This window comes from Amblyraja radiata, chromosome 27, assembly GCF_010909765.2.
Source record: "Amblyraja radiata isolate CabotCenter1 chromosome 27, sAmbRad1.1.pri, whole genome shotgun sequence".
NCBI lineage: Eukaryota > Metazoa > Chordata > Chondrichthyes > Rajiformes > Rajidae > Amblyraja > Amblyraja radiata.
Window position 1 is genome coordinate 6,965,129 of NC_045982.1, and position 288,358 is coordinate 7,253,486.

Consider the following 288,358-nt stretch of genomic DNA (forward strand, 5'->3'; position numbering starts at 1 on the left):
AGATTGTTGCAGGTCTGCAAGTCATTCTGGAAGGTGCAACTCTCAACAAATCTTGCAGGCAACATACTTACATGGCAAAGAAAAGCATTTAATAGTGCTGTAAAGATATAAACTGATACGATGTTATTCTTTGTGTTGACTGCTAGAAGTTTCATGCTTACCTTGTAAATTAACTTTGTGGGGTGGGTTGTTGAAATTACAGTAATCCAGATCTGTGTATATTTTTTATCTCTGTGGACTTTGCTTTGTGTATGCAGCAAATTTGAAAGCAAGGTTATTGGGAGTTAAAAAGAAAAAGATTATTTTTGTGTTGAAGTCTTTTGACTCCCTTCTCTCTTAAAGCAGGGAAGTTGGGCTGGAGTGCATCTCCGTGGATCAAACAATCCTCCTCAATGTCACCTCACCGCACATTGTCCTTCTTTAACTCTGGCAGCCACCACCACTACAATCCATTGAGTTTAATTTAGTTTAGAGATACAGCACAGAAACAGGCCCTTCGGCCCACCGAGTCTGCGCCGACCAACGACCAACGACCCCCACACACTAAATTAAATTAAATTTCTTTATTTATATAGCACATTTTTAGTCAACTTGCATTGACCCCAAAGTGCTTCACATACTTACATCCACACACACACAGGCAAAGGTGGGTGAAGTGTCTTGCCCAAGGACACAACGACAGTATGCACTCCAAGCGGGATTCGAACCAGCTACCTTCCGGTTGCCAGCCGAACACTTAGCCTATTGCGCCATCTGTCGTCCCACTAACACTATCCTACACAAACTCGGGACAATTTACAATTTTATCAAGCCAACAAACCAATAAACCTGTACGTCTTTGGAGTGTGGGCGGAAACCGGAGATATCGGAGATACAGGAGAAAACCCACGCAGGTCACAGGGAGAATGTACAAACTCCATATAGATAGCTCCCATAGTCAGGATCGAACCCGGGTCCCTGACGCTGTAACCCATTACTCTCCAGGACATTCTCTCATCTCTCACCTGATGTAAACTTAAGATCACCTCAGTCTCTCTCTGAATCCAATAGGATCAGTAATGGGGCTGTCCCACTGTACGAGCTAATTCAAGAGTTCTCCCGAGTTTCCCCTGATTCGAACTCGGAGAATTACGGTAATAGCCGCTCGTAGGTACTCGGGGCTTACAACATGTTGAAAATTTTTCACAAGTTTCACGAGCTTACCGCATTTCCCGAGTACCTGCCGTTAGCATTACGAGTCGCTAAGAGACGTCCCGAGCTCCGACGTACCCGCTACGTACATTCTCCATGCTTACCACGAGTTTGATTTTTTTTTAAACTCAGGAGAGCTCTTGTAAATTAGCTCGAACAGTGGGACAGCCCCATAACTGCTGGATACCAATACCAAGTTACATTCCTGCAAACATAAAGTTAACCAGATGAGTAGGCCGAAATAGCGGCTGTGTTCCTCAATATCTCATGTAACGCCAAAAATATATTAACGCACCAAAGACTGGTTGCATCACGGCCTGGTGCGGCAACTCGATCGCCCAGGAATGAAGGAGATCACAAAAAGTGGTGAACACTGCCTGGCCCATCATGGATACTGACCTCACCCACTAGCAAAGGGATCTCTATAAGAGGCACTGACTCAAAAAGGCAGCCAATATCATCAAGGATCCTGATCAACTACCATGGACAACTCTCATTTCACTCCTGCTGACAGGTAGAAGGTATGAGTGTGAAAACGGGAACATCCAGGTTCAGGAACAGCTTATTCCCAACAACCATCTTGAACACTACAAACACCAGCTAAACTACAAACTTTCTAGGTTGCAATAGGGATTCTGTAATTTGTTTTATTTTTGCACTATATTGCTTTATTAAAAACAATTATTCGACTTTTTTTTTCTTTGTATTAAGTATTGTGTTTACATACCTGTTGTGCTGCTGCTGCTGCTGCTGCCTGCAAGAAAGAATTTCATTGTTCTGTTTTGGGACAATTTCACTTGGGGCGGCATGGTGGCAAAGCGGTAGAGTTGCTGCCTTGCAGTGCCAGAGACCGGGTTCGATCCTGACTACAGGTGCTGTCTGTACAGAGTTTGCACGTTCTCCCTGCGACAAACGTGGATTTCTTCCATACGCTCCAGTTTCCTCTGTATGCTCCCACACTCCAAAGACATGGGTTCATGTAGGATAGCGCTAGTGTATAGATGATCGTGGGCTTGGTGGGCCGAAGGGCCTGTTTCCACACTCTATCTGTGTGATGTGCAGATGCAAGGAAGCAGCAAAGATCTCTCTCTCCTTTCCTCACGGCGCCTTAACAGTCGAAGCTCATGAACAGGGAACCAAGTAAGCAAGTCTTGAAGCATGTCATTGGGAGAAATGTTTGAGAGATAGGTTCAAGTATTAGGTTCAACAAAAAACAAACAACAACAAAAAATAGCTGAGTTTTTATCCTTTTTTTTTAATGCATTTGACAGTTTGACAAGAAAGACTGCAGAAAATGGTATAACCATTTTTTAGTAGCAAAGAGCGTTCACGTCGGGGCGCACTTTCCGCAAATCTTTCCACCACCACGCACAAGAAGCGACAAGACAGACACCATTGTCTGCAGATGCCGAGAAATATGTTCAGCTCTGGCTGAACAACATCTAATCTTGTGTGTGGACTCGATAAGAAGTAGGAAAGAACAACAGTGACACCTATTGTTTTATTTCCTGATGTAATTACTTCTGTACTTGATAATAAACAAAATAAGCCATGTCCCCCCAATGTCATAGAGTCATAGGGTGATACAGTGTGGAAACAGGCCCTTCGGCCCAACTTGCCTACACCTGACCAACATGTCCCATTTGGACTCGTCCCACCTGCCTGCGTTTGGCCCATATCCCTCTAAACCTGTCCTATCCATGCACCGTGTAGGAAGGAACTGCAGATGCTGGTTTACACTAAAGATAGACACTAAATGCTGGAGTAACTCAGCGCGACAGGCAGCATCGCTGGTTAGAAGGGATGGGTGACATTTTGGGTAAAGACCCTTCTTCAGAAGTTACGCTCAGTTACTCCAGCATTTTATGTCTCTTCATGTATCTGTCTAATTGCCTATTAAATGTTGTGATAGTCCCTGCCTCAACTACCTCCTCTGACAGCTTGTTCCATATACCCACCACCCTTTGCGTGAAAAGGTTATCCCTTAGATCCCTATAAAATCTTTCCCCCTTCACCTTAAACCTATGCCCACTGGTTCTCCATTCCCCCCACTCTGGGCAAGAGATTCTGGGCAAGAGTCACGTGGTATGAACATAAGCAATCGAGGGGGAACGAAAACTGATAAGTACAGGTGTCAGGGGTTATGGGAAGAAGGCAGGAGAATGGGGTCAGGAGGGAGTGATAGATCAGCCGTGATTGAATGGCAGAGTAAACCTGATGGGCCAAATGGTTTAATTCTGCTCCTATCACTTATGAAGTTTTAAAAAGACCCTATCCTCATATTTGCTTTGGTTTGTTGTCACCTTCTCCTGGCTAACAGTGATCTATTCTACATTTTCCTTGGACCTCATCTCTTTTGATGTCTTGTTTTCACACCTTACCCTTTCGTATCTCTATGTCTCCCTCTCCCCTAACTCTCAGAAGAAGGGTCTCGACCTGAAAAGTCACCTATTCCTTCTATCCAGAGATGCTGCCTGTCCCGCTGAGTTATTCCAGCACTTTGTCTCCATCTTCTCATCTATCTATCTATCTATCTATCTATCTATCTATCTATCTATCTATCTAACTATCTATCTATCTATCTATCTATCTATCTATCTATCTATCTATCTATCTATCTATCTATCTATCTATCTATCTATCTATCTATCTATCTATCTATCTATCTATCTATCTATCTTATAAAACTGTGTGCCTGTCACCTGCCGTCTTCCGGCTGGCTTTCTTCCTTTTGATTCGTTTCCATCGTGTGATGTCACAATGCCCGATGCTCGCAGATGTCCAATCACAATGCCCAATGCTCGCAGATGTCCAATCGGAATGGATCCATTTACATGTACGGCTGCCGGCTGCATTTCTTCCTTTGATTCACTGCAACTCTGAAACCAGACGCAGAATCGCCGACATCTTTTCCATTTCGGTAGAGATTTCACTTTTCTTTCTAAGTATCCGCTCCTCATTACATTTCGTCGTGTTTAAGTACACGTTTTTAATCAAATCCTTCCCCTCCCCCTCCAAAATTTCAAAAATAAACTGGCTTCTCACCCATAGAAGCAGCACCAGCCCCAGCCCCTGGTGAACATTCCAACGTGTTATGTCACAATGCCCGATGCTCACAGATGTCCAATCGGAATGGATCCATTTACATATGCCTTTGCAGGAGCCCCAGCCCATGGTGAACGATCCATTGTGTGATGTCACAATGCCCAATGCTCAAAGACATTGTTGCCATAGAGGGAGTACAGAGAAGACTCACCAGACTGATTCCTGGGATGTCAGGACTTTCATATGTATAAAGACTGGATAGACTCAGCTTGTACTCGCTAGATTTTAGAAGATTGAGGGGGTATCTTATAGACTTACATAATTCTTAAGGGGTTGGACAGGCTAGATGCAGGAAGATTGTTCCAGATGTTGGGGAAGTCCAGAACAAGGGGTCACAGTTTAAGGATAAGGGGTAAATCTTTTAGGACCGAGATGAGAAAAACATTTTTCACACAGAGAGTGGTGAATCTCTGGAATTCACTGGCACAGAAGGTAGTTGAGGCCAGTTCATTGGCTATATTTAAGAGGGAGTTAGATCTGGCCTTTGTGGCTAAAGGGATCAGGGGGTATGAAGAGAAGGCAGGTACAGGATACTGAGTTGGATGATCAGCCATGATCATATTGAATGGTGGTGCAGGCTCGTAGGGCCGAATGGCCTACTCCTGCACTTAATTTCTATGTTTCCCTCTCATCATCCCTCTCCCTCTCCCACCCATCCCTCTCTCCCCCACCACCCTTCCCTATCTACTCCACCCCCTTCCCACTCGCCCCCTTCCCCCATACCGCTGTCCCTCTTCCACCACTCCCCCTACCCCTCCCTCCCCACTCTTGCACTTCTCTCCCCTTACCCCACCCCTCTTCCTCCACCACCCCTCTCTCTTCCCTTCCCTTCCCCTCTCTCCCCCACCCCTTCCACTACCCCTCTGTTCCTCTTCCACCACTCCCCCGTCCCTCTTCCACCACTCCCGCTACCCCTCTACCCCTCCCTCCCTCCCTCCCCACTCCTCTCCCCCTCTCCCTATCCCTCCCCCACCCCCCTTCCCTCTCTCCCCCCACCCCCCTTCCCTCTCTACCCCATCCCCTTCCCTCTCTCCCCCTGCCCCCTTCCGCTCTGTCCCTCTTCCATCACTCCCCCTACCCCCCACCTCCCTCCCCACTCTTCCTCTTCTCTCCCCCTTCCCCCTCCTCTCTCCCCACTCCTTCCCCTCTCTCCCCCCACCCCTCTCCCCCTCCCTCCATCCTCCCCTCCCTCCCCATCCCCCCCCTCCCCCACGTCTCTCTCCCCATCCCCCTCTCTCACCTCCTACCCCGCTCTCCTTTCCCTCCCAAATCTGTTCCGTTTCCTCCTCCTCCTCTCCCCTCCCTCCCCTCTTCTCACCTCCCCTCCCCCCACCTGTGTGTTTGGGGGGTGGTTAATGTGAGTGTGATGCCGCAGCCCACCCCTCCCCCCCCCGCGAACGCCGTTAGGGAAACAGACCCAACGGGTCTGCACTTGGTCTAGTTATATATTAAAACTGTGTGCCTGTCGCCTGCGGTCCGTCCGGCTGCCTTTCTGCCTTTTGATTTGTTTCCATCGTGTGATGTCACAATGCCCAATGCTCGCAGATGTCCAATCGGAATGGATCCATTTACATGGACGGCTGCTGGCCGCCTTTCTTCCTTTGATTCACTGCAACTCCGAAACCAGACGAAGAATCGCCGACATCTTTTCCATTTCGGTAGAGATTTCACTTTTCTTTCTAAATATCCGCACCTCATTACATTTCGTCGTGTTTAAGTACACGTTTTTAATCAAATCCTTCTCCCTCCCCCCCCCCCCCCCCCCCCCCAATACTTCAAAAATAAACTGGCTTCTCACCCATAGAAGCAGCACCAGCCCCAGCCCCTGCTGAACGTTCCATCGTGTGATGTCACAATGCCCGATGCTCACAGATGTCCAATCGGAATGGATCCATTTACATATGCCTTTGCAGGAGCCCCAGCCCATGGTGAATGTTCCATTGTGTGATGTCACAATGCCCAATGCTCACATATTGTGATGTCCAATCGGAACTTAAGAGGGAGTTAGATGTGGCCCTTGTGGCTAAAGGGATCAGGGGATATGGATAGAAGGCAGGTACAGGATACTGGGTTGGATGATCAGCCATGATCATATTGAATGGTGGTGCAGGCTCAAAGGGCCGAATGTCGTACTCCTGCACTTAATTTCTATGTTTCTATGTTTCCCTCTCTTCACCCCTCTCCCATCCATCCCTCTCTCCCCCACCCCCCTTCACTCTCTACCCTATCCCCTTCCCTCTCTCCCCCCGCCCCCTTCCCCCTACCCCTCTGTCCCTCTTCCACCACTCCCCCTACCCCTCCCCTCCCCACTCTCACTCTACCATCTATAGTCATCGCCCTTACCCCACCCCTCTCCCTCCCCCACCCCTCCTTCTTCCCCTCGCCTTCCTCTCTCCTCCCCACCCCTTCCTCCTAACCCCTATGTGTCCTCTCCACCACTCCCCCAATCCCTCTTCCATCAGTCCACTCTACCCCTCTAAACCCCTCCTCCCTCCCCACACTTTCCCTTCTCTCCCCCTTCTCTCCTCCCCCTCTCCCTCTCCATCACCCCTCTCCCTCTCCCATCCCTCTCTCCCCCCCCCCCTCACTCTCGTCCCTCCCGCCCCCATTCCCCCCCCTTCACCCCTAATCCCTCTGTCCCTCTTCCATCACTAACGATCCCCCTACCACCTCTCTTTCCTCCCCATCCCCACCTTCCACTTCTCTCCCCCCTTCGCCCTCCACTCTCTCCCCCCACCCCCTCTCCCCCCTCCTCCCTCCTCCCCTCCCTCCTCATCCCCCCCTCCTCTCTCCCCCATCCCCCTCTCTCACCCCCCTACACCCCTCTCTCCTTCCCTCCCAAATCTGTCCCGTTTTTCCTCTCTCCTCCCCTCCCCTCCCCCCTCTTCTCACCCCCACTACCCCCACCTGTGTGTTTGGGGGGTGGTTAATGTGAGTGTGATGCCGCAGCCCCCCCCCCCCCCGCAAACGCCGTTGGGGAAACAGACCCAACGGGTCTGCACCTGGTCTAGTATTCTTTAATTCCCTCGTGTCCAAATATCTACCAATCTCTGTTTATATTTCTCAGTGATTCTGCATCCACCTCCCTCTGCCCTTGGGAATTCCAGAGAAGGGAATTGCTATTCATGGAACAACAGCTTCCTGGTGTAAATTGCAATCATTGTGGGCTGAGGTGTAAGTTTATTATTGTCACAGTGAACAGCTTTATTGCACATGCTATCCAATCAAATCAGATAATACTGTACAGGAGTTACTCCAGCATGTTATGTCTATCTTCAGTGTAAACCAACATCTGCAGTTCCTTCCTACACATTGATAGATTCAAGCTGAACTCAAATCAAATAGGTTGAGCAAAGGGAAAGATACAGAGTGCAGAATATAGTTCTCGACATTGCAGTTTAACAGTTCCAGTATAATGCTTAAGGACATTATTACTTGATACAGTATATCTAAACATGTTGAGCTCTTGTATAATCTGACCTATTTATAACTCCATAACTAATAGAGAAATGATTTAAAGTATGGCTTCACTTTAATGTGCTGTTAGAAATAGGGGGGGACTTTATGTTGTTATATTCCAGTGTTATGATATGCCATATAATTTATTGTATCATTTATAAGGGAGGGGGTCTTGGAGGGGAGGATGCTCCCCGAACTGTGGAGCATTTTGGACAATACAGCTCACCCCCTCCATGACACACTGGTCAACCTGAGGAGCACCTTCAGCAGCAGACTGGTTCCACCCAGATGCAGGATAGAACGCCACAGGAGATCCTTCTTCCCTGTGGCTATCAAACTGTACAACTACTCCCCCTTCGGTCGTGGTGTAGACTGACCCTCCACCAATCTTTGCCCATCCCCAATCCTTTTCACATCAATTTCATGTTTCGTGTATTTTTGTGTTTTATGACTGTTGGCAGATCAATTTCCCCCCTGGGATAAATTAAGCTTTATCGTACCGTATCATATCATATAAAATATAGTTAAACACACCACGGTTATATTTACAGGGCTAGTACAAAAACAACTAGCAACAGAACAGTGATCAGGGAATCCTTTTAATTATTTTGCTTGTTATAATGGAGATACAGAACGTTACAATGCCAAAACTTCCCTTGAAAACGTATGTTTTTCCCACATTTAAGCCACAATGCTTAAATCTGAGGGTCTTGACCCGAAACTTTGCCTGTCCATGTTCCCCAGAGATGCTGCATTACTCCAGCACTTTGTGTTCTTTTGTGTATTAACCAGCATCCGTAGTTCTTTGTTTTTAGAGTTGTTGGTATCCTGCATGTTTCTCACATCACTTCATTGGCTCATAGAGTTTAGTTTAGTTTAGTTTAGAGACACCGTGCGGACACAGGCCCCACGGCCCACCGATTCCGCGCCGACCAGCGATCCCCGCACACTTACACTGTCCTACATACACAAGGGGCAATTTAAAATTATACTGAAGCCAATTAACCGGTAAACCTGTACGTCTTTGGAGTGTGGGAGGAAACCAGAGCACCAGGAGAAAGCCCACGCAGGTCGCGGGGAGAACGTACAAACTCCATGCAGACAGCACCTGTGGTCAGGATCGAACCCAGGTCTCAGGCGCTGGAAGGCAGCAACTCTACTGCTGAACCACCATGGCATTATCGAGGTGAACAGCACAGAACCGATCCTTCACCCCACCATGTTCATGGTAAGCTTTTCGCCCACCTACACTATATTCCATTTCCTTCTATGCCTGGACTATTTAAGTATCTGCGTAACTGCCTCTTAATGACATAATTATATCTGATTTCCACCACCTCATCTGGCAGCATGATCCAGATATCAATAACTCCCAATGAAAATATACTTACCATATAACATTTTATCAAGCAACCATTGTATTATATTTTAATAGTATGCAAGGACACTGAATCAACTAATGCAGTTGATTTTTTGCAGTTGATTCAAACCACGAGTTTGATTTTTTTTAACTCGGGAGAGCTCTTGGCTGAACTCGCATCGTGGGACTGTATGCTTAACTGTATGCTCTTAGGTTTTGAAAAGGTAGAACAAATATTTGCAGAGTTCAAGCCAGTTTCCCTTAGAAATTAACATTTCCACAAGCTGAACATTTACTTCAATGAACTGAAGTAAATATAACTTTTATGTAATTTGTTTTTCTTGCACTTTAGTTATAAGTTTACAATCCTCCTTGTCCAAGTAAAGGGGAAAAAAACATTTTTACTGTTATTGTTTTTCCTTGTTTCAGATATGTACTTTGCCAAAATGACCACCAGATGGTACACCATGCCACTTATTCTGAAGCCAAACGCTACAAATATTCAATCTGGCATTAGGTGGCATTGCTCCCCTTCTTAGACTGTCCCTTGGGGTTGAGGATGACTAATTTCCATTCCAGTTGAATCTTGTCCCCTACCCACCTGGTGATGTCTTGCAGTGTTAGCGTTCAGTGTTAAGTTCATGGATCTGGTATCAGCTATTTGAAATACCCTGCTATTGAGAGCCGGGTGAATGTAATCACAGTCACAATGATTCGAGCCACGCTGAAGTTGGTGCGCTTGAGGTCTCCGGCAGACGCCTCCTGGCAAGCCGCAGAGAAGCAGAGGCCGGAGCCTCATGGGTCGGAGATTAGTTTAACTTGGCATCAAGTTCGGTATCGACATAGACACCTGAAACCTATGGCATCTGGTTCGCGATTCCCCTACTCTGGGCTAAAGACCCGATCTATTCCTCTCATGATTGTGTACACCTCTATAAGATCACCCCTCATCCTCCTGTGCCCTAAGGAATAAAATCCTAGCCTGCTCAACCTCTACCTGTAGCACAGACCCTCTACCGCTGTGCCACTGTGCTGCCCCGAGCAGCATATTCAGTTCATTCTAACTTTTTTTTTGGCTGTTTGTAAATGAGAACAACCTCTCACCCCAGGAATTAGCCGAGTGAATCTTTTCTGGGACGTCTCCAATGCTAGCATAATCTTTGTTAAATAAGTGGTGTCAAAATGCAGATGGTACTCCAGGTTTGACCTATCCTAGCACCCAGTACAATTACAACACAACTTCTCTATTTCTATACTCATTGCAACAAGGGTCATGATGCCATTCACAGAATTAGGCCATTTGGCCCATCCCCTACCACTTGTTGCATCTGCACGTTCATTTGTTTTGTATTTCATGCACTATAATACCTAGACCCTTTTGTGACATATTCACGCAATCTCTCTCCATTTAATAATAGTCTGCCTTTTGATTCATATTCTTCTAATTCTAAAGAATAGAGGTGATCGATCTTGCAATTTTCTGCATTGAACACCATTCGCCAGGTTTTCGCCCGCTTTCTCGATCGATCTTTCTGGTGTAGCTGAGCCAAATCTTCTCATCGTACTGCGGCCTCCCACCTGTTTCTGTGTCATCAGCAAACGTTCACGCTCTGTTCTCACCGAGATGGGGGTGAGAGGGGGACAGGAGGGGAGAGACGGAGGGGAAGGAGGAGGGGGGGGTGAGAGATGAGGGGGGAAAGACGGTGGGGGGAGAAATAAGGGAGAGGGTCAGGGAGAGAGAGAGATGAGGTTAAAGAAGGGGGGAGAGAGAGGGAGAGAGAGAAGAGGGGAGAGAGAGAGAGAGAGGGAGAGAGATACCCCCTTCGTTGGGTAGCATTTGCCGGCCCTCCTCGCTCTTTGCATGCTCTTCCCACTATATTCCGCACTCTGTACCTTCCCCTTTGCTCTATCCATTGTACTTGAGTTAGATTGGATTATATTTGTGTATGGAATATCTAATCCATTTCGGGAGCATGTAAACAACAGTGGGATCCTCCACAGCGATTGGCTTGGGCTGGGAACCTGTCCTATTTTGGCACTTTCTCACTTTCTGCAATAAATATTCTTCCACTGAGTGGATTTCCCCAAGGCACGGTTCTTATTCTGCACTGTGAGTGGGCCACTGTTGGCACCAGAGATGTGAATCTGTAGCAAGGCAGTGTTGTGTGAAGTTGATCCCTGCTGCTGCTGCTGCTGCTGCTATTCCTAAACCCCTTCCTGCTTCTGTTCAATGACTGTTTATCTACATCACTGAGTCAAACGCACACCACCAGACTCGGCAACACCAGACCCATCTCCTCTGTTAGACACAAAAGCTGGAGTATCTCAGCGGGTCGGACAGCATCACTAGAGAATAGGAATCGATGACGTTTCCGGTTGGGACCCTTCTTCAGACTGAGAGTCAGGGGAATGGGAAACGAGAGATATAGACGGTGATATATCTATATATATATATATATAGAGAGACTAGTCATGTCTCTACTATTTATTTCATTCCGCTTACATGTTTTTCCTCTACTTGCTTAATTTTTGTAAGGTGTCCTTGAGACTCTTGAAAGGCGCCCATAAATAAAATTTATTATTATGATTATTATATGGAGAGATATAGAACAAATGAATGAAAGATATGCAAAAAAAGTAACAATGATAAAGGAAACGGGCCATTGTTAACTGTGGACTGGGTGAGAACGAGTTACAGACACAATGACATCACCAAATTATTGGACATACTTTTGATACTGGGGAAAACTGTCTCCATTTGACCGTCATCCAGAATTTACTTTAATAACAGGTTCCAAGGCCTAAGGTCCTGTTTCCGCTCTGTATCTCTAAACTAAACTAAAACTCTTGATACCCTCCTGAGCTGGGTCACTGGTGTTTAAGTTGATTCACAAAAACAAAACAAAGCCTGAAGAAGGGTCTCGACCCAAAACATCACCTCTTCCTTCTCTCCAGAGATGCTGCCTGTGCCGCTGAGTTAAGGCCCTGTCCCACTTTCCCGAGTTACTCACGAACTCTCCCGTGTTTTCCCCTTGATTCGAACTCGGAGAATTACGGTAATAGCCTTCCGTGGGTACTCGGGGCTATTTTTTTAACTCATGGACATTTTTCAACATGTTGAAAAACATCCCGACTTACCTGATGCCCCGAGTTCCTACGGCTGGCATTACGAGCCGCTTCGAAACATCTACGGACTCCTACAGCATCGCTACGGGCTCGCTACCGACATTACTGGGATGTAATGTTAAAATTGTACATGGCATTGGTGAGACCAATTCTGGAGTATAGTGTACAATTTTGGTCGCCCAATTATAGGAAGGATGTCAACAAAATAGAGAGAGTACAGAGGAGATTTACTAGAATGTTGCCTGGGTTTCAACAACTAAGTTACAGAGAAAGGTTGAACAAGTTAAGTCTTTATTCTCTGGAGCGCAGAAGGTTAAGGGGGGAGTTGATAGAGGTCTTTAAAATGATGAGAGGGATAGACAGAGTTGATGTGATCAAGCTTTTCCCTTTGAGAATAGGGAAGATTCAAACAAGAGGACATGACTTCAGAATTAAGGGACAGAAGTTTAGGGGTAACATGAGGGGGAACTTCTTTACTCAGAGAGTGGTAGCGGTGTGGAATGAGCTTCCAGTGGAAGTGGTGGAGGCAGGTTCGTTGGTATCATTTAAAAATAAATTGGATAGGCATATGGATGAGAAGGGAATGGAGGGTTATGGTATGAGTGCAGGCAGGTGGGACTAAGGGAAAAAAATTGTTCGGCACGGACTTGTAGGGCCGAGATGGCCTGTTTCCGTGCTGTAATTGTTATATGGTTATTACCCGGCATTCCCCGAGTTTGAATCAAGGGGAAAACTTGAGAGAGTTCGTGAGTAACTCGGAAAAGTGGGACAGGGCCTTTACTCCAGCTTTTTGTGTCTCTCTTTGGTTTAAAGCAGCATCTGCAGTTCCTTCCTACACTTTTATATTTTTTGTTTGGTTTGGTATTGAAGCCTTTTTTTTCCTCCCCTTTGAACTGCACCCACTTCCCCATGTTGCAGAGAAAGGTTCCCTTTCTGCCGTGATGTAGTGAATTCATTCAGAATGACAGCATTCATATCACCCATCACTATTTGCCTTGAGAAGCTGGGTAAAGCAGTCCATGTGGTCATGATGTCCCAAAGAAATGCTTAGAGATCTCCTGTTCTCTATTACCTGAACCAAACGCTTCCTGCAAATCCATAACCTTACAGTTGTTGGGGGGCACTTGTATGAGTGCTGAAAAAGATCTGTAGCTGCAAAGCAAATACTGATATTTAAAACCATTGGGGTCCTTTATGTGTAGGAAGGGACTGCAGATGCTGGGTTTAAATTGAAGTTAGCATCTTCCAGCATATTGTGTCTATCAGGGTCCTATATGTCCTGGTCTTGTTGATCCACCATTGCCTTCAGGGTGGCTCAGTGATACTAAGGTTGCTGTCTCACTGCACTAGAGGCCCAGGTTCGATGCTGTCTGTACGGAATTAGTATGTTTTCCATGTGACCGCGTTGGTTTTCTCCTGGTGCTCTGGTTTCCTCCCACACTCCAAAGATGTCCATGTTTTATAGGATTAATTGGCTTTGTAAAATTATAAATTGTCCCTAGAGCGTAGAATTCGGCTAGTATATGGGGGTCGCTGGTCGGTGCAGACTCGATGGCCAAAGGGCCTGCATCCAAGCTGTATCTCCAAACTAATGTTGATGAGTGGTTTGATGTAAATGAAGTTAGCCGTGTTAATTTGCGACTGGAGTCCAATTTGAACCTGATAATAGAATCATAGATTCACAGCACAAACTGATCATTCAGCTCGTCATGCCTCTGCTGGCTTTTGGGAAATATCATCCCATAACATTCCTGTTCATTCCCACACAGCATTCCTTTTAAATTCCTATCAAATATTCTTCCAATTCTCCTCGGACATTAGCGGACTTTATCTCGCACTAAACGTTATGCCCTATATCCTGTATCTGTACAATGTGGATGCCTTGATTGTAATAATGTACAGTCTTTTCGCTGACTGGATAGCACGCGACAAAAAGCTTTCCGCTGTACCTCGGTAGACGCGACAATAATAAACTCAGAGCGCTTCTTGTACAAAAAGCATAACATGAGCCTTCCTCCAGTCTTCTGGTATGTAACTTGCAGTTGTAGTAAAATACAAATATCTCTGGAGGACCCCTGAAATATACAGTTTAGCTACAGTTTAGTTTATTGTCACGTGTACTGAGGTACAGTGAAAAGCTTTTGTTGCCTGCTATCCAGTCAGCGGAAAAGGATTACATGATTTCCTGCCTTGCTCCCCTTTGCAATTGGGACCAGGTTAGATGAGGCACCTTGCTGGGCATGGATGAGTTGGGCCAAAGGGCCTGTTTCTGTGCATTTGACCCTGTGACTGTGTTCTTGAGTACATTTGATCAGCCTCTCGGGATTTATCCATCTTAATAGTGAAGAGTTCCCATCCTGCAACTGAATGTGAGTTTACGTTCCTGCCAAGATTCGGCAGCTCATGTATGCGTCACTAGTTAGTTCATTCTCGCAGAAGGCTGCACAGAAACAGTGTACAGTCGTTTTCTCTCATTGGAGCAAACTCTCTCAGGAAATCGTAACCCACTTCTCTGCCAATTATGTACGTGCATGTAGATAAAGCATCTGCTGACTAGCATCACCAACCCTGCCAACAAATTGGTGGTTAAACATATTACAATCTCAGATGCATTTCCTGGATATTACTGCTGAAAATATCGAACTTCAGACATGACATATGTTAAGCTCTGAGTCACTTCAATCTGCCATCTAACACCAGAGTCAATCTGTTTCTGCTGCGCTGACTGAAAGCCAGCACAAATAAATGAGGAAGCTGACCCAATTATCATACAAGTCATCATACAAGAGCAAGGTCTATCCGATGTCTGCTAAAACTGTGCACCAAAGTGATGCAGCGGGTAGAGCTGCTGCCTCACAATGCCATAGAGCAGAGTTCAATCCCCAACCTTGGGTTCTGTCCGTGTGGAGTTTGCACGTTCTCCCTGTGACCGCAAGAGTTTCCCCCGGGTGCTCCGGATTCCTCCCACATCCCAAAGGCGTGCGGGTTTGTAGGTTGATTGGACCTCTGTAAAGGGCCTGTCCCACTTTCACGACCTAATTCACAACCATTTTTCATCAGGCTAGAAAAACGCCCCGACCTACTTGATGCCACGAGTACCTACGACTAGCATCACTACCTACCTACGACCTCCTACGACCTCCTAGGACCTCGTGACGACCATGCTGCGAGTATGAGTCAAGGGCAAACTCGGCAGAGGTCGTGAATTGGGTTGTGAAAGTGGGTCAGGCCCTTAAATTGCCGCTAGTGTGCAGGGAGCTGAGGCAAACGTGGGATGACATAGAACTAGTGCGAATGGGTGCTTGATGGTCGGCATGGACTGAAGGGCTCTTTTCCAATTTGTATCTCTGAACTAAGTCAAATCAAATGCTACATCATAAGATCATGTGATAGGAGCAGAATTAGGCCATTCGGCCCATCGAGTCTACTCCGCCATTCAATTTTGACTGATCTACCTCTCCCATCAAACCCGATTCCCCTGCCTTCTCCCCATAACCTCTGACACCGGTACTAATCGAGAATCTATCTATCTCTGCCTTGGCTTCCACAGCCTTCTGTGGTAAAGAATTCCACAGATTCACCACCCTCCTCAGCTCCTTCCTGAAAGAACATTTTAATTCTGAGGCTATAACCTCTAGTCCTAGACTGTCCCACTTGTGGAAACATCCTCTCCACATCCACTCTATCCAAGCCTTTCACTATTCTGTACGTTTCAATACGGTCCCCCCTCATTCTTCTAAACTCCAGCAAATACAGGCCCAGTGCTGTCAAACGCTCATCATATGTTAACCTACTAATTCCTGGGATCATTCTTGTAAACCTCCTCTGGACTCTCTCTGGAGGCTGCACATTCTTCCAAGGATATGGTGCCCAAAACTGCTCACAATATTCCAAATGCGGCCTGACCAGCGCCCTATAGAGCCTCAGCATTACATCCCTGTTTTTGTATACAAGCCCTCTTGAAATAAATGTTAGCATTGGATCACATGTTACCCTGTGTAATGCAATCCAATGTGTAATGCAATCCAATTACTCCCAGACAGGGATAAACTGTGGTGCAAATTTGGACATTACACCGGCAAGGATTTGGTGCCACATTGGATAGCACACGAGTCTTTCAAATGGGTGACTTGGGTTATATGCCACGTCTCATGAGTACATCTGCATTAGGAGCACCTGTAAAATGTTTATTTCATTTGCAAACAAATCATTGGTCTACCCAACAACGGAATTTTATCATCAGGGCGAGCAGAGATGTCAGATCCCCAACTGCAAGGGAAGGGAAAGGAAACGGTAACAGGAAGATCAGACAGAAGATCATTTGCCGCTGCGAGAAGGTAAGACTCTACTAAGAACTTTTACAATACAATTACAATACAATTCAATTTATTTGTCATTTGGACCCCTTGAGGTCCAAACGAAATGTCGTTTCTGCAGCCATACATTACAAAACAAAAAAGACCCGAGACACAACACAGTTTACACAAACATCCATCACATCGCTGTGATGGAAGGCAAAAAAACTTATCTCTCCACTGCACTCTCCCCCCCGATGTCAGAGTCAGAGTCAAAGTCAAAGCCCCCGGCTGGCGATGGCGATTGTCCCGCGGATATTAAAGCCACGCCGGGCGATGCAAGGTCGCACACCGGGTCTAGTTGTTAGAGCCCCCGGCGTGCGCTCGCAAAGTCCCACGGCCATTCCAAGCCGCGCGGGGCGATGGTGTAAGGCCCCGCTCAGGTGCTCTTCAACCCCGCAACTCGGGCGGGAGAAGTCGCCGTTGCGGAAGCCCCGAAAAGCAGTCTTCCAGCAGGGACCCGCGGGCTCCCGGTGCCGCCGTCCGCCAAACCCGCAGCTGCAGCCTCCGAATCTCCGGAGGTCGGGTCGCAGCAGCGCTCCACCACCGCTCCACCCGCTCCGGACTCGGCCAGCCCCGTGACGGTGAGTAGTCGGCAGCTCCGCAGCTGGAACCCCAGGTCGTTGCTGCTGGAGGCCGCTCCACGTTGCAGCCCCAACGACAACGGAGAACCGACAAAGAAAAGGTCGGGTCTCCCGTGCAGGGGAAAGATTTTAAAGTTACCCCCTACCCCCCCTACCCCCCACACACATACCCCAACAAAAAAAATAACAAAAACTACATAAAAACGAGACAAAAAATAATAAAAACACAGACGGACTGCAGAGGCCGCTGCTGACGAGAGTCGCGCCGCAACTTGGTCGGCACCAGCAACGTGGCAACTTTTTGAGGTGAAGTCTGCTGTATGAGTTTACCGGATTGTATGCAAATACAAAGAATTTCACTGGATCTAGATACATGTGATGATAAAATACCATTGAATCATACAAAGATCCGGTTCTTCTAGTGTAATGAAAACAATCAAAGGTAAAGGACAGAGACTCAGATCCAGGGCAAGGATTAGGATTAGGGACGCGGTCCAAAAGAAAAGAGGCAGATTAGCCAGAGCTTTGTGAAGACAAGAAGATATGTTCTGCTTCCCCCACCAGCTCCCCACCATTTTTTTTCCAGGTATCACTGCAGTTTTCCTTAGTGTTCTAGCCACTACCAGAAGTGGACTTGCAATCAAGCATTACAATCGCTGCACTCTATTAAACCTCTACTCCAACTGCAGCATTTCTTACTTTAACAATCCTCATGTATATGTACAATGTGGGTGGCTCGATTGTAATCATGCATAGTTTTCCGCTGACTGGTTAGCATGCAACATAAAGCTTTTCACTGTAGCTCGGTACACATGTGGCATCAAACTAAACTCACCTGCAAGGTCATGTTGTTGTACATAGCTCCCCAATCCCTATAGCTTATTATCTTTTCTTTCTCATAATTGTATCTCAGTGAAAATATAATTTCAGCCATATGCTTTAGTTTAGTTTAGTTTAGTTTAGAGATATAGTGTGGAAACAGGCCCTTCGGCCCACCGAGTCTGTGCCGACCAGTGAACCCCCTACATTAGCAATATCCTACACACTAGGGACAATTTACAATTTTTATTGAAGCCAGTTAATCTACAAACCTTTACGCCTATGGGGTGTGGGAGGAAAACGTACAAACTCAGTACAGACAGCACCTGTGGTAAGGATCGAACCCGGGTCTCTGGAGCTGTGTGGCAGCAACTCTACCACTGTGCCACCATGCCACCATGCCACCCATAGCTTGCTATTATTTCTCTGGTGGCTGAGAGAGTGCACAAGCTTTGTGAAGAGGGATACATTATCAGTGCCATTGCAAGTCAAGTCAAGAGAGTTTATTGTCATGTGTCCCAGATAGGAAAATGAAATTCTTGCTTCCTGCAGCACAACAGAATATTGTAAAATATTCAGAACAGTAAAAATACAGAACAGTTCAGTTCAATATACACATAAATAAGCAGATAAAGTGCAATAGGCTGTTACAGTTCAGAGTCTGTTCGTTGCCGAGTTAAATAGCCTGATGGCTGTGGGGAAGAAGCTGTTCCTGAAGCAGTGCCCATTGAAAACAATTTATTTTGCCTTTTCTGCTGCAAGCACCTTCAGTTGTTGAGCTTCATTCAGTCAGTCTTCACAGAAAAGCAGATTTCATCTCCCTGTAAGTTTGGGTCCCTCTCACAGGTAGACCTGTGCCAAGAGCGGAAGGAATCAAACAGACAAAGCAACAACATATCACTTGCACAGAAGGTAATTCTCTCTTCCCATGATGGTGCAGGCCAGCGCCACTGTTTTCTATCATGCTCATTCTACAGTGCAGAAACAAGAAGCTGCGTCTGCTTTTTCTGCATCGGTGCAGAAAAAGAAACAAAAGTGGTGGAGGAACTCAGCGGGTCAGGTAGCAGCTCTGGAGAACGTGCTGCCTGACCCGCTGAGTTCCTCCTGCACTTTCGTCTGCTTTTAGTTCCACTCAATGGTGGATATGCGTGAAATGGAGAAGTTCCATTCGCGGCAGTGACTGTTTTCACGCCTTCAAACGCAATTAGATGGTGTGGTAGCGTTCCATTGCCATGGTTACACGTGGCGCAGCGAGAGATTCCATTAGATATTCTGCAATTGTGACACCAAAATGGATTTGCTATTATTAAAATGGGTCCTATCACAAAATTCACAGCATAGAGAGAGACCATTCAATGCAACCGATTTATGCTGGTGCTTATTTTCCTCGAGAGCCTTTTCAACCTCACTCTGCTAATAGATTCTTTCAAATCCTTTCTCACATGCACCTACTGCACCAAGCCTCTGTGAGAGGATATGTGTGCCAATTATCTCCACTCTGCCAGTAGCTAATTCAATATCCTAACCATTCTCTGGATAAAGAAGGCCTCTGAAATTTCTGTTTGATTTTATCACCAGGGACATGTAGCAAGGATGGGGAAAGGGGCAACATTGTACTGCCCTTGTGAGGAAGGAACTGCAGATGCTGGATTATACCAAAGATAGACACAAACTGCTGGAGTAACTCAGCTGCATCTCTGGAGAAAAAGTACAGGTGACGTTTTGGGTCGAGACCCTTCTTCAGACTGCTCTCTGCCCAGTATTGTACTGATTATACTATCTCTGCCCAGTAATGTTCATTCAGCATGTGCAATGTAATAATAATAATAATGGATGGGATTTATATAGCGCCTTTCTAATACTCAAGGCGCTTTACATCGCATTATTCATTCACTCCTCAGTCACACTCGGTGGTGGTAAGCTACTTCTGTAGCCACAGCTGCCCTGGGGCAGACTGACGGAAGCGTGGCTGCCAATCTGCGCCTACGGCCCCTCCGACCACCACCAATCACTCACACACATTCACACACATTCACACACAGGCAAAGGTGGATGAAGTGTCTTGCCCAAGGACACAACGACAGTATGCACTCCAAGCGGGATTCGAACCGGCTACCTTCCGGTTGCCAGCCGAACACTTAGCCCATTGTGCCATCTGTCGTCCCGATGTGATGTAATGTGTATGTAATGTAATGTCGTCCCGATGTAATGTGTATAGTATGTGCAGATTTAAAGCAATCCTCATCACCATACTAGTCCCTTGTAAAGCCATCTAATTTGTCCTCTTTTCCCATTCTGTTCCTACCAGAGTCCAAGTTATTTTCTCTCTATACCAATCCAATTCTGTTTTGGAGGATTAGGGGAGGCACCAAGGCGCAGCAGTAGAGTTGTTTCCTTACAGTGCCAGAGACCCGGGTTCAATCCTGACTATGGGTGCTGTCTGTATGGAGTGTGCACGTTTTCCCTGTGATCACATGGATTTTCTCCAGGTACTCCACTTTCTTCCCATACTCCAAAGACGTACAGGTTTGTAGGTTAAATGGCTTCTGTAAATTGTAAATTGTTCTTAGTGTGTAGGATAACGTCAGTGGATCGCTGGTCGGTGCGAACTCGATGGGCCAAAGGGTCTGTTTCCACACTGTATCACTAAAATAAAATAACTAAAGATCTAGTTTACTTCCATTATTTCTCATCTTCAGCACGTACACATCCACTTTCGGTTCCCTTTTACAGTCCCATCATGACCTCCTTTTGCCTTGCACCAGCAGTATCATTTATAGACTCCTATCTTCCGACCTTACTACTTCCCATTACTTCCTTCTCTCAACTCTTCCCTGTTCTGATAAAAGGCTGTCAACCAGAAACATTTATATAGTTTAATGCAGTTTTATAGATTGCAAAGCTATCTGACATGGGAGTATTTTAGTTTTTTATTTTCTGATTTTCGCATTTCTATCAGGATGTGCTGTACTTTTAGCTGTAACCAATTTTATCATGCGTGCTTAGTTTAGTTTAGCGATACAGCTTGGAAGCAGGCCCTTCGGCCCACCGAGTCCACGCCAACCAACAATCCCCGTACACTAGCAGTATTCTACACACACTCAGGACAATTTACAATTTGATCAAGCCAATCAGCTTACTAACCTGTACGTCTATGGAGTGTGGGAGGTAACCGGAGCACCTGGCGAAAACCCACGCGGGGAGAACGTACAAACTCCGTACAGACAGCACTCGTAGTCAGGATCGAACCGGTGTCTCTGGCATTTCCAGGCAGCACTTCTGTGTCGCTGTGTCACAGTGCTGCCAATGTTGAATGGCCTCCTTCTGTGTTGTAGTTATACTGAAACCAACAAGTTCAAGCATTCTGGAGACACAAGACACCGCAGATGCTGGGATCTTGAGGCACAAAATCAAGAGCTGGAAGAACTCAGCAGGTCAGGCAGCACCTGTGGAGGGAAATGGACAGATGATGTTTTGGGTTGAGACCCTTCTTCAAAAGGGACTTTACCTGAAAAGTTTATCCATTTCCTTCCAAATTCAAGTATTTGCTTTCTCCATTGTCTTCTGCTCTATAATATCGAAGAATGCACATGGAATATCATCTCATTTTGCTGTATGTTCTCTGATGATTTATGAGGCCTATTTTAGTTTAGTTTAGAGATACAACGTGGAAACAGGCCCGACAGCACACCAAGTCCACACCGACCAGCGATTACCTGTACACTAATTCTACATGAACCCACTTTCACATCTTACACACCAAGGGCAATTTACATGAGTCAAATAACCTGCAGGCCTTCGAAATGTGGTAGATAGGGCTCAGTTTCCTTGGTTTCCTCCCTGGTGTGTAGGATAGATCTAGTGCACGGGTGATTGATAGTCGTGGTGGACTTGGTGGGCCGAAGGGCCTGTGTCCACTCTGTATCTCTAAACTAAACTAAACTCAGATGCCCATCGTAAAGGTTCTCCCACCTCCCATTTTCACAGGGATAATTTACCACAGCCAATTAATCTGTCAACCAACACGTATGTGGATGTGGGAGAACTCTGGACCTTCCAGGAGAAACACAGTGAGAGCACAAGAAGTTTGGATCAGACCCAGGTTTCTGGAGCTCGAAGACAGCAACACTACCAGCTAATGACAAAGATTGGATGCCAATGTACATTGAAACAGTTTATTTATTTCCTGCATTTACAACAATGTTGTAATTATAAAGGAATTCTTACACGAAACACAGCAGATGTTGAAATAATATATGCTTAAAATACTCAGATGTTCTGATTCAAAGTCACTGATCTGAAATTTTCTTTCTCTTGCCTTGAACACGATCTATCCTGCTGAGTATTTCCAGCATTTTATGTTTTTTTATTCTCTGATTATTTTTAACTTAGTAACTCGCCATCTAGAAGAATCATCGCACTCAGTATCATTTGACAATAGGCCATATTCAGAGAGATTGGTAACTGTGGCCAAAGGTGTGGGGAGGGTAAGGGGGAAACCGTTTCGGCCGCCTCTTCCATGGAGAGGCGGCTTTTTCAGGTCGCCTCCCCCGTGGCCTAACAGCATGGATCGGCGCGGACTTTCCCGGAGACGCGCCTGGAGCTTCAGTGGCGGGCACAGCGTGGACTCTCGGCGCGGAGCGGGTGAGACCTCGCTGGAGGGGAGCGCTCCGTTACGCTGGCCCGCGGCAGCCGGCAGCCGGCAGCCTGAAGCCGCGGTCTGCAGAACTCCAGCTGGTGCGGCGTCTACAGCCCGGGATCTCACGTTGGGGACCCGGGGGAAGAAGAAGCTTCCACCGCCGGCCCGCGGCCATCTTCTACCGCGGGTGCGGTATGGACTTATCATCACCCCTGGAGGGGAGCTTCGACCGCCGGCCCTGCAGACTGCGGTGCTTCCGGCTGCGGCACGGCAGGTACTTTAAAACTTTGACCGCCGGCCTGCGGCCTACACCATCCTGAAGCCGCGGTCTCTGGTTGGGAAGAGCCGATCCTGGACTCACCTTGACTTTGACTTTGTCCCTTACCATCTGGACGCCCGCAGCAACGGCTGTGGAGGCTGGTGGTCCCGACCACGGGGGAAAATGGAGGAGGACTGGCCAAGCTCTGTGCCTTCCACCACAGTGATGAATGCTGTGGTGGATGTTTGTGTAAAATTTTTATTGTGGTTGTGTTCTTTATTATTGTACCGCTGCTGGCAACCCAAATACCACCGACCTTGGTTGTGTGGCAATAAAATTATTTCTATTCTATTTCTATTTGATGAAAAAGATTGGTTTTGGGAAAGAGAGGTTTTGAATGAGGAGGAGATTGGTAGACAGTTGATGAAAGTGAAGAAGTATGGAGCGCTTTGTCCAAGGAAAGCCCATGCAACCTTGGACATACGTGGATAGGAAAGGCTTGGAGGGATATGGACCAAATGCGGGCAAATGGGGCTAGCTTCGATGGGGCATCTTTGGTTGGCACGGATGAGTTTGGACAAAGTGGCTGGTACTGTGCTGTGTGACTCTATGGCTCTTATCAATACTGGAGCAAAGAGATTCAGTGACCCAGAAGAAGCCAGAACCACAGGATAAATAGCTCTTCATATTGGAGGGGGTTTGAGTAAATACCCTCACGGCCAGAACCCTTCCTGCCACTCACTCACTCCTCCTCCAACCTCTTCCCACACCCCTCTAACCCCTCTCATAGAAACATAGAAACATAGGAAATAGGTGCAGGAGTAGGCCATTCGGCCCTTCGAGCCTGCACCGCCATTCAATATGATCATGACTGAACATCCAACTCAGTATCCTGTACCTGCCTTCTCTCCATACCCCCTGATCCCTTTAGCCACAAGGGCCACATCTAACTCCCTCTTAAATATAGCCAATGAACTGGCCTCAACTACCTTCTGTGGCAGAGAATTCCAGAGATTCACCACTCTCTGTGTGAAAAATGTTTTCCTCATCTCGGTCCTAAAGGATTTCCCCCTTATCCTTAAACTGTGACCCCTTGTTCTGGACTCTCGCTCCTTGGCCTCCCCTAACAAAGAAACGTTGACTTTGGCCACTCTCTTCCTTCTCTGGAGGTTTAACGGGATCACACATAAAGCTCTGATATTTTCGGGGGAAACACACCCAGAAGAAGCCAGAACGACAAGGGTTCAGAGAGTATGGAACTGTAATGAATCTCAGAAATATAAGGGGAAATTTTGAATGGGCGTGCGCACACACACACACACTACATGTAAGTTACGGAATGTAGTTGAGAAAACTGGTTTTCCGGGTGTAGGAAGGATACATAGGGGACAGATTAGTAATGATATTCATGGCTTGCCATCAATCATTTGTAGGCAACATTTAAGCTGTTTGAACTTGCTCTGACATAACAGGTGTTTCAGCACTGGGATGAGTTCTGGTGTAGCTGTCAGTAACACTAGCAGTAATGCATTAAAAAGCACATTATGTTCTGCCAGGTTAGCTTAGAACACAATGGTATGAACATTGAACTTTACAATTTTAAACCCTCTGTTTCCTATGCCCCCTCCTTCCACTGATACCTCTTCCTCTCGCTTCACATTTCACTCCTCTTCATTCCTTTGTCTTTCCATCTCGGCCTTTTTCCATCCATCTGCCATTCGAACCACCGCCCCCCCCCCCTTGCCTGTATCCACCGATCACTTGCCAGGCTTTGTCCTGCCCCATCACCTTTCGATCTTTCTGCCCCTTACTACAGTCAGTCTGAAGAAGGGTCCCAACTAGAAACGTCACCCATCCATGTTCTCTAGTGATGCTGTCTGACATGCTGAGTTACTCCAGCATTTTGTATGTTTAAAAAAAAAATCTCCATGAAATGATCGTTATCAGAATGAAAAGGCTTGTTGTTCCAATAGCCCTGCCCTGTTTGTATGTGTGTGTGGGTGGAACTGAGGCTGAGGACAGCTGACTTCAATGAACGGAGAGTGGTGAATCATTAGGAAAGGTTAAATATAAAATTCCAGCTGAAACGTTCTAATTTTGCTTCTGGGGGCGGTAAGAATGTATAATTCTATTCAAATTTTTTTTTTCCTTGGTCCTGGTGCTGAGTTCCCACACATTCTTAAAACTCATAACAAAGGAATAGGGACTCATGAGAGACATAAAAGACAGCGGATGCTGGAACTTTAATTACGACACATACTGCTGGAGGAACTCAGCGTGCCAGGCAGCATCCATGGAGGGAAATGGATAGTCTGATCTGTAGAAGAGTCCCGCCCCGAAATGTCACCTGTCCATTTCCCTCCACAGATGCTGCCTGACCCCCTGAGTTGCTCAAGCAGTTTATAACTAATAGTGACACGAGAGTTGTGCTTAGAAGATATGGGGGATTTGGAACATAAATAACTGGCCTGGACAGATTGATTTGATTCTGCGCTGTAAATTCTCCGTAAACGTTTGAGAATATCCAAAATAAATAGATTAGGGATTTAAATATCTGAACAAAGATTAAGCTGTTATTATAGTGGAGTCTGAAGAAGTGTTTCGGGCCAAAACTTTGCCTATTTCCTTCGCTCCACAGATGCTGCCGCAGCCGCTGAGTTTCTCCAGCATTTTTGTCTACCTAAGCTGTTGTTATAGAGCTTGCTTGACAAAGAGACATAGTTTATTATTGTATGTCCTCACCTTATTTGTTTCAATAAATCTGTCGCTTAATTAATCGTGCTGAAGTATAAGGCAGCATTTACCACTCATATAAATCCCATTGTAAAAACCTTTGAATAAACATGTTGATTCTCTGGTCAAAAAGCTCACAGGATTGTTTGAGCATCATGCATGTTTGGAAAGGTTAGAACTAATTGGATAATTTGCAGTTTGGAGTTTGAGCTGAGCTTATTGACACGTGTACTGAGGTACAGTGAAAAGCTGTTGTTTCGTGCTAACCAGTCAGCGGAAAGACAATACAATTACAACTGAGCCATCCACAGCGTTCAGATACACTATAAAGGGAATAACCTGAATAATGTATGTTGCAGGATAAAGCTAGTAAAGTCAGATCAAAGATAGGCCGAGGATATGTCAAAGATACGTCCTTCAATATACTGCTTATTATGACGTGTAAGAGAAAGACGTATTGAAATAGCAGCTATCCAAACATCTAAAGTGCCTCATAGCCGATGAATTGCTGAAACTGGTGCAAAGTAGAAAGAAACTGTAATATATGAGTCACGTGTGATACCGGTTGTTAATTATATTACTGCTTTAGGCTGTATGACTTCAATGATTGTGGCATGTGACAGCCTCTGGATTGGAACATTGCCCAGTTTGAAACATGCTATTATTGGTGATAGAACCTTCCTTAACTGGGAAGGAGAATTCACATTTAAAAATCACATTTTTTGTTTTACTTTTTCTCATAGCTACTTCCAGCCGATCTTTTATATCAAGTTTATAACCTTTCTTATGTGCTGAGTCTTCCTTGTATAGAAACATAGAAAATAGGTGCAGGAGGAGGCCATTCGGCCCTTCGAGCCAGCACCGCCATTCATTGTGATCATGGCTGATCGTTCCCAAACAATAACTCGTGCCTGCCTTCTCCCCAACATGTATCTCACATGTACTGCACGGAACAAAAGGCGGGCCATTTAGCCAAATTAATCAATTCTATGCAGGCGCAGCAGTGGAGCTGCTGCCTTACAGCGCCCGAGACCCAGGTTCAATCCTGACTATGGGTGCTGTCTGTATGGAGTTTGTATGTTCTCCCTGTTACTGCGTGGTTTTCTCCAGGATCTCCCATTTCCTCCAACTCGCCAAAGGTTTGTAGGCTAATTGGCTTGGTAAAATTGTACATTGTTCCTAGTGTGTGTAGGATAGTATCTGTGGCGAGAAGGAATGGGTGATGTTTCAGGTTGAGATCCTTCTTCCGATCCGAAACGTCACCCTTTCCAACAGATCCCACTGCATCTCTCTCCACAACCACACCTCTGCTACAGCCACAGTCACTCAAGGCGTTCCCCAAGGCTCCGTACTCGGCCCCCTCCTCTTCATCATCTACATCCTCCCCCTTGGTCAGATACTCCGCCACTTCAACCTGGACTTCCACTGTTACGCCAATGACACCCAGATCTACCTCGGCACCAAATCCCCCCACAACCCCACCCCCCCCCCCCCCTCCTCCCATATCAACTCCTGTTTGTCAGCTATAAAAACCTGGATGCAACATAACTTCCTCAAACTCAACAGCGATAAGACAGAATTCCTCCTCATAGGCTCCAAAGCCACACTCAGCAAAATCAATAACCCCACTCTCACCATCAACGGCACCACTGTCTCCCCATCTCCCAAGGCCCGCAACCTTGGCGTGATCTTTGATTCCACCCTCTCCCTTGAGCCTCACATCCGCCATGTCATTAAAACCTCCTTCTTTCATCTCCGCAACATCGCCAAACTCAGACCCTCTCTCACACCTCCCGCTGCTGAAAGACTCTTCCATGCCTTCATCTCCTCCCGACTGGACTATTGCAACTCACTTCTCCTTGGCATCAGCTCCACCTACATCAACCGACTCCAACTGGTCCAGAACGCAGCCGCCCGACTCATCACCCACACCAAATCCTGGCATCACATCACTCCAGTCCTCAAACAACTTCACTGGCTTCCCATCTCCCACCGGATCACCTACAAAATCCTGATCCTCACCTACAAAGCCCTCCACCATCTGGCCCCCCCATATCTCACTGACCTCCTCTCCCCCTACCAACCCTCACGGTCCCTCAGATCCACATCAGCCGGTCTCCTCTCCATCCACAAGTCCAACCTCCGCAGTTTTGGGGACAGAGCCTTCTCCAGGGCAGCTCCCAGGCTCTGGAACTCCCTCCCCCAACTGATCCGCAATTCCGTGTCCCTCACCATCTTCCAGTCCCGCCTCAAGACCCATCTCTTCACCTCTGCCTATCCTTAGCCCCACGTCCCCCTCCCTTTTCATCTGTGCATTAATTGCCTCATATTGTGTTTTGAATTGTATTCTGTCTTTACTTTGTGTACTAGTCATGTCTCTACTATTTATTTCATTCCCCTTACATGTTTTTCCTCTACCTGCTAAATTTTTGTAAGGTGTCCTTGAGACTCTTGAAAGGCGCCCATAAATAAAATTTATTATTATTATTATTATATCTTCTCTCCAGAGATGCTGCCTGTCCCGCTGAGTTACTCCAGCATTTTGTGTCTATCTTCACTTAAGTGCACCCATGTTACCTGCCTCAACTACTAATTATGCTATTAAGCCAATGTTTTGAACCGCTTTCTACAAAAATAACTTTTAACATGCAATAATTATTGGGGTTATATTTATGATCTTTGTTTTATTTTATCCTCAATAAGTGAAGCATCTTTTCCAGATCTGACATAGTTATAATTTTTTTTATTTCCGTTCATTTATTCCCTGGTCTTCCCTTTTCCGGCAAAAAGATTTCCTGCCCCTTCAGTCCTTCCAGATAGTTATAGCCTCTCAGATTTTTATATCACTGCCTTATGTTTTGTTCTGTACCTTCAACCCCTCCTTCTAGCCCTCTGTTGGAGACTTCAGAAGCACTGGGATTCTGTCTAATTTGCTGCATTGCTCCTACTCTATACAACTATTGATTCCTAATCAAGAATGAGTCTGAGTAGATTTATGGTCACAAAGGAAGTATGGGTAAGTGATTCACCATGTTTGCTTTTCTGAGAATACCATAACTCACAGTAGCACATCCATCACACTATTAAATTGTTCTTCAGGTATCAACGGCACGGTGGCGCAGCTGGTAGTGCTGCTGTCTCGGATGCTATCTATGCAGACTTTGTACATTCTCCCTGTGGACCACGTGGACTTCCTCCGGGTGCTCCGGTTTCCTCCCACATCCCAAAGACGTGTGGGTTTGTAATGTAGATCAGTGATTCCCAACCTGGGGTTATATGGCCCCAAAGGGGCCATGGCAAATTTCAGGGGGGCCACAGAAAAGTTTTGGGATTTAGGGGGCCACAGGTTCAATGAAGGGGGGCACAGAGCTACCGCCCTGTTGCCTCCTAAATTTCAGTTCTAATAAATTTAAATCTATGTAGTTGAAATATTTTTGATGTTTGTGGAATAGAATAAAAGAGAATATATGTGCAATTAATAGACACTGATATTTTTATGGAAGGTATTATAATATTGAAGTGCTTTTTTTCCGCTAATAATGTCAGGGGGGGCCACAGAAAAATTAAAAGATCCCAAGGGGGCCATGAGCTAAAAAAGGTTGGGAACCTCTGATAGCCTCTAAATGTATAGGGAGTGGATGCACACGTATCTCTCTCTGCGGAGTTTGCCCATACTAAAAGCAATCATTCTATGAATAATGAGGATGTCAGAATTACATGATGCACAAAAATAGTAAGCTCAATTAAACTATTTATTTGTCACGTGAATAGTTTTGTTCTGCCTTACTCTCCTGTAGAACCTGTTCATGTATTTCACATTTTTTTCTTGCTCATAATAATAAGGATTTTGAAAATTGTTTCTTAGGTCTGTAGGGTGAGTAACCAGACAACAGATTGGAACCGGAGAGAGAGAAACAAAATAAAATTACTTTTTTTCCCAGTGCGATATTATGATTTGGAAGGAAATTTCCTAAAGCAAATCACTACCATTTCTGGATATCCAAAACAGGGAAGAAAACTGTCCTCCTGATGAATTTTATTGTTTGTAAGCCTCGTTCTCACGTTGTCCTCAACCAATGATGAACTATTGTACATTCCCTTGATCAGTGTCTGCTTTGATCTGTCCTTTTCACATCTTGCATGCTCTTTGCACCCTTCCTTATCTCTAGTTCCCCTGACTCTGAGTCTGAAGAAGAGTCTCGACCTGAAACATCACCCATTCCTTCTCACCAGAGATGCTGCCTGTCCCGTTGAATTACTCCAGCATTTTTGTGTCCATCTTCTTGTGAATATTCAACATGCCAAGCAGCATCTGTGGAGAGAGAAACAGAGTTAACATTTCTGGTCAACTTTAATGTTTTCGTGGCTTGCAATTCCTTGCCTGAAGGGTGTTTGGAAGCAGATTCTGGTGTGACTTTCAAAAGGAAATTGGATAAATACTTGAAAATGGGCCAAACGCAGGCAGGTGGGACTAGTGCAGATGGGGTACTTTGGCCGAAGGGCCTGTCTCCATGCTGTATGGCTATATGACTCTATAATTGATACTGCATGGATTTTCCACAGACGCTATGCAGTAATTGGCCTCCCTTCCATACCACACGCTTTTATAACCCTAATATTACTTGACTGAATATGCCAGTAATTTCCAACTGTTTGACATTATAAAGCACTCTATTGTGTCAACTCTTCTTTGTGATATTCTAAAGATATTTAAGAGGTGTGATGGCTGTTGTTATGTCAGCAACAGTCTGTGACTGTTCCACATCAACAAAAGTAGAAGCAATCATGTAATGAATTACTGATTAAAACGATACCAGCAGTAATCTCGAAAGCCCTAAGTGCAGGTAATGCTGAGTGTGTCTGTGACATTACTAAAATATTTTGAAGTTACTTGATGTCCTGGCAACGTGGAAAACACAACAAAACCACCCATACAGCGTTCAGATGAAACTCATTCTAGTGGGTGGAGAATATGTAAATACATTACCTTAAGGTAACCTGGTCTCGGCTGAATTCTGAGCTAAAATTAGCTTTGCACTTGTTCCTTCTTTATCCCGTGGTTTCTCAATAATAATTTCCAAAACCTATGGGCTTCATCTATAAGCACCGCCTTCAACTGGACTTCCCTTCTTCAGCTTTGCTGATCCATGTTGAGATATTCCACGGAGGAACCTGAATATAATTCACAAATGATAGTGTAGGAAGGAACTGCAGATGCTGGTTTAAACCGAAGAGAGCCACGAAATGCTGGAGTAACTCGGCGGGACAGGCAGCATCTCTGGATAGAAGGAATGGGTGATGTTTCGGGGTGGAGACCCTTCTTCAGACTTCCCTTTGACCTGTTTTCACACCTTACACTTCCTTAACAACAGTATGTATCTCCCTCTCCCCTGACATCAGTCTGAAGAAGGTAGACAAAAGTGCCGGAGAAACTCAGCAGGTGCAGCTGCATCTATGGAGCGAAGGAAATAGGCAACGTTTCGGGCCGAAACCCTTCTTCAGACTACCTTCGATCTTCCAGCATCTGCAGTTCCTTCTTAAACACTCAGTCTGAAGAAGGACAGGTACATGGATAGGATAGGTTTAGAGGGATATGGACCAAACGCAGGCAGGTGGGACTAGTGTAGATGGGACGTGGTGGTCAGTGTGGACAGATGGGCCTGTTTCCAAGTGAGGGCTCTTCTAACCATAAGCTGAGCAAGATGCTGAGAAGGAGAAGAATTGGTCTTGCAACATGTTCGGCAGACATTTTGGGCTGAAGGACCTGTTCCTGTGCTGTGCTGCTCTATAGACAAAAAACTCTATACACAAAAGCTGGAGTAACTCAGCGGGACAGGTAGCATCTCAACAGGCAGTACAGTCCTGCTCTATGTTCTATATGGACCTTCTATTGAGATTCCCAAGAGCCTATTTAGAAGTTCTTGACATGCGTTCTTTCTGCTGCATGGAGGACAAATGTTAGTTTCCTGCTTGTTTACAATACGTCATGGACCATAGGGCAGGCCTTGAGAGGGACTGCTGAGTGCCTGTTTGTGCTGTTAAAGGTTTCTGTGACTGGTAGACACAGGAGGGATTAGAGAACATAATGTACACAGAGACACAGTGCGAGTTGATTTGACACAGTTTCACTCAGTTGGAGTTAACTGTTTTCGTGCAGTATTAAAAAGGGCGCATTTTTATTTTAATAGCTTTTGATTGATGACTCAGTCATCCAGATTGGTATTAAATGCTGAGGACCATTTCCAAAACCTGGAATGGAGTACAGGCAATGAAGGAGATCTTCCCACCTCAGAAGAAACCATTGCACGCATTCCTGAGCACTGTCCTCAAAGGGACATGAAATTAAAAACTTCAAACAGCTAGATTTAATTGAGGTGGTCAAGGAGAATAACATGAATGGAACAGCAAGAACGAAGTTTAGCGTTGACATGGTCCTTTGCCACTAGATTACATTGCCAAGTTTTCACTGTCTCCTACTTGGCAGCTTCATGTAAACAGTAGTCCAAGGTCTCTGGTTCCTGTGGCAGTTTGACATCAAGTCAATACCCTGACATCGTATGTTGTTTGGAAATGGTTGGACTGAAGATCAAAGGTTCCCTGCTGTTCGGTTTTAGTATAAAAACTCCAACTCTATCAGTGCAATAGTTATATATAAAATTTGTGGTGAGAAAAATGTAGTAGCCAGTCTTCATGATGTTACCACAGGAAGATGATGAAGGAAATCATAAGAGATTTGGGTGGAGATTGTGTGGGGGTAAAGTCCTTATCATGTTATTTGATTGTCCTAGTGTTGACTGACAAACAAGATGATAACATTGCATGGCAGGGCCCTGGAGAGTATTGTAGAACGGAGAGCCAAGAGTATATAGTTCGCTAAAAGTGGTAACTCAGATATGCAGGGCGGTGAAGAAGAATGTTGGCCCAGTGGCACTGCTGGTAGACCTGCTGCCTCATAGTGACAGACACCCGACATCGGGTGCTGTCTGTCTGGAGTTTGCATGTTCCCCCTGAGGCCGCATGGGTTTCCTCCAAGTGCTCCAGTTTCTCCCCAACATCCCAAAGACGCGTGGGTTTGTAAGTTAATTGGCCTCTGTATATTGCCCCCTAGTATGTGGGGAGTGGATGAGAAAGTGGGATAAGATAAAACGGGGGGGGGGGGGGGGGGGGGGGGGGGGGGTGAATGGGTATAAATCAGAGCATTGAGTATAGAAGTTGGGATGTAATGTTAAAATTGTACAAGGCATTGGTGAGGCCAATTCTGGAGTATGGTGTACAATTTTGGTCGCCTAATTATAGGAAGGATGTCAACAAAATAGAGAGAGTACAGAGGAGATTTACTAGAATGTTGCCTGGGTTTCAGCAACTAAGTTACAGAGAAAGGTTGAACAAGTTAGGGCTTTATTCTTTGGAGCGCAGAAGGTTAAGGGGGGACTTGATAGAGGTTTTTAAAATGATGAGAGGGATAGACAGAGTTGACGTGGAAAAGCTTTTCCCACTGAGAGTAGGGAAGTTTCAAACAAGGGGACATGACTTGAGAATTAAGGGACTGAAGTTTAGGGGTAACATGAGGGGGAACTTCTTTACTCAGAGAGTGGTAGCTGTGTGGAATGAGCTTCCAGTGAAGGTGGTGGAGGCAGGTTCGTTTTTATCATTTAAAAATAAATTGGATAGTTATATGGATGGGAAAGGAATGGAGGGTTATGGTCTGAGCGCAGGTATATGGGACTAGGGGAGATTATGTGTTCGGCACGGACTAGAGGGGTCGAGATGGCCTGTTTCCGTGCTGTAATTGTTGTTATATGGGTGATCAATCATACCGCTAATTAATCCTCTCCACTGTCAACCCACCAAAGAATACTGGGTCAGGCAGCATCTCCCTGTTACGGAGTGGGCCGCATCTTGAGAGTGAAAACTGCTGCCTGGTCTTGTCACCTCTCCTTTCTGAAGTCGATGATTATATCCTTGGTTTTGCTGACGTTGAGCAATTGGTTGGTATCGCCACTCCACTTGACCAGGTGTTCTAGTTCACTCTGGTAGGCTGACCCATCACCACCTGTGATTCGGTCGACTTCAGTGCTGTCGGAAGTAACATTTGTAGATGACATTGGAACTGCTTAGCCACACAGTCCAGTTTAGTTTAGTTTAGTTTAAAGATCGCTGCTCGGCCCACCCGCGTCTGTGCCGAGCAGCGATTCCCGCATACCAACACTATCTTATACACGCTAGGGACGATTTACAATTTTACCAACCCAATTAACCTACAAACCTGTACATCTTTGGAGTGTGGGAGGAAACCGGAGATCCCAAAGAAAACCCACACAGGTCACAGGGAGAACGTACAAACTCCATACAGACTGCACCCATAGTCAAGATTGAACCTGGGTGTCTGGGGCTGTAAGGCAGCAACTCTACCTCTGCGCCATCATGTCAACAGTTGTAAGTAAGTAAGTACGTTTATTGGCCAAGTATTCACATACAAGGAATTTGTCTTGGTGCTCCGCCCACAAGTAACAACATGACATACAATGACAGTTACAAATGACTCAGAAAACACTAAACATTAATAATAATAAAACATTAATGATAAAACACCATTGACCAAGCATGTGAACAAACAAAATACCAGATCAAAGGGAGGCTACAGATTTTTGGCTGTTGAGTAGAGCAACTACTCTTGGATAAAAACAGTTTTTATGTCTTGCTGTGGCAGCTTTGACAGTCCGGAGTCACCTTCCAGAGGGAAGTGATTCAAAGTGTTTGTGACCAGGGTGAGAGGGGTTAGAGATGATCTTGCCCGCTCGCTTCCTGGCCCTTGAGGTGTACAGTTCATCAATGGAGGGAAGGTTGCAGCCAATAATCTTCTCTGCTGATCGGACGATTCGCTGCAGCCTCCAAGTGTCGTGCTTGGTGGCTGAGCCAAACCAGACCATGATGGAGAAGGTGAGAACAGACTCTACGATGGCCATGTAGAATTGGACCATCATTGCCTGTGGCAGATTGTGCTTCCTCAGCTGCCGCAGGAAGTACATGCTCTGTTGTGCCTTTTTGACTGTGGATTCGATGGTAGCGCCCCACTTAAGGTCCTTGGAGATGATGGTTCCCAGGAACTTAAAAGACTCCACAGATGTGACTGTGGTGTTGTTGATGGTGAGTGGGGGGAGGGGAGGGGGAGCTCTCCTAAAGTCTACAATCAATTCTACTGTCTTAAGAGCATTGAGCTCTAGGTTGTTGCTATGGCACCAGGACGCCAGCTGTGACACTTCCTGTCTGTAGGCAGATTTCTCCCCATCCTGGATCAGTCCAATCAGGGTTGTGTCGTCCGCAAACTTGAGAAGCTTGACAGAGGTGTCTGTGGAGGTGCAGTCGTTGGTGTAGAGAGAGTAGAGGGGAGGAGAGAGTACGCAGCCTTGCGGTGCTCCTATGCTGAGCGTTTGCGGGTCCGAGATGTGCTTTCCCAGCCTCACATGCTGCTTCCTGTCTGTCAGGAAGTTGGTGATCCACTGACAGAGGGGTTCAGGCACAGTCAACTCGGAAAGTTTGGAGTGTAGTAGCTCTGGCACAATGGTGTTGAATGCAGAGCTAAAATCAACAAACAGGATCCTCGCATAGGTCCCCTGGCGGTCTAGGTGCTGTAGGATGAAGTGCAGGCCCAGGTTGACTGCATCTTCCACGGATTTATTGGCCCGATATGCAAACTGCAGAGGGTCCAGCAGGGAGTTTATTATATTTTTCAGCTTGGCCAGCACAAGTCTTCCGAGTGTCTTCATGACTACAGAGGTCAGTGTGACAGGCCTGTAGTCATTAAGACAAGTAATCCTTGCCTTTTTGGGTACAGGAACAATAGTGGAGACTTTGAAGCAGGCAGGGACTGTACATGTTTGCAGGGACTGGTTAAAAATGTCTGTATAGACCGGTGCCAGCTGTTTGGCACAGAGTTTAAGAGTAGAGGGGGAAACATTGTCAGGTCCTGGAGATTTCCGGCTCTTTTGTCCTCTGAAAAGCCTCTCCACCTCCTCTATTTTTATTGTTGATGTTGGATAAGTTATGTTGTGCAGCACAGAGGGTGTGGGGGATTGGGCGTGAAGTGGTGATTGGAGGGGGGTGGGTGTAGAAAGGCCCAGTCTTTGCAGACTGAGGTCATGCTGTGAGTGGGTGTGAAGTTTTGTGAATGTAAAGTGAGTGGAGCAGAGGGTTGAGCACACAGCCCTGTGTTGATGGTCAGTGGGGAGGAAGGAGAACAGAGAAAGATAATGAAGAACACAGCACCTATTTAAGAAGCAATTGAATAAAATAATGGAAAACTTTGCAGGCATGAAGATAGAGCAACAGAGTGGTGCTAAATGTAGGGAAGAGTATTAAAGGACTGTGCTGGACAGCTGGCGGAGGTATTCACGAGCATCTTCAATCTGTCTCTTTCTCTAGCAACGGTCCCCAAGTGCCTGAAAACAGCCACCATAGTGCCGGTGCCGAAAAAGTCCAAAATCACCAACCTCAACGACTACCGGCCGGTTGCCCTGACTCCAATCCCTATGAAGTGCTTCGAAAGGCTGGTCCTCTCCCATATTAAATCCAGCACCCCTGCCTCACTGGACTCCCATCAATTTGCATACAGGGCAAATAGATCGACAGAGGATGCCATCTCTCTGGCCCTTCACACTGTCCTGACTCACCTGGACAGACAGGGCACGTATGTGAGGATGCTCTTCATTGACTATAGCTCTGCATTCAATACGGTCATCCCCACCAAGCTCACCACCAAACTCCACCAGCTAGGCCTCAGCTCACCGATATGCTCTTGGATCCTGAACTTTCTCACGGAGCGACCGCAGGCAGTGAGACTGGGCCCGCACCTGTCCCCCACTATCACCCTGAGCACCGGCACACCACAGGGGTGTGTACTAAGCCCCATGCTCTACTCCCTCTTCACTCATGACTGTGTCCCTGCATTCGACACCAACACCATCGTGAAGTTTGCAGACGACACAACAGTGATTGGGCTGATCACCAACGGTGATGAAACAAACTACAGAGCGGAGGTGCAGATCCTGGCGGACTGGTGCGCCAATAACAACTTGGCACTAAACACCTCCAAGACCAAGGAGCTGATTATTGACTTCAGGAGGTCCAATACTGGAGAACACGCCCCAATCTCCATTTACGGGGAAAGTGTGGAGAGAGTGTCCAGCTTTAAGTTTCTGGGCACTCACATTTCAGAAGACCTCACATGGTCCACAAACACCGCTGCGCTGATCAAGAAGGCACAGTAACGACTGTTCTTCCTGAGGACATTAAAAAAGACTGGTCTGCCCCAACAGCTGCTGACAACGTTCTACCGCTGCACCACAGAGAGCATACTAACGTATGGCATCTCTGTGTGGTATCTCAGCTGCACGGAGACGGAGAGGAGAGCTCTTCAGCGCGTCGTCAACAGAGCGCAGCGGATCATCGGGATAGAGCTACCAGCCTTGGAGGGCATCTACCACACGCGGTGCCTCAGGAAGGCCCTCAGCATCCATAAGGACTCATCACACCCCTGTCACGGTCTGTTTCAACTACTTCCCTCCGGCAGACGTTACAAGGCCTTCTACGCCCGAACCTCCAGACTCAGGAACAGTTTTATCCCAAGAGCTATAGCGGCTCTGAACCGGCCCAAATGAGTGCCCCCCCACCACCCACCCCCTTTGGACAATCACCCTCAGATGGTCACGTCAATCAATTCAGCTTGTTTATTTATGTATTGTATTTATTTACCTTTCTTGTACATCAGTGGAGCTGCACACTAAATCTCGTTGAACTGACGTGCAATGACAATAAAAGATATTATTATTATTATTATTATTATTATTATTATGGGAAGCACTATCAAGGGCGGCTGAATAGTTTCCTCCAGAGCTATAGTATTTCATGGACACCGCACTATAATGGGAGAAACTATAGATTATTTTTGGGATAGTTGAGCTAAAGTAAGTTAAGTGGTATTCTCTTTCACATTCCATTATGGCCTACAAATGATTTTCTGACCGCATTAAAAACATGCAAATATAATATGCAAAGTGAACAACTACTTAAGTACCTCATTATTTGTAAAACCTTGGTCACATCATGACATTAAAAATCCTACTAGATGTGAGTTATTTTATGAACACAGCTCATTTTTTATAGTATAGAAACAAGGAACTGCAGATGTTGGTTTGCCAAGGAAAGACACAAAATGCTGGGGTAACTCAGAGGATCAGGCAGCTTCCCTGGAGAACATGGATAGGTGACGTTTCAGGACAGGAATCTTCTTCAGACTCGAGAAGGGTCCCAACCCAAAATATTGCCTACGCATGTTCTCCGGAGATGTTGCCTGACCCGCTGAATTACTCCAGCACTTTGAGCCTTTTCTTTCCATGTTGTTGATGTTTGAAGAGCTCAGTGTTGGTAATGACACTGAATGTGGAAGGAAACTATACCACTGTGGGAAGCTCAGTGGTTTATCTGGTTGGGCAGCAGCCACACGGCTCCAGCAGTCTGGTTTCAATTCCGGTCTCTTGCATAATCTGTTTACACCTTCCTCCACAGACCACGTCGGTTTCGGCAACGTGCTCCGGTTTTATTCCACATCTCGAAGGTGTGCGGGTTAATAGGATAATTGGCTGTTGTAAATTGATTCAAGCATGTAAATGTAAGTAAGGTACTTGCAACTTATCAAGCCTTGCCCTAAATGTTATTCCCATCTTGTTGGATAGATTGGCATGGATCATTTGAGTAAATGTCCATAAATATTGTGTCATCATCAACCGAGAACATTAACAGCAGATTGACATCCACTGACGAAGGCGACGAAAACCTTTGTTGCTACAACTATAAAAGAGAAGACTGACGAAGAGTCCTGACCCAAAATGTGACATCATAGAAACATAGAAAATTGGTGCAGGAGTAGGCCATTCGGACCTTCGAGCCTGCACCGCCATCCAATATGATCATGGCTGATCATCCAACTCAGTATCCTGTACCTGCCTTCTCTCCATATCCCCGGGCAAATGGGGCTAGCTTCGATGGGGCATCTTTGGTTGGCACGGATGAGTTTGGACAAAGTGGCTGGTACTGTGCTGTGTGACTCTATGGCTCTTATCAATACTGGAGCAAAGAGATTCAGTGACCCAGAAGAAGCCAGAACCACAGGATAAATAGCTCTTCATATTGGAGGGGGTTTGAGTAAATACCCTCATGGCCAGAACCCTTCCTGCCACTCACTCACTCCTCCTCCAACCTCTTCCCACACCCCTCTAACCCCTCTCATAGAAACATAGAAACATAGAAAATAGGTGCAGGAGTAGGCCATTCGGCCCTTCGAGCCTGCACCGCCATTCAATATGATCATGACTGAACATCCAACTCAGTATCCTGTACCTGCCTTCTCTCCATACCCCCTGATCCCTTTAGCCACAAGGGCCACATCTAACTCCCTCTTAAATATAGCCAATGAACTGGCCTCAACTACCTTCTGTGGCAGAGAATTCCAGAGATTCACCACTCTCTGTGTGAAAAATGTTTTTCTCATCTCGGTCCTAAATGATTTCCCCCTTATCCTTAAACTGTGACCCCTTGTTCTGGACTTCACCAACATCGGGAACAATCTTCCTGCATCTAGCCTGTCCAACCCCTTAAGAATTTTGTAAGTTTCTATCCATGTAATCCATCTCCAGGGATGCTGCCTGAACCACTGAGTTAGTCCAGCACTTTGTGTTTTTCTTTGTAAACCAGCATCTGCAGTTCCTTGTATCCATATCAAGGACCTGGAGGTCCCCACTGACCAGAAAGTTAACTCCTGTCACTGAAGTTCCCTGAAGATCAGTCCAACTCTTCTATTTCTATTTACTCCACTTCAGCAACATCATCAGAGGCCATGGTGCTGGCCTCCACGTGTGCATTGTTGACACCTGGAATCCTCAGCAAAATAACTCTTGATCCCGACATTGTCTCGAAATTGTCACACTATTGGCTTGGCTGTGTATTGGATGATCATAATTTTGGACAAAATCCGTTCCCACTCGCTGGCATCTCTCTGAAGCCGAATCTCAATGTCTGTTTGGCTCTCAATTGTTTTAGACATCCATCTGATCACCTGTTTACACTGCTGGAACATTGCCTCAGCTTATCTGCTGCTAAAAACACGTTTCCTTGCCATTGTTACCAATTACCGATGAATTCTATGCAATGAAAGCTGTCCTCTTGTTATATTTTCTGAACTATCATTCAAATCTCTCACCATTTCTGTGCACCGATTTCCTCTCCATGGTTGACAATGTACATAGATCTCTATGTAAGTAATTTTGAATATTAGAGCATATCAATATTAAAATTCTCATCAGTCTTATAAATTCTTTCTTAGCCTTACCCCCTTCAAATTTCTCTAGTCTGGTAGCACAGCGCCAGAGACCCGGGTTCAATCTTGAGTACGGGTGCTGTCTGTGTGGAATTTGTACGTTCTCCCTGTGGCTGCGAGGGTTATCTCTGAGTGCTTCAGTTTCCTCCCACACTGCAAAGACATACAGGTTTTTTGGTTAATAAACGAGTTTGGTATTTCGACTGCGCATGCCCAGGCCATAGGTCACTGCAGACAAACATTCTGGACAGCTGAGCTGCTGCGTGTATACAGACCTGCGTTTCATCCGTAGTCAGGATCGAACTTGGTCTCCGGCGCTGCAAGCGCTGTTGAATTGCTACTGGAGTTAGCGACACTAGTTCTTCCTTCTCCACTGGTCCATGTGGAAATCTCAGCAGTGACAATCTAATGAATCACGGTCCGGTCCCCCTCAGCCTGGGTGTATGGGTTCCATTCTCACTCAGGCTGCCCTCCCAGGTTATACAGGGTTATTATACAGTGGCGAACCACTCACTCCTCTCCTGCATAACCCCAGGAGGCAGATTTGTGAGCGGAGTCTCACTACCCTCCGCGTCCCCTCCCGAGTGTCCCATCCCTGTCCGGGGGCGGCCGGGAATTTCCCGGGCGACCCTGGACTGATGGGACACCGGCCCGGAGCAGTGGCGGCCCCAGGCTTACAGCCAGCGCGGAGAAGAAGTGCTAACTCCAGCTCAACTCCTGAGGAACGCAATCCCCGACGGGCCGGGGACCGCCAGCTGCACCTCTCGCCTTATCCAGTGGCTGTCGGTTAACCCCATTGGTGCCGCCGAAAGACGAGCACCAGTCATCAACGGGTATACACACAAATTGCTGCAAAATTTCACCCCCTTTCTCTCACCTCCATCTCTCACCTTCTCTGCCGGTCCACTCTCTCCCCCAGCCCCCCACTCGAATCTGCCCCCTCTCGCTCACTGTTACCCTCCACTCTCCCACTACCCGACACCCACGTTCACTTTAATTTTTCTCGAATCACCTTTGACAAATCCCATGATTCCTTACGTTTTTCGGAATACCAAACTCGCTTATTAGCTTTGGTAAATTCTAAATTTCCCCTGGTGTATAGGGTAGTGTAAGTGTACGGGGTAAGTCACTGGTGATAGTACCTTTAGCTGCACTTTCATTTCTTCCCGAATCCATTTGTCTCTCTTTCTCCTTCTTCCTCTCAGGCTGTGCTTCTTCTTCTTGCGTATGGCGCGCACAGCCTAAAGTTGTAAGTCAACTTGTTCTATTTGATCTTTTGGTTGTGCACGTCGGGTTGATTGCATTAGTCGAAACAGGGTGGATCACGTGAAGGTTGCAATCTCCCACCCCAGGCCATGGTTGAAATCTACCTCTTTGATCAAGCTTTAGATTGTCCATATTAAATTGTTTTTTAACTCAGTGTTAATTTTGCTTTGATAACACTTCCCTGAAGTGTCTTGGGATGTTGTTGAACCAATAAGGGACGTTTGTGATGGTTTTATTCGTGGGAGCGGTACTGATTTGTGACACTCTTTGTGAAATATAAGAGTGGGTCAGAGAATTTATAATCTGTGGTGAATGACTCAACTCCTGATTTCCACCTCAACACACACACCAGCTCAGTTTCACTTGTTTGCATTAGTCAGGTTTGACTACACCCAAATGAGTAGAGACGTTTAATTGGTCCCTCATTCACCACTCTAAACATTTTCTTCTTCCGCCCTCACATGCCGTATTGTGTATAATCAAGACACTCTGATATTACTCATTTAAGGCTTCTTTGACAGTATTTCCAAAAAGATAATGCCAGGTACATGGGCTCATCACTACCTATAACTTCTCTTTTGTGTCCTGTACAAACGTGATGGAAATCTCCTGTCATTTCTTCTTTGGCTAGACACAAAATGCTGGAATAACTCAGCGGGACAGGCAGCATCTCTGGATAGAAGGAATGGGTGACATTTCGGGTTCTTCAGACCCGAAACGTCACCCATTCCTTCTCTCCAGAGCTGCTGCCTGTCCTCTGAGTTACTCCAGCATTTTGTGTCTATCTTTGGTTTAAACCAGCATCTGCAGTTTCTCCCTACATTTCTTCTTTGGCCCTGAGTTATCCTAACACTGTGAAATGACCACCTTCAGAACAAGATTATAACCATGCATGAATATCGTCTCTGGGAAAATTTATGGATGGACATAAATTCTAGCATTGCCAATAACGCACACATCCAATGAATGAAATATATGAACATATCTCCTTGCTAGATATAACCCATCTATGTTGGTATGTGTAAAATCTAATTACACAATAGCGATGAATGATATTTGTCTTGTGGATGCCAAGTGCAGGGCCCAATCAGTCTCGTACTTTAGTGACGAGATTGAATCAACAATGATTTGGAGTTCCGTCACTATCTGTGTGCCAATGCAAATATTATCTGTACGTTCAAAGAAAGACGTCAAGTGCTGGAGTAGCAGCATCTCTGGAGAACATGGATAGGTGGTGTATCAGGTTGGGACTATTCCTTTGACTAAGGAAATCGGAGAAAGGGTCGAGACTCGAAATATCACCCATCCATGTTCTCCAGAGATGCTGCCAGACCCACTGAGTTACCCCAGTACTTTGTGGGCTTTTTGTTTAGTTAAACATCATGTCCAGTGTGGTTCTGGATGGTTAGCTGTTCAGAGAGCAACTCTTGATTCACTGTGAGGCAGTGTTTGAGGTCTCTCATGATGACTTTCCCTGTGGCAGACAGTGTGGTTACTGCAATCCAATTTGACTCCTTTCTTGAAGATGACCAGTGATTACTGTATCTGCGTGAACAACTTGGCATACTGTATGCTCTGCTTTCCAAATGTGAACGATGAGCTTGTTGGTTTTTGACTGAGCCTCCTCGCCGCTGAGATTTAGAAACTATACCATCTGCTCCCCAGGCTTTGACTTTCACACTGAGACACTATTATATTTTATAAGGGAAGAGATTACCTGATAGTTAGAAGAAGATTCAAGGATATTCCTGAGGTTTGCGGTTGAGTTGCTGCCTTACAGCGCCAGAGATTCGGTTTTGAACCTGACTACCGGTGCTGTCTGTACAGTTTCTCCCTGTGACCGCGTGGGTTTTCCCCCGGATGCTCCAGTTTTCTCCAACACTCCAAAGATGTGTAGGTTAATTGGCTTCTGTAAATTGTCCATAGACTGTAGGATAGAACTAGTGTATAGGATCACTGGCCGACATGTACCCAGTGCCTGTTTCCATGCTGTATCTCTAAACCAAACTAAACTAAACTAAACTAAACTACACCCTACAAATCAAGTAACATTTGTGGAAGGAAAGGATAGGTGACGTTTCAGATCGTGACCCTTCTTCAGACCAATCTTGGGAGTATCTTCACCAGAAACACTGCAATGGTTCGACGAGGTGACTCACCAACACCTTCACAAAGTTAATTACGAATGGTTCACAAAATACTGGCATTGCCAGTAAACACAAGATACTGTCAATGACTAACAAAAAATACATCTATTTTAGATAGTTGATGACATTTCAAAAATATGTTGGTTTGAAAACCCCTCTTGAAAGTACGAAGATGCAATATGACAATCCACTGCAATTGCAAGTTTCACGTGTTTAACAGCGAGCCTCCCTTAACCACTTTGTTGTCAGAATAATTTCTGTGAAACAAAAGATTGACGTTCAGGCCCATTCCCTCCTTGAGCGACTCTCGTGCGCCCAGGCACAACTTCCGCATGGGCGGAGGGATACAGAGGCGGAGAAGGGTGAGGCGCGGGGCATGCCGGGGGTTGTAGTGCAGCTGCCCCCCACGCTTTGCGCAGGTGCTGAGGTCGCGGACTACAGTCCCCGTGAGGCGGCCAGCGGGCGGGTGGGTTTCCGCTCTGCCGGTGGAGGTGAGGCGGCCAGCGGGCGGGTGGGTGGCGGGCGCTGGGCTTCAGCAGCGCGAGCGGGCGGGCGGGCGGACGGCACTCGGCAGGCAGGGCGGGCACAACACGCCGCGACGCCCACAGACAGGTAGGTAGCCGGGGCTTGGGCTGCTGTGTGGGGCTGGGGGAGGGTCGCTCTGTGTGGGGGAGTGGGGGAGAGTTCACCGGGAGTGGAGACAAGGTGGGAATGGGGACTGTGGTGAAAGGGAGCGGGAACTGCGGACCGGGAAGGGTGAGGAGGGAGAAGAGTGGGAGATCAGGGAGAATGGGGAAAGGAAAGGGTTGGGGGAGAGGAGAGGTTGGGGGAGAGGAGAGTGTTGGGGGAGAGGAGAGGTTGGGGGAGAGGAGAGGGTGGGGGAGAGGAGAGGGTGGGGGAGAGGAGAGGGTGGGGGAGAGGAGAGTGTTGGGGGAGAGGAGAGGTTGGGGGAGAGGAGAGGGTGGGGGAGAGGAGAGGGTGGGGGAGAGGAGAGGGTTGGGGGAGAGGAGAGGTTGGGGGAGAGGAGAGGGTGGGGGAGAGGAGAGGGTTGGGGAGAGGAGAGTGTTGGGGGAGAGGAGAGGTTGGGGGAGAGGAGAGGGTGGGGGAGAGGAGAGGGTGAGGGAGAGGAGAGGGTGAGGGAGAGGAGAGGGTGGGGGGAGAGGAGAGGGTGGAGGGAGAGGAGAGGGTGGAGGGAGAGGAGAGGGTGGGGGAGAGGAGAGGGTTAGGGGAGAGGAGAGGGTGGGGGAGAGGAGAGGGTTAGGGAGAGGAGAGGGTGGGGGAGAGGAGAGGGTGGGGGAGAGGAGAGGGTTAGGGAGAGGAGAGGAGAGGAGAGGGTTGAGGGAGAGGAGAGGGTTGGGGGAGAGGAGAGGGTGAGGGAGAGGGCAGAGGAGAGGGTGAGGGAGAGGGTAGAGGAGAGGGTCGGGGAGAGGAGAGGGTTGGGGGAGAGGAGAGGGAGAGGGTCGGGGAGAGGGTTGGGGGAGAGGGTAAGGGAGAGGGTCGGGTAGAGGAGAGGGTGGGGGAGAGGTGAGGGAGAGGGTCGGGGAGAGGAGAGGAGAGGGTTAGGGAGAGGAGAGGAGAGGGTTAGGGAGAGGAGAGGGTTAGGGAGAGTAGAGGGTTAGGGAGAGTACGGCGTGGGGATCAACGAGAGGAAGGTGAGTGGCGATCGCGAGAGTAATTATTAAGGGATATAACATTATTAAGGGATTGGACAAGCTAGAGGCAGGAAACATGTTCTCGATCGATGTTGGGGGAGTCCAGAACCAGGGGCCACAGTTTAAGAATAAGGGGGAAGCCATTTCGAACTGGGATGAGGAAAAACTTTTTCATCCAGAGAGTTGTGAATTTGTTGAATTCTCTGCCACAGGATTAACTGGATGCATTCGAAAGAGAGTTAGATAGAACTCTTAGGGATAGCAGAATCGAGGGATATGGGGAGAAGGCAGGAACGGGGTACTGATTGGGGATGATCAGCCATGATCACATTGAATGGCGGTGCTGGCTCGAAGGGCCGAATGGCCATGAGAATGGAGGGAGAGTGGGGATCCGGGGAGAGGAGCAGGATCAGAGAGAGTGGGGATCAGGGAATGGAGGGGGTGGCTCTCTGGGAGCTGTGGGGTGGGGATCAGGGAGGGAAGGGGCGGATGAGTGGGGATCAGGGGAGAGGAGCAGGATCAGGGATAGTGGAAGGGACTGTCTTCATCAGTCTGAAGTAGGGTCCAAACCTAAAATGTCATCCCTCACAGCTGCCTGGCCTGCTGAGTTCCTCCAGAACTCGTGTTTTTGCTCAAGATTCCAGAATCTGCAGTTTCTTGTGTCTCCATTGTGTTGCTTTTAAGAACAGTATTAAAACAAAAGCAACTTGTGGTGAAATGTCAGGCCAGCCGTTGACGTCCTGATCACCAACCATCAGATTGCTTATTGTATGTTAACTAGTATTCAATTATCCTGTTTGATAATTGATATCTTGTTATAGGATTGTGGTGGTGGTGGTGTGAAGGGAGGAATTTGCTTCCAAATTGTTGCTCAACCTGGTTTTAAAATGTGATGTCTTGCAATGAAATGTAATGTTTTTAAGTGGGTCATGGAGAATTCTTATTTTGATCACTAAATTGCAACTATTCAACTCGGTCTGTTGGAAGGAAGTGCAGATAGTAGTTTACACCAAAGATAGACACAAAATTCTGGAGTAACTCAGCGGGCCAGGCAGCTTCTCTAGATAGAAGGAATGGCTGCCTGTCCCGCTGAGTTATTCCAGCATTTTATTCTATTCAGCGGCTTGCTTTGGAGCTTGCACTGATAACGACTGGAACTGGCATGGGAAATGAGCAGCTTTTATTTACGGGGAGGATTTGCGTACGAGGTTGCTCAGGGCCAGCCTCGGGTGTTTTGGGCATTAGAGGAACTTCGGAGGGCCCAGAACCTTATCAGCTGGAGATGAAATATCTGGGTTTATCTGCAAAAGGAAAGATAACCAGATCTGAGCACAATGGCTTGATTTGCAACAAAGTTTAGTATTGAGGACTATCAGCAATTAAGATATCCAGCACCATTGAGTGGAGAAATTAGCTGGGGAAGGTAGAGAAGGTTTGATATGGAGTATGAGTTGTGAAGGCAAATGGTATATTGGAGAGTATTTTCTGGACCAGGCAGGTTGAGAACTGATGATACGTTGCATACTTCAGTTTTATGTTATTGTGGCTCCTGAAAGTACGTAAATTTACATTTTTCCAATCTGAAGAACATCCTACAAAAATTCTGCCATGTACCATCTAACAGATCAAACCTGATTGAGTTGCGGAAGGGAAAGCGTTAAATTCACTCGAACTCAGTGGAGCACATTTTTAGTAAAGTCCAAGATTTTAATCTAGGTCATTTTTCTGTCTGCAAAGATTGAAAAGTATTAACAGCTTGCCCAGTTTACATCAGTAGATTGGTGGCTGAATATTTACTGAAAGTGTACCACACTTCGTCTTGTCGGGCTTGACTAAGAATCCAATTACAAAATGTTCCTATTGTATCTATAATTTTTTAGGAACATTTCTCCTTGGATTGCACATAACTTGAGCGATAAAAATCCAGCCAGTGCCTCAAAGGAATGATCTGTTTATGAATCAAATTGCAATTAGCAGTAGCAGTATCTGATTCACAACAAGACAAAACGCGAAATCATTCAAAATATTGGCAAAGTTAAGCAGGAGTGAGTTGAGATATCGTTTATGCACAGAATTGTTCTAATCTGAGATGCACCGCATGTGATGGTAGATTTAGTATCATCTTGTAAAAGGTTATTGGGTGCTTATAAAGGAAATTGATGGTTATAATAATAATAATAATAATAATAATAATATAATAATATATCTTTTATTGTCATTGCACGTCAGTGCAACGAGATTTAGTGTGCAGCTCCACTGATGTCCAAGAAAGGTAAATAAATACAATACATAAATAAACAAGCTGAATTGATTGACGTGACCATCTGAGGGAGACTGTCCAAAGGGGGTGGGTGGGGGGCACTCATTAGGGCCGGTTCAGAGCCGCTATAGCTCTTGGGATGAAACTGTTCCTGAGTCTGGAGGTTCGGGCGTAGAAGGCCTTGTAACGTCTGCCGGAGGGAAGAAGTTGAAACAGACCGTGGCAGGGGTGTGATGAGTCCTTATGGATGCTGAGGGCCTTCCTGAGGCACCGCGTGTGGTAGATGCCCTCCAAGGCTGGTAGCTCTGTCCCGATGAGTAAAGTATGGGTAAAGAGTATGGGTAAAGAGCTGCATAATGTGACTAATTTTATTGTCAATTAAAAGAGATAAGATGATAATGATGGGTCAAAAAGAGCTGGCATGCAGTAAGAAAGTTAATTTTTGCGACAGCATTCTCGAGTTCCATACTTTGCTAATATCAGAACGGGTTTCACATCTGATCTGGCTACAGTAACGTAGGAAATCAATTGTCCTTGTTTGCAGAGGCATGTTGGTGGGATCAATGGACCCTTGAAGATGAGCCAATCTTGTGTCGTGTTTCCTGATGACATCAAGGCACTAATTGTTTGCTATTCAAGTGTCAGCGTAAAACTTTGAATAATCTGCGTTAATTGTCTAGATAATAAACCAAACTGCTGCATTTAACACGTGCTGGACGAACTCAGCGAGTCAGGCAACATCTGTGGAGGTAATGGACAGGTGATGATTTGGAGCTGGATCCTTCAGTCTTCCATAGCCAAAACGTCACATGCACCTCGCCTCCACATATGCTGCCTGACCTGCTGAGTTCCTCCATGGTCCTACTGTATTTGGCTCAAGATTCCAGCATCTGGATTTTCTTCTGTCTCCATTGTGCTGCATTTAAGACCAGCATTAAGTAATAAAAAACATACTCGAGGTCAAGTGCCAGGTCACCTTCGACCTGCAGATTGCTTATTGTATATTAACCAGCGTGCTCCCGTTCTCACTGTCACTGTCACAGCTGTGCACATTGGACCCAGATACACAATGACAAACCCTTTCAATAGCCTGCAGCTTCAAACCCAATGAAATATTTAGAAGACAATCAATAGCTTTCAGAGAGTTGTGTCTTAGATTGAAAATCAAAAGATAACATTCTCGTTTCGCTTTTAAGCTTTTTATGCATTTTTGTTTTACCATTTGATATACTGAGCTGCTTGGAGTGTTACTGATATGAATCCCAATGCCTTAAGATCGTATTTTGTTGGTGATTGATGGGGGGTCAGAATTTAACTAGGTTGTGTAACAGAGCGATGTGCTGCACTGAGAGCGTGAACCATGCAGATTGGTGGAGGAGATGAAGGGTCTTCAACATGCAACCAAGAACAGCATCTGTCCTCCCAGCTGGATGTAGAATACCTAATTCTACTGCTTAGAAATAAGTTGGGGAGATATTATCGGTGTTCTAAAATATTTTTTTCCTTTCACCAGCCTTACGAGAACAAATTATGTCACCAGTTTTACATTTGCTGTGTGCACAAATTGGCTTTGCTAGAATTGGTTGACGAGATTTAAACTTTACAGTAACCCTTAGAGTTCTTTGGAGCATGTATAGGAAGGAACCGCAGATGCTGGTTTAAACTGAAGATAGACACAAAAAGCTGGAGAAACAGCAGTCAGACAACATCTCTGAAGAAAGGGAACAGGTGACATTTCAGCTCAAGACCCTTCTTCAAACCCGAAATGTCACCCATTCCTTTTCTTCAGAAATGCTGTCTGATCCGCTGAGTATTTTGGAGCATCCTGAAGTTGTGAAAGGTGCAACTTAATCAAAAGTTAATTAATTTTACACAAAAATCTCTGATCTTGACTGCGCTGCTTGCATGGGGGCAGATTTGTCCACAGCTTTTGAAAGGGAGTTGAATCTAAAAGCAGTCATTGGCTACAGAGAGAGGTGGGCCAGACAAAGTCCCATCATTTATTTATTTGTCTCTGTACTCCACAATTTAAGATTTGTAATAGAAAATAATTCACATGTGGCTAAAGTGCACATTGCCAGATTTTAATAAAGGCTATTTTTATACATTTTACTTTTATCATGTAGAAATTCCAGCAGTGTTTATACATAACCTCCCCCCCCCCCCCCCCCCCCCCCCCCCCCCCCCCCCCCCCCCTTCAGGGCACCACAATGTTTGGGACAGAGCAATGTATTGCAAATGAAAGTAGTCATGTTGCTGGGAGTCTGCTCTGGTAATGCTCTGCCAGGCCTGTATTGCAGCCATATTTAGCTCGTGCCTGTTTTGGGGCCTAGTCCCCTTCAGTTTTCTCTTCAGCATATAAAAGGCATGCTCAATTGGGTTCAGATCGGGTGATTGATTTGGCCACTCAAGAATTGACCATTTTTTAGCTTTGAAAAACTTATTTGTTGCTTTAGCAGTATGTTTGGGATCATTGTCTTGCTGTAGAATGAGCCGCCTGCCAATGAGTTTTGAGGCATTTGTTTGAACTTGAGCAAATAGGATGTGTCTATACACTTCAGAATTCATTATGCTACTACCATCAGCAGTTGTAACTTCAATGAAAATAGGTGAGCCAGTACCTTCAGTAGCCATACATGCCCAGGCCATAACACCCCCACCACCATGTTTCACAGATGAGGTGGTATGCTTTGGATCTTGGGCAGTTCCTTCTCTCCTCCATACTTTGCTCTTGCCTTCACTCTGATATAAGTTAATCTTCGTCTCATCTGTCCACAAGACCTTTTTCCAGAACTGTGGTTGCTCTTTTAAGTACTTCTTGGCAAACTAACCTGGCCATACCATTTTTGCAGCTAACCATTGGTTTGTATCTTCAGCTTTTTGTGTCTAACTTTGAATGGGCTTGGATTTGGGTGGTAAGGATGTGTGTAGAGCTCACAGGCTGCTATTCTGCAGAGATCCAGTTTATCGCCTGCTTTATGTTGATCACTTTTTGGGAGCAGCTGATCTAATTACACTTGTCACCTTAGGATGTGATAACTGCTGAGGCAGCTGGTGAAAATTGAAAGCTCTTTTCACTTTTTAAATTGTAGCATTTTGGATCTGTCCTACTTTCTACCATCATGTGCTACCTTCTATAGTGTTCCGGTATGCACAGGTTATCCCCTGTGTACTATCACACTATTGTATGGTCCCATGTACACTTTCCCAGGTATCTGTAAAGTCGTTACATTATGTTGGCACTAAGGCTAATACTGCTGTTTTCAATAAGTAAAATCACATATCTGACCATACATTTGTGACCTTTCGGGTCGAGACTCTAAACCCGAAACGTCACCTATTCCTTTTCTCCAGAGATGCTGCCTGACCTGCTGAGTTACTCCAGCTTTTTGTGTCTATTTTTGGTTTAAACCAGCATCTGCAGTTCCTTCCTACACATACATTTGTGAACAATTTTAAAAGCAGAGTTCGGATCTGGCTCAGCTATGATACTGTGCACAGTCATAGACCTTATGCAGCATAGAAATAGGCTATTCAGCCCATCTTGTCTATACCGACCAAGTTAGCATATTGGACTAGTCTCATTTGCCCGCATTTGGCATATAGCCATCTAAACCCTTTCTATCCATATATATGGCCAAATAACTTTAAAATAATAATTATATCCGCTTTTAAATTATATAGCCGTTTTAAATTGTATATTCAGAAAGCTTGTTCTTAAATGTTCATTGAAAGGGATAAAGCTGTGCTGAGAAGAGTATTCTTGTATGCTCAATGATTGTAGGGGCTGGCCATATGAGTGTGTGCTTGGGGTCTTGTGACTTCCAAGGTTTTTGTGTGGAAGACGAAAGAAGGCCAAGCAGTTTGGTCTCGTGTGTGAGCTCTTTCCATTAGTAGTATAGAGCTGTGAAAATGTTTTCTGGGTCAAGAAGTTTCAGATGTGAACTTGGCAAGTGAAAAGCTCTGTCCTCCATCTCGCTGTGATGTTTATAGTTCTCAGATTAATCACAAAGCAAGCAGAATTTCACTGCAACGTGCCCTTCACCTGAAAATGGTCCACCCTTGAGTAAGAGGTAACATCTTTGTAACATCATAAGAGGTAACATCTTTGAGTGATACTAGGAAAAAATGATTTGTTTTTTTAACCTTGGAGAGACCTTTTGCCGTGGCTTCTTGGAACCCGTGGTTCCCACATTTGAGTAGCCTGAAAGCATCTTGTTTGTTAATTAACATGAAGCTATTTCAAGCTGGTAAGGGATCGTGATTTAAAAGGATGAGGAGTCTGGGTAACTTTGAGAAAGTAGCAATTCTATAATCGGTTTCCTTTGAGTAAGCAGGATACAATCGAAAATTTTAAGAGAGTATTAAAACTTTTTAATAAATGTTTAGAGGGGTTTTGATCAGTATAGTGAAGCAGGATATAGCCAAAAGACAAGTGATAAGATAACTAGCCAACGGTCCAGAGTAAAATTGAAACTAAGAAATGTATTCTTGCATAGTAATGATCTCCAGTGCACAACCGAGAGAAGAAGATGCAATTAGAATGTTTTGTATGGAACAAGATGAATGCAAAAGCAATACATTTGTTCGGCTCTGGAGAAAGAGTGTCAGAGTTGGACTAAATCGGTAGAGCTATGAGTGCCTCCCATGCTGTAAAATTCAATGCTTCAGCTACCTTGCACCATGATAAGGAGGTAGTAGGAGTCTAATCCTGTTCTTGGCTGCATTGTGTACTTTTTCTGCAGGAATTGATGGATAAAGACAACCCTCTCTCACCCTCTCTGATTCCCTGCACCTAAGTGTGAACCCTCTCGCCCACTTTACTGGCCGACTCCTTGCATACCTGAGGAATGCAAGTCTACATGACTAGCTTCCACACTGGAGATTCCTAGTTGAACTGTTGTTTTAATTTGGTCACATCCTTGCTTCTGAAAAACTTTAGCTGCACTAATTGTAAGGGTTTTTAAACTGATGGACACATTTATCCAAAGCTGGGTACTGTTGCACACAGTCTATACTTCCACATTTATGGTGTTCCATCAACTACTTCCACTTCGGTTGCGGTTGGATTGACCTACAGTTATGACTAATGGCTCTCAGCAACACTTTCGATTAGAACAAGTTGACCAAATCGTCCTTCCTTTTCTCCATGGCTGAAATGACAGATGGAAACTAATGGGTTGTGGGAGCCGTGAGTGCTTTTGTCGTAATATTTGGAGCCACGTAACCTTTAACTAACGTATTACTTTATATTGGTCCGACACCGTTACTGTGCAATGTGATAGTCAGCTGGACATTACCGCACCGCCTGTCCTTTTGGAAAAGTTCTTTCAGGTCAACACCTTTGACCAAAAATCCATATGGCAGTGGTCAGCACAGAATATCCTGCAGGTCAAGATCTCGATGGATCCTGTGGCACGGTTCCTTGAGCAGACTGTCCAGTTTGTCTGACTTAATGCCTCATCACCAGGTGCGACTAGGTGCTGAGAGCTCTCTTATACCTACATTAAGGAGGCAATTAAACACACCTGAGCAATTACAAACACCTGTGGAGCCATGTGTCCCAAACATTACGGTGCCCTGAAATGGGGGGTACTATGTATAAACACAGCTGTAATTTCTACATGGTGAAACCAAATTGTATAAAAATGGCCTTCATTAAAATCTGACAATGTGCATTTTAACCACATGTGATTTTTTTTCGATTACAAATCTCAAGTTGTGGAGTACAGAGGCAAATAAATAAATGATGGGTCTTTGTCCCAAACATTATGGAGGGCACTGTACATTTACAGATTTATTTAGAAAATTATAGACAACTCTAGGATGTTAAACAAGGTACCATTAACCACAAAAGTGAAATGTCACATTAATCGGATGGACTTTAAATTGTGAGATTGCCATTTTAGCATTTCCTCAACATGTTCATGCTGTAATGTATATTATACGTCGCAGGGTTTCTATCTCTTTGTTTGAGTGCTAATGCAAGTCCAGTGAGGTCCAATTCCTTGGAGGTTTAAACCGTTCCTTCACAAATGCTATGCAACCAATATGTGTTTTTTGAATGGCTTGATATTGTTGGCATCTTTCATATTTTCCCTGGGCTCTTTCTGATTCTTACTGGAAAGTATTGCTGAATTGTGTGTTTTAACATTTCAAATTTTCTGCATGAGATCATAGATTTCTTATACGAATGTGATATTGATTCGCTTACAAACAGATCAATTCTATTTTCTCTCTAATATAAAACTGGCACTTTAAATTAATCAAATAAGAAAGATGGGTTTCAATTGTAAAAAGATTTACAGAGTTGCCTAATTTTTGAGAAAACAGGCTCCGAGGGCATTTTGCTTATTCCTATTTAAGTTTTCAAATGAATGACACTGGAAAATCTGGTTTTTAGTGTCCATCCTGCGTTAACTTGTGGAGAAAATTGTGGACTGTTTAGTGAACTTTTGTCTTTTTCAGTGGTGCGTCATGAAGGTGCTGTGTTTGGAAATCTTGGACATTGACCCAGTGATAATGCAGGGTAAACAAATGATAAAGTCAGGATGGAATATGACGGATGCAGATTGTAGAGTGATGATAATGTTCTGAGTTTTTGTGTTTCTTTACCTTGGATTCGTTTTTTTTAAACAAGGTAATGCTGAATGTTATGAATATTAGATGACAAGATGCCAAATTTCCATTTGTCATTCACTTGCAGTTCCATATTCCCTATGCACACTTCACCCACATGGGAAACCATAATTTAACTTTGTGGGACTTGATTTCACTTTAATAGTATGTGAAATGTGAAGATTGTGTGAATAAGAAAGATGAATACATAATATATAACTTCAAATGTTGCCCAGGTTTGTGGTATGAATTATGTTTATGACGGCCCTGGAGCTAAATGTATACGGGAAATTATAGTCCAATTATCATTTTGATTGTGACAAAAACAGATCATGGTAAACTATTGGTTTTGCTAGTAACTTGTTGAAACCAGAGGAGTATAAAACAAATTGTCCGATGATTATTTTACTTTTATCTAATTGCTGTTTGTGGGACTTGCTATGTGCAAATTGACTTGTGTCTCTTGTAATGCTGCTGGACATCAAGCCTGCTTTATTGGCTTTTTGTCGCTTTGGGAACTTGACAATTATGTCAGTCATTGCAAAAACTAGACAAAGGAGAGGTCTGGAAAATGGAAAAAAGTTACAGTGGCACAATAATAGATGTATGATAGGGTTTCCAAAAAAAAAATAGAGGATACTAACAAGCCGTCAAGTGTTTGATGTTGAAAAGGGCCCAGGGCGGAAAGCTGTTCTATTCACAACCACAAACATTCCTCACGTTGACAAGAATGGAAAATAATCCATATCTTTGCTCAATTTTTTTTGTATTGTAAGTTATGGCTTGTCTCTGTATCCTTGAACTAGGAATTAGCAATTTTGTTTTCCTGCTAAGTTTTGCCCTTGATATTATGATGTGTGTTATACAACATAAAGTTTGTACACATGTGCATGGTAAAATAATTGAGGACAAATTCTGCCAGTGGTCGCAAAATCTGCAGCTAGCATTCTTGTATTTTGTTTTACATGCATTTGTTCTGAATGCATTATGTGCAAAAGTACTAATGCATTGATCATTTAATGGGACCTGCTTATGTTATTCCAACATTGTTTCCTCTAATTATAATTATCTCTGGTTGAAGAAGAAAATTGGCCAAGAAGTACCCAAGTAGCAAGTCCAAAATACTTTGGAACTTGAAAACTGGTTTACTTTTTACTGAATTTGGCCCTTCGAGCCATCACCGCCATTCAATATGATCATGTCTGATCATCCAAAATCAGTGCCCCGTTCCTGCTTCAAGTTCAAGTTCAAGTGAGTTTATTGTCGTGTCCCTGTATAGGACAATGAAATTCTTGCTTTGCTTAAGCACACAGAAAATAGTAGGCATTTACTACAAAACGGATAAATGTGACCATATACCATGATATAAATATATACACACATGAATAAATAAACTGGTAGTGCAAATAACAGAAAGTGGTTGCTAATAATCAGAGTTTTGTCCGAGCCAGGTTTAATAGCCTGATGGCTGAGGGGAAGTAGCTATTCCTGAACCTGGTTGTTGCAGTCTTCAGGCTCCTGTACCTTCTACCTGAAGGTAGCAGGGAGATGAGTGTGTGGCCAGGATGGTGTGGGTCTTTGATGATACTGCCAGCCTTTTTGAGGCAGCGACTGCGATAAATCCCCTCGATGGAAGGAAGGTCAGAGCCGATGATGGACTGGGCAGTGTTTACTACTTTTTGTAGTCTTTACTTTCTCCCCATATCCCTTGATTCCGTTAGCCCTAAGAGCTATATCTAACTCTCTTGAAAACATCCAGTAAATTGGCCACCACTGCTTTCATTGGATAAGTGAATAAACTCTCATCTTTTTTAATCTCCCTGGTGCCCCTGAGGTTTTTCATAATATTTTAAAATAAAAATGTACGATAATAGAAGATGTTGGAATGGGCAGACAGATATGTTTGCTGCTGTGGGAACTTAAAGGTTTCTTGAATGTTCAGCAGGATTGTGCGCAATTTGCTTGAGCCTGGGAATGAACTTGAGGGGCTCTATAACCAAAGTGAGCAACTTTTAGTAGATGCTGTGAGTTTGGTGAAGGTCTCTTGTTAAAACAGGAAGTTTCCTTCACTCTGCTCCCTGCTATTTAAAGGAAAAAGTTTGTTGCATGCAGATAGTATACCAGAGGTCAGTCTCATTTGTGGGAAAGTGAACAAGAAAGATCAGATGGGTGCTCTCATTTTTATCAATGTCCAGATGTGGTACATGAAGAAATTCATATCGAAAATGACCAAATGTGGGATTAAACTTTTGTTAAATTGCTCTGTTCTTTTTCGGAATATGCAATATTAATTTTCTCCGGGTACACTGATTGCCTCCCACACTCCAAAGAAGTGCAGGCTTGTAGGCTAATTGGCTTTGGTGAGTTGTAAAATTGTCTCTAATGTATCTAGTAGGTTAATATACGGGCTGGTCGCTGGTCCGCAGGAACTCTGTTTGGCCTGTTTCCGCGCTGTATCTCTCTGAAGTCTCTACTCTAAAGTCTAATTGATCATTGGGAGTGAACGTTTTGACGTCAGACTTCTCTGACTCTCAAACATCAGAGGCAAGAGAGGCATTTACCTTCTACGTCCAGAGTAGATTAATTTAGTGGTGCAAGAATGTGTATTGTTATGAGGTTCTTTAATAAAATATAATTCAAATGGCTAAATACTGTAGAAGTGAGATTGGGTTCAAATGAGACATTAGTAAACAATATTATGATTGTGAAATTTCTTTTGAATGAAAGGAATGCATGTGTCTGTCAATGTTTCCAGCAGTCGATTGTAAAATCATTCCATACCATCTAGTCCATACCAGTCTGAAGAAGGGTCTTAACTCGAGACGTCACCCATTCCTTCTATCTAGAGATGCTGCCTGTCCCGCTGAGTTACTCCAGCATTCTTTGGTCTATCTTTTGGTTTATCTTTGGTGTAAACCAGCATCTGCATTTACTTCTTACCCATATCATGTATATATGATTTTTCTCTTGTCCTTTGGTCCAATACGTGGGCAGCCACATTTGCTTGTACCATCTTCATTTGTGGTTTTATCCATTCACAGTGTGTCCAGCAGGAAAGTTACAGATGAAGTGCAGAATTCATAACTCTCCTGGTTAAATGGCCTGGCCATACCTTAGAATGGAATAGAATGCCTTAGAATAGAATGCCTTTTATTGTCATTCAAACTACTTGGTTTGAATGAAATTGCATTTTCTACAGTTTTACATTACAGGAGCCGCCAGCTCCTCGATGTTAGGCCCAACGACATCGGAGACCCGACAGGGAAAAAGTCGGGTCTCCGTACAGGGAAGAGATTAACGGTTTCCCCCACAGCCCCCACATATACTAGCAATGTTACAAAATTTTGAGATTTAAAAAATCAAGTCTGTAATTTATCCCATCAGATAAAGCATAAAAATAAGTTTAATTTGACACCTAATTCACTTTCATATCTCAAGTATTTAAAAAGTTATGGCCATTTTCATACTGGGAAATGAGCATCTTGTTCCCTATTGATTTTCTATGGACATAACAAAAAAGCTGTGATCGTGAACAGTCAAAAGCCCATAACTTTCTTAAAAATTAAGAGAACTGAATGAAATTTTCAGTTATCATAGATTGAAGCATTCTGAAACAAATATACAATAATCTTACTTGGATGACCTGAAATTAAAGCATATAATTAGTTAGTTACCTAATTGTAGCTAATTTCAGACTTCAATTACTAGATCTAAACATCTATCCATTTCTTAATAAATGATTAACATTTTTAAATAGCCTAAATGTCCAAATAATATTCACAAATAATTCACAATAAAACATGATTTTTAAATCTCATTTACATTAATTTATAGGCCAAATGGAAGGAATTTCGTGTTTAATTGTTGTAAATAAATGCCCATTTAAATCAGCTTTCCAGTGGGTTCCTGTGGAACGCGCTGGTTTAGAACGTTCACATTGCGGTAGATTTGTGCCCCCAAATGCCGAGAAAAATACTGCGGGATATAATGGGCCCAAATTGAGCTACTCGCAATATTAAACTTTGTATAAAGGGATCTTTAGAAGCCCTTTTTAATGTAAAAATAAGCTACATACCCTCTGTGGTTTGCTCTATGGGACCCTGCGGTTGCTGGCGGTCGCGGGTTTAGAGATTGATTTTTAAACTACTATAACTATTATTCAAGGCCTTTAAACCTAATAATAGCTTTTGCGACGGGGTCTTCCAGCGATTTTTCGTTAATAATTAACTAGGCTGAACATTTTCGATTGGAACAGCTTAGAGAAAATCGCGTTTTAAACCCGCCCCCCTCTAAACGGCGCCAAAATCGCGCACACTTGCAGCGACAGATTTTCAACGACGCTTCAGGTAGGCTTTGCAACATACCTACATATACTCAGCTAAAAAAATAATAAAAACTAGACTCAAGACATACATTTAACAAGACAAAAACATTTTTAAAAGACAGACAGACTGTAGTCGAGCTGCTGCCAATAGGCGCCGTCACACTATAACCTTGTGAACAGGTTCACACATAGCTATATCTCTATAATCCATGATGCTCCGGTGCACAAATTGCTTATTTTGTCCTCTACTATTACTGCACAATAGAGCATACACAGTTGTTTAGGTTCAGAATTCCAAAGTTTTTTATTCGTGTATGGAAAAATGGAATATAGAGCACAGGAGGCCATTCATTCTGTTGTGCTGATTGTTCACTTGATAGATTATAGCAGTCCATTTGCAACTTTGTTTTATTTCCCCATGAAAATTAAACTTCTAGTGCTTAAGATCCAATGAAAAAGTAAATCTCTGGTTTTGTTTTGTTTCAGGGATTTAACATTTTGTCCAGAATTCCTTCCTCTCATAGAGAGTTTTCTAAAACATTGGAGCCCATAAATACACTAAAAATCATCACCAATGATTCAAGAAGAGGCCATTGTCTGATTCCTTTTGACTTCATGTGCATTATATATTGTCTGTTCTATCCAACCATGTCTTAACACCATCACTACCTTTTGCCAACCATCCAGGATTGCACCAGAGTCTTATATAACTAGCTCATTTCCTCGACAGTGCTGTAAGTAACTCCTGAGGGCAAATAGTAGATGAACACTTCGAACTACACTCAATGTCTTTTTGAAGAATCATCCAATTTGGAGTGAAAGATTATTTGCTTTTTGAAAATTAAACCAAATGGTAGAAATTATTATAGATAGCTTCTGTTTATCATTCTGCTGATGGTGTTCGGTTTGCGATGTCGCAGCATCTATTTAGCTTTAGGATTGTTTCTAGGTGGCTGTGAGAAAACAGAGCACTACATAGTATGTGTAGGAAGGAACTGCAGATGTTGGTTTACACCCTATAGACGCAAAATGTTGGAGTAACTCAGCGGGACAGGCAGCATCTCTGGAGAGAAGGAACGCGTGATGTTTCGGGTCGAGACACTTCTTTAATCTGAAGAAGGGTCTTGACCCGAAATGTCACATTTTAAGAATAAGGGGTAGGTCATTTAGAACAGAGACGAGGAAAACCCTTTTCACCCAGAGAGTTGTGAATCTGGAATTCTCTGTCTCAGAAGGCAGTGGAGGCCAATTCTCTGGATGCTTTCAAGAGAGAGTTAGATAGAGCTCTTAAAGATAGCAGAGTCAAAGGATATGGGGAGTAGGCAGGAACGGGGTACTGATTGTGGATGATCAGCCATGATCACAGTGAATGGCGGTGCTGGCTTGAAGGGCCGAATGGACTACTCCTGCACCTATTGTCTATTGTCATCCATTCCTTCTCCAGAGATGTTGCCGGTCCTGCTGAGTTACTCCAGCATTTTGTGTCTATCTTCCGAGCACGACATAGATGAATGCTATCAGTGATTCTTGGAAAATGAGCAGGTTTCCAGTGTTATTTCTGAGTGTGAATTTGTAGGTGGCTGTGAAGAGGCAGGGATCAAAGAGTGCTTCTATATTTGTACTCTGGCACTGTTCAGTATGGAAGCTCTTGATTAATACACCAGGTAACAACCCTCCCCTTTGAGACATAAATAAAAATCCCTTTGAAGCAATGGCCTAGTTTTGAATCAATTATGCTTCCCCCCCCCCTTTGTCTGCCAGTTTTTCATTTGCTTCCCTTCGATAAGCACATCTTTCTTTACTAAGTTCTGATTCACAAATTATCCGCCTGTACCCTACAAAGATTACAGTAAATAACCAGGCTCAATGTTATTTGCCCATTTCTGAAATCTTAAAGCTTCTACAATGCACTGAATGCCATCAAAAAGCACAGGTAGTATTGCTATATGCGTGCTTCCATTAAACTAATTGAATATAACATGATTGATGACTTGGGAAACATTATTTGTTGTACGTGGGCTGAATTGGTTATAACTCAATTTTGATCGGAAGCTGGAGAACCATCTCAAAACTACTTTGGAAATTGGCAAACGGGGGAGAAAAAAAAAGCTGTCTTGGGTGAAAAACAGTTTGGGTAAAGAATTATGGTTTCCATGCAACCTTTCTGCAATAATTGGATACTATTGTCTCTTGAACACATGGTTGCTAGTTTGAACAATCACTTCTATTGACACTTGTGCAGTGATACTCTATTAAAGAGTGTTACATACAAAGTTTAGTATTTTTAGCATGCAATAACAAAATAACATTTATAGCTGTAGGATCGAGGGCTGTCCTGATGAAGGTGTGTGGGATTACTAAATTATTTAATAAGGTGGAAGACTTCCACTTCAAGAGCGAATAAAGATAGGGGATAATAAATGCAAGATAACTACCACACAAACGGCAGGTGTAAGGAACGAGCTGCCAGAGGACATAGTTGAGGCAGGGACAATTGCAACGTTTCAGAAATAATTAGACAGGTACATGGATAGGACAGGTTTGGAGGGATATGGGCCAAACGCAGGCAGGTAGGACCAGTGTAGCTGGGACATGTTGATCGCTGTGGGCAAGTTTGGCTGAAAGGCTTGTTTCCATGCTGTAAGACTGACTGTTATCTACAATAGATTCACCAGACAATCCAGGAAAAACTTTGATTTTAATATTGGTTAGAATGTGGAGCTTTCTGGCTGCAAGCGTGTTTGAGATGATTAATGTCGATGTATTTATGGAAATTGCTTGGAGATGGCACAACAGAATATGCTGTCAAAGACGAAGGAAGTCGGGTTGAAAAAGGCTTGTGTGTATCATAGCACCGTGGGCTGACTGGCTGGGCTGAATCTGTTGTCTATCTGCTAATTTAGCTATCGCACTGATGTAAAATCTGGTAGCTAGTGTTTAAATCTACAGCAATTAAGCTGAATATAACCTGGAGCTGAAAGGGTGGGGAGTGAATCAACACAAAATATCCAGATTATGTACTAAGAACCACTCCCAATGATACTGGTTCTGATATGAAGGCTCTACATATTTTTAAAAAGTGCATTGTTTAAGGTGCTTGGGAAATTCATCATGCAGCCAGTTGGTGCCCGCTATGATTTGCAACTGAGTAGTCAAGGTGTTCCTTGCACTGACCTGGAGTGAGTCATTTGGGAAAACCCTGACCTACTGAAGTTGATTGGCATGTCGCAGTTAAGTGGCTTTTTCACGGGGCGACTTGACGCAAGAGTGAACCAGAGTTTAACATCGTGGGAACCTCGTGCGATAACAGTACGGCATTCGTGGACCACCGTGGCGCTAACGGCAGGTAGTCGTGTAACTTGGTCACTCGGGAGAAAATTCAAGAAAGTTTGAATTTCTCCAAGAGTGACTTGTACACTTGTGGTTGAGCATTGCAACATTGTATGAACGTAGTGGCCAGTGCGATATCCGTAATAACTCTTGCGGGTACCGTGGGAACTCCTGCGAACGGTGAGTAACTGAGCAGTTTGATTGTCAGTGCTTGTTTTACCTCATTGTTAAATAAATATATTTTTTACTATCAGATTGATGTCTGCAATTCTTCATTAACACATCACTACAAGATGAATGTCTCTAATGTTATAATCCCTCTCATGCTGAAACACAAAATAGTTGAAGGGAGGTGAAATAATCACATTTTCATTCTTTTTCATTTTTGAGTGTTCAGGTACCTCACTTGCTGAGCTATTTTACTCCAGCAGTTTGTGTCTCTTTTTGTCTAAAGCAGTTTCTAAGACTGTAGGAACTCTGCGGGCCAGGCAGCATCTACGGAGGGAAATGGACAGGCGACCCTTTCTTCAGGCTGCCTTATCTCTCTCCCCCCCCCCCTCCCCCCTCCCCCCTACTCCCACCCACACACACAAATGCTGGAGAAACTCAGTGGGTGCAGCAGCATCTATGGAACGAAGGAAATAGGCAACATTTCGGCCCGAAACGTTGCCTACTTCCTTCGCTCCATAGATGCTGCTGCACCCGCTGAGTTTCTCCAGCATTATTGTGTACCTTCGATTTTCCAGCATCTGCAGTTCCTTCTTAAACACAAATGCACCGAGTTCCTCCAGCATTTCGTGTTTTGCTCAGTATTCCAGCATCCGCTGTCTCCCGCGTCTCCAATAAAACAAAACTACTGTCAAAAGGGTGAAGAATAGGGGCAGAGATAGATACATTCCTGATTAGTGCGGCTGCCAGGAGGTTATGGGGAGAAGGCAAGAGAATGTGGTTGAGAGGGAGAGATAGATCAGCCGCGATTGAATGGCGGAGTGGACTTAATGGACCGAATGGCCTAATTTTGCTCCTATAACTAACAAAGATAGTAATTGTTAGGGAAATGTAGTTATTAAAGACGAGGGGGAGCAGAAATGGGCAGTCTGGGATGGCTCGCGAGATACTTGCATAGAGGCACAAACGTTAAAGAAAGGGCAGATAAACAGAGAGGGGGAGGGGAACTTCCCTCAGTGCCCATCTGTTACCATTAATTGGACAGTTCGGTCTGTGAAACGCAACACGCCAGCCCCGACATCCAGCCCGGTGGTCAGTCCTTTGAAGATAGACACCAGTTGCTTGGAGCAACTCAGCCGGACAGGCAGCAAATCTGGAGAGAAGGAACGGGTGGCGTTTCGGGTCGAGAGCCTTCTTCAGACTGAGGTCAATCCCCTGCATGGATAACAGGAGTCCCAGCCAACACGACAATCGCCCGCTGCACAGTCTCGGAGCTTCCACTGCGAAAACAGTGCCTACATTTGAGCACTTATGTAACTGAACCATCCTAACACCAACCACAGAGCATTCCTGAACTACTACCTACCTCATTCGAGACCCTCGGACTATCTTAGATCGTAAACTCACTGGCTTTATCGAGTTACAGTGTGGAAACCGGCCCTTCGTCTCAACTTGACCATACCGGCCAAAATGTCCCATCGAAACTAGTCCCATCTGCCTGCGTCTGGTCCATATCCCTCCCAACCTGTCTTATCCATGTACCTGTCTAAATGTTTCTTAAATGTAGGGATGGACCCAGCCTCAACTACCTCCTCTGGCAGCTTGTTCCATACACCCACCACCCTTTGTGCGAAAATGTTACCCCTCACTCAGATTCCTATTAAATCTTACCCCCTCACCTTGAACCTATGCCCTCTGGTCCTCGAATCCCCTCTGTGGGCAAAGGACATATATTACCCTGGACTCTGCCTATTTCCCTGCCTGTTCGTCTCATGGTTTTGTACACCTCTCAGCCTCTGTCCCCAGTGTGGAGTTAAGGGCTTGTTTATGGGCGCCCTGGGCTGAGAACTCTGGAGGATGGGTTTTAGACTTTATCGGGAATCGAGATAGACCCCGTAATGCAGGAGCAAAGAATCGCAGACGCTAATCTGCATTGGAAAGACACAATATGCGGGAGTAACTCAGCGCTGAAGAAGAGTCCCGACCCGAAACATCATCTATCCATGTTGTCTAGCGATGCTGCCTGAACCGCTGAGTTGCTCCAGCGCTTTGTGTCTTTCCACTAGACCTGTAATAAGTCTCGGCTGGGTTTTTACTGGGATCTCTGGTGTTTAATAGACGTCCTGGTGTTGTTTTTGACCGGGTTTACTACTGACAGTATTTAATCAGATCCATATTAAATCATTTCCCCTTCACCTTAAACCTATGTAATCTGGTCCTCGATTCGCCTACTCTGGGCAAGAGACTGTGCATCTACCCGATCGATTCCTCGCATGATTTTAAACATTATCTTGCACACAGCGTTGTTCCCTTCACCTTGTATACACCATTTATGGCTCGATTGTTACTATTTATTGTCTTGTCTACTGACTGGTTAAACGTTTGAAAGTTTCACCTCTCAGTAGATAATAAAATAAGACGACCATCACGGTCAATGTGAGACAAAGTCTTTATTCCTATTTGACAAAATAAAAAGACGACTTCTTGCACATATTGAGAGAAGGTGCATCACACCAAACAACATTTGTCTAAACAAAACCCAGATTATTCTTCAGCTCATTAAAGAGCTCGGGTGAAATTCTGACAAAGTTTGTGAATGCACTTTTATCCTCTTCGCACAGCACATTAAGCAGCTGATCATATTGTCCAAATTGAGGTCTCCGTTGAAAGATGGGCTTCACCCAGTGAGACTTCCTCTTAATTCTCTTTTTAATTAATCTCACCCTTCTGCCTTCACGCAAGCGTTCTCGATGCACATAGTGGGCTGCTGCATACAGCGCGTCAATGAAAATAACCACCATCCTGTACTCGAAAATACTTAGTATAGGCATGTCTCCAAATGAGCCAATTCAACCAAGGGAGGAATATAGTGTGTGAAAACCCCCAATATAGTGTGTGAAAACAAAGTAACATCATTTGTGCCACGTGATTAACAACACTACAGTTCACGATGTTCATTCAAGATTAACGGGAAAGCTCGGGAGACGGACAAGTCACTCGCACAAATAACAGAAATGCCGAGTACCGTGGGAACTCTTTATCTACCCCCCGTTATATCGTGCGAAACTCGTGCTGGACCACGACCACTTCACTCTGGTGACATCTTGCGTCAACTCGGCCCGTGAAAAAGCCCCATTACTCTTGATCTTATCCATGCAGGGCTACTGTATGTCAGTTGACTTCAGGGTAGTAGTAATTGTACAGGGTAGAAGTTAAACCGAGCTTCACAAAAATCTTAAGTTTCAGCAGAATGGAAGACTTGCTTGCTTTCCATGCAGTCAACCAATTCGCTCAAATGATATACATAATTTTTTTTTCTAGGTTAAGGAAAGAGTTCTAACTTCTTCATTGTTCTGGTGATAATTGAGTATAGGCAATTTCTGGGTAACAAATGGGATCTGTTTCTGCAGGTGTCCATAGGATTTCCCCCCCCCCGCGCAAGTCAGAAATTACTGAGGGGCAAAATTTTCATTCAGGGTAGTGGGTATATAGAATGAGCTGCCTGACGAGGTAGTTGAGGCAGGTACAATAACAGTATTTAAAAGACACCTGGACAGGAACATGTATAGGAATGGTTTAAAAGGATGTGGGCCATCTGGCCAATTGGACCACTTGGGTAGAGGCATCTTGGTCGGTATGGACTAGTCAGGCCGTAGGGTCTGTTTCCTTGCTGTATCTCTCTACATGCCCGTTTAGGGGCAGAAATAATCATTTCACAAATGCAAATCAATTTCTACCATTGCATTTTCTGTAATGGAAAGCTCTTCCAAGCAAAACTGACGATGTATGAATGGAATAAAGACCCATTTGGTGCATTAATGCCTATTTTGGGAAGGAAGCTCTGCCTCTATGCTCAGTCTCACACCTGTGACTCCACTACCAATGTAGATAAATCTTAATTTAGCCTCTTGAATGGCTGAGCAAGAAACTCAGTTGCATCATCACATTCTCTGGGGAACTCCCGGTTAAGTAAAATATGATATTTAGATAGAATATTTGGCTTTCTGGTTTGTCATGTGACTAGATATCTGAAAACTTATGTTTTTTCCATTTTATACCAATCTGATATTATTCATTCTTCCCCCTCCCAAACCAAGTATTAATTTAATTCCACGCTCCTTGATTTTGATCAAGAATCGGGTTGTACAATGGTGCGCATTGAACAAAGTCTTTTGATTCCTTTATGATTGACTGCCATTTTGTATTCGTGTTGCTGGACTTATTTGTGCAGAGTTGTACTCCTGTCTTCAGCCTTGCACAGAGTTTAACATTTTTTTTCAATTTATTAAAAACCCTGCTGTTTACACAAAACTGTGTCTTCGTAAATCACTGACCTCGTTGCCTTTCAAGCAGATCCTGTAAGGAAAGAAAAATTGTGGCTGAAAATATTTCGCAAATATGCTCATGACCTCTTTAAATCATGTGGCTTTACATATTTAGAATGTAGCTTGCTGTAGTTTCTTCTAAATGATCACTGCAGGTGTTCTGTTTATAAAGGATAATCTTACCAGCCATTTATTTTTTTTCCTTTACCTCTCGACTAGAATCATTACAGGACGAGGCAACAGGGGAATAGGCCATTTTGCATGTCATATCTGTGACGACCCTTTTGATAGATCTATTCACTAATCTCAATCCCTTACTCTCACCTCAAAGATGCACAGTGTAAACTTTAATTCCCCTTTTGAACATTTCAATTAAACCTGCTCCTCTCACCACCACAAATCACCGATTCCAGTTATTCATAGTCTGCTGTGTATTCTTTTCCTTAATGTTTGGTTATTTTACCAGATTCCAAAACTCTGATTGGCAACTCTCATACCCACTGTAAGCAAACTTGCTTAACCATTGTAACAATGCTTTTAACAATGATCCCAATTTCTGTAATCAATTTTGTAACTGAGGTCCCTCATCCTTGTTACACCATGCTGAATCTTCTCTGCACCATCTTTCAGACCATGACATCTATAAAAGAGATGGCCGACCTGTGGTATATCCAATAATTTTTAAATGTTCAGCGAATCTTGTATTGTCTCATACACTCTGGTTTTCATTGGATGGGCTGGATCCCAATTGCTGCTCTTGAAAGAAAGTACTAGTATTTACAGTCATAAAGAACAGAAACAGGCCCTTCTTCCCACTGAGTCTGCTCTGATCATCAACCACGCTTTTATACTAATCCTTCATTAAGGCCATTTGTATTCTCTTCACATTCTCATAGTTGAGTAGTGGACGGCACAGCTGGTAGAGCTACTACCTCATGGTGCCAGAGATCCGGGTTCGATCCTGACCTCCTCTGTGTAGAGTTTGCTTGCTCCCTCTGCGGTGGGTTTCCTCCAGGTGCTCCGGTCTCATTCCATATCCCAAAGACGTGCGGGTTTGTGGGTTAATCTGACTTTGTAAATTGCTCATAATGTGTAGGGAGTGGATGAGAAAGTGTGATAACAGAACTAGTGTGTGAACCGGCGATCGATGGTCGGTGAGGACTTGGTGTGCCGAAGGGCCTGTTTCCATGCTGTATCTCTAAACATTCTCATCAACTACCCACAGATTCTACTACTTTATACACTCTTGGGAAAATTTACCATGACCAATTTAATATACCAACCTACACGCAAGTCTTTGGGATATTGGAAGAAACCAGGGAATCAGGAGGAAAACCACCCAGTTACAGGGAGAACTTGAAGACTCCACTCCGACAGCACATGTTAATTGTCTCCAAGGCACATACACTCGTACAATGTTTCTGAATTTCATCTGCAAAGTAATTAAAATACCAGTACTGTAAGGATTTTCTGAGACACAATATTGTGGTGGGCATCAGTGCGGTACAGCTGCTCCAACAACCTGCTGTGTAGTATTGTGTTGGAGCAGCTGTACCGCACTGATGCCCACCACAATATTGTGTCTCAGAAAATCCTTACAGTACTGGTATTTTAATTACTTTGCAGATGAAATTCAGAAACATTGTACGAGTGTATGTGCCTTGGAGACAATTAACATTGGGAATCCTTCAATGTGATATTGGCACATGGGGGAACTACTTTCACTTGAGTTGAGAACTTGGGCATTCAGGGGTTTGGCCCCATCATGATGTTTAGAAAGGTACTGAGGTAATGCTTCACTGTTCAGATGAGCTTAAGTCCTATGGTTCTACTTGGAAAGAACTGAGAACAGTATCTCTTGGGCAGGATTTCTTCCTGAACCAGTTTTAGTTATAAACAGATTTATGTTGAAGGTGCCCTGACCCCAAAACGTCACCCATTCTTTTTCTCCAGAGTTGCTGCCTGACCCGCTGAGCTACTCCAGCACTGTGTCTATCTTTGGTATAAACCAGCATCTGTAGTTCTTTGTTTATACATGTCATCTATCACATTGGTGTTTATGGGATTTAACACTCCTGTCTGCTTATGTTACTGCCATGCCTACATTAAAGAGAAGTTTTAAATTGGATATGTCACACTCGGTGACATGCTGAGGTCATTTAAATTGCTCCAGAAATGCAAGTCTCTATTTCTATCTTCAATGTCCATCTGTATACCTGACAGATAAAGGACATTTCAGTTGAAGGATTATGGGAGTGACTTTTCCTGAAGTTTGTCTGAATTAAACCCTCAGCCTTAAAATAAAAGAGAAGACAGAGACACAAAATGCTGGCGTAACTTAGCGGGACAGGCAGCATATCTGGAGAGAAGGAATGGGTGACGTTTCGGGTTGAGACTCTTCTTCAGATTCTTAAAATAATGTTCTTTCTGATTGAAAGCCATCAGCTGAGCAGATCTAATGCAGTGAAAGTTAGGTTTCCGATTGTTTATTACCGCTGTTAAAGAATATTTAGAAAGCATGTGCATTAGCCCCATTCTCTGTGCAAGCTGCTTGGATGCTAGTTGAAACCGAAGATAGACGCAAAATGCTTGAATGCAAACAGCTAACAATGACCTGTTTCCTTTATCATTGTTACTTTTTTGCATATCTTTCAATCATTTGTTCTTCATCTCTACATCACCGTCTATATCTCTCATTTCTCTTTCCTCTGACTCTTAGTCTGAAGAAGGGTCTCAACCTAAAACATCATCCATTCCTTTTCTCCAGAGATGCTACCTGTCCTGCTGAGTTATTCCAGCATGATGTGTCTATCTTTGATTCAAGGGAATGTTTGGCCTGCACCTGCTTGTATTTCTTACATTACCTTTCCCTTAAAAGAAAACATTAGATCTACGACATATTAGGCTTGAGAGTACCTCGAGAGTACTTGTGCTGTAGAGCCAGACTGATAGTATTTTGTTATTTGTAGCCTTCAGCCCAATGGTATGAACATTGAATTCTCCAATTTTAGGTTACCTCTAACTCTAACTAACCCCTCCCCTGTGCCCCATGTGGACTCCCATCTATTTCTTCTAATCCCCCCTCTTGCTACATTCCTCCTTCTAGCACACATTGATCTCTTCATTTCTGTCTCACACTACCTGCTTTTACCTCTGGCCTTTGTTCCATGCATGTGCCTATCAATACACCCACGCCTGTATCCACTTATAACCTGCTGCGCTATGTCCTGCTTTCCCTGTTCCAGGTTTCTTCACCCCCCACACACCTTCCCTCCTGTGCAATACAAGCAGTCTGAAGAAGGGTCTCAACCCAAAATGTCACCTATTCTTGTTCTCCAGAGAGTCGGGTAATTTCAAACATCTCGCTCTGCTTGGAGCTTGTTATTAACAATAATTAAGTTTCTGAATCTGTTTATCCTTCTTGTCCCTTCTCAATATTGTTCCCCTCTCTTCTCATTTCCTCTTCTCTGCATTTTTTCTCAGGCACACAACTTTTCTCCTTCTTGCTTTTTTCACCTTCCTTTCTTTTCTCACCTTCCTTTCTTTTCTCACCTGCCTTTCTATTCACCCCTTGTTCTCCCATTCCATTATTTCTCCCTTTCCTTCTCTTTCTGTCTTCTTTCTTGCTTGTCTCTCTCTCCTTTCTCCTTTTATTTGCTTCATTTAAAATACTTTATGATACTTAATTATAAAAACTATTAGATTCTGAATTTCTCTTCCAGAAGAGTGTACATTGTTCTCAGCCCCTCTGGAGAGAAGAGCATTGAATTGCAGAATCTGAACACTTTCCACTGAAAAATAATTCCACTAACTTCATTCTGAAGAAGCCTGTATATTTACATAGACATCTGTGAGGAGGAGTCGACACAGGAAGTACAGTGCAGTTGCAAGTTAAAAATAAAAATGCACAAATGCTGGGAAGACATGGTAAATCCATTACTGTGTAAAAGAAGGTGGCAAGTTGAGTTATTTTTGTTTATACAATCGAAGATGTTTTAGCAACCTACCCAAAAGATAAGGGAGGTCATTGAGCCTCTGATCCGACAAACCTTTGCCTCAGCTAATACAAGTTGAATCCATCTTCACTTGAGAGATTGTGCTGAAATTCAATATGATATTGTTTGTGCCCCTGCAATATAGATATACACAAAATGCTGGAATAACTCAACGGGATAGGCAGCATCTCTGGAGCGAAGGAATGGGTGGTGTTTTGTGTCGAGACCCTTCTTTAGACTGAGAGTCGGAGAGTGGGGGACTAGAGATTTGGAAGGGTAGATCAACGCAGACGATGATCAAGGAAATGTAGAATGGTTTGCTGTAAGCTGAGGCGAAAATGACAATCAGTAAAATTAATCGGGAGGACAGTGAAACAGTGTGGGGGAGGGATATGTTGCTTAAGTGCATTAAAATTAGAATTAAAATTGAAGATTTTTTTTTTTTTAAGCCCTTTTAGCCAGCGCCTTTAAAGCTGCGTCATATATTCTACAAGCAGCAGTGGTCAATAATCATTGATCTGACCAAAGAGCAGAATTAGGAAATCTGTTGGAAATCCAGACATAGATAAGCAAACTTTATTTTTCACCCTCCTGACTTCCTCTGTCATACACCAAGCCTCTGGCTGTGTTGTGGAAGAGCCTGTGAGCCATACATCACCTCAAAATAAGCTTTTATTGCAGGAAAGAAAGTACCCAGCTTCTGCTTTCACAGTTTGCATGACAATGGGTTGCGAACTTCCCATCTCTCTTCAGATACTGAATTGACTAATGCTTGTTGGATTTAGTCTGAAGAAGGGTCTTGACCCAAAAACACACCTATTCCTTCTTTCCAGATGCTGCCTGCCGCGCTGAGTTACTCCAGCTTTTTGTGTCTATCTTGGTCAGACTGAATGCCCAGGTTTTATTCCTGGCCTCCAGTGAAGTTCTAGATTTCAGCTGCAACACAACATTTGTCCTTTGGCTAAATCAACTAGGCTTCACTCTCCAAATCACAATCTAGCAAGCTATCTTTGGAGGAATAATGTCAATGTAAAAATTAAGGGAGAGTTTGGCCTCAGGTTTGGGATAGCTTTGCCGTAAAGAATCATAATTAGGTTTATGTATGAGGAATGGTGACATTTGGCATTAATTAACATGCACGATCAATGTCAAAGGAAGAGAAGGCTGTAAAAGCAAAGCCTGCACATGGTATATTCTGATCTTTTGTTTCCTCTGCAAAATAATAGATATTGCAACGTTTTCACTTCATGCTTTCACTGAAGACAAAGAAATGTCTAATCCAAAGCTTGCATTCCAGCCATTGCATTATTAATGCCACTTTGTGTGGTCTAAAACGGGCAATTACGCAATTAGTCTGAGGTAGGCACAGTAACCAGGAGTGAAGGGTTTGACCCGAAACGGCACCCATTCCTTCTCTCCAGAGGTGCTGCCTGTCCTGCTGAGTTACTCCAGCGTTTTGTGTCTATCTGTGATTTTTCTCCATTTGCTAGGAATTAAGATGCGGGATGGAAATAGTCTGTCACTGTAATGCTCAATTGAATGCCACAGACTACAGATGCATTTGTACAGACAGCTTACTTGTTCTCTCAACACACCAATGGCTTCTGCTCAGCAGAACTTAAATGTGTTTTTGTTTCTTCATATGTATCACTGCAGAACCTCAAGCTAGTCTGCATGACTCACTGCTGAATTAAATTGAACACTTCATCCCTTATTTAGGTTTCAAGGTGACATTCCCACTGAAGACCTTTCCATTAAACAGTGGTATGTAATTGGGTTGTAGTTGGAATAGTTTTTCTTCTCTTTTTTGCCATCACTCATCCCTCGAAAGCAGCAAACCATGCAGTTTTCATTGGGAAAATTCTCTTTGCTCAGACTGTCATTCTTTTGGTTGGATCATACGATGGGTTCCCATTTGCTCTCACACATTTTGATACCTCCTCGTGCTTCGGGATTGATGATCTGCAGTTTGAAAATGTGTACCATGGGTTCATTGAAGTAAGAAGCCATGAGGAACCATTGGGTGCTTCTGAGTTGCATGACTTATCATCAGAACTATTACCTGGGAATCAATGCTTCTTGCAGATAAACTTATATCCTTGGGTGTAGACTTTCCAAAGGAGGTTATTGAATGGGGATCAAGAGCTTTGATTACCACAGTTTTGGTTATCAAAAATAATTTCTGTAACATTGTAGAATTAACACTACCTCTAAGCGTTTAGGTTTCTGGCCCTTCAATATTATTGAAGAAGAGTCATAAGTTCTGTTCTAGGAGCAGAATTCAATCATGGCTGATCTCTTTCCCTCTCAATTCCATTCTCCTGCTTTCTCCCCATAAGTCCTCGCTTGCTCGCTCGTGACAGACAACGTTGTGCCATCGCTTTGCCACAGCCAGTGCCACGTCTGTGCCTCTACGGAGATCGTCCACAGTGCATGCCTCTCCGCCGCAAGTCAGTAGGTGGGCCATTGTACCTCTCCACAGTTGCACTTGTCAGAGTTTGAGAGCCCCACTTCTTCAGGTTGAGTCCGCAACCTCCCACTCTAGTGCGGAGATGGTTTAGGGCTTTCCAGGTACAGTAGTATAAGGCAGGTGGTGTCCTGGTGCCATCTGTTGTTTGGTGCCATAAGCCCTGAAACCTTACCAATCAAGAATCTGTCAATCTCTTCCTTAAAAATATCCATTGACTTTGCCTCCATTCATTGCTGTCTGTGGCAATGAATCCCACAGATTCACCACCCTCTGCCTCAGAAATGTCTCCTCATCTCCTTTCTAAAGGTACGACCTTTTATTCTGAGGCTATGGCTTCTGATCATAGAAACATCCTCTCCACATTCACTCTATCCAGGCCTTTCACTATTCTGTAAGCTTCAATTAGGTTCCCCCTCATCCTTCTAAACTCCAGTCTTCAAATGTTCACCAACTTAAAACGTCGTAAGTCCATTTCCCTCCACAGATGCTCCCGTGCCTCATGACTCCCTCAAGCAGTTTAAAAAAAAAAATTGATGCTAGTATTTAAAAACAAAACTATGTGCATTCTGATAAAGTTCCTGTGGAAATATTCCTGGATCGTTTTCAAGTTAAAATTAGAATTAATGTTTCTGTAAACAGGAAATAACACAAGTCTGACTTATTCAAAAATGGTAGTGTGTTAAAGTCAAACTGACACTGATTGCATGAGTGACGTGTCTTTAATTGCTTCCTGTTCAAAACGCACTTCTTCCATAATGGTTGGGAAAGGAACAATGGTTCAAGTGGCTTCATCCCTGTTACCCTACATAAATGTTCATCAGTCATAGTCATGGAGTTGTACAGTGGAGAAAATGGGTCCTTAGGCCCACCTTCTCCTGCCGAACTTATTGCTGAACTGCCCAAATCCCATTTACCTGCATTTTAAGTATGGAACTTTTCATGCGTGATCACATGCCTGATCAAATGTCGCTTAAATGTCGTGATTGTATCTGATTCCACCTCCTGTGTCAGCGCCTTCTAGAAATCATCCACTCTCTGCTCACAACAAAGCTTTCTCCTCAAATCCCCTCTGAAGGAACTCTCGTCTCAAAAATATGCTGCCTTATTTTTGATGCTCCTAACATGGGATAAAGATCCTCCCACATGGGAGTGGTCAATAAGGTTCGGGGCCCATGGGATCTGGGGAGATTTGATAAACTGGATCCAAAATTAACGACCATAGGAGACTGGATGTTTTAGAGATTGGATGCCTGTTGTGAGTACTACATGAAGATTGATGGTGTAGTGGTTTGTGTAGAGAGTGGCCTTAAGCAATGGAGTGATTTGGGTATGTTGGTGAAGTGGGCTGTTAAACGGCAGATGGAAATCGATCCAGATAACTGTAAGATGCTGCATTTTGGGGGTACTTATGAGGCTAGGGTGTATACCATGAATTGTTAGGGAAGCATTGATGAACAGCAACTCTGATTAAAATGATAATATTTACTGATGAAGCCAAATCTTAACAAAATATAAAGTTTTGACCACTTTCATGTGGTTTCAATTTTGTTTGCAAGCATAAATTGGAACAGATGGAATCTATACGAGCCTGTGCCATTGATCCTACAACTTGTCAAGTTTCCTGCCCGATTCACCCAGAGTGTTTGCTTCCTTTAAAACCCAAAAATCTGTAATGGCCTGTAATGGCCACGCGGTCACTGGGTGAGCGTGCAAACTGCGTACAGACAATCCCCATAGTCAGGTTCAAACCCTGATCTCATGTGCCGTAGGGCAACAACTCTACCGCTGTGTCACTGTGCTGCCATACTATTGGTAGTATTGATGCACGGTGAAGTGGGCAACTGGGGCTATCTTATGAAGGAGTGATTGCAATTAGTATTTAAATAAACCTGCATTTGCAACTATAACACAATTCAAGTAAAATGTTTTGCCTGAGTTTGGAAATGCAATATGCAGGTTTGTTGCTTTTCTTCACACAGTCATGAAGCAATTTCAAAGTGTACAAAACCAAAATGTCCAGACGCTGGAAGTCTAAAACAGATACACACAATTGCTGGAATTACTCAGCGGGTGGGCTAGCATCTGTGGCAAGCAGTTTTATGCCAAACATGATGGAAAAATCAGCCTAAAGTAGGAAATGTCTTTCTGACTCTACAGATGCTGCATGTTTCCAAGCAGGAGGAAACTGAAAGTCTTGGATGGGGGACTGAGGGCACGGTCGAAGAGGTTTCTGAAAGCAGGTAGGGCGATGGGAACTGGAGGAACACAATTAAAGAAAGATGGCCACTGTTTGTAGCTTAGTGCGAGGAAGATTATGTGTATTCCAGGAGCATGTTACATGTGCAGGGTGCAGGCTATGAGTTAGCTCAAAGTAAAATGGGCCAAGGGCAATGGGAAAGTTTAAAAATAGGAGAAACTGTTTTGAATCTATTGTAATAGAGCAAGGGTAGCTGGGTGTACATTGTTGGGAGGGATAGAAGTATGGGGGTTCATAACGGTGTGAGTTATGGCTGAAGAATTACTAATGGACAATTTATACAAAGAACAGAATAGAGCATCAGAAAAGTCACATACTTTACATTGTCTTGCAGTGTGTTTGTTTATAAAAGTGATTCTTGTTTGGCTGACCTGACTTTAAATTTCTGACTGAATCTTCCCTGATGTCAGTAGAGGTTGATCCGTAAAGATCAACCGTGAGACTTGCATTGAGCAGATCCAAGAAAGGGCAACTCCCTGTTCCTAGAATCTTAACAACCATATCAATTAAAGCAAAATGTTATCTCTGTTTGCTTCGTTGTCACCTTCTCCAAGCTAACAATGATCTTTTCTACAATATTTCCTCAATCACCATCTCCTTTGATATATCGTTTTCACACATTATCCTTCCATATCTCTGGGTCTCCTCTCCCCTGACTCTCAGTCTGAAGAAATCACACATTCTTTCTATCCAGAGATGCTGCCTGTCCCGCTGAGTTATTCCAGCATTTTGTGTCTATCTTTGGTGTAAACCAGCATCTGCAGTTCATTCCTACACTGTTCTCCTGCCTTAACTGCTTAAGGATATAATATTTAAATTAATTCAAAGTTAGTCATTCATGGAATGTTGGCTTCACTGCCAAAATTAAAATTTACTGACCATCCTTAATTACACACAAACGTTGGTTGTGAGCTGCCTCTTGGAGTTGTTATGGCAATCCCACTGTTTCATCAAAGTAGGGAGGTTTTGATCAAGCAGTAATGAAGACATGTGATGTGTTTCCAAGTTAGAGTGATAGATGACTTTGACATGTATCTCTGAGGTGTTCCCATGCATGAGCTTTCTTTGTCCCATCTTTAGTGGAGCCTAAATTTGCCCTTGGTTAACTTTCCTGCAATTTCTAGCAAAAGCAAAGCCTCGGTTGTCAATTTTCCTTTTTCTAGCCCCTGGTTGGATCCCTCGCACACATTCCAACCAATGCTGTCTAGCACACCAGCGGGGAGATGAACCTGGAGTGTGTTTTTTTAACATGTGTAGCAGAGTCCAGAGCATTTATCAATTTGTCCTCAGAGTCAGTTTTGTGTTGGTCATGATGTTGACTGGTAAGTTGCTTTGGGCCCCTTCTCAGTTTAGGTGCAGGCTTCCTGGTGGTTTGATCATAGTTATTCTTGATGATGCTTTCCATCTCCAGACGTAGCTTCAGAAGAGTTGCACTTCCACACTGCCGAAGTTGCAGTTCCCAATTCCATGTATTATCTGGCAAGGTGCCTGCTCAATCTTGGGTAGACGTGGTAACCGAAAAGACACTTACCTAGAACATGGTTAGCTGTTCAATTTTTAATGGGATGTGATTAGTCATTTGCTTTTGTTAATTATGATGATTGATGCAACATTGAACATATACCTCTATCACCAAACCAATTATATTAATTTGGAGTAAAGTTGCCTTGTTTTGATTTAAGATGTTTCCAAGCGTTTTTTGTTTTTTTTGGTGGAACATTTCTGATCACATTTTGTACGGTTGATTGGGGCTCGGGATGCCTACAGCATGATCTTGTATTAACTTGGTTACTGTGAGATAAGAGGAGACGTTTGGCTGTTGGTTAGTGCTTTCAAGCTTTACATGGTTTCTTGTCTCCGAAACATGTTAAAACATGAAGCTGCAAGAAAGGCAGGAATTCAAAGCAGTGGATTTATCTACAGAATCATTTGTTTGTATGGCAAGCAGAAACTTGCTGCAGAATGGATAATGTTTTATGTTTTCCCTTTCGCCCAGTGCTTTTAGTAATTTAGTACTTAGTGCATTTAAGTAATACAGTGAATATTGTTACCATTAGCTTAAATTGTAACCTGGATAGATTTTTAATTTGGATTTTGTTTCTCATTGATTTGGATTAATGTATACCACATTCCCAAATGCATACAGGATACTAGAGAAGGTATAAAATAAGTTTTGCAAGAATGAGATTATATATGAAAGACGGCGTTGTTGAGAGAGGTAGTGTCTTTTCCTAACCAAGCAGAAGGCTGAGGGGTGTGGTCTTTTAAGCAGAGGCTGGATGTGAGAGAAGGTGTTTCACTTGTGAGGGGAGAGCGAGTAGAATAGGAGGAAGAGTGTAAAACTAGAGGCCATGCATATAACGTTTACATTTATCACTTACAGATAGAAGAAGGAATTCAGCATCAACTCCTCTAACCTATGTGTAGCAAAATCAAAGGTTAATTGAGTTAAAGCATGTTTATGAAGGGAAATAAGATGTTATGAAGACGCAAGGAACTGCAGATGCTGGTTTATAAAATAATGTGTGGAGTAGCACAGTCGGTCAGGCAGCCTTGCTGGAGAACATGAAAAGGCGATGTTTCGAGTCAGATCCTTTCTTCATACTGGTAAAAAGATAGATTCAGCCGATAGACTTTCCCTTGTGATGGAGATGGAGAGATCAAGAAAGGGGAGAGAGGTATCAGAGATAGTCCCAGTAAATTAGTCCCAGTCTGAAGAAGGGTCCCAACCTGAATTGGCACCTATCCATGTTCTCCAGAGATGCTGCCTGATCCTCTGAGTTATTCCAGCATTTTGTGGCTTAAGGTGTTATGACAAAGGAATGATTAAGATAGATAGATAGATAGATAGATAGATCCTTTATTGTCATTCAGACCTTACGGTCTGAACGAAATGATGTTGCCTGCAGTCCTACACAGAATCAATAATAACAAAACGTACAATAAACACAAATTAAACATCCACCGCAGTGAGTTCACCAAGCACATCCTCACTGTGATGGAGGCAAAGTCTTAGTCTCCGTCTCTTCCCTCCTTGTTCTCCCTCTGCGCTGAGGCGATCGATCCAGGCCGAAGATGCCGCTCTCCAGTCCAGCGGACCTCCGTGGTGATGTCGCCGCCACCGAAAGCCGGAACGCCGTCTCCGCCACAGCATCAGCTCCGGGCCGCTGCCCCAGCTCCAGGTCCCGCAGTCTCCGCTCCAGGCCGCCGCCCCAGCTCCAGGTCCCGCAGTCTCCGCTCCTTGCCGCCGCCCCAGCTCCAGGCCGCCGCCCCAGCTCCAGGTCCCGCAGTCTCCGCTCCAGGCCGCCGCCCCAGCTCCAGGTCCCGCAGTCTCCGCTCCGGGCCGCCGCCCCAGCTCCGGGAAATAGGAAACTGAAGGGCTTAGAAGAAAAATCTGGAGGAGGAGGCACAAATGAAGCGTGAACCATTTGATCTAAATGCCCTGTTTGGCACCATACATTTTATGCGATGATTTGAGATGTTGATTATACCAGTCTTCTGAGATGCCCTTGGCTGTTATGCTTCCTGACCCTTATCTATTTCCAACGACAATTTTTGTCAAACTTGCAAATATGCCTGTGAAAACTGATGGTGAATGTGGGGCTCAGGGCAGTTTCATTGTATGAATCATTTGTGCTCAATTTTTAATAAAACATTTTATTTGTTTTTCACATCCTGAAAAAATGGATCAGATTGGAATTTTGGCAGTGTTTCAGGCAGCTGTGCTGTGTTGCCTCAGACGTGGGCTGGTACTTATCACTAATTTCGACGGTGCGTAATAAAAACTGACAACACAAAATCCTGAATTGGTACTTACTGTGCCCTGCATTATATTAATGACGATGGTAGTGATGTTCATATGGTGTATTTGAAAAAGTATATGTTCATGATAATCATAAGATTATAATTGCTTTTAATTGTATGACTGACCTGGCCAGTGAAATTCCTCGTATGTTGCAAAACATACATAGCAAATAAAATCTGATTCTGATTCTGATAAGTGATAGGAGTAGAATTAGGCCATTTGTCCCATCAAGTCTATTCCACCATTCAATCATGGCTGATCAATCTCTCCCTCCTAACCCCATTCTCCTGCCTTCTTCCCATAACCTCTGACACTATCTATCTATCTCTGCCTTAATTATATCCACTAACTTTGCCTGCACAGCCTTCTGTAGCAAAAAAAAGATCCTCAGATTCACCACCCTCTGACTAAAGAAATTCCTCTTCATCTTCCTAAAAGAACATCCTTTAAATCTGAGGCACTGACCTCTCGTCCTAGAGCTAGACTCTCCCACGTGGAAACATCCTCTCCACATCCAAGCCTTTCACTATCCTGTACGTTTCAATGAGGTCCCCTCTCATTCTTCTAAACTCCAGCCCATGGCCCAGAGCTGCCAAATGCTTATCATATGTTAACCTCCTCATTCCTGGGATAATTCTGGTAAACCACCACTGGACCCTCTCCAGAGCCAGCACATCTTTCATCGGATACGGTGCCCAAAACTGCTCACAATTTGCTAATGCCACAATAGGAAGAGTTTCCTAAGGTCTGTGGTAAGTAAGGTGCCAGGGATAGGAGTAGAGATTTGACATTAATGCCAGGCACACTCGTAGCTATTATCCTGCTGCACCACTAATATGTCCCTGAATCCTTGTGGCTAAAATTTGAGAGGAAACCTGGTGTAGTACCAGATGTCACTGAGGGGAGGGAGGCATAGCATCACTGGATCTTTACAGACCACTTGACTTTTGAAGGGGCAAGAAAACTAAATTTGAAACAGCCCAACTGGTGTGGATATAAAAGATCCAGTGGTGTTATACCCCCTCTCCTCAGTGACATCTGATACTGGATTGCCTCATTTGTTGCATATGGGTTTGGCTGTCTCAAGATCACTTGTTCTATAAGTGTTGTATGTGATGTATTTAGATGAAGTTACCATCCTTCAGGTATAAATGTAGCGATGTTTTTAATTCCAACTTTGCAGGTAAGGCATTAAATGGCAGTCCTCTGCTTTCATCGCGCCACTGCAAAGAGGCACATTATTATTTTGATCAGATTTATCCCTCGAGGAAAATAGCTTGTCTTTTCACATTACTGTTTGTGGGACCTCACTGTGTGAAACTGGTATCCCATGTATCCTCATTATAACAGTGACTAGATCAAAGATATTTACTGGCTGTTTAAAGGCCATGTATAAAGGTAATGTGCAAATGCAAGTATTTTTTCTCTCCTGCTTGTGTTTAAGAGAGACGTATGCTTTGACTGCCTATCTACGATAAGAGTCACCCGTTCTGATCTTTGTTTCGTAGATGTTTAAGAGATGTGGATCAAGATTGGGGAAGATTCACATTTGCCATCTCTTTAAATATGACCATGCTGATCCTCCATTGCTGTTATGGGTTTGCTTTCTGCCCTTGTCTGGTAAGGGGCCAATATTCTGAACAATTCTCTTGTAGAATTGATTAAGCATCACAAACCTTTCATTTACAGGGCAAAGACTTCAACTCAAACTGTTTTTGAGTGCATCAAGTCACTGCTTGTAATTCCTGTAGGCTGTCAAATGACTCAAAATGTCACAATAACCTGCCCGCTACTGAAATATCTCCCTGCCTCTGCATTGAATCAACTGGCCTCTGTGTCAGCAGTAAGCATTGAGGTTCAGCGATCCAATAGTCTCTGCCCATTCACTAAATGTCTGAGCTTTTGCAGTCAGGAACACAGTGATCCTATTGTGCATTATGAGTTTGTAAAATAACAAAGGCTGATGCATTGTGACAACTCAGTGGCTAGATGTACATTTATGGTGACTTACAGAGCCACAAAAAAAAACAGCAACGTCCCAGGACTTGATTTTCCGAACAAATTGCGGCCAGAACATCAGCTGACGTTTTATAATTGGCCCTTGATTTTGGTTATCTGCACTGGTGAGGTTCAGAGTCTGTACTGATAATGCCTCTCAAAGTAAAGTAGTTTACTGACACTAAAGATGAACTTACTGATGGACCTGGAAATGTTATTTGCCTGCAGCAATGCTTTCAGGCATGGAGGCCAGTAGATGCATGAGAGTAGACCCAAAGTACAAACTCAGCGGGTCAGGCAGCATATCTGGAGAAAATGATTGGGTGAAGTTGCAGGTCAGACCCCTTCTTCAGACCATGCGTGTTATGGACGGTCCATCCCCTTCAATCTGAAGAGCAGAAACGAGGCAAGAGACATGAAAATGAATTGCTTAAAAATGGCAATTTTCACACCTTAAAACATTTGGCATCCACCAAATAATTTTGAAATATAATTACTTAATGTGGCTAATTCGCAGAAACCCCCCAAAAACTAGCAATGTGGTGATCAGGTAATTTGTTTTAGTAAAGTTAGCTAAGGAAAAAATATAGCCTGGAACATTGGCAATAAAAAAGTGTTTGCCAAAACAGTAGCATGGTGTCTTTCATGTCACATTGAAGAGTGGTCAAGGCCTCTGCTTAATGGTGCATACAAATGATTGCATCTGATAGTGAGCCAGTCCTTGAAATATGTGTACGAGTCTAAGGTGAAACTCAGAATTCCAATCTTCTGACTTGGATTGTGAAGCACCCCTCAGCTGGCAGAGATCTGAGTTGTCCCGAAGGTCGATCCCCAAAAGATGAAACCTAGTTCCTGTCGTGGAAGCTGGGAGAAGGGTTGACTGCCAAACTAAGAAATAAATGTCAAGTGAGAGCACAGACAAAGTCCACTGCCTGATTTACATCAAACCAACAACACGGCAAAAGCAGAAAATGCTGCTGCAATGGCGCAGTATTAGAGTTGTGCCTTACAGCACCAGAGACCCAGGTTCGATCCTGACCATGGAGGCTGTCTGTACGGAGCTTGTATGTTCTCCCTGTGGGTTTTCTCCGGAGGCGCCAGTTTCTTGACATCGGTTAAATTGTTTCTTGTGTGTAGGATAGTGTTAGTGTACGGGGTGATCGCTGATCGGCGCGATCTCGGTGGGCTGAAGGGCCTGTTTCTGTGGTTTATCTCTGAAGTCTGAATAAGAAACTGCAGAGATAGACACAAAATACTGGAGCCACTCAGCGGGACAAGCAGCATCTCTGGAGAGAAGAAATGGGTGACCCTACAGATGCTGGAATCTGGAGAATAAAGTGAACTATTGGAACAACAACTCAGCAGGTCAGGCAGCATCTGTGGAGCAAAATGGACAAATGACGTTTTGAAACTGGACCTGTCCAGAGTTCTTGAAGAAAGATTCCAACCTGAAATATTGTTGTAGAAACCTGGAACCGCAGACCCTACCCGAAACGTCACCCATTCCTTCTCTCCAGAGATGCTGCCTGCCCCGCTGAGTTACTCCAGCATTTTGTGTCTACCCTGGAGCCGCAGGTGCTGGTTTACAGAAATATAGTTGGTTCATTTCCCTCCATAGATGCTGCCTGCTGAACTCTTCCACGAGTTTGTTTTTGTTTAGAAATTTCTGGAAATGCTCAGCGGATGAGACAGCAGGAGCTGAAATGAAAACAGGTTCCACAGATACAGCCTGACCTGTTGTGTGTGTTGAGCATTTTCTATTCTTGTGTCGCATTTCCAGCATGTGTAGTTGTTTTTAATTTTCAAATCAGTTAAATAGCCACGATACTAATTAGATTGCTGGAATGCAGCACTGACTGGAAAAATTAAATCAGCAACGGCGTCTGTGCCCAATCTTTTGGATGATCAAGATGAGTTACACAACCTGCAAGATGTTCCACCAGGGGGTGTGATAAGTACACCATTTTTTTGAAGATTAAACTGGTGCAATGATGGACAGTGGGAGAAAAATTGTGACGGCTGAACGAGCAGGTCTTAGTTTGATATTCCAGTCATAATGCTGATATGGCTTGAATCCCTCAATAAAACATGGAGGGGGAGTAGACAGGAAAGGATTATTCTATTTAAAAGTGGGACAATTGGACTCGTACATTCAATCATTGGTAACATTTCTGGAGAGATTACATTTCATTCCTGTTGTAGAGATGTGGAATATTGCTTGTAAAAATGTGCTGACCTCGCAAACTAATCGTAAAAGGAAATTGGACAGCGCTTCGTGTTTGAGGGATTTAAACAAAAATCTCCAAGAGAGAAACAATGATTCCATTTAGCAAGGCACCCGAGTTGTTTCTATTTATCCCATGTAAAATAACTTGAGTCTCATTTATTTTTAAATACTGCACAAAGGGATCAAATCGGTCTTTGACTTTAAATTAAAAACAGAATATGTTGAAAATACGAAGGATAGATGGCATCACTGGGCTGGTGTACTGGGTTAACATTTCAGGTTGGTGAACTTTCAGCAGAAGTCTTTGCTTCAGCATGGTTTGTCAGGAAACTATATTAAACTGGCAAATGCGTGAACACATGGAACCAAAACAATACGTGCTGCGGGATCTCAGCGGGTCAGGCAGCGTTGATGCTGCCTGACCCGCTGAATTGTGTCAACATAGAGAACCAAATCACAGCTTTAATAGGTGGTGAGCAGGCTCCCCTAGTGGTTTACTATCCTGTAGTCACAGAATGCAATGGTTTCCTGTTAGATCTCTGGCATAGTTTTCAGATACCCTTGGCTTCGAAAACCGAGTTATGCATCTGGAAAGAGTTGAATGACCATCTGTATCTTGGAAATGAGAGATACATTTTGTTTTTGTCGCTTGACATCAATTGAGACTGTTTTCTGAAGACACCTTGCCAACGTGTGCTTGCACGTGCTGATCAGATTTATAATTCTCTATTTCTACAAGGAAGTTATCACCTGTCACTTAAATGTTAGAACAATAACATTCAAGCAAATTACGATTAAGTCACACCAAACATCAAACCAGCACATGCGTTTGTTGGGCAAATAAGATGTATATTGTCAGTTATAATCTTGACTGCTTGGTAATTACTTTGAGCTGTTCCATAATTTGCTTTGCACATGTTGAATTCCACTCGTGGCCTTATTTTTATTTTTTTTTAAGTTATTGGATTTGCACAGTGGCTCTTTAAACTTCCTGTTATATTGTGTATTACCTTTGGGCATTATTAATGAGGTGATTATTAATATGATGTCAGCACACTTCCCAGCTCCAAAACAAGCAATTTAAAATATACAATTTGATTCTGCACAGAAGTTAAAAAATATTGTGGTCTCTTGCATCTCCATCCTGTCTCTTAATGTAATCTTACTTTTCTATTCTAAGTATCTGATTGATTCTACTTCTGCTTTCCTTTCTATCATTCCTTTTTCTGAATCTGTCCTTCAATCTCATTGTTAACTCTTGCATCACATTAACCAAATGTAATTTTCCCTATTGTATCTCCCTTGCTTTTTGTTTTGAGCTACAAGATGAGAGAAAAACATCCTTACTGAGCTTGCTGAGTGATGCTCCATTCTCGACCACTGATCAAAAGATTTCTTGTGTAGCTCAAAGTTGTGTTGTATTTTCTTTCTTGTGTAAAGCTTCAATCCTATTCTGAGGTGGAACAGGCTGTGATGATGGAAGATTGAAGATTAATTAGCCCAGCGATTAATTTTTCTTCCACCGCTCCCTTTCTCATCCCTTCACTGAGAAACTCAGACCAGTTTCATATTCTTTCCAATGCCAAAATGGGGCAAATGTTTGGTCCAACTACTATTGGGGTTATGGTTCATAGCATTTTCATCTGATATAAGCTGCCTGAAAAGGAACGGCATCCAGTAATGATATTCAAAAATGACTCGGATCAGTAAATTTTTGAAAGGGAACATTATCCTAAACAAGAACTCATTCCAAATAAAACCTGAGAGAATATACAATTATATTTTTGTTAAAGGGAGACATAAAATACTGGAGTAACTGCGTGTCAAGCAGCATCTCGGGAGAAAAGGGATAGGTGATGTTTTTGGGTCGGGACCCTTCTTCAGACTGATTGTAGGTTGGGGTCGGGAATCTGGAAACCAGAAAAGACTAGGACATATCAGGGTAGACAAAAATGCTGCAGAAACCCAGCGGGTGAGGCAGCATCTATGGAGCGAAGGAAATAGGCAACGTTTTGGGCCGAAACCCTTCTTCAGAAGGATATATCAGGGCTGCCAGCAGATGACCTTAGGCAGGGTGATTCCCTGATAGGTACATTGTTGGCTAGGGATGGTGTGATCCAAAGAGGGATACATCGTTGCGGACTGTGGAATTAGTTAACCGAGTTTTAGTGGAAGAAGGAGGACAAGTAGGGAAGCAAGGGATGGGGAGCGTTTCTAGAAGTTACCTAAAATAATTTTGTGCACCCTTGGTTATAAAATAGAGTACAATAGAAATTTATGTAGACTAAAATACTTCATTGGGAATAGCAGCAACTATTAACAGCAAAATGTCCCATGGGTCTGCACAGTCATGATGAATTAAAATTCAGACTGAACCACTTAAGTTCCACTGAACCACTCCGTAGTAGGATAAATTGGGCAGTGAGGTAGTGTTCAAGAAAGACTGTGGTGAAAGAAGACTCCAGGGTATTAGAATGATGAGCCTAAATTCCCAAGACGCATTATGTCATTGTGCTATGTTATTTAATTTGTGCAATGGCAACTGTAAGAACCTTACTATTATAGTTATGCATTCTGGACTGAAGGATCAAGCAGCAATATTATATGATCATGATGATTTGTTCACTGAACCGTTTTACTGCATTGTCTGATTCTTGGTTAAGCACATTAGGCTTACCCAGATAACCTTTGCAGTGATCAGTAAAGGCTTGTATAAAGACCATTGTAAAGCTGTACCAAGCATATATATTGATTTGAAAAAAAAACAATATTTCGGCGTAACTCAGTGTCTGAGTTACTCTCGCAATTTTTAATGTAAAATCAGCATCTGCAGTTCCTTGTCAGCTGATCTACGTCGGTGAGACTAAGCGGAGGCTGGGTGATCGATTCGCCGAACATCTCCGCTCAGTCCGCAAGAACCTACCTAACCTCCCGGTGGCTCAGCACTTCAACTCCCCCTCCCATTCCCCGTCCGACCTCTCTGTCCTGGGTCTCCTCCATGGCCAGAGTGAGCAACACCGGAAATTGGAGGAACAGCACCTCATATTCCGCTTGGGGAGTCTGCATCCTGCGGGCATGAACATTGAATTCTCCCAATTTTGTTAGCCCTTGCTGTCTCCTCCCCTTCTTCGGCCCTCGGGCTGTCTCCTCCCATCCCTCAGCCCTCGGGCTCCTCCTCCCCTTTTCCTTTCTTCTCCCCGCCACCCCCCATCAGTCTGAAGAAGGGTTTCGGCCCGAAACGTTGCCTATTTCCTTCGCTCCATAGATGCTGCTGCACCCGCTGAGTTTCTCCAGCATTTTTGTGTATCTGCAGTTCCTTGTGTCTGATTGTCCAAATGACTGCTATTTGAATGGTTTGATGTTATCTACTTAACACCCCATAAAAATTGTAGTTTTTCTGTTATGACTTCATAGTTCAGTTTAGTTCAGTGTCACGTGTACTGAGGTACAGTGAAAAGCTTTTGTTGCATGCTGTCCAGTCAGCAGAAAAACAATACATGGTTATAATCGAGCCACTTACAGTGTATAGATACATGATAAGGGAATTACATTTAGGCCCATTCTTAGTCACAGGTGTGACTAAAAATATGAAAAATTGTGGAATACATTTCTAATTCTGAAAATATTACAGGTATATTGTTTCGTACTGTATATATGATTCTCTTTTTTTAAGTTTATCAAGTTAAATTGTTATGTTATGCTGACAATATATGTTTAGAGTCAGAGGTCAAATAAGACTGGTCATGTGTGTGACCTCGCACGGAGCATTTTTTCATAACTCAGTTTTATCTTACAAACTGAATTTTAAAAAGATAGAATGTTCATATCTTTAGCAGACAAGCATTATAGTTCTGTAGGTAGGAAAATAGCAATGAATAAGATTAATCTCTTACCAGAATCTTTTAATGTATTATTCTGTGATGACATCTGGTCACGTGTGTGACGTTTTGGTTCACTTTCCAAAGAATGGCCCTTTAGTGGAAAATAAAGTCAGCAAAGTCCGATCAAGGATAGTCCGAGGGCCACCAAACAGGTAGATAGTAGTTCAGCACTGCTCTCTGGTTGGGGTGGTAAGATTCAGTTGCCTGATAACTGCTGGGAAAAAACTGTCCCTGAATCTGGAGTTGTGCATTTTCACATCTCTAAACCTTTCGCCCGATGGGAGAGGGGAGAAGAGGGAGTGGCCAGGGTGTGACTTGTCCTTGATTATGTTGCTAGCCTTGCCGAGGCAGCATGAGGTATAAATGGAATCTATAGAAGGGAAGTTTGTTTGTGCGATGGTCTGGGCTGTGTCCAAAATTCGTTGCAATTTCTTGAGGTCTTGGGTGGAGTTGTTCCCAAACCAAGCTGTGATGCATTCTGATAAAATGCTTTCTATGGGGCATCTGTAGAAGTTGGTGATAGTTGTAGGGGACATGCCGAACTTCCAAAGCCTTCTAAGGAAGTTGAGGCGTGGTGTGCTTTCTTGGTCGTTGTTTCAGTCTGGGTGTTTCAAGAGAAGTGGTTGGTGATATTGACTCCTACGAATTTAAAGTTTTCAACCATCTCTACTTCGGCACCGTCAATGCAAACGGGTATGTGTACCGCTTCACTTCCTGGAGTCGATCACTATCTCCTTTGTCTTGCTGACATTGAGAGAAAAGTTGTTGTCTCGACACGAGGTTCTCGATCGCCTCTGTATACTCCGTCTCATTATTTCATATCTGGCCCACAATGGTGATGCTGTCTGCGAATCTGAAAATTGAAATGGATTTGTACATGGCTGCACAGTTGTGGGTGTACAAGGAGTAAAGAAGGGGGGCTGAGAATGCTTCCTTGCGGAGCCCCCATGTTGAGGATTATCATAGAGGATGATTTATCCACTATCCTTACTGATTAGGGTCTGCTGATCAGGAAGTCGAGGATCCAGTTGCAAAGATGAGTGCTGACACAAGCCCTGTGAGTTTGATGATAGGCTTGGATGGTATAATTGTATTCAAGGCAGAGTTGTTGTCTTCAAATAGGAGTCTGACGTAGGTGTCTCTCTTATCTAGGTGTTCTAGGGATGAGTGTAGGGCTAGGGTAATGCCATCGTCCGTGGACCTGTTGCGGGAGGCAAACTGCAGTGGGTCATGGCAGCTGGGTAGACTGGATTTAACGCGATCTATAACTAACCTGTCAAAATGGGTGGATGTCAAGGCTACTGGATGGTAATTGTTTAGGCATGAGGTCTTGCTTTTCTTCGGCACTGGAATGATGTGTCCTATTTCCATTAGCATTTTAGCAACCTAATTTTAACTCTTGTAAAGGTGACAGAAGAGACTGCAGATGCTTGAATCTTACGGAAAAACAAAGTGCTGGAGTAACTTGGCAACTTGGGCAGCATCTGCAGAAGGAATTGGCAGATGATGTTTCGGGTTGGGACCCTTCTTCGGACTGATGGAGCAGTGGGGAGAAAACTGGAAAAGCAGGGTGTATCAAAGCCTGGTAAGCGATTGGCAGATTGCTGGACTAAGTGACATATGTTAGTTGTAAAAAGGAGACACAAAGGTGTCAGATAAGGAAAGATGAGGAGGAGTGAAATGTAAAGCCATACAGAGAGATAAGGATGGAAGGTGAAGAAGCAGGATAACAAAGAAATATGGCACTGAGGGGTAGGAGATGAGCATATGATGAAAGGGAAATAAGCAGGGTGACTAGGGTGGTGGGAGAATGTGCACATGGAGGTGGAAAGAGGAGGGTGATGGGGGTGCATTTCAAGGACACCAAACTGGCTCTCAATTTCTCCGTATTCACCTCATCTGCTCGCAAGATGAGGTTTTTCACTGGGATATCCACGATGCCCTCTTGCTTTTTAAACGTGACTTCCCCGCTGCCATTGTGGATGGAGCCCTTACCTATGTCTCCTCTGTCCCACAATTCTGCTTTCCTCCGGCCTTATCTTTTTTGCTCTAATAAGAAGAACTTGCTGCACTTTCACAATCCTGAATCTATGTACTTTGGAAATATTGATTTGGGTTTAGGTTATGTGACTGGTTCGGTTTCTTGAAATATGAAGGCTATCTTAACTCTGCCTGGTGGCACTAAAGAAGATGTAAATAAAACTGGAAAAAAGGAAAGTTTAAAAACAAGATTGGCTGAATTTTTTTGTTGCAGGTGGCACATTTGATGTCATCTAGTGTATAACGGGTAAATAATTTCTCCTTTTGAAGGCTTATTTAATCTGACCTGTTTTAAACTCTCAAACGTCTGCTAATGTGAAGCTCAATTATACCCTGCAGTCGAAATCTATGAACAGAGCTGCTTTTATACATGTCAGATCGACATGGAAAATGTCGGGCCTGTTGTGAATAAATGCATGATGTTGTAAAGATGAATGGATTGTGAAAGGTTGAGGTTGATTCTCTAGCACAGCAGTGAAGCTGTTTGAAAGCTGTTTTAATTTGCAGTGTTTTTGTTGTCAGAGACTCTGTCTTGTCTGTAAATGCACAGTGAAAGACTAATAAGTATACTGGCATTTTATGAGTATAATTGGACTCGTGTTGGCAATCATCAATTAGATCATAGAGTCAGTCCTTAGTGATTGGCTCATATCATGGTAGGAGTAGAATTAGACCATTCGGCCCATCAGGTCTCCTCCTCCATTCAATCATGGCTGATCTATCTCTCCCTCCTAACCCCATTCTCCTGCCTTCTCCCCATAACCCCTGACACCTATACTAATCAAGAATCTAGTTATCTCTGCCTTCAAAATATGCATTGACTTGGCCTCCACAGCTTTTTGTGACCTTGAATTCCACAGATTCACCACCCATTTACTAAATAAATTCCTCCTCATCTTCTTCTTAAAGGAATGTCCTTTCATTCTGAGGCTATGACCTCTAGTCCTAGACTCTTTGACTGATGGAAACATCCTCTCCACATCCACTCTATCCAAGCCTTTCACTATTCGTTAAGTTTCAATGAGGTACCCCCGCATCCTTCTAAACTCCAGCGAGTAGATGTGTATGTACCACCCCAGAAAAATGAATCAGAGCATCCCATGCGGCAGTATGGCTGGTACACGGGGCTGTATATTTAATTTTTGTGTTTAGTTTCTTTGCTTGTGTTGATATGGGTTGTTGATGCTGAGAAATGGAACGCAGTCTCTTTTTTGGGGAGAACAGTGTTGGTATAAGCCACACATCAGCTGGCTTGGAGTGTGACCTCTATCTCCAACACCAACGAGTGCCTATGTTGAAACATACTTCTCAGTAGTTTCTTCCCAGCATGCTGCTTTTGCCTCTTGCGACTTTAAGTCTCAGCTGATAGTTTATGATGCTGTCCACCCTCAGATACAGTTTTCATCTTGCCTTAAGCAAAAAAAAGGTTGTTATGGGAGGAACCTAATAGGTCATGCATCATCTGTGAAGGGCTTCCTGTACAGATGCTGCCTGACCCGCTTGAGTTCTCTCCGTAGATCTCCTTTCTTTTGCTCCATCATCCAGCGTCAGCACCATCTCTGAGTCTTCATCTTAACTCAATCTAGAGTTCATGAGTATATATTTTTTTTAAACTAAAAATGCATGAATTTAGTCATCCCTGCTGTCTCTTCCATAATTTATTTGAATCTTTATTTTTGAAGTATTGCATTAATAGGTTGCCTCATCCGCTGCTTCTGAGAAGCACAATTGTTTGTATGACCTGTAATTAATATAATGCTTTTCAAAATCCCAAAGTATTTTGCAGACGGTCAAGTATTTTTGAGAAAGGTCAATGCTGCTTATAGTTAATTTGTGCGTGGGGAGGTCTTGCAAACTGAAATGCGATTATGATAATTAGATCTAGTTTTTTTTAAATAGCAATTCAGTCACAAATTATGTCCATGTCACCACAGCTAAGTCTTACTCAAAATAATGTTATGGGATTTTTATTTTGCTTGGCTTTTATTCGGTGAGAATGTGGACACTTCAGCATTTCATCTGAAAGTACCTCTCACTGTGTAGCATTTCTTCCGTAATGCATTATCTGCAACAGCTTTCGTGCTCAAATCTGTGATGAATTCACACCCTTATTATACCCACTGAGCCATAGCTGTCAATCTTTGTAATGGTGATAAACTGAGGCTGAAAATAGTGAAGAATATATTCTATGCCTTTTGAAATGCACACCAGAGTGAAATATTCTTTTTGTACTTTTTCCACTCTAATTCTTAATGATCAACTGTATGCGTTGTGAAGTAGTAGCTGGTGTACAAATGATATCTCACTTTAAAAAAAGTTATGCAGTGGTAACTTCTTCCACTTCTGCTTCCCCCCCCCACTGGACTAGAATATCCAGGATCCAAGCTGACAGGTTCAATAACAACGGTCATAATTGTCACTACCTTTATAGTCTCAGGATCCCAAATGCTTTGACATTGACCATCATGTCCCCATATCCCTTGACTCCACATGACCATTGTGGAGTCGAGGGATATGGGGAGAAGGCAGGCACGGGTTATTGATAGGGGACGATAAGCCATGATCACAATGAATGGCGGTGCTGGCTCAAATGGCGAATGGCCTTCTCCTGCACCTATTTTATATGTTTCTATCCTGAGTGAAACATGTCAGAATGGAAAGACATAGTTCCAGGAACAAAGAATTCAATGCATCTTCTGACAAACAGAACAGGAGTATTTTCTTCGTAGTGTGAGCTTTGCTATCAAGAATGTGTGCAGCTGCAATATTAACAATTGAATAAGTATCCTTGCGACCAACACATGATTAAAATGAACATTTCACTAAATTTGACGTTGAGCCTGCATGCTGTGCTCATCGGTGCATTTGGACTCAACACTGGAAGCCGCAAATCAAAATGGAAAATACTTGGGAACACTGAGCAGGCTGAGCAGCGTCTGTGGGAAGACAAATGGATTAACATTTCTGGTTGGAGAGTTGAACTGTTCCAGGTTTTGACCTATTGAAAGGTGATTGACCTGAAACGTTACGTCTTGACCTATTTTCACAAAAACTGCATGGCATTTTCTGCTTTTACTTCAGATTTACAGTCTGCTGTTTAGTTTAGAGGTACAGTGCAGAAAGAGGCCCTTCAGCCTACTGAGTCCGCAGCGACCAGCGATCCCCAGACATTAACGCCATCCTACACCCCAGGGATAATTTACATTTATACCAAGCCAATTAATCTACGAACCTGTACGTCTTTGGAGTGTGGGAGGAAACGGAAGATTTCGAGAGAAAACCCACGCAGATCACGGGGAGAAGGTACAAACTCCATAGAGACAAGCACCTGTAGTCAGGATCGAACCCGGGTCTCTGGCGATGTAAAGCGGCAACTCTACTGCTGCACCATCGTGCCGCCCTCGTTCTTGTTTTGATCTTCATTTTCAAAGTTCTACTCCAACTTTGAAAATTCCCTGGCCAGCATCCCATACTGATTCCCCTATCAACTTCCGAAAACACTCATCTGGAAAGGTATGATTGGCAAGGAGGAAGTGGAACTATTAACTGAAATAGAGCTATCCTCCAAGCAAAAATATTTGGAGCATTATCTTACAATAACCAACAACACGTTTCATTAATAAACCAGCACAAGATATCAGATCGAGACCACTGGCGCTTGTAAGTTTGTCATAAGCAAGAGATGACAAAGCTGCTCCTCATAACATACACCATGATGGATAAAGATAACCATTCTCTCCAAAACAAATGATATCTCTTGATAATGATAAAGGAAGTGGAAATTAAGCCACAATCAAATTTGCTGTTGAAAGGTCTCCACGGAGATAGCTCTCCTCAGACTTTGCAGCCAAACCAGATGACTCCCCAAACTGCAGGAGCCGCAGTGTGTCCATAGACTTTGGACTGCAGTGAATTCCACCACTATTAGTTTGTGAATAAACTCTTGGCTTCCTTTGCAAAACTGCGAGGACTGTTTCAAAATGACCAGGAGATCCTGGACCAAATTAACTAGAAATAAAAGATGTTCTTGAATTTGAAACTCCATCACACCTAAAAGGAAAATAACTGTCTCAGCAGGCGGCTCAGAACACAAGACCAATAGATAACGTGTTAATTAATATCAGGTAGTTGGTAGGATGTGTGCTGGACATGTGCATATTCTTCTGTGCTGAAAAGCCCCTGGTTCATGGAAACAATCTTACAAGTGAAATGGTGAGAACAACATCAACCACTGTAGACATGAGGAACTACAGGTCCTGGAATTTTGCGTAGAACACAGAGTGCTGGAGTAATTCAGCAGAGGGGCAGGCAGCATCTCTGGAGGACATGGATAGGTGATGTTTCGGGTTGGGATCCTTCTTCAGATCCGACCACTATGCGACCTTTTTCTTTTGATCCTTTAAACTTTTTGACTCTCAATTGAGACACATTTGGGTCGTCACGGTGGCGCGGCAGCAGAGTTGCTGCCTTACAGTGCCAGAGACCCGGGTTCAATCCTGACTAAGGGTGTTGTCTCTACGCATTTTGTACGTTCTCCCCATAACCGCGTGGTTTTCCCCAAGTGCTCCGATTTCCTCCCATACTCCAAAGACGGATAGGTTTTTAGGTTAATTGGCTTCATGCAAGCTGCCCATAGTGTGTAGCATAGGAGATCGCTGGTCGGCACAAACTTAGTGGGCGAAGTGCCTGTTTCCGCTGTATCTAATTAAAACATGGGGCAACAGTTTCAAATGGTGGGGGATTTTTTTGTGGCGTTTGATGAAGGAGTATTGGGCAGCGTCTGAAATTAGATTTTCATTAACAATATCAACCAATATAGGGCCCTGGAAGGGATGTTGGACGCTCAGCAGTTTAACAGGAATAGAATTAAGGGAGTAGATGTAAAAGTGTGTGCAGTGAGGCACAACAATGGCGTCAAACGCCACAAGAAGCAATGTGTCACCCACCCAGTTATTATTTATTTTTTGATTTGTTAATTAACAAGCTGCTGATCCTGAGAATCCAAGTGAAAATATTTTAAAAGGGATGACAAATGCATGCGTAAACATTGATGAACTTTTGCACGTCATTTGCGAAGAATGTTTTTGTACCCCACTCCCACACTAGGTGCTAACGATGGGCTGTTGAAAGATCAGCCATGCAATAATCCAGACTTGCTGGGGTTACAAAGATTGTTGGATTTTGGAAATAAAAGTTCCAGAAAGGGTTAATTCCATTTGTGTAATTTGAAACTGAGGTTGAGGACTTTTATAAATTGGCTTGTAGCTGGCACTCAACACTATTAGAAGGCACAGTAAAATACTGAAGGTAGTGGAAGTGGTGGTAGTGGGAGGCAGGGTATGTTGCTGTGTAATGATCAAGAGAGCAGACCATGTCATCCTAATACCTAGATCATAGTTTTAAGATGAGAGGGGAAAGATTTAACAGGAATCTTTTTAATACTTGCACATAGGTGTGTGGAAAAGGTTCAGTAGATCCTAATCTCGCTGATACAAACTAGCCTCCAATTGCAAATTTGACTCCAGTAATGCTGAAATTGGTTACTCATTGTAAGAAAAAAAAAATCCCTTTATGGAAATATTATGCAAAACAATTGTAGCTTGTTCTGCTCCAGATGATGTTAAATGAAAAGGAAATGGGTGAGGTTCTGAACAGTTTCCTATGCTCCAGTTTTACTGGGATATGGCGACCATTATGCATTTTGTGTTGAATGGTTGTTTTCTAGATATTTCAATGGTGTGTACAGTCCATAGAAAACGCCACAGTGTAACTTCGAACCACAAAACAAAGTAATCAACCCTGATCATGGAGTTCAGATTTTTTAAAAACTGCTATAGAAACGTGTATTGTTTTGGCCGACCATGTCCATGCTGATTATGAATTACCCATCTACACTCATCCTATTTACCAGCAATTAGCCTGTTGTTTTCTGTACCTCGGCAATCCAAGTCTTCATTCAGATACTTAATGTTGTGAGTGTCCTTGCTTCATCCGCTCACTTCGATGGTGCATTCCACACTCTAACCAACCTTTGGGTGGAAAAATAAATAAACCTTCGGATCACTTCTAAACTTCATAATATTCACCCTAAACCTATGTTTTCTGGTTATGGTACTCTGCTATGGGGAAGTTTTACTGCTATCCACCCTATCCAATATAATTTCCCAGCATGATTCACAACCATTTTTGGGCACTATATCTGAGGAAGGATGTGATGGCTCTGGAGAGGTTTACGAGAATGATCCCAGGAATGAGCCTGTACTCGCTGGAGTTTAGAAGGATGAGGGGGTCCTCATTGAAACTTCCCAAATAATGAAAGGCTTGGATAGAGTGGGTGTTTCTGCTAGTGGGACAGTCTAAGCCATAGCCTCAGAATTAATGGATGTTCCTTTAGGAAGGAGATGAAGAGGAATTTATTTAGTCGGAGGTGATGAATCTGCGGAGTTCTTTGCCACAGAAGGCTGTGGAGGTCACGTCACTGGATACTTTGAAGGCAGAGATTGATAGACTCTTGATTAGTACGGGTGTCAAGGGTAATGTGGAGAAGGCAGGAGAATGGGGTTTGGATGGAGAGGTAGATGGCGGAGTAGAATTGATGGGTCGATGGGCCATTATTACTTATGACCTTATGATCGTCTGCCTATCAACCCCCCCCCCCGACCATGTCCACCTATTACCCGTTGCACTTTGCCCTGCTTCTCTCCTTTTCAATCCTTCTTCACCCCCTCCCCATTAATTCTACTCGCAACAACAGAATCACCCAACAAGCAAACACTGCCTCCAATCACTGCATTTTCCGTCTCTCAATTCTCCCAAAACTCAATCATCCCATCCTCTGTATCATTCCACTAAATCTGCTTTTCTCCATTTCATGGCTTCTTTCTATAATGAAGTACCCAAAGCCGAACACAGACACAAAGTGCTTGAGTAACTCAGCGGGTCAGGCAGTTTGTTTAGAAGGAACTGCAGATGCTGGAAAATTGACGGTACACAAAAATGCTGGAGAAACTCAGCGGGTGCAGCAGCATCTATGGAGCGAAGGAAATGGGCAACGTTTCGGGCCGAAACCCTTCTTCAGACTGACAGTTCTCAGGAGGACATGAATAGATAGCGTTTCGGTTTGGACAATAGATAGCCAGTACATAATAGCTTCCTGAGTTGTAACCTTTCTGTCTTGGAAGAGCTTTTAAAGGCTTTACAGTAATGTCAGATTTGTGGTATAATTCTTCAGATGCACCAGATCTTCCAGTAAACATCAAAACGTTCTCATGAGTTATGAATAGTATTGAATAGTCGAATAGTATTTTGCAGGATTTGGCATGAATGATTAAAAAAACAACAAAATAAACCGAAATGGACTGAAATTATTTCTGGAATCGAATGAAAAAATAAGCAATTAAATATTCTTCTGACCTTCGTAATTCAATCATGTGTTTACTTGAAATACTGTTGATTTGATTTTCTATTGTGTAATCTAATGTTTGCTGATATTTTGTATTTTCATCCTGTTCTGCTGCTGACCCAAGATCTATAATCCAATCAGTTGAGCAACTGAATTATATTTCATATGTTTTTTCCAGAAGCTCAAGAATTTACACACTGCATAGGTGCTGCCTCCACTAGCAGCAATGGATTTTTATTTTATTTTTTTTGCCTTAAAATCAGTGCATATGGTGGGAGAAAGAGAGGTTTCTCCATGTCTAGCTGAGTAACTAAATGATTGATTTCAACACAGGAATGCAATTTTTGCATTTTTTTTCATACAATCTCAGTGTACTAAACTAACAAATTGAGAACGTTCTTCTCTGATGGGAGTGACTCTCTGGAATTCTCTGCCCCTGATAGTGGTGGAGGCCACATTATGGTAGACGTTTATACTTTGTGCTGCGTCGACAAGGCCAGCAGCATAATCGAGGACGAGTCGCACCCTGGCCACTCCCTCTTCTCCTCTCTCCTATCAGGCAAAAGGTATAGAAGTGTGAAAACGCACACAGCCAGATTCAGGGACAGCTTCTTCCCAGCTGTTATTGGGTAACTGAATTATCCTATTACAACCAGAGAGCAGTGCTGAACTACTATCTAATTCTTTGGTGACCCTCTGACTATCCTTGATTGGACTTTGCTGGCTTTACCTTGCACTAAACGTTACTCTCTTGTGTATCTATACACAATAAATGGATTGATTGTAATCATGTATTGACTTTCTGCTGACTGGTTAGCACGCAACAAAAGCTTTTCACTGTACCTCAGTACACGTGACAATAAACTAAACTAAACTGAACAGATAGGTATTTGAAGGATTGAGGATTATGGGGAATTGGCACGGAAGGCCAGCATCGAGGGGTCCGAGTGACCTATTTCTCCTATTATTCTGTGCTTGAGTTCTTGTGAGTTCTGTGTGCTATAATGTAGTGAATCAGAAGATGAGAGATTGGGTTGTGCTGCATTGGAAAGTGTAGGAGGTCGTAGGCAAAGAGGTCAGAATGGGAATTGAATGAAGAATTAAAATAATAGGCAACTGGAAGTTCAGGATTAATCCTGCAGACTGAATGGCATTTTCTATAAAAACCAAATGCAGTCTGTGTTTGGTTTCTCCAATGTAGTAGAGACCAACCTTTTAAATTGACCAAAATGGATGATCAGTGAATACGCCAGACATATTCCGTTCATGTATAGTTGGAATTCTGTGTATTTAGCTTGAAATAGCATGGAAAAAATTGTCTTTCTGTGTTTTTTTTTAAAACCAAAATCACTGTGTAATGAATCGGTTAACAGCAATTAACTATTTGCATTAGGTCTAGAGAATGGCGAGTAATGCTTTGCAAGATTTCTACTTCAATGTCAGAATATTTTGAAACTTTTCCAGAATTTCACCCTAAATGACCTTCCTTCAAGGCCAAACAGACCTGATTACCTGCATCCCAAAATGTTAACAGATATCTGTGGAAAGAATGGATTCAATAGGTTGTCATCTATTGGTCAAGAGGAATTTTTAAGATCTTGGTTTAATGTTGTCTAGTGGAGTCTTTAGGGTTAAGTTTATTATTGTCACATGTACAGTGAAAAGTGTCGGTCTGCATGCTATCCAAACAGTTCAGATATACCATACATAGACACAATCGGTTCAAAATACAATAGAGAGAGCAAAGGGGGGTAGGATTGATGGACCTGCCAAGAATATTAAAGAAAATATCATTAAAATATTTAGAAATGCTGCTATGCTTACAGGTAGAAAAGGGATTTAGAAGAGCAGAGCGATTGTACCAGATGGTAGTAGATCCTTCTCCGGATAGAGCACACAGAGTGGCCATGACCCGGCGCCATCTTGCTTCTTGTTCTCTCAGTGACCCAGTGAGCTTCCTCTGGATAATCAGGTTTCCCATCACATGCCAAAGATGTCCAGGTTGATCGGCTAATGCTTTCTGTAAATTGCAAGTGTAGGTAGGTGGCAGGTGAATAAGGTGATAGGAGGGTGAATGAGAATACGAGTATTTAAAAAAAAAAAAAGGGATTAGTACTTGATGGATCGCCTGGACCACGTGGGCTAAAGGAACTGTTTTTGTGTTGTATGAATCTGGGCATAAATGGGTAATTTTCTTCAGTTAGGAGCCTGTGACAAGAGCTAATGCCAGAAATTCATGTAGGGCACTGCTGATCGTAGCATTTTATCAATGATTCCAGGTGTGCCAGTGATACAAAGGTGGGTGGCAATGTGCATTGCAAAGGGAGGCAGAGAAGTTAAATGAATGGGTTTGTGTGTGGAATATAATGTGAAAGTTGTGGTGGGTCCGATATTGAATAAATCCAAGAAGGAGATTGATAAACAAAATATCTATTCACTTTCGTATGAAAATAGAAAACTGGGGTTTTGATTCCAGATGGTAGTTTGTACGAAGTTCAAAGCGACCTGAGGTGTCCTTGTACATGAATCGATGAAGGTCAACGTGCAGATACAGCAAGAGTATTTGTGTACAAATGTCAAGAGGTTCCGACCATTATTTAAAATGGAATCAAATTAAGTCTTGAAGGTGAACATTTGCAGGGGTGCATGAAACAGCAGATAATGTACATAACTCTAAAATAATCATCCCAGGATCAGTGGGTCAAATGGAAGTCCTTGTTCATTCCTGTAGATGGGGCTTAATACATTGAACTTTTAGCAGAGGAAGAAGATTGATGTTAAGACTTGCTAAAGTTTTATCAATTCAATGACAACAGTTGTAAAAAAATACGGTTGTGATGGCTCCTCACGGTGTTACTAAAGGTAGAGCCCAAGACAAAGTTCCCTTCCTTAGCTAAAAGCATTAAATAATGACTGGTTAAGTTAAACTCTTCACATAATTTTAACAGTGTTCTGTTGTTGAAATCTACACTGAGAAGTTAGAAGAGCATTAAAGTATTAAACTTTCTGTTTGGTTTGGATTAGATACAGCTGGTAAGTGTAAGTAATGTGCAGTGTGGTACTTTGGACTGGACCCACAATTTGTTTATCAAGCAAAATACCTAGGTTGGCATTGTGTAATAGTGAACTATAACAGGCCTGCTGTATAATAACTATTCTCTCTTTTGCAGTGCGGTTACAGAGACGTGTAGCTAGGAATGGAAAATCGTGTTGGTAAGTGTCTAATGCCATTTCCTGTTCTGCAAATTTCTAGCGCAAGTTCCACTGCACAATTTCCAATGGACTTTAGTAAATTAGATCAAGATCTAACCGGCTAGTTGAGAGGTTGAGAGTAAGTGATGGTAATGATTTTTTAAAAGTTGATAATTATGAGGTAATGATTGGGAATGAGAGGACAAGACAGTTTGTGGTGGAATCTGAGTTCCTGAGCTTGATGATCTAAAGGGCCTGTCCCACTTGGGCGACCTAATCTGGTCTCCGCGTACTCGAGGCCTCAGCTAGGTCGCGGCAGTTTCTTCAATATGTTAAAAAATGCCCGCGAGTAAAAAAAGGTCGCCATGGAAAAAATCGACACTTTTTTACTCGTGGGTTTAGTCGTAGTAGGTCGGAATGTTAGTCGTAGGTATTCAAGGGTAGTCGAAGGTAGTCGTATATAGTCGAAGGGAGGCCGAAGGAGATCGAAGGAGTTTGGCTTCTCTCTCCACGATTCGGTGTCCAATTTTTCCGAAGTTAGTCGTAGCTAGTCGAAGCTGGTCTTCAACATAGTGGAAGGAGGTCTTCTACATAGTCGAAGGAGGTCTTCAACATGTCATTTTTTCAAACTCTTCTAAACTCGCCAATTAGGTCGCCCGTGGGGCAGCCCCTTTAGAAGCTTCTGCCCACTTCTGCAACTGTTGTTGTTGTCGCTGCCTGCAATACACCTGGATTAATGGCATCTTGTAACTGGAACATTTACATATTCCATCCTATACTAGAGTGTATTGACACTGAATCTGTCACATGATCTGAATTAGCATCTTTGAAATTCTTGACCAGTAAAGTTCTTTGATATTGTCTGTGTTATAACACTTTTGGGTGAAGAGGGAGGAATATTTGGAGTAAGAGGGCTGCAGAAATAAAACTATTTTGAGCTGAGATTTTGGCATAAATCTGTATGATATACCATCAGTGCAATTAGGTGTCATCATATTAAATAACTCAAGATAATATAGCATTATAAAAAAAAATCACAATTGAACTCTGCCCCATTTCCCCCTCTTCCCTCAACATCCTGCCTCAGCTTATACCTCACCCAGCATTGGCCCTGGTCTTTCTTTTAACCACCACACTGCCTCATTGGCATTTTTCCCTACCTCCTTGCCCCCAGCCTTAGTCTGAGCCTCTCCATATGTCCCACAGCCCACCCTCCCTTGCACTTGGCTGCTAGGTCCAAATTCATACTGAGAAAGTGCTGTACTATTAATGATTGATGTTAAATCAAGAGTCGCTGGTAAAAGCAGTGTGGGAGCTCCATATGGTTTGGAACAAATGCTTCACAATTGCACAGGATTTGCATTCTCCTCTGTCATCTGTGAATTTTACATAAGCCAAACCCCAAAGTAAGGAGAATAAGCAACTGCTTTTTAATTGTTTACTCAACGCATTGTTTGTGGGTATGTTTGCCGGTCAGTATAGTCAGTAAAAAACTGAGCAGTGGTGATTTCAGCATAACAGTGAACTCCCTTTACTTCCGGTGTAGGACGGGACTGCAGATTCTGGTTTAAACCGAAGATAGACACAAAAAGCTGGAGTATCAGCAGGTCAGACAGATCTCTGGAGGAAAGGAATAGGTGACGTTTTGGGTCAAGTTTTGGGTTTCTGAAGAAGGGTCTCGACCCGAAATGTCACCTATTTATTTTCTCCAGAGATGCTGTCTGACCCGCTGAGTTATTCCAGCTTTTTGTGTACATTTTTCATTACTTCCTGTTCCTTTACCCGATACACTAATGGCTTCAGTCACTCTGTGTAGTGCATGTTTTGGGCTTCCTGAAATAGTGACCATGTGGACGAGCGATAACATTGTGTCTGGATTGTTTAGGGTGGAGAGCCTTTCCGGTAACACAGAATTTTGACTACATTCCAATGGGGCGTTTAACTTAAAACTACCCCGAGGAATGAGAACCAGGAAGATCTCGTGTCTAGTTCTGAGCAGTCACGATTTATTTCATATGAAAAAATATTTTATTTCAATAACCATGTTTACCTTTGAGAGTTTTGACTGATCACAGGACAAGCCAACCTGAATGCTTGTGAGAAAAGGATGTCATTTAATCCTTTTGATTAATTTTTTTTTCCCCCAGTGCAACTGTCATTATACTTGGGTAAACTATGCACTGCCACAAGCTGGGTGGAAAGGAAAATTTCTCATCTAATTCACACATTTGTTTTGGCAACAGTTCCGTCTGATCTGGAAAATGGTTAAAGGATAAAGCACTGATGGGCAGGCAGTCTTTGATGTGATGTCTGATTGAAGTCAGTCCTCATTTTCAAAATCTGAATACCAGACTGCTTTTTACTTGGGACTGATGACGACTAATTGGCGATTTAAAATGTAGCCGAGAAGAAACGTTGGTATAAATTGACAGCTGCATCCTCTTTTATCGGGCATACATCGTGTTTTTTTTTAATCAATTTGCCACTTTCTGTTTGCTGCCTGCTTATCTGAGGATACCATACAATTATGTTTCTTGCACACAAAGACACTTGGTTTTACAGACCCTAGTTTCATTCTAACCTCTGTGCTGAGTTTGCTAATTTTACCTGTGACTGCTCCGGTTTCCTCCCACATCTCAAAAGACGTACTAATGGGACGATTAGCGATGGTAAATTACTACTTGGTGTAGATTAGGTGCAGGGCTTCAGAAGAATAAAAGGATTATTCTGTTGGAAACAGGCATAGAATAAACTGGTTGAATGGCACCCTTTGTCATTGGAAGTACATAATTAATATATTTAGAGTCATACAGTGTGGAAACAGGCCCTTCGGCCCAACGTTGTCACGCTGACCAACATGCCCCATCTACACTAGTCCCATCTGCCTGCATTTGGCTCATATCCCTCTAAACCTATCCTATCCATTTGTTGCATTCCAATGAATAAATGATTTTGCACAAAATATGAAGTGCTGGAGGAACTCAGCGGGTCAGACAGCATCTGTGGTGGAAATGGACGGAGACAATTTCAGATCAAAATAGATTTCTTTAGTATTTAACTTAATGTAGAATATAATATGGAAGTTATTCTGATATAGGAAATCTACTGATTTAACTCGCTGGTTTATTTCTCCAATTTCTCACATAATCAAATAAATGTCTAATCTCTAATAGAACTACAGAATCTCTGCACTGTTCAGTGAGTTTATTGGGGATACAAGGACACTGCACCTGTTCTGTTCAGCCTTTCTCAATGAATAGGGGGCTTCAGTTCCTTCTCCGATATTGTAATTGTAGGCAGGTAACTTTAGAGGAAGACCATTCCTGATATTTTATCAGTTTATGTTTACTCAAGTCCTTTAGTCGGGGACAGTAAGAAATTGGAGACATTCGTTTTTTTTATAATGATTTCCCCTCCCTAATGCCAAGTACAGAATCAAATAAGCCCATGTAGTCAACATTTTGACAAAGCTTCAAAAATACTTAATTTCAGAGGAGATGCTAAATGGATGTTTCAACTCATTTTGTTTGGTTGAAAAAAAGATTTGATAGCACTGTTTTAAAGATTGGAGGATGTCTGCCAGTGTCCTTTTGAATATTTACCTCTCAACCATAAAATATTATGAAATTACTTATCTTGTCAAGGATAATCAGCCCTGCACATTGCAATTTGGTTGTGGTATTTCCTACATTGCAAATATTTGGGACATTCTGAAAATGTGGAAAACACCAATTTGTTATAATCTGATTGTTTAATTCACATATGCTGCTTGCACCAAGCAAGTTCACATTAAAATGCTAAAAGACCAGATTGCTGGGTGTTGAATGATAACTGAGAGCTGCTAATCTAGGCATCAAACTAAGGCAAAATATCCTACATTGGCAAGACTAGGCAACCATTTCTCAGAGCGCCTCCGAGTCAGTGAATTCCAAGTGAAAGCGTGGATAGGGTGACTAGGGAAAGGCCTGGATAGAGTGAATCTGGAGAGGATGTTTCCACTAGTGGGAGAGTATATGACCAGAGGCCCTAGCCTCAGAATAAAAGGACATACCTTTAGGAAGGAGATGAGAAGGAATTTCTTTAGTCAGAGTGGTGAATCTGTGGAATTCATTACCACAGAAGGCTTTGGAGGTCAAGTCAATGGCTATTTTTAAGGCAGAGATTGATAGATTCTTGGTTTGTACGGCTGCCAGAGGTTATGGGGAGAAGGGAGGAGAATGGGGCCAAGTGGGAAAGATAGATCAGCTATGATTGAATGGTGGAGGAGACTTGATGGGCCGAATGACCTCATTCTTCTCCTATCACTTTTGAACTTGTGAATGTGTGAGGTTCAAGACTGACTGCAGTTACCTAAGAAGAAAGTTTTAAGTTATTATTCCCAATGCACGATTGAATGAGTGCTGTTGGCAGTGTTATCTTCCAGATGAAATATTTAATATGGCTCATATTTAATATTGGGGCAGAAATGTTTGCTTAATACTTTCCTAAACCAGGATCAGTGATACAATAGGTTAATTTTCAAGTTGTTGTTTGTGGGATTTGGCCATGCCCAAATTAGTTGCTATATTTCCCATATTACAAAAACTATGAGTCATTTTGAGTTGTCCTCAAACGGACCCCCACCTGGACTCGTACCTATTTTTCACCTCCCCCTCCCCTGACCTTCCTCCTTCCGGCTGCTGAATTTGCAATCTTCAATCCATCTGTGCCTCACACCTCCTGCGTTAATCTCCAGCCTTTGTTCCAACCATCTGCCTTTCAAAACTCCCTTCCTCGCCTGCGTCCACATAGTACCTACCACACTTTGTCCTATGTCTCTTCTCATCAAGCTTTCTTTCTTCACACTTCTCCTTAGATGCGGCCTGACACAGAGTTACTCTGGCACTTTCTGTCCCTTTGTCCAAAATGGTGCTTTTTAATAGCAACTTTTGATTAGTGTCATACCCAAACAGTGGCAATACCACTTGCCAACATAGTCAACATGCGGATGACTGCCATGTTATCAAGGGGGGTGCCTTCCTTGCTGACGGACCATATTGTATCAAGAAATGCAGTTGAAAACAAAATTGTGTTGATCTATTTACTTTCACATCAATTCTGTGAGAGCAAATTTTATTCAGTGTCTCAAATTTTTGGACAGTGATTTGTAAACTCAAATTTCACTGTACTTTAATTGGTACATGTGACAATTAAATTGAATCTTGAATCGTGAATCTTGAATTCTGTAAGGGCGAATTTCCATAACCCAAATGGCAATGATGCAGGAGTTACCTGGAGTGTTCGGATTCCCAATTGTAGATTGGCCTCCAATTGTATAGAAAGGGTCTTTCGTTGAATTGTGCATGCTTCACTTTGGTCTGTCGCTAGCCAAGTGGTAGGTATGCGGTTTGTCCAAGGAAACCACATTAGGACAAAGTCATCATCGGGATATTTTTTTACGGCAGAGATAGATAGATTCTTGATTAGTACAGGTGTCAGAGGTTATGGAGAGAAGGCAGGAGAATGGGGTTAAGAGGGAGAGATAGATCAGCAATGATTCAAAGACGTAGTAGACTTAATGGGGCCCAATGGCCTAATTCTACTCCTCTCACTTATGACCTTATGATCATAAATTCTACGGGACAACTTAAGAAGAGCTACAAACTATCACTTAATCTGTCAAAATGCTAAACAGTCAATGAGTCAAGTGAGGAGATTCTGATAATGACATGGTAGTAAACGTTTGAAGCATTTGAAGGCAAATGAAATGAAATTGCATAGGTTCAGTAGGGCAGGGTTTTAGTAGCTGGGAAATACTAGAATCTATTATAAAAGATAAAATAATAGATAATCTGGGAAGCATTAACGAGATCAATTTATGAAAAGGATATCCTGCACAACAAATCTACAGGAGTTTTTTTTGAGGATGTAACTGGTAAAATAGAGGAGGAGAAACCAGTGGGAAATTATGTACTTGGAATTCCCAAAGGCGTTCGATGAAGTCAAACAGGAGGTTAGTGTTCAAAATTGAAGCACATGCGATTGGGATATTGTACAGGCCTGATTGAGTCTTGGTAAACAGACAGAGAGCAGGAAGGAGCAGGCCTTCCTCCAGTTGGCAGGCAGTGACACTGGAGAACTGCAAAGTTCAGTGTGTGGGCTGATTTGGATTAGTGCATTAATGTAACATTTCCAACTTTGCAGATGATGCAATGCTGGGGGGGAGGAGGGGCTTGGGTGTAGGTGTTGATGACGTTGGGTGTGTTGACAAATGCATGGCAGTGTTGGATGCTTGTCGTGGACCGGTGTTCAAACTATCTGTTTCCATGCTGTATTGCTCTATTAATTGATCTAGTGATCAATGTGATCAAAAATGAAAATTTTTGATTCTAGAAATAGAAAGAGCTTCCTTTTTTTATATTCGCTTGTAGCAGGTAGTGCGGCCAGGATGGCGAGTAATTTGTAGGCATTACTTTACATTTCAAAGAAGTGAATGGCTAAAAGGAACAAATTTATGGTCCTCGTGAAAAACTGATGCAAGAACAGTTTGCATCTTTTTCGATCGTGTACCGTATGTATTTTCAGCTCCTAATTTCTTAAATTCTTAAATTTGTACTTCATGATAAACACATTTAGAACATGGAACATAGTGCACCACAGGTAGACACAAAATGCTGGAGTAACTCAGCAGGACAGGTAGCATCTCTGGAGAGCAGGAATGGGTGACGTTTCGGGTTGAGAACCTTCTTGACCCAAAACGTCACTCCTTCTCTCCAGAGATGCTGCCTGTCCTGCTGAGTTACTCCAGCATTTTGTGTCTACCTTCGATTTTAAACCAGCATCTGCAGTTCTTTCCTTCAGCACCACAGGACAGGAACAGGCCATTTGGCCCACAATGTCCATGCTAAATATGATGTCAAGTTAACCTAGTATCCTCTGCCGACAGAGGACGATGTAAACACCAGGTGCTGCATTTTGTTGTCACTGCTAAGATACTGGGGATGTTCAAACTCCAAAATAAATGTTTATTCTTAATAGGCAGATGTAATAACGTAGCATAACAGGGGAATAATCATAGTCAATGAGAGAGACATCATAGAAACAGGTCCTGCAGCCCACTGACTCCTTACTGACCATCAAGCGCTCATTTTCACACTTATCCTACCCTAACCCATTTTATTCTCCCCATTCTAAAACTCTACATACTCGGGCGGGACATTTATCACTCACGAATTAACTTACATTAGCCTGCACATTTTTTGGATGTGGATAGAAACAAGACGCACATAATTGGGGCAACATGGTGGCGCAGCAGGAGAGTGTAGAGTTGAACCTTATGTCACCAGAGACCTGGGTTCGATCCTGATTGCAGGTGGTGTCTGTACAGAGTTTGTATTTTCTCCCAGTAACCCCATGGATTTTCTCCAGATGTACAGGTAGTAGGTTAATTGGCTTTGGGGAAAAATTGTAAATTGTAGGAAAGTGCTGGTGTCCGGGTATCTCTGGTCGGCGCGGACTCGATGGGCCAAAGTGCCTGTTGGAGGAGAACTTGTAAACTCCAAATAGGTAGCTCATATTTAAAAATTGATATTTTTAAAAAGCCAACCTGTGCCTCAGCATTCTCGCCTCTCCCTCAGGACTAAACCTGGAGAATGTGAGTAGAATAAATGGGTTATGGTAGGATTAGTGTAAAATGACCACCTGATGAGCTGAAGAGGATGATTCCATTTTGTATCTCCCTGTGACTTTATAACGATATCTTTCTGGCTACTGTGGAAAGTGTGCTTCAAAGTGATTCTAAATTAATATATACAAGCATATTAAAATTCGAGATATGCAAGCTTTTTGTCCCAGATACCCCACTCAAAACAAGTAGAGCTTTTAAGTTTGTTGAATAATTGGAATGGGTTGAAGTGCCTTTGAAGCTGAGGTTTTTGAGCCTTTGAAACTTAGGTTTTGTTGGGGTTTAACTCAAAAACAAAATGAACAGTGGGATACAATATTCAACGTGACTGTTGAGTGAAAGGGTTTGGAGAGAAATCACACAATTTGCCAGACAAAAGACCCATTACCTTTTTTGTTTTGTTGTAAATAGTTCTTGCATGTAAACAAGGATGCTTATATAACCCTTTAATGTCACCAGGTAAACACCTGACTCAAAAGGTAATAGGGAATGTGAAAGTAGTATCCAGGATTTGAAAAGTTTGAGCGGTAGATTTTAAGAATTCCAGTGCTTGTTACCATGTTGCTGGAGGCATGATCATCAATGGTGCAACAAAGTGACATTTAAAAATAAATCTTAATCAATTTGAGGAGTTTAAATGGCAAAGAATTCCTGCTGGACCATCCGAGGAATCCCATCTGGGCTCTGAAGGTGTCGACCCGAAACATCACCTCTTCATTTTCTCCAGAAATTCTGTCTAACCTGAGTTTCTCCAGCATTTTGTCTTTATCTTTGATGTAAATCAGTTTCTGCAGTTCCTTTCTGCATGTCCATATTTTCCTTTGCTCAGAAATACTAGGAGCTCTCCATAGATGGTGTACAATTTATGATAATTACTAAAACTGAAGATTCTAGAGTGGTGTCTAGGCAGAAATTTGTTGAAGTGCTCCTTTATGCAGTCCAGAGCTTGCACCAGTACATGGTGTGATTCTCCAAGACACTTCTTCCTGAAGCTGGCAGCTTTGCTTTAGGTGGTGAGAATGATATCTATCCCTATTGGACCTAAGTGGCAGTTGAAGCCAACTTTAGCCACCTTCAACAATTCATCAGTCAAGGCGCTAGTTTGCACAGATTATGGAATTTTGTTTCTCAAAATATGAGGGAAAAGTCAATGCAAGATGCAGGTTCACAATAGGAGACACAGAGTGCTGGAGTCGCTCAGTGGATTAGGCAGCATCTCAGGAGAACATCAATAGGGCGATATTTTGGGTTGTGATCCTTCGTCAGACCCATAGTTTGAAAATAGGCCCCGGCCTGAAACATCGGAGTCTGAAGAGTGGTCCTGACCTGGAATGTTCCCTATCCATGTTCTCCTAAGATGCTGCCTGATTCCGCAGAGCTACTCCAGTGCTTTGTGTCTTCCTCTGTATGTTAAAAAGTGTTCTGAGTTGTCATACTCTAGCTAGGACTTGCAGTCATTGTATTTCCGATACTTTGTTCCATTTGGATCACACCCATGGCTGTTTGAGCTAATCCCATTGTTTTCTACACACCATGTTCTCTTGGGTGGGGAAAGGAAGACTTTGAAGGGTTTTTTAACTTGGCTGTCATGACACTTTAATTGTAAACACGGCAGCTCTGCTCCTCCTACTCTCAAACTCTGTGTTAATCAGTGAGCTAGACATTTCCTCCTCCTCCTTCTCTACGTAATTCACCACTGAAACAAACCTACGCCCACCTCAGTTTCACACAGGCTACAACGGCAGCAGGCTTGACACAGGAGCCAAAGAAAGCCAGCTGATTACTGGAGCACTGTCCCTGCTGTTTACATGTTTTGTACATCTTGTGTGACAAAGCTGGTGTCTCAGAATGAAAGTAAGTTTATTTTGAGTTCCATTTTTTGATGTGTGGTTGCCACTTTCACACCCAATTTCGCTTTACCTTTCTTCCCTCGATTATCTTGCTCGACATCTAGAATGTGTTTAAAGGTGTGCCATCAAGTTTGAATATTTTTGTTCCCCACTCTGTGTTTTACAGGCATTAAATGCTGGCAGTTAATTTGGTGGCTTTTAAAAGATGTTTGGTGAATTTGAAGGTGTTCATGGCTTTGTTTGGCCCATAGCAAACACTATCCTTAGTTGGAATATTGGTTTAACTGGGTCTGATTATTGTGAGTGTTTTTCTCTAACATGAAAATGATGCACAGTCTTGAAATATTTTCCTTCTTTGCAAAACTCTGTTAAATAATTAAATAATCAGTGCGAGATGGTAACAGTACTCTGGATTCAGCTATTTAATTCTATTTCAGCTATATTCTGGTATGTACTTCATTATTGATTAAATTATACACTGGGATGAAGGAGTACAATCATTAGGCACTAACTTTGTCCAGAAAAAAATATTTTGTTTTTGCGTCTAGTGCTGGATTAATAATGTTTGTAAAATTCTTCCATCTCTTTCCTGTCTCTAACCTCTTCCACCCCTGGAAATTCTCAGGGGCAGGGAAATAGGGATGTGCAAATCTACTTTTGACCAAACTTTGATTCATCATCCTAAGCTTCTCCTTATGTCATTTGATATAGAAGTATTGTCTGATAATTCTGTCACTGCCCTCTTGGGAAGGTGGGCCGAAAGGGATTTTTCTGTTCAGTACAGCTCTGTGTCTCTTTAATAGAGTTGCTAACTAATTGCAGATGATGATTGTAATTAAATGCTTTACGAAATAGATTGATGTTCATAACTGTGTTAGCTTGGTGGTGCAGCATTTGTGCTGATGTCTCATAGATTCACGGACCAAAGTTCACTCCTGACTTTGGATGCTGTCTGTATGGAATCTGTGACTATATGGTTTCTCCAGGATGCTTTGGTTTCGTCCCACATCCTAAAGGTGTGCTGGTACATAAACTGATTACCCCTTAGTGCGGAGGGAAAAAAGGACATCTTTACGAAGATTTAGAGAGAGTTGATGGGCATGTGAAAAACACTAAGTTGAAGGGCTGCAGGGAAAATGTGGAGAAGGAGAACCGGATTGATGGGATTGCCGGGCTAGGAGTTGAAATTAATTTGATGGGCTAAATGACCTCCTGTGTCTTAATAAGTAAGCAAATGTTTTTTGGTGCAGCAGAATCTCTGTTGTTGCAACATTCATCATTCATGATGTTCCAAATGTTATCCATGCTAATTTTATGAAGAGTTCTCTCTGTAATTTCCTCTGTTTCCTCATTCTCTGTCACGAATCTGTGTTGCATTTGTGGTCAGTGTGCTATGACGCCTCTGCTCCTAATGCCGTCTCCTTTTCCTGGTGTCCTGTCTCTCTCCGGGAAGAGGCTCACCCAGACCGATCTCACTATAAACCAATTTCACGGGAGCTTAAAATGGGGACGTTACTGCAGAAGGATAGATCATTTCTTGTTGCCGTTAACAATCAGCTGAGCAAGATTGTGACTCCCTGCTGAGTGCAATTCCTTAGGCACCACTTGCCATACAGAACCTCATCCCACTCATTTTATGTAAACCTGTAGGGTTTGTCAGTGTCGAAAGGCTGATTCATCAAGGATGGTCAAACCTCAGCTTGCGCTTGCCAGCAGGAATTTGTTTGCTGAACTCGAGGAAGCAAACTCTTCCCCTCCTCCACGTTCCTGCCCCACTCCGTTGCACGATCCCTGTGTCACGTGAGATCAGGTAGCTCATACCTACCGGACAAGTATGGTTCAGTCATGTTTTAAATTGATGTTTACATCAATTAAATGATGTATGCATCAATGGAGCCAACCTATGTTAAATTGTAGGATCCCAACCTGAAACGTCACCCATCCTTTTTCTCCAGAGATGCTGCCTGACCCACTGAGTTACTCCAGCACTTTGTGTCTATCTTTGTAAAAGTGCCTTGTGTCCGGTAGCTTTAAACACTCAGCCTAAACAACTACTATTCCTGTATTCATATTAAAAGGATCCCGTGGTAGTTTTGGAAGAAAATCTCTGATGCTGTCGTGTTGTACCACCAGAGTAATCAATTGTTTATACTACTGCGGTGATGTTATGCTGTTATGTTGGTACTTCCTTGTTCACTTATGCAGATGCAGCTGCAGTGGATAATACTCCTCAAAACTAGGGCATTGGTTCAAAAGAAGCCTTGACATTCCTGAGAATGTGATAAGCATGGCATCAAATTCTAATATTCTGTATCTATAGAAAATGAGTACACAAAACAAACTCGCTTTGAATAGTCCTTCTTTCCCCTTTGCTACGCACCAGTTGCCCTTGGACAACGTTAGAAGCCGTTTGCTCAGATCTGGCAGCTTTGTTTATCGGGGGGGTGGGGGGGGGGGGGGGGTGATGTGCAGATGTGGATAGAATAGGGAATGGAAGCATGGTTGGAGACAAGTTTTTAACTGAACTTTGATGTAAGTCAGGACGACAGAGAATGAAGATGCTGGCATCCAGAGCAAAACACACAGTGCAAGTGGAATTCAGCAGCAGGCAGCATTGCTGAGGGAATGATCCACCGGCATTTCGATTCATCTGTCCGTTCCCTCCCCAAATGCTGCCTGACATGCTGAGTTCCTCCGGCACTTTGTTTTGAACTACGTCGGTTCAATAGTGGGCAGATTTATTTCCAAAAACAGGATAATTGCCTGAGCATTGACTTCCATCTGAACCGGGGGCAGGGTTCAGTGTCAGGAATAGCTAACCTTTATAGTTGAGCAATATTTTAGACTAGAAGTGCCGTATTTCTGAGTTTATTGGTGAGAGTAAATCTCTCTTGGAAAAAATAGGGAAGAATAATGGAGAGATTGAGAACCTGTGGAACCATTAAGTGAAAATAATCCTGATGCAGGATTAACTCGAAACATCAATTTACATCTTGTCCATCTGATGAGCTCAACTTTTCACATGATGGTTGTTGGGAAGAAGTTGTTCCTGCACCTGGATGTTACAGTTTTCAGATCCCTGTATCTTCACAGTTGCAAGTGTAAAATGAGTGTGGCCAGGGTGGTGTGGGTCTTTGATTGTGCTGGCTGCCTGTTTTGAGAACGCCTCATTTAGATCCTTGCAATGGTGGGGAGGTTAGTACCCGCAATAGACAGGGCAGCGTTCACCACTTTGAAGTCTCCTTCATTCCTGGGTGCTCGAGTTGCCAACTAGACCACGACGAAACCAGTCAAAATGCTCTCCACCATACACCTGCGGTGTGTGTACGTAGGAGTAAGATGTGGTCAACCAATGCTTGGCATAGTTGCAGAGTAATTTCTACACGTTGTTTACCCCATGTATTTTATTCCTTAATATCTAAAGGCCAGTGCTTCATCACACTATTTGATTACTTCATATCCTTTTCTATATTCAATGCCCCAGCATAATTATAAAGATGCTGGAAATCTGAAGTAAAATAGAACATGCTGAAAAAGCTAAGCTTTGGCTGCAGTTGAGGTAGCACCTAAAATGTTAATTTTATTTTTCACTTCCTGCAGACATTATCTGACCTGAATATTTGCACATCTTTCTGTGTTTTTTTTTTGTCATTTTAATATTGATCCATAAACTCTGTAGTTTGTAGCTTCTCATGATTTCAATAATTCTGTCCTGTTTTAGTCTGCTGTCTACATTGAAATCCAAGGCAAAGTTTGGACTTTCCCGATTAACCAATGCACAATTTCACCCTTTTATCCATGACACTGCCTTGAAAGGCAATCTAGTGTTGCTGGTTTAAAACCGTCAATTAAGCTATTTATAAAAAGATGAATATATTGAAAGACAGTGTGATGGAAGCACTGACTCATTCTGCAAATTGGTGAACCGCCTTGATTTTCCTATACTATCTCCTGCCTCTCAGCCAACTTCTTAACAAGATCAATAATTTATTTTTGGTTATGTTAAGGTTCAACTCCCGCTAACAGTCTTCTGTAAGGGGTTTTATCATACAGTAAGTCTCCTGGAAGGCCGGATAATAACTATCATTAATTATAGACCAATGTTTCCTGAGGACCGTTATTATAGTAACTAATTCATAATTCACTGACATCCCTTCTCATTCGGAAGCTTGTGGTTTCAACACCAGTGACTTAAGCTTTTGTGACCTGAGGACATCACAAAGTACAATACTGTGCAATCAATGAAGTAATTTAACGTGTATTTTCCATTCTAATGCAGATAAAGCACCTGCCAACTTCCATGCAGCAAACGTCTACAAGCAGCAATTATATATTTCAGTGATAGTGGCTGAAGCTTAAGGATTGGTCAGAAAACAGAGCGGATTTTGTTTTCTTTAAATAGTACTGCAAGATTCTTTCCATTCACTCCCAATAGTACATGGATGCCTATAATCATAATCATAATTTATTAGCCAAGTATATTTTGCAACATATGAGGAATTTGATTTGCCCTAGTCATACCAAAAAAAAGCACCAAGAGACACAATTACATAAAAATTGGACATAAACATCCATCACAGTGGCTCCTCCACATTCCCCAATGTGATGGAAGGCAATAAAGTCTTATCTTCTTTCCCCCTTTTCTCCAGCGGTCGGGGTAGTTGAACCATCCGCAGTCAGCGATCGAAGCTCCCGTGTCGGGGCGATCGAAGCTTCCATGATCAGGGGGGTAAAGCTCCTGCGGTTTGGAGCTCCCAAAGCCGGTCCCAAAGCCGGTCCCTAACCAGGGACCGCGAGCTCCACGATGTTAAAGTCCGCAGGATCCCGCGGTTGGAGCTCCCGAGGTTGATTCCCGACAGGGACAGCCAGCTCCATGATGTTAATCTGCAGAGATACAAGGAAAAGGCGCACCTCCGTCGAGGAAAGAGATTAAAAAAGAAAATGTTTACCCCACCACCCTCCACATAATATAAGACTAAAGATAAACTAAAACATACATTTTACAACAGCCTAAAAACACAAGGAAGGATGAAGACAAGACGAGGCAGCCATCGTTCGGCACCACCTGGTGGTCTGGAATGTAACTTCTCAGTACAGCACATTGATGGTATTGGAGAGGGTTGCTTGTTTACAAATTGCACTGCTCTGTCACCAGGGTGTGAAGAGCAACTTTCAGTTATACATTGCTTTCCTGCAGTAAACCATTCACGACACTTTGTAAGATTGACACCAAACAACACTTGGCACCCACGTGAGGAGATATTATGAGCATAGGTTTTAAGGAGTTTTTTTTAGTGGAGGAAAATTTAAGGAGCGAATTCCAAAGCTTTGCAACCAGATAGGTCTTACCCACCTAGATCTTCTGACTAAGAAATAGGAGAGTTACCAACTGAATCTGGCTGGCACTTTCCAATGAACACTCCAAAGGAAGGATCTTACCGCAATTATTGAATACTATGGCAGTGAAGGAGATAGTTTGTCTCATTATGTCCTTACCAAGCCAAAAATAACCATTATCACCAATGCCACTCCCCGGCTTTTTTTGCTTTGTAGGTTACAGCAGGTTACATTCCAAATCAGTTACATTTTCTTTTTGAAGATAGACATAAAAAGCTGGAGTAACTCAGCAGGACAGGCAGCATCTCTGGAGAGAAGGAATTGGTGACGTTTCAAGTCGAGACCCTTCTTCAAACTTATTTTTCAGTTCTTCATCAGTTTTCTTTTTCCTTCAGGCACCCTTCAGGCAGTGGATTCGAGACCCCTACCATTCTTTGAGTGAAAACATCTTCATTCAACTTCACTAATTGTTCTGTCTGTGTACCTTAAATCTTAGATGAAATAGGATCTTCCTGTTCACCCTGTCTGGACTTCCCATTTTTAATGTACTTCAAATCTCCTCACTGTCTCTGCTGTTACAAAAAAAAACAACTACAGTCCAACTATTCCAGCCCAAGCAATGTCCTCACATGGTATAGAAACAAAGAGCTGCAGATGCAGGTTAATACACAAAGGGATGCAACGTGCTAGAGTACCTCAGCAAGTCAGGCAGCATAATTGGGGAAGATGGATAGGTGACATTTTGGGTTGAGACCCTTCTTCAGATTGGTGTGGGGGGGGGGGGGCGAACCTCTCTCCCTTTGTGTATTAACCTCAGAGATGCTGCCTGACCTGAGTTACTCCAGCACGTTGTCTTTAATGTCCAAATCTCTCTGTACCCCCCACAGCTATTTGGGCCCTTTCTCGTGTGATTGTGGGGGAATTTCTGAATAGAAGTAGGAAATATTCCAGCCTGTATATTGACACCAAGATGGACACCAGTTCCCTGTCACTGTGACTGGCAGAAACCCAAAATGTTTAGGTTGCGTGGTTCTCGAACAATACGTGCAGCCAAGTGACAGATAGCATGGGTGTAGCTGGACAACAGCCCTTGGCTGTAGTCATGCTGTTATGGTTTGTAGATGGTATGTTCTTTCTCACCCTGGAAGTACTGTGGCTGCTGTTTACATTTTGATTTAATGTTGAACACCCAGTCCAGCAATTTACAAATATAATGGTTACCCCAAAGATGGGTTTGCTTTATTTTCTGATTGGCAGCTGTGAACACCTTTTGAGTGTGCAATGCTAATTTGTGACAAAAATAATCTAAATTTTCAATCTTAAATTTATTGTGTAGAGTTCCCCAAAATAGTGTCCCCCCCCCCCCTCCTCTATTCTCTCCTCCACTGTTACCCAAGCCATAAACTTCCTTGGGATGGCACGACCGCCATGCTGGTGATTTCCACGGGCAATTGGTTGTTGCAAGGTCCCTGTGGCTGCCCACTTGTTGTAAGGGTTAATCCTTTGTGAGGCCTCAAATTTAATTACTGTAGAGCAGCTTGGAGCTTGACTTGGTACTCTCCATTTCCCCCAGTTCCCTCCATGTTCAGCTTGTGTTTCCTGTCAATTTATTTTGATACTCTTCTTAGGTTTAACCAGGTGTGAGAAATGTTACTCTGTGTATGAATTTCTGGCAATTTGGACACCAAACTGAGCACTCTCCTGGTTAAGTCCAAGTTTCAGTGCAGAGTAAAGCTCTCATGTTGTCTACCAGTGTAACTTGTGCAAAATCCAGGAATGGGCGACACACGGGCTCAGCGCAAGTGGCCCTGGGTTTCCTTTGGATGCTCCCATTTCCTCCCACATCCCAAACACATGTGGGTTTGTAGGTCTAACCTCTGTAAATTGCCCTAGTGTGCAGAGGGTGGTGAGCAAGTGGGATATCATAGAACTAGTGTCAACTGATGATCGATGGCCTACTCCGTGGACCTGTTACCCTGCTATATCTACTAACTAAACTAAGCACTGGTATATTCAAGGCAAACATTAGTGGGATCAATGGATAAGGGGTGAGTCTAGAAAAGTGATGGTGAGTTATAAACTCACCTGATCCTGCTAAATGACGCACAAGCATGAGGGTCTGACTGCCCTTCAGACATCAGTATGAAAAAGGTTCTCGACCCGAAACGTCACCCATTCCTTCTCTCCACAGATGCTGCCTCACCCACTGAGTTACTCCAGCATTTTGTGCCGCCCTTCTCTATGTTGCGCTCCACTGCATACTTGGAATAGAACGTTCATATTGCATTAGATCACCTTTTCTAGTAGAACCTGTTTTTCTGGTGCACTCAGTCAGGATTTTGAAATCCGATACTTGAAATAGTATTAACGCCGTCACTAAGTCTTGCAATCACGAGTGAGCAAGAGCTGAGCTGCCATTTATTTCACTTTGGATCCTAATTCGAATCTTTCTTCATGAATATTTAGTATCTAACGTGCAGATTATTATGATGTCCAAAATGTGCATCTTCCATTATTTTCCTTTGTCTTATTTGTCGTTTTCTCTCTCAAAAGGTCTTCCCTGTTCACTGCCACTCCCACCCCATCTTTGCCTTGCCTTGCCACCTGTAAAAGGCAACCTATCAAGTCAAGTCAAGTCACATTTATTTATATAGCACATTTAAAAAAACAACTCTCGTTGGCCAAAGTGCTTTACATTTGTTATAAGAATAGTATAAGCAAACAAACTACATACATATATACATAGAGCCCTCGCTCAGTGGACATCAGGAAAGGCTTGGGAGTATAGATAAGATTTTAGTCTTGACTTAAAGGAGTCGCTGGAGGGGGCAGTTCTGATGGGAAAGGGGGATGCTGTTCCACAGTCTAGGAGCTGCAACCGCAAAGGCGCGGTCACCCCTAAGCTTATGTCTAGACCGTGGGATATTCAACAACCCCAAGTCGGCCGATCTGAGGGACCTGGAGGTGGAGTGGTGGGTGAGTAGACTTTTAATGTAGGAGGGGGCAAGCCCATTGCGGGCTTTGTAGACATAGAGGAGGGTCTTGAAATGTATACGGAACCGCACAGGGAGCCAGTGGAGAGAGGCCAGGATCGGGGTGATGTGGTCCCTTTTTCGGGTGCCCGTCAGGAGTCTCGCTGCGACGTTTTGGACCAGTTGCAGGCGGGACAGGGGTGCAAGTCAGCTCTTCTTATTCTTTCGTGTGGCATGCACAGCCTAAAGTTGTTGGACAACTTGTTCTATTTGATCTTCCGTTTGTGCACGTCGAGTTGATTGCATTAGTCGAAACAGGGCGGACCACGTGAAGGTTGCAATCTTCCACCCCAAGTCAGCTCTGATTTCCCCTTTCCTAACACCCCAGACTACAGTTTAAAGCCAGTCATCAGTCCTTATTTGTCATTTAAATTTTGTTCAATAAATGTGCCTCTGACCTACCACAGAATGTTTTACATTTACCTGTCTTGGCCCTACCCATGGAATTTCTTCTCTAAACTTTCTGCCTCTCTCCCCTTCTGATTTAAGAAGGTACTTAAAACCTCCTTATATCCTCTTCAGTCAAAAAAAAGGCAAAAAGTGTTCCAGTAATTCAGCAGGTCAGGCAGCATCTCTGCAGAACATTGATAGATGACATTTCGGCCCGGGACCCTTCTTCAGACCCGAAATGTCATCTACCCAAGTTCTCCAGCGATGCTGCCTGACCCGCTGAGTTACCCCAGCACTTTGTGTCTATTTTTAGAAACCAGTATCTGGAGTTCGTTGTTTCTACATTTTTCGTTGTCACTTGGTGACAAATTTTATGATGTATTGCTGCATTAAAAACATCTATACAAGAAGTAAATTTAAATCATTATCATTGTCTATAATTAGAGTAATTTTCACAATTATTGGATCACTAATTTCAAATCTATTATAACGTAGTTCTGCGATTATTGATCAGTCTCATTCTTTTCTCAATGGATAGTAATGTCATACGGCGATAAGTGAATGGAGCAGAATTAGGCTGTTCGGCCCATCAAGTCTATTCCACCATTCAATCATAGCTGATCTATCTCTCCCTCCTAACCCCATTCTCCTGCCATCTTTCCATAATCCCTGACATGTATAAAATGTAAATATTCTATATGTTTCTCAAGGGACTTGCAGCAGGATCAGCTTCTGTGTGAGTGGTGGAAGGGCTATTTTGCTTTACAAGACACTTGTTTCACACTCGCTGCTCCTCCTTCCCCACCCAATAGGGTAAATGGGAAGCACAGGGTAAAGGAAGAGACTCGGTCATGGGATCATGTGCTGTAACCGCATAATCCACGTGACAAAGATCATTTTTATTTTGTTGCTGTTTGGTGATTGCACAAGCTGCAGAGCAGGATCAGTGCACAGGAGATTATGCTGTAGACAGCCTCACCCCTGCCGAGCTGTGTAAACTTGAAATGCCTTTTCTCTATGCTACTCCATTTCCACATCCGAGATTTCCTTCACGCCACCGTTTGGAGTTGTGAATCAGTCCATCTGGGCCTCCAGATTTGCTTTTCTAAACCCGTTGGCCCCTCTCTCTTAATTTATACCTTCAATCCCAGTTGAGCAGAATTATATTGTTTTCTTACGGATTTACGAGAATGAGAGGTAATTGTACTGAGGCATGTAAGTTTCAGCGGGTATGCAATGAGGACATTTGCCCTGTTGGTGCATTAAAGAACTGAGGGACAAAGTCCCACGGGGATCAGCCACTTCATCCTAAAATAAACAGTCCCCGCCCTTGGAATTTTCTATCCTAGTAAGCTATGAATGCTGAGGCATTTAAGTATATTCAAGAATGACAATGTTGAATTTCTGGAGTTTAGAAGGTAATGATGATCGGGCAAAAAAATTAAGTTAAAGCCAAAAAGTAGCGTAGCCGTGTTTTTACTGATCAGGGCCGAGCTCAAAGGGCTGAATGACCGACTACTCCATTTTCTTGTGTACTAATTTATGATTTGGCGCTAAATGATGCCTTATACTCTCCCTTGCGATGTTTCTGATGTTGAAAACATGAAATGCAACCAGTTGATGATATTGAATGGCCACGGGAAATAAGGTCAGAATTGTATGGACTCCAGCCCCAGTGAGGAGATGTTTTAAGATAAGGAGGTATGATAGCATGCAAGGATACTCAAATAAAGTTGTGAAATAAGGTGAGAGCATAATATGGGTTAAATTATTGATGTGGTGGTGCACTGGTTAAATTACTGGATTATCAGCCAGAGTTCTGGACCACTGAATCAGAAACTCTTAGTTTAAAACTCATGGGAAAATAAATTCACGCAGGAAGGAGGAGCAGCAAGTGTGAAACAAGTGTCTTGTAAACCCTAATGGGTTTCATTAGCCAGAAACACAAAGCTACTGAATCGTTGTGAAAATCTGTCTAGATCACCATTGTCCTTTGGGGAATGCAATCTGCCATCCTTGCCTCTATCTGAGATTTTTTATTCTCTGGAGCGCAGAAGGTTAAGGGGGGACTTGATAGAGGTCTTTAAAATGGTGAGAGGGATAGACAGAGTTGATGTGGACAAGCTTTTCCCTTTGAGAATAGGGAAGATTCAAACAAGAGGACATGACTTCAGAATTAATGGACAGAAGTTTAGGGGTAACATGAGGGGGAACTTCTTTACTCAGAGAGTGGTAGCGGTGTGGAATGAGCTGCCAGTGGAAGTGGTGGAGGCAGGTTCGTTGGTATCATTTAAAAATAAATTGGATAGGCATATGGATGAGTGCAGGCAGGTGGGACTAAGGGAAAATAATTGTTCGGCACGGACTTGTAGGGCCGAGATGGCCTGTTTCCGTGCTGTAATTGTTATATGTTTTTTTTTGTTTTTTTTTTGTTTTTTTTTAGTTTTTATTAAGGACAGTGCATATTTATAAACATTTGCATGCAATACGCAAGATTATAGCTATAGGCTAATTTCCATCTGTAGTCCCTCTGGTAAACCAGGTTAACACATCACAACACATTCAATCCATAAGAAAAGAATCAAAACAAAACAAAAGACAAACAAAAAACATAACAAAACAGACAATAAAGTTAAAAAGTAACAATAAAAGACTGCCAGATGATTATATTACGGTTGATTATGAATACAGGTTTGATTTTCCAGTAACCATTTTTTGAGTTGTTTTGTAAATGTGGTGATGGTTGGCAGATCCCGTATGAAGCAGGGGATCGTGTTCCAGGTATGCGACGCTCTATAGGAAAATACTGTCTGGCCAAATACACTTTTCTTAAATGGGACAACACAATCACCCCTGGATGCTGCTCTTGTCGACCTATTTATGTTCTTCTTTATAAATTCTTTTAACGGAGGTGGGGCTAGTCCATGGAAGATTTTATAAACTAAAATTGAGTCCGAATAATTTATTACATTTTCCCAGCTCAGCAGATCAAATGTTATATGAGTCTTGTGCCATCATTGTGGTTGATTTTTAACTGGTGACTTGATTTAAGGACAGTTAAAGATGAGGAAATGCTGGATCACCTGCAATGTCCACATCCATTGTTTAGTTCAGAGATACAGTGCGGAAACATGCCCTTCGGCCCGTCGATGCCATACCGACCAGCGATCTCCGCACGCTAACACTATCCTACACGGGACAATTTAACCAAGTCAATTAACCTCCAAACCTGTACGTCCTTGGAGTGTGGGAGGAAACCAGAGATCCCGGAGAAACCCCACCCAGGTCACGGGGAGAACGTACAAACTCTGTACAGACATCACCCGTAGTCAAGATCGAACCTGGGTCCCTGGTGCAGGAAGGCAGCAACTCTACCGCCGTGCCACCGAATGATAAATAAAAATAAAGCTGCCTTATCCTGTTATGATGTAGCCAATTTCTGTTAAATTATTGTTGTCTTAGGCTGCCCTCTCATGGTGGCTGACTTATAGTAGCTTTTCTCAAGATACCAGATTCACAGAACAACTGGAAGGAAATTGTCTCCAATTCTTGAATATTGAAATAAAAAGCAGAAAAAATTGTAAATGCCTAACAGACCACTGAATTTATGACAGAAACATATTTAATCCTTTTGGAGTGGCTCTGTTGGAATTTAAGACACTTCCTCAGCAAGGATCGATCAGCTAAAGGAGGATGTTATCACTGAATGACTGTCTACTACAGTAATGGGAGAGGGTTACTGGAGGGGATATGTGAGTCCTGGAGAGATTGGAACAGTACATTGCCAACTGGAGGCATGCTTATCTCCCTCAGAACGGCTGCTAAGGAGAAGAGATAGATGCCCACCTCTTCACAGGGTATGGATTGGTGACAGGGTCTGGAGAAGGTTGCAATCGTTCTTGTCACGATTCATCCCGAACAGTTCCGTAACAGAGGACTTCTGATTTATGGGTTGTTCCCTGGGACTCATTTGGAGGCGGACATCAGATGTTGCTGGAAGACCATCAACTCGGTGAAAGACACTCTTTGGTCTGCCTGAAACTGGTTGGTCTGCCAGCGTGGTGAGATGTCCTTCAGGGAATGTTGGTGACTAGCCCATTGTAGACTGCAGGAGTACGTACTGAGGCTTGGTGCAGCCAACGTCAAGGCTCTGAGGGGAGGACCACAGTCTGGGATCCTTCCGCTGCTGAACATTGTGGAGCACAATCCTGTGTGGACACCCCTTATACAAGGGAAGGGGGCAACATGAGTGGCAAGTGTGTTTTGTTTAAAGATGGGTGCAAACACTGCTGAGCTTGCCACTATTGGATGTGTAGACACTGAGAACTTGATTTGATTTGATTCAATTTATTGTCATTGCACTTTTCAGTGCAACGAAATGGTTTAGCCTGCAGTCATAACATAGAATAAATAACAAACACTCAACACCGTTTAAGTCCCAAAGTCATTGTCTCTTCCCTCCTTGCTCTCCCTCTGCGCTGAGGCAATCCAATCCAAGATGTTGTGACCCCGCTGGGTGAAGGTAAGTAAGTCCCGCGGCTGAATCCGTGCTCCGCAAGCTGGCCGGTTCAAACTCCGCGGCCCGGGGCGGTCGAAGCTGCCGAAGCTGCCGCCCTCCAGTCCAGCGGACGCAGCTGTAGTTGCAGGAGCTCCGGAAAACAGAACTTGAGCTCCCAATGATGTCGTCCACTGGCCCGCGGCCGAGCCTCCGAGGCTCCAAAGTCGGGTTGGAAGTTGGGTCGCACCGCAACCACAGCCCCGAAGTCGGCCAGCCTCGTTGGTAAGTCCTGGCTCTGCCTCCACAGCCTCGAGGTCGGTCGCAGTTGGAGGCCGCCAGTTCCGCGATAGGCCTCAGCGCAGACGGACACAGAGACGGGGGATACGGCAGGAAAGGTCGCATCCCCCCCGAAGGAAGAGTCATAAAACATGTTACATCCACCCCCCCACACATACATAACTAAATAAACCGAAATAAACTGTAAAAACGGGACAAGAGAAAACAAAAAACAGAAAAGGCAAACGGACTGCAGGCGAGCCGCAGCTGCAAGGCAGCGCCGCCACTTCCGGAATGAGTTAGATCATTAGACTTATGAAGAGTTTTTGCACAGTTTTTATTTATGTATATATTTTTAATTCTGAATAAAGTTTATTTAGGAAATGTAAAGACAATTAAATTGTTGTTCAGTTTCTTTAGGAATAGAAATTAGGAGCAGAATGATGTTGTACAGTCATTGAGCCTACTTCATTGTTCAACTAGATTATGGCTGATCTGTTTTGCATCATTGTTTTTGCATCCAATTGCAATTCCTTTAACTTCTAGACATCTATTGAGCTGTGTTGAATATAATTGATGACTGAGCAAGCACTGCCCCCCAGGGTAGAAACTTCCAAACCTTCCCCACCCACCAAGCACTGTCCTAATCAGCAGATTACTTATTTTGAAACTCACCCTTTAGCTAAAGGGTGTGCCCCCCCCCCCCTCCCCCCACCCCATCTACCCTACAGAGCCCTCTAAGAATCTTTTTTAACATTTCGTTGAGGTTGCCCAAGATCGCAAGAAATGTAGCCCAATCCATTCACACAAATAGCCTTCCTGCCATCAATTCAGTGTACACTTCATGCTGCCTCAGGAAAGCAACCGACCTAGTCAAGGATCATTTTCACCCCGGTCATTCCCTCTTCTGTAAGACAGAGAGTTATCAGACTAGCGAATGGTCCTCCCATATGCCGATCTCCCAACCTTCCTCATTACCGACCTTACACATTTTTCCTCTACAATTGTAACATGATAACACTATATTCTGCACCCTAGTATTTTTCTCTCTGCATTACCCTGTTAGACAAGTGTATGGCTTGATTGTATTCGTGTATAGTATAATTTGACTGGATATCATATAAACAAAGCATTTCACTGTATCTCGATACACGTGACAATAATAGCAATGTTGCAGCCTGACCTGCTGTGTTACTCCAGCACTTTGTGTCCTTGTGTCTAAACCAGCACCTGCACTTTCCTGTTTCTACTAATACCAATCCTTCTCATTCTTCCATAGTTTAGATAATAGAGATTTGGCATACTCAATCTCTCCTCGTATGAGTCACTCTGAAATCTGCACTGCACTCTATTTTTTGCAAGTATACTTATTCTTTGACAATCTCGAGTGCAGTTGCAGTTACCATGAGGCACTTTTTTTTAATACTCTGGTTGCTTTGACAGCATTAACTTCCCCACCCCATCACTCCTCCTCACCCACCCCTGCCACCACGTAACCCAAAGCACAGAGTGCTTCAGGATAGGGTGTGAAGGAAAATAATGAATGGCAATCACAAACAACAAGGTTTACCTGAGCTCTCAACTGGTGTCTTTGTCTACGTCAGTTTACAATTTATTGTATGCATTGCAGAATTGGGGTTCCACTAAAATGTTTACATGGGAATGTAGAGACACAGGCAGACACACAGACACGCACACAGGCAGACACACACACACACACACACACACACACACACACACACACACACACACACACACACACACACACACACACACACAGGCAGGCACATACACACACCTCTCTCTTTGGATTTGTGGATCTAAGCTCCTCCCGCTCTAACCTCTGGCTTCACGTAATCTGCAATGAGGAATGATAGGCATTCGGGTGAGACGGGAAGTCGTAAGATTATCTTATTTATGAACCCAGGGACACCTCTTGAGAATAGAAGGAGAACAAGTCAAATCGCTGGGCACGCCTCTTACCTGATACTGACTTGTTATGTCCAACTGAAGTTTTCCACATTGTTAGTGTTCCTGGGACTGCATGATTGTTAAAATAAATAGCACAGGAAGAAGATTTGGAATGGGGCACGCTTCCTTTTCTAAGGTGCGTGAGGCAGACGTTTGTGGTAAGTATTGTGCGATGTCGCGAGCATTCGGTTTGTTGGATGGTGTTACTGCATTCTGGCGCAGGTGAACTGATGAGATGATAGGAATTTGAGGACTCCAAAAGGCTGCTGCAGCTCAAATTTCACTCCACGGTGTGTTAGCTAAGGAAGAGACTTGTAGGCCTTGTGTATGTTGTACCTTCATGTATACAGGGATCGGGCGTTCCAGGAACCTTGTAAATGAGACAAAATGTGTCTCATTCTTTTTAATGAAAGCGACCATTATCTGTCATTGAAACAAGCCACAGCCACAGGTTTAAGATGGAAGAATATTCCGCATCTTCTCTCGACTGATAGAAAATCCTACACTTTCTTCCCAACATATTTTGTTTCTCCAATGCATGATGCTCATACTTTTACTGATTTTCATTTGCTCAAACTTATTTTTGGCAGATTCCCACACCCTCCTTCTCTTGCCGTATCCTCGTCCCGCCCTCCTCCCGTCCCGCCACCTCCCCCTGCCTTGCCCTCTCACCTTGCTCCTTCACCGATTCCAGTCCTCCCTCATCTAACCCCCCTGTTCTCATCTCTAACCTAACCCTCGAACCACCCTCCAAAACCCTCTCCCCTTTAATCCCCACTCCCCCACCGACCCCACCTTCCCTTGCCCTGCCTTCCATAACCATATCCCCCTACCCCCTCTTACCCTCGCCCCTGCCCCTTTCTTGTACTTAAAGTTAGTCTTTGTCCGCCTGGCATTACAGCAGGTTGTCTCTTTGCGCATCCGTTTTATTAGTTTTCATTAGGGATTTTTAAATAATGAGCACCACCTAACATTGTTATAAAACAATCACTTCTGGATAAAAATTACTGAAAGAATGGTTTAATGCAAATTTAATGAAATATTTTGAAAATACTATTCCGGGGTTGTTTATCATGTTTTGGGTTTGTATTCTCACTGCAATCTATTGTTCTGGAGAGATGCGGGAGTATTAACCTTGCTGGAAAGCATTCATGTCAGCCACTGCACATTCTAGTGAATTGTAAGCAGTAGTTTGTCTTGTCTTTTAGCTTGGATATTTTGATGTAGTGATTTCAAATGCCCCTATTAGTGAGATTTGAAAAGCTTTTAATTCAGGGAAGAGTGAGAAAAGTACGAAGGAACGGCAGATGCTGATTTAAACTGAAGATAGTCATAAAAACCTGGAGTAATGTCTGAAGATGGGTCTCTACCCAAAACGTCACCTGTTCCTTCACTCCAGAGATGCTGTCTGACCTGCTGAGTTACTCCAGCTTTTTGTGTCTTTATCAATGAGTGAGAAAATGTATGGAGCAAAGTGGGCTGGTGAATAACCGTTGTTAGGATTAAAGAACATTAGACTTCATTCCCATGCACCATATTTCTTGGATCTGATGGTTTAGAGTTCTCGTTTGTAAATATGGCTCCAGAATGTTGCAACTGGGTACCAACACTCTAACTGTATAAAAGATTGTTATTCTCCTATTGGAAACCTATTCTTTAGACTTTAGAGTTACAGTGCGGAAACAGGCCCTTCGGCCCACCGATTGTGTCCGCGCCGACCAGTAATCGCCCCGTACACCAGCACTATCCTACACTTTAGGGACAATGTATAATTTACAGAAGTCAATTAACCTACAAGCCTGTAGTCTTTGGAGTGTATGAGGAAACCGTAGAAACCCATAGAAAACCCATGTAGAAAAACCCACAGGGCGAACGTACAAGCTCTGTATAGACAGCACCCATAGTCAGGATCAAACCTGGGTCTCTGGTGCTGTAAGGCAGAAACTCTACCACTGTGCCACCCTAATTTTACCTTTATTGGAAAACCATCTGCCATAGCTTTCTTAATGGTTTAACGATTACTCTATTCTCCCTTTTTCACTCCTTTCTCTTGGATTAATTGCAGCATTCAGAATTAATTTGGTTTTAGAGCTACCTAATACCAAGAGTGTATGATGTCCAGGTGTTAACATGTAGCTCTGAAAATAGCTAGCTACTGATAGCAGACAGGTGATTACTTTCTTTGGTGACAGTTTTTACACAATGGAAACATGAACAGATATTTTCCATCAATTCAGTCGTGAACTACCGCTCTTTGCCAGATGGAAAACCTGAACTAAAGGGTAAATAAATCCATTTGTCATCATATCATAGTCAGAGTGCTGTGTAAAGAAAACATCTCTTGCTTGCTCAATGAAGGTTTCTTGATAAGGCAGTAGGAAGTATGAAATGCTCCTGAACACCCTTATGCAACATCTATATCCAGTGTTGTCAGTTCTGTCTGCTATAATTTGCTTAAGTTTTTAAAAGAATCTGCTCTAACCTTGTACGAATCAATGCGTCTCTAAATCTTTGCTATTGGGTTCAATACTGTGACAGATTTTTGCCTTTGGTTTAGTGTTTGGCAGGTTGAAAAGTGTGGTTTTCAAGCAAATATAGATAAATATGAGTCATTTATGTGCCTTTATTTACAATGGAAAAATAATCTGAATATCGGAAGTGCAATATGTGCATAAGAGGCAATGTGCAATCTGCAATTTAATTCTTCAGGATAATGGCAACATAATTGCCTTTCCTTGACGCTGAAATCTCTAGTCACCGGTTTAAAATACCCAATAACTGTTGTTATTCAATTGAAAACTAACATTACAAAAATGAGAATGTTGTACTGAAATAAAACAAAAGAGATTTCATTCATAACATTTTTTGAAGCAACACTATTTCTTTGAAGAGATTTGGTTGAACAAAATGACTTTTATCAACAAGGTCATAGGGTCATGTAGCGTGGAAACAGGCCCTTTGGCCCAGCCTGCCCATGCCGACCAACGTGCCCCATTTACACTAGTCGCACTCGCCTGCATTTGGTCCATAACCTTCTAACCCTATCCTACCCATTCTAAACCTATCCTATCCATAGGTCTGTGGTATTTTGTACATATTTCAGTATCATTTTGCAAAACTATTTTCTTTATTAAACATTGGAGAAAAATGCTTTCATGTGCTGACTGATATTGAGAATGACTTCATAAGTTTATGTGATAGGAGCAGAATTAGGCCATCCTGCCCATCAAGTCTACTCTGCATTTAATCATGGCTGATCTATCTCCCCCTCCTAACCTCATTCCCCTGCATTCTCGCCCTTTACCCCTGACATCAGTACTAATCAAGAATATTTCTATGTCGTAAAAATGTCCATTGACTTGGCCTCCACAGCCTCTATGGCAATGAATTCCACAGATTCACCACCCTCTAAAGAAATTCCTCCTCATCTCCTTCCTAAAGGAATGTCCTTTAATTCTGAGGCTATGACCACTGGAGCTAGACTCTCCCACTGGTGGAAATATTCTCTCCACATCCACTCTATCAAAGCATGTGAAAGTAATCTCTTCAAGTGATTAAGGATTGTATCCTCTACGTAGTCCTGCTCAGCATTCAATTCCCAATTGGCACCTCTGAATTTAACTGAACTGTGTATCTAATTCATGTTTTCAGCTGAGGAAGAGGAGCCTCGTCTGCCAGTGAGCTCAGGAAATGACGTCTCCGGGTCGAATACTCCCACGGCACGGAGGAAGGGGAAATTCCCAGGATTTGGCAAAATATTCAAACCGTGGAAATGGAGGAAAAAGAAAAGCAGTGAAAAGTTCAAGGAAACCTCTGCAGGTAAGAAACTAGTGCCCCCCCTGAGGACACTGCTTTCAGAGTTTGAAATGTAAAATGTTCTCCTATGTTAACCCGTTCAGCCTGTCCACAGAATATTGTAAAATTTAAAAGTCATTGAAACGGAATTCTTCATAGGACCTACTCCCCCCCCCCCGTTGGACACCGAATGAAAAGATCTGGGATGTAAAAAGATTCAAGTTCATTTGTTCCATTCATTGTTTGACTTAAGCCTTCTGAGATGCTGCTGGGGGGAAGCTGGAGAGACAGAAGGCACCAAGGGTGTTGCATCCAAGTCACAGTGCACATCTTCAGTAAAAGAAGAAATAAAATGGAGTGGATAATGAAAAGAAGGAAACCCATTCTGAGTAGCATCATTAATCACTTAGACTTGTAGAGAATTATTGCTCTGCTGGGGGCATTTTTATTCTTTCACTTCATTAGACTTCATCAACTAACCCCAGTCCCCTAAGTTTTTTTCCTGGAGCCCTTTTATTTTCTTCCCCTCAACTATTTATTCAGTTCTCTGTTGAAAGCAACAAATTAGTCTGCTTCCGCTTACCTGCTGGGCAGTGCCGTTCTCAGTGTAAAGAAATGTTGCCTCTTATCAGTTCTTGTTCTGCTACCAAGCGCTTCAAATCTGCCCTCATCACCCTCCTGCTACATGATGCCGTTCTTTATTGTTTACTCTGTTAAAACTATTTGTAAATTTTGAACTTCATCGTACCTCCTCTGCTCCAATAGAACAACCCCAGCTTCTCCGCATTATTCATGCAATTGCGACTCTTCATACACGACACCATTCTTGTAAAGGAAAGTAAAGTGTGAAGAAGGGTCTCGATACGAAACGTCATCCATTCCGTCTCTCCAGAGATGCTGATGTCCCGCTGAGTTACTCCAATATTTTATGTCTACCTACCATTCTTGGAAAGCCCTTTCAAAGAATCATGCCCAGAATTCACCGGTTGAAAAAGGATCCCGACCTCAAACGTTACAATCCATTTTCTCCAGAGATGCTGCCTGACCCACTGAGTTACTCAAGCACTTTGTGTCTATCTTAAGTAATTTACTAGTTGGCATAACTGATAGTTGAGGAATGGGGAGAACTTTGCCATTCACATTAGTGCCATGAGAGCAAGGGAAAATTAGATCATGGTTTAATTTGTTTCCTAGGCCCATGTTGGGATTGAAAGCTTCAGTTATGTACTCAAGTCATTAGATTGGAACTTAAATCTCTCGCCTCCAAATCCAAGATAACCATGCCATCTTAAGATACAGAACTAACATCCAAAAGATTGCTTGCAAGGTGTAGGGTGCGACCAGCTTTGTAATGGTTAGGAAAGGTAAGTTTATGCAGCTTTGGTTAGTTGTAGTCATACAAGCACACAAGAAAACAGTAACAGGAGCAGACCACCTGGTTACTCAAAACTACCCCACAATTCAGCATGATGCAGGCCTCAATTGCTCTGTGCCATTTCCCCATCGGCCTCAATTATCTAACCTTTCAATACGCTATCTACCTTGGTTTTAGATACCTCCATGATTCTCCTCCAGGGTGGAGAATTCCAGAGATTCGCCACTCTCCATGAGAAGAAATTTTTATACAGCCCCGTTTTAAATGATCAGCCTCCTATCTTGTAACTGTGTCCCCTCGATCAAGATTCTCCCGCTGGTGGAAACATCTCAACATCTATCATGTTGTGTTTCCTTGTAAATTTAAATGTTTCAGTAAAATCGCCTCTTATTCTTGTAATCTTCAGAGAATGCATATCTAACTTTTTTCATCATCCATCATAGGAAAACCTTTTTGTAAGGAATTGGATTAATGAATCTCACTCAATGCTCATGAACATTAAAATATATTATTATTATTATTATTATTATGAACCACAAATGCTCGTTACAAATAACAGGATCAAAATGAGCCATGTTACTTCAGGTGCAGCCTTGCCAGCACCCTGTATAATTGTAACAGTACTTTATTTCTTCCTTTAGCTAGTCTGTCTGGATTGTCTCAGATGGTTATTTTCATTGCCTCAGGAAATTGAGAGTTTAGTTTTAGAATTTTTAAATTAGCTGTGAGGTCCTTTAGTGCTTCATGCCTCTCCTCAGACTAGCTTTGGTTGTAGTGACAGAAGGTGATACATGAGGTTTCATTGTCAGATGGGCATGGGGAATATTGGAGCGCCTGACAGTCTGTGTTACTGTTGTCATTCATTGGCGTGGGTGTCATCGGTAGGGCCAGCCTTCATGACCCATCGTAATTATCCTTGTAAACGTTGCGAAGGGTTACCCCAATGAACCACTGTATCCTTGTTGTGTACTCTACTGTGCTGTGAGCCGAAAGGTTCAGGATTTAAATTAAATGGTGTTGAAGGAACAGTGACACTTTTCCAAGTTAAGTTAATGTGTTGCTTGGGGATGTAATTTGATGTTGCTGTGCCACCTCATGTCCATTTCCTTCTAGGTGGTAGAAATTGCAGACCTGAGAGGTAGTGTCAAAAACCCCTAAAATGAGCTTTTTGTTTGGAGGTACACATTGCAGTCAAAGTATGCTGACAGAGCAAGGAGGGTTTTTTTTAAATGTTATAGATGGCACGCCAGTCAAGAGGGTACTGTTGCTTTTAATTTGTTTGGTTAGTTTTTTGCGCTAAAATTGATTCTAAATCTGCATTTCCACTGAGAAGGACTTTGTAATTTACTTGCTTCCAAACCTCTGAGTCTCCTGTGTATGGTAGTAAGGATGATGTGCTCCAATTCCCATCCTTTTATATAATAGCTCTTAAAAGAAAACAGCTGGCTTCATGGTGTTGTTTCCTACATTCCATCCCTTGTGAATAGCAAAATTGAGAAGCTTGTAACATTGCCTCTTGAAGATTTTTGCTATGTAGCTTTATAGTGCTGTAACTATGCATCACAGCCAACAATTAAATGGATCTCCAAACGTCACTAAATAAAAATAGGAATGCTTGACCCTTCTGTCCTTGTTCCCATTGATGAAATAGGGGAGAATGGGAATTGCTCAAATGAATGTAACCCTGCACAATTCACCAATACACCAACTCTTGGTTTTGTAACCTTCTCATGTTCAGAGGATAATTACCCGTCTACCTCAACATTAAGAGTTTGCACTACTCTCTTTGCCTTTAATATTATCCCATGATTGAGTTTTAATTGTATTTTATATCAACTTTCAATTTCAAGAGGTGGAGGTGATGACATATTTTAAATTCGCCAGAGTTGAGTTTAGTGAAGCGAAACATAGAGATACAATACAATACAATACAATTTATTTGTCATTTGAACCCCAATGAGGTTCAAACGAAATGTTGTTTCTACAGTCATACACACAAAAAGAACCAAGACACAACACAATTTACACAAACATCCATCACAGCGCATCTCCTCCTCGCTGTGATGGAAGGCAAAGACTTATCGTAGTATAATGTATTTACTATTTACATTTTGAGGTTCCACCAAGCTAATTGAGATCAGAGAGATTGATGCTAATTATGCATTTAAAATACATTAAATGTAACCTAGTTAACCTGCTCCCTTATTCCAATTTCTCCCATCATCCTCTGCCGTGCTTGACCTTGGTACTTTATCTGGCATTCGCTTTGAAACATAGAAAATAGTAGGCAAGAGTAGGTCATTCAGCCCTTTAATATGATCATGGCTGATCATCCAAAATCAGTACCCCTTTCCTGCCTTTTGCCTATATCCCTTGATTTCCGTTAGCCCTAAGAGCTATATCTAACCCTCTCTTGAAAACATCCAGTGAATAGGCCTCCACTGCCTTATGTGGCAGAGAATTCCACAGATTCACAACTCTCTGGGTGAAAAAGTATTTCCTCATCTCAGTCCTAAATAGACAGTTATTCTTAAACTGTGACCCCTGGTTCTGGATTCCCCCTATATGTGGACATTTTTTTTGGGGTGCTCTACCACAAGAGAAAGCAAAATACAGTGAGTGTGATTTCTGAAATCCCAGGCATAACTTTGGGAGGCAATCATTTACAGTGGCAAAGTTTCAACACTGTACAAAAGCAAGTCACTTCACACCCACCTAAAGCATAAAATCTTTCTGATATAAATGTTTTCGTGAGGTTTGACATCTTCTCAAAGAAGAAGGTCATTTATTCATTCAAGGATCTTTTTACTACCTGTGCCAAATTACTTTGAGCTGAGCAGATTGCTAGGTGAGTTCTGAGGGAGGGCAAGAATCAATCACAGTGGTAGGCCTGGAGTCATGTGGAGCCCAGATGTGGGGAGATTGGTGAACTAGGTAGGATTTTCTTTTGCAATAATTCAATAATTTCACAGTCGGCATAACTGATATTAGTGTTCTCAATAATAACCGAACTGAGTTGTATGAGTTTTGTGTATGTGACCATTCTACATGTGCATTTCCAACTAATGTAAAACAGCCTGCAACACTATAAGTGGCTGGTATTGAGCTCTGTGTGATTGAATGACCATACCAACAAATTTTTGTTTTTACCTGATATTTGCTCTACATTCTTGCTACGATTTCCTCATGGGGCTTGGAGGCAGAGCTAGTATGGGTTATGGGGAGAAGGCATGAGAATGGCATTGAGAGCGAAAGATAGATCAGTCATGATTGAATGGCAGAGTAGACCTGATAAGCCGAATGCCCTAATTCTGCTCCGATAATATATGAACTTATGAAGCTATCATCTTGGCAGAGATAAGGTAGCTAAATTCACAGTATTGTTCAGGACTACACTATTTCTGCAGTTCTCCATTAGAGCGAGTCCTATGATTTAAAATAGTATTTGGGCATAATTGAGCTCGCTAATCTGCGATTCCCAATAACATATGGTGAAGGAAGGGTAATCTGCAAATGTAAATGGTTTTACATTCTCATTTTCTCAGATAAGCCATTGATGCAGCTGTTCAAATTGCATCTTTGTGCAATGTGTATTACAAAAAACATGTTAGTTAATGTATTGTATCAAAATTGGCAATTAAGGGCTTAAGTTGGGTAAATTGGCTTGGAAAGCTCGCTCTGCAACTAAAACAATTACATTTTGAATTGACCTAATAAGAAAGGTGAAGATGGAATTTTCTGAAATAAATAGTGAATAAAACAGTTTAACGCTGACTGATAAAAGCAGCTCATTAGCATTGGGTACTCTATTTAAGATATAATGATGCCCTGTATGGGCCAAGCATTTGTGATACAATATCTACAACTGAAAGCTCAATTTCCTCACTCTGCAGAAACTCTAAACTAGTTTTTTCTTGGGCTTCAACCAAAACATACATGAAAGGAGAAAGGCACACCACTTTACATAGTCACAGTCGTACAATATGGAAACAGGCCCTTCGGCCCAGCTTGCCCATGCCGACCAAGATGCCCCGTCGACACCAGTCCCACCTGCCAGCCTTTGGCCCATATCCTTCTAAACCAATCCATGAATCTATTGAAATGTCTTTTATATATATTATAGTACCTGCCTCAATTACCTCCTCTGCCAGCTTGTTCCATATACCCACAAACCTCAGTGTAAAAAAGTTTCCCTTCCGGTTCCTATTATATCTTTCCCCTCTCACCTTAAACCCATGTCCCAGGTTCTTGATTCCCCTGCTCTGAGTAAAAGACTATGTGCATCTACCCTATGTATTCTCCTCATGATCTTATTTGCCTCTATAAGATCACCCCTCATTCTCCTGTGCTTCAAGGAATAGTCCTAGCATGCCAACTTCTCCCTTTAGCTCAGGCCCTTCCAACTTACCAACATCTTTCCTTTAGTAGGGTGACCAAAACCAAACACAGTACTTTAAATGTGGCCTCACCAGCGTCTTGTACAACTGTAACATAACATCCCAACTTTTATACTCAATACCCTGATTAATGAACGCCAATGTGCCGAAAGCCTTCATGCCCACCCTATCTACCAGTGACACCACTTTCAAGGAACAGTATGCCGACACTCCTAGATCCCCCTGCACTACTCGCACCCTATAGCCCCGCCATTCACTGTGAAGGTGCCCAACTGATTAAGATCCTGCTGCAATTTTTGGTAACCATCTTCGCTATCTAATATACCACCTACTTTGGTGTCATCTGCAAAACTTGCTAACCATGCCTAGTACATTACTGCTCTAAGCTCTTTACAACTTGTAGATTATAGCCCATAGAGACTCATTGAAAGCTTTATCATTACGAGTAGAAACTGAATTGTGCAGATAATCCGTGGTTTTGTCATGAAATATTTCAATGGCTAAAATTATAATTTTCCTCAGAGGATATTTTTTTTAAATGTTACCGACATCAATCCAGTAGTATGGGCTTCAAAAGCCTGAATAACTTGTTCCATTAAAACTGCTCAGAACTCTTCAGTAAGGTAGATCCATATGATTTAAGATGGCAACGTTCTCTTGACCCAGCGTGCTCACTGATAGACCAAATCCACTTAATCCTTGGCTAATACTTCCTGATGAATAGTAATGTTCAGAGTATGTTTCAGTATGTGCTGGACACTATTTCCATCATATCTTCTGGACTCTGGTAGAATGTTTCGAGACCTAAGATACCCATATAGATAAATGTTGTCAACTTTTGACTTAATTCTTTTATTTGTGACAGGAGCTATGATCTTGCTTCATGAGGGAGCTCGTGGAGAATAATTTATTCGATAGCCTGTTGACGGTCATGTTTTTATAATTCCAGTTTTGGACAGGAAATTATCTGTGAGACAGAGCAGATCTGAACTGGTTAAGAAGGGAGTATTGAAAGAGATTCCTGAACAAGGCAAGTATGATGTGTGCAGAATGAAGAGAGATTTCATTAAACAGCCAAACCAAATGATTAAGTTGGATCCCTTTTCCCTATTAAACATTTTGAGGAATGCCTTGATGTCGTGATCTTTGCACAGTGATCTAGTGTTGTCACCAGGAACAATTTCATTAAGGTACAACTTTGAGCTTGAGAAAGTGTCCTTATCATTCCCACCTAATCAGTATAAAGTACCCAGTCCAATGTAGAATTAACTGGGAAACATTTTCACAGATGAAAATGGACAAAGTATTTTGAGCTTTGTAGCACCAACATGTTGAACTGGTCACTGACAGCCAACAATTTTGGGCAGTAAATGAAATTCAACAGTTCAGTGAATTTTCATATGAAATTAATACATGGAAAATATGTACGGTTTGTTACCGACTACGCTAGTGCCTGGTGACAACAATAGTTGTAATTCCTTTTGCGAGCCTGTTGATGCTTCCGCAATTCAAGCTTGCAACTCAGCATGATTGCTGCAAATCAGCTAATAGTTTAAACCAAATGAAGCTAAAGCTAATGGTTTAGTGTGATGTGTTCTTTCCTTGAAGTGTCAACATGGTTATAAGAAATGCGGGAGAAATTACTTTCTCAGTGGAGTGATTTGAATGCGGAACTTGGTATAGTTGAGATAAACAGCATGGATCCAATCAAGGCCAATGTCTATAAATATTTGAGGGTGGATAGATTTATACATTATGCCAACACTGAAGTAGGGTGAAAGTAGCTTTACATTGTACATAACAACTTGCTCCATAAAATAACCTCAACACTGGATAATTCTATTAGATCTTTCAATCTTCTTTGTTTAATGGGAAACAATTGGACGGAATGGCACTGTTGGTTGCTGTAGATTCTGTACTCTTTATGATTTGGAAAGCACTGTCTAAATGAGTGGGGAGAAATAGATCAATTTGTAACTTTCAAAAGGGAATTAGATGTCCACTTGAAACAACCATTTGCTTGAATAGCAGGGAAGAATAGGTGTGTAACCAATAGATCTCGCTTTCAGACAGCTCATGTCTCCTTTATGGGAAAATTCAGAGAAAACCTCTGAATTTTTTTCCCGTTACATATGTAATCCTCTACATGAAAAAATGAAGCATTCTTTAAGAATTGCCCTTACTTCAGGATGATCCATTTTCAGGGCTTGTTAGTCATAAATTGAACAGTTGTTTGAAAGAGATACAGGGAGCTGCAGATGCCAGAATCTTGAGCAAACCACAAAGTGCTGGAGTAACTCAGCGGGTCAGCCAGCATCCATGGAGGGAATGGATAGAGGAACATTTCGGGTTGTGACTTTTCATTCTGAAGAAAGCTCCCAACCCGAAAGGTCACCTGTATATTTCCTCCACAGATGCTGCCTGACCCGCTGAGTTACTCCAGCACTTTGTGTTTTGGATTTTTTGAAAGAACCAATACAAGCAAAAATGGCCAAATGGCAGCTGCTTTCCTGAAAGTTATATCCCTGTAATCCAGCATTGCATTTTGACACTTTCGGGTTGCATATTTACGGCCATAAAGGTCAATATCTTTGTATTAAAAAGGAAAGTGACTGTTGAAAGTACTAATTATTGAACAGAGGTCTTGAAAATTATGATGGTGTTTGATAAATATGGCCTCTATTTGTGGAATCCAGTATGCTAAGGAATATAGTCAGTCATGGAGTCTTACAGCGTGGAAGCAGGCCCTTCGTCCCAACTTGTCCACACCGGCCAATACTTGAAAATGGAAGTTACTACTACAAGAAGTAGTTGAAGTGTCTGATATGATATGTTTAAGAAAGAGCTATGTCTGTACATGACGGTGAAAAAAATACTAAATGTGAACAAAGGTGACGGGAGACTTCTTTAAAGTTTACCAGCTTGCTGTATTTTTCTGCTAATGAGTCAATGTCATCTTGTGAAGCTGAGGTTCGGGATTGAGGTGAGGCTCGTAGGTACATCCGAGGAGTTGTTTTCTTGGCCATGAATTAACTGCTGTCCGCTTGTGAAGATTTAAATAAGATCATGAGACAGAGGAGCAGAATTAGGCTGTTTTGCCCATCGGGTTTGCCTTGCCATTCAATCATGGCTGATCTATTTTTCCCCTCTCAAACCCATTCTCTTACCTTCTCCCCATAACCTTTGCCGCCCTTCCTAATCAAGAACCGATCAATCTCTGGTTTAAAAATACCCAATGACTTGGCTTCTCAGCCGTCTGAGGCAATGAATTCCACAGATTTTCACCCTCTGACTAAAGAAATTCCGCCATCTCCACTGTAAAGGTACATAGGAATAGTAAAACGAGGAACTGCGTATGCCGAAGACAACAAATAATCTGCACAAAGAGAACAGTTCCTGCCTCTTCAGTGGAACACATGTGCAGGATGCACTTATACAAGTTACAGACAATGAGACTCAACAGGACAACTTTGAAGCTAGTACGACTTGGGTGGGGAATGGATGGAGAGAGAGAGAGAGAGAGGGGATGCAAGGGCTACTTGGTTAGAGAAATCAATATTCATACCACTGCGTTGTAAGCGGCCCGAGCGAAATATGAGGTGCTGTTCCTCCAATTTGCGTTTGGCCGCTGGTGAGCGAACACCTTCGCTCAGTCCGCCCAGACCTACCTTATCTCCCGGTTGCCAAACACTTCAGTTGCCCTTCCCATTCCCACACTGGCCTTTCTGTCCTGGGATTCCTCCATTGTCAGATCGAAGCCAAACGCATACTGGATCTCCATCTATTCTTTTTCTCCATGAATGCTGTCTGACCTGCTGAGGTACTCCAGCTTTTTGTGTTCAATCTTCGGTGTAAGCCAGCATCTGCACTTCCTTCCTACACATGCAGTCTTGTACGTTGCCTCTACTGAAGTCTCATGCTGACTCTTTTTATTATTCTTTGACCAGCTTTGCCTCTGACCCTCATATAAATCTTCATTGATAGATTCTGTATATCTGGATTGAAGAACTATTTCACGTTTAAGAGGCTTGCAATAATCTATGGTGCTGATGTCTAGATTATGTTAGTTCTTGTATTGCAGTCCACAAAATAATTGTTAGCAGTAAAAATAATCTTGGACAGGGTATTAGTGCTCCAAGCTGAGATTCTTCCTCACGAGGCATTTTCATTAGTTTTTACATAATTTTCCACGTTTAATGAGATTTCTGAGACAGCTCTCATTCCGAGTAGTTTCTTAATAAGCAAAATGTATCAACCCACCAACCTAACACATGACATTTACTAAATGTGAATTTAAATACAGTGACAATATCTGTCATATTTCTCTCTAATGTAGCCACACCAGAGAATATTAATCTTTTCTGAAAACAAAAATTGTGTCAGGAACCAAAATTATGAAGTAAAGCTTTGCACAAAATTGGCCAAGCATACCGGGAAAGTTAATTGTATGCAAAATAAGCTTTTCGGTGATCCGTTTTAGCAATTAATTGGTTTATACTTTGAAGCAATCTTCAGGTGACTGTGTGAGCATGAATGTATGGGACAAATTGTTTCCTCAGTATGAGTGTTAGATGCAAGGGACCAAAGAAGTAAATGGAACAGATTTTTTTTTTACACAGCTGCTGGTGTCGTTGAGTCACAGGCTCTTCGGCCCAACTCATCCATGCCAACCAAGATGCCCATCTCAGCGAGTCCTATTTGCTCACATTATAATTTGGGATGAACTGCCTGACAGTGTGATGATAATAGGTGCTCGGTAGTCATTTTCAGAAGGAAATTTGATGTATACTGCAAAAGGAAACTATTTAATATCCTGAGAAAGAGCAGGAGAGTGGGATTAATTGGATTTTTCTATCAGAGTCATCGCTAATGCACTGAAGCAAACACCTACATTCTGTGTTATAAAGTGTGTAATTGGAACTTGAAAGCTACCATTTTTTTTTTTGCCTCGAGCTTGCATCTTTGCAATGGAAAATAGAACCTGATTCCACTAAAGTTGCCAGCGTAACTAGTTCTGGAGCTTCAAACCTACCTTTCAAGTTCTGACTCCCGCACCTGTGCAGAACTTGTTGATTTTATCAACTTTACCAACTTCCACCTTGCCCTCATTCACTTTGACTATTTCTGACATCTTCCCTCCCCTATCTGCATAAAACATCTCGATATATCTGTCAAAAATAGGGTTCTCGTTTTCCCTTATTGCAGATGGGGAAATTAACAGCAAACCTGACCAGAACAGTACACTAAAGAATGGACACACAGTCTCTGTGGGCGAATTGTCCACCTCAAAGGAGCCAGAAGTACCAGCTGCAGCTGAGAAAAGACCAAGTGTTTCGAAACCTCCACAGGAAAAAGAGGAAAAAATGATTAACTCTGCTGCAGAATTTAAAAAAACGAAAGGTAAGAAATCAAAACCATGCAAAGAGATCTTGTTTTAATTGCAAGTCATTGCTTTTATCTATTTTGAACATTTACAAAAACCTTCCTCGTTATTGTTTTATGATTGTAAAGGAAGATGACCAAGAGAGAAATTGTGTTATATGTGTTCACGGTATAAATGATATTTTACATTTGGCACTTGAAACTTATTTTTAAAAAGCAGCCAGCCTTACACTAGTAAAACAGCTTATAGTGGCAGAGTACTGACCTATTCTCACCCACAGACCTTTTTCCAAATTTCAAAACTATAAACTAGGAACTGGGTAAATACTTTTTGAGCTTGGTCCAGTGCTTGGTCTACTCAGCTGCATAGATGGACAACAGCAGTTGTATCTGATTTAGAAATCTGAAAACCATTCCAGATAGATCGTTGTTTTCTCCTGACATATTTTTCCAGATTCTTCAATCCGTTTAACGTAGATCCTCCTTGACTTGAGCATACAAAAAATAATTTGTATGGCCAACTTCCTCAATCATTTTGTACTACTTACCAAACCCTTTTGGTCAATTTATCAAACTGAAAATGTTGGTCTTGAACTCAGCAAGTTCTGTATATTTACTATGGTCCTCAAGATCTTGGTTTCTGACCAACTTGGTGTCCCTTTCAAACTGTTACCTAGCACCCAGGTTTCTGCCTGGATATTGGCTTAATTTTAAAATAAATTGATTTTAAAATAAGTCAACGCCACCCATTCCCTCCCACCCTAAATAAAAGGGAAAGGGCAATGAAACAAGATTATTATCCAGTTGATAATCTATGCATAGTCCTAAAAGGAACATTATAGTGATTTTGTCAATCAATTTTTTGTTCCATTGTTGGAATTCAAAAGATTAAGAGGAAAGTGGTACCTCATCCTTTACATTTCCATGTCTGTTTTTTAGTGAAAGCCATTCTTTTCCACATACATTGTCAATGCTCGACCAAACTAGTGGTGTTTAGTTTTGTATTTTATGCTTGTTTTTCTCATTTGTCCTTGCTTTGCTAGTTTAATGCTTTCTCTGCTTGATATATGTCTACTTTCAATATTATTCTCCAGCAGAGGCTTTGGAGAGACGTCCACTGTCGGAAATGGAGTCCGTGCGTGACCAGAGACGGGCTTTGCTTCCTCCCAAAAGACCCATTTCAGCTCCCACTCTGGAGACAGGCGAGGAGCAGGTGGAAGATTCCGGAGCCAATGTGACTGATGCCAAGGATGTCTCTCCCATTATCTCCACCTTTTCAACTTCCTGTTCTATCACTACCTCCAGTACCACACAATCTTTGACCACCACTACAAATGCGATCACTACTGTTTCAAGTACAGCTATCACCTCGACCACCACAGCCCCTGTTAAGCAACCTCCCATCCCACCTCCAAAACCCAACCGGAATAGCAATCCTTTATACGGTGAGTCAAGGCATGCAACTGTGCATAACACAACTTGCGTTAAAAGTTGAAGGTAGAATTTTACACTGAAATGAAAAGTTATATCAAATGTAATTTACCTCATTAGTGATTTACAAATGTAAGAAACTAATTTGTCAGATATTTACTGGTGGATATATTTGTGATCAATTTGTCTGAATCATACCCGTTGCTGATCACTGAAGATGAGTCAATGGATAGTTTTTTCCCCCTTTTGAATGAAATTGGATCACTGCATTCACTTTGTTGAAGGGTGAGCCTTGACTGCAAGCTGCTTAATTGTCACAGAGAACAGTAGACAGGTTTTCTGAAAGATTGAGATGACCAAACAAGGATTAATTCTTTTTTTTTAAAAAGACAGAACTCCAATGGATTTTGTATGCTGATTGATGTAGATGAAAAATCTCTAGGCACCACTCCATGATAATTTTGTTGTGATTGTATATATTTACAAGATGTAAGGGTAACAAATGTGTGTTATCCATCTTGTGAACTTGGTATTTTGGATATTAGCCAAGTGAAGGTGTCACAGTTTTATTGTCCAAACTTTGTAGCTGCTAGGTGAAAGTTTAAGTAAGGAGAACATTTGATTCGGAAAAATGAAAATTAAATTTTAAGTATGAAATTAGTTCAAATAGTCAGGATTGTGATGGAGGGAGTTGGGGAGTTAAAAGGTATTTCCATTTCATTCTAATTGAGTGAAGGTTAAGAGTGAGTGAATTGAAATGTGGTCCCCTCCAATCTTGGTTTCTTGCGTTCAGGGGAGCTAATATTGTAACAAACATGTCTGAGTTTGTGTAGCAGCCTCTCCCTGTCACTGTCCACATATAGCAGCATCACTCGATGTTGCAATCTTGATGCAGTATTACTAATTTGTTGTCTCTCTGATGTCATAAATCTGATGTCTGCGCATGTTTCTGGTTGGTGCAAGAGCTTGAGACATGAAGGTATGTATAAATTAAGTTTAACTTTTTTAAGTTTTCAAGGGGGAGTTAGATTTAGCTCTTAGGGCTAAAAGAATCAAGAGATATGGGGGGGGGGGAGCAGGAATGGGGTACTGATTTTAGATCAGCCATGATCATATTGAATGGTGGTGCTGGCTTGAAGGGCCGAATGGCCTACTCCTGCACCTATTTTTCTATGTTTCTAATCTGTTCTTGCAAGACAGAGTCTCAAATGTAGGAAATTTAAGAGGAAAGTTCAACCTTAAGCAGAATGATCCTATTTAATATTTTCATACACTGCTCACCAATGTCTGCAATAGGATATTTTATTTTGTCCAGTTAAGCTATTGCCTTGCTGTTTGTTTCACACACAAGGTCTCATGATTCTCTGATCAGGAAAAAAACCTTATGTTTCTAAGCAATGAATAGTGCTGCATTGTTTAAAGCTGGCGAGTTTTGGAACACCAACTCCATTTGTAAAATTCTTTTTCAGCGGAGCTAAGTCACGTCATGACCCCTGGCTTGAATTTGCCAGGTAAGAATTCGCCACCAGTGCCACACAAGAGGATAAGCTTCAACCCACCTGTAACCGAGCCAAACAACACTACCCAAAATGCATTCGAGAGCAAGGAGAGAGTACAGCTACCGTCGAAAGCACCGTCATCAGTGCACGCACCCGGGTCGTCACCGACATTGCCTTCACGCCCACCTTCCGCCCCGGAACCCGCTCCTCGACAGTCCTTCACACCCAGACTGGTCAAACTTATTCCACCCACGTTGACATTCCCTCACACCATTGTACAACGTGAGAAAGAACCAGATCAGCGGCCTCATTCTTTGTCTGAACATCAGTCTGACGCCGAGATCCTCCCGAATCGGCAGTCTCAAGTTCCACTGCACATAATGATACAGCAAGCACTCTGCAGCCCTCGACCAGTCATCACTGCAGCTGATGGTTCGAATACAGCAAAGTCGCAGCTTTTTGATATTGCCCTTGATGATGCTAGTATGAACAAAGGGTTGCAAGTCACCTTGGAGAAGTTAAAATGGTGAGTGCGGATTTTCATTCAATAAGTGTTCTCAATTTTCATTTTCTGTTCTCAAAGTGCAAAGTAGACACAAGAAACTGCAGGTTAGTTTTGGACACTAGAGTTGCTTGAGACGTGACACTAGGTTCATGAAAAATGGACAGTCCCATCACTAGAGCAACACCAGAAAAAGAGACAACATGCCAAAGCAGCTCAGCGAGTCAGGCAGCATCTCTGGAGAATATGGATAGGCATTTTTTTGGGTCGGGACTCTTCTTCAGACTGGCTTTGGGATCTAGTTTCAGTCTGAAAAAGGCTCCCAACCTGAAATATCACCTATTGCTGCCCTCCAGAGATGCTGCCTGACCCGCTGCGTTTATCCAGCACGTTGTGTGTTTTTCTGGTGTTGCCCCACTGATGGAACTGTCCATTTTTCATGATGCTAGTGTCACGTCCCAAGTTCTGGATCTGTTGGATGCAGCAAAACAATTTTCTATGTTCTTCCACAACTCTAATGCTTTGTGTTATAGTCGTACATCACAGAAACAGGCCTTTCAGCCCAAATGGTCCACGCCGACCAAGATGCGTCATCTAAGCTTGTCCCATTTGCCCGCACTTGGCCCATATCCTTCCAAACTTTTACTATCTGTTTCTTTTACATTCTGGTGTAGTATTTGCTTCAACCACATTGTCTGGCAGCTTGTACACCCACAATGCTTCTATGCCTTCTATATTTAATTCGCACATCTCACATGGTGCATGGTGCAAGGTTAATGTGCCATTCTAATTTGTCCTTAACGTGATAATAAGAATCTTGCGGAGAGTTGATCAGAGAATACATTGCAGGGAAGAAGTAGTAATGGAGGGAGATTGCTTGGCACTGACTCAATAGGTTGAATATCTGCCTCCTATATCATAAGAAACTATAGAAATATGCATTTAAAATATATTCAGATTAAAAAGGAAGGCTACCCAGAAGCAAAATGATGGGATTAGAGGAAGAGGTGTAAGGAGGATAGGGAGTACAACACTTGCATTGAACGGTTGGGCCAGTTGGCTGCTTCAATACAATGTGTTTGTAAGAATTCATTTCTCTGGTCAATCTGCTCATCCTTCTGTTGTCCTAATGTCACTTGTATGGTTAATTCTGTTGATATTGAGGCGTTTTTAAAGTCCAGTATAGTTTTCAACTGGAATGTGTACAGTGAAAAGTTTTTTTGTTGTGCTATCCAGTCAGCGAAACGACTATACATGATTACAGTCATGTGGCCATTTTGCATGGAAGGCACTGGTCAATACTTTCATTACATAGCTAACCTTGTGCATTGTAACATGATCACCAGTCCCTCTGATGATGAAAACAACGAGGACGAAGAGGAGGAGGAACAGGGAGAACAGAGGTTCGACAAAGCGGATGATCCAACATTAGTTTCAACAGTCATTATCATTCCGGAGCTCGTGAGACAGGATGAAGATACAAGTGACTCTGATGATGATGGTCCAGTATTGTACAGGGATGACGATGAGGATGAGGATGATGATCAGCCCAGTACGTATTTATTTCACTAACTTCAACCATGTACATGCAAACAATTTGTGTAAAACCATACCACACCAACTTAAAACCAACATGAGTAACCAATGAAAGGTTGGAAATGTCAAATTAGTATTGAAACCTTTCCCATAACCCCAGCCTAATGAGTAAAATATGCCCTTTTGCAGGTTTAATATGCCTTGCCTTAAATAATGATCTGGATATTTTATAAATATCGGGTTGTAGCCACAAAGTAACTTTTGTCGCCACAAAGTAATTTTCATCAGTTGTAGTTTGGACACCGGTTTTTACACATTCTTTATTAAAATTGTGTGCAGGTTCGTTGGCCAATAAAGTAAAGCGAAAAGATACTTTGGCTCTTAAACTGAGCAACAGACCTACAAAGCAGGAACTTATCGAGAAGAACATACTACCTCGCCAGTCTGATCGGGAGAGGCTCGAGATTCGACAGAAGATTGGAACAGCTCTCATCAGGTGAGGAATCGTATGAATTGGATGGATAGTGGCATGCATGGTGTTTCTCCAGTGATGGATCTGTCCATTTTTCATGACCCTTGTGTCACGTCCCAAGTTCTGGATCTGGGTGCAGCAAAACAATTTCCTATGTTGTCCTTACGGAAACGGGACCTTTGGTCCAAATCGTCCATACCAAACCAAAATGCCCCTTCTAAGCTAGTCCCATTTGCCCGCATTTGGCCCATATCCTTCCAAACCTTTGCTGTCCAAGTTTCTTTTAAATGCTGGTGTAGTACTTGCTTCAACCACCTTGTCTGGCAGCTCCACCCATCCAGGAAACGGCAACTCCATCCTGTAGAGAACACTGCTTTGTCCTCCTCGGATTCTTTGCTTGCTATGACAAAATGCATGTACTGTGATATAATGGATATTCGGCTACTGAGTGAGCCTTGTGGCTTGATGGGTAGACTTTGAGTTCAAGTTTTTGATCTTAGCCCCCATTCCAGAGATCTTACTAAGCACTCACTATCTGGACGTGCAGTATGAAGGCATTGCTGCATTTTTGGAAATGCTGCCATATAGATAATCCAGACAGGCTCTGGAACCAAGGGTGACAGAAAATCAGTGGTGGGCCCATAGCTGTGGAAGCCATGACATTGGGTATTGTTAAAGTGGAGGTTGAAAGGTTCTTGATAAGTAAGGGTATCAAAGGTTATGGGGAGAGGGCAGGAGAATGGGGTTGTGAGGGAATAATAGATCAGCTATGGTCGAATGGCAGAGCAGACTCGAGGGGCCGAATGCCTAATTCTGTCATGTTTTATGATCTAAATCAGATTAAAAGCCCTGTTCTCTTAGATACGTGTAAAACCTCCCAGAGATGCTCAAAAAACAGCCGAGTCTTTTTTGTCTTGGCCAATATTTATATCTTAACCAACTGCACTAAAAGTAAATAGCTTATGAATTATCAGGGTGGTCTTTGCAGGAGCTTTCTGCAAATAAATGGGCCATTGTATTTTCTTGCGTAGAAACAGTGGCTGAATTTCCTTGTACTTCTTTGGCTATTTCCCTCCGGAGATGAATAAAGTTGTAATGTATAAAGTGCGTTAGGATGTCCTTGGGCACAAAAAACTCTATTATTCAAGTTTTATTTTTTAAATATGGATTCTGAATGACTCTCGATATCCAAGCATTGGCACTCCAAAGTACTACACTAAGGTAAAATATAAAGTGAATTAGGATGTTCATAGGCACAAATAACTGCTTTATCCTCTGCCTGCATTGATCCATATCCTTCCATTACCCAACTATGTGCTTTGCAAAAGTATCTGAAATATTGTATTTACTTCCGCCGACCATCCCTGGCAGCAAATTCCAGGCACCCGCCACTCTCTGCGTAATGTTTAATTTAATTTAATTGATTGTCACGTGTACCAAGGTACAGTGAAGCTTTTTGTGGCGTGTTATCTATTCAGTGGAAAGACCATACATGATTACAATCCAGCCTTCCACAGTGAACAGATACAATGTAAAGAATAATGTTTAATCCAAGATAAGTCCAGTTAAGTCTGATTAAAGATAGTCTGAGGGTCTTCAATGAGGTAGATAGTAGCTCAGGACCTCTCTCTAGTTGGTCGGTTGTCGGTAACACAGCCGTAGACTTGCTGCCTTACAACGCTTGCAGCGGTGGAGACCAGGGTTTGATCCCCATTACGGGCGCTGGCTGTACGGAGTTTGTACGTTCGCCCGTGACTGCGTGGGTTTTCTCCGAGATATTCAGTTTCCTCCCACACTCCAAAGACGTACGGGTCTGTAGGTTAATTGGCCGGTATAAGTGTAAATTGTAAATTGACCAGTGTGTGTGTGTGTGTGGGAGGGAGACACTGCGGGGATCACTGGTTGGTACAGACCCGGTGGGCCGAAGGGCCTGTTTCCAGGCTGTATCTATTAAACTAAACATTGCACTATCGGGTGCTTTGACACAGTTTTAAAAAGAGGATCAAAGTGAGCATTTGTTCCACTTGGTGTGACATGAAGTGTAAGGTGCTGCTCATGCTTTTTAAAACTGAAAGTACTTCAGACGAAGCTGACCGTAGTAATTTATCTTCCATTCCATCAGGCGTCTGAGTCAAAGGCCAAGTGCAGAAGAATTGGAGCAAAGGAATATCCTTAAATGTGAGTACATTTTTCATCTCCAGATGCTAATTCTAGTTCAAACTGTAATTGGAAACAAGTTGTTGTGGTTTTGATTATTACTGGTTATTATTTAACTCTTTAAGAATCTTCATGCTTGTGGAATAATTGGGATAAATAATAGATAAAATCTATGAAATTGCAGTACAGATTACTTGTCTGGTATTAGGATTGAAAGTTACAACAATCAAAATGATATCCCTGGGTATGGTCTTGTAAATGCTCCTCATAGCCAGGGCCAGCATGTACCCCATCCTCTTCATAAAACCAATTTCAAATATATTCCTGCATCAGAGGCATGCTTTCAGCTTTTGATTGTTGCAGAGTTTCTGTTATTTTTGACGCAGATTGTTATTCAGCAATCACTCAAATAATTTTCTGTGTATTGATTTGGTAAGGAAGATCCACCATCTTATCACCTTCTTGTACTCGCGTTTATTGAACTGGGTACAAGCATACAATGCTTGTCAGTCAGTAAAACGAATGGTCCATCACATGCTCGGCTATCTGTATTAATAAGGTCTCGATGAGTATTGCACCGTTGAGGAAAGGGATATTACGGCATTGAACATAGAATGGGAAGAGTTCAGTTTGGGTTCATAAAGTTTGATTGAGGACGAAAGGTTGGTTCTCGGAAGTCATCAGAAAGGTTATGTAGTTGGGAGGGAGGCTTGATGAAGATGACAATCATGATTAAACCTGGTTAAACACCACGAGGCAACCCTTGGGATAAAATGTTCGTGAAAACAATGTAATGTTCAAAATAACAAAACACTGTTCATTGAGTAACCAGCACTGAATACAATGGCAACTTTTCTGATCTCGGCCCGAGTAATGGCACAGATGAAATAACTGCCCTTTTACCTCTACAGATAAAGATGAAGAACAACACCAGGCAGAAAAACGGGAAATCAAGAGGCGGCTCACTAGAAAGGTACCACAGTATAAAGTGGGCAGATGGTGGTTAGATTAAGGTCTACATTAAGAACTAATGTGCAGCAATTAGATTGGTACATTAACTCCTCAACTTGAGTTTGTGGTCTTTATACACCTAAAATTAGTTGAGAAAACCAAACCTTTTTTGTATGAGTGCTTCCAAAACAGGCCTTGGAATCAACGTGAGACTGGGAATGGGAACAGTCAAATTTCCATAGCGTTTTGAAAGACACAGATGTGGAGCTAATGAATGATCTGGTTATGTTTCAAAATCCTATAGCAAAAAAGCTTTAATCTGTAATAAATGGATAAAAGTCAATGTATATTTTTAAGGTGGAGATTGGCAGATTCCTGATTAGTGCGGGTGTCGGGGGTTATGAGGAGAAGGCAGGAGAATGGGGTTGACAGGGAAACATAGATCGTCCATGATTGAATGGCAAAGTAGACTTGATGGGCCGAATGGCCTAATTCTGCTCCGAGAATTTATGAAATTATACAGTAAAGCATGTGTGATATCAAGATGCCAAAAAAAATCAGCATTAGATTTATGAAAGATAATTCATGTTAGATTAATGTGTTGTAAGGTCCACTTAAGGAGGTTGCTGAACAAATTAGAGCACGTGATATTTGGGATATTATGCCAACTAACGTGGATTAAGAGTTGGTTAACAAAGGAAAGAAATAGATGTGACCTTCTGAGGCTTGGAAGATGTGACTGGTGAGGTAATGTGGAATCAATGCTTTGGTCCCAACTACACTCAGTCCATTTCAACAATTTGACAATCTCTCTCCATTAAAAAAAATCTCACCATTTCTAATTTTCTACCAAAGTGGATAACTTAATTTTTTTCCTATCTTGTACTCCTGCCGCATTTTTGCTCATTTGATCTATAGTCGGATGTAGCATTTCCAAGTTTGCTGATGACACAAAACTAAGTGTCAATGTGAATCGGGGAAAAGATGCAGAGACTATAGATCAAGTGAGCAAAAACGTGGCAGAAGGGGGTACAAGATAGGAAAAAAATTAAGTTATCCACTTTGGTAAAAAAACTAGAAATGGTGAGATTTTTTTAAATGGAGAGAGATTAAGAAATGTTGACATTCAAAGGGAACTGCTGTCATTGTAAAAAAAATTTAAAGCTGACAGCGAGATAAGCAAATAGTGTGTTGATCTTTGCTCTTCTACTCAAATCTTTTAGCAATATGGATGTCTTCTAATAGTTTTTTATATAGCCTTGAAGAGCTTGGAGCATTGTGTACCATGTAGGTATAGAGGGAGTGCAGCAAAGATTTACCTGATTAATCCTCAAGATAGTGTATCTATTGTGAGGAGACGTTCAATAAACTTGACCTGTTCATTGTAGTTTCGAAGATTGGGAGGTGGCCTCAATGAACAGTTTTCCCAGGGTACATGGGGCAAATGTAGGAACAGTACTTTCCCTGGCTGAGGAGTTTAGAACTAAGGATCAAGTCTGAAAATTACGGGTAGGGTATTGGGACTGAAATTAGACATTTCTTCACTCAAGAGGTGGTAAATCTTTGAAAATTGCATCCCTGACTGCAGTAGAGATTCATCATTAAGAACATTCAAAGCAGAGATTAGATTTTTCTTGATGAGGAAGGGCTTGAGTGATTATGGGGAGATAGCAGGAGAATGGGGTCGAGAAGGGAAAATAGATCAGCCATGACTGAATGGCAGAGTAGACTCAATGGACTGAAGGACCTAATTCTGCTCCTATGTTCTGTGGTCTTATTGCTGAATATTAGAGGAAAAAGGGATGTAGATATAGGGATAGAAAGTGCTGTTGACCTTGAAGCTCAGCCATTATCATTGAATGGTAGAGCAGGTTCAACGGGTCAAATGGCATAAGCCTATTCATATTTTTCTTGTGCTGCTCCATTAATCTCCAAATAAAAAGGATGACAGGTGACTCTTCCCATTCCCTTAGTCTGCATTTCCAAAATGATTTGTTTGATCTTTTTTTCACAATTGGAAAATTCTACTGTGATCATTGGCAAATGCTGCATGATAGGAAAGCTTTTTAAAATTACTATTGTGAGCCTTCACTGTTTTGTGACTGTGATCTCTGATAACCAGCTCAGTGAAAGACCCACGGTGGCAGAACTCCAGGCAAGAAAAATCCTACGGTTCCACGAGTATGTTGAAGTGACTGATGCTCACGACTATGATCGACGTGCAGAGAAGCCTTGGACTAAATTAACACCAGCAGATAAGGTACTGAGGACTTTATAGTTAACTGTAACGTTGTCATTAACTGACTGTAAAATGGACTGCTTTCATACAACATGAGCTTGGATGGCAGTTGAGTTAAGAGCATCTGACAAGTGTTCATTAACATCACTACCTCTTCGTTTTCTCAAGCAGAGTGAGAAGCGTCCAAGATAGACACAAAATGCCGGAGTAACTCAGCGGTCAGGCAGCATCTCTGGAGAAATGGAATAGGTGACATTGTGGGTCAAGACCAGTCTTCAGACTTGTAGTTCTTCAGACTTGTAGATCTTTCTGACTTGTAAGTCACAAGAAGGGTCCCGAACTGAAACGTCACCTATTCCTTCTCTCCAAAGATGCTGCCTGACCCACTGAGTTACTCCAGCATTTTGTAACTAGCTTCGGTGTAAGCCAGCATCTGCAGTTCCTTCCTGCACGAGAAGAGTCTAATCGTCAGTGTTCTGTGAGGGATTCTGAAAATCTCACAAGAGCATGAGTAATCTGTAGCTACCTAAAATTTAAAGAAACATTCTGGTCAGCATACAAATTGTTTGTAAGTGGCCACTCGTCCCAGTGTCCACTTGATCTTGGCCTGACCAGAAATACTTTAAATCTTTTCTTCCACATGTTAATTCAACTTTGTTTTAATTTAACCTATGCTGATTGTTTCAACTGTTGCAAGTTGCAATCTTGTTGCAAGTTCAACATTCTAATCTGTCATAGAGTGATACAGTGTGGAAATAGGCCCTTAGGCCCAATTTGCCCACATTGGCCAACATGTCCCAGCTACACAAGTCCCACCTGCCAGCATTTGGTCCATATCCCTCCAAACTTGTCCTATTCATGTGCCTGTCTAACTGCTTCTTAAATGTTGGGATAGTCCCTGCTTCAACCACCTCCTCTGGCAGCTTGTTCCATACATCCACCACCCTTTGTTAGCCCTCCTATTCCTATTAAATCTTTTCTCCTTCACCTTACACCTATGCTCTCTCGTCCTCGATTCACCTACTCTGCACAAGATACTCTGTGCATCTACCCAATCTACTCCTCTCATGATCTTATACACCTCTGTAAGATCACCCCTCATTCTCCTGCGCTCCAAGGAATAGAGTCCCAGCCTACCCAACCTCTGCCTATAGTTCAAACCCTCTATTCCTGACAACATCCTCGTAAATCCTCTCTGTACCCTTTCCAGCTTGACAACATCTTTCCTATAACACGGTGCCCTGAACTGAATACGATACTCTAAATGTGGCCTCACCAACGTCCTATACAACTGCAATATGACCTCCCAACTACTATACTCAATACTCTGGCTGATGAAGGCCAATGTGCCAAAAGCCTTTTTGACCACATGATCTACCTGCGACTCCATCTTCAGGGAGCTATGCACTTGCACTCCTAGATCCCTCTGGTCCACAATATTACCCAGCAGCCTACCATTCACTGTGTAGGTCCTGTCCATGTTAGACTGCCCAAAATGCAACACCTCCCACTTTTCTGCATTAAATTCCATCAACCATTCCTCAGCCCACTTGGCCAATTGATCCAGATCCTGCTGCAATTTTTCACAACCATCTTCACTATCTGCAAAACCGCCCAGTTTTGTATCATCTGCAAACTTGCTAATCCTGCCGTGTATGTTCTTATCCAAATCATTGATATAGATGACAAACAGTGACGGGTCCATCACCGTACTCTGAGGCATACCATTAGTCACAGGTCATGCTGAATGAATGCCTTCTAAATCCTTTGAATTATCAATAACTTTAAAAAATATATTAATGGCCACTAGATTTTATCTCCCTACAAGTGGAAACATTTACACAACAAGATGAAGGGATTTGTTTGTAATGAAGAGGCTTGCTTCCATGTTTTGTTTTGAGTCTGGAAATTATTCTTTAAATAGGTCTAAACGCCTGTGTATAGATAATCCCTCTCCCTCAAAAACAAACAAAAGCAATCTTCCACGGCAAGTAATCATTCCATTTCGAAATCAGCTGCTAACCTGAAGGTGTTCTTCATTAGACATTACATGAGAGATTCTAGCACGGTACAGAAGATATTTTTGACAGATGCAATTACTTGGAATAAAAATAAAGATTGACCTCACTAAGCCTTTTCTCATGATTGCACCCTTACAGGCAGCAATACGCAAAGAACTAAATGAATTCAAAAGTCAAGAGATGGAGGTGCATGAAGAAAGCAGGATGTATACAAGGTAAATTCAGTCTCTTGGGTCTCAAAATAACATGGAGGAAATATCAGTTATCTTTCTAAATAGCATACCCTTAGTTTGGAGAATGACTCCGTTGCCCAAGCAGTGTTCAGCCTTTCAGGTCGGAATCATGTCTGATTTGGTGTCCTCTACATCAGCCACCAATGTGCTGTAAAGATGGACACACAGATTCGGTGTCCACCACTTTGTATCTACCGTTGGTATAAACCAGCATCTGCACTTCCTTGTTTCTACTAGTGTGCTGTAATCTGCCTTTGTTCTTCTGAGGCATTAAATGGGGAAATCAGCTAACTCCACTCCTTCTGAACGTTGACCTTTGACTAGTGCCACAACTCCCTACCCTGTGCACAGGTGCTGTGTGTAACTTCAGCAAAAGGCAGGAGTGGCCCACTCTCATGCTTCCACGATGACAAAAGGTGCAGGAGTAGGCCATTCGGCCCTTCGAGCCAGGACCGCCATTTAATGTGATCATGGCTGATCATCCCCAATCAGTACCCCGTTCCTGCCTTCTCCCCATATCCCCTGACTTCGCTATTTTTAAGAGCCCTCTCTAGCTCTCTCTTGAAAGCATCCCAGGTGCCCAACCCAGGCGACATAAACATGATTACAATCGAGCCATTTCCAATGTACAGATACATGACAAGGGAACAACGTTTAGTGCAAGGTAAAGCCAGCAAAGTTCAATCAAGGATAGTCCGGAGTCACCAAAGAGGTAGATAGTAGTTCACAACTGACACAACCAAAGAGCAGTGCTGAATTACTATCTACCTCTTTGGTGACCCTCTGACTATCCTTTATTGGACTTAACTAGCTTTATCTTGCATTAAACTTTATTTCCTTATGTATTTATACACTGTAAATGGCTCGATTGTAATCGTGTATTGTCTTTCTGCTGACTGGATAGCACGCAACAAAAGCTTTTCACTGTACCACAGTACACGTGACAATAAACTAAACTAAACATCCTCACACACCTGCTTACTGTTCATTTGGTTTATGCCTCGGCCCATTTGACCAATTTGGATCCTGGTAAAAGTCGAAAATTTGCTTACTCAATACTCATAGTCTTTGGGACAGAGTGCACAAGATCCCTCTGACCCTAAATGGAATAAATCCTTCCCTTAGGGTCCCTGGGATTTTGTCCCTGGATAACCTAGCTTGAATTTATAGGAGCACGCAGTGGGTCCATCAGCCTCTGGAGTTTATTTCACCAAGTTAAGATCTTGGCTGATGTTCTTATCACTGTTGACCTGTAATTCTTAATACCCTTGTGAACATGTATAATGTGCGTTTATTATAATATGGGATCATGAAGCCCTTCATGAGTGCATGATCAATATTCAAGGGCAGTGAACACCACCTGTTTTTTTAAATTCACCCATCAACACTCCCCAGATTCTAAAACTTAGTGCACAGGAGGGATAATTTACAGTGGCCAATTAACCTTCCAACCCACACATCTTTGGGATTTAAAGAGAAACTGGAGCACCTGAAGAAAATGTATGCAGTCACGGAGAGTATATACAAATTCTACACAGACAGCAACTTTGGAAACAAGTCACCGGAAATATGAACCAGCAAGGGCGGCACAGTGGCACAGCAGTAGAGTTACTGCCTTACAGCACTTGCAGTGCCAGAGACCCGGGTTCGATTCAGACTAGGGGTGCTGTCTGTATGGAATTTGTACGTTCTCCCCGTGACCGCGTGGGTTTTCTCCGAGATTTTCGGGTTTCCTCCTACTCTCCAAAGACGTACAGGTTTGTAGGTTAATTGGCTTGGTATAATTGTAAATTGTCCGTAGTGTGCATAGGATGGTGTTAGTGTGCAGGGATCGCTGGTCAGCGCTGACTTGGTGGGCCAAAGTGCCTATTTGCGCGCAGTATCTCGAAACAACACTAAACTCAACTCTTCTCGCTGTTACACTCTGTTGCCCGTTGTGTGTCTCAGAATCGATTTGGATGATGCATTAACCTATTAAGCCATTGAAGTGCAGGGAAAAGCTTTTCGTGTTCTCTTGACTTCCCAGATACACAGTTAATAAATCACTTTTGAACTGGGATTATGTTGTAATATGCACACAGAAGTTCCAAAGTCAGGAACAAGACCAAATAATCTGATTTTAATAATAGATAAAAAAACATCATCAGGCCACAGAGAAAATGCTTTTGCTGTTCATTGAAGTACACCTCTAGAATGTTTCAAAGCTTCTTTGGAAGAGAGAGAGAGAGAGAGAGAGACTTAATTTAAGATCACTCCTAAAAGGTGGCATCTCTAACGTGGCAATGTTCCCTCAGTGCCACAAAGTGAAAGCATTAGAAATATTCAGAATTGTGCATAATCCCACAACCTTCTGACTTGGAAACAACAATCCAATTGAGACAAGATTAGGAGGAGAAACAAAACAATAAAAAGGGCTTGTATGAATTAAGATAGTTGCGCACTCTGTTATTAATTATGTTTTCTCTCCTTAGGTTCCATCGGCCTTAAGAATGTGTACAGAGTAAACAGAAATCTAGCTATATGGAATCTGTGCAGAGATGGGGATGAGGCGCGAGAGCTGTACCTGAAGCCATGTTGTATTGACAATGGTGTACAATGTATTCAGTACAAATTCAGTGAACCTGGTGCCATGGGAAAAGATATCAAAGCCTGATAAACATATACGTAAATCAGTTCATACATCCTCGAAGTTGAGGTTTCCCTTGATCATATCTGTTTCTGCGCCTCCAGATTTATACAATATACTAGTTGCTTCAAAATCACAGCACTTGCTAACAGTTGCTGGGATGGTGTGCTGGGGAAATGACTGTTTTTCCTTTTTTTTTAAACCAGAGATGAATGAAGAGTAGGTCTTTGTATAGACTGTGATCACCATCTCCCTATTACCTTCTCAAGACATATTATCCCTTTTGATTTTATATTTGCACACGTTTTGACGTCTCAAGGAAAGCCATTTGGAGACTATGCGTCACCCATTGCCGAATTACCCTGGACCCCAGGCTACCAGGTCTTACGTTACTGCATTATCCTCGCAACCACCATCAGTTCCATGGCCTTTTAGTTGCTGGTGTCTCCAGGAGCAAAACGGACTCTTGGAATACAACGAAAACGTGGAATGACTGGAGGGTTTTGTGGCGACGAATTTCTTGTTGTAGCCACTCTCCTTTTTTTTAAAACAAAAATCAACAAGTGCTGATTTCACTGAAGCAGGTCTCTTTTGAAAGGAATGTATTATAGCATCAGGTGCCTTTCATCCTAAGACACCACGGAAGTGGGGAAGGATCTGGTTTTGGGCTGTGAAATTATAAACCTTTGTACATAGGCAGTGACTGGTTTGCATTGAATGTTAAATCGTGCCTCAATGGAAAAGATGCACCTCCCTATTTCATTTAGAGTGAATATGTACACAGTTGTCTTCATATTTAAATATTGAATAAAGTATAATTGTAACTTTAAAAAAAAAAAATCAGAATCCATTTAAAACACTATACTGAATTCCTTCACAACCAAACTGTCGAACATTTCCATTCTAGTATGACATGTGTTATCTCTTTGACATTTTAAATTGCCTTGTAATTTATAACAAATTAATTTACCCAGTCTCGCTCTCTGGCAGACGATAGCATAGACAGGTCGGCAGTGAAGAATGCAATTTGTTTTTCAACTCCTTGCTTTTGTTCCTGTAACTCAATCATCTTACGTGCGTTATATTCGATCTTCAGCTAAGTGAGCGGCTCAGTTAATTCCAATCCTTTTTCGCAGTGGAATGCGAATAATGGGCGGAAATGATCTACTGAACTTGCTGAGTGTTTTGGTTTTTCTTGGGAACGTGTGAAGCACTTGATGGATTTCATTTGCAACATTTTCAGTCATATCATTTAAAGTTCAAGATTCTTGTTTGTCGACAGATGAGTGGAACGGTCAAAGTACATCTTGAAGTAAAACTTTGGTGTAGACCCTGGCAGCAGGATTCTCCATAAAATCATATCTAAACAGGTGATATGCATTTGCTGATTGAGTTGATGGGCTTCAGTAATAGGCCATAATGCGAACAAAATATTTGCAGCAGCATTGCGGTTAAAACCAGGAGATCGCTGAGCAACCATCGAATTAGTGTCAGTTTCACTGCAATGCTACATACACATCGTCAGTTTCAATCATGACAGCTGATGTGCATTGTTATTTTGTTTCTCTTCTGTTCCTCATCTATCTGTGAATTTACAGTTGGTAAGAATATGGAGGGCTCTTTAATAAGAAGAAGCTTTAAAATCACACTTTCATTTAGTTTAATTCACTATTCAGGTCATTGTGACGAGGGGCATTTGAGCCACATCGGTGCCACGCTCGACTATTGTTTGATGGGGTCAATAATACAGTGAAATCCCTGCCTGACAGATGACAGGGTTATAGAATGGTTGGTTAATTAATGCAATAGATAGTCACTTGTCGTGCAGCTCAAAGGTCCCTGTTCTGAACTCCTTATGTGCTAACCTGAAGCTCGCGTTTAGCAGTCTAGGCACTGTAATTATCCACGTGGGTGGGGCCTTTGGGCTGAGGAGGAAAGACAACTCGGGGTCCCCGCTCCTGATCTGTTAATTCCTGGGTGGGAAGCCCACATGCAGGACACGATGTGGTGGGTTATTGAAGAGCCAAGTTGCACTTGAGGAATAGCCACATGGGGCAAGTACTCAAGGGTTTCCAGGGCTGCCCTCCTCTGGTCTGTGACCATGAGACGGAAGGTGGGAAACCAGGAGCGCTGTGACACACTGGAGCCTAATGGGCCTGCTACACTGCTAAATATTAAATATTAGTATTTTTATTAAGCCAGTACATACAATGTTGCAGGGTTAGCAATGCCCTCCTCTCTTTGGAATTGAATTATTGCACATGTATGTAATATTTTTAGCAAGATATGTTAATGTTAATACAATTCCTTTTTGTAAAGCGTTGGATATCTCAAAATGGTCTTCCTCGTACCTCTTCTCCCCGATACAGCTAATGAGTTTATGAATTGAACGCACATCATGGTGTTTTTGTGTTTGAGGGGATCCAGGATTTAAAATTGACTCTCAACCTTTGTCTGTAGTTGTTCCTCGATTATGAAATGCAGCTGGACTGGGGGAGGAAGGTTAAAAGACCAAATTGAAATCCAGCCTCTCCCATCAGAAATTTTAAACAAAGACAAGCAAATTTTTTTGCAGTCTGTATAGTTGTCGTATGTACATTTTCATATGAGTTGTAAATAATTGAACAATTATTGTTGCTCTTATAAATTGTTTTTTTTTTGGTGTATTTTGTTCTCATTCAATGCTGCTTTCTTTTATTAAAAAATAGATTCCTATTAGTTGAGAATCCGTTTTTATAATGTCCATCTTATATCGAAGCTATTTCAGTAAGCTTTGCAGTGCAAGCAGAGTGGAAATTCCCACGCAATCTGGATGCATATAATGTGAAAGGAGTTGCCTGGTTAGGGTTAACAAGAACCATAATGGTATATGGACACACTGATCTGTTCTGTATTCATGCCTACTATATTCTGTTGTGCTGAAGTAAAGCAAGAATTTCATTGTCCTATCTGGGACACATGACAATAAACTCTCTTGAATCTTGAATCTAAACTGCTGGCTGTTTTGGGGTGACGCAAGTGTCTCTGTCCTGATTTGTGCAAATAAATCTGAAGAAGGGTCCTGACCAGAAACATTGTCCATCCATGTCCTCCAGAGATAGTGCCTTACCCACTGAGTTACTCCGGCACTTTGCATTCTGAAGATTCTATGCAAGATTCCAGCATGAGTGAATGCTTTATTGTCACAAATCACATTGAAATTCTTTGCTTGCGTACCCACGATAGGCAAATAATCGCCACATAAGGGCGCAAAGTTACAAAGTATACACAGTATCTGCGCCAGGTCCCCCTTTTGATCTTCCCCTCCTCCACCCACCCCTCATGGCAGTCCCTCCACGCCGGGTCCCCCATTGTTCTTCCTCCTCCCTCACGGGTCCCCCTCCTACTCCAAAGCTGGGTCCCCGTTATTCTTCCCCCTCCCTGCCGGCAGTCCCTCCACGCCGGGTCCTCCATGGTTCCGTCCCTCGACTGTGCATCCACAGTTCCTTGTGTCTCAACTCCTCTGTGTCAATTCCACATAGCCCCCAATTCACTGTCAAAACTATATATACTATTAATATCTCCAGCGATCTAGTCTTCACAAAGTTCAGGTATTGAATGCCAAAGGTTTTACCACCCTCTGTTTTAAATGATTGCTCTCTCAAATCTTGTCCGCTCATTAAGTACTCTCCCACTGAGGGGGAACCTCAACATCAGCATTGTTAAATAAGATCACCCTTTGTTCTGTTAATCTTGAAAGAATTTAAAAAAAACTAGTTTATTTAGTTTTTGTGACAAGACAGTTCTTTCATTCCAGGGACTGTCCTATCGAATCCTTTTTACTGGTATGTCTTTAGATCAAGGAAACACAGTAGTTCAGGTGTGGCCATACCATACAATTCTAAGGTAGACAAAAGTGCTGGAGAAACTCAGCAGGTGCAGCAGCATCTATGGAGCGAAGGAAACAGTCTGAAGAAGGGTTTCTGCCCGAAACGTTGCCTATTTCCTTCGCTCCATAGATGCTGCTGCACCCACTGAGTTTCTCCAGCATTTTTGTCTACCTTCGATTTTCCAGCATCTGCAGTTCCTTCTTAAACACCATACAATTTTAACATTACTTCCCCATTTTTAAACTTCAACCACCGATCAATGAAGGCCAATTTACCATTTGCATACTTACTTGCTGTTAATTGACGATTACTTGCCAATTGTGGTGTGTTTTGTGCATAAGAATATGTAGACCCCATCTTACTCTCCTCACTTGCAATCTTCACCAATTAGTGGACCTGCCTTGTAATTACTTCTTGTCTGAAGAAGGGTTTTGGCCCGAAACGTTACCTATCTCCTTCGCTCCATAGATGCTGCTGCACCCGCTGAGTTTCTCCAGCATTTTTGTGTACCTTGTAATTACTTCTACTGAGTTCTATGATCTTGCACTTTTCCCCATTTAGCACATTTGACAAGTCTTTGCCTGATCACAAATCTATTTTCTGATCTATTATAAATATCCTTATCACTCCATACACTCCTACCTATTTTCACAACGTCAGCAAACTTGGCAACCTCACAGTCTAGCACCGATGTAGAAGGTAAATAATTGAGGAAAGGGAGTTTTTAACACCATTCCAGCACAGAAAAGACACACAGTTGCTCCTCAATTATGAAATATTGTACTGGAAGGAAGGTTAAAAGACCAAGTTGAAAACCAACCAGTGCAGAAACAGGACATACAGACAGATGAGTCTAGGGAGGATAGTGCTGGAAATCCTTATGTCTTGTGGCATCAGGTCAAATATAGACTAGGAAACCTCCTTCCTCACCAGATGAATCCATGCTCCTCCATGTCAAACACTTATAAAGAGCATGGAAGGTTTCTAGGGCACAAAATGTACTCTGGCTGGGACTTCAATATCCATCACCAAGAAAGGTTGGTTAACACCGCCAACAACCAAGCTTCTTCTTTTGTGTGGCGTGCACAGCCTAAAGTTGTTGGACAACTTGTTCTATTTGATCTTCCATTTGTGCACGTCGAGTTGATTGCACTAGTCGAAACAGGGTGGACCACGTGAAGCTTGCAATCTTCCACCCCACAACCAAGCTGAAGTCCTGAAGGTGGTGGCCTCCGGACTGTCTCAGGAAGGTAGTGCACCAACAATGGATAAACCAACGGCCTTGTGCGCACTAAACTCCCTATGGTGGATGCACCATTTACAATAAAATGTGTAGAAGTGACCATCATATAATCTATGTAGAGACAGACTTCCATCTTTGCACTGATAACATAAAAAGCTGTAGTAACTCTGGGTCAGACAGCATCTCTGGAGAAAAGGAATAGGTGGTGTTTCGGGTCGAGACCCTTCAGACAGTGAGTTACTCCAGCTTTTTGTGTCTATGGTTTAAACCATCATCTGCAGTTCTTTCCTACATATTTGCACTGAGAACATCCTTATTATGTTGTATGTCACAACAAACTCAGCAGAAATGACAGAGTTGTTGATGTAGCCCGTTTTATCGACTTCTTCTACAACACGCAGGCTGGGGAAAACATGGACCATTGAGACTGGTCATCCCCTCTTCTCCGCCAGTCTTACTGTCTCCGACTACATTCTATCGTTGTCCCGCCCCCTCCCCTGATATCAATCTGAAGAAGGGTCTCAACCCGAAACGTCGCCCATTGCTTCTCTCCAGAGATGCTGCCTCGCCCGCTGAGTTACTCCAGCATTTTGTGTCTACCTTCGATTTAAACCTGCATCTGCAGTTCTTTTTTACACAAGTTCCCAAACCAGATGCATCAGGATAAAATGCTTTCTACAGCTATAGAAGTTGGTGTAAGTTGTTTGGGTCATGCCAAACTTTCTCAGCTATGCAATTGAGTGCACATCTACTGCACATTGCGCAGTTAAGTACACTCGTACACTCTGCAGTCATGGTGTTCCATCTACTGGTGGAATCTTGTAATCAAAGGTCTGCAGTCCTACTTTATGTAATGATGATTTGGTAGTGGAATTTTTTTCTAAATGCGGCTAATGAAAGAAGGTGGTTTCAAGTCCACCCACAACCTCAACAGTGGCAGGGCCCAGATTGAGTGCTAAGACAAAGCTGTTCAAACAGAAATGCAGAGTAGATGATTCACTGTGCCTTTCTCCTGAGATCACTTGACCAGTTTAGTTCACTCCATGTGACATCAAGAAATGGCTGGGTGCATTGGAAAGAGCAAAATCTGTGGAATTGGGCAACAACCCAACTTTTATTTGATTGGAGGAACTCAGCGAGATGAGCAGATTCTGTATATGGAAATGGACAGTCTTCATTTTGGGTCAGTGAAACGCTTTTCATCACCTTGGTACACATGACAATAAACTAAACTGATGAACTGAGACTGATGGACCTTCATACCACTGAATTCCTCCAACAGATTGTTGCTCCATATTCCAACATCCGAGGTCCCAAATATCCTCGGGTCCAGAATTACCTGTGGTTCTATCTAAAGGTAGATAAAAATGCTGGAGAAACTCAAATTCAAGTTCAAGTGAGTTTTTTGTCATGTGTCCCTGATAGGACAATGAAATTATTGCTTTGCTTCAGCACACAGAACATAGTAGGCATTTACTACTCAGAGGGTGAGGCAGCATTTATGGTCTGAAGAAGGGTCTCGACACGATACGTCACCTATTCCTTCGCTCAATAGATGATGCCTCACCCGTTGAGTTTCTCCAGAATTTTTATCTACCTACGATAAGGCAGAATTCCTCCTCATAGGCTCCAAAGCCACACTCAGCAAAATCAATAACCCCACTCTCACCATCGACGGCACCACTGTCTCCCCATCTCCCCAGGCCCGCAACCTTGGCGTGATCTTTGATTCCACCCTCTCCCTTGAGCCTCACATCCGCCATGTCATTAAAACCTCCTTCTTTCATCTCCGCAGCATCGCCAAACTCAGACCCTTTCTCACACCGCCTGCTGCTGAAAGACTCATCCATGCCTTCATCTCCTCCCGACTGGACTATTGCAACTCACGTCTCCTTGGCATCAGCTCCACCTACATCAACCAACTCCAACTGGTCCAGAACGCAGCCGCCCGACTCATCACCCACACCAAATCCTGGCATCACATCACTCCAGTCCTCAAACAACTTCACTGGCTTCCCATCTCCCACCGGATCACCTACAAAATCCTGGTCCTCACCTACAAAGCCCTCCACCATCTGGCCCCCCCATATCTCACTGACCTCCTCTCCCCCTACCAACCCTCATGGTCCCTCAGATCCACATCAGCTGGTCTCCTCTCCATCCACAAGTCCAACCTCCGCAGTTTTGGGGACAGAGCCTTCTCCAGGGCAGCTCCCAGGCTCTGGAACTCCCTCCCCCAACTGATCCGCAATTCCGTGTCCCTCACCATCTTCCAGTCCCGCCTCAAGACCCATCTCTTCACCTCTGCCTATCCTTAGCCCCACGTCCCCGTCCCTTTTCATCTGCATTAATTGCCTCATACTGTGTTTTGTATTGAATTCTGTCTTTACTTTGTGTACTAGTCATGTCTCTACTGTTTATTTCATTCCCCTTACATGTTTTTCCTCTACATGCTCAATTTTTGTAAGGTGTCCTTGAGACTCTTGAAAGGCGCCCATAAATAAAATTTATTATTATTATTATTATTACCTTCGATTTTTCCAGCATCTGCAGTTCCTTCTTAAACATATGGTTCTAGCCAAGTTAGAGTCATACAGTGTGGAAACAGGCCCTAAAGCCAAACTTTTCCACACAAACCAATATGTTCCATCTACACTAGTCCCATTTGTCTGTGTTTGGCCCATATCCCTCCAAGCCTGTCCTATCCATGTCCCTGTCCAATTGCTTCTTAAACATTGCAATAGCTCCCATCTCAAGTACCTCCTCTGGCAACATGTTCCATACACCCACAAGTTCCAGTTTAGTTCCCACATTGAAATCTACCTAACAATAAAGTAAATTACCCAAGTGTGTCCTGTTCTCAAAAAGTAAAATAAATCAAATCTGATCTGATCACCCAATTGGTTTTCACATAATAATTGACAAAATGAAGGAAGCTGTCATTGGTATATCAAGCAGCACTTGTTCATCATTGCACAGTCTGGTTCACTCCAGGATCACACAGTTCCAGAATTAATCACCATTTTGATCCAAAAAGCTAAGTTCCAAAGGTGAGACTGGGTTTAACATCAAGATAAAGTTTGACCAAACGTGCGATCAAAGAGCCCTGGTAAAATTGAATGCACATCAAGGAAAAACCACTCCCATAGCTGAAGATGTACCTTGCATTGAGGTAAATGATTATTGTCGTTGGGTAGTCAATAATGGCAGCCATGGGACATCACAACAATAATTCTTCAGGGTGGTGGCCTGGGATAAACCATCAGTTGCTTTCCTTACATTGTAAGGTCAGAATCTGAGGTGTTTGCTATTGATTGCATAATGTTCAATTCACACCTCTAGTTTCCCTCTCCCCCCGACTCTCGACACAAAACATCAACTTTTCCTTTGCACCAGAGATGCTGCCTGATCTGCTGAGTCACTCCAGCATTTTGTGTCCCTTTGCAACACCTTGGCAAATGAAGTAGCCTATGCCTGCATGCTGCAAGGCTCAGGCAACATTCATCATGTGCCAATAAGTGGCAATAGCAACGTTCACATCAAATAGGTGCCAGTGCAATGACTACTGATTAGGAGGCCGATTAGGAAAGGGGGAGATGCAACGAGACCTGGGTGTCATGGTACACCAGTCATTAAAAGTAGGCATGCAGGTGCAGCAGGCAGTGAAGAAGGCGAATGGTATGTTAGCATTCATAGCAAAAGGATTTGAGTATAGGAGCAGGGAGGTTCTACTGCAGTTGTACAGGGTCTTGGTGAGACCACACCTGGAGTATTGCGTACAGTTTTGGTCTCCTAATCTGAGGAAAGACATTCTTGCCATAACGGGAGTACAGAGAAGGTTCATCAGACTGATTCCTGGGATGTCAGGACTTTCATATGCAGAAAGACTGGATAGACTCGGTTTGTACTCGCTAGAACTTACAAAATTCTTAAGGGGTTGGACAGGCTAGATGCAGGAAGATTGTTCCTGATGTCGGGGAAGTCCAGAACAAGGGGTCACAGTTTAAGGATAAGGGGAAATCTTTTAGGACCGAGATGAGGAAAACATTTTTCACACAGAGAGTGGTGAATCTCTGGAATTCTCTGCCACAGAAGGTAGTGGAGGCCAGTTCATTGACTATATTTAAGAGGGAGTTAGATGTGGCCCTTGTGGCTAAAGGGATCAGGGGGTATGGAGAGAAGGCAGGTACAGGATACTGAGTTGGATGATCAGCCATGATCATATTGAATGGCGGTGCAGGCTCGAAGGGCCGAATGGCCTACTCCTGCACCTATTTTCGATGTTTCTATGTCTATGTTTCTACCTCCAGCAGAGTGTCTATTCACACATGCTTGAATTCAATGGCTTTAGAATCACCAGTTTCAACATCCAAAACTCATATGGACTAGCCAAATAGACAATAGGTGCAGGAGTAGGCCACTTGGCCCTTCGAGCCATTCAATGTGATCATGGCTGATCATCCCCAATCAGTATCCTGTTCCTGCCTTTTCCCCATATCCCCTAACTCTGCTATTTTTAAGAGCCCTATCTAGCTCTCTCTTGAAAGCATCCAGAGAACCTGCCTCCACTGCCCTCTGAGGCAGAGAATTCCACAGACAGATGAAGAGAAGTTCTTCTTGCGTATGGCGTGCACATCCTAAAGTTGTGGGACAACTTGTTCTATTTGATTGTGCACACCAGGTTGATTGCATTCGTTGAAACAGGGCGGACCACGTGAAGGTTGTAATCTCCCACCGCTAAGAGAAGGTCAGAGACTGGATATCCTGTGGCGAATGACTTACCTCCAAATATCCCAAGCCCTTTTAACAGGTGTGATGGAATAATCTCCATTTGCCTTTATGAGTAAGGATGGGACACCTTACATGGGTTGCCAGGACCCGAGGGTATGAGCTATAGAGAGAGGTTGAGTACGCTAAGGCTATATTCCTTGGAGCGGGTGTACAAAATCATGAGAGGAATAGATCAAGGAGATGCACAGCCTCTAGCCCAGAGTAAGGGAATCGAGGACCAGAGAACATAGGTTTAAAGTGATGGAGAAAAGATTTAATAGAAATCTGAGGGGTACATTATTCACACAAAGGGTGTTGAGTGTATGGGACGAACTGCCGGAGGAGGTAGTGGAAGCAGATATCGCAAACGTTTAAACAATTAAACAGGTACATGGATAGGACAGGTTTAGAGGGATATAAGAGCTAAGCGCAAGGCAGGTGGGACTGGTGTAGATGGGACATGGTGGCCTGTGTGGACAAGTTGGGCCGAAGGGCCTGTTTCCATGCTTTATGACTCAATTACTTTATGACATTTAAGGCACCAGATTGTGCAAGTATTGTCTCTGAGATCCAGCAGTCACCATCCAATGTGCCCTGACAAAATGTTAAATGGTCAGCTCGACATAGATTACAAGACCTACACCAACCCCAAACCAATTAGGAGCAGACGAGGCCAATTTGTGATCCCAGCTACAAAGACAGATGTGTACAGCAATTCGTTCTTCCCCCGCACAATTAAAGCATGGAATAATCTCCACCCAACTATAGTTACCCAACCAGATGCAACTAAATTTAAAGTAACTCTTTCTTCCCAATAACCCTTTCTGGCTTAAGCCCTCCCTTCCAGTTTAAATTCCATTTGGAATATTTTGGAGGACCAAGAAACCAAGAACTCTTAGTCTGAAGTTCAAGTTCAAGTGAGTTTATTGTCATGTGTCCCTGTATAGGATAATGAAATTCTTGCTTTGCTTCAGCACACAGAACATAGTAGCCATTTACTACAAAACAGATCAGTGTGTCCATATACCATGATATAAATATATACACACATGAATAAATAAACTGATAAAGTGCAAATAACAGAAAATTGTTATTAATAATCAGAGTTTTGTCCGAGCCAGGTTTAATGGCTGTGGGGAAGTAGCTATTCCTGAACCTGGTTGTTGCAGTCTTCAGGCTCCTGTACCTTCTACCTGAAGGTAGCAGGGAGATGAGTGTGTGGCCAGGATGGTGTCTCTCGACCCGAAACGTCACCCATTCCTTAACTCCAGGGATGCTGCCTGACCCGCTGACTTACTCCAGCAATTTGTGTCTAACTCGGGTTTGTGAAGCGTTGCGTCTCTCGGCCTGTCCGCGGCACTGCAGCGGGAGGAGGCGGTGGATGGGTCTCTCTCTCTCTCTCCCCGCGGGGGGAGTGAGCGCTCGTCGGCGGCTGCCCTATAAAAGGGCGTGTAAGGGGAGTGCGCGGTCTCTTGCAGCCGCCGCCGCCGAGTGAGTGAGGGAGTGAGATCGTCATCCGGCAGGTGAGGCATCCTCGAAGCAGTGAAGGATAAAGCCGGACCTCACAAAGAGATCTATCCGTACGTTATTCAAGAACTCAGGCCCACGCTAACCGAACTCGGAATTCCTACCCCAGAGGAGATAGGTCTAGACAAATTATAATATTATACTTTGACGGTTTCCAGACCTTCATTTGATGTGATTGTACATGATACAAGATAGTGTGGAATATTACTATCGGGCATTTAATTCTGTTCTGTTCCCCTATGAACTTAGTTCATTAAACAGTGGCCCAATACATTGGGAAAAAAAAGTAATCGGGCAGGTGAGCAGCGGCGCGTGTAGGCCCCGGGAGCAGCGGCGCGTGTAGGCCCCGGGAGCAGCGGTGTGTGTAGGCCCCGGGACCGGCGGTGTGTGTGTAGGCCCCGGGAGCAGCGGTGTGTGTGTAGGCCCCGGGAGTTGTGGTGTGGGGAGGCCCCGGGACCGGGCGGTGTGTGTGGAGGCCCCGGGAGTAGCGGTGTGTGTAGGCCCCGGGAGTAGCGGTGTGTGGAGGCCCCGGGAGCAGCGGTGTGTGTGGAGGCCCCGGGAGTGGCGGTGTGTGTGGAGGCCCCGGGAGTAGCGGTGTGGGGAGGCCCCGGGAGTAGCGGTGTGTGGAGGCCCCGGGACCGGCGGTGTGGGGAGGCCCCGGGAGTAGCGGTGTGTGTGTAGGCCCCGGGAGCAGCGGCGTGGGTGAACCTGTATTCACTGGAATTTAATTAAAGAGGGGATCTAATAGAAACGTATACAATTATTACGGGATCAGGAATACCGTGTAGCCCATTCAGAACTGAGATGAGGAAAAACTTTTTCATTGTGAATTTGTGGAATTCTCAGCGCCAGGGAACCGGGTTCGATCCCGACCACGGGTACTGTTTGTACGTTCTCCCCTTGACCTGTTGGGTTTCTCCCGTTCCCTCCCACACCGCAAAAACCGCTTATTTTGCATGAGGAGCAGCGGATTTTTTTTAACGCTAATTGACCTCCGTAAATTGTCCCTGGTTCTAAAGTGAGTGGATGAAGTAATAGATCTCGGGTTTGGAGTTTTTATTCTTGTGATTGGGAGAGTTTCTTTCTCCCGTGCCCGGCCGACAGATTATGGCTCTCCCTCGGGTTACGAGCGCCAGCGTTGCGGGCAGTCCCCGCATAGGGTCCGGCGGGGTGGGGTTTGCCGGCTGCCGTGGGGCTCTAGGGACCTTCTGCCTCCCGGGAGGTCAGTGTGCGGCTTCATCCGGCCTCTGTTACGACCAACTCACTGAACAAGCCCCCACACTGACTTGTAATTTGCCGTCGTAAATCACTCCACGTGTGTGGAAGAGCGGGGATGCGGGAGAGGATGGGGATACAGGCAATTAGTGTAAACGTGTTTAATGGAGAGCATGGTCTGGTGGACAAAGGTCTTGCCTCTCATTGTATGATCATGACTAAAGTATGGACCCTGGCAATTTGTTTCCCGTGATTTAAGTTATTTGTTTCCATCTGGCTCCTGACCACGTGTTTCCAATCCTTGTTTTCCAGCCTGAATGGCTGGCTTTTAACTCTTATTTCTAATGCTTGTTTTACATCAATGGCTTCTAGTTTTATGTCCTTTCCCATCATCAATGGGACCAGAATGTATTCCCTGCATTTATTGCATCATGAACCTTGAGATATAATATATATTATCTATAGCACATCTTGCTTTTCTTTTCCTGAGAGGAACCACAGCATGTGCCATTAAAGAGGCAAATTCTAATTTGGATCATAATGGAGGTTAAGTCTGCAAGTGGGACTATATTAATATTTTGGATAGCCTTATTAGTTTTCGAATATGGCTTGGGATCTGTTCAGGTAGTTGTACATGCAAGGAGTAGATACAGAATGAGATGCGGTGCATAATCAAAAGATACTTGGGTTAAGAGTTATGATGTGACCATGTGGACATGTGCAATGGTCTTTCCGATGCAGTAAATATTAAGTTTTTGCATTGGCTAAAATGCTGTGTTTGAGACTGTTTAAATTAAAACATGTACTGGGGCTGATGGCGAAATGGTAATAGTGTAAATTAATCAACTGCACTTGTTACTTTCCACAGTACAATGGCATCATATAGTGGACATGGGAATCGATTCCTGAGACGAGCTGCAGTACTTATGGAGGTAAATGTTTAATTTTATCAATTTAATGCTTTTTCAAGGTAACAAATCTATTTGATTTATGTATAGATTTTCATTAACAGGTGAATGTTCCATGATGTTCATAACTATCCATTGGACACATATCAGATGGGGCTACATGAATAACTGGATAAATGTCTAGATATTTGATGTGAATTAAGAAAAGTGAACACTTAGTTATTTATAAAAGTGCTTGTGTAATTGTGCACATTCTAGCTGTCTTTGTTGTGAAGTGCCTGCACTATTTTCTTTACTTTGTGCAAGACAAGCCTAGTACAGGTGACCCCTGTGTTGTTGGGGAGAGTGGTTGTGTCCTTGCAACATGAACTGCGTCAGTTTTCTGTGAAATGAAGTTACATCATCTGTGTTTTAAGAAGGAACTGCAGATGCTGGAAAATCGAAGATACACAAAAATGCTGGAGAAACTCAGGAGGTGCAGCAGCAACAACTATGGAGCGAGGGAGATAGGCACCGTTTCTGAAGATGGGCTTCTGCCCGAAACGTTGCTTATCTCCTTCGCTCCATAGATGCTGCTGCACCTGCTGAGTTTCTCCAGCATTTTTGTGTACCTTGCATCATCTGTATGCTTTGGGAAACGAGAGTTGACTTAGACTGGTATGGGTAGCACCCTAGATATTCCTGAGGCACCATAGTATCTGCAGTGACCAAGAAGGTGAACCTTCTGTGGTTTACTTGATTGGGGGAAATGATTGAAAATTTGTGGGTGAGATTGAGAATGGGGTGGAAAATGCTAATACTTCAGGAAGGTTGATGGCTTGTACTGATTTGTTTTAATGTGTTTCTTCTCCAGGGAGACTGAATTCTATACATGTCCAATGTGGCTGAAGATTGCAAGTCGAGACTGTGAGAACAGACGTATTTCAGGTGAGTTGAGCTGGCGAATCTCTTTATTTAAAAAAATAAAAAAATAATGAAGCATTCCCCCCCCCCCCCAACGTGGACATCCAGCAGCCCCTGTTTGGCACTGTCCGTGTGGTGTATGGGAGCGTAGACTTTGGTCTATGACGTACAGTCCCGTTCCATGTCGTTGGAGAGCAACCATGTCCCTGGCTTTGAGCTGGTGAGGACTGCATCCTGTATATTCCTAGACCTCCCCTGTCTGCTGTGACTGGGAAGATAAACCATACAGGGTACATGCCTATAACATCTGAGGAATCATTTGGCATTTTAGCCTGATGATCTTTGATCAGGATGTCAAGTGCTTTGGGCATTTTCTGTTTTGATTTCTAGCATCTGCAGCTTTTTGCTTTCAGATCCTACTTTTGCAACTGTAGTGTTACATATTTTGTTAGTCTCAAACATTGGGCAGTTATTAAATCAGCATGGTCAACAATGGGCAATCTCTTTTCAAAGATCCTGATGGGTTATGTTGTAGTTTTCTACAATTGTATATGTATCTTAAAAGAGACTGCTCTTGAACAGATATCGATGGGGGGGGTGAAAAGATAGTGCTGAAGTAACTGATCTGGCAGCATCTGTGGAGAACATAAATAGGTGATGCCTGAAGAAGGGTCTCGACCCAAAACCTCGCCCATTCCTTCTCTCCTTAGATGCTGTCTCTCCTGCTGAGTTACTCCAGCATTTTGTGTCTATCTTTGATTTAAGCCAGCATCTGCAGTTCTTTGTATAAGAAGAAACTGCAGATGCTGGAAAATCGAAGGTAGACAAAAATGCTGGAGAAACTCAGCGAGTGAGGCAGCATATATGGAGCGAAGGAAATTGCAATGTTTCGGGTCAAAACCCTTCTTCGGACATCTGCAATTCTTTCCTATACATGAATAGGTGATGTTTCAGGTCATGCCCTTTGAACTAACATTATTGGCTCTTACCTGTTTTGATTTGATTGTCAAGAAGTGGCTTGGTTAAATGATGTTGATGAGGTTCAATTTTTAACCTCTAATGTTTACTACTGTGATGGCCAGGTGCCGTTCTCCTATGTGTGTGTGTGTGTGTGTGTGTCATGATATCAGATTTCGAAACCAAACAAACCATTACTTTGGCTAATGTGAACCTGTATTATTGAGTGGGCAGTTGAAAAAAAAAAAGCTTTACTATTGTCACTTTATTGATGCCGTGGTGACTTTTGTGGAAGTAAAAATAGTGTCTTGTTTTACTGGTTGGATGGAAGAATTTTGAGATTATCCACTGCATTTTGGGGCTTTAGCCCTCTGTCAAAAGTATCCCATAATGTGGATTATTGGGTACGGTCATCAAAAATAATGTCAACTAATTTCATGGCTAATTTCTATTAAAACTAAATTTTCTACTAGTTTCTTTGGGATTCTCATTTAATATTGATGAGCATGAAATCTTTATGGTCTTTGAACACAAGAATTTAAGGTTGAGTTGAATATAATTGAAGAAACCAGGCCAATAAGTTAAACATAGTTCTGCTTGTAGCTTTTTCAGTAAGAGTGATGTGGAGAACTCCTAATTAAATTATGCCTTTTGTTTGCAGGAGAGAAAATTTGGCAAAGGTAGCTGAGATCTTATGGTGAGTATTAGTTGCTGCACCAAATTTAAGCTCCAAGTAGAATATTACACATTTATTTGTACATGATCCCAATTATATTAGTAATTGTATGCCATGCCAATTTGCAAACTACTCTTTGTAAAACCGTGGTCTTGCAAATACAGCCAGTAGTGGATTTGGCCCCTCCATTAATGTTCCAATGTGGGCATCCAGCGAGGTTACTCTTGCCTGGCTCTGTCCGTATGGCGTGTAGGAGCATAGACTTGTAGTCTATGATGTAAAGTCCTGTTCCATGACATTGGAGAGAAAGCATGTCCCCAGTCACTGGGCTGGTGAGGGCAGCACCCTGTATATTCCTAGACCTTCTCAGTCTTTGCCGTGTCTGAGGAGATAAACCATGCAGGATACAATTGCTTCCTTGAGTCTGGAATACCGATGAGTGAATGGTATTGATTTTGGTTGATTGGTGACTTTGTTGATCTGCTTTGCTTTAGTGTTGCACAGTACCAAAGATGTGTCTATCTTCAACTGGGGAATCGGCTGAAAGCCAGGAATGCAGGGCGATGCAGTGCAAAGAGGTGATTTGTTGAAATGTTCATTCCTTAGTATAAGAGTATCTCTAAACTAAAGAAACCCAACGTGGGCATCCAGCAAGTTTATTCTTATCTGGCTCTGTCCGTGTGGCATGTGGGAGCGTAGACCTTTGGTCTGTGACGTACAGTCCCATTCCATGACGTTGGAGAGCAAGTGTCCCCAGCTTTTAAGCTGATGACTGCATCGTGTATATTCCTAGACCTTCTCAGTCTACAGTGGTTGGGAAGATAAACCATGCGCGGTACAATAACCTTGCAAACCAGAAACTATCAAACCATTGATTGAGATCACGCAACGAATTGGGCAGTGTTGGACTTGCGCTTGTAATTTCCCAGGGCATCAAGCTGCCCTCAATACTAACAGAGCTGCCAAGTAGTACGGAAATGCGATAAGAATACTGATGTACGATTTTGTGTCGGTAAATACGGATTTTAAATACAGAGTTCAGTTAAGTCAGAAGGGTCTTGACCAGAAACGTCACAAATTCCTTCTCTCCAGAGTCGCTGCCTGTCCAGCTCCAGGTTTAAACAGCGCTGTCAGTTTAACGTGTGGAAATTTAAACAAAGAGCTGTCGGCTGCAGTGCTATGGGCTTTAAACATGGCGCTAAGGCCACAGCGCTATGGGTCACAGACTGTTCAGGAAAATTATCGTATAACAATGAGCCTTTGGCATTCTCTTTCTCAGTGGAGGTTGAGCCTTTGATTATTTTTCAGGGAATGGTAGAATGCTGGTTACCAGTGGGATTGCAGTTATATTGGGATTGGCCTTGATTTTACAGAACAGTGGTGGGCTCAAGGAGGGGAGGGAGGGAGCCTTCCAAAATAGCATAATCTGGTGCTAAAAGCAGGAAGCAGCCATTCAAGCAGCAGTATACAAAGAGATGGCAATGAATGCAGTCAAGTAAGGTGTGTAGAAGACATGGGTATGATCGCACATTAAAAAAAAAACATTTTTTTCAGCGAAATGGCAGAGTGTAAAACACTTATTTCCTCAGCAAAATACTGATTTTCAGGTACTAGAATGCTGAAATGCTCTGACAACTTGGCAGCTCTGTATTAAACCAGTGGTGCAATGGTAGAGTTGCTGCCTTACAGCACCAGAGAACCGGTTCGATACCAACTACAGGTGCTGTCTGTACGGAGATTGTATGTTCTCTCTGACCGTGTGGGTTTTCTCTGGGTGCTCTGATTTCCTCCGCATCCCAATGTATATTGGGAGAGATTTTGATATTTCTAATAATAGTTAAGAACTAGGCTTATTTGCCAATTGCAACGATTCTGGTTTATTTCAGGTTCCCTGGTACAGCAGCAAGAAGGCCAACAAGACGTTTCACTTGTTTAAGAAGGAACTGCAGTTGCTGGAAAATCGAAGGTACACAAAAATGCTGGAGAAACTCAGCGGGTGCAGCAGCATCTATCGAGGGAAGGAGATGGGCAACGTTTCGGACCGAAACCCTTCAGATGTTTCACTTGATCGACAGATGGAATCCCATTGGGTTTTAATGCCCTTTATCCCCTGGAGCTGCCAACATTTGGTTTCAAGAGGAGGGACACAATTGTTTTGAAATTTTTTATTTGATATGTACTTGTTTTTCTTTTTGTATTGCACCTTCAATAAAAGTTTGTGTTAAAGTGCAGATAAAATCATTTTGCAAATGCATCTTAACAATGCCTTAAAGGGACAGGACTGGCTTTACAAACTTGGATGACCAAGGGTCATTATCAGAAATGTTATACTCCCATGTGCATCGTATTAAAGGCCAATCTGATGCTTGTGCAGTGAGCGTGTTGCATTTTCACACGCCCATTTCACAAGTTCATTACAATGCAACTATTGGTTCCTTACTGCATCTTGTAAGCGTTCAATATGGCTAAATCCCATTTCTTATTTTAAAAGTGTACTTGTTTTTTCAAAATTACTTAACTATATTCAAGCATTTTCCTAATGCCTTTAGTTTGTTATTGTCACATGTACCAAGGCAAAGTTTAAATGAGATGTGGAACAGATATTTTGCAGCGGGTGGTGAAAGGTGCCTGGAATGTGCTGCTGGGGAGGTGGTGGCAGTAAGTTAAATGCTAGTGCCATTTATGATTTTTGCAAGGCACTGCAAAATGCAGGGGTTGATGGTATGGGTCATATGCAGTTTAGCTTGGCATGTTTCTCTGGTATACTGTCCTAGGTTCTGATCTTAGCAATATTTTTGCCTTCAATTTGATGCCATTCTTGGGTTTGCTCCTGGCTCCACATTACTCTTAAATCACAACACCCAATCCTCTGAAATTTCCATCTCCTTCAACGGAATCCCACCACTAGCCACATTTTCACATCTCCACGCCTTCTGCAGACCGTTCCCATCGCAACTCCCTGGTTAACTCATCCCTTCCTACCTAAACAACCCCCTCCCCAGGTACTTTCCCCGGCAATCGCAGAAGATGCAACGCCTGTTGCTATATCTCAATTTTTGTGTAGATTGGCCCAAGGGAATGTGAACACAAAATGGAGATGAGCATTGCTCATTTGTTTAGAAACGGTTTTGCATATTCCTGGATAGATTGAGTAGTTTTTAAATGTTTATTGAGGGTGGAAGAGGACTGAGATAAGAGGATTCACTGAATTGGCTAAATAACATAAATCGCCTTCCCCACCATATCTGATATGAAGGAGTTGCCCTATTTTAGTTTTAATAAGTTGTCGGGAGGATCTTGGATCCTGTAGCCAGCGGTTAGGGTGATCGAGCTTAGGTGATTGGGAGGATGTCATCTGCCCTTTGCCGGGCGATCCACACAGGGTCGGGGCTGGTCGAACCTTCTGCGACTTTGGAACTTCCTGACTACCCGAGACTGCGAGCTCCTCGGTGGTGAAATCGCAGCCAAGGGATCGGCTGCGATGGCAAGTCCACGGCCCCGTGGTGGGGCTCACATCTCGAGCAAGGCTGCCAGCTCCATGATGATAGGCCGCAGAGCGACCGGAGATACGATCCGGAAAACAATCGCATCTCCTCTCATGTAAAACAAACCAGAAAACGTTAACATACTTTTTAAAACACAAAAAAATAACAAAAGACGGACCGTTGGCGAGGGTGCCATCACTGACAGTGCCACCTGGTGGTAGGTAACCATGAAGAAAAGGCTAGATGAGACGAGATAAAAACGGAGCTGACTTTTATTGATTTCCCTCTCCCTCATCCTAGTTCTCAGATTAATTTTACTGATATTACCTCAGCTAACAATGACAATAGGTGCAGGAGTAGGCCATTTGGTCCCTCGAGCCAGCATCACCATTCCATGTGATCATGGCTGATCATCCCCAATCAATACCCCAGTCCTGCCTTCGCCTCATAGCCCCTGACTGCTATTTTTAAGAGCCCTATCTAGCTCTCTTGAAAGCATCCAGAGAACCTGCCTCCACTAAGACAGAGAATTTAACAGACTCACCACTCTGAGAAAAAGTGTTTCCTCGTCTCTTTTAAATGGCTTGCTCCTTATTCTTAAACTGTGGCCCCTGGTTCTGGACTCCCCCAACATCGGGACCATGTTTCCTGCCTCTAGCGTGTCCAAGCCCTTAACAATCTTATATTTTTCAATGAGAATCCCTCTCATCCTAAACTCCAGAGTGTACAAGCCCAGCTGCTCCATTCTCTCAGCATATGACAGTCCCGTCATCCCGGGAATTAACCTTGTAAACCTCTGCACTCCCTCAATAGCAAGAATGTCCTTCCTCAAATTAGTGGACCAAAACTGCACACAATTCTCCAGGTGTGGTCCCACTAGGGCTCTGTACAACTGCAGAAGGACCTCTTTGATCCTATATTTGATTCCTCTTGTTATAAAGGCCAACATGCCATTCGCTTTCTTCACTGCCTGCTGTACCTGCATGCTTACTTTCATAGACTGATGTACAAGGACCCCCAGATCCTGTTGTACTTCCCCTTTTCCCAACTTGACGCCATTTAGATAGTAATCTGCCTTCGTTTTTGCTACCAAAGTGGATAACCTCGCATTTATCCGCATTAAACTTCATCTGCCCACTCTCCCAACCTGTCCAAGTCACCCTGCATTCTCAAAGCACCCTCATAGAAACAGAAACATAGAAAATAGGTGCAGGAGTAGGCCATTCGGCCCTTCGAGCCTGCACCGCCATTCAATATGATCATGGCTGATCATCCAACTCAGTATCCTGTACCTGCCTTCTCTCCATACCCCCTGATCCCTTTAGCCACAAGGGCCACATCTAACTCCCTCTTAAATACAGCCAATGAACTGGCCTCAACTACCTTCTGCGGGAGAGAATTCCACAGATTCACCACTCTGTGTGAAAAAAGTTTTCCTCATCTCGGTCCTAAAAGATTTCCCCTTTACCCTTAAACTGTGACCCCTTGTTCTGGACTTCCCCAACATCGGGAACAATCTTCCTGCATCTAGCCTGTCCAACCCCTTAAGAATTTTGTACGTTTCTATAAGATCCCCCCTCAATCTTCTAAATTCTAGCGAGTACAAACCGAGTCTATCCAGTCCTCACAGTTCACACTGCTACCCAGCTTTGTGTCATATGTGTACAATGAACCACTACAATTCCTTACAGTGTCCACTTTGAAGAAGGGTTTCGGCCCGAAACGTTGCCTATTCCCTTCGCTCCATAGATGCTGCTGCACCCGCTGAGTTTCTCCAGCATTTTTGTGTACCTTCCACTTCGATCTGTCGTTTTCACACGTTACCCTTCAGTATCTCTAGTCTCTCCCGCTCCCCTGACTCACTCTCGGCCCGAAAGTCATCAATTCCTTCTCTCCAGAGATGTTGCCTATCCCGCTGAGTTACTCCAGCATTTTGTGTCGATCGTCGGAGCTAGCTTCTGCCGCGTCCGCTGGTCCATTCCAAAAGGGTGCGCTCTCTTCCATCCCCCGGCGGTGCGCACGCGCGGCGGGTCGGACCAGGGGGGGCGTGCGCTCGCTCTTTCTTTCATTCTACACACTCCCGCAGTGCGCACGCGCAAGAAGGCGGCCAGAAGCAGTGCGCGCGTTCTCGCCCCTTCCTCGCAATGCGCACGCGCGGCAGCGGCAGCAGCAGCAGCAGCAGAAATTGCGCGTTCTCGACCCCATCCACTCCACCGCAGTGCGCACGCGCGGCGGGACGGTCATCGTGTGCGCGTCCTCGCGCCCCCACCCTCACTGTGCGCACGCGCGGCGGGTCGGTCAGGGTCCCGGTGGTGTGCGCGTGCGCGTGCGCGATTGGCAGGCAGAAAGAGACCGGTCTGCGGCGGGCGGGCGGATCGCTGAGAGAAGTGAAGTGGAGTCGAGACAAGACAAGAGAGCGGGTAAATGTAACCTCCCGTCGCTGCTGCCGGGGGTGGCCCCCCCCCCCCCCCCCCCCGTCTCTCCCCGTCAGGGCCCGGCCTGGATCAGAGCCCGGGCGGCAGAAGCAGCTGTTGACCTCCCGCTCGCTGCGGCCTCGTCCTCCCCCCCCCCCTCCCTCTACCGGCTCAGGGCCTGCACGCTCCCGCTGTCCCACCTCCCCATTCCCTTCCTTCACCCGTCTCCTTCTCCCCTTCCATAATCTGTGTCCCCCTTCTCTCATCTCCCTTCCTTCCCCCATGTCTCCCCCTCTCCTTCCCTCCCGCGTGTCCCCCTCTCCCGGTGTCTCCCTCCCTCCCTCTCTCGTCGCGCCTGATACCCTCCCCCCCCCCCCCCCAATGTGTCTCTCTCCCCCCCCCCCCCCCCACCCCATGTGTCTCCCCCTCCCCCCCCCCCCCCATGTGTCCCTCATCTCCCCCCACCCCTATCCCCCCCCCCCTCATGTGTCCCTCTCCCCCCCCCCCATGTGTCCCCCCCCCCCCCCCTTCCCTCCCCCCCCCCCATTGTCCTTCCCCCCCCCCATGTGTCCCTCTCCCCCCCCCCCCCCCCTGGTCCCTACTCCCCACCCACCCAACTTCATGTGCCCTTCACTCACTCCCGTGCCTTCCCCTTCCCCATATGCATCTCCCTTCCGCATGTCTCCCTCCTCCCTCGCCCCGGGCAGCTCATCGCTCGCCTGTTATGGAAGTTTTTCTTTGCTCGAACAGGCGGCCGCATTTGTGGCAGGCGGGAAGTTTAAAAGAGGTGGGCCTGAGCTCCAAGCCCCGGTCTCTGTCCCTTCCTCCCTCCTCACTGGCCGGGCTCGGTCCCCTCTCCTTCCTATGTCTGTGCCTTGGAGCGCAGTATTTGTGACGTTCTAGTCTAATTGTCAGCGATCTCCACATTTTAGTAGTTTTCATATAAGAATCAGAGTTACGCAGTGTGGGCGAGTGCGTGGAGATGACAGCAAACATTTGAGCTTTCTTAGAACTTTAGTTTCCCTCCGGTGGAGTGTCATTTGGATATCGAGTGTTTGTGGCAAAATTGATAAGGGACGTAATTGAAAATTGTGGCCAGTTGGTTTATTTTTTTAAATCTTTGCCGAGGAAACGATGTGTTTTTCAATTCATTGGAATTGTGTTCTTTCGCTTTGAAAATGGATTTGAAAGTAATCTTGAGGGGAAGTAAATAAATCGAGATTATGGGGAAAAGAGAATTGAGGGAATGAATTGTTATGAAAGAGCTGCATTGGCACGATAGCCAAAAGTCAGCCTAATGTTACTAAAGTCTAGACGTGTTTTAAAATATAGGGAGGTTTCACGGCAGTCGGGTCACGACCCATGACCCGTACTGTTGCTACGCTACTCCAAATGGATTACACGCGATGTACTGCAGGTAGGCACTTACCATTGTTTCCAGCGTAGCGGGCCCGTTAAAACCCGCTGAAATTGTCAATTTTTGCGCTGTAAATAATTATGGAAATCGGGATAAGTGTGTGAGACATTTAGCCTACTTCAGAATTCTAAAAGTGAGGAGAAATGACGGCAGATAGAAGCGAAAGCTGAAGGGACAACAACAGACAGAGTGCTTAGCGAACATTGGCCGTTTGCTCACTGCATTTCATCAACTAAGGTGTTTTTTCTTGATTCCTTTGACATCTAAAAAGTTTCAGAAGTGATAAATCTGGCTGTAATTTTTTTAAATCGCCCATAGTTCCCATGGGCTTTTACATACAAAATGAAAACGCATCTGAAGAAAAATTTAGCCAGATTTATCATTTCTGAGAATTTTTAGATACCAAAGGAATCAAGAAAAAACACAAATAATGCCTTACTTGATGAAATGCAGTGAGCTAACGCGATAATCCCCAGTATTTTCAATTCCGATATCTGCACAGCCAATGTTTATCAAGCACTTTAGCTGCTGTTGTCCCTTCAGTTCTCGCTTCTCTATACCTTCATTTCACTTCACTTTTGGAATTCTAAAGTTGGGTACATGTCTCTCACACTTACCCCGACTACCACAATTTTTTCAGCGCAAAAATTCAACATTTTGGCGGTTTTTAACAGGTAGGAAAGTACATGTTTTTAGCATTAATAACATATACCGGAAGTGACGGATGTCCTCCAGATGGATTTAGCGGCTCCGTGCGTCGAGCCCTCTGACCCAGTGACCTTTCGTGCAACCCCCCTACAGCCTGCTGTATTTGCAGTCAGTGTCTTAATGAGAAATTGTTCTAATGATTTAGTGCAATAGCATATTTGAATCAAGAAGTCAGCTTAGAATGAATCTGTCATTAATATGGACCTATTCAGCGTTCGAATCTGGACCTATTCAGCGTTCGCAATAAAAGCAACAGTTATCATAAATAGATGACACAAAGTGTTGGAGTAACTCAGTGGGTCAGACAGCATCCCTGGAGAGCACAGATAGGTGATGTTTCGGGTCAGGAACCTTCTTCAGAAAATTCTATTTTTTATAAACCAGACTCTGCAGTTCATTGTTTCTACTCATAAATAAATGGTTTATTTCACAAAGGTGTTTCTAAAGATGGGAGCAAATACAAAATGCTGGAGAAATTCAGCGGGTTAGGCAGCATTTGTGGAGGGAATGGATAGGTGATGTTTGGGGTTGGAACCCTTCAGACAAGATGGGATATTTTAAACTGAAGAATCTCTGATACTGATGCAGATAAGTCTATGTTATCAAGTCATGCATATGTATTATTGTCTCTATTTAGTCACTTAAACTGCTTAATATTGCTTATCAGGAATTTCAGAATACAATGGCAGGAAAAAAACCAGTGAAGAGGTCTTCATTATCAAAAGATGATGTTGAGAAAAAGCGAGGTGAAGAAAGTAAAAAGATAAAGAGTGAGTATATTTATTCAGCCTGTCAATTACTAATTGTAAAATGCCACAATTATATTTTGTTAATATATTTTAATTATTGTAGTCGCACTGTAACCTGTAAAATATTCATCATTTATTTTCCTTTCTTTGTTGTGCTTGATTATCAAATGTATGTCAATTGATAATCTACCAGTGTTGTCAGTGCTTGCTGGAGAAACAAGGACACAAAGTGCTGGAGTAACTGAGCGGGTCAGACAGCATCTCTAGAGAACATGGATTGGTGAAGTTTGAGGTCAGGGGTCTTCAGAGGCAAAAAGTCACTTATCCATGGTCTTCAGAGATGCTGCGTGACTTGCTCAGTTACTCCTGAACTTGTCTTTTTTTGGAAACCCGCAACTGCAGTTCCTCGTGTCTCCATCTTGCTTGGTAAGAGCTTGGATTCTTGAATTAAGTTGTGTTAAGTATGACTTTTTGTGGCTTGTTGTTAGAGGCCTGATATTACACATTGTGCCAAAGGTGCCAAACTATCCTATCTGCAGGAGCAGTTCTGCTTTATACCAGAACCACATAGATCAATGTAAATAGACAGCCAGCATGAAGTTTGAATGGCATGTTTGGCAGCTCATGGATTAATGGGATGTTGGAACCAGGCTCTGGGAAATGGGATTTATTTTCCATTCATGGTTTGAGAACACTGGTGTGGAGAGGCACCGTTACCAGGATAGTTAATAAAGAACAGGACTATTGCTGAAAGACATGGTTTTGAACCCCGACTTGTAAGTTCAAGTAATTAAATTTGGAAAAAATAATCTTACTATAACTAGATCTGAATATATTTAGTAAAAATCTATTATGATGATCAACAAGCAATTAGATTGTTCTAAAAATCAATTTGGTTTATTAAAGTTAAGGGGAGGAAGTCTACAATCCTTGTGCAGGAAGGAACTGTGAATACGGGTTTAAAATGAGGATAGACACAAAATACTGGAGTAACTCAACGGGACAGGCAGCATCTCGAGAGAAGGTATGGGTGACGTTTTGGGCCGAGACCCTTCTCGACCTGAAACGTCACCCATTTCTACTCTCCGGAGATGCTGCCTGCCTCGCTTTGTTACTCCAACGTTTCTTGTCACTCTACAATCCTCGCCTGGTATGGCTAATTTTTAACTGCCTTCTCCGTTTAGTGATAGTTATGCCAGCGATATCCTTATCTGATATATAAACGGCAATGTTTCAATAGACGTGCGCCTCTGAGTAATCAAGGGTCAGGGAAGTTACTGGGTTAGCTGACGTTTGGTTAGTAGCCCTTCAGTAGTTCCCTGTATGTCTCTGATGTTTATTGGATCTTGATTCTTGATGGCATGCACCTTGGCTTCCAAGGTTTGGTTAAATGGATTTATCCATTTAGCGACTATATGGCAATCAACTAAAGAATAGGTCAGGAATCTAAACAGTTTTTTTTAGTTGTAAATGTGTGAAAGTTTGTAAACATGACAGACTAGGACGTTCAAAGTAAGGTAGAATCTAGCTCTGAATCTTATTGCTCAGAGTACAATGTTATACTGAGCCTCTTGGACTGTACCTTTGCGTAAGATACCAGATACCAAAGCAAACTGAAATCTCTTTTTGAAGGTGATCCTGAGCCAAAGGGTCAACCTTGATCCTAATGAAGCATTAGGACAGGCTGGAGAAGTTATAAGCTGTATTTGTTCTTACATTCTTACTTAAACTCCAGTTATATTCAGTGCTTGTATCGTCAACTTATTGTATTGTAGGCAACCCTCCGCTATCAACAAAATACAGGTTTTAAGGTGCAATTTGAGGAGGGAGTTGGTTTCTTGCAAATTTGTCAAACTTGGAGAATGGGTCATTTTGTTTTGAAAGAAACAGACATCCTTGCCCTCAAATCTTTCTGATACTGGTACTTCTGGCCCAGAGTAGGAGTAGTGGTGAATTAACTGGCCCTGACTGTTCTATGTCAGTGGTCTGTTGGTTGTGTATTTCGCTTCTCTTTTCTAGGTTCAATCCACTGCTTTACAAAGTTGGCTGGGCTGTACTTAACTATAAAAATTGGCAAAAATTTCACTGACAGCTGCTGGTACAATTGCATTTGTTTGCTGGATAACAGAACGCGAGGATAGTAAACTGCTTGCAATTTCTCATGGTTAATTGACAATTAATATAATTTAATAGCTCCTTGGACACTTTTACATTGCACTAGACAATCAATTGTGCATCAGTTCCTTAGATGGCAGGGATCATTCCACCGAGAAAAGGGTGCCAAAGAAGTTGATACTGAGAAACCTCCATGACGCCTCTGCTAACTGCAAGTAAAAATAAAGGCATTTGTTGAAGGCTGTTTAAACTGACTCCACATCACTATCTAGCTTTATGATGTCTGCAGACTCCATTGATGAGGTTTACAAAACAAAAACAGTAGATGTTTCCTGTCTCTATGCATCACACTAAGTGATTGTGCTCCTGCATTATTGTGTTGTGAACATATGCGGGGCTCGAGAGGTGGTGGGGTACTTTGATCCTTTTTTTTTCTTTTAACGGTAGTTGTGACATCACAGCTATTTTCCCTTGGTGTCAGTCTTGCTGGCAGATGATATTGTCTGTTGCGTGCTGACTGCCAATGGGAATCATTTCTGTGTCTTATCCTGTTGTGGAGGCCTCCCTATGTCCTTGGGTTACACGCACTTGAGTAAAAATCTCAGTTTTAAGTGGTGGCCCCGAGGGCTTGAAAGATTGTTTCATGTTGTACTTGCACCTTGTTGTATCTGTTGGCGCCATGAACTGGGAAGTAACTGCATCTTTGTCAAAGAATACAAATCTCAGAAGAGTAAGTAATAAAACAAATTTAGCATCAAAGTGAGTAAAGGCCCCCAGTTCCACAACATATAAATCATAAGTTTTGAATTAAGTTATTTAAGCTTCAGGGCTCTTTGAGTGCTTTGGAGGTCTTGCATTTCACTTTACATTACATTTGGAGGAAATACATTTCAATCTAAGGCATAAGTCCTTTCTCCAGACATTTCGTGCAGAAAGAGCTGGATAACAAAGAAATGTAGAAAATAGGTGCAGGAGTAGGCTATTCGGCCCTTCGAGCCAGCATCGCGATTTAATATGATCATGGCTGATAATGGTTTTTAATGGATTTTAATTGTGCCTGGCCAAAATATCACACACCTATCTCTAAAGAAACCTGTGGCAGCATTATGGAGGGCACTGTAAATGGCTCCATGACGTGCTGCTGTGTATGTTTATCTTGCTGTCACTTGCAAGTTCGATAGTTGGAAATGTAATATTTCCTCAAGTTTCACAAATTAGAAAAAGTTTGGATGTAAAATTGTTCGGCACGGACTTGTAGGGCCGAGATGGCCTGTTTCCGTGCTGTAATTGTTATATGGTTAAAGTTTGGAGCCGCCACATCATTGTAATTAGTGTTTTTGTAAGTTGTGTGACATTAGTTAAGGGTAAAGTTTAAGAAAGAACTGCAGATGCTGGAAAAATCGAAAGTACTACAAACCCACTGACTCCCATGGCTATCTGGACTACACTTCTTCCCACCCTGCTTCCTGTAAGGAATCTACCCCCTACTCCCAATTCCTCCGTCTACGCCGCATCTGCACCCAGGATGAGGTGTTCCAAACCAGGGTATCAGAGATGTCCTGTCCTCATTCTTTAGGGAATGAAGGTTCTCCTCGCGACTATAGATGAGGTTCTCACCAGGGTCTCTGCTATATCCCATAGCTCTGCTCTCACTTCCCATCTCCCCCCACTCGTAACAGAGTCCCCCTAGTCCTCACCTTCCATCCTACCAGCCGTCACATACAACAGATAATCCTCCGACATTTTCGCCACCTCCAACGGGATCCCACCACTGGCCACATCTTCAAGTCTCTTCCCCTTTCGGCTTTCCGCAGAGACCGCTCCCTCCGTAACTCTCTGGTCAATTTGTCCGTTCCCACCCAAACCACCCCCTCCCCTGGTACTTTCCCTTGCAACCACAGGAAATGCTACACTTGTTGCTTTACCTCCCCCCTTGACTCCATCCAAGGACCTAAGCAGTCTTTCCAGGTGAGGCAGAGGTTCACCTGCACCTCCTCCAACCTTATCTATTGCATCCGCTGATTTAGGTGTCAACTGCTCTACATCGGTGAGACCAAGTGCAGGCTTGGCGATCGCTTCGCCCAACACTCCACTTAGTTCGCAATAACCAACCTGATCTCCTGGTGGCTCAGCACTTCAACTCCTTCTCCCATTCCGAATCCGACCGTTCTGTCCTGGGCCTCCTCCATGGTCAGAGTGAGTCCCACCGCAATTTGGAGGAGCAGCACCTCATATTTTGCTTGAGTAGTTTACACCCCAGCAGTATGAACATTGACTTCTCCAATTTCAGGTAGTCCTTGCTTTCTCCCTTTCCAGCTCTCCCACAGCCCACTGTCTCTGCCTCTTCCTTTCTTCTTCCTGCCCCCCACCCCCCACATGAGTCTGAAGAAGGGCCTCTACCCGAAACGTTACCTATTCCTTCGCTCCATAGATGCTGCCTCACCCACTGAGTTTCTCCAACATTTTTGTCTACCTTTTAGCTAAGGGCAAATGTCACTGAGGACTTCAGAGAGAACTCCTGTTCCTGATGAAACTACAGCTGTGGGATCTTTAATATTCAGTTCAGAAGAGTGTTGAAGCTATAGCTTTGTATTTTATATGAAAGACTGCAGCTTAATATACTTTATTAAATAGGTAGCTTTGGTCTTGAAAATTTACATTTTAGTCTGCAAATCTCTTGAATAAACCTCCCTTCTATGCTCGACCAAAACAAGCTTAGCCTAAGGATTCTGCTGGAAGCCTAATCTGCCTTTCTTTCTCCATAGTCTCTCATTCTTCCCACGGGGCAACCCCTGGAATCGTCCTGACGCTGGGTCAGGGTGATGTTGGCCAACTCGGTCTTGGTGAAAACATCATGGAGAGGAAGAAACCTGCTTTGGTCAAGGGACTACCAGAGAAGATTGTGCAGGTGGAGGCTGGTGGAATGCACACTGTGTGCCTTGCACTGTCAGGAAATGTAAGTACAGGAAGCAAGGGCTTGCATTTATATAAGTCAACTCTTATCACCATGGGTGATGCTTCTTGTTTGACATGGGTATTGTGGGCCGAGTAGGCTGTTCCCATGCTGCACTGCTCTGTTTCGTCACATCATTGAACCTCCTTCTAGACCATGACTCCGTTATCGAACATCAGGTTGATGTCTCCACACAGTTACAGGCCTTGTTTCCTCAAGCGATCTCCCTGTCACAATTACCAGCCTAGTCATGCCCAGCCTCATACAGCTCACTGACACCTTTTGCACAAGGTCCATAATCAGGACTGTCTATGCACACTCATTATTTCACCCTGTTATTACCCAACTGGATATCTCCATTCTGGCATGACTCCATTCTTTCTTTGGTCCATTCCCTTCCCACATATATCTGTAACACTGTTTCTTGGACCAGTGCTGACAGGTTCAAGAGGGAACATCTCAGTTTCGGCTGTGGAAATGGTTTTTTTTCTAATTACACTCCTAAAGATTCAGTGTTAACTATTGTGTGCCCTTTGCTGTGGTGTCTAGTGCCAGATAAATAGCTTCTCTACACAATCAATTTGGGATACCTGAAGCCCAAACTTTTTGAAACCATGTTCATGTAACCTCAGTACCTGGTGAGGTGGATGCAAGTGTCGCAATTTTCTCAATGTGAAGTTTGAGGGAATACAAATCAGTGACTCTAGAAGCAACTCATTGGTGTCCTCTGAAAAGTGGCTTTTGTTGTTAAAACTTCCACATAATGAGTTGGGCTTGTTAATAAGTAACTGTTCTACTTCATAACAGCTGTTAATTACTTTCTTTCAAATGCAATAGAAGTATTTAAATCCAGTTCAGTTGGACAATACTGATTTAAATTTACTATTGACTTGAGGGTGAGAAATTTCAGAGCAGCGATATGTGTGAAATTGTATCAGTTTAGTTTTTTTTAAATGCATTATTTGAAAGGAACACCATTGGGAATCTGAGTGAATCATTTACTGTAGGTAGACAAAAGTGCTGGAGAAACTCAGCGTGTATGGCAGCATCTATGGAGAGAAGGAATAGGTGACGTTTCGGGTTGAGACCCTTCTTCAGACTGAATTAGTAATCATTCGATGATATTTGAAATTAACACCCTGAATAGACCCTATTCTTTCCCCCATCATATCGAGCCATCCACAGTGTACAGATGCATGATAAAAGGAATAACACGAATAACATTTAGTGCAAGATAAAGTCCAATCAAACATAGTCTGAGGGTTTCCAATGAGGTAGATAACAGCTCAGAACTGCTCTCTAGTTGTTGGTAGGATGGTTCAGTTGCCTGATAGCAGCTGGGAAGAAACTGTCCCTGAATCTGGCGGTGTGCGTTTTCCCCGATGGGAGAGGGGAGAAGAGGCAGTGGCCGGAGTGCGACTCGTTCTTGGGGCTATGGGGCAGGTACTGCATTGTGGGATTTATACAGGTGGGTGCCCACTGGTCTGCACAGCTTGGCGGACTGAACGGTGATTGATACCTAGATTTAGCCAGTTAAAATAAAACATGTTTCTCAAAAGTGCTCCCTGGAAACAGTTTGAATTGTAATTCTGGCTTTCTTGATTAATGTTATGCATTTGTAGTCTATAGTATAAGTGAACAACAGGCACTCGAGGAATAGCCCACACAGTAAAAGGTTACATTGAAGGACTGGTGCGTCAGTGGTAATATATTGGAGTGGATAGAGTGCAGGTCCGTAACATAAATGAGAAAATTGGGATAATGGGCCATTTTCAACATCTAGCAATTCTCTGCATGAACGATGGTCGTCCTGATATCCCTTCTAAATATCTTGCTCCTTACCCTAAGTTTACATCTTCAAGTGTTATCTATCTCTGATACAAGGAACAATTCTTGAAATACCAACAACAAAAGGCTGCATTCGTGGAGTGAGAAACAAATTAAACATTTTGGCTACGGATCTTAGCAAAAATATTTCTCTCTCCATATTTGTTGTCTCATCCATGGAACATCAGTATTTTATTTTCAACATTTCTCAGGCTCTTTCTTTAAGCCCCTTCTGACTTGTGAGGAGGAATATTTGTTTTATTTGAATGAACTAATAGAAAGTCGCCCAACACACACTGGGTCCTCGTGGAGTCCTTGAGGTGAGAAATTCTCTATTCAGAGCTAAGCTCTAAAGGCAACACAAGCTATATATAAAAGCTAGCTGAGTACTCCTTTCTCTCCTTACCCACTACCCCAAGGCACATTTCCTTTCTGCCTACACTCATTAATTAATCTCTGTGATTTGCAGTATCTAATTTCTCTGGGACTCGTGTACATGTACATCTCTTTAATAAAATTAAAATCTACAGGAGAGAATGGTCAGACAGGACAGGGAACTTGCAGCCCCTTGTGCCAATATCAGCTCTTTAACTGTGCTCTTTGAAATTGCAGTTGATGCTAGTGAGAGACCAACATACACCAGTAAAATACTCTGTTGCCATATAGTGGAATGGTACTGTGCTACTGTTATTTTGCTTGAGCATTATACAATGGCATACATCCAAGGTGGACCATAAGAGGAGCGTAGAGTCCCACCTGTCCAGCAATAATACACGGGAGGTATGGCGGGGCATACAAGACATCACAAACTACAGAGGCTGTGCCACAACGACAGAAGACCTGAGTGCGCCGCTGGCAGAGAAGCTAAATTGCTTCCTTTCCCGCTTTGAAACACCACAACAGCAGCACTCATCTGCTACAGCCCTGCTCCCACCCTCACCTGCCTCCTGTACTACTCCACTCACTGTAAGGGAGCACGATGTCAGACGGGTGCTCCTGGCAGTGAACCCCAAGAAGGCTGCCGGCCCAGATGGAGTACCTGGTAAGGTGCTCAAAGCGTGTGCCCACCAGCTCACCGTCATCTTCACCAGAATCTTCAACCTCTCCCTGGACCAGGCAGTTATCCCATCCTGCCTAAAATCAGCCACAATCGTCCCAGTGCCGAAGAAGTCTCCCATCACCAGCCTAAATGATTACCGTCCCGTGGCCCTCACTCCGGTAATCACGAAGTGCTTCGAGAGATTGGTCCTCCAGCACATCAAGGACTATCTCCCTCCAGACTTCGACCCCCACCAATTCGCCTATCGCCCAAACAGATCCACAGAAGACGCCATCACCGTAGCTCTCCACTCTGTGCTGAGCCACCTGGAGCTGGGGCAGAGCTACGTCCGGATGCTCTTTGTGGATTACAGCTCAGCTTTCAATACTATCATTCCGGACATTCTCATCGACAAACTGGTCACTCTCGGCCTCCCCACTCTCACATGTGCCTGGATAAAGGACTTCCTCACCAACCGGCCCCAGACTGTGAGACTCGGCCCCCACCTCTCCTCCACTCGCATGTTGAGTACCCGCTCCCCACAGGGCTGTGTGCTAAGCCCCCTCCTATACTGTCTCTACACCCACGACTGTAGTCCGGCCCACAACAACAACTGCATCGTCAAGTTTGCTGACGACACTACAGTAGTTGGACTCATCTCAAGGGGAGACGAGGCAGCCTACAGAGAGGAAGTCCTGAAGTTGACAGCCTGGTGCTCAGAAAACAACCTGGCTCTGAACACCAAGAAAACAAAAGAGCTCATTGTCGACTTCAGGAGGCACAGCACCGACTTAGCCCCCCTATACATCAACGGCGAGTGTGTGGAGAGGGTCTACACCTTCCGGTTTCTCGGCGTCCTCATCTCCGCTGACATCTCCTGGACAGACAACATCACAGCGGTCATCAAGAAGGCTCAGCAGCGGCTGCACTTCCTGAGTGTCCTCAGGAAGCACAACCTGGACTCCAACCTGCTGCTGACCTTCTACCGCTCGTCCATTGAGAGCCTGCTGACATACTGCATTACAGCATGGTACGGCAGCTGCACCATGGCAGACAGGGAGAGGCTTCAGAGGGTAGTTGGGGCAGCACAGAAGATCATTGGCTGCCCTCTCCCCTCCCTGATGGACATTTACACCTCCCGCTGCCTCAGCAGGGCGAAGAACATCATCAAGGACAGCTCCCATCCTGCATTTGGCCTGTTCGACCTGCTGCCCTCAGGGAGGCGCTATAGGTGCATCAGAACAAGGACAAACAGACTCAAGAACAGTTGCTTTCCAAAAGCCATAACCTCCCTGAACTCACATGTACTGACTTCACAGCCTAACCCCCGGACTTCCATCTATCCACCTACTGTAATTTGTACTGTAACTAATTGTTTTAAATATGTGCAATAACCCATACTGTATATAGGAATCCTATTTATTCACTCTATTCATCCATTGTCTTTTTATAGATATGTATATAGCGCCGCAGAACTGTGCACCTTATCTTCCCCCCCCTTTGTTTTGTTTTTTGTTTTTTGTACTAATTACATGTCTGCACTGAGTACGAGCTGCTTTTAATCTCATTGTACATGTGTATAGTGACAATAAAATGGCATTCTATTCTATTCTATCTCATCACCTGTGTTACCCATTGTTATACTGCAGCAGATTTGCTAACTGATACTCCTGCACCCATATCAGTATACCAGAGGTGGGGGTCTTGTACGGTTGTAGAAATGTGCATAGTTCTTGTCAATACACAACTTGGAAGAGTGAGAGAGCACTAGTATAGGGAGCAGAGGAAAACTATAGGATGTTGTTGAGCCAGAGAATTTTGTTTGAGTTGAGATGGGAAAGCTGTTAAATTTCATTTGGCGTAGGTGAGGCTAAGTCGAGATTTAATTGAGTTGCATTAAAATTTTGATTGGCTTAGACATGGTGAATGGGGAGAACTTTTTGCCCTGAACAGAGATAATTATATTTAGCTTAATATTATTGACTGGTAAAAGGATTAGAGAAGAGTTGAACAAGCATGAACTTCAAAGGAAGGGATTAGTTTAGATGGGGCATGTTGGTTGGCATGGACAAGTAGGGTCGAAGGGCCTGTTTGAAAAGCTGTGTGATTTGTCAGGATTGAACAAAGTGTTTTGTTCTGTGTCAGATGACTTTGTGCCTTTTTTTTTTACCATCACAGGATGTGTTGAAGTACCTTAATAATCAATGAAGTTCTTTTGAGAAACAAATGCAACACACCTCAATTACTGAAAATCTTAATTAAAGGCTTAAAATTCTGGAAGTACCTGGGCAGCATTTGTGGAGAGTGAAGCAGTTAATAATGCAGCTCAATAATCTTTATCCAAACTGTTCCTGATGTAACATTGGGTATTCACTGTTCAACTTCCACAAACAGTGGAGAAATAGTTGACCAAATAAGTGCTAAATATTATCCATAACTACAGCTTTAGCAGACTGGAATGACTCGACTGACCTTTTTTTAATCTCCAGGTTTACACGTTTGGCTGCAATGATGAGGGTGCGCTAGGGCGCGACACGGCGCAGGATGGGTCCGACATGGTTCCTGTCCAGGTTCAGCTTGATGAACACGTGGTCCAGATTTCTGCTGGTGACAGCCACACTGCGGCTCTGACTGAAAGAGGCCAAGTCTTCATATGGGGCTCCTTCAGGGTGAGTTGTGGGAAGAGTAAATGGGAGATATAGTTTAGTTTAGTTTAGAGATACAGCGTGGAAACCAGCTTACCGAGTCCGCACTGACCAGCGATCCTCGCACATTAACACTATCCTACACACACTGGGGACAATTTACACTAATACCAAGCCAATTGGCCAACAAACCCGTACGCCTTTGGAGTGTGGGAGAAAACCGAAGATCTCGGAGAAAACACACAAACTCCGTACAGACTGCGCCTATAGTCGGGATCGAACCCGGGTCTCTGGCACTGTAAGGCAGCAACTCTAACGCTGCGCCACTGTGCCGCCCAAACATTTGTTGAAGTAATCTAAAATTTTGTTCAATTTTGAGACCGCCGAAAAGGTGGGTTCGTAACCAAAATATATAAGTTTAGGCACGATGAATAGCCAGTGTTGGGTACTTTAGAAAATGTATAACCAGTCATTAGGATCAGAACAATGTGAACAGTTTCCAAAGAACTATTTGTCCAATAAAATTGGGCTTGATAGAATGCTGTTTATTTCACAAGATATTGCTTATTGATGTTTATAATGAACATAGTGAAATTGTAACGCATAGCAACACATTATCAATGGCAGCAGATAGGTTTGAAAATTTGAATTGATCTTTTTAAAGTTATGTTGGCCTGAAGATCACACTGGAAAAGCCAAATATATTTTAAACTCAGGATGTTTTATTCGCATTGAAACTTCCAAAATAGGGAAACTTATACATTGAATCTTTTAGTAATTTTCAAATGCAAGTTGTATAAATACATTTTGCATAATTTACAAAACCCTGGGGAATAATTGTATATCTCTTCTGAGTGCAATTGTCAATGGGTCAGCCAGCACCTGTTGACATTGTAGGATCATTTTGTTAGACATATTGTCTCCGTCTGTTAGAGTTATGCAGCATGGAAATAGGTCCTTCGGTCCAACTTGCCCATGCTGACCAGCATGCTCCATCTACACTAGATCCACCTGCCTGAGGTTTTGATCTCCAGAATTCAGTTCTTCCTATCTGGACTCTAGTTCTCGTCTTGGTTCATTTTCTTCACATCTGTGACATTTCTGAAGTTCTTTGCCATTTAAAAGTTTTGTATTTCCATCCACCTCATATTCTCAGGCAATGATTTGAAATGCTGATTATTTTACTCTCCGTAGTTGATGCCTGACCTGAATATTTTTCCTGTTTTCTACTTTTAACAATGTTTTTCAAAAATCAATCCTAGATTCTATGGGCTGAATGGCTTACATACTTCTGTGCTTTGATATTCTAGTTCACTTTCAGGCATTGAGTACACAGGCATTGAGTCTTATGTTAGGCACCAGTGCCTGTCAATCTTAAGGAGCGGTTATTGGAAGGGTGACAGCCAGCTGCTTCGCACATTTGTTCAGAGGGAGTCACTGAATGTTTTGTTCACACAAAGGACAGTACAACGCGGAAATGTTCATTTCTTTTACACCTGCTTACTCTTCCCTCACCCTCCCTCTTTCCCCAAACAAGAAAAGTACTGTGGCAGCGTGCTTAACTTTTATGCTGCAGAAAGCCACTCAGTCTGTCTCCTAAAACAGCAATCTTGTTTACTTAATCCCCTATAGCCCTTCAATTTATTCTCTCAAATCCATCAGCTCCCTTTTGACACTCTGTGGATCAGTAACAACTTTCAGGACTTAGTCCTCTCTTTTACCTTGCTTTCCTTACTCAACAAATAAAAGTTAAGTTGTAACCATAATCAAACTGAATGATGAGATCGGGCTTGAGAACCAGAAGCAATGAATACAAATGCCATCCAATTGCTGCCTGGTATGTCAAACTGGTCAGACTCATTGTTAATCCTAGGGGTGTGTTGCCAATTGGAATGTTTACTCTGTCCAAACTACCTGGGATTCACTGTCCTAGAAATAAATGAATACTTAAATACAGTCCTTTTCATAACATCAGGCTGTTGGTAAAGACTGCCGAAAATTAAGTACTTTTCAAATATAGTCATGGTTTTAATCAGTAGATTTCCACGCAGTATACTGGAGGAAACAACATGACCATTTATTAGCCAGAAATGTTGTTACTTGCAGGGTTCCCCTGTTTCCTCTCAGCATATTGCCACCGAGTATTTATGGTCTGCCTGTGAGGCTTTTCATTGGGAAGATGGCACCTCGAATGTTTTGCACTACTTTGGTGCTGTGCAAGGCAGGCTAGATGTGCTCCAGCCTCTAAGATAAGGTTGAACCCTCTCATATTTGGATGAAAATGCTGTAGACTGAGCCAAAATTGACATTCTTTTATTCTTCATTATTTATTCTTTATTTAAACCTTTCCTCCTAATTGTAATTTTTCATCCTTCCTTGAAAGTATTCTCTCCTTGAGGCCCTGTACATTTACAACAACTTGTATGATTTTGAATGTACTTGATGTGTTTAAATTTGAAATTTTGCAGGATAACAATGGAGTTATTGGACTATTAGAACCCATGAAGACCAGCCTTTCACCACAGCGGGTGCCCATTGATGATCCAATTGTTAAAATTGTCTCAGGTGAGAGAGAGCCTAGTTAATTCAGGTCCACATGACCTTTCTGTTTCTGATATAATGGGCACAACTTTCCCTATCCCACTGCCAACCCTCAAGTCTTTCTGGAAATTAGTCACCCAGAAACATAGAAATTAGGTGCAGGAGTAGGCCATTCGGCCCTTCGAGCCTGCACCGCCATTCAATATGATCATGGCTGATCATCCAACTCAGTATCCCGTACCTGCCTTCTCTCCATACCCTCTGATCCCCTTAGCCACAAGGGCCACATCTAACTCCCTCTTAAATATAGCCAATGAACTGGCCTCAACTACCCTCTGTGGCAGAGAGTTCCAGAGATTCACCACTCTGTGAAAAAAGTTTTTCTCATCTCAGTTTTAAAGGATTTCCCCCTTATCCTTAAGCTGTGACCCCTTGTCCTGGACTTCCCCAACATCGGGAACAATCTTCCTGCATCTAGCCTGTCCAACCCCTTAAGAATTTTGTAAGTTTCTATAAGATCCCCTCTCAATCTCCTTAAATTCTAGAGAGTATAAACCAAGTCTATCCAGTCTTTCTTCATAAGACAGTCCTGACATCCCAGGAATCAGTCTGGTGAACCTTCTCTGCACTCCCTCTATGACAATAATGTCCTTCCTCAGATTTGGAGACCAAAACTGTACGCAATACTCCAGGTGTGGTCTCACCAAGACCCTGTACAACTGCAGTAGAACCTCCCTGCTCCTATACTCAAATCCTTTTGCTATGAAAGCTAACATACCATTCGCTTTCTTCACTGCCTGCTGCACCTGCATGCCTACTTTCAATGACTGGTGTACCATGACACCCAGGTCTTGCTGCATCTCCCCTTTTCCTAATCGGCCACCATTTAGATAATAGTCTGCTTTCCTGTTTTTGCCACCAAAATGGATAACGTCACATTTATCCACATTATACTGCATCTGCCAAACATTTGCCCACTCACCCAGCCTATCCAAGTCACCTTGCAGTCTCCTAGCATCCTCCTCACAGCTAACACTGCCCCCCAGCTTAGCGTCATCCGCAAACTTGGAGATATTGCCTTCAATTCCCTCATCCAGATCATTTATATTGTAAATAGCTAGGGTCCCAGCACTGAGCCTTGCGGTACCCCACTAGTCACTGCCCGCCATTGTGAAAAGGACCCGTTTACTCCTACTCTTTGCTTCCTGTTTGCCAGCCAGTTCTCTATCCACATCAATACTGAACCCCCAATGCCGTGTGCTTTAAGTTTGTATACTAATCTCTTATGTGGGACCTTGTCGAAAGCCTTCTGGAAGTCTAGATACACGACATCCACTGGTTCTCCCCTATCCACGCTACTAGTTACATCTAGTTAGAAGGAGGTAATAGTCATAAATGCTGCATTTAACAGTTCCTTGGATATTAAATAAATCTCTTTTGAACTGGATTGGCCAATTTGTTTTAGCTCGGGTATTTCTAGTGGGGCTACATCTGCAGGGTTGCTAAATGCATCACACTGCATTGCATTTCTTTTGTCCCAATAAGGAGTTTGAACGTGGTATTATGTGTGCTGCTGTCTGTGGATCATCCATCTGCATTGATGCATTTGAAGTCATTGCCCAGAATAACCTGTTGGCAGCAGCAAAATGCACAGACCCAGTAGCATGTTAACATTAGAATCTCTCCCCTAGCAAATAAATAGTGCTCTTGATAACGCAACCTACCAACATGACAGATCTCAGTTGCCTTACTGCAAGAATCAAGTCTCAGCAACTACTTTCCAGCCAAATTGTAAATGTGAAGCCTGAGAGTTGTACTCCCTGTCTAAAAACTTAACAGCCAACGCTCCAGTTCACTTTTGAAGATGTACCCCACTATCTGATATGCCATATTTCCTGTGGGGTAAATCCAATAGATCTAATAGCATGCATTAAAAAAACAAACAAGTTCTTTAGGTACTGTCAGTGTATAAATATCAACCAACAAAATTAAACGATGACACATCTTCTGGGCGTTAGCTACGTCTAGAGCCTGCCATATACTAATGATAATAATAATAATGGATGGGATTTATATAGCGCCTTTCTAATACTCAAGGCGCTTTACATTGCATTATTCATTCACTCCTCAGTCACACTCGGTGGTGGTAAGCTACTTCTGTAGCCACAGCTGCCCTGGGGCAGACTGACGGAAGCGTGGCTGCCATTCTGCGCCTACGGCCCCTCCGACCACCACCAATCACTCACACACATTCACACACAGGCAAAGGTGGGTGAAGTGTCTTGCCCAAGGACACAACGACAGTATGCACTCCAAGCGGGATTCGAACCAGCTACCTTCCAGTCACCAGCCGAACACTTAGCCCATTGCGTCATCTGTCGTCATCTAAATTGCAACATTAACTATATTGGGTCAGCAGGTTTTGGGATGTCTAAGGTGTTGTATGAATGCACACCTCTCTAATGAGGCCTCAATAGGCCCGACTATGGGTGGACATGGGATGGGGACTGGACTTTGTGCCTTCCCTCATAATGGGAACCATTGTGGGGGGATGTTTTTATGTTTACATTTCTTTATTACTGTTATGTTTGTATTCTTTCTTTATGTGCTGCATTGGCAAGAAGCATTTCCCTACACCTAGGTGTATGTGACCACTAAAATAACCTTTGAACCTTTGAATGAGGCAACTGTATTAGGGTTGTGAAATTCTAGAAATGTCCACATAAGTGCTTGCTCAAAGCGAGCCCTTTGCTCATCTTGGTGAATGAAAAATATATTTTTGTTCCTTTTAGGGAATGATCACTTGGCAATGCTGTCTCTTGACGGTGAGATTTTCACTTCTGGCTGTGGTGAGCAGGGACAACTAGGAAGACTGGCAGAATGTTTCACAAACCGAGGAGGACGGCGAGGTCTAGGTAAATACAAATTCTAAGTTACAATAGGGATACGTCAGAAAGAGGTCATGTATCTTCTTGGATATTGGAACACATTTGATTCTTAACAGTACAAAATCTGTAACCAAATTATTTGGTAGCCCCCCTTTTAAGGTTAATTGTTGTCTGCTGTAAATTCTGTTGTCAAGCTCATTGGTTATCCAAGCTGGGGTTGTTTTCTTCGGGGGGGGGAAGGAGACGGGGAAGATTAAATTAAGGTGTAAGAAGACACCAGACAGGATAAACAGGCCAAGAGGCCAGTAACAAGGAGGCATAAAGTTAATTGCTAGAATAAGAAGAGCCGAGACGGTGTTTTCTACCATGAGTGGTGAGAGTCTGGAGCTCACTGTGTGAAAGAGTGGTGAAGACACTCATTTACAAAATACCTGGGTGAACGCTCAACAAGCTGCAACTTGTGGGCAGTGGAGGTACAGGTGGAAAATAAGGATTAACCTGTTGTGACCGACGTGTCATGATGGCCCAAATAGCTGTCTCGTGTGCTATAGTATTTTACAACATCTATTTTTGCTTCATTTTGTTCAGAACGACTGCTGATTCCCAAGAACGTTCGCCTCCGATCCAAAGGGAGTGGGAAGGTGAAATTTACTGATGTTTTCAGTGGTGCCTATTGCACATTTGCAATTTCGAAGGAAGGCCACATCTATGGTTTTGGACTCTCCAACTACCATCAGCTAGGTGAGTAGAATTGAAAAGCATTTACCACTCATTATTTAGATGTGCACCAATGCAAACCAGAACATTGTTATCCTTTCTGCCTAAATACCACTAGGAATTAGCATTTATGTAGTGTCTTAGAATCTGGTTCTTGTGTCAGCTCTACAACTAAATTCGACCAACGATGTTTTTGTTTTTTTGGTCTCAGTATTTCTTTTAAAATCTAAAATCCTTTCAATCTCTCCCTTGAATACAATCTGTAACCTGCCCTCCACAAACCTCTTGAATAATGTCAACGATTCTATACCCACTGGCTGAAGAAATGTCTTCTCGTTGCTCTCCTAAGTAGCAGACTGTTTATTTTGAGAATGTGAGTCCTTATTCTTGACATACCAGGCAGGGGAAGAACTCTGCCTTTGGCATCGAAGGCTTGTCAACACTTTAATAGAGTAAAATGTCGGCAGGTGTTTCACAGGGGCATTATCATCCAAAAATAACTTTGCGGCACAGTAAAGTGGAAATGGTGATAAAGGCTTGGGGATGAGGTCGTTTTAAGGAGAGGCAGAGGTGACTGAGGAGGAAGTTTGAGTTTAATACCTTGTCCTGGAAGACTCGGCTGCCAGCAGTAGAGTGATTTTAAAAATCAAGAATGCATAAGAGGTGGGATTGGAGGGTTGAAGTGATTTGGATGTCTATTGGAGGTTGCAGGGATGTGGACTTTATTTTTTTTTAAAAGGGGGACAACATTGGTCAGTGAACGTGAAATGGTGGGAATTATATTGTGGCATGAAAGTTCATGATTCACTCGTGAAAAGCCCAAGTTGTCATTCACCACATGTCCACTTGCCCTGCTGAGTATGAATTAGAAACATAGAAAATAGGTGCAGGAGTAATAATAATAATAATAAATTTTATTTAATGGGTGCCTTTCAGACATCTCAAGAACACCTTACATAGTAATCGGAATAACATATAATCGGAATATAACAAGTAATAAAGACATCACAGAGACACAAATTAAAAACAGAATTAAATCCAAAAACAGAAAATCAAAAACACAGTGTGAAGAGGGAGCAGCGGCAGCCAAAGTGCGCCAGCGTCCACTCTCCCTTCACGGCAGCCATCTTCGACACAGACCTACAGGACTACAATTAGACAAAAAAAATAATCCCCCCACAGTGGATAGCACTGTGGGGGAAGGCACAATGTCCAGTCCCCACCCCATGTTCGCCCCAAAGTCAGGCCTATTGAGGCCACCGCAATTGCCTCTACGGAGGCCCGATGTCCCTGGCCGTTCTCACCGGGTGGTCTTGCCCCGGCGTCGGGAGAGTCCTTTCGGCGGCTGGGCCACCTGGAACGGCCGCTTCCTGGTTGGAGCCCGCGGCTGCCGAAGCCGACAAGGCCGCGCCGGTTTGGAGCTCCCAGGCTCCCGATGAAAAAGTCGGCGCCGCCTCTCCGCACTGGCACCTCGCCGCACTGCCGCCTCTCCGCAAGCCGCCTCTCCGCTCCGCAGACCCGCAGCCCGGAGATGTTGCTCTCGGCGGTCCAGCTCGCCAGAGCTCCAGCGCGGCGACCTAGGCAAGGCGTCGCCCGCTCCGCTCCAGCGCTCCAACCTGTGCCGCCGCCGAGGCCGAGGTGCTGGGCGGTCCCCGCCACGAAACGGCGCTCCAAGCCAGCTGGTAGGCCACGAGGACGGGTCGACGGGCAGCCCGGAGAAAAGGCTGCCACACCGACCAGGTAGGGACCTAGAAATAAAGTTTACACCTACCCCCCACATTAAAAAGACCATATCCCCTACAAACAAAAAAACAGGACTCATTAAAAACTATAAAAAAAACGAATTTAAAACGGACGGCTGCTGGCTAGCAGCCGTTCACCAAGATGGCTCCTCCTCCTGTGAGTAGGCCGTTCGGCCCTTCGAGCCTGCACCGCCATTCAATATGATCATAGCTGATCATCCAACTCAGTATCCTGTACCTTCTGAGCATTCTGAGCATTTTATAAATTAAGCATTTATAAGACATGGCAAATCAAATAAAATATATTAGACAATGGGTGCAGGAGTAAGCCCTTCGAGCCAGTACCGCCATTCAATATGATCATGGCTGATCATCCACAATCAGTACCCTGTTCCTGCCTTCTCGCCATATCCCCTGACTCCGCTATCTTTAAAACCTCTATCTAACTCTCTTGAAAGCATCCAGAGAATTGGCCACCACTGCCTTGTGAGGCAGAGAATTCTACAGATTCACAACCCTCTGTATGAAAAAGATTTTCCTCATCTCCGTTCTAAATGGCTTACCCCTTACTGTGGCCCCTGGTTCTGGACTCCCTCAACATCGGGAATATGTTTTCTGCCTCTAGCGTGTCCAAACCCTTAATAATCTTATATGTTTCAATAAGATCTCCTCTCATCCTTCTAAATTCCAGAGTATACGTGCCCAGATGCTCCGTTCTATCGACATATGACAGTCCCGTCATTCCGGGAATTAACCTCATGAACCTATGCTGTACTCCCTCAATAGCAAGAATGTCCTTCCTCAAATTTGGAGACCAAAACTGCACACAATACTCCAGGTGTGGTCTCACTAGGATCCTGTACAACTGCAGAATGACCTCTGCTCCTATACTCAACGCCTCTTGCTATGAAGGCCAACATGCCATTCGCTTTCTTCACTGCCTGCTGTACCTGTATGCTTACTTTCAGTGACTGATGAACAAGGACCCTCAGATCTTGTTGGACTTCCCCTTTTCCCAACTTGACACCATTCAGATAATAATCTGCCTTTCTTTTCTTGCCACCAAAGTGGTTAACCTCACATTTATCCACATTAAACTGCATCTGCCATGCATCTGTTCACTCACCCAACCTGTCCAAGTCACCCTGCATCCTCATAGCATCCTCCTCACAGTTCACACTGCCACCCAGCTTTGTGTCACCGTGTTACCAGAAGAATACTCCATTACCAGAAGAACGATGTAACACGTTTAGGAAACATATGCCATACACAAGGTGTGGTAGTACATTGGACTAATCAGCAATGGTTTCTCCGTAGACATGTCTCAGCAGTTGTCGTGGTATTCAGCAGCTCTTTTCCTACTTGACCGTGCTGCTGATCTTGCACTCCATCTTTATGTAGGTACAACGGTGCCTGTATTTACTATGTACACAGTGCAAGGCTCCGTAAGAGCAGTGAAATCCATGTGCTCGTCTGAAGCGGATCAAATTGCTCTTTGTACTTGGTAACCTGGAAGGTGTTTGATGTACAATTATCCCTAACTTCAGGAAAAGAGCTGTGAAGTGGGGTTAATCTCTACAGCTCTTTTACTGCTCCTGTGTTTATATTGAGCTAAATGGTCTCCTTTAGTGTAAACCAAAGATAGCTCCGCTATAAGATCTTTGGTGTAAACCTTTCCACAGGAAGCCACTTTGAAAGAGCTCTCCATTCTCCTGCTCTTCCCCATTAGTCCAGCAGATCGTGCCATTTCCAGTTTGTACTGTTTGTCCTCTGCAGAAAAATGCTGTTGCAACTCTCTGAATTTTATCTCGCATCCAAATAATTCGCTGTATGCAAGGGTGCTTCCTCCATGGTACAAATGGTTCTTTGTCTGGATCACTTTAAATCCTTGAACTGGTTGATGGGCCTTCCGTGCGAGGGAGCAGTTTCTCGTAAATGGTACGGGATTTAAATAAATATATGAACTCTGTCATGTAACAAATCGTTTTGTCTACCGTAAGGAAAATGATCCCAGCTTCTTCCCATGACCGAAATGTCATCCATAGTATCATTCCTCCTTTGTACACTGAAGATCTTAATGTCCTTTCCAAAATATGACCAGAATTAGATACAATATTCTGGGTTAAACTGTTATGATCATTGAAAGTTGAATATGCAAGGGCATCATGTTTAATATTCCAACATCCTTACCAGTGTTGTTACTGTATTTCAGCAAGGTAAATAGACCTGCCTTCGGAAGGTATTTGTGTGTGGTCAACAAGTCAAGCATAAACTCGGCCCACAAGAGCTAATCATAGTTGTTGAATGGTTTTGTTGATGCTCATTATTAAGGCTATATTTCTAGAATGGCAGATTGGATGATATTCCAGAAATTGGTGGATCGAACCATCCAGGAGTGACTGCTTTCAGGGGAGATAGGCCACCAGTACGTACAGAGGGAATTTTGCGAGGTGTAGAGAGAATGGAAGGTATATGTAAGCTGTGCTGTCTTGTTTCTACCACAGGAACACCAGGCACATCCTCCTGTTACTCGGCACATAAACTGAGCGCATTCAAGAACTCGGGCAAGTCTTGGGCCAAATTCTCTGGCGGACAACATCATACCTTGTGCTTGGACTCTGATGGTAGGTATCACAGCAGAGGGGGAAAGTGGGCTTGCAATGGGCATCGGTTTCCATTTCAGTTTAGTTTTTAGATAGTGTGATGATAACGGCCTTCGGCCCACTGAGTCCGTGTCCACCATCGATCACCCATACACTAGATCTATGTTATCCCAGTTTTGCATCCTGCACACTAGGGGGAATTTACAGAAGCCAGTTAACCTACGAACCTGCACGTCTTTGGGACATGGGAGGAAACCGGAGCACCCACAGAAAACCCACGTGGTCACAGTTAGAATGTGCAACCACTACATTCAGCACCTGTAGTCGGGATTGAACCAAAGTCTCTGGCGCTGTGAGGCAGCAACTTTGTACTGTCCTTTCTCGAAACCGTTACAATAGTTGGCAAGGGTGGCGAAGTTTCACAATTCCTCCTTGGACCCTGGCTTTTATTATACCGAGTTATACATGTGGTGTTTTATCATGTTTCCCTCTTGTCATCTTTAATTTCTAACTTGCCTTTTTTTATGTTAAAGGTAAAGTATACAGCTTGGGCCGAGCGGAGTATGGACGCCTAGGGCTGGGAGAACGTGCCACAGAGAAGAGTACGCCTACTGCCATTCAAGGACTCCCTGCTATCGCTGAAGTGGCTTGTGGAGCTTCTGTTAGCTATGCCATCAGCAAGGATGGTAAGTGTTTATCTTTCCTCTTAATTGTCATGTTTGCTCCCCACTTTAATGTAATGAATCAAATTGGAATTAACAGATGACTCGCAGATGAATTAAGATGCACAAGAACAGATTTTGAGATCTGACTGAACCATTTAGCCAGAGTACCATCACGGTTAGAGTGGTCCTGTTTTTGTTGATACTTGTCTGTATGGAGTTTGTACTTTCACCCCATGACCTGCATGGGTTTTCTCCGGGAACTTCAGTTTCCTCCCTCACTCCAAAGACGTACGTCGGCAAAAAAATGGATCCAAAAAAATATTTTTAAAAAGTAAATTGTCCCTAGTGTAGAATAGTGTTAATGTGTGGGGGCTGCTGGTCGGTGCGGGCTCGGTGGGACGAAGGGCATGTTTCTACGCTGTATCTCTAAACTAAACTATACTTTTCCAGAAGTGGAAGCTATGCGTGAATTAGGAGTTTATCCAGGTCAGACAGATACAAAAGTTTCCACAGCTCAGTATGAGGGAGAACCTTCCCATCTATTGTATCTGGTAATAAAACTGCATTGAATTTAAGCCCTGTAGCAGGCCCATTGGATTTATACTCTGCTCAAGCCTCCCTGACATCCTACCAACCCTATTAACACAAAGAACGGAATATCATTACCGCATTGTTATGGACAGCAGCAACTGTAAGAACAAACAGTAGCAAGATAAGATCATATAGCCACATAATATTTCCATTATTCAATGAAATAATGGCTGATCTTGTGCTGCATCCATAATTCTGCCCCATACACTGACCTTCACACTCTCAGACCATTCACAAATCACAGCCTTGATTATATTGAGTGTATCAATAGGTCAGGACCTGCAAAGGTTTAGCTGCATAAAAGCATTTTTTAAAATCGTCCAAACTTGATCTTGATATTCCCCAGACTGTGCCTCATAGATTCAAACTTGCATCGAGTGGCGGGGAAAAAGCCTTAATATCAATTTGTGTCAACGCTGGTTGACAATTTATGACCCAATGAGAGTTTCCTGACTTTAATTCAACCTACATTATATATAGAGACACAAGAGACTTGCAGCTGCAGGAATGTTAAGCAAAAACATGTAGCTGTAGGAACTGAGTGGGTCAGGCAGAATCAGGGTAGGAAAATGGGGATCACTTCCCTGCACAGATGCTGCCTGACCTAATGAGTTCCTCCTGCACATTGTCTTTTGCTGCAATATTTAAGTATGACTGCAGGTTCTCCCTCATACTGAGCTGTGGAAACTTTTGTATCTGTCTGCTTCATTAACCGTGAAATGCATGGGCTTCCTCCGTCCATGAAACTTGCTGCACAAGTGCTAGAATTGAGTTCACCTTTGGCCCTGATGCATTTTGGCTTTTCCCGGTTCTAGGTCGAGCCTTCGCCTGGGGCATGGGGACAAATTTTCAGCTGAGCACAGGCAACGAGGAGGATGTGTGGAGCCCCTTCCAGATGACGGGTCAGCAGCTGGAGAACAGAACAGTCCTCTCCGCCTCCAGTGGAGGCCAGCACACTGCGTTACTTGCAGCAGACAATGGAGAGAGCTGATGCATTCGGCCGGCCGCTCCACACTAAAACCTACTGCTGAAACAAACCTCGACCTTTGTAAAGACTGAGCCCTGCACTTTCCCCACAACCCTGAATGCAATGTTTTGTTATTACAGGAATTGATTTTATCTTGTTCATTTGTTTGTTTTCTATAACCCCCACGGAGTACACGTCTCATCCGGACCTGGAACCTGTGTACTCTGCTGTGTCATTTTATTGTATTGTTCCTGATTTTTATTGAAGCAAGAACAAGAAGTGTTCGCTTTGATATGAATTGGATTTCATTATGTGAGAGCCATTATTTTATGTTAAATCTCTAAGTTTTTTGGGTGGGAATGGCTGGGCAGGCAAGTAGAAAAGGAAAGAAAAATATTCTTTTAAAATCTAATAAATCTTTTTGTGATAGTTTTCTATAAGATTTTTGTATTTCTGATCCTTTTGTAATCCGACTGTTGGTGGCTTGAATATGTGCGGTGCATCGCGTGTGGCCCCTTTAGTTAGGATGCCGCAATTGTGTTCTCATTTGTTGCAGCTTTGCTCGAGGTGCTCAGTTGGTAGTAAGATGAATTTTCCAGTAGCAGGGGTCAAACCAGGAAGGGCACATTTTAGATCCTATCCAAAAGAGGCTGGTTGTATGAAAGAACATATAAAACGCACAAGCAGATTTAGTTATAACGTTCAAACAGAAACTGGATGAAAAGTTAGTGATTGTAATGCAGTGGCAGTGAAAACAGAAGTTAACGAGCGACAGAATTGCCTCCATGGCTGAGATAGTATGTGGATTCCAGATGTTCTATCTTTCCTGGTGTCACATTTGCAGTGAGCAGTGTGGCTGAGATTGTTCTGGGGCCACGCCCTTCAGTATGTCCAGCGAGCCCACCGCGGACGTCAACAGGCCGCGAGAGTGAGCGCAGGGCAAGGTGGGCCGTCAGAAGCTCCAGGGCGAGCGTCGCGGAGTCATTCAACAGAAGACACGCCGTCTGAGGATGGGGGTGCCGGAGGTCGGTTGAGGACGCGCCGTCGCGTGACCCGACGTAGGGCGGCCCCCGAGAGAACAAAGGTGGACCTGGCGAGGGGCAGCTGCAGGCCCATTGTGCACTGCCTTGTAACTTTGGCGCCCTGTACACGGTGACTCTTCGCAAACTTTGTGTATGGTGTGCAAACCAAAAAATTTCACTGATAATAAAGTATCATTCAATCTATAAAACACGAGAAGGAGAATCTGCAGGATACTCATTAATGCCCAGATCCCGCAGTTTATGTGGAGTAGTTTTGCCCGATGTGAGCATGTTAGTGTGAAATGAAGAGGGAAATAACCAGAGGCTCCCCAAGTGGTGTGATGCTATCGTCTCTACTATATGGTGCGGGATAGTGCTCATGTGCGGGGGTCACTGGTCGGCGCGGTCCCAGTGGGCCGAAGGGCCTGTTTCCACGCTGTATCTCTGGAAAAAAACTACTGTTTCTCCCATTACCGGTAAACCTCATTAATCTGGCACGCTTTGGGAGGTGCTGATGTGGGGGACTTTCTAGTAAATTAGATGTTTTTCCAATTAATACACTTAACACGCATTTAATTATTTTTTTTTTTCTGGCTGTTATGCAATGGTAAGAATGAACCCATTGTGTTTAAAAGACCTATTGGAACTAGGGCCTCTATTGAAGGAAGCACGTGAAGCAGCAGCCTATGAGCCAAATGCTGAGCCATCAGTAATCTTGAACATTTGCATGATGGATTGTCAAAGTTTCGCTACTTCGCAAATAAATTGCTTTCAGGCGCTGACTTGATGTGGCTTCCTACTCAGAGTAGACAAGGCAATTGCTTTGCTGAACACTTGTGCCCTGTCTGCCAGGACCAGCCGGAGGCTCCATGTTGCTAACCATTTAATTCCCATTCCCGTACCCGAGTGCTGAGATATCCTTCAAACCTCAATCAGTATGAATTGGCAACAACACTTTTTCTGCAATGACCATCAGCACAGGCACACCTCAACGCTGTGCGCTCAGTCCTTTGCTCCACTCACTCTATACCCAAAGCCATCTTTAAATTTGTTGACAATCACACCGTTGGACTAATAACAGGTAATGATGAGTCAGAGTACCGGAGGGAGATTGACAACAATGTCAATTTTGCTGTCAACAAATATCTGGCTCACAGTATTAGCAAACCATTACGCTGGCATTGGGAGCAAGATTGTGGGTGGTACAGTGGCGATGGAGCTACTGCTTTACAGCGCCAGAGACCTGGGCTCGAACCAGACTATGGGTGCTTGTGTGTACGGAGTTTGTATGCTTCTCCCTGTGGCCTGCGTGAGTTTTCTGAGATCTTCGATTTTCTCCCACACTCCGAAGACGTACAGGTTTGTATGTTAATTGGCTTGATATAAATGTAAAATTGTCCCTAGTGTGTGTAGTTAATGTGTGGGATCGCTGGTCGGTGTGGGCCAAAAGGGCCTGTTTCTGCGCTGTATCTCTAAACCAAATTGAAACTCTTCAGGAAGGGAAATCTGAGGATCTGTGAATGTTTCTTCAGCGGAACGACGATGGAGAGAGCCTACAGCTTTAAGCTCAACTTCCTGGATGTGCATATCTCTGAAGATCTGTCCTGGGCCCAGCATATTGATGCACTCACAAAGATGGCTCATCGATATCTCTCCTTCCTTGGAATGATTGAGGAGATTTGTCACATCACCAAATAGCTGGCGTAGAGTAGAGAGCCTACTGAGTGGTTGCATCATCACCTGGTTCACTAACTCGAATGCCCAAGAATGAAGAGGCTCCAGGAAGCAGCAGGCATTGCCTGGTCCGTGATGAGTATTGACCTTCCAGCCTTCAAAGGGATTTACCGGAGGGGTTAATATCAAAGACCCACACAACCCTGGCGACGCTATCATCTTGCTGCTACCTCCAGGAAGAAGGCACCAGAGCCAGAGAACCATGACATCCAGGTTCAAGAACAGATGCTTCCTTGTAATGCACAAGCTTTTGAACCACACTGCACAGCCCTGCCTCAGCAAAGATCTACCATGGACTTTGATTGCACTATGTACTTCGGTTCATCACTTATGGTCTGGTTACCCAGTACCATTAATTACTGATTCATTGTATTATTGATTATTATATTTCATTGATGGGCTTGCAAACCTGCGGCAAATAAGAATTTCATTGTTCTGTTGCCGGATCATATGACAATTAAACACTCTTGACTTGAAATTGGCTTGTCCAGGTTTTCTACATTGTTGCTACACTACCATCTACCACCAGGAGATGGTGATCCTGCATCAGTTTTGAAATAAATCTTTATAATAACCTAAATATTGCCATCTGCTGTCAGAATTAATACAGGCAGGAGCACATATAATGTCTGTTCAGAATCAAGAAACAGTTGGTAATTTTTAAAGAAAACAAAATGCCGTAAAAGCCGTCAAGCTGTATAAGTAGCAAGAAAATAAATTAAATGCCTCAGGGTGATGATATTGCACCAGGACACACTTGTCACCATCAAGCTTAAATGTCAACACTTTCACTCTCCACAGGTAATGCATGGACTGTATGTTTTCAGCAGGACTCTGAAGAAGGGCCCCAACCTGAAACATTGTCTGTCTGTTCCCTTCACGTATGCTGTCTGACCTGCTGAGTTTCTTGCCGAAGATTCCAGCATCAAGAATCATGAATGTTTTGTTGTCATATGCGCTGAAAATGAAACCATTAATTTCTTACTTGCAGCAGCAAACGGGTCTGTAAGCATCTGTAACTGGACAACAATCCCATCTGATTTGGTCATTTCCTATGTAAGAATTGCTTTATACATGGGTTGGTGTAAAAGTGTAGCTGGTACATACTGTAGTTAGAGAATATCCGTTCAGGTTGATCAGCACGAGTGTGGTGTTGCAGAGTTGAAGGGGAATGCAAGAATTCAAGCCCTGCTGGTAGTTGCTTGGCTTGTTCCTTGTAAGCGGCACAGCCTATATGGCTCAGTACCACTCAACAATGTGGACCCCTACATTGGCAGGAGGCACAGGTGCAAAATAACCTCCCTGTATTTCTCCCACTAGTTTTGAGGTCAGGCTAAGCAACAATTACTAAACTGCATTTAGTGCAATCTGTCTAACTCCTGAGTTAGAACTGCCCCAGGGTTGTAATTGGCTTATTGTCGAGGAGGAGTTATCTCTCCATCAATCCTTTTCCAACTTGTGCACTACATTTGATTCATAAATGCACAGCACAGCGACTCATTCAATGAATAGCGAGACTCTGGCATTTGTCAATTCTTCTTGAGTCCACACTCAAGATTAGATGTTGTTCAGCCAGAGCTGAACACACTTCTCGGCATCTGCATACAATGGTGTCTGTCTTGCGCTTCTTGTGCGTGGCGGTGGAAAGATTAGTGGACACAGGGCCGCGACGTGAACAAATTAGGTCTTTCCTTGACCTCATTTGACAGTTCAAGAATTTCTTTAGCCAGCATACCTAATGCTGCATAAGGCAGATTGATAATAGAGAGATCATGCTGGATCTCATACATGGAAAGGAATGGTTTGGAGGAATGTGGACCAAATGCTGGCAGGTGGGACGAGTGTAGCTGGGACATGTTTGGCCAAAGGGCCTGTTTCCACTCTATGACCATGGTATCTGATCATTTTGGTCACTCCGTGTGAAGATGTACAAAAACAGGAAAGTTCCATTGAAGTAACGATGGTAGCTTACATTTATAGATGGTTTTCTCAGTCTCATCATGGTTAAGGTGCATTGCGGGGAATTAAAAACATTTTTAAGTACAGGTTTGATTCATAAGTGTTAGGAGCAGAATTAGGCCATTCGGTCCGTCAAGTCTACTCCGCCATTCAATCATGGTTGATATATCTTTCCCTCCGAACCCCATTCTCCTGCCTTCTCCCCATAACCCTTAACCCCCGTACTAATCACATTGAATGGCGGTGCTGGCTCGAAGGGCCGAATGGCCTACTCCTGCACCTATTGTCTATTGTCTAATCAAGAATCTATCTATATCGGCCTTAAAATCATCGCTGAGTGTAGGAAAGGTTGCTGTCTGTTGCACAGTGCACGCTCACAGAAGCAGTAATGACTGTTCTTAGTGTTGGTTGAGGCATAGATATAATACAGGAAAACTTGACTGATCTTTGGAATTGTGTCATGAGGGCCCTTGCATTTGCCTGAGAGAGCTAACACACCACCATTTAATGTATCATTCATAAGTTATTAACTGTGATGGTTCAGCGCTCCTTCAGTAATGTGCGTGTCAGCCTAGATTAAGTTATTTTCTGTGGAATGAAACTTGAATCCAGAACCTATGTGCTGAAAAGATCCATATAACAGCCACCTTGCTCCTCATCTGAAGAGTAATGCTAGTGAGTTTAGCAGCTTAGTGAAGGCTTAGGAGCTCAACAGCATACTCATTATGGTTTTGCTGCTCCTGCCTGGTGGGTAAAATATAGCAGCTTGATTCAGCTTGGGGATCTGTGTGCTTCAGAGATACTATCAGTTTTCATATCTTAGAAACATAGAAAATAGGTGCAGTAGTAGGCCATTCGGCACTTCGAGACAATACAATATGATCATGGCTGATCATCCAAAATCAGTACCCTGTTCCTGCTTTCTCCCCATATCCCTTGATTCCGTTAGCCCTCAGAGCTGTATCTAACTCTGCCTTGAAACCCGGGGATATCCCACGCAGTCCCGGGGAGAACGAACAAGCTGCGCGCAGACAGCACCCGCAGTCAGCATCAACCCGGCAGCATCTGCTGCTGCGAGGCAGCAATTCCACCGCTGGGCCACTGAACTGCCCCAAATGATGACAGGGACGGTCGCCACATTCTTTCAAGAAACCTATCTCCAGTTGGGGACAATGACTGATCACGGCAGCCAACACACCCCTTCAATTACCTTTTGGCTCCTGAGGTTGGTTCACCCCTCACCGCCACATTCTAACCGGGACACAGATCCTCGGGGCACTCAGTTTCAAACTTAGTCCATTGAGTTTGCTACGTTCTAGCCATGCACGGGGAGGTCTCTGGACGAACAACAGTTCCAGCTGCAATGTTGTATGATTAAATAATGCACAAGGAAGAATTGCACAGGATCACTCCCCAAGTCACTGTCAACTACTTATCCCAGAATTGACATCCTTAATAAAGAATTAATGACAGGGGCCAGAAGTAGGGGCCACAGTTTAAGAATATGGGGTAAGCCATTTAGAACGGAGACGAGGGAGGAAACACTTTTCAAGCACCAGAGAACATCGGTTTATGGTGAGAGGGGAAAGATTTAACAAGAATCTAAGGGTCACATTTTTGTCACAGAGGGTGGTGGGCATATGGAACAAGCTGCCAGAGGAGGTAGTTGAGGCAGGTACTATAACAATATTTAAAAGACTTTTGGACAGGAACATGGAAAGGAAAGGTTTAAAGGGATGCGGGCCAAAAGTGGGCAGTGGGACTACTGTGGATGGGGCATCTCGGTCGGCATGGGCAAGTTTGCCGAAGGGCCTGTTTCCATGCTGTATAACTCTATGACTCTAATGCTTCTTTCAATGGAAGTGACCACATTTCAAAAAAAGGCTGTACCTAGTAACACTAGCCAGGCAGAATTGAGGTGACTGTGTAATTCCCTTGTCAAAGTTTGCTTTAACTGACTGAGATTGAAGTTTAATGCGTATAACTATGTCCCCCCCTCTACATTTCACCATCCACTCCACTCTAACATGTTGGTTGTCTCCTATGCAGATACAACGAAGGGCAATACTTCATCTTCTGTCAGGGTAACCTTCTGGACTCGGGGTTGAACTCTTCACTTTAGACAGCGTTCTATGCATCAGCTGTCTTCATTTTGGCTCGGCTTTTATTTCTCCTGATTGGGCATGTCCCAGAGCCTCACTATTACAATACTTCACAGGCACACAATAATAATGTCATATACTTCTAACTCCCACTTCTAATGCTGTCATAATCCCATTGGGACTCACTCTATCAGAGTTGTTCCCTTCTGTTATATCCAACCCCCCACCATCTTCTCCTCTTCTGAAAATTAAATTATTTTTGGAAACAGGCCCTTCGGCCCACTGAGTCTGTACCGACCAGCCATCCCCGCACATTAACACTATCCTATACACACACGAGGGACAATATATTTACATTTATACCAAGCCAATTAATCTACGAACCCCTGTACGTCTTTTGGAGTGAGAGGTGAATCCGAAGATCTCTAAGAAAACCCACGCAGTCACAGGGAGAACGTACAAACTCCTTACAGACAGCACCCATAGTCTGGACCGAACCCGGGTCTCTGGTACTGTGAGCGCTGTAAGGCAGTAACTCTACCGCTGCACCACCATGCCGCCCTTTTTCTCTGCTAGTTCTGACAAAGAGTCCCGTTGAGGCATAAACGGTCTCCTTTTCCTCAGATGCTGCCCGAACTGTTGGCTATTTCCAGCATTGTTCTGATTTTATTTCAGATTTTTGGCATCTGCGGTTTGTTGATGTTTGTACCACTGTCTGACTTGGCTGCTGGCTTTGATGATGCTCCTTACAATGTATTTTAATGACCAAACATTTGATTGCCCTTATTTGGTATCAAATTAATTTTGTTAAAATAACCATGAGAGATCCTGGAATATGTCTCACTATCCGGGAATCAGAGCACAGACCGGGTTCAGCTCCAAACGTGGCCATCATACGTAGAAGGGAACTGCAGGTGCTGGTGTACACCGAAGATAGACACAAAGCGCTGGAGTTACTCAGCGGGACAGGCAGCATCTCTGGAGGAAAAGGTGGGTGAGATTTCTTCAGACTGCATAACACACTGTGCTCTCATTGACCGAGCACTAGCATTGACATTGATTCTCATTTGCCAAACACATGTAAACAGCACGACTACGTTTGACAACCTTGCTTACATTTGCGGTACGGTTGGGCTGCTGCCTTACAGCACCAGAGACCAGGGAACGACCCTGACTACTGGTGCTGCCTGTGCGGAGTTTATACGTTCTCCATGTGACTGTGTGGGTTTTCTCCGGGTGCTCCAGTTTCCATCCCACATTCCAAAGAGGTACAGGCTTGTAGGTTGATTGACTTCTATAAATTGCCCCTAGTGCGTAGGATCCAAAAGTGTGATGACTTAGAACTAGTATATGAGTGATCGATGGTGGGCGTGGATTCGATGGGCCGAAGAGCCCATTTCCACGCTGTATCTCTAAACTAAATCTTAGTCATCTGGAAACGCGTGCTTTTGTTTTCAAATATTTTTCCCATGGGAGAAGAGCTCCACAACAGCACTCTGCAAGATAGCGCTAAGCAAAGAACTCATGTCCATAATCAAAGCACACTGTTGTAGCGTGGGACCTATGGCCGAACATCACAGGCCAGGATGATGTGTTACTGGAGAGGAATAAAGCTTGGCAGGAGAGAATGTGATCAACTCTTTAATCAATGTGTTTACAATGCCAGAAATAAGATACATATCTCAACTCGTTGTTTACAGCAATAACTTCAGCCACATTTATAGCGTTATAAAATATTAACAAATAAATTTCTCCTTGACATCAGTCCAGCTGCTGAATTTCAATGTCCCATGGTTGCATCAAAATATTACTACAGAGAGATAGATAGCAACTCATTTTTAGTCTTTGCCGTTAAGTGATGCACTTTCATGTCCTTTTATGTTTGGGAATGGTTCCAAGGAAACAAGGCCATTGTTTCATAAAAGGGTCCTCAGCAGCAATAGAGATGTCAGGTCTGCCGACATTCCTTTAAGAAGATAATCGAATCTCTGCAGAGACTGCATGAAAACATATACATAATTCAATGCAGGGAGATGCATTTAATCAACTTTTAATGAGAAGTCCAACGTAACTTGTGTAATTGTAATAATTGCAAGTAAATGATGTTTAATTCCATTTTTCCAACAAAAGTTAGAAAACTTTAACATTAAGTCAACAACCCCGACACATTGAAACAAGGCAACTTCTTCAAAAAAGTATACCTTTGTGCCAAAGGCTATATATATATAGTGTTTATATATAGTGTTTATATATATATATACACATATAAGCTTCCTATGTAAAAATAATTGCTGTTATTTTTCCTTGTTACAAGCAATCACTTAAATTGTTTAAATGAAAATTTAACAAGATTACAGTGTGATCTAAACTCCCTGGTAAACTGAGGCAAATAAGTCAATGCTTTTTGTTTTCTATCATAAAGATTTAAATTACAATCAATCAGACTTTATTTGAAATATTAATAATTAAAACTCAGTTGTAATTTGCGTGACTTCGGAATTCAGGTCCTGTTCTCTCCGAGAGTACAAGCCCTTGGCGGGCTTGGTCATGCCTAGTCATACCGGCTTGTTGGCGATGTCAGAAGGAGTGCAGGCGCAAACAGATTCCCTGGTGGTCTTCCTGGCTCGAGTGAAGCTGTTCTCCTCCAACCTGGCCCGCAGGGGCAGGCAGAAGTCGCGGAAGTAGCGCTTGAAGTTCTCGTCCAGGAAGGCGTAGAGCACGGGGTTGAGGCAGCTGTTGGTGTAGCCGAGGGCAATGCAGAAGTGCCAGCTGACGGACATGAGGGGACTATCGCTGACTTTCACCAGGGCCTTGACCATGACAAAGATGTGAATGGGCGTCCAGCAGATGATGAAGATGGCCACCACGATGAGGACCATCCGGGTGATCCTCCGCAGGTTCCTGTCCTTCTCTTTGGAGCCCGAGAGGAGGCGGACGCTTCTCAGACGTAGAATCATCAGGCTGTAGCAGATAGTGATCACCAACACCGGTATGACAAAGGCAAATATGAAGACGCAAATTTTGGTTACGTTTTCCCAGTAGATTTTGGGCTCTGGGAATTGAACGAGACACATCACACTGCCTAGAAGTGAAGAAAGATAAATGCACATGAAAAGTACGGTAAATGTTATTCAATGCACTCACTCCATGAGAATGTGGTATTGCAGGCAAAGAATATTGCTTGTGTTTAAGAAGGAACTGCAGATGCTGGAAAATCGAAGAATTTCTAAAGAATATTGCTTATTCTTCAATGCCCTTGAGAATATGATATGGGCTTCTTATTTCTTGTAACCATTGCAGATCATGCTGTGAACCTTTTCCCAGAGGACTTTTATTAAAAGTTAGGGATATTCAAAATGGAATGGGAATAGATTTAGATTTAGATTACCTTTTTATGAGCTCAAGATATAGCAATGGCATTTACAACCCATGAATAAAATGTTAGACTGGTGAAGGAAAGAGGTAAAATGTAATACCTCAATGTGTATTTCAAGAGGGAGTTAGATACAGCACTTAGGGCTAACGGAATCAAGGGATATGGGGGGGAAAGCAGGAACGGGGTACTGATTTTGGGTGATCAGCCATGATCATATTGAATGGCGGTGCTTGCTCGAAGGGCCGAAAGGCCTACTCCTGCACCTATTTTCTATGTATCTTAAAAGCAATCTCCCACTTGAAACAGGGAAAGCTTCAGCCATGGGCATCTTGGGGCGGCATAGACGAATTGGGCTGAAGGGCCTGTTTCTGTGCTGTATGACTATGAATCTATCGTACAAAATAATAATAATAATAATGGATGGGATTTATATAGCGCCTTTCTAATACTCAAGGCGCTTTACATCACATTATTCATTCACTCCTCAGTCACACTCGGTGGTGGTAAGCTACTTCTGTAGCCACAGCTGCCCTGGGGCAGACTGACGGAAGCGTGGCTGCCAATCTGCGCCTACGGCCCCTCCGACCACCATCAATCACTCACACACATTCACACACAGGCAAAGGTGGGTGAAGTGTCTTGCCCAAGGACACAACGACAGTATGCACTCCAAGCGGGATTCGAACCGGCCACCTTCCGGTCGCCAGCCGAACACTTAGCCCATTGTGCCATCTGTCGTCCCCAAATGACCCTGACCAATATGGGAATGGTGAGACCATTACAAAGATGGTAAATAATCTGACTGCAAGTTTTGCCATTGATCGCATTGTTGCAGTGAAGGTGTTGTGTTCTAATTTTCCCTATCAAAACACTTTAAATGACAAGTGTGCAGGGACCAGGGCAGCTGAGAGCATGAAAATGCACGGAACAGGGTTGATTCTTGGAAATGGACTCTCCTTGTCAAGGGGCTTCTTCAACTTGACTTCTTTACAATTCTTTTTTTTAATTTATTCATTAACTGGAATCAGTGTGGTGCTGACAATACCAATGTTTATTGGCCATCCCTAATTACCCTCGAGAAGCTAATGACAAACAGCCTTGTTGAATTGATTTGTTCTTCTGGTGAAGGACTACATGCACCCTAGTCGCTCCCTCTTCTCCCCTCTCCCTTCGGGCAAAAGGCACAGAAGTGTGAAAACGCGCACCTCCAGATTCAGGGACAGCTTCTTCCCAGCTGTTATAAGGCAACTGAACCATCCTACCAACAACCAGAGAGCAGTCCCGAACTACTATCTACCGCTCATTGGAGACCATCGGATTATCTTTGATCGTTACTGGCTCTATCCAGCACTAAACGTTATTCCCTTTTTCATGTATCTGTACACCCCGAATGACCTGATTGTAATCATGTATTGTCTTTCCGCTGACTGGTTAGCACACAACAAAAGCTTTTCACTGTACCTACTTTGTACACAAAGTAATAGTGGACCGTTAAATCTATGTGGCCTTGTTCAAGAGAGAGATATAGCTCTTAAGGCTAACGGAATCAAGGGATATGGGGTGACAGCAGGAACGGGGTACTGATATTGGATGATCAGCCATGAAGGCTCGAAGGGCCGAATGGCCTACTCCTGCACCTATTTTCTACGTTTCTAAGTTTAGCGCCTCCCCTTCCAGTGGAGATATTTTTTTCTTACTTGATCTATCAAAAGCCTATATGATTTTTCCACAGGAAACCTCCTCTTCACCATCTGGGTGCTGAGGTGACCACCATGTTCTGGTGTGTGGTTGCACTTACCCTTGCCATCAGGCCTGGTGATAGCCATGACCATGACTGGCACCCCGATGGCTGATGACAGCAGCCACATGCAGACATTGACGATCTTGGCGTTGGTGGGCGTGCGGAAATCCAACGCCTTCACGGGGTGGCAGACGGCGATGTAGCGATCGACGCTCATCATAGTCAGGGTGAAGATGCTGGTGAACATATTGTAGTAATCAATTGATATAATGATCTTGCACAACACCTCCCCAAAGGGCCAGGTATGCATCAGGTATTTAGCGCTCTGGAACGGCAGAGTGCTCGTGGCTAAGGCATCAGCCAGAGCAAGGTTGAAGATGTAAATATTGGTGGCCGTTTTCATTTTCGTGTACCTGCGAACAAGAGAAAGCAAGAAAATCAATGATTACAGTTGCGATCTTTGGTGGAATAATTGCATCCTGTCCCGCAGAGACTAAAATTTGTGCCTCCGCGGATAGACACAAAATGCTGGAGTAATTTAGCGGGTCAAGACTCCTCCTGCATCTGTGGAAGTCACCTGTGGAATTTGACAAAGGGTTTCGACCCGAAGCATCATCCCTTCCCTTTCTCCAGAGATGCTGCCTGACTGCTGAGTTACCCCCACACTTTGTGTTCTTTTGTGTATTAACCAGCATCTGCAGTTTCTTGTTCCTACAAGAAAACTGGCCACACATTTTCCTTCCCTCTCGCCCTCAAGGTCAAAATACAATCATACGGTGATGACACAACGGCTGAGATGAGTTAACCCAATTCAAACCACAGTTTAGAGCAAGTCTCTATTACTCATTGATTGAGTCATAAAGTGATACAGTGTGGAAACAGGCCCTTCGGCCCAACTTGCCCACACCAGCGGCAATGTCCCAGCTACACTAGTCCCACCTGCCTGCGTTTGGTCCATATCCCTCCAAACCTGTCCTATCCATGTACCTGTCTAACTGTTTCTTAAACGTTGGGATAGTCCCTGCCTCAACTACCTCATCTTCTTCTTCTTCTTCTTCTTCTTCTTTGGAGTTTTACGGCAGCCGGCATCCGCAATGTTGCATTGCTGCCACCTTCTGGCTTCATTCCACAGTACTCATGTCTTTATATTAGATCCTTTTTATAAGCCCAGAGGCCCTCAAGAAATCAAACAACAACTTTATTCCTTTTCCTTTCCCTCCACACTCTAGAATGTTCTTTACTGATATTTCTGTCAATCCAATTTTCCTCATTTCAATGATCATAAATCCTCTTTCTGTCTCATATCTCCTACATGCAACTAGGGCATGCTGAACTGTTTCTGGTTGATGGCATTCTTCACACAGCCCAGTAGGGTGTTTTCCCAATATTTTTAATGTGTTGTTCAGGTGAGTGTGTCCCATCCTCAATCTTGTTAATACTACCTGTTCCCTCCTGTTCCCCCCTCTTCTTGCTGAAATGCCCACTCTGTTTTGTAGCGAATAGAGGTGTCTCCCCTTTGTCTCCTGTTCCCAGTATTGTTGCCATTCCTGATTTATTTTCTTCCACACAATGTGTTTTCCTTCAGATTTGGATATCAACTACCTCCTCCATACACCCACCACTCTTTGTGTGGAAACGTTACCCCTCAGATTCCTATTAAATCATCAACCCTTCACCTTAAACCTGTTCATTCCCTCAACTTGAAATCTGACCCATAGCAGTCAACTGAATTACTTCCAAAGGGCCAATTCACACCAGAGTCCTGGGAGATATGTATGGCTTAATCAGCATCAATAAAATCAGTGGTGACCTAATCATGATCAATTAGCTGTGTGTGGGAGTTGATGTGTGAACTAACTGCTGGATCTACTGCATTACAACAGTGAGTACCTTTCACAAAAAGTACTTTGTTGGTTCAAAAGCAATTTGCAACATCCTGGCCATGAGATAAATGGCACGATGCGGTAAATGTGGGGGGAAAAACCCCAACACAAATTTAATTTACAAGTTGGCAGGTAGGTGCTGCACAGTGGCACAGATGGCACAGCTGCTGACTCACAGCTCCAGCTGCCTGGGTTTAATCCTGACACCGGTACTGTTTGTGTGGAGTTTGCATGTTCATCTTTTTTCCTCTGGGCACTCTGCTGCCCTCCTGCACATCCCAAAGGTCATGGAATCATACCGAATGGGATCAGGCCCTTTGGCCCAACTTGCCCACACCGACCAACATGTCCCATCTGCACGAGTCCCACATATCCTTCTCAACCTCTCCTGTCTAATTGCTCCTTAACTCAACTACCCCCTCCAGCAGATCCTTCCATACACCCTCCACCCTTTGTGTGAAAAAGCTATCCCTCGGATTCCTATAAAATCTTTCCCCCTTCACCTTAAAAACCTGTGTAGGTTGCGAGATTAATTGGCTGCCTGGTGCAGGTGGGGGGTGGCAATGATGGGAATCTGGAGAGAATGAATTCCAGGGAAGACCAGTGGGGGAGTGGGATTGTTCTGTCACCTGGCATTGATTCGATGGGAAGAATGATCTCATCCTGCAATGTATTGAAACGTGGAACTAGACTATGCAGCGCTGTTAGGGCGGCACGGTGATGCAGCGGTAGAGTTGCTGCCTTACAGCGCCAGAGAACCGGGTTCGATCCTGACAACGGGTGCTGTCTGTACGGGGTTTGTACGTTCTCCCTGAGACCGCGTGGGTTTTCTCCGAGATCTTCAGTTTCCTCTCACACTCCAAAGACGTGCAGGGTTGTAGGTTAATTGGTTGGTATAATTGTAAATTGTCCTTAGTGTGTGTAGGATAGCGTTAATGTGCGGGGATCGCTGGTCGGTGTGGACTCGGTGTTCCACGTTATATCTCTAAACTAAACTAAAAGACTCCCTCAGTGTCAATCTATCAACTAGAGACTTATTAATTGTGACAAGAATGTCATCTACTGTTTGAACAGTGGGGTTGCAGGTTACATGTGACGGGAATGGAATCTCTATGACGTCTTCAATGAAATAATTTATGTTGCGAAGATATTTCATCTCCAGGCAAAGCATTGGGGTTATACAGTGGTAGAGCTGCTGCCTCATGGCTCCAGAGACCTAGGTTCGATCCTGAACTCGGGTGGTGTCTTGTGTGAAATTTACACGTTCCCTCTGTGCCCATGTGGGTTTCCAGATGCTCCGGATTCCTCCCACATTCCCAAACCATACAGTGTGCGGGTCAATTGGCCTCTGTAAATTGCCCCTAGCGTGTAGGGAGGAGGTGGGGAAAGTGGGATAAAAACAGCTAGTATGAATGGATGATCGATAGTCGGCGTGGACTTGGTGGACCTAAGGTCCTGTTTCAACGTTGTATCTGTAAACTAGCTCTGTTAGCCTGGCATGTATGGAACAGTTTTAAAATTATCTTTACTTTGTCAAATTGCGGTGATAAAAATGTTAAACCAACTGTAGAAACAAGTATAGCATTTATCCAGTTATAAGCAGCTTGCGTGGATAAACAGTGCATATTTTCATGTTTGCGTTGTAATAATGGCGTGGCACAGTGGCAGAGTTGTTGCCTTTCAGCGCTGGAGACCCGGGTTCAATCCCGACTCGGTCCGTCCGGAGTTTGACCATTCTCCCGGTGACCGCGTGGGTTTTCTCCGAGATCTTCAGTTTCCTCCCACACTCCAAAGATGTACAGGTTTGTAGGTTAATTGGCGATATGAGTGTAAATGGCCCCTAGTGTGTGTAGGATAGCGTTAATGTGCGGGGATCGTTGGTCGGTGTGGATTTGGTGGGCCGAAGGGCCTGTTTCTGCGCTGTATCTCTAGACTTATTGAATGGCGGTGCTGGCTCGAAGGGCTGAATAGCCTACTCCTGCACCTATTTTTTTCTGTTTCTATGGAAATAGGACCTGCGGGAAAACTGAGCCCGCACCGATTGGCGATCACAGAACGAGATACACTAGTTCTATCCTAGCGACAATTTACAGGAGCCAATTAACCTACAACCCTGCACACCTTTGGAGTGTAGCCGGAGAAACCGGAGCACCCGGAGGAAACCCATGCGACCACGGGGAAAACGTGCAAACTCCGTACAGACAGCACCCATTGTTAGAATCAAACCCTGGTCACTGGCGCTACCGTGTGCTGCCCCTGTACGCCTTTCCAACAGCGTTACTGACAATTATTTGTGTGATCACAGCGTATGTCTCCAAACAATACAAAACAACCGATTCAAATCAGTGTGGATCAGTGTCCCACTTGCCCAGCTCTGAGTCTGAAATCGGCAGGTTCTGATACCTACTTCAGAGATCCAAATATCCAAGGAGGCATCGCAACACCATATTAAGAGACTGCTGCCATGTTGGCGTCTTGGTTTTCCGAAGATGTCAAATTTGAAACCCCATCTGAACATTCGTGAATGTAAAACTTTCCATTGCATTATTTGAAGAACAACAGTGGAGTTCTCCTCAGTGTCCAATAGAATATATACTCTGGTGATCATCACATGGGTGTACATGGAAACTTACTGCGTAAACACTAGCTGCCATGTTTCTGCCATGCAATAGTGATATTTTTAAAAAACCTCATTAATTTAAGTAGAAACAAGGAGCTGAATGCGGCACGGTGGCGCAGCAGTAGTATTACAGCGCCAGAGACCCGGGTTGGATGCTGACGTTTTGTACAGAGCTGTACGTTCTCCCCATGACTGCATGGATTTTCTCTGGATGCTCCGGTTTGCTCCCACACTCCAAGGACGTACAGGTTTGTAGGTTAATTGGCTTTGGTAAAATAGTATCCCAGTGTGTAGGATAGTGCTAGTGTATGGGCTGGTCGGCATGGACTCGGTGGGCCGAAGGGCCTGTTTCTGGGCCCTATCTCTAAAGTGAAGTCTAAAGATGCCGGATTATGCAAAAGGACACAATGGTATCCAATTTTAGGTTAACCTCAAACAACCACCCAGTCCTCTTTCTACCCCCCCCCCCCCCCCCCCCCCTCTCCTCCTGTGCCTATTCCTCCCCCTCCACTGACATTCCTCCCTCTGGTTTCACAATTTGCAACTATTCAATTATTCTGTCTAATACCTTTTGTTTTTATCTCTGGCCTTTGTTGTAACCATCTATCTATCAAAAACTCCCCTTGCTTGTGTCCACCCATTACCTCCCACACTTTGTCCTGCCTCTCCTCTCTACTAGCTTTCATACCCCCCCCCCCCCCCCCACCTCTCCCTACAATCAGTTTGAAGAAGGACCCTGACCCAAAACATTACCTATCCATGTTCTCCAGAGATGCTGCCTGACCCGCTGAGTTACTCCAGCACTCTGTGTCCTTTCATCAAATGTAAGGATCTTTGGGGAGTTGAGGTGATGAATGGCACTCTATAAATGCACCTCATTGATTTAATTCGTTATAATTGCTGAAGTTTATGTATAATACGAACTGGAGCATAATGGGAATGACAACAGTGACTTGCATGGATGACCAGGGAAATTGAGGCTTTGATCAAGAGCAAGAAGAAGGCATGGGACAGGTATTGGCAAACTGGATCAAGTGTATCGAGTTTCAGGAACTAAGGAGCAAGGGAGAAAAGGATGTCAAAGGGCAAAAAGGGGATAGGAGATAGCTCTGGCAGATAGCATTAAGGATAATACCAAGGATAATACCAAGAGGTTTTTTTAGCACATAAGGCGAGAAAGGGTAACAATTAAAAAAAAAAAAAAAATTCAAGCAAAGGGTGGTGGGTGTATGGAACGAGATGCCAGAGGAGGTAGTTGAGGCAGGTACTATCAGAAACATTTAGACAGGTACATGGATATGACAGGTTTAGATGGATATGGGCCAAACGCAGGTAGCTGGGACTAGTGTAGATGGGCACGTTGGCACGAAGGGCCTGTTTCCACACTTTGACTGTTTACTGCTCTTATTGACAGAGATAAACTGTAATGCAATTTTCAAATCGTTTCTTGGCAGTGAAGGGAGGTTAACAGGGTCCAATCTTCCTCAAACATACCACTGCTGACAGATTTCCAAGCTTGTTTGCTACTAATATATATTCAATCATTCACCTCCCATACCACCACACTCAAGCCCCTCAAAGTGAAGAGACATTAGCACGAATGCATGCAAAACACCATTCAAAGCCTTAGACGCTGCAAGATTGATGAGTCGGTGACCAACAGCATGAGCTAGAAAGGGGAATGTCAATGGAAAATGAAGCGGATATCTGGAAATTGCAACTTGAAACAGTTGTGATAAACTACTGCAGGGAACCAAGGGACAGTTGGGAAGAGCTACTGTATACAGCACAAAAACAAACACTTCATAGAAATATAGAAAAATAGGTGCAGGAGTAGGCCATTCTGCCCTTCGTATCAATATGATCATGGGTGATCATCTAAAATCAGTACCCCGTTCTTGCTTTTTCCCCATATTCCTTTAGCCCTAAGAGCTAAATCTACAAATAATATGCATCTCAACTCATGCATGCCCAAGTCATCCAGCAGTACAGAAAATTACATGTATCTGCACTGTTCGATCCTGACTCCGGGCACTGGCTGTATGGAGTTTGCATATTTTCCCAGTGACCTGCTTGGGTTTGCTCCAGTTGCTTCGATATCCTCCCCACACTCCAAAGACGTACTTTAACCCCAAGAGCTAAATCTAACTCTCTTGAAAACTAGCCAACAGTTTGCAGTTCAAACAATAACGTGTAGTGTTGGAGAATGGCAACTATGAGTGTATGTTCCCCATATCCCTTGATTCCGTTAGCCCTAAGAGCTGTATCTAATGCTATCTTGAAAACATCCACTGCCTTCTTTGGCTGAGAATTCCACAGATTCACAACTCTCTGGGTGAAAACGTTTTTCCTCATCTCAGTGTTAAATGGCCTACCCCTTATTATTAAACTGTGACTCCTGGTTCTGGACTCCCCCAACATGGGGAACATTTTTCCTGCATCTAGCCTGTCCAATCTCTTAAGAATGTTATATGTTTCTATAAGATGCCCTCTCATCCTTATAAATTCCAGTGAATAAGGACATCATAATTTCAATGCTGTGACTCTAAACTGTGACTAAACTAAAGTAGTCGGCTTACTTCTTCTGCCTTTGTAAAATCAGATTCCACAAGTCACTAACAATGCATAATTAACACGACACAATAGATGATGGCAGGATTTTAATGCTGGCCGTTTATTTCTAGGTTTTGGGGTCAAAGTCAGTACAGGCTGGCACAGACATTGTGGGCCGAAGGGCCTCAACCTGTGCTGCACTGCGCTGTGTTCTAAAGTCAGCCCAAGATTCCACATTTTTTTTCCTGTGAATTGTTAATGGAATGAAAATGATTCCCATTTCACTCACAAAGTCCAGCAGAGGACTGTGCTGGCATTGTTCTGAGGCAGAGCAGAATCTCTTCTGATGTTGAGAGGGGAAAGATACATCAGCCATGACTGATGACAGAGTAGACTGGACGGGCTTAATGACCTAATTCTAATAATAATAATAATGAATAATGGATGGGATTTATATAGCGCCTTTCTAATACTCAAGGCGCTTAATTCTGATTAAGACTAATTCTAGTCTTATGTCTTATGGTCTTACGATGTCTTTTGGAGAAGAAAGGCAGCAATGTGGCACAGTGGTGGAGTTGCTGCCTTACAGCACCAGAGACCTTGGTTCGATCCTGACTACGGGCATTGTCTGTACGGAGTTTGTACGTTCTTTCTGTTACCTGGGTGAGCTTTCTCTGGGATTTCTGGTTTCCTCCCACACTCTAAAGTTGTGCAGGTTTGTAGGTTAAGGGCCTGTCCCACTCGGGCGTTATTTGCGCGTCATTTACGCGACAACATTTAAGCACGGCGTGCATTTACGTGCGCATGGCGTGCATTTATGCGCGTATGGCGCGTGGTGAGATGTGGTGACGCGCGGTGCCCCAGGATTTGGGGATTCTCAAAATCCTCGCGCGCCACCTGCGTGACGCGCAAATGACGCCCAAGTGGAACAGTCTCTTTAATTGGCTTGGTATAATTGTAAATTGTCCCTAGTGTGCACAGCATAGTGCAAGTGTGCGGGGATCGCTGGTCGGCATGCTCGATGGGCCGAAGGGCCTGTTTCCGCGCTGTATCTCTAAACTAAACTAAACTAAATGAAGAATATAGAAAACATTCTCCCATGTTGAACAGCACTCTGATTGATCTGGTCTGTTCAATTATGGATTGAAACTAGACTATGTCGCTCCAACAGTTGAATATCATCTATCTTTTATCCTGAGTATAAAAAGCACTAAAAATCATAATGATAAAGGGACTAGATAAGGTCTTGAACTTGTTCTGCCAGTCAATCAGATTGTACTTGATCATAATTTCAATTTAATTGACCCACCTCTGACCCACCTTGCTCAATATTCCTACCTCAATATTCCTCCAGCATTTGTCGATATTAAAACATGTATCAATTCACTCCAAAGATAGACACTAAATGTTGGAGTAACTCAGTGGGCGTAGGCAGCATCTCTGGACAGAAGGAATGGGTGACGTTTCGGGTTGAGACCCTTCTTCAGACTGGGAGTCAAGGGTGAGGGATACGAGAGATATGGAAGGATAAAGTGTGAAAAGGAGAGATCAAAGGAAACGATGTTCAAGGAAAATGTAAAATAGATCATTGTTAGCAAATGGAAGTGGACGACGAGGCATACAAAGTAAAACTTAATGAGGTCAGACAACGAAAAAATCAATTCACCCCAATATCAATGCTTTTTTGGAAGAGGATTGCAAACCTCCACTGTGCGAGGGAATAAAGGTGTTTTTTGTTTAATTCCAGAGCAGTCTAGATTAATTTTGAATGCGTATCTCTTACTTTGCAATCCAATCTAATGCAAAACTGTTAAATGTTTTAAATACCTCGGTTAGATTACTTCAGCACAATTTGCATATAGAACTGCAGCAGAACAATGAAAAGGCCAAATTCTAGTTGGTTTTATCTACCACCTTTGCAGTAAACGATGTGCTAATTACACTTAAAAACAAACCAAATTAAATTTAATTTCCCCAAAAAAATGATGCTACATTAAATTTCCAAATAAATGTTGCTGAAACAGGGCTCTGATCTTTCATCTCATCTTTGGGTGAGGATTTTCAATCCAATTTGAATGGGGCTCATATTTATATCTGTAATCATTATTGTTCTTCTCGGGGTTTGAGACTGTTTATTGAATTAACACATTTTTCTGAATAGTGCTCCAGATCCCACTCTGATCGGAAAAAATATTCTCATTTCTCTTTTAGATCTTTTGGCAATCGATTTAAAATCTGTGTCCTCTGCTTATCTCTCCACTGTTCATCTATCACCCTACGCATCTGAACAATTAGTGTTCAAGTTCAAGCGAATTTATTGTCATGTGTCCCTGTATAGGACAATGAAATTCTTGCTTTGCTTCAGCACACAGAACATAGTAGGCATTGACTACAAAACAGATCAATGTGTCCATATACTATAATATAAATATATATACACATAAATAAATAAAATGATAAAGTGCAAATAACAGATGATTGGTTATTAATAATCAAAGTTTTGTCCGAGCCAGGATTAATAGCCTGATGGCTGTGGGGAAGTAGCTATTCCTGAACCTGGTTGTTGCAGTCTTCAGGCTCCTGTACCTTCTACCTGAAGGTAGCAGGGAGATGAGTGTGTGGCCAGGATGGTGTGGGACTTTGATGATACTGCCAGCCTTTTTGAGGCAGCGACTGCGATAGATCCCCTCGATGGAAGGAAGGTCAGAGCCGATGATGGACATCTTCGTTTAAAATCACCGTACAATAAACTAAACTGAACTGGAGTGGGATTAACTACCATTATTGGAGGAGTGGCCGATTCTGATACAAACAGAGAAAGTGACTTGTATACGATTGCCGAATTTGATCTTGAATCCAGAAGGTTACAATGTGGCTGGTTGCTCTTCCTCCGACTTGCCTTGGGCATCATTGCCATGGTTCTGGTCCTCACAGACTGATAGGTCAGTGCAGGAGTGGGATGCACAAGCAGAGATACAGCCAAATGAAGCTCAGTCAATGTAGTCTCTTCTGGTTCAGTTTAGTTTATTGCCACGACGGTGTATCAAGGTACAGTGGGGAGAAGCCAACCGCAGACTGGATTCCACTGCAAACTGAATCCAATCTATGTTTGGCCTCTCCCATGTAAAAGAGACCATAAAATGTTGGAGTAACTCGACCGATCAGGCATCATCTCTGGAGAACATGGCTAGGTGATATTTCGGTTCGGGACACTCCTTCAGACTGAAGAAGGGTCCCGACCTGCAACATTGCCTATCCATTCTCTCTCCCATTGTCTCCCTTAAAAATAGGTATCCTTCCGCTCAATGTGTACGAAGGAACTGCAGATGCTGGTTTAAACCGTTGTACTAGTTGGAAAGTCGGCTTGTTGAGTCTCATTGTCTGTGACTCGTTTTCACCTAGACCCACAGCTAACAATGGCCGGTTTCCTTTATCAGCGTTACTATTTTGCATATCTTTCATTCATTTGTTCTATATCTCTCCACATCACCGTCTAAATCTCTTGTTTTCCTTTCCCCTGACTCTCAGTCCGAAGAAGGGTCTCGACCCGAAACGTCACCTATTCCTTTTCTCCAGAGATGCTGCCTGTCCTGCCGAGGTACTCCAGTATTTTGTGTCCTTCCTCTCAATGTCTGGTGGAACTGCCTTGTAATCATACTTTGCGGGGGGGGGTGGGGGGATATGAATTTTGAGTATATGAACAGATGGTGTTGTAAATGGGCCAGTGGTTAATTGCGTTGGTGGGATAATTGCAACGGTTTAGTGCCCATCATATCACGGTCCTGAAAAGGTTAATTTTCAGTCGAAAAAGTTGTCCTAGAAAATGCTGCAATTCCGATTCCAGAGATAGATTAATTAATATGTCGTGCTTCAAAGAGTGCGCAATGAAGCAAGATTTAGATGTCCTACACAATCAATCTTATAACTTCCTCATGCTGCATCTGAGGTTAGCACAATTCTCACGACAGACGGTTCAATATAATTATCTCGATTGTTTTCATTAAAACGGTGTCAGTGCTAATAGTTCAGTAAACTTTCCACTTTCCTCCTTCCTCCTCCTCCTCCTCCTCTCACAAGTAGAATATATTTTGCTTTGGAGAACATTTTATTTTAGTAGGATGGAACTCGAGGGTCTCGACCCGAAACGTCACCTATTTCTTTCCCCCAGAGATGCTGCCTGACCCGCTGAGTTTTCCCAGCATTTTGTGTCTGTCTTCAGCATCTGGACCATGGCTCAGTATAGCTTCACACTTTAGATCAGCCCAGTTCCTGCTTTTGATCTGAGTGTTATCTGGGGCACCAAATTAAAATAAAATGAAGATAAGACTCAAAAAAGCTGGAGAAGAGTCTGAAGAAGAGTCTCGACCCAAAATGTCACCTATTCCTTTCCTCCAGAGATGCTGCCTGACCCACTGAGTTACTCCAGCGTTTTGTGTCTACCTTAGGTTTAAACCAGCATCTGCAGTTCCTTCCTGCACTTTTAAAGCTTTATCCCCTCGTATGCACATCTATGCTTTTTACTGTAAACACTTGTCTCTGAAGCAAAGTTTACCACTAATGTCAATGATAAACCCTCTGTGGAATTCTCCATTTGAAGGAGCAGCTCATATACTCTTCTGTGAGCAAGTGCACTATCAGTCATTATGCCACGAGAGCAAAATATTGCAGATGGTGGAAATCTAAACTGAAAGCAGCAGATGCTGCAAACACTCAGAAGGTTTGGCAACATCCACAGAAGGGAGAAACTAATTTACCGTTTCAGCTTGATGTCCAGATTGAAAGGCTCGATCAGAAACCATCGATCTGAAACATTGACCCTATTTCTTTTCCCCACAAATGCCTCTTAACATTCTCTGCTTTAATTTGAGACCCCTCTCTTCCTGTCTCCTTGACCTGACCTTTTAACACTCATTGTTTCGTGGCACGGAACATTTCGAAAGTTGAAAACTCTCAAGATCGATCAGTCATGATTGAATGACGGAGCAGAGTCGATGGGCCGAATGGCCTAATTCTGCTCCTCTGACTCATGAACTTGTTTGTTTGTGCATCCATTCACATTTCACTTTGTGCATCTCATGCGGTGGTCATCCCTGCTTTTCTTTTAGTATGACTGTATTGTGAATCGAGTTCCACTGGACCTTAATTGAAGCTTTGCCTTTGGAGTGTGGGAGGAAACTAGAGCGCCCAGAGAAAACACACGCTGTCATGAGGAGAACGTACAAACTCCGTACAGACAGCAGCCGGAGTCAGGATCGAACCTGGGTCTCTGGCGCTGTAAGGCAGCAACTCCGCAGCTGCACCACCACTCTCCCGCCTTTGCTTTTACATCGATCCTAAAACAGTACAGCACAAGAAAATGCCACTCGGCCCTCAATGTCCTGTCGAACATGATGCCAAGACTATCGTTTATCTACCTGCACATAATCCTGAAGAAGTATCTTGATCTGAAATGTCACCTATCCTGCTGAGTTACTTTGTGCCCTTTTGTGTGTTTTTTAACCATATGCTTCCATTCCCTGCATATCCATATACCTATCCAAAAGTATTGTAAATGCACTAACATATCTGCTTCAACCACCACCCCTGGCAACGCCTACCAGCGTCACTCTCTGTGTTAAAAATAAAAACTTGCCCTGTACAACTCCTTTAAACTTTGCCCCTCTCACCTTAAAGTCATGCCCTCTACTATCTTATCCACCCTGTGAAAAAGATTCTGACTGTCTACCCTACCTATGCCTCTCATAATTATATATATATATATATATATATACTTCGATCAAGTCTCACCGTAACATTCTGGAGGAACCAATGCAAGTCTGTCCAACCTCCCCCTTTAGCTAACGCACCCTAGTGCAGGCACCATTCTGGATTTATTTTAGATTTTGCATTGACCTTATCTTCTAAGGGAATTTGTTTCTCTGGCCCCTTGGCTTTCTGGTTATTGAAGTGTTGACTGGATGAGGAATACCATTCAAATTCTAAACAGGTGATTGTAAACAAGACTGGGTTAAGCCAATATTTCCTGGAATAATTGGTGTAGAAAGATTGCTTTTGCAGCAGCTTTGATTAAATACAGATGGATCAGTCCTGTTATCCACTGCGATGACAAAACTGGGCAATGGTTACCCTGTCACGCCTCGTGAGTCTAATCCCAATCACCTCATCAATATGTACATCTGTTAATAGCAAAAGCAGAGGAGTGGATGAAAAGTCGTTTAGAAAGTTCAGGTTCTACGATGCATGATTCCCTCTTCCTTTTGTCCTGAATTATTTATTTATTTTGTCTGAGTTTCTTTGATGTTTCAATTGCAGTAGATGAAAGCTGCTTTTATTGCATTTCACCTCACTGGTTCGACATCACACCTTCCGAGTTCTACTCGCTGAGTACCCTGTACGTCAAATTGCTTTGAGATGTGCTTGGATTACAAAAAGGTGTTATGTAAATATTTCTTGCTGCAGTGGAGAAGCGGCCTGAATGGCTTCTATTACTTTTTTCCCCAGCAGACTCATTTATGATGGGCTGTTGCTGTTTGCCTGAATGCGCAATGACAGGGACAAAACAAACAGAACTAAATGCACTCCAGCTCAATTTTCCTTTCGCTGTGAAGATAGACACAAAATGCCGGGGTAAATCAGCGGGACAGGCAGCATCTCTGGAGAGACGGAATTGGTGAAGTTTTGGGTCACGACCCTTCTTCAGACTGAGAGTCAGGAGGGAGGGAAATAAGAGATATGGGAGGGTAAGGTGTGAAAATGAGAGATCAAAGGGGAAAATGCTCAAGGAAAAATTGTGGATTCCCAACCTGGGGCCATGGCAAATCTCAGGGGGGCCACAGAAAATTTTGGGGATTTAGGGGGCCACAGGTTCAATGAAGGGGGCCACCTTTTTTCCCGCTAATAATGTCGGGGGGGCCACAGAAAAATTAAAGAGCCCAAGGGGGCCATGAGCTAAAAAAGGTTGGGAACCACTGGATTAGATCATTGCTGGCTCAAGGGAAGGTGACAAGGAGGCATACAATGTAAAATGTAATCAGGAGGACAGTCAGACTGGTCGGAGAGCTAGGATGGGGGAGGGATGGAGAGAGAGGGAAAGCAAGGGTTACTAGAAGTTAGTCAATATTCATACCGCTGGGTTGTATCCCTCATTTCCCTCTCTCCTGATTCTCAGTCTGAAGAAGGATCTCGACCTGAAATGTCACCCTTTCCTTCTATCTAGAGATGCTGCCTATCTGAGTTACTCCAGCATTTTATGTTTATCTTTGAGGGAATATAATGCCCGGTTTAACAGTGAATCTTCCAGGGTGTTTTTTTTTTACCAAACTGACACCTGACTGTCTCTGGGTTAGCCTGCTGTTTCTTCAGCACTGTGTCAGTAGCCCCCCCTGGGCTAAAGCAGTTGTGTCCCATTGACTACACTATTCAAGGGCAGAAAGACAGAGGTCAGATCAGGACAGGATTAGGGTCAGTTGCAGACACAAAATGCTGGAGTTACTCAGCGGGTCAGGCAGCATCTCTGGAGAAAAGGAATAGATGACATTTCAGTCTCTCAGTCTGAAGAAGGGTCTCGACCCGAAACGTCACCTATTTCTTTTTGTGTCTATCTTCGGTGTAAACCACCATCTGCAGTTCCTTCCTGCACAGTTAACCACTTTGACCAGCTCATTGATGCCAGACGATTTTAATGTCCATTTCATCTTGAACACTTGTCACCTCGTTGCTGTGTAATTGATTAGGATCAAATATTTATTGATCCTACTTGCATGTATTATGGTCCATCCTTGCATCACCATGGATCATTATACTAAAATAGCAAAGGTTTAACCTCATGGCTATTTTCGTCATTCAGTGTTCTTTTTCACGAGGGAGTAAATGAAATGAAACGCCTCTCAGGTCGGGAGTCTTCAAGAAGGGTTCTGACCTAAAATGGCAACTGTCCAGCTCCCTCTTCAGACATTGCCCGACCCACTGAGTTGGTCTGGCAGATTCTTGTTCTGCACATGCAGTGTCTATCTGATCCAGATCAGCATCACCACATTCCAGGAGTTTACATTTTATTGCATTGCTAAGGGGGTGATGCACTGTCGTTCAAAGAGTCATTGAGTTGTACAGCAGGGAAACGGGTCCTTTGGCCATCTTGTTCATGTCGACCAAATTGACATATTGGATTAGTCTCATTGGCTTGCATTTGGCCCATTGTCCATTAAAACCTTCCTATCCATATACCTATAAAAATATCTTACAAAAGTCACAATTATATCAGCTTCCATAATGTCTTCTGGCAACCCATTCCAGATATGGATGACCCTCTGAATGAAGAGGTTTGTCTTAAATCTACCCCCTCTCACCTTAAGTGTAGGGCCTGTAGTTTTAAAATCTTCTACCCTGGGGGAAAAGGTTGTGAGCATTCGCTTTATCCATGCTCCTCATGACCTTGTACACCTCAATTAGATCATCTCAACCTCCTGAGCTCCAAATAAAGGAACACTCAGCCCATCCAAACCTCTCTCTATAACTCAAGTGAGTGAGATATTGAATGAAAGATTTATTTTTCCTGATGGCTTAAAAAATAAATTCCATGGTACAAGACAAGTAAAGAGGTTTTAATGGAATCTGGGTCCATATTTCTTCCTCGATCAGCACTGCCGAAAATCAATAAGTTGGTAGTCGATGTGAAAACTAAATGCTGAAGAGGCTGGCAATGATATCAGAAAATGCTGGAAGAACTCACTGGGTGCAGCAACATCTTTATGAAAATAGAATTAATGTTTCTGGTTAAAGACCTTTCTTCAGAATTGTTTCAATGAATGGTCAACGTACAATATTAAATCAGTTTCGCTCTTTATGGGTGCTACCTGACCAGCTGAATATTTCTAACAATTATAGTGTTTTTATTATCTATGACGGTCATTGGATTCATTTGTGGAAGATGGGAACGATGTTCAGCTGTCCTGTTATCTTTTCTAACAAAAGGCTGTGTTTGATTTGAATGACTCAATTAACAAAGGCCAAAACACATCAATCTACTCTATCCATTGTTCAAGATGTGGCACCTCCTCCGACCTCATCTACTGTATCCGTTGTTCACGACGTGGACTCTTATACGTCGGCGAGAACAAACGTAGACTGGCCGATCGTATCGCTGCACAGCTTCGCTCAATCCGCCTGGACCCACCTGATCTCCCGGTTGCTAAACACTTTAATACCCCTTCCCACTCCTACACTGATCTTTCTGTCCTAGGCTATTTATCCTGTCCTAGCTATAGCCTTTAGCATCACTCCATTGTGAGGCTAAACACAAATTGGAGGAACAGCATCTCAAATTTCACTTTGGCAGCTTATAACCCTGTGGTATGAATGTTGATTTCTCTAACTTCAAGTAACCCTGGTATTCCCTCTCTCTCTATCCCTCCCCCACCCAAGTCGCACCAGCTTCTCGTTTTCGCCCAACAAACAGCTAACAATGGTCTGTTTCCTTTATCATCATTGCTTTTTTGCATATATTTCATTCATTGTTCTATATCTCTCGTTCCCCTTTCCCATGCCTTTCAGTCTGAAGAAGGGTCTCAACCCGAAACGTCACCCATTCCTTCTCTCCAGAGATGCTGCCTGCCCCGCTGAGTTACTCCAGCTTTTTGTGTCTATCCAAGGTCAGTGCTCAAATCTTGATCAGACTCGGTCACAACACAAAGGGAAGCACAGTGGAAAGCAGGGATATAGAGTCACCTCCCTGCCCAGTACAGAGGAAAAAATTCCAAAGCTATTGAGACGTTCTGATGGATCTTAGTTTCAGCAAGAGACTCACTAAAGAAATTATATTCATTTTGTTTCTCTCAATGTTGTTGTTTTCTCTCTCAATGTTTATCACTATGAATAGTAGTATCTCATTGTGCAAGAAGGAACTGCAGATGCTGGTTTACACCGAAGATAGATGCAAAATGCTGGAGTAACTCAGCGGTAATAGGTGACGTTTACTTCTCTAACTTCAAGTAAACCTTGCTTTCCCGTCTCTCTCCATCGCTCCCCCTCCATAGTTCTCCGACCAGTCTGACTGCCCCCCCTGATTAAATTTGTATCCCTGTTTGCTCCGTTATCACATCCCCCAAGCTAACAATGATCTAGTCTACGTTCTCCTTGGACCTCATCTCTTTTGATGTCTCGTTTTCACACCTTACACTTCCTTATCTCTGTGTGTGCCTCTCCCCTGACCCTCGACCCGAAACCTCGCCCATTCTTTCTCTCCAGAGATGCTGCCTGTCCCGCCCGCCGAGTTGCTCCAGCATTATGTATCGTATCGACAGTGAGAGGGATTTCTGTTTGCAGTTGCTGCTCTGAGCGCTAGGCGGTGCCATTTCCACGTCTGCACATTCTGTCCACTCCATTTGCAAAGTTCCTGCACATTTAATAAAGATAAAACGTGGAGCTGTCATGATATTTATTGCGAGGTGTATTGCAAAGCCCGACATTCTTGTCGATGTTAGAAATGGCGATTCCGATTTAGACTTACTGCTGATCCTGTCCGATCCTGATCGATTAAAATGACACGTGGGCGGGCAGCGACATTGCCGTTGTCTAGACTGAGGTGGATCATTACAACACTTGTAAACCCGACATCCATCAAACAAATCGGTCTGACTGCGACGCGACGTTGATGTGCTTATCCCGGGTAAAGATACATTAGAGGCTGTTTAGCACAAACTAATATTTCATAATACCCAAAGTAAAATATCGAAATATTGTCTTGCAATGATTTCAGTATTCCTGGAAAGAGGTTTATACCCCCCCACAATGTCTGAAGAAGGGTCCCGATCCGAAACCTCACCTGTCAATGTTCTCCAGGGATGTTACCTGGCCCGCTGAGTTACTCCAGCATTTTGTGTCTATCTTCGGTGTAAGCCAGCATCTGCAGTTCCTTCCAACACTCCTTGTTATTTATTAATGCATGTATTTTGTTTGTAGAGACATGGCTTGTGCAGGCGACTCGGTTTACAAGTTTTATATTTATGGTATGTTCTGTATGTTGTGTTAATGTGATCATTTGTGGTTCTGTGCGAAAGCCTATAGCGCGCGTGTGTGTGTTTGTTGCAGGTCCGCTTGTGCGGGTTGTATTTATGTGAGTGTAATGATGTTGGTCTGGGTGTACTGTGTGGGCGTCAGCGACTGTCTCCTGTTGTGACTGTGTGTGATTATGAGTGTGTGTGTGTGGGTGCGATCGCTGTGTGTGCGTGTAGGTGTGTGTGTGTGATTGCCTTCCCGTGGGCATGGTTATGTGCGTGTGTTTGTGTTTGTCCTTGTGCAGGTACATTTGCCTGAATGTTTTACGCATCGAATGGCTGCGGTGGTGATTATATGTACGCGTGTGTGTGTGAGAGAGAGACTTGGTGTGGGTGGGTGAGATTGCCTGGGCGGAGGGGTCAGGGTGTAGGTGCATTGATGTGATCGTTTGTGAGTGATTACTAGTTGTATACACGGCCGCTTCTTGTTTCGCCCCCAAGATTAGTAGATATTTACGATTATATTCATGGTCTGATTTCAAAAGTTAACTTGCCCCATGTCATGTTATTTCTATATTCTGAAACAATTTCTTATTCGTAAAATATCTGGCCTTGGATTATTTGTGTTAAGGGGGGGGGGGGGGGTGCTATCGTAAAAAAAGAGTCTCAGTTATAGGGGGGCGCAAGGAACTGCTGATGCTGGTTTATTATTAGGTGCCCCTATTAAAAAAAAGACACAAAGTGCTGGAGTAACTGTCGGGCAGCATGGATGAACATGGATGGGTGATATTTCGGGTCGGGACCAGAACCGATTTCAATGTGTTCACCTAGGATGTATTACAGGCTATTAACTCTGTACACACGCTGGGCTTTTAGCTGTGTTGTGATAGTGGGCGTTACGCCGGTGGCCCTTGTTTGACAACACTGGCATTTGCTGTGACCAGACTCTCTCAGCGTGGGCATTATTCTACACCTAAATGTCTGGACCAGATGCGCAGCAAGACAGCAACTAAACACCTGGACCCAATATCGTCCTGGTGTTAAAGGGACCGGTAAACTGCTGAAATAAAGGCACTTCAATAATAATGCACGCTTTGCCGTAACATTGGAATCGGCATTTGTGACCATTCCATTGAGTAGGTTTGTGGGTGGGAAGGAATTGCAGATGCTGGTTTTACACCGAAGAGAGGCACAAAATGCTAGAGTAACTCAGCGGGACAGGCAGCATCTCTGGAGAAAAGGAATGGGTGCCCCTTCGGGTCGAGACCCTTCTTCAGACTGAGGGTCAGGGGGAGTGGGAGATACAGAGATATGGAAGGGTAAGGTGTGAAAACACGTCAAAGAGGACGTTGATCAAAGAAACGGAGAACGTTACATTGTTGTGTTCAAGAAGGAACTGCAGATGCTGGAAGATCGAAGGTTCAGACTGAAGAAGGGTTTCGGCCCGAAACGTCGCCTATTTCCTTCGCTCCATAGATGCTGCTGCACCCGCTGAGTTTCTCCAGCATTTTTGTGTACCTACGTTACATTGTTAGCGGACTCCCTGTATGAAGTAAGTTAGAAGGTGGCTCCTTGATCTTGTGTAGAATTGCGGACATGATCTGCATTTGAAGGGCAAATGTTTGAAATTCCTTTCTTTAATAAACTCTGTTTTTCCCCCAGAATGGTGTTAATTCCCGCGCGCGTTCATTATCAAACCATTTACAAAATGTGCACATTTTTAATTTCCTGGTTCAGGACAGTTTGTTTCAGCTTCAATGATAGACCGTGAGCACCTCGGGCAACGGGGAGAACTGGGGACAGAAGATCCCACAAATTCTGTACTGGAACCTCGAGCTAAATACAAAAGGTTGCAGGAACTCGGCGAGTCAGAGACTGTTCCCTCCACAGACGCTGAGTGACCCGCTGTGTTTCTCCAGCCTATTGTTCTCTGAACATCGAGAATTCGTCGCGTTAGTTCAAATGAATTGCCTTGAACACACAAGAACTCCTGCACTCAGCAGTCCGCGTTTCCAGAGACCGCATAAAGTGGTAGAAGTGGAGCTGGGGGAGTGTAGGGGTGGGGGATACAGGTGGCTGGAAGGGAGGAACGGTGCGTGAAATGGGCGAAATAAACTGACAGAAAGCTGGAGTAACTCAGCGGGTCAGGCAACATCATTGGAGAAAAAAGGAATAGGAGACGTTTCGGGTCGAGACCCTTCCACCAGCACATATTCATTTTCTCCAGGGATGCTGACATTACTCCAGCTTTTTGTGTCTATCTTCTGTGTAAACCAGCATCTGCAGTTCCTCCCTAAACAAATTAACCCTGTAAATTCTGGAAATCTGCCATAAAATGAGTACATGCTGGAACTCAGTTCATGGACATCAGTAAATGCTGGCTGCACCCGTGTGAATCAGGACAAAGTTAACCCTTCAAGCTAAAAACATTTGGTCTGCCTCCCTCTCCACAGATGCTGCCGACCCAGCTGGGTTTCCCAGCTTTTTCCGATCTTATTTTAGATTTTCAGCATCTGCAGTTTTTTTAGGGCGATTTCGATTTACTTGTTGAATTAATTGACAATTGATGTTCAGGACATGCCTCTACTCTCCGGCGGGACTTATGTCCATCCCTCTTGCTGTGTCCACACTCAGTACATCCCGTTTCCTTTAATTAGAGGGCTTTCTTTTAATTAAAAAAAAATCGACAGCGTAGGAGGTTGTGAGCGTCTAGTGGCATCAGCGGAGAGAGAAACTCAGTTAGAACAGAGAACAGTACAGCACAGGAACAGGCCCTTCGGCCCACAACGTCCGTGCAGAACATGAAGCCAGGTTACAATATTCTCCTCTACCTGCACATGACCCATATCGCTCCATTACCTGCCCACCCATGTGTCCATTTAAAAGCATCTTAAAATGCCATTATGGTGCCTGCCTGCCTCCACCGCCACCTCCACCTCTGGCAATGGTTCAGGCACCCTGATTAAAATAAAAAAAATACTTGCCCTGCACATCTCCTTTAAACGTTACCCCTCTCACCCTAGAACTATGCCTTCCAGCCTTGGACCATTGATACTTCCTCAACTTTCGGATTTCCAGCAGTCTAGATTTTTTTGATTTTTTAATGTTGCATTTCCAGAGGCTCCTTGGTACAGCCGCGATGGGATCTTCCTCTGTACCTCGGTCACAACCTTCGCCGCCGTGTTGTGAGGTTGAGGGGGAAATCAACCGGCTAAACAGCAAAAATAACCGACCCCTTACTTTCACACAACGGAATGGTTCCTTACCTGACAATCACATACATGACCAGGAAATTGCCAACCAGCCCAACCACACACACCACCGAGTAAAGTGCCGTGATGGCGATAGCGTAGACCGAGGTAGCGGATCCTTTGGTTGGGTTCAAACTTGTGCTGTTATCCACGCTAGTATTGTTTCCAAAGCCGTTCTGCAAACCCTCCCAGGTCGCGTTGAGCGCCAGACGCCAGTAGACTTCAGCACTATAGTCTGTGAACAGCTCCCGCTCCGCGTTAGGCACCGTGGACAGCTCCATCGCTTCTTGCTGCCGAGCGACCAAGCTCAGAGTGGTCGTTTTGCCCCTTGGATAACGGGACCCCGCACTTTGCGCCTGCGGTTTCTGATTTCTGCTACCCCGGCCGTTTCACCAACGATGCACCCTGATGATTGCAGTGGAATAAGGCGAAGTGGCTTCGTGGCGTTGTAATCGAGATCAGGGATTCGCAGCTCTGATGATTTCTTATAAAATGTAACACCTCCATCGACGTCAAGCCCACGTGCTAGCCAAGACCCGGTTGTCAATCACGGATGCAAACATTAACCAACTCTTTACAGTCCGCTAAATTGCAATCAAAAATACAACATTCTCCCTGTGGCTCCAAATTCATTGTCTAGAAAGGGTCAGCATAAAGTCTCTGAAATGCGGCATGATCCGAAATGTTAGACCAGGGCGGAATTGTAGGGAGGAACCAGCAGATGCTGGTTTATCTCGAGGATGGACACAAAATACTGGAGTAACTCAGCGGGACAGGCAACATCTCTGGAGAAAAGGTTCTCTCCGGAGATGCTGCCTGTCCCGCTGAGTTACTCCAGCATTTTGTGTCTAGCAGCGGAATTAGAGGATGCAAGTATAATCCTATCCAAAATAAAGAGATGGAGGATTTAAGTGGATTTAATTTATCACTTCCTAAATAGTTGTGCACTGGACATAAATAATTAATGGCATCATGATGTTGTCCTCAAATGGCGGTTTAACTCTTAAAGACCGGTCCCAAGAACGGACCAGTATTCCTGGTTTATTAAGGACACTGTGTACAGACAGATATTTTCAACATGTTAGCTTCAGTGGTTGCAGACTTTACTCTCGTCTCTGAGGTGGCTCGCGTCTCACTTCAGGGAGAAGAATTCGGACTGATTCCAGTGGAAACCTGCAGGGTTGTCGCTCTGCTTGGCGGTGTAGTCCAGCAGATGAAACGTTAGTCAAAGATTAGAAGGATCTCGACCCGAAACGTCACCCATTCCTTCTCTCCGGAGCTGCTGCCTGTCCCGCTGAGTTACTCCAGCAATTTTGTGTCTATTTTCGGTGTAAACCAGCATCTGCAGTTCCTTCCTACACACAACGTTTGGTCTCTGGTCTTTGAAGAAATGCAGAGAACTTATCCCTAGTGTCCTCGTCCATCTTAACTCTCCCTAGTTGGCGGCATAACATTGAGACCTGTTCATTGTTGTCTCTGGGGGGTTGCTGTGTTTGCGTTGGCTGCGGTGTTTCCAACATGAGTACATTTCTCGGAAACTATTTCACCGCTGTCGAAGACTATAGGACACCTTGTGATTGTGAAGAGATCTATATATAAATGCAAATATACTTTAAGCACCCCCGCCACCCCCCCCCCCCCCCCCCCCCCCCCCCTCTCCTACCTAGAAAGTTTTTAAAACAAGTTTAAATCCTAGGATCCAAGTCTCAAAACTTTTGGGAAATGTCATCTAAATAGCGTCAACTAATAGTCCTATCACCACCACCCCCCCCCCCCCCCTCCCTCCACTACCACTCCCCCCTCCACCCCTCCCCCCCCCCCCCCCTCTCCTACCTAGAGAGTTTTTAAAACAAGTTTAAATCCTAGGATACAAGTCTCAAAACTTTTGGAAAATGTCATCTAAATAGCGTCAACTAATAGTCCCACCACCACCCCCCCCCCCACCCCCTAACTTTTTCTCCAATGTTTCCTGCCATGAACTCGTTTAAATGTGATCACCAATCCCAGTAATGGAATCATCTTTTCTATAAATTAGACCAGATCTACAAAGCCTATAGATCGCACCATGCTATAGAAGGGGCGAATTCGAGTATTGCCTTGTACACCCCGGGTGGATGCTGACCGAACCTACAGAGGGAATTGTCACCCGACGCTCACTTTACACCAGAGCTGTGGACTCTCCCGATCAACGCTCTCGAGGTCAGCCAGAAGGGTTCACACCGACACAGTCAAGCCCAAAGATCCTAGAGCAGAGCTCTGCTCTAAGATCTTTGGTCAAGCCGGTGCAAGGGCTACAAAGGAAACTGAACGCGATTACAATTTTCCACAGAGATTTATTCAGTTATTTTCATTCACATTATTTTTTAATGATATGTAACTTGCAATATTACTCGTCTATCCAGAAATTTACTTTCCAGGTAGATTGGGGAAAGTGTATCAACATCGTTCCATCATTCAAAGCCACACAAAGAATTTTTTCTGTCTCTCTCTCTCCCCCCCCCCAACCGAGATACTCGCGTTGGTTTCTATCTGGTTTCCAGTAAGGGGCATCAGAGTTACACTGTACAAATGAAAACTTTATTTTCCACATTTGCTTGGAGTTGGTGTTGGAAATTCATGGGACGTTTGCCAAGACCGAACAGGGTAGCCGGCTCATGTATTGTAGAACTGATCCAGGGGCGCAGGGAGGAGAGGGGTGGAGAGTTTCTCAGTTAGAATGGTTTATATTGTTTTTCCAAACGGGTTGTTTTAGCTTCCTATATTGAACCAATTTTAGGACAGCGCGGTGGAGCAGCGGTAGAGTTGCTGCCTCACAGCGCCAGAGACCCCGGCACGATCCTGACTACGGGTGCTGTCTGTACGGTCTTTGTACATTCTCCCCGTGACCGCGTGGGTTTTCTCCGGGTGCTACGGTTTCCCCCCACACACAAAAGACGTACAGGTGTGTAGGTTTTTTCTCGCTAAAACTGTAAATTGTCCCTAGTGTGTTAGTGTACGGGGTGATCGCTAGTCGGCGCGGACTCGATGGGCCGAAGGGCATGTTTTGCGCTGTATCTTTGAACTAAACTAAATTTCAGAACATGTTCAATCAATTAACACGTTTAAAGGGCCTGCTGTTCATTTCTACCATTGACTGGTTTATTTCAAATGAGTAGTTCTTGAATTAATGTCACATTTCTGTAACCAAGGGTGTTGGGGTTTAGTTTTGAGATACAGCGCGGAAACAGGCCCTTCGGCCCGCCTAGTTCTCGCCGACCAACGCTCCCCGCACACTAACACGATCCTACACGCACTAGGGCCAATGTACAATGTTACCAAGCCAATTAACCTTGTGGGAGGAAACCGGAGTGCCCGGAGAAAACCCACGAGGAGAACGTACAAAACTCCGTATAGGCAGCACCCGCAGTCAGGACAGAACCCGGGTCTAGGGTGATGTAAAGCAGCAACTCTACCGCTGCGCCACCATGCCAATTAAACGTGTTTAGTTGAGATTATGATAACAATCTCAAGAGTTATCTGAGTGCCAGAAACACAAGGAGGCTGAATTGTGTTCAGTGAAACTGGCAAGAGCAACATTTATTGTCCTTCATAAGTTCATAAGTGATAGGAGCAGAATTAGGCCATTCGGCCCATCAAGTCCACTCCACCATACAATCATGGCTAATCTATCCCTCTTAACCGCATTATCCCGCCTCTTCCTTATAACCCATGACACCCGTACCAATCAAGAGAATCTATCTATCGCTGCCTTTAAAATGTCCAAATTATCTTAATTGTCCATGAGGAAGTGTGGCTGGGCCCTTGCCTTGCCTTGTTGAGGTCCAGGTGGTGAAGATGCTTTCACAGCTGTGCTGGGTAGATAGACATAGATGTGAAGATAGACACAAAAAGCTGGAGTAACTCAACAGGTCAGACAGCAACTCTGGAGAAAAGGAACAGGTGATGTTTTGGGTTGAGATCCTTCTTCAGTTCAATGCAACTAAATAACTTACTGAAGAAGGGTTTCAGCCCGAAACGTTGCCTATTTCCTTCGCTCCATAGATGCTGCTTCACCCGCTGAGTTTCTCCAGCATTTTTGTGTACCTTCGATTTTCCAGCATCTGCAGTTCCTTCTTAAATAAATAAATAACTTACTGGATCGCTTTGGGGTCCGTGAAGAGCCGACCAAGTTGGTCTAAGCATCACGTGAAGGTCAGGCTGGGTGAAGTCAACATGCTTCCTTCTCTTTAGAGCACCCGTGAATCATTTAGACCTTCACAATTGTCAGATAACATCACCTTCCATTTCACCAGTTTATTTCCAGTGACAGGAGATAGGGAATGAGCTGCCAGAGGAGGTAGTTGAGGCAAGTACTATCGCAATGTTTAAGAAACATTTAGACAGGTACATGCATAGTTCAAGTCCAAGTCCAAGTTCAAGTGAGTTTATTGTCATGTGTCCCTGTATAGGACAATTAAATTCTTGCTTTGCTTCAGCACACAGAACATAGTAGGCATTTACTACAAAACAGATCAGTGTGTCCACATAACCATAATATAAATATATACACACATGATTAAATAAACTGATAAAGTGCAAATAACAGATAATGGGTTATTAATAATCAGAGTTTTGTCCGAGCCAGGTTTAATAGCCTGATGGCTGTGGGGAAGTAGCTATTCCTGAACCTGGTTGTTGCAGTCTTCAGGCTCCTGTACCTTCTACCTGAAGGTAGCAGGGAGATGAGTGTGTGGCCAGGATGGTGTGGGTCTTTGATGATACTGCCAGCCTTTTTGAGGCAGCGACTGCGATAAATCCCCTCGACGGAAGGAAGGTCAGAGGATAGGTTTAGAGGGATATGGGCCAAACACAGGGAGGTGGGACGAGGGTAGATGGGCCATGTTGATCGTGCATGGGCAAATTGGCCCAAAAGGCCTGTTTCCACGCTGTATGACTATGACAGCTGTCTCACAGCACCTGAGACTTGTGTTCATTCCTGACCTCTGCCGCTGTCTGGATGGAGTAAGCACGTTCTCTCTGTGGATTTCCTCTGAGTGTTTTGGTCTCCTCACACAACCCAAAGCTGTGCGAGTTTGTATGTTAATTAGAAACATAGAAAATAGGTGCAGGAGTAGGCCATTCGGCCCTTCGAGCCTGCACCGCCATTCAATATGATCATGGCTGATCATCCAACTCAGTATCCTGTACCTGCCTTCTCTCCATACCCCCTGATCCCTTTAGCCACAAGGGCCACATCTAACTCCCTCTTAAATATAGCCAATGAACTGGCCTCAACTGCCTTCTGTGGCAGAGAATTCCAGAGATATTGGCCTCTGTAAATTGCCTGTGGTGTGAATGGAGTGGATATGAAAGTGGGATAACAGTGTTTCCACCAGTGATCAATAATCAGCATGGTCTCAGTGGCTGCTTCCATGCTGCATAGTTCAATTAATCACTCAAATCAAATTCTTAGAGATTGTTACGGCTGATTCTAATCACGTTCTGAAGATTATTACTAGATTTCCATTCCACTCACAGAACTATTCAATTTTGCTTTGCCTTGGTCCGCGAATATTAAACTGCATTCAAAACTGGTTGGAAGTGTCTTGCATTTCACATGCCCCTCGTGGAAAAAAAAATGTTTCTTAAATTAAATTGAAAACAAATTCGAGTGTTCAGACTTCGATGCACTAAGGCCTTTTGCAAAATTGCAAATTATTCAAAACATTTGTTTCATTTATACTGTGAGAGCCCTTCCCATGGGGACGAGTTTCTTCAGACGTAAACAGATGAGTCAAAATCAAGTTGGTATTAACACTGATATGCACCTTAGGTGAAACTGGAATGAATGCTTGGATAGAGTGGATGTGGAGAGGATGTTTCCACTCGTGGGAGAGTCTAGGACTAGAGGTCACAGCCTCAGAATAAAAGGGTGTTCTTTTAGGAAGGAGATGAGGAGGAATTTCTTTAGTTAGAGGGTGGTGAATCTGTGGAATTCTTTGCCCCAGAAGGTTGGGGAAGTCCAGGACAAGGGGTCACAGCTTAAGGATAAGGGGGAAATCCTTTAAAACCGAGATGAGAAGAACTTTTTTCACACAGAGAGTGGTGAATCTCTGGAACTCTCTGCCACAGAGGGTAGTCGAGGCCAGTTCATTGGCTATATTTAAGAGGGAGTTAGATGTGGCCCTTGTGGCTAAGGGGATCAGAGGGTATGGAGAGAAGGCAGGTACGGGATACTGAGTTGGATGATCAGCCATGATCATATTGAATGGCGGTGCAGGCTCGAAGGGCCGAATGGCCTACTCCTGCACCTAATTTCTATGTTTCTATGTTTCTATGTTGTGGACTCCAAGTCAGTGGATATATTTAAGGTGGAGATAGATAGATTATTGATTAGTATGGGGGTCAGTGGTTATGGGGAGAAGGATGGGCTGAGGAGTGAGAGATAGAGCAGCTATGATTGAATGGTAGACTTGATGGGCTGAATGGCCTAATTCTGCTCCTATCACTTATGATCTTACGATTTATGAATGGTTTGTTTAGTTTGCCTTTTGCTTTTCCAAACGACTGAATTATTATTTCATCTCCAGTTTAGTTTCAATTGATCTTAAATAAACATTTAATTACATTTTAGTTGCAATTGATCTTAAATAAACATTTCAAATTATCAGTTGCTTAAGTCCAAGTTTCTATCGATAATATTGTTTCTCATCTTTCTTACCACATAGCATGGGGCCATTCAGCTAACGAGTCTATGCTAGCTCTTGTAGTAATCCTACCAATCTCATCTCCTCAGTTACTTCACATGCCCTTCAAGTTCACCCCAATATTTCGACCACCTACACACACACACTAGGGGTAATTTGCAGTCGTCAATTAATAATTATCAGTCATCGTGTCTTTAGCTTGTGGAGTACCCAGGAAGATCCTACTCTTGTGTAGGAACGAACTGCGGATGCTGGTTTAAATCAAATGTGGACACAAAATACTGGAGTAACTCAGGCAGCATCACTGGAGAGAAGGAATGGGTGATGTTTTGGGTTGAGACCCTTCTTCTATTCTCATTTTCACTCTTTTGTAATTCAGTGATATTATGAATCCTTTTGCAAATAACTCATTGAATTTGCACACAGCTCTTAAAGCTCTAAGATGCTTTGAAGATGTAAGGATTGAATACCAAGCCAAGACAGGGGAGATGGACATTAAAAATGGATTCTGAGAAGGTTTTCAAAAATGGCTCAACCTTCTTTGCAAATCCTTATCCCAGCCTGGCAGTTTTCACATCCCGATTACCGTTAAGGACCTCATCTGGGAAGAATGGACAAGGAGCTGGATGCCACGTGCTTGTGGTATCATAGCACTACTTGCTTAACTTTGCTTGATAAGAAGCGATCTATTATTTGAGGTCAGGTACTTTGCTTAAGAAGAGATGTTCCCTGCTACTACAGTGGCAGTAACATCAGTCATTTCGTGAATTAAGATTTGCCAAAAAGATAGCCTGTGCTGCTGGTGTTGTATGGAGCCACTTGAGGAATTCATGATGTGGATGTCAGTACTCCTTTAGTAAAACAATGTTCATAAGTTTATGTTCTAGGAGCAGAATTAGGCCATTTGACCCATCATGTCAACTCCGCCATTCAATCATGGCTGATCTATCTTTCCCTCTTAACCCCATTTTCCTGCCTTCTCCTCATATCCCCTGACATACATACTAATCAAGAATCTATCTATCTCTGCCTGAGAAATATCCATTGACTTGGCCTCCACAGTCGGCTGTGGTGATGATTCTTCAATTCCACAATGGGTGCTATATGTCCTAATCTTTGCATCATTAGATCTCCTTGCTGAGTTTGCGTCACCACATGATACTGAGGCTCAACGCAGGCTGTTGCCACCACACTTGTAAGGTGCCGTCTCGATTCCTCGATTGTCAGAGAGTGATGTAGGTCCTCTGCCAGTGGTTCCTTTGAAATTGAGGCTGAAATGTACAGTATAGGTTAATGTTATTGAGAGCATCACTGGTGTCTGAAAGGTAAAAGAAAGGGTAACTTTTTAGGAAGAGTTCTAGAAAAATGTTTTTTCATTAGGGGTCTTTTGTGTGCCTGTTGTTCCTGCCTCAGTGACCTGCACTGGCGTGAAACATAGCAGCGACTCCACTTTTTAAAATGAACACTTGTGTTTTTCATTCCTTCTGTGGCCTCACCCCTTGCTTCTCCTTTATCCTAACAACCTATTGGGATGTATGTGTGCTTTTAGCTAATAATGCAATCTTTCCAGCACTACCAATATTTTAATCAGTATATTTTTGGCAGTGGCTGACAAACGATTTGTAGTTTATACTGGAAGAAAACTGTTAGCAGAGGCATACTGAGCAGAGATGGGAATTTACGCGGTAATATGATGTCCATAATAGCTCGATGAACAAGCTTGATAAACAATCAATAGTGTGGTGCTATGTGATAAAGGGAGAATTGGAGATAACAGCAGTGATAAAGTGAATTGACTAATGACAAATGACTTTGAAACACATAAGTACTTTCAGAATTATGGAGTCACATAACAGGGAAGTGGGACTTTCATGTGTTAATAGACACAAAATGCTGGAGTAACTCAACGGGACAGGCAGCATATCTGGAGAGAAGGAATAGGCGACGTTTTTTCGGGTTGAGACCCTTCTTCTGACCGAGAGTCAGGGAAGAGGGAATCGAGAGATATGAAAGGGTGAGGTGTGAAAAACAGACATCAAAGGGGACAAAGCTCAAGGAAAATGTAGAATAGATCATTGCTAGCTCGGGGAAGGTGACAACGAGGCATACAAGGTAAAATTTAATCAGAAGGACAATCAAACTAGCGGGAACACTAGGGTGGGGGAGGGATGGTGAGAGAGGATTACTTGAATGTTGGAGAAGTCAAGATTCATACCGCTGGGTTGTAAGCTGCCCAAACGAGATATGAAATGCTGTTCCTCCAATTTGCTTTGGGCCTCACTCTGAGACTACACATTTCATGTGGGGTACATCTCTGACACGGAATCTGTTGCATTTCTGAGGTATGTCCCACAATTGGCACTGCACAGATGAAGAGATGTCTCCTGGGAGCTCTTGTCTGTGGAACATTCCTTTTGTCTAAGCTACAGCTTCTGGGCAGTCACGCCGTCACAGAAGCAATTAGTGTTTAGGTTATCTAACTACTCTTGCGTCTAGCATCCTCTTTTATTGCAATTATCTAGACTTTGTAAAGGTTTAAGAGGAAGAGTTACTCTATGTGGTAACATTCACAGCCTCAGCACATGCTCAAGTGCCTTACATGTAATGGTGCAGCCAACACCATGACTCTGTGGGTGAGGACCACAGCCTAGGGTCCTTCTGCTGCTGCACATTTTGGGGGGGGGAGGGTGGGAGTTGGGGGGGTGGGGGGGGGGGGGGGGAGGGGGGCAGGGTATGGTGGAGACACCCCTCAAACAAGGGCAGGTCATTAGGAATAGTAGAATTATGCCATTCAACCCATGAAGTCTACTCCACCTTTCAATCATGCCTGATCTGTTTCTCCTTCCTAACCCCATTCTCCTGCCTTCTCACCATGACCTCTGACACCTGTACTAATCAAGAATCTATCTAGTGTAGGAAAGAACTGCAAATGCTGGTTTAAGTCGAAGGTAGACACAAAATGCTGGAGTAACTCAGCGGGACAGGCAGCTCTGGAGAGAAGGAATGGGTGACGTTTCGGGTCATGACCTTTCATCAGACAAAGTAGAAGTAGTCTGCAGAAGAATCTATCTATCTCTGCCTTAAAAATATCTACTGACGTCCTCCGCAGCCAACTGTGGCAAAGCATTCCACAGATTCACCACCCTCTGACTAACAGAATTTCTCCTTTTATCATGTCTTCTTGTATCATATATTTTTTATTCTGAATAAAGTTTATTTAGATTTTTAAAAATAAATTATGTGTTTCAGAAGAATGGTCTTTGCTACAATATTGGAAATGTTATTATTCCAGTAACCCATCCCTGGAATTGCCTGATGTGCTCCATCGCTATGTCGGTGTCTATACTCTGTCTCTGCATGTTATTCCCTGTTACCACACAACATGTTCAGTATTACAGGCTGGAAATGGTTTCTAAGCAAACATGATTTTGAAGCACATTAAAACCTGGCAAGTAGCATTATGACTGAACTGATAATTTGTTTTTTTTCACTGATGTTGTTTGAAAGGTTAAAACTGTCCAAGGCAAGCCACTTAAATTCCTTTGAAATGAAATGTAGGTATTTTATATGCAGCTCAGGCACACTTCCATATTTCAAAGATGTGCAGGTTTGTAGGTTAATTTGGCCTCTGTAAATTGCCCATAGTGTGTAGAAAGTTGGATAAATGAACTAATGTGATCGATGGCTGGCTTGGATTCAGTGGGCCGAAGGGCCTGTTTCCATACTGTATCTCTAAACTAATCTAATGACTTCTCTATTCAAGTAACCTTCATTCAGTAATATACTGGAGATCAAACTGTTTGTTATTTGTATATATTTCCATTTGTACACATTTTATATACAGAAAGATTTCACCGAAACATATCTCCGTCTGTATCTCTTGTTTCCCTCTCCCCTGACTCTCAGTCTGAAGAAGGGTCTCGACCTGCAGAATCACCTACCTATTCCCTTTTCTCCAGAGATGCTGTCTGACCCGCTGAGTTACTCCAGCTTTTTGTGTCTATCCAAGATTTCACTATTGATCATTTAGTATGGCAGAAAGAGGGAACTGCAGATGCTGGTTAAGACACAAAAGGATTTAAAGTGCGGCAGTAACGGAGCATGTCAGGCAGCCTCTCTGGAGAACATGGATAGGTGACGTTTCAGGTCGAGACCCTTCTCATGTCTAGGTGACGATTTGGGTTGAGACCCTTCTGAGTCTAAAGAAGGGTCTCGACCCCAAACGTCACCCATCTATGTTCTCCAGAGATGCTGTCTGACCCGCTGAGTTACTTCAGCACTCTATGTCCTTTATTACTGAAGCCCTGCTTTGCAGGCAGCTGTTGTATTTGGAGACCACCTCCTATCCATGGCAACAACGCAGGGTTATCGGTTAATGGATTATTGCAAAACAGTTAAAATTTATGGCTCTGAAAGTCAATTGCATCCTAAACTTTTAACTGAAAACCGTTACTGAATACATGTATTTACAAGTGTTTGTAATCTAAAGCACTCAGAATCAATAGAGCTTTCAAATCTCACACAGATCAAGAAATCATTCTGTGATTTTGCTGCTTTTATGTTCCATTTCCCTGCCATTGTTTCTTTGTCTTTTCCACTGACTGACTGGCTGATAAGTGAAGCACTTTGTGTTCTGTTTGCTCCCGACAACATTTACCTAACTCTCAACCTCCACCTCCAAGGAGGGTAAGGGGCAGCAAATGAATGGAAAGAGTCAAGAGTGGTTAATTGTCATGTGTACCAACAATGGAACAGTGAAAATTCTTGCTCGCAGCAGCATAACTGATCTGCAAATGCGGAATGTACAGACAATATGCAATAAACAAAATAATCCATAAATTAATAACCGCAATACTAGTGTAAAATACCTCACGTTAGTGCAACCAAAGACAACCTATAGATGTTCATGGATGAGGTCAGTATCGTGTAGTGTTCAAGAGCCTAATTATTGTTGAGAAGAAGCTGTTCTGGAACTTGGTGGTCATAGGCTTGGGTAAAATTGTAAATTGTCCTTAGTGTGTGCAGGATAGTGTTAGTGTGCAGGGATCGTTGGGTCGGCGTGGACCTGGTGGTGGGCTAAAGGGCCTGGTTTTGCATTGTCTAAAACTGAACTCGGGTAGATAATATTGATGCAATCTTATCTTGGTGCTTCAGGGCAAAGGGATAGAAGGTGTCCTGATATAGGAACTTGCTGTGCTCAAGTTAGCTATACATCCTCTGTAGTACAGGAGTGACCGCACTGCAAATGGGTTCCTTTGCTTGTGGGAGTGTCATGGGACTTTCTTGACCCTATGCGAGCGGAAGCTTTGCTTTTCTGATGGAGAGGAGTAAAGTTTACAGGGAGAAGTGACGCATGGAGCATTAAGACTGGCAGTGACCAGTTGGCCCGAATGACCTGATTCAGTGCTGCAAAAGGGAGTGAAATGTAAAGCCTGAGGGAGAGATTGAGGTGGAAAAGGAAAGGGAGTGTGAGGGGGGAAAAGCTAGGGGAAGAAGGGAATATGCACTGGGGTGGGGTGGGGGGGGGGGGGGGGGGGGGGGGGGATCATGAAAGAGAGAGGGCGAGAAGATAGAGGGAATTGTAAGCTACCCAAGTGGAATGTGAGGTGCTGTTCCTCCAGTTGGCCGTTACTCTGACATCTTGATGTTACCTCCAGCCCCATGGAAATCAAAATGACGTTAGATGGGACGAGGGTGAGTTGAACATCATTGTGATGAAGTGCTGTTCCTGCAGTTTGGGTTGTGAGCTCCCCAAGCAGAATATGAAGTGCTGTTCCTCCAGTTTGCGTGTGGCCTGACTCCAACATCCTGATGTCATCTCCAGCTCCACGGACATCAATGTCACGTGAGGTGGGACAAGGATGGGTTGAACTTCGGTGTGCAGCGTTGACCTGGAAGTGGCCACTGGTGAAGACTCGATGTCCAATTCTGAAACGCCGAGCAAATCCTGACTCAGAATTTTGAGGCACATGCCCATAGCTTTCTCTTGAGTGTTTTGTTCTGACCTTTTGGGTGAGCTCCCTCATTTCTAGCAGCAAAACCAGCCCTGTCTTAGGAAGGAAGACAATTGTGGGCAGAAAGATTGGAGTCAGGATGGCAGGACGGCCAGGAGGAGAAACAATGCCTCTTTTTGAGCAGAAGACAAAAAATTGTGTTGGCAGTGAGACAAGTTCAGAGGCTACAATCTCAGTGGCTGTGACAATGGGAAGACTGTGTGTAGCTGCATATAACTCTGTTAAAGCAGATAATATCTTATTTGCTTCACTTCCCCTTAAATGTATTTATGCTATCTGCCTCAGTAACTCCCTAGGTGAGATTCAATTCTGCGGCTGAACCATTCTATGAGGAAAGAGGTTTCCAGCGCACTTCCTCATGAGATTATATATGGCAAATATATGTTCATGGTTTGGAAACAGAAACAGATACAGTTTTGCAGGGAGGGAGCTGATTACCAAGGGAGGGGTTTGTACAAAGATGTATAAACACTGAGTTGTTCAGCTTCATATACAAGTTCTTTATTAGCAGAACACATAGAGTGAATACACAACTATTGTAGGTCCAAGCTCCTAGATGAAGCTGAAGAATAGCCGAACTGGCACACTAGATGACGTGGTGGAAAACCCAAACTGGATTATGGATCAGGTGTACAACAGTACAAACCAGACATGGATCAAATCAGCCAATAGTGATTGATCTCCAGGGTTGGTTGGAGAAGATATGCTAGTCAGGAAAAAGTGGTTTCAATCTTTAGTCATAGAGTCATACTGCTCAGCAACAGGCCCTTCGGCCCAGCTTGCCCATGCTGACCAAGGTGCCCCATCTGCATTTATCCCACCTGTCTGCTTTTGGCCCACATCCCTCTAAATCTTTTCCATCAATGTTTCTGTCCAAATGTCTTTTAAATTTTGTTATAGTTTGTACTAACTACCCCCTCTGGCAGCTCATTCCATATACTCACTGTCCTCCTTCTCTATTTCAATTGATGGGTGGAATTTTGAAGAGTTCTTACCATTTCTCTTTGCCGGCCTCTCATGTGTCCAGTTGTTTCAAAATGCCGTAGATCTTATTTTGATTCAAAGTCCAGGCTCTGTTTTTTATCGTTAAAATATGGCATTATTGTGATCACATTTTAATGCCTGCTGAACGATTGGTCTGCTGGTTGGGGCACGTGTTCACATGGTTCAGTATTTGGTAAAAGACAAAGTGCTCAGTGGGTCAGGCAGCATCTGTGGAGAGAATGGACAGACCATGTTTCAGGTCGGGACCACTCTTCAGACAGTTCAATTTGAAGAACGGTTGCGACCTGAAATGTCTTCTGTCAATTTCCTCCACAGATGCTGCTTGGCAGTTCCTCCAACAGTTTGTTCTTTGCTCAAGATTCTGGCATCTGCAGTTTGTGTTTCTCTCTTTAAAGCATTATTTAATAGCTATAAGATAACAACCTCCTAAAAAAAACCTATAGATTGATTTACCCTGTAATTAAATATTGATTTAATCTTTATTCTGGATAAATGCTGGTATGATGCTGAAAGATGTGTTGGATTAAACTTCAGAACATTTTATGTTACAGTTGAAGATGATGCTGGTGAGGCTGCATTTGGGGTATTGTGTTCAGTTTTTGTCACCCTATTATAGAGAAGATCCATGAGGATGTCACCAAGACTTGAGGGCCTGAGCTATGGAGAGAGTTAGGCAGGCCAGAACATTATTCCTTGGAATGCAGGAGGATGAGGGGTGATCTTATAGAGGTATATACAATCATGAGATAGATAGTGATAATGCACAGAGTCTTTTACCCAGAGTAGGGGAACCAAGAACCAGGGGACATATGTTTAAAGTAAGAAGGGAAAGATTCAATAGGAACCTGAAGGGTAATTTTTTCACACAGAGGGTGTTGGATATATGGAACAAACTGGCAGAAGAGGGACAGTAGTTGGGGCAGATACTATAACTATGTTTAAAAGGCATTTGGACAGGTACCCGGATAGGAAATGTTTAAAGGGATATCGACCAAATGTGGGCAGATGGGATTCGTGTTGATGGGATATCTGGATCTGCATGGGCAAGTTGAGCTGAAGGGCTCATTTCCATGCTGTATGACTCTATGACACTATAATACACTGCATCTTCTCAGCTTGAAACATTGACAGCCACAACAGCTGGATTCTGTATCTCACAGACAGATGTTCAAACCCAAAGGTTCTCTCTTTTCAAATATGGAATCAGAGAATATTTGGGTAAAAAATGCATGAAATTATATCAATACATATATATATATATATTGATATTTTAATCTTACATCAGTCATATAACGAAGCATGGGATTCGGGAAATAGACAAGTTGCCATAGAGGGAATACAGAGAAGGTTCACCAGACTGATTCCTGGGATGGCAGGACTTTCATATGAAGAAAGACTGGATAGACTCAGCTTGTACTCGCTAGAATTTAGAAGATTTAGGGGGGATCTTATAGAAACGTACCAAATTCTTAAGGGGTTGGACAGGCTAGATGCAGGAAGTTTATTCCCAATGTTGGGGAAGTCCAGGACAAGGGGTCACAGTTTAAGGATAAGGGGGAAGTCTTTTAGGACCGAGATGAGAAAAACATTTTTTACACAGAGAGTGGTGAATCTGTGGAATTCTCTGCCACAGAAGGTAGTTGAGGCCAGTTCATTGGCTATATTTAAGAGGGAGTTAAATGTGGCCCTTGTGGCTAAAGGGATCAGGGGGTATGGAGAGAAGGCAGGTACAGGAAACTGAGTTGGATGATCAGCCATGATCATATTGAATGGCGGTGCAGGCTCGATGGGCCGAATGGCCTACTCCTGCATCGATTTTCTATGTTTCTATGTAGAATGAATTGGAGCAGAGGAACATTTCTGCCAAGCACTGAACAGAAACAAACAGTTGTAGTTGTTCTAAGCCACCACGGGGGCAAGTATATGGCCACAGTGTCATGTTTACATAGGCATATTCAATTGTAATTGGGGTGGGAGATTGTAACCTTCACGTGGTCCACCCTGTTTCAACGAATGCAATCAACCTAGCGTGCACAAACAGAAGAGCAAACGGAACAAGTTGTCTTACAACTTTAGGCTGTGCACGCCATACGTAATTCCGTAAAAAGAAGATTCAATTATAATGAGAAATTCACAGTGGGACATTACATCTGCGCATGCAATTTCTGTACATGTTCTGTCTGGTAAAAGGTCTCCAGCCAGAAATATGAACTCAATTTATTTTTCCACAGATGTAGCCTGAGGTTTATGGAACTTCTTCTTTTTTTATTTATTTTTTTATTTTTTTATTATTATTTTTATTAGAAGTAAGTACAATAATATGGTACCATAGGTACCTAGTATATATTGGCATGTTACAATTAATGTACAGCTTCTTCTTATTTTTATTTTAACAATAAAAAGGAGACAGAACTTCTTATTTATCTTACTTTTTGCTATTAAACCTTTGCCCTATTTTAGATCAACTTCCAATTTGAGACAAATATTTGGTAGAGATATTACAGCACGTAGGTTAATTGGCTTGGGTAAAAATTGTAAATTGTCCCTAGTGTGCAGAATAGTGCTAGTGTACGGGGGATCACTGGTCGGCATGGATACGGTGGGCCGAAGGGCCTGTTTCCATGCTGTATCTCTAACAGGAGACTAAACTAAACAGGAAGTAAAGTTTTACTGCCAAGAAATGCATATGGGCATATATTTTATTATATAGCATAAATAAATATATATGTTAAGAATTAATGTCAATGGACTAACTAGCATTCTTCCAGCTAAACTGTTTAAAGTATTTTAGTATTTAATTAAAGTCTATTTAGTAGTTCAAAATGATTGAGTAAAACCTACTAGCATTCCCGAGACAAACTCTCAGATGATTGCAGTTACTGTGCTTTGTACAGAGAACAGAGAAAGTCATGAAGAGACTCATCTTGCTTTGAATGCTTTTGAGTTCATCTTTGTGACATCTCTCAAGTGCCTGCATTGACTGGCATTTCTGTTTCAAGTGTCCTTTCCTTTGAACCATAGATCTGAACCCTCCTTTAAATTCACGTCTCCTCCTGTGCAATTTTTAAAAGGTCCAGCTCTATACTTTTAAGAGTCCTCTCTCTTAACTTTCTAACATCGGCTTCTGAAGGACTGAAGATTACAGGGACTATTTCTTGATTTGGGGCCTAATATTTTAGCCCTTGAAAATGGGTCCCACTGTGATCATCCTGTACCTGTTTGATTCAGTGTAAGTTAACTCTGCTGCTGCTTGCCTACATGTGTGATTGTTGCATTCAGTGTTTAATGATCATGTGTACATATTTTAACTCCAGAGATGCCAGTTGCTAATGTCATCCCTTTGGAAATGGAAGCACTTTGTGGTTCTTTCAGGTCTGCTGGGCTCCAGTTTTGACTGGAAATCATTGAAGAATAATAATAATAATAATAAATTGAATTTATATAGCGCTTTTCAGGGACTCAAAGTCGCTTTACAAGGCAAGGTAAAAAAACAAAACAAAAACAAAACAAACCAAAAAATGAGCAACAATTCAAGCACAGATGAAAAGGGAGGGGGACGTGGGGCTAAGGATAGGCAGAGGTGAAGAGATGGGTCTTGAGGCGGGACTGGAAGATGGTGAGGGACTCAGAATTGCGGATCAGTTGGGGGAGGGAGTTCCAGAGCCTGGGAGCTGCCCTGGAGAAGGCTCTGTCCCCAAAACTGCGGAGGTTGGATTTGTGGATGGAGAGGAGACCGGCTGATGTGGATCTGAGGGACCGTGAGGGTTGGTAGGGGGAGAGGAGGTCAGTGAGATATGGGGGGTGCCAGATGGTGGAGGGCTTTGTAGGTGAGGACCAGGATTTTGTAGGTGATCTGAATCTTGTTATATAAAACAGAGTTTGTTCTAAGATGTTTTCTTCCCTACACTGAGAGCATTGGTGAGGAGATGTGGAGCATTTGCATTGAGGAATGTGAAGCGCGCACCAAACAGGCATTGGGAGGAGGGACAAGATGTGTGGGGAGGAACTGTAGATGCTAGTTTAAAACCGAAGATGGACACGAAAAGCTGCAGTAACTCAGCTGGCCAGGTGGCATCTCTGGAGAAAAGGAATAGACAATGTTTCGGGTCGAGACCCTTCTTCAGACTCAGAGTCAGGGGAAAGGGGAACGAGAGATAAAGACGGCGCTTAGTACAAATGAACGGAAGATATGCAGAAAGCTACGATAATCAAGGAAGTGTGGAGCCCACAATAGTCCATTGTTGGCTGTGGGGGAGGTGACAACGAGTTAATACAGATAGTGGAACACAACACGATGAAAGTAAAACTAGGACAATGAATGGTGTGAGAGGGACAGAGAAAGTGGGGATGTATTGGTTACTTGAAGTGAGATAAATCACTATTCTCTTTGCCAGTCAATCTGAGGTTGAGAACTACAAAACTCATGGTCATAGACTAAATGTTAAAATACCAACCCCACTAAATGCAGCACCACAGACTGTGTCAGGCCAGATATTCTTCCCCAGGCTTGTCCAGCACAGCCTCTCTGCCAGCGTCCAGCTGTCACAAGTCAACATGCCTGCCTGGAAAAGACGCAGTTCAAGGCTTGGCTTGGTGTCCACAGCATTGGTTTAGTTTAGTTTAGTTTAGAGATACAGGTCAGAAATAGGCCCTTCGGCAGAAGGTGGGAGGAGTTGTACAGTTTTATAGCCACAGGCAAGAAGGATCTCCTGTGCCGTTCTGTCCTGCATCTTGGTGGAACCAGTCTGTTGCTGAAGGGACTCCTCAGGTTGACCAGTGCGTCATGGAAGGGGTGAGCTGTATTGTCCAAGATGCTCCACAGTTTGAGTATTGTCATCTGGGACATACGACAATAACCGTGATTAGACTGAATTCTCAATCTTCCAATCTACCACTTTGCGGGTGTTGCACTTTTTTAAACTGTACTTTCTCTGACGGACTACTTGATGTACACATGTAAGATATGATTTGCCTGGATAATACACAAGCAAAGCAAAGCAAAGGATAATCCACAAAGCAAAGGTTTTCACTGTATCTCGTGACAATAATAAAGCAGTATCAATGCCAAGAGTCAATTCCTGAATAGTATTATGTGAGCTTGGTTGGTCCAAGCGTATCCAGGGATAGCTGCTATTGTGACTGATCTATCTTTCCCTGTCAACTCCATTCTCCTTCCTGTATTGCTGAAGGTATTATGTCCTGTAACAAAAGTCCCAGGTAGAAATTATTATCAGACATGCAGGCATAAGTCAGTATTACTAAGAGGTGGCCAGGCCCAATTTTCGACAGGGATGTCTGTCTGTTTCTTCATAAGTTCATAAGTTCTAGGAGCAGAATACAGCCACTCGGTCCATCAAGTATACTCTACCATTCAGTCATGGCTGATCTATCTTTCCCTCTCAAGCCCATTCTCCTGCCTTCTCCCCATAACCCCTGACACCCATATTAATCTCTTGCTGTTCTTCGTAAGACATTGCTAAGCTCACACTGCATGCCTCATTTCCCCACAACAATGATAATGTTCTAACGTCTCTTGTTGCTGTAAAGTGCTCTGGGACAAAGTAAGATAAAGCAAAGTGCTGGATGAATAATTAAAACATCCGTCTATGTTTGCAGAAACATGGTTGTTAGTGATATTATCTACTGATTTGCTAATTACAACAGAGAATAGATTACATACTAAGAGACTATTAACAACAGGGGGAACTTCTTTACTCAGAGAGTGGTAGCGGTGTGGAATGAGCTTCCAGTGGAAGTGGTGGAGGCAGGTTCGTTGGTATCATTTAAAAATAAATTGGATAGGCATATGGATGAGAAGGGAATGGAGGGTTATGGTATGAGTGCAGGCAGGTGGGACTAAGGGAAAAAGGTTGTTCGGCACCGACTTGTAGGGCCGAGATGGCCTGTTTCCGTGCTGTAATTGTTATATGGTTATATGGTTAACAGCAAAATTAATATATAACGGAAATTCATAGTCACAGAGTATTAGATTCATACAGCCCTTTGGTCCCACTTGCCCATGCACACCAAAATGCCCCATCTGCACTAGTCCCACCTGCCTATGTTTGACCTATATCCCTCTAAACCTTTCCTATGCATGTAGCTGCCCAAATATCTTTCAAATGTTGTTATAGTACCTGGTTCAACATGCTCCTCTGGCAGCTCGTTCCACATACTCACTATCCTCTGTGTGGAAAAAGTTGCCCCTCACATTCCTATTAACATTTTCCCCTCTCACCTTAAAGGGCCTGTCCGACTGTGCGAGGTAATTCAAGAGTTCTCCCGAGTTCTCCCCTGATTCGAGCTTGTGTAATGTACGTAGCGGGTACGTAGGAGCTCGTGGATGTCACGTTGCGGCTCGTACGAGTAACGGTAGGTACTCGGGAAATCTGGTAAACTGGTGACGTTTTTTCAACACTGTGAAAAATGTCCACGAGTAAACAAATACTCGTGACGAAAAAAAAACTTTTTACTCGTACGAGCCGCTACGTATCCGCTACGTACATTACACGAGCTCGAATCAGGGGAGAACTCGGGAGAATTGAATTACCTCGTATAGTGGGACAGGCCCTTAAGCCTTTGTCTCAAGGTTCTTGATTCCCCTACTCTGGGTAAAAGACCCTATGCATTTACCCGAAGGCAGACACAAAATGCTGGAGTAACTCAGCGAGATGGGCAGCATCTCTGGAGGGAAGGAATGGGTGACGTTTCGGGTCAAGACCCTTCTTCAGAATCAACCCGAAACGTCACCCATTCCTTCTCTCCAGAAATGCTGCCAATCTCACTGAGTTACTCCAGCATTTTGTGTCTAGCTTTGGTGTAAACCAGCATCTGCCGGTCCTTCCTACACTGTGCATTTATTCCCCTCATGATCTTGTACAGATCACCCCTTATCCTGTACTCCAAGCAATAAAGTATTCGCCTGCCCAACCTCTCCCTAAAGCTTAGGCCCTCAAATCCTGGCAACATCCTGGTAAATCTAGTAAGTAGGATTTTACAACTTTAACCACTGCCTTGGGTTGTAAACATGATTTTAAAAAATGAATAGTAATTTCTGAAGGAAAAAGAGCAACATTGCGCAGACATAAAACAGTGGAACTACGGAGCAGTGAACAGTGTGATCAACATTTACTTCTTAACCAAAACCATGAAATAAAACTCTGGATGACTTGGCTATTTCTGTTCTTGTGAACGTGTTATGAACAATGTGGATGCTGCTTTTCCTCCACTTGTGACAATACTACAAAATACCTTTTAGGGCATGGTGAAGTAGTGATAGATTTGCTGCCTTACAGCGCCAGAGACCCAGGTTCGATCCTAACTACGGGTGCTGCCTGTACAGAGTTTGTCCATTCTCCCTGTGACCATGTAGATTTTCTCCGGGTGCTCCGGTTTCCTCCCATACTCCAAAGATTTGTAGGATCTGTTTAACTAATCTTCTTGAATTTTTTTGAAGATGTTACTCGGGAAATTGATGAGGGTAAAGCAGTGGATGTTGTGTATATGGACTTCAGTAAGGCCTTTGACAAGGTTCCTCATGGAAGGTTAGTTAAGAAGGTTCAATGGTTGGGTATTAATGGTGGAGTAGCAAGATGGATTCAACAGTGGCTGAATGGGAGATGCCAGAGAGTAATGGTGGATGGTTGTTTGTCAGGTTGGAGGCCAGTGACGAGTGGGGTGCCACAGGGATCTGTGTTGGGTCCACTGTTGTTTGTCATGTACATCAATGATCTGGACGATGGTGTGGTAAATTGGATTAGTAAGTATGCAGATGATACTAAGATAGGTGGGGTTGCGGGTAATGAAGAAGAGTTTCAAAGTCTACAGAGAGATTTATGCCAGTTGGAAGAGTGGGCTGAAAGATGGCAGATGGAGTTTAATGCTGATAAGTGTGAGGTGCTACATCTTGGCAGGACAAATCAAAATAGGACGTACATGGTAAATGGTAGGGAATTGAAGAATGTAGGTGAACAGAGGGATCTGGGAATAACTGTGCACAGTTCCATGAAAATGGAATCTCATGTAGATAGGGTGGTAAAGAAAGCTTTTGGTGTGCTGGCCTTTATAAATCAGAGCATTGAGTATAGAAGTTGGGATGTAATGTTAAAATTGTACAAGGCATTGGTGAGGCCAATTCTGGAGTATGGTGTACAATTTTGGTCGCCTAATTTTAGGAAGGATGTCAACAAAATAGAGAGAGTACAGAGGAGATTTACTAGAATGTTGCCTGGGTTTCAGCAACTAAGTTACAGAGAAAGGTTGAACAAGTTAGGGCTTTATTCTTTGGAGCGCAGAAGGTTAAGGGGGGACTTGATAGAGGTTTTTAAAATGATGAGAGGGATAGACAGAGTTGACGTGGAAAAGCTTTTCCCACTGAGAGTAGGGAAGATTCAAACAAGGGGACATGACTTGAGAATTAAGGGACTGAAGTTTAGGGGTAACATGAGGGGGAACTTCTTTACGCAGAGAGTGGTAGCTGTGTGGAATGAGCTTCCAGTGAAGGTGGTGGAGGCAGGTTCGTTTTTATCATTTAAAAATAAATTGGATAGTTATATGGATGGGAAAGGAATGGAGGGTTATGGTCTGAGCGCAGGTATATGGGACTAGGGGAGACTATGTGTTCGGCACGGACTAGAGGGGTCGAGATGGCCTGTTTCCGTGCTGTAATTGTTATATGTTATATGTTATATGTTATATATGTACAGGTTTGTCGGTTAATTGGCTTCGATAAGTTGTAAAATTGTCCCTAGTGTTTAGGATAGTGCTAGTGTTCGGGGTGGTCGCTGGTCGGCGCGGACTCGGTGGGCCCAAGTGCCGGTTGCCATGTTGTATCTCTGAAGTCTGAAGTCTAAAAGTTACTAAGCTGCAGTCTGAAGAAGAGTCTTGACCCGAAACATCAGCCAGTCCTTCTCTCCAGATGTGCCACCTGTCCCGCTGAGTTACTCCAGCATTTTGTGCCTGTCTAAGCTACAATGACACCTGAGTTGGAAAAAATTCAAAGAACTCGATGAAATGTTTGAAGGTGTGCATGCATGTCTTCCGTTCTACTTAGAAACTTAGCCTGACGACTGACTGGAATTGGAAAGTTATATTCTCAAGATTCCAGAAATGTCTTCCATGATCAAAGTTAGTTCTGAATGAGGAGTGAAATGAAAGTAAGGCTTGCACTCATTAAAGTATCCTTCACCACTTCACATTGATCCCAAGCACTGAATATGTTTGATACAAAAGATGAAAGGTGACGGACCAGAAATGTTAATGCTAATTCTCCGTCTGTAGATGCTGTTTCAACAACAGAGCATCTCCAGCGATCATTTTAGTTTCACCCTTAAATGCCACAACTCATTTACCCTAACTTGACTGTTTTCCTGAAGTTCTGGTTTACTCACTGGACATGAGTTACACAAAAGGCTGTCTGCTTTCTATCTGAAGTTTCTCATATTTATTTGCATATCTGTGGCATTAATAGAATTCTTCCACATCGGTAATGTCTCCTGATGTTTTACAGAAACTGTGTTGGAATAAACGCAGAGAAATGTTGGAACCATTCAGAAGACCAGGTGTAGAGAGAAATAGAGTTATGGCCCTGTCCCACGGTACGAGTTCATTCCAAGAGCTCTCCCGAGTTTAAAAAAATATATCAAACTCGTGGTAAGTACGGAGAATGAACGTAGCGGGTACGTCGGAGCTCGGGGACGTCTCTTAGCGGCTCGTAACGCTAACGGCAGGCACTCGGGAAGACTTGCTAACGGCAGGTAAGCTCGGGAATGCATTTCGTTGTCTCTGTATTGTACACTGACAATGACAATTAAAATTGAATCTGAATCTGAAGACTCGTGAAGATTTTTCAACATGTTGACGAGCGGCCATTACCGTAAATCTCCGAGTTCGAATCAGGGCAAACTCGGGAGAAATCTTGGAATGAACTCGTACCATGGGACAGGGCCATTAAACTTTCAGGTTGATGAACTTTCATGTTACCAGCGTTGGATTTCACACAAAGGGTGGTGGGTGTATGGAACGAGCTGCCGGAGGAGGTAGTTGAGGCAAGTACTATCACAACGTATATGAAGCAATTAGATAAGTACATGGATAGGACAGGTTTAGAGGGATGTGGGCCAAATGCAGGCAAGTGGGATTAAGGTAGATGGGACATGTTGGTCGGTGTAGGCAAGATGGGCCGAAGGGTCTGTTTCCCACATTGCATCACTCTATGACTCTATGACCTGTGTTGCTCTGTATTGCTGTCAAATGTTACTACCTTCTAAATACTTTATCAAATACTTTCTCAGATGTAGGGGATGTAGCTCAGTGGTAGAGCGTCATGCTTCGCATGTATGAGGTCCCGGGTTCAATCCCCGGCATCTCCACAGGTTTTACTAACGTCACGTAGGTCAAGGAAATACTACAGGAAAAATACCATTCTGGTGTGACAGATGCATTTACAAGGGCGGCACATAGGTGCAGTGGTAGAGTTGCTGCCTTACAGCGAATGCAGTGCCAGAGGCCCGGATTCGATCCCGACTACGGGTGCTGTCTGTACAGAGTTTGTACATTCTCCCCGTGACCTGCGTGGGTTTTCTTTGAGATCTTCGGTTTCCTCCCACACTCCAAAGACGCACAGGTATGTAGGTTAATTGGCTTGGTAAGTATAAAAATCGTCCCTCGTGGGTGTAGGATAGTGTTAATATGCGGGGATCGCAGGTCGGCGTGGGCCGAAGGGCCTGTTTCTGCGCTGTATCTCTAAATAAAAAACTCAGGGAGTTGTGTGTCACATTCTGCGCACATATTCGGCAGGATCAATGCTACAGAAAAGCTGCAGAAAAGATTTATGTTATAAGGAATTAAAGGCTTTTAGTATTTGAGGACAGTTGTGAGGCTGAAGTGATTCTTTTCGTGCAGAGAACATTGATTTGATTGTGATAGATAGAAATGCTGGAGAAACTCAGCGGGTGAGGCAGCATCTATGGAGCGAAGGAATAGATGACCTATTTCCTTCGCTCCATAGATGCTGTCTCACCCGCTGAGTTTCTCCAGCATTTTTTTAATAAACCTCCGATTTTTCCAGCATCTGCAGTTCCTTCTTAAAGATTTGATTGTGATGTTCAGATTCTTGACAGGGAATTTTAAACAGGGAGATTCCAGAGGATTGATAACTGGGGGAGAGAGGTTTAAAGTATTTGGAAAAGAATCGAATAAGGCGTGAGAAAACATTTGATTCGTGCTGCAAAGCTGTGATAATTTTCCAAAGAAATTGGATTGTATATTTGAACTAGGAAGATGTCAACATGGGTCAAACCGTGATGGCTCCTCCAGAACTCTGCCATTTATGACGAGGTTGCTTCTTGTTTGGATTATTGAAAGAAGTTTGTGATAATAATGTAACATTTCACCCAGCAGCTACAGTTTTTTGTTTCTGCATGCTGACTGCTCCACTGCAAAAACTCCTCAAGGTGTGCTTATATTGAGAGACTCTCTCTCTCACTGCCTTCTGTTCTCCTGCTCTATAGTCTGAATAAGGGGCCCTCAACACCCCATCCCTTCTCCTGCACATCCCTCTTTCTCACCCCCCCCCCCCATCCTTTGTCTCCCTTTCCCTGTGCCCGCCTGGACTCCCATCTACTGCTCCCCTCCCTCTCTCATGCTGCTTTCCTCCGTAACTCCTCAAACCTGTCTCGCACACTCTGCTCTTATCTCTGGCATTTGTTCCAACCATCTGCCTATCAACCCCCCGCCCTCTTAACTATGTCCACCTTTGTCCTACCTTGTTTTGTCCTACCTTGCTTTGTCCTGCCTCTCCCCCTTTCTAGCTTTCGTCTCCCCCTTCCCCCCCCCCCTATCCCCCCCCCCTCCCGGCCCGCCCAATCAGTCTGAAGAAGGGCCTTGACCCAAAATGTCACCTATCCATGCTCTCCGGAGATGCTGCCTGACCTTCTGAGTTACTCCAACACTTTGTGTCCATTCTCTCTTTAAACTCACCGTAAGCAGTCATGTAAACACCTCTCCTCGGTGACAACCTGGTCTTCGTGATTTATAACAATTTAAAATAAAACTCTAATCTAATGTTCAATTACTGTAATGCTAGTGAGATTATCCACTAGAATAAAGTGGAATATTCCACTGCAATAATAATCTTACTTCTGAGGCAATTGATTTATTTAGAACCTGTGCTGATGATAAATTAATCCGATCTTTATTTTAATTGTAATTTTTTAATTTGACAGTAAAATAAATTGTTCAGTCTCTTGTTTACTGATGCGTGGTTTCCGTTTGGCTGTCGAACCTTCATGAGGGTTGTCATCAGTGGATCAATGCTAGGTATGAAATGTTCATTTGAAGGTATTAAAACTGAACGGTGAAAGTGCTGCCCAACAATTCTTGTTCTGCAGCCTCCCGGACTTAACACTGAATTCCACAACTTCAGCTCACTTGATTTCCGAACTCCGATTAGCAAAATACTTTTCACTGAACCTCGGTACACGTGACACTAAACTAAACTAAACTAAACTAAATGGAACTGATGGTGAAGACAGCAAGGTGCGCCACTTGGTAAAGCCTCAACAAACACCTGACTTGAGGTTGCAATCCCCTCCACTTGCCCTGGGTTGCTCTTGTCGGCATGTGGGGAGATCACATGAAAGGCTCTCACAATACCTGTCTCAAACTCCATCTCCCGCACCCAGCCCACCCCTTCCTCTTCCGAAGCGAAACTGGCTTCTTAACTTCTTCACAGCTACCATCTGAGTGGTTGCCTGACTCACGAGTCAAAAGCGATTTCCACAGTAACCGGCCAAGTGTAGGAGAAGAGACACGTACAATGTGATTTATTGGTTACAGGAAGTCGAACCTCCCAACGCATTTGGGGAGAAAATAACAAACTTTGTAAGTTTGCAAAACCGGGAACTGAAAATGCTGGTGAAGCAAGGTTGTGATCTGAAATGTCATCTATGTTCTCCAGGGCTGCTACCTGACCTGCTGAGTTACTTCAGCATTTTATGTCTTTCCTGTATACAAGTTTAGTCATGCGTGTATCTATTTTGTTTTTTGCGATTAAAATTTGTAATTTTTCAATCCTGACTACGGGTATTGTTTGTATGGAGTTTGCACGTTCTCTCAGTGACCACGTGGGTTTTCTCCGGGTGCTCCGGTTTCCTCCCACACTCCAAAGACGTACAGGGTTGTAGGTCGATTGGCTTCTGTAAATTGTAAATTGTCCCTCGAGTGTCGGATAGTGCTAGTGTGCGGGATGTTCGTTGGTCGGCGCGGACTCGGATGGCCACAGGGCCTGTTTCCGCACTGTATCTCCAAAGTCTAAACCAAATCTGGACAGCACACAACAAAAGCTTTTCACTCTTTCTCGGTACATGTGACAATAAACTAAACTAACTAAAAAATCTTTAAGAAGGAACTACAGATGCTGGAAAATCGAAGGTAGACAAAAATGCTGGAGAAACTCAGCGGGTGAGGCAGCATCTATGGAGCGAAGGAAATAGGCAACGTTTCGGGTCTGAAGAAGGGTTTCGAGTCTGAAGAAGGGCTTCGCCCCGAAAAGTTGCCTATTTCCTTCGCTCCATAGATGCTGTCTCACCCGCTGAGTTTCTCCAGCATTTTTGTCTAACTAAAAAATCTATGTCTAACGAAAACAAAAATCAGCAATTTGCAACTCCTGCTTTCTCTTGTTGATGTTCTCACTCTCTAACTGCTCCTATTCACTCACTGGCCAGATAACCTTGTCAACAGTTTATCCCCATGGTCATCCCAGTGTTAACCCACTCATGGAGGTCCCCTCTCCCACTCTCCCTGCAGCTGAACAAGCCTCGCTAGATCCCAGTACTGACAGAGTGTCTCCAACCTGAAACGTTATCTCTGGTTCAATTCCCACAGATGCAGTCTGACCTTCTGAGAATTTCCAGCATTTTCTTGTATTTATATGTTCAGTTTAGTTTTGAGATCCAGCATAGAAACAGGCCCTTCGGCCCATCGAGTCCGCACTGATCACCGAACCCAGCACTCTAAAACTATTCTACACACATTAGAGACAATTTACAAATTTACCAAGCCAATTGACGTGCACTTTGGAGTGTGGAGGGAAACCGGAGCACCAGGAGAAAACCCACGCAGGTCACGGGGAGAATGTACAAACTGCGTACAGACAGCACCTGTATTTCAGGATCAAACCCGGGTCTCTGGCACTGTAAGGCAGCAACTTTACTGCTCCGCCACTGTGCCACCCTTCGTTATTTTAATTTTCCTGAAACCACAGTTTGTTTTATTTTCATTTAATTTAGGCATTCATGCAAAATCATGAGAGCTGTTATGGTTGGAGTAAAAAAATTGGTTAAAAACAAGTTTGTGAGAGGTGTGAAAGACAGATGGGTGAGTGTGATCTTGTGTAACACAAACATTACATTCATGGTGAGAATGGCAGTATTCCAAATAACGCTCTCTTGGTTCCCAGGTGGTTGATCAGCGACATATCAGGAGGTGCTTAGCCAAAGTGATTCAAAGATGCGAATGAAATCTACTAATTATATGCCCTTTCGATATATTTGCATCAATTAAGAAATCAATTTTAATTCAAAGACAATTGATGGGAAATGTACTGAACTAATCAATGAATTTAACCTAAAATGTTGAGTAGGTGGGAATTGCACAGCACCTCATATTTTGCTTGGGCAGCTTGCAACTGTAGAGGAAAAAATTAAAATCTTCATTTACCTAATTTTGACCGGAACTAAACAAAGTGACGAAAGGGTGTGCGGAGGTGGCAATTGGCATCTCCCGTTGACCAGGCGCAGAAGAAGATCAGGGGAATTTGGCAAAATAAGTTTCAGACGCGCTATCCCTTCTAGAATTGACATTGTACCTGTTTTACTCATGTCTGGGAATGCGACAGAGATAAGGAAGAGATAAATCTGTTTATTTTGGAAAGTTACTGAATGTTGGATCCAGGGCCATCTTAACAGCATTACAGGCCCCCGGGCAAAGCAGTCCACTGGGGCCCCTACACTTCCAGTTTCTTTATGCCGAATCAAATATGCCGTCATGCACTTGCGATGTTCTTCTCTGTTTTCATGTTCTGCAATAACATTCTACAATGCATAGATTAGCGTGGGGCCATGGGTAACTGCCCAGCGTGCCCATGCATTAAGATGGCCCAGGCTGGTTCACAATAGTTAATTCTGGAATGATCAAAAACACAACAGTTATTCTGGTTCGACCCCCCACCGCTAGTCACATAGAAACGTTGCTGTAAATGGGGGCTTATGATTGGCTTGAAGAGGGGGTGGTCTGCTTGAATGATAAGATAGAATAATGTCAAGATGCCCTTGCATTATGTTTGACTTGTATTAACCATCTGTTGTCGAATAAGATTGACATTTGTGGTTATAAATTTGCTGGTTCCCATTATTTACATGTTGGCTTGTCCATTTCCTATTAATTTAGTTGAGAATGCTATTTCACTTCAAGAGTGATTAGAGTGGAGAAGGCAGATATTCTCACGACATTTGAGAAGTGTCAAAATGAACACTCGTATCATCAAAGTACAGAATACCTGGGACCAAGTGTTGTAACTTTGATAAATACGGATGTTGGATGTCTATCGTGGGCTGAAGGACCATTTACTGTGCTGTTGGACTCAATGACTATTATTCACTGATGCCCAATGATCCATTAATGTTTTAATGTGAGCCCTTGTTCCGCCACATCTTGATTTGTGGTCATTAATTCACTGGGCCCCATTATTTCATCCATTTATTTACTTGTTGGCATGCCCGTTTCCCATGAATTTATTAACTGCAACCTGGCCCATTAATCCCCTCATTTGCTGCAAAATGTTTCACTGTCCAGGGTAGAATTTCTACTGCAGTTGCTTGCATTTGATTTCCTGAGCCATTTGTGGAATACCTTGCAATCTCCTCCGATTTTCCGCTGAAGTTGTAAAATTGGCTTGAAGAAGCACTGCCAAGATTTCTACCCTTCTGTCATTACTAAGGAAGGTCATTAATATACATACCTGACCAAAAAACTGGTTGATCATTAGCTCTGAAAGAAAAAAAAGTTGCTAGATCAGGTAAAGGCATCTGATTGTGTGATTGACTTTGCGAAAAGTCAAAAGATTTTAAAGATATATTGTTGCCATATAGAAAGCTGTGCAAGATGTTGGTGAGGCCGCATTTCATTTGTACAAGACATTAGTGAGGCCGTATTGTGTTCAGCTTTTGTCATATATCCTGCTGTAGGAAGGGTATATGTCATTAAGCTGGATGGAGTGCAGAGAAGATTTACACGGCTGTTAACAAGACTCGAGAGCCTGAGCTATTGGAAGAGATTGGGCAAGCTTAGAATTTATTCGTAGGAGCACAGGAGGCCAAGGGATGATCCTATAGAGTCATCTGTATAAAGGCATAAGGGGTATTTCCTCCCACACTCTAAAGACGTACAGGTTTGTTGGTTAATTGGCTTGGTATAAATGTAAATTAGTAATAGTGTATGTAGGATAGTGTTATTGTGTGGGGATCGCTGGTCATTTTTATTTATTTATTTTTTTAAAATAATTTGTTTATAGGGACAGTGCATATTAATGAACATTTGCATGTAAATATGCGAGATTGTAGCCAATCATGAGCTAATTTCCGTCTCTAGTCCCAGGCAAAGGTAGGTGAAGTGTCTTGCCCAAGGACACAACGACAGTACACACTCCACGCAGGATTCGAACCGGCCACCTTCAGGTTGCCAGCCGAACACTTAGCCCATTGTGCCATCTGTCGTCCTGGGCGCATTGCGGACTCGGTGGGCCGAAGGGCCTGTTTCCGCGCTGAATCTCCAAACTAAACTAACCTGGATTCATACAAATTACTACCTCAGGAAAATAACCTCCATGCTTCAATGCTCGATCAGTTCTAATTAATTTGTCAGGCTGAATTTGTAATCGTAATTGTAAGGGAAATGTATCCAATAGTAAATGTAATACGACCAAATTCAATGACAAGTACAAACCAATTGTAATTGCTAAGATTTTGGACATCAGCAAGGCTAACTTGTTCTTTGGCAAGGGACGAGGCGGACACAGATGAGAGCAAAGTGTTGAAAATTGTTGCAGAATAGCACCAGAGATGAGGAATAGGACGTGTTAAAGTATAATTCTGATGAATATGGAGCCAGTATTTACCCCTCAGGTCGTCAGATCTATTTGGTATTGGCAGGTGTGGTAAAAGATAACATGAAACGAAAAAGAAAGAACACCTTTTATCTCCATTTTTAACTAAAAGGCAATAAATAAACACGTTGTTTTGCTGGCCAATTGCTCCCAGTAGCTGTTGAGAGATTAATGTTTAATTCCCCGAGACCTCTTGCTTCCCCTAGTTCAATACACCTTATGTTTGGTGAACTCCCCATGGCAACGCCATTGTAGCAATGCAAATGCGAAAAATTACTTTCCCAGTATCCAGTATCAGTGATCAAATCTTATCGTGTTTTATGCAGATATCAAACTGAAATTGCTGGGCAATTGGTTATGAAAACGATAAGTGTATCGGATTTAAAGTTTGCGTAGGAAGGAACTGCAGATGCTGATTTATACACAGATGCTGGTTTATGATCGACACAAAATGCTGGAATAACTCAACGGGTCAGGCAGCCTATCTCTGGAGAAAAGGTATATGTGACGTTTCGGGTCGGAAAGTCTGACAAAGGGTTCCGACCCGAAATGTCACCTTCTCCAGAAATGCTGCCTGACCCGTTGAGTTACTCCAGCACTTTGTGTCTTTTCTAGGCTGTGGATTTTTAGTGAGTCAAAGAGGCTGTTTTTTTAACGTGTAGAAAGGAACCAGTCGGAAGAAGGGCCCCAAACCCAAAACATCACCCATCCCTTTTCTCCAGAAGTGCTGCCTGACCCGCTGAGTTACTGCAGCACATTATAGCTGAGTTACTGCAGCACAGCAGAGCCAATTCTTACCTTTTTTGTGTCTATCTTTGGATTGAAAAGCTATTCCCTTGCCAGTGAGAACTTTGCAGCAGCTTCTGTTTGAAGCATACCATGATAACATTTATTGCTCTTTAGAAATATAATGGCTTCACATTCATTGAGAATCCATGGATTGTTATCAGTTCTTCTACACCGCTCAATAGCTATCCAGTTATATAATCATTTCTCTTGCCCAATTGCACATTCCCCAAATGTATTACCTCAATCTTTCCTGTATTAAATTCTCATTTTCTGATTTTTCGGCCCCAGTGACCAGATTATCTATATCTTGCTCAACAAGCAAAGCACAAAGTGTCGGAGGAACTCAGCGGGTCAGGCAGCATCCGTGGAGGGGCTGGGCAGGTGGTGTTTTGGATACAGAGCCTTCTTCCGATGAAGAGTCCCGACCTGAAATGCCGCCTGTCCATTCTCTCCACAGCTGCAGCTTGACCCGCTGAGTTCCTCCAGCACTCTGTGTTTTGCTCAAGATACCAGCACCTGCAGTTCCTTGTGCCTCCATCTATACCTCCCTGCAGTCTAAAGCTTTCTCCCTCATATCTAAGGTTTGTATCATCTGCAGACCTCGGCATTCCCCAATCTAAATAATATATTCTAAGCAGAGGATGGCATACTGAGTCTACTGGAACTTCATTGATAACACAACCCTGTCACAAAAAACCCGCATCAGCCATTCATCTTTGCTTCCAGCCACAGAGCCAATTTTGGAAGCAATTTGTCATTCTCCCCTTGGATCCCATGGGGTTTTACTGTTATGGCCAGCCTGTGATAAAAACGTACATGTTCAAAAAATGAGTGGTCATCCCTTCTCACAGCTGCGATTGTTTCTTTAATCAACATTGTCACCTGCCTTTCCCCTATATTTCATTGGAAACCCTCTCATCCAGGCACGGTAAGCTGCCAGTCCTGCCCCTCTCTAAGCCACTATTCCATGACATGTCAGTCGTGGCCCCGTCCGCCTTATTCTACATCCCTAGTTGTTAGGTGCATCAGACACAGCAAGAATCCTTTCTTGGCAAGGGGGTGGCTCGGTGGCGCAGCGGTAGAGTTGCGGCCTTGCAGAGCCAGAGACCCCGGTTCGATCCTGGCTACGGGTTCTGTCTGTATGGAGTTTGCACGTTCTCTCGGTGACCGCGTGGGTTTTCACTATGTGCTCCAGTTTCCTCCCACTCTCCAAAGACGTGCAGGTTTGTAGGTTAATTGGCTTCTGTAAAAATTGTAAATTGTTCCTAGTGTGTAGGGTAGTGCGAGTGTACAGGGTGATCACTGGTCGGCGCAGACTCGGTGGGCCGAAGGGCCGGTTTCTGTGCTGTATCTTTAAATAGAAAAACGAATAGCCCTGTCCCACGGTGCGAGTTCATTCCAAGAGCTCTCCTGAGTTTGCCCTGATTCGAACTCGGAGATTTACGGTAATGGCCACTCGTCGGTACTCGGGGCTCTCGTGGACATTTTTCATCATGTTGAAAAATCTTCACGAGTCTTCCCGAGCTTACCTGCCGTTACCGAGTCTTCCTGAGTACCTGCCGTTGGCGTTATGAGCCGCTAAGAGACGTCCCCGAGCTCCGACGTACCCGCTACGTTCATTCTCCGTGCTTGTCACGAGTTTGAATTTTTTAATACTCGGGAGAGCTCTTAAATGAACTCGCACCTTGGGACGGAGGTTTAAAGGTTTTAAACCTTTATTTTCTGTACCTTTCAGACACCCTCACTAATTTTCTCCATTCCACTTACAAGTCGGCTCTCCCCCTTCTTGAATGTTTTCCCCTGCCTCCGTTCCTATGGCTGGATTATGCATGACGTGTGCACTGAGTCATTGAGGAGAGTGGAGTGAACCGTATGCACGTGTTTTCACAGTCACTTGTGGCACTTTTTGGTTAATTTTTGTTGCTGACACTATGTGCAGTTGGATAAGAACCTACACATCCCTTCAGGCAAGAGGTACAGAAGTTTGAAAATGCATCTCTCCAAATTCAGGGACAGTTTCTTCCCAGCTATTATCAGGCAACTGAACTGTCCTGTCACCAACTAGGGAGTGGGTCCTGACCTTCCATCTCAACCTGATTGGAGACCTTTTAGCTATCATTAATGAGACTTTATTGGAAATTATCTGTATCTGACACTACCGTTTATCCTGGATACGCTGCGGTTGGTTTGATTGTAATCATGCGCATCTTTTCGCTGACTGGATGGTATGCGACAAAAAGTTATTCATTGTATCTCGGTACATAATAAACTAAATGAAACTAAACTAAACACATCCATTAAAAATTGCTCCACAAACATGGACCTTGCATGATGAGGAAAGAACGGGCCTCTTGTAAAGAGGTAAAAAAAACAGCTTTGAGTGAAGCAAGATGTGTCAGCAGAATGGCAGCATTGGTGACTACAACAGCAAGATCAGGCACTTACAGTCAGAGAGTCATAGAGTGATACAGTGTGGAAACAGGCCCTTCGGCCCAACTCGCCCACAATGGCCACCAATGTCCCAGCTACACTAGTCCCACTTGCCTGCGCTTGGCCCATATCATTCCAAACCTGTCTTATCCATGTACCTGTCCAATTGTTTCTTAAACGATGGGATAGTCCCAACCTCAACTACCTCCTCTGGCAGCTTGTTCCATACACCCACCACTCTGTGTGTGGAAAAAGTTACCCCTCGGATTCCTATTAAATCTTTTCCCCTTCACCTTGAACCTATGTCCTCTGGTCCTCGATTCCCCTACTCTGGGTAAAAGACTGTACATCTACCCGATCAATTCCTCTCATGATTTTGTATACCTCTATAAGAGGTATATCCCCTCATCCTCCTACGCTCCATGGAATAGAGACCCAGCGTACTCAACCTCTCCCTATAGCTCACACCTTCTAGTCCTGGCAACATCCTCGTAAATCTTTTCTGAACCCTTTCAAGAATTGCTCCATTGCTCACTTCAACACTTGCTCCATTGCTGAGCAGAGCAGAGCAATAACTGACTCTGAGACAGTACCAGCATGAGAGAAGACTGGCCAAACTCCACTTTAGAAGGAGACCCAACAGATGTGAGAAGCTTTGGTTGCAAACAGGCACAATTCATGCAGGGATATGTAATACAGATGTGGTGTGACTAGTGGAGTGACTTTAGGTGTTTAGATGGATTGGCCTGGGAGAGCTCTTGACTATTTATTTCGGGATTAGTTTGAGGAAGCATTGTGGTTTAATGAATTAGATAGTGCTGCCGTTGGTAACATTGGAAAACTTCACCCATTCTGGTGTCACGTCATCAGTCTTGGTGGGAATAGCATCAGTAGATGAAGAAAACAAAATGGCTGCTCAGACTTGAGATGGTTACAATGCCAGTCCTGTGAGGGATTGTGTCTGAATCTTTCAATTTACACGTATTTCATAAGAGCAAATACCAATAATTGAAAACTGAGGGTAATATTGGAAGTGTGCCAACACAAAAGTACTTTCGACACAAGAATTCAAAATAAGTTCTTGTGAGATCTGAAATAGATTCAGAAACAAATTATTGTTTAAGAAGGAACTGCAGATGCTGGAAAATCAAAGGTAGACAGAAATGCTGGAGAAACTCAGCGGGCGCAGCAGCATCAATGGAGCGAAGGAAATAGGCAACGTTTCGGGCCGAAACCCTTCTTCAGACTTCTTCAGAAACAAATTATATGTTTGCAAATCTAACGCCACAAAAGGTAAAGAATGTTTTGTTTAATGCAAAGTTAAAGGGTAATATTAACAGAAAAAAATCATTAATTGTGGAGAATTGAATATTTGGAACAAGGAGTCAGGAACCAGAGGAGACTGTAGTTAAATATGTCATCTCATTGTCTTGGTCCTGCAACTTAGATTATCTATGTGGAAGATGTATAGTTTAGCTGATGAATTGGAGTTTCTCTGCACATAGAATCTCACATTTGACCTTGTGTGTAAAATTGTGAGCACTGTGGAAATGGCTCAGAGGAAAGCTAAAGAATTTCATTCAGTACAGGGTACAAATACAATGGCAGTTTACAAGCAGAGAGCAATCGTGAAATTATATGTTGAAAAGCTGCACCTAATACGTGGATGAGAATATTATCTATTCAATCAAAATGATGCCACCAAAGGTAACAAAGAAAATTTTCGAATGTTGAAGTGTTTGAACAGCTATACAAATATAATATGGATCTCAAAAGATCAAATGTGCATTCAAGAGCATTGTGAATTATGAGAGAATTAGTGTCATAGAGACAATAGACAATAGGTGCAGGAGTAGCCCATTTGGCCCTTCGAGCCAGCACCGCCATTCACTGTGATCATGGCTGATCATCCCCAATCAGTATCCCGTTCCTGCCTTCTCCCCATATCCCCTGACTCCGCTATCTTTAAGAGCCCTATCTAGCTCTCTCTTGAAAGTATCCAGAGAACCAGTCATAGTGTGGAAACAGGCCCTTCAGCCCAACTTGCCCAAGATGCCCCATCTACACTAGTCCCACCTGCCTGTGTTTTGCCATATTCATTTAAACCTCTCCTATCCATGTACCTGTCCAAATGTCTTTTAAATGTTGTGTTAGTACCTGCCTTCTTCTTTCGTGTCCATCGCTGTCATCGTCCGTCCTGAAAAGGACGCAAGCTTCCGGCGACAATCAGTGGGAGCCGTCACTTGTTGCAACAGATGATGGTGGTGGCAGAATTGGCTCGGGATACTTCCAGTCTCCAGCCCCGCGACGTGGCGGCTTCTGCTATGGGGCCAGTACCTGCCTCAATTACCTCCTCTGGCAGCTCATTCCATATACTCACCACCCTCTGTGTTACAAGGTTGCCTCTCAGGTTCCTATTAAATATTTTCCCCCTCACCTTAAAAAAGCCATCTCCCACCTTCCATGGAAACTAATGCCCCTGTCCCACTTAGGAAACCTGAACGGAAACCTCTGGAGACTTTGCGCCCCACCCAAGGTTTCCGTGCGGTTCCCGGAGGTTTTTGTCAGTCTCTCTACCTGCTTCCACTACCTGCAACCTCTGGCGACCACCTGCAACCTCCGGGAACCGCACAGGAAACCTTGGGTGGGGCGCAAAGTCTCCAGAGGTTTCCGTTCAGGTTTCCTAAGTGGGACAGGGGCATAAGTCGTCACAGTGAGGCACGATGGCACAGCGGTAGAGTGGTGGAAGTAAACCGTGGCAGCTGGAGTAAACTCATGCAGTCACAGGGAGAACGTGCAAACTCCGTACAGACAGCACCCATAGTCAGAATCAAACCGGGGTCTCTGGCGCTGTAAGGCAGCAACTCTACCGCTGCGCCACCTATGTTCGCCTCACCTATCCATATTCTCCAGAGAGGCTGCTGGACCTATTGAGCTACTCCAGTACTTTGTGTCCTTCTGTGTAAATCAGCATCTGCAGTTCCTTGTTTCTAATCTCAGCACGGGCTAGACTTGTATCAGTCTGAGTTTTAAAGAGTCCGAGATGACTTCAATGCAGAGAGCCAAGCCAACATTACCCAAACTGTGGAAATTGTGTTCAGTTTTAAACTCTGAGCATTAATGGAATTAAAATGTAATTGACTGTATTTCTGGAGAAGTACAGTAAAAGGTTTTTGCTTAGGCCTTTAGAAAACAGCCTACAATTTTGGATTTGCAGAGGAAATTAGAAATAGAACAAAATGGAAAATGTGGTTCTGCTGTAGATCTGCGATCTTTTGTTGGGATGGTGTTGTTAACTCTGCTTCTCTCTCACAGATGTAGGGGATGTAGCTCAGTGGTAGAGCGCATGCTTCGCATGTATGAGGTCCCGGGTTCAATCCCCGGCATCTCCACAGGTTTTACTTAACGTCACGTTGGTCAAAGAAATACTGCAGGGAAGATACCATTCTGGTGTGACAGAAGGCGGCACAGTGGTAGGGATGCTGCCTTACAGCGCCAATAGGCCCGGGTTCAATCCTGACTGCTGTCTTTACAGAGTTTGTACGTTCTCCCTGTGTGTTATCGTGTGGGTTTTCTCCGGGTGCTCCAGTTTCCACCCACATTCCAAAGGCGTGCAGGTTTGTAGGTTAATTAGCTTCTGTAATTTGTTCCTGGTGTGTTGGGTGGAACTAGTGTGCATGGGTGATCGTTGGTCAGCACGGACTCTGCGGGCCGAAGGGCCTGCTTCCATGCTGTATCTCTAAACTAAACTAAAACTAAGATACTGGCCAGCCTTCTAATCATTTTTTATTTAGCATTCAGATTTTGAGCATTGCTTTTAACTTCAGTAATTATTAGTTTCAAGTATGTTACTATATTGTATGTGTGCATGTGCTCCTTTGTCAGAATCGTACAGAGCCCTAGTGAGACCACACCTGGAGTATTGTGAGCAGTTTTGGTCCCCTAATTTGAGGAAGGACATTCTTGCTATTGAGGGAGCGCAGCGTAGGTTTACAAGGTTAATTCCCGGGATGGCGGGGTTGTCGTATGCTGAGAGAATGGAGCAGCTGGGCTTGTACACTCTGGAGTTTAGAAGGATGAGAGGGAATCTCATTGAAACATATAAGATTGTTAAGGGTTTGGACACGCTAGAGGCAGGAAACGTGATCCCGATGTTGGGGGAGTCCAGAACCAGTGGCCACAGTTTAAGAATAAGGAGTAAGCCATTTAGAACGGAGACGAGGAAACACTTTTTCTCACAGAGACTGGTGAGTCTATGGAATTCTCTGTCTCAGAGGGCGGTGGAGGCCAGTTCTCTGGATGCTTTCAAGAGAGAGGTAGATAGGGCTCTTAAAGATAGCGGAGTCAGTGGATATGGGGAGAAGGCAGGAACGGGGTACTGATTGGGGATGATCAGTCATGATCACATTGAATGGCGGTGCTGGCTCGAAGGGCCGAATGGCCTACTCCTGCACCTATTGTCTATTGTCTATCGTCTTATTATTAACAGAGGCATTACTCTTATTTACTCTAAGCTAAGTCTCTATTCTCTAACCAACTAGGCAAACATTCATCATTGGTCAAGCCTGTTTCAAGTCAATAAAACATTATGGTCATATGCATGGATGCAGTGAGGTGCAGGTAAAATGAAATTCTTGCTTGCAGCAGCTTCACAGGCACATAGCCAACTCGCAGAAGCATCAAATATACATATATGACACAGAATTTCTACAAGATGGTGTAAAGAAAAAGATTGTGCAAAAAAACATGATATCAATGCAAATATTCACAATGAGAATGACGGGTGGCGCAGCTGTAGGGTTGATGACTTACAGCGCCAGAGAACCCGGGTTCGATCCCGACTTTATGGAGTTTGCTTGCTCTCCCTGTGACCATGCGAGTTTTCCCCGGCTGCTCTGGTTTCCTCCCGCACTCCAAAGATGTACAGATAATTGGCTTTGGTAAAAATTGTAAATTGCCCCTGGCGTGTAGCGTGTGCTAGTGTAATGGGGATAGTTGGTCGGCGTGGGCGCAGTGGGGCTGTTTCTGCGCTGTTTCTCTGTACCTGTATCTGTATCTAAAACAAGCCCATGGTAGCGCAAGAAGTGGCCTGCTGGCTTCCATCACTGAGCTAGGGTTAGGGTTGTGCAAGTTGGTTGTGAACCTGGTAGTTGTAGGGGGGGGGTGGGAGATTGCAACCTTCACGTGGTCCGCCCTGTTTCAACCAATGCAATCAACCTGGCGTGCACAATCAAATAAGATCAATTAGAACAAGTGGTCCGACAACTTTAGGCTGTGCACGCTGTTCCTAAACCTGGTGCTGTGGGGCTTCAGGCTTCTCTACCCCCTCCCTGCCCAACAGGAGCAGCGAGAAGAGGGCATCACCCGGATGGTAGATGCTCTATTCTCCAGGCCTCATGTAGATGCCATTGATGGTGATGACTACTGAGCCTGTGATGGACCGGGCTGAGCCCACCACTTTTGACACCCTCTTGCATTCCCGTGCATTGGAATTGGTGTACCAGGCCATGATGCACCCAGTTGGGATACTTTCTACTGTGCATTTATTTATTTTTTTAATTATTTTTATTAGAAGTACGGTAAATTACAATAACACACAACACATATATCTTAATACATTTTTTGTACCGCTTCATTTTTTTTTTAAGCTTTAAGAAAAAGATAGAAGTAAGGAAAGTAAAGAAGGTGCGCAAGAGTCGTGAAGTGCAAGAGAGTGTTGGGAAAAGAAAGCCCCTTAGAAAAGAAGTTAGAGAAGGAAGTAAAGTAAGAAAGTAGACCCTAGAAAAGAAAGAAAAAGAAAGTAAGGACAATCGCTCTATTATAACATTAAACTCCGCAGAAAGACTACCAACCAAGTCTGTTTTTGTTGTTTTACCTCCCATTGCCAGGTCCTGATACCATTTATTTATTTATTTATTTTTAAAATTACTATTGCACCTCATGCTTGTAATAGGTCCATAAACGTAGACCACGTCTTTTGGAATTCTACTGTGCATTTAAAGTGGAGATTTTCAGATTCTGGTGAGCCGCGCACGTCCGTCGAACAACCGCGCCGCCGATGACCAGAACGACGTCTGAAGACAGGAAGGTGCCCGACTCGCCCCACAGGCCTCCCAGGGGATTGTGGTGAAGCCGGGCGGCGAGGCCTGTCCGGGCTGAAGGAGCCTCAACGGTGTCGGCAATAGGAGCCTCGGTGGTGGTAGCGGGGGCCTCAGCGGCAGTGGGGCCGCGCGGTCGATGATCGTGAGGGGGAAGACAATGGGAACATGTGGGGGGACTGCTGTGAAGAACAATCCGGACCCGGCATAGAGAGACTGCTGTGAGGGACGGTGGGAGAACAAAGGGGGTCCCTGTGTGGGGGGGTGGGGGGGGGGGGCACTCTAGTTTAGAATCCTCGGCCCAGAGGATTGAAGAAGGGTTTCGGCCCGAAACGTCGCCTATTTCCTTCGCTCCATAGATGCTGCTGCACCCGCTGAGTTTCCCCAGCAATTTTGTGTACCTTCGATATTCCAGCATCTGCAGTTCCTTTTTGAACACATAAGTCTGTGTTTGTTTGTTTGTTTGTTAATTTGTTCTGGTGAAGACGCTGTGCCCACGGAAGCCAGCCAACAGTCGCTTGCCTTTTTCTTTTTCTTTTCACTTTTAATTTCGAGTCTTTGTGTACCTTGTGTGTTGTGACTGTCGGCAGAACAATTTCCCTCCGGGGATGAAAAAGGTTTATTGCATTTATTGTATCCTTGCTTAGTTTAGTTTAGTTTAAAGATAGAGCGCAGAAACAGGGCCTTCAGCCCACCGAGTACGTGCCGACCTGCAATCCCGTCAAATGAACGCCATCTTCCACACACTAGTGACAATGTACAGTTTAACAAAGCCAACTATGGGCCTGTCCCACTTACGCAACTTTTTCAGTGACTGCTGGCACCCGTTATAGGTCGCCGAAAATGTTCAAATCCAGCGGTGACCAGAAAGACACTACGACTCTTTGGGCGACTGAGCAGGCTACTCACAACCATACAGGCGACACCCTGGCGACATGTCGTGGGGTGAAGCCTGTTTGGTCGTGAGTAGTCGACCAAAGTATCGTACCTTGTTCGGGTCGCCGCTGGATTTTCAACATGTGAGATTTTTCAGCAACCTGCAACGACCTATGACTGGTGTCGCGTAAGTGGGACAGGCCCATTAGCCTACAAACCTGTACGTCTTTGGAATGTGGGAGGAAACCGGAGCACCCGGAGAAAACCCATGCAGGTCATGGGGAGAAAGTACAAACTCTGTACAGACAGCACCCATAGTCAGGATCGAACCCTGGTCTCTGGAGCTGTAAGGCAGCAACTCTACCACTGAGCTACCCTGAGTAAGGGTGTCAGAAATTTTGGGGTGAAGGCAGGAGAATGGGGTTGGGAGAGACAGATAGATCAGCCACGATTGAATGGTGGAGTAGACTCAATTGGTTGAATGGCCTAATCCTGCTCCTATGACTTATCAATCTGTGGATATTGGTTAGAGTATTCGGTGAAATGACAAATCTCTTTAAAATGCTCAGAAATATAAAGGCACTGATGCACCTTCTTCATGATGGGTGTCAGGGGTTAAGGGGCGAAGGCAGGAGAATGGGGTTGAGAGGGAAAGATAGATCAGCCACGATGGAATGGTGGATTGTCCGAATAGCCTAATTCTGCTCTTAGAACTTATGCACGTGATTATATCTATCTGCTGGACACAGGGCAGGTCATTGAGCCTGTCTGGGGTGGGAGATTGTAACCTTCACGTGGTCCGTCCTGTTTCGATGAATGCAATCAACCCGGCGTGCACAATCAAATAAGATCAAATAGAACAAGTTGTCCTACAACTTTAGGCTGTGCACGCCATACACAAGAAGAAGAAGATCCTGTCTGTTACATTTCTGTTGCAAATGCAGTAAACACTGCTGTAATGTTAGCCTTTATTTTCCCAACCTGGCTTTGATTTCTGCTTTGGATTTTCAGCATTTTCGCTTTCTTAAGTCTTTCATTTATGCCCTTTATCTCCCATCCAGAGCAATGGGACATCAAATATTTAAAAAAGGCAAACTCCCACTCTGCCTCCTTCACTGAGTTTCTGGAGAACACAAGAACACTTGGAATAGCGATCTCCGTTGAGAACGTTTTTGTGTACGGAGCCAAGTCCACTGTTTACATAAGAAATGGAAAGAAAACATGGGGAGTTATTTGAGGAGGTGCTGTTTCTCCTTTATTTTGAATGCTTAGAAAATAAATGGGTTCTGGATGCCAACTCTTTAAAAAAAGAATTCCCTCAGATTTAGGGCAGCCCAGTGTCACAGCAGTAGAACTATTGCCTCATGGTGCCAGAGTCTCAGGTTCGATCTTGACTACGGATGCTGTCTGTACGGAGTTTGCACATTCTCCCTGTAATTGTGTGGGTTTTCTCCAAGTGCTCTGGTTTCCTCCCACATCCCAAAGACGTGCAGGTTTGCAGGTTAATTGGCTTCTGTAAAATTACCCCTTGTGTGTAGGACATGGATCTAGTGTAGGGGTGATAAATGGTCGGCATGGTCTTGGTGGGGCGAAGGGCCTGTTTCAGCACTGTATCTCTTAGCTCATCTCTTAGCTCATACCACGATGTCTTCACACAAATCGTGGCCGACTTAATAACTACCACATGAGTGAAAAGCGACCTTTGTGGATATTTTTAAGGCAGAGATAGATAGCTAGATTCTTGATTAGTGCTGGTGTCAGGGGTTGTGGGGAGAAGGCAGGAGAATGGGGTTAGGAGAAAAATATAGATCAGCCAGGTTGAATAGCAGAGTAGACTTTATGGGCCGAATGGCCTAATTCTGCTTCTATCACATGAACAATAGCAACCATGTTCAACAATTTTGAGGATGTAACCTTCATGCTGCAATTTTTATAATAACCATCATATTTTCATAAAAACATTTGCTCGTTAAAGATGATATGTATGTATTAGCACCTTTGATTATAGAGATCGCAATTCGGTTGCCAGGGTTACAGTTTGGAATATTTCCAGGTAGTAACTAAAAGTCTTCTATTTCCAAATGGAATGGTATGTGGCCTTCATTGTACAAGTTGTGCATCTTGATCTTGATAGTCCTTGACAAATACAGGTGTCAGGGGTTATGGGGAGAAGGCAGGAGAATGGGGTTAGGAGGGAGAGATAGATCAGCCATGATGGACTGGCGGAGTAGACTTGATGGGCCGAATGGCCTAATTCTGCTCCTATCACTTATAAACATGAAGTTCTCCGCAGTAACGTGCTAGTATCAAACAGACGTCATGCATATTTAACCCTTTGATCAAGCGTATGTCTACTCAATAGAACCAGTTTCCAGTTAAAATAAAAATCCACATGTCACACACCAATTCAATAGTACGGTGGCGCCAGAGGCCCGGTTTCAATCCTGACGTCAGGTGTTGTCTGTGTGGAGTTTGCACGTTCTCCCTGTGACTGTGTGGGCTTCCTTTGGGTACTCACTGGAGTACCCTCATCTAAAAGGCGCGTGGGTTTGTAGGTCAATTGTCCGCTGTGAATTACCCCGTGTGTATAGGGAGTGGATGAGAAAGTGGGATAACAAAGAGCTAGTGTGAACAGGTGATCGATGGTCAGCATGGACTTGGTGGGCCGAAGGGCCTGTTTCCATGCGATGTTTCTAAACTAAACAACAAAAGTATTCTCATCCAAAGCAAATTATTGACCTGTTTGAATGTTAGTGTAACAAACAAAGTGTGTACAAGTTCTGTTATGACACACACTACAGGGCATTACATCAGTCTATTCTTATATCTATGCCTTGGTGTTGTAGAGCAGTTGTCATAATGAAACACCTTGCCCTTTTGTCAAGAAGGAGTAGTTTGGGGTGTTGGTGGGGAATGGGGCCTGGAATCAGTGGCGGACTGGCCAGGGTGTCAGCTTGCCCGATGGCAAGTGGGCCCCTGATGAAGTGGGCCCCCTATATCAAGTGGGCCCCTGATGAAGTGGGCCCCCTTTGTCTCCTGGCAACCAATATTTTTAGACCCAGTCCGCCACTGGCTGGAATACAGAGTTTGTACCTTCTCCATGTGACCGCGTGGGTTTTCTCTATGTGCTCTGGTTTGCTCCCACATCCCAAAGACGCGCATGTTTATAGGTTAATTGGCTTCTGTAAATTGTCCCCAGAGTGGAGGATTGAACTGGTGTATAGGCGATCGTGGATGGCGTGTACTCAGTTACAGAGAAAGGTTGAACAAGTTAGGGCTTTATTCTTTGGAGCGCAGAAGGTTAGGGGAGACTTGATAGAGGTTTTTAAAATGATGAGAGGGATAGACAGAGTTGACGTGGAAAAGCTTTTCCCACTGAGAGTAGGGAAGATTCAAACAAGGGGACATGACTTGAGAATTAAGGGACTGAAGTTTAGGGGTAACATGAGGGGGAACTTCTTTACTCAGAGAGTGGTAGCTGTGTGGAATGAGCTTCCAGTGAAGGTAGTGGAGGCAGGTTCGTTTTTATCATTTAAAAATAAATTGGATAGTTATATGGATGGGAAAGGAATGGAGGGTTATGGTCAGAGCGCAGGTATATGGGACTAGGGGAGATTACGTGTTCGGCACGGACTAGAAGGGTCGAGATGGCCTGTTTCCGTGCTGTAATTGTTATATGGTTATATGGTTATATGGTTACTCGGTGTGCTGAAGGACCCGTTTCCACGCCTTATCTCTAAAACGTATCTGTAAAACTTAGATCTTGATGTTCAACAGCTGCTGTCAGTAACAGAGAAAGTAAACTGCTGGATTGCTATGAATCCCTAAATGCTTCACTAATACACTACAGGGAAGGCAATCTCCTGTCTTTACTTCCCTTTACTCTATGTGTGACTCCAGTCCAATGCCAATTCTTGATTGCTCTTTGAAGTGAAGTAGTGAATCACTCAATCTACCAGCAAAAAGGCAATGAATCTTGGCCTTGTCACTGATGCCCACATTCTGAGTGCAGATTCATACAAAATGAATGGCTGGGAAAATGATCGGCCCATTAAGCTGCATTATCATCATGGGTGGTTGGAAAAGTAAAGTTCAATGTGGCTTTTGGCTTTTAAAATTGAGCACTTATCTGCATGATCCCAACAAATGCATTCTGCAGCTTCATAGTTGATAGCCTGGGAATAAAGGGACAATGACAGTCAGTAAACCTTTCACCACATTACATGCAGATACAGTGTGGAGTTCACTGTACAAAATGCTTGTAAAATGAAACACTTGCAGAAAGGTATTTAAAGTCTAGCTGGCTTCATTATTTATTGGTTTGTAGGGAGTGCACTTACTACAGTGCAGCTTTTTGCAAATAATAATTTGCTGAAATAGAGAGCAAATGGCTATATGGACAGGTTGAATGGCCTTTGTCTTTTGTTAATCTGGTCTTTTCCTTTTCCTGTTTTGTTCAATTTACTTTTTTGTTATCTCTGCCTCCCTTTCTGTTTCTCTTCTCTCTCTCTCTCTCTCTCTCCCTCCCTCCCTCCCTCCCTCCCTCCCTCCCTCCCTCCCCCCCCCTCTTCCTCTCTCCCCCTCTCCCCCTCTCCCCCTCTCTCCCTCTCACCCTCTCTTCCTCTCTTCCTCTCTTCCTCTCTCCCTCTCTCCCTCTCTCCCTCTCTTCCTCTGTCCTCTCTCTTTCTCTCTCTCATTATCCCCCTTTCCCTCTCTCATTCTCTCCCTCTCCCTCTCTCCACTAATTCCCTCTCTTTCCCTCTTTCATTCTCTCTCTCTCTCTTTCTCTCTCTCATTCTCACTTTCTCTCTCTCATTCTCTCTCTCATTCTCTCTCTCTCTCTCTCTCTCTCTCTCTCTCTCTCTCTCCTCCTCTCTCTCTCTCACTCTCTCTCTCCTCCTCCTCTCTCTCTCTCTCTCTCACTCTCTCTCTCTCCTCTCTCTCTCTCTCACTCTCCTCCTCTCTCTCTTTCTCTCCCCCCTCTCTCTCTCTCTCTCTCTCTCTCTTTTCCCTCTCTCTCTCTTTTCCCTCTCTCTCCTGTTTCCCTCTCTCGTGTCTACATTTCTTCAGTTACTGTCACTGTGGCTCCACATTCTGAATCTAGTTCCTGTAACTTCAATGGAACTGAATTTCAGCAGCAAAATAGAACGTGCCATCACTGTTGGACGGCACAGTTAGCACCTGGACAGAAGATGAATCACTGTTATCTCTCACTCTCTCTTTCTCTCTCTCATTCTGGGACTCCTGGCTTGATACCTTTGGCTAGCTCATTGTTTCAATGAAGCTTTCATTTGGCTCATTTTTAATTGTTCAAAATTGTATTATTATAGCGCAAGCTAATTTTGGCTAATCTGTGCAAATGCATGTAATTGGGTATTCTTAATTTGGATTTTTAATTCGTGTATTGTGTTTTAAAAAATATATATAATTTATGATGCTTTTATGTGATATACTAAGATTTTATATGTACTTTATGATATTTTTTAATATGCAATGCATTTTTATGTAATGTTGCCCCTTGTCTGGACCTTGAGTTTATTATTATTATTATTATTATTATTATTTACTAGGGTAGAAATTTATAATCAATTAAAATTACAATGGATGTTGATATTGGAACTGGTTTATCCACTGGAATTACTTTAAAATGGAGAACACTCATTCTAATGGTAGATTTTAACTGGTCGGGTTTAGGCATATTCTGTGTTGTGGTGGAAATCATATCCTGCCGCTCTCCTAAAGTGAAGCCCATTCTGTATATAATCAGCAGAGTTGTGGTATAGTGGTTTTCTTACAAAACAATTAGCCCAACTGGATTCGTAACAAAGTGCCTTGAAATCCACTTCACCGCAGTAGTTGGGAGCGAAGGAGTCAGTTAATTCAATTCAGTGACCACGAGGACTATTGGATTTTGAAACAAAAAAATTCTCACAAAGCAATTGACACACTTTCATCATTCTCTCTCCCTCACTTAGCACTTTAAAAATTTAGTTTTGGGATACAAAGCGGAAACAGGTCTTTCGGCCCACCGAGTCCATGCCGACCAGTGATCTTCACACACTAACACTATCCTGCACACACTAAGGACAATTTCCAATTCAACCAAGCCAATCAATCTAAGATAGACACAAAATGCTGGAGTAACAGGCAGCATTGCTGGAGAGAAGGAATGGGTGATGTTCCGGGTCAAGACCCTTCTTCAGTTCCCACACAACCTACAAACCTGCACGTCTTTGGAGTGTGGGAGGAAACCGGAGCACCCGGAGAAAACCCAGGCAGGTCACGGGGAGAACATACAAACTCCGTCCAGACAGCACCCGTAGCCAGGATCGAAATCGAGTCTCTGGTGCGTTAAGGCAGCAACTCTCCCGCTGCGCTGTCCTTGTAATAGTCGGTCTCCCTTGATCACCATCCTATCTCATATTCCTTGTGTTCAACCCGAATTCTGCAACTTATCACCTGCTTTCTGACATTTCTTATGTCCGTCAAAGAGTCATCAATCTCAAATGTTGGCAATGGTTTTTTCTCTCTACAGATGAAAGAGGTGACAGTGATGTGTGATGGACTCTGAGTGGAAGACTTAGGAAGATGCACTAGGCTGGACAAGACCAAGTACTCCTTGATCACGATTGCTGGGAGGTGAGTGGATGAGTCCATTAAGGAGTGTTGGCTGCTGATGCAGTTGATGGGGCGAGACATTTGGGAATGCATTTGCTGACCTTCAGATGAATGAGGTGATTGAGTTTTTTGAGACACTGCATCGTACCATCTATACTTGATGCCTGACAGTGATTGCCACGGCTACATCCTCCCTCTACCTTTACAAATTGTGTCTGGAGAATCTCCGAGATCTCCATGGACGTTCACCATACCTCCTCCTCCTCTTCACTAGCATCTGATCATCATGGGTTCTGCTCTTCCCCATGTTGTGGCCACGTCTTCTGCCTCTCTAACCCACCCTCTGATCCCGCACTTCAAGAGGAATGTTCTGAACATCCGCAAACATACTGGTGTATCCTTGAACTTTTGCCATGTTAATGGGATTATAAATTGAAAGGTACTGATGAGAGGTATCCTGAATTGAAGGGGTGTTCTGAACCAACGGGTATGGATGCCTTATGGGCCTGTCCCACTTTTTTTCGGCGACTGCCGGCACCCATCGTAGTCGCAGCAGGTCTCCGAAAATTTTCAACATGTTGAAAATCCAATGGCGACCAGAACAAGGTACGACTCTTTTGGGCGACTACTCACGACCATACAGGCTTCACCCCGCGACATGCCGCCTGTATGGTCGTGAGCAGTCTCCTAGTCACCCAAAGAGCCGTAGTGTCTTTCTGGACACCGCTGAATTTTCAACACGTTGAAAATTTTCGGCGACCTAAGACAGGTGCCGGCAGTCGCCGAAAAAGTCGCGTAAGTGGGACAGGCCCATTACTGATAGAGTGATAGACAGAGAGAGTTTAAAAACTTCTGGGTAAAAGCCCCAATTTCACACTTCACAGCACTGCAGAAGTTGCTACCATATTATTTCTCATGGCCTTATTTGATTTTAAATATTTGTGAAGGGTCGGTGTTAAAGAATGAATAATCTTCCTGTAAACGTTGGACTTGCAATGCCTTTCATTATGTCAGGCTAATGTCCAAGTTTTTGACTTATCAAGTAGAATCGAAATATCTCCATTGGCAACTTTTTGACCATAATAATAAGAAACACTTGCATGGTAATCGAGTTTCACTGTGCCTTAATCGGTACATGAGGCAATAAACCTTGTCCTTGAAACCTTGAATAAGTGGAATCTGTGGAAAATTGGAATTTGAATGCTCCACTGAAAATGTATGCATCAGTAGTTCAGCTCAGTCAGTAAAGGATCACTTTATAAAGCGTTGATCTTTGAAACCCCTCGCGTCCAACAAAGGAAACCTTGCTGAGCTCAAAAAGAAGGCGTGCTGCCACTAGTATTAATCATACTACCTGCAGTATTAATTACATCACTGACAGTACTAATTATATTACCTACAGCGTTAATTATATTGAGTTGGTGCAGAGAAAAAAGTTTGATAATAGAGTCCCGGTTTCCTCCCACATTCCAAAGATGTACAGGTTGGTAGGTTAATCGGCTTTGGTAAAAATTGTAAATTGTCCCTAGTGTATAGGGTAATGTTAGTGTATGGGGATCGCAGGTTGGCGCAGACTTGATGGGCCTAAGGGACTGGTTCCCACTGTATCTCTAAAACTACAAACTAAAACTAGAAAACCAAAAGAACATTACGCAACTTAAATGAAAGCTTGGAGTCTTGTGACCCATCTCTCCAACAAGGTTAGATGCAAACATTTGTCCAACTGCTCTTACCTAAAGTGTATTGTTCAAACAAAGCTCAATGGCCAATTTGGTTGGGTCTTTATGGAGTAAGTGATAAATATCTAGTGGCGCAATGCTAGTGCTGCTGCCGTACAGCACCAGAGACCCAGGTTCAATCCTGACTGCGGGTGCAGTCTATATGAAGTTTGTACCGAAGATAGACACAAAATACTGGAGTAACTCAGCGTGTCAGACAGCATCTTCGGAGAACAAAGATTTGGTGAGGATCCTTCTTCAAATTGGTTTTTTTCTACACATTAAAAACTGGCTCTTAGACCCACTAAAAGATAACAGCCAAGAAAAGACACAAAGTGCTGGAGTAACTCAGCGGGTCAGGCAGCATCCCTGGAGAACACAGATAGGTGCCGTTTCGGGTTGGGACCCTAGGTGATGTTTTGGGTCGATACCGTTCTACAGACACCTCTTCTTGAGTCTGAAGAAACCGGGTTTTCTCCGGTTTCCTCCCACACTCCAAAGACATACAGGTTTGTAGGTTCATTGGCTTCAGTAAAATTGTAAATTGTCCCTAGTGTGTGTAGGATAGGGCTAGTGCAGGGACCGCTGGTCGGCGTGAACTCGGTGGGCCGTCGGGCCTGTTTCCGCGCTGTGTCTCTAAACTAAACTAAACCTTGAGAAGAGGGATAGGATAAAGGGGTGAAAATGAGGGAAATAAAGAAGAAGGGTGCAGGACCAATTATAAATGTCCAGATGGGCAAAAGAATCTCCTGCTGTGTTGTGCAACTTAATCGAAATGTTCAAAGACAATTAAAAATAAATTGGAGGACAATATTGGATGTCCCTTACAGCATTACTCACAGGTGTGAGCAGATGCGCGGACTTTTATTTCAGGACCATTCATTTCATAAAACTGGGCTGTTGTAAATGAGCCTCGGGGATTAACATAAATCTGGAGCAACAGGTGCTTTTGCAGATCCAGTGCCAAAAATTAGGAGAGAAAATATGGAGGGTCTGCCTCTGGGGAAATCTAAATGATGATGATGGAAGGAGAAGAAAATATAATGAAGACATTTGTCGATTCTATCAGGATGCCCAATGTGTTTTCGTTATATTTAACAGGGAGTTAGATGTGGCCCTTGTGGCTAAAGGGATCAGGGGGTATGGAGAGAAGGCAGGTACAGGATACTGAGTCGGATGATCAGCCATGATCATATTGAATGGCGGTGCAGGCTCGAAGGGCCGAATGGCCTACTCCTGCACCTATTTTCTATGTTTCTATGTTGAAAGTGTAGTTTCTGCAGTCCGAAACATAGCAGCCATTTAATACACAACACGTTTCCATAAAAAGAAGCAACACACTAACTAGCCGGTTATCTGTGTTTGTGACGTTGATTCAGGGATTAATGTTGACCAGGATCCATAGAGTCATAAAGCCATAGTGTGTCTAAACAGGCCCTTCGGCCCAACTTGCCCACACCGGCCAACATCTGTCCCAGCTACACTAGGCCAGATGCGAGGGATAACTCTTTTGAAGCTTTGCTGCTCTGCTGAGAATAGACAGGGTGGCACTGTGGTGCAGCGGTAGAGTTGCTGCCTTGCAGCGTTTACAGCACCAGAGACCCCGGTTCGATCCTGACTACGGGTGCTGTCTGTACGGAGTTTGTACGCTCTCCCCCGTGATCTGCGTGGGGTTTTTCCGAGCTCTTTGGTTTCCTCCCACACTCCAAAGACGCACAGGTTTGTAAGTTAATTGGCTTGGTGTAAATGTAAATTATCCCCAGTGTGTGTAGGATCGTGTGCATGTGCAGGGATCGCTGGTCGGTGCGGACTCGATGGGCCGAAGGGCCTTTTTGCTGTATTCTAATAGGAGGCTTGCAGGAGACTGGAAGGAAGGATTCGTTTGGAATCAATGACGTGCAAATCCTGTTTTCTCCAATTTGGGAAATCCCATTAGAAGGCGTGAAGGCCAGTCTGAGGGAAGTATATGAAGCAAACTGAAATTTTAAACCATCATCATCACCTCTGATTAAGCCATTAACGTCTCTGCATGTTTACAACACATATTGCAGTCACAGGAACTAAGCATAAAACAGAATCTATCTGGATGCAAATTTTAGTTGCACTGAATGAGAAATTAAAGTGGGTGAGTTGAAACTCAAATGGTTTAAGAAGGAACTGCAGATGCGGGAAAATCGAAAGGTAGACAAAAATGCTGGAGGAACTCAGCGGGTGCAGCAGCATCTATGGAGCGAAGGAAATGGGCAACGTTTCGGCCCGGAACCCTTCTTCAGACTGATGGAGGGTGGGCGGGGGCGGGGAGAAGAAAGGAAAAAGGAAGAGGAGGAGCCCGAGGGCTGGGGGAAAGCTGAGAAGGGGAGGAGACGGCTGGGAGAATTCAATGTTTATGCCACTAGGGTGCAGACTGCCCAAGCGGAATACGAGATGCTGTTCCTCCAATTTCCGGTGGTGCTCACTCTGGCCATGGAGGAGGCCCAGGACAAAGAGGTCGGATTCGGAATGGGAAGTTCCCATTCCAGTGTGTACAAACCCAATCGCTCCATTCTATCAACATATGGAACTCAATGGACTTGGAGATATCTTGACTTCCTTGATGAAAGACAGGA

General features: G+C 43.6%; 3 protein-coding genes, 1 long non-coding RNA gene and 5 other non-coding genes across 17 annotated transcripts; 8 read left to right on the plus strand and 1 right to left on the minus strand.

Annotated features, from left to right (window-relative positions):
- The first annotated feature begins 43,882 nt into the window (after positions 1-43,882).
- LOC116988365 (phosphatase and actin regulator 1-like) lies at positions 43,883-157,709 on the plus strand. Of its 8 annotated transcripts, XM_033045011.1 has the most exons (15): positions 43,942-44,026; positions 74,714-74,796; positions 99,337-99,379; positions 128,027-128,194; positions 134,892-134,972; positions 139,148-139,342; positions 140,419-140,769; positions 142,225-142,780; positions 144,103-144,308; positions 144,632-144,788; positions 146,887-146,942; positions 147,833-147,894; positions 149,995-150,132; positions 152,271-152,347; positions 154,837-157,709. In XM_033045011.1, exons 3-15 carry the CDS (start codon positions 99,364-99,366, stop codon positions 154,850-154,852), a joined length of 2,079 nt encoding a protein of 692 aa, XP_032900902.1. In that variant the 5' UTR covers positions 43,942-44,026; positions 74,714-74,796; positions 99,337-99,363; the 3' UTR covers positions 154,853-157,709. The 8 variants fall into 8 exon arrangements, with proteins under 8 accessions (XP_032900900.1, XP_032900899.1, XP_032900902.1 ...); XM_033045009.1 differs by lacking the exons at positions 43,942-44,026; positions 99,337-99,379 and adding an exon at positions 43,883-43,905; XM_033045008.1 differs by lacking the exon at positions 99,337-99,379 and having other exon boundaries at positions 43,905-44,026.
- Positions 157,710-166,325: 8,616 nt separating this feature from the next.
- LOC116988367 lies at positions 166,326-172,991 on the plus strand. The gene is made up of 6 exons (XR_004415920.1): positions 166,326-166,396; positions 168,484-168,547; positions 169,377-169,450; positions 171,045-171,080; positions 171,554-171,637; positions 172,946-172,991. It is a non-coding gene; the product is annotated as an uncharacterized LOC116988367 (long non-coding RNA).
- Positions 169,518-169,724, plus strand: LOC116988672. The gene has a single exon (XR_004416024.1). It is a non-coding gene; the product is annotated as a small nucleolar RNA SNORA73 family (small nucleolar RNA).
- Positions 171,256-171,471, plus strand: LOC116988671. Its single transcript, XR_004416023.1, has one exon. It is a non-coding gene; the product is annotated as a small nucleolar RNA SNORA73 family (small nucleolar RNA).
- LOC116988673 lies at positions 171,694-171,902 on the plus strand. Its single transcript, XR_004416025.1, has one exon. It is a non-coding gene; the product is annotated as a small nucleolar RNA SNORA73 family (small nucleolar RNA).
- Positions 172,992-176,816: 3,825 nt separating the features above from the next.
- On the plus strand, positions 176,817-203,565 carry rcc1 (regulator of chromosome condensation 1). Of its 2 annotated transcripts, none has more exons than XM_033045016.1 (10): positions 176,817-176,964; positions 179,751-179,853; positions 184,713-184,903; positions 190,256-190,435; positions 192,880-192,976; positions 195,745-195,867; positions 196,429-196,581; positions 200,804-200,923; positions 201,436-201,588; positions 202,974-203,565. In XM_033045016.1, exons 2-10 carry the CDS (start codon positions 179,766-179,768, stop codon positions 203,147-203,149), a joined length of 1,281 nt encoding a protein of 426 aa, XP_032900907.1. In that variant the 5' UTR covers positions 176,817-176,964; positions 179,751-179,765; the 3' UTR covers positions 203,150-203,565. The 2 variants fall into 2 exon arrangements, with proteins under 2 accessions (XP_032900907.1, XP_032900906.1); XM_033045015.1 differs by lacking the exon at positions 176,817-176,964 and adding an exon at positions 177,617-177,745.
- An 8,005-nt stretch (positions 203,566-211,570) lies between these two features.
- Positions 211,571-237,079, minus strand: LOC116988368 (delta-type opioid receptor-like). Its single transcript, XM_033045017.1, has 3 exons — positions 236,373-237,079; positions 215,117-215,472; positions 211,571-213,024 (listed from the first exon to the last, which is right to left on the minus strand). Exons 1-3 carry the CDS (start codon positions 236,636-236,638, stop codon positions 212,498-212,500), a joined length of 1,149 nt encoding a protein of 382 aa, XP_032900908.1. The 5' UTR covers positions 236,639-237,079; the 3' UTR covers positions 211,571-212,497.
- Positions 237,080-260,359: 23,280 nt separating this feature from the next.
- trnaa-cgc lies at positions 260,360-260,432 on the plus strand. Its single transcript has one exon. It is a non-coding gene; the product is annotated as a tRNA-Ala (tRNA).
- Positions 260,433-273,762: 13,330 nt separating this feature from the next.
- Positions 273,763-273,834, plus strand: trnaa-cgc. Its single transcript has one exon. It is a non-coding gene; the product is annotated as a tRNA-Ala (tRNA).
- The last annotated feature ends 14,524 nt before the right edge of the window (positions 273,835-288,358 follow it).

What these genes read in the sequence shown, in the direction of transcription:
- LOC116988365 (XM_033045006.1), top strand. Translation starts at nt 124,449, where the DNA reads ATGATTGTTAAAATAAATAGCACAGGAAGAAGATTTGGAATGGGGCAC. An exon ending in GAATAGCAATCCTTTATACG is followed by an intron (nt 140,770 to 142,224) that starts GTGAGTCAAGGC and finishes ATTCTTTTTCAG; the next exon opens with CGGAGCTAAGTCACGTCATG. An exon ending in GCAAAGGAATATCCTTAAAT is followed by an intron (nt 146,943 to 147,832) that starts GTGAGTACATTT and finishes TTACCTCTACAG; the next exon opens with ATAAAGATGAAGAACAACAC.
- rcc1 (XM_033045015.1), top strand. Translation starts at nt 177,620, where the DNA reads ATGCATCTCCCTTCCGCATGTCTCCCTCCTCCCTCGCCCCGGGCAGCT. An exon ending in AGGCGGGAAGTTTAAAAGAG is followed by an intron (nt 177,746 to 179,750) that starts GTGGGCCTGAGC and finishes ATTGCTTATCAG; the next exon opens with GAATTTCAGAATACAATGGC. An exon ending in TCATATGGGGCTCCTTCAGG is followed by an intron (nt 190,436 to 192,879) that starts GTGAGTTGTGGG and finishes GAAATTTTGCAG; the next exon opens with GATAACAATGGAGTTATTGG.
- LOC116988368 (XM_033045017.1), bottom strand. Translation starts at nt 236,638, where the DNA reads ATGGAGCTGTCCACGGTGCCTAACGCGGAGCGGGAGCTGTTCACAGAC. An exon ending in GTCATGTATGTGATTGTCAG is followed by an intron (nt 215,473 to 236,372) that starts GTAAGGAACCAT and finishes TCTTGTTCGCAG; the next exon opens with GTACACGAAAATGAAAACGG. An exon ending in CACCAGGCCTGATGGCAAGG is followed by an intron (nt 213,025 to 215,116) that starts GTAAGTGCAACC and finishes CTTCACTTCTAG; the next exon opens with GCAGTGTGATGTGTCTCGTT.